At 44.1% G+C, this 240,989-nt stretch overlaps 2 protein-coding genes across 2 annotated transcripts; one reads left to right on the forward strand and one right to left on the reverse strand.

Annotated features, from left to right (window-relative positions):
* Positions 1 to 73,976: 73,976 nt before the first annotated feature.
* On the forward strand, positions 73,977 to 78,571 carry NINJ2 (ninjurin 2). Its single transcript, XM_044277994.1, has 3 exons — positions 73,977 to 74,175; positions 75,665 to 75,848; positions 78,073 to 78,571. The coding sequence occupies exons 1-2, from the start codon at positions 74,022 to 74,024 to the stop codon at positions 75,829 to 75,831; spliced, it is 321 nt and encodes a 106-aa protein (XP_044133929.1). The 5' UTR covers positions 73,977 to 74,021; the 3' UTR covers positions 75,832 to 75,848; positions 78,073 to 78,571.
* Positions 78,572 to 90,380: 11,809 nt separating this feature from the next.
* B4GALNT3 (beta-1,4-N-acetyl-galactosaminyltransferase 3) lies at positions 90,381 to 217,187 on the reverse strand. Its single transcript, XM_044281390.1, is given in 21 exon segments — positions 90,381 to 91,964; positions 93,315 to 93,441; positions 93,550 to 93,703; positions 94,607 to 94,679; positions 95,219 to 95,372; positions 95,621 to 95,899; positions 95,902 to 95,921; positions 100,124 to 101,867; positions 102,667 to 102,728; positions 102,998 to 103,098; positions 104,432 to 104,541; positions 109,561 to 109,689; positions 111,109 to 111,175; positions 140,022 to 140,100; positions 142,102 to 142,169; positions 142,753 to 142,853; positions 145,614 to 145,704; positions 165,998 to 166,093; positions 166,194 to 166,241; positions 167,284 to 167,384; positions 216,541 to 217,187. Coding segments are annotated over 21 exon segments (3,888 nt in total). The 5' UTR covers positions 216,704 to 217,187; the 3' UTR covers positions 90,381 to 91,843.
* Positions 217,188 to 240,989: the final 23,802 nt, after the last annotated feature.

Below are 240,989 nucleotides of genomic sequence, written 5' to 3' on the forward strand. Positions count from 1 at the left end.
TTTAGAGGGGGACCCAGCTCTGAGACTCCTGGTGATCTCTATAACTAGCAGTCTGGATCGCTCAACAGAGCACTGCTTCGCCTAACTGCTGAGCGCTGTAGTAAAGATAGTCTCAATATAAAATCTATGGGACGTCTTCACCGTCCTGCTCGGCAGTGAGGAGACGCCACGCTCTGTTGAGAGCTTCAGACTGCTCGTTATAGGGGTCAGTGGGGGGGCTTAGACCTCTGACCCCCGCTATCAACACTTTTGATATGCATATTAACAGTGTCAAAAAAGTGTAGTAAATGTATAATGGTGGCGAGGGGGCCTGCCTGGGGGTTCTGAGCTCCTCGGGGGTCTGGAGGGAAATAAATAAGTGGATTTTGGGTTGCAGTTTGGGCACTCGGTCTCTAAAAGGTTCACCATCACTGCCCTAAAGCATCTCCCCTACAGCTGGTATGTCTTCTACAATGGTAGTTATGCTCTTCCACACAGATAGGATGCACTAATACATATATACTCAACATGTGGATGCATATAAACAAAGACATATATAACGCTGATATATTCATATACACCTATGGTTAGTGAGATATGCGCTGATTTATGGATGACGTTAAATCATACTTGTCAACTCTCCCAGAAGCATCGCTCCATGTGGCACCTGAGAGATTTACCAACTCTTCTGGAAGTCCAGGAGGCCACTCCTTTTTTTCAGGAGCCTCCCAGACACGTAGAAGAGCTGGCAGACCACTAGGCTGCCACATTGAGCACTGCTTTCTCCCAAAATGCTGCCCTCCATTAACTTTTACTATATGTTGTGCTGGAATGCTGGGTTATGAGACTTAAAAGAGTTTTCTAGGATTTTATAATTAATGACCTATCCTCTGGCACCAGGTACCCCCGTTGATCAGATGTATGGGAAGGCCCTGGCGCTCCTGTTAGCAGCGCAGCCTTCTTGCGGCTTACCAAGCACAGCGCTGTACATTGTATAGTAGTTGTGCTTGGTATGAAGCTCAGCCGCATTCACTTCAATGGGGCTGAGTTGCATCTAGACCACGTGACTAATGAACGTGTCGTCACTGGCCTAGGAAAAGCTGAGAGAAGGCTGTGGCACTACTGTGAGCGCCGCTGCCTTCTCAAACAGATGATTGGTAGCGTTCCCGGATGTCGGACCAATCAGATACTGATGACCTATCGAGAGGATTGGTAATCAGTATTAACATCTCGGAAAACCCCTTTAAAGGGAACCTGTCACCTGGATTTTGTGTATAGAGCTGAGGACATGGGTTGCTAGATGGCCGCTAGCACATCCGCAATATCCAGTCCCCATAGCTCTGTGTGCTTTTATTGTGTATAAAAACCGATTTGATACATATGCAAATTAACCTGAGATGAGTCCTGTACGTGAGATGAGTCAGGGACAGGACTCATCTCAGGGTAATTTACATATGTATCAAATCTTTTTTTTTGACACAATAAAAGCACACAGAGCTATGGGGACTGGGTATTGTGGATGTACTAGCGGCCATCTAGCAACCCATGTCCTCAGCTCTATACACAAAATCCAGGTGACAGGTTCCCTTTAAGCTCCAAACAAGCATTTCAGGACTGGGAATACGGCATAAATATGGCCGTGATCTGTGGTATAAAAGGAGAGTGGTCTGAGTATACAGACATGTCAATGCCCAATTTTTTTTATTTGGCACGCTTCACATCCTGCATTCTCTCACTTCTCAGATGCCACCTCCATACATTTGGAAAGAGTGCCTTAAATATCTTTATGGTTTACAGTTAAAAGTGGTACATGGTCACACTGCTACGATACAGCAATATGTGTCTACTCCCAGTTTCCGTATGCATTGGCATTTGACAGACCTTATACCCAGACTTCTCTTCCAGTTTTTGTTGCATCAGGTTGCCATGTTGCTGCATGAGGCAGTATTTTCTGATGTGTTACTAATACTGATGACCCTATGGTCACTGGACCTTCTCTGTCTCTAAGATTTCATCGAGGGATAAACATCACAGAACAAATCCTGCTCTTCATCCTCCTGTGCAGGGCTTCACGGCCTCTTTAACAGAGGCGCTACATTCTTGCTGAGATTCAAGCCTCTATATTTAGCATTTCCAGAACTCGGCTCATATTTAACACAGGCTGTCGAGGTGGAGCATGGGCACATTACAGATCCATTCCCCAAATCCTCCCCTCCCCAATGCTACTCTTGTCACTTTACTATCATATCAGCGCTAAAGGGGTTTCATGGGCTTCAATATTGATAACCTATTCTCAGGATAGATTATCAATATCAGATTGGTCGGGTCTGACACCCAGTACCCCCACTAATCAGCTGTCTTGGGTAGCAGCTGGCGTCAGACAATATACAGTGGACAGAAGGTTCCATTTTCTCTTGCTGGTCTGCAGTACTCTGGTACTGGAAAAATGGAGTCTTCTGCTTCCACCTCTTTCCACTGTTTAGTTTCTGGCACCGGCAGACCCATTCATCGTAGATCCTTCCAGTTGATCAGTATGGGTGTTGGGTGTCATCCCCTACTGAACTGATACTGATGGACTATCCTCAGGATAGTCCCTTTAAAAGGGTTGTCACATGACAACAACTTGTCAACAGGGTAGGGGATAAGTGCCTGATGGGTAGATGACCTCTGGGGCCCACACCAATTACTAGCGCCAGGGCCTATGTTCTCCATTTGAATGGAGTGGCAAACACGCCTACATGTCCTCCACTCCGTTCAGCTATATGGTGCTGCTGGAGAGAACCTAGTACCAGCACTCAGATCCCTCCAGCAGTCCCGTAGAGTTAAATGGAGTGGCGGACACACATGCATGTCTCAAATTCAAACAGGGAAAATGGGCCCCCCATTCTAGTGATCTACTAAGTCCTACCACCGGGGCCTCCACTGATTAGACTCTTATCATTTATCCTTTGGATAGGGCATAAGTTCTTGTCATGGGACAACCCCTTTAATGGAATTATTCAGTTGTATTAAATGGGACAGGTAACCTACTATCAATTTCTTATTATATTTTTTTTCCCCCAGGTAAACTGGGTGACAACCAGTATAGCCACCATTACCATTTCAGCTGCCACCGGAGTTGTTACCTGGCTGTCTGACAAATTTGCTGATATAGGAGCTGAGTTGCAGGTTTACCTTTCAGCAGTGTTGGAAAGCAGGATGACCAATCCAGTCTGATCTGTAATGGCGATCCTATTGAATGCCTCCCAGCTTTCCCATGAAACATATGTAACTAGAGATGAACAAAAGCAACTGGACAAAAGAGAATTATTAGAGAATTTATATCTCATTTTATTTGATTTGACTCTATGTAAATCAGCCAATCACTCCGATTTCTACATGCTAAATATGTCTAATAATGCAGAAATATGAGAATTGGAGAAGGAATAATCATGCAGATTGGTAATTCCAAAGTCTGGAAATGCTGGATGACAACAATTCTTAGAGGTCGGGAGATCCATTATTGCCATTTTTCCATACTGAAGACCATTTTCCATCATCAGAAACTGTTCTTTACCAGTTCCTGCGGTTCTCAGAGCATGCTACGAGTGACAACCACTGAAGAGTAACTCTGTGCAAACCCATAGCTAAGGACAGATACTTATTCTATAACTTGACAAAGTTGTACTTATTATACAGCATTACCACAAGCTTACTGTTTTTCCCATAAACCTCTAAATAACTGCTATACCTCTGTATACACCAGCAGTAGATAACTTACAATCTATATAAATCTATATTATAGCTGTCTCAGCAGGTCATCGCCACTTTGGGGTATCACTGATTTATCTGATGCTCGCGGAGAATGTGTTAAATATCTGGACGTGCACACAAGGAGGAATCTGTGCACTCGCTGCTGCATGGATTGGGTCCCATTCCAGCTGGATGAATGGTACATGTGTGTATCCAGCTGTGCCCACGCCCACAGAACTGCCCCCCCGCCTCCACGACTGCTTGTAGCCACAACAGCAGCAGAAAGAGAACTTATCCACAGGAGCACAGAAAATGGGTACTGAGGGGGAGAGAATCAATATGGAGGTGAGTAGACCTAGATGAGGGTGGTGGATTCTTCCTTTTCCTGGTATTTAGAAGACTGGTGTAGAATGTATCAGATCCCACATCAGGGTCTGTTCTTAGTTACATAATAGCAACAAGTTCATCAGTCAAGAAGACCTAAGATTACTACCCGGTATGGAGATGACCTAAGGACCTGGAGCCCATTATAAAAGCACAATAAGATTAATAGGTTTTACTTCCACAATTACATTATTTTCAGTTAAAAAACTGAAGACTTTTAAAAGCTAAGAACCTCAGCTGTAAGGATTTAAGTTAAATAGTAAAAAGTGTATAGTTTTGGACTGTCCAGTTTAGAAATTACATTAGAATTGAGACCTAAATAGACAGGAGCCTGCACAGACCACAAAAACCTTTTGTAAGTACGCACTTTTAGGCCCTCATATTGAACTATAAAGAAATTACATCCTCAAAGAATTTTCCTTAGGTAGAAAAGCTCCAACTAAGGGTCATTCTGGGATAATAGTGATCTTCTAGTTGATGGTCCTTAGAGAGATAAAAGACTCAGGATCCCTAATAAAGAAGGTAAGAACTCTTAGGATCCTGGGTCAAGATAACTAACTCACTTCAATTAAAAAGAATTCTTTAAGGAAGGACTTTAACATGTTCTCAAAAGCAAATGATAATGTTTGGTCTTTCATCTAGAGACCTCCAAGAGAAATACATTTGAGGACTTATACCTGTAGTTTAAAGTCTTTATAGAGAGCTAAGTTCTTTCTGCAAAATTCCTCAGACAAGCAGAGACATAACTTGAGGATCTTGGGCCCCAATGCAGTAACTATAACAGGGCTCCCGCCTACCATGTGCCTTTATAATACTGGGGTCTGTGGCAGAGAAGCCTCTGTGCCACCTATAGCTACACTGACACATTTGGGCACAAGTGTTGTTCTGAATTATGGTTCTTGAAAATATAATCCCCTAGCTCTAAACTTTTTGGAATAGCAAAATGTTTTAGCTGTGGGATTTCCTGTGATCGTCTAGTTGCCTGTGGGCCAGTCTAATAGGAAAAACTTCCCAAAAAATGGACAACCAGTTCAAGATTCAGAAGAAGAACCAAGGAGTCCAATGGCATGAGTCCTCAGAGATAAGTGAAAATATAATTGTCTTCTCACTAATGGTCCTTAGACATATGAAGGTTCTGGTATTTATCCAAAGACTATGACGTAAACATAGACCAAAGACACTTAAGAGGGGCCAAAGGAGTCTATAAGACATACCTTTTAATGCAAGAGAACATATGAAAGACAGTATGTCATCAGAATATGTGAAACATTTTGTTTTCCATTTCATTATGTATATTTTTATGTATATGTATATAGTCCTAAAATATTCGTGTTTTGATGATAATACGTATTTCTTTAGACATTAGAGTGTCAAACATTTTCTAATTTACATCTATTTAAAGAGAGCTAGATAGGATTAAACATGGCATTGGTCATGTGAGCCATCATGTGACCCTTTAAAAGTATCATGTCATCTGACTTTCAGTTAACTGCCCAGGTATATAACAGGTTAATAGTAGTGTACTGAGGTGCAGAACATATGGTATTATATCTGCAGCAGCAGCTCATGTTTGTCAGTGTCTGTGTATAAGCAGATTACTGTGTGTGCTCTTTGTTTTTCATTTTACACTAAAGTTTGTTAAAGGGAACCTGTCACCTGGATTTTGTGTATAGAGCTGAGGACATGGGCTGCTAGATCGCCGCTAGCCCATCCTCAATATCCAGTCCCCATAGCTCTGTGTGCTTTTATTGTGTCAAAAAAATGATTTTATAGATATGTAAATTTACCTTAGATGAGTTCTGTCAGAGATGAGTCCAGCGTTCTCTGACTCTGAGCCCAGCCACGCCCACTGTGAAGGAGTCCAGCACCGCCTCGCATCCTCCGAATCTCCTACTTGCTCCCCAACGTCACAAAGCTAGAGCGCTGTAATCTCGCGATGCACAAGCTAGCGCATGCGCAGTGTCGGCATAGTGTTCCTTCCCTGTGCTGGCACAGAACGAACTGTGCATGCGCTAGCTCGCACCTCGCAAGATTACGGCGCTCTAGCTTTGTGACGTCGGGGAGCAAGGAAGAGATTCAGAGGATGCGGGGCTGTGCTGGGCTCCTTCACAGTGGGCGTATCTGGGCTCATACTCATCTAAGGTTAATTTAAATTTTTTGACACAATAAAAGCACACAGAGCTTAGGGGACTAGATATTGCGGATGTGCTAGCGGCCATCTAGCAACCCATGTCCTCAGCTCTATACACAAAATCCCGGTGACAGGTTTCCTTTAACAACATAATAATATCAGGCCTCATGCACACTACCGTATGTATTTTGCGGTCCGCAAAAAATGGATCCGCAAAAAATACAAATGACGTCCATGTGCATTCCGTATTTTGCGGAACGGAACAGCTGGCCCCTTATAGAACAGTCCTATCCTTGTCCGTAATGCGGACAATAATAGGACATGTTCTTTTTTTTGTGTGGAACGGTCATACGGAAACGGAATGCACACGGAGTAACTTCTGGTTTTTTTTTGCAGACCAATTGAAATGAATAGTTCCACATACGTCCGCAAAAAAACAGAACAGACACAGAAAGAAAATACGTTTGTGTGCATGAGACCTCACTTAGAGATCGGCAGCCGTTTTACAAATCACTACAGACAATGATGTAGTTACTGTAAAAACCACAAAAAAAATTACAGAATCTCAGTGTCAAACGACTGAAGTCATGTTTCAGTTAGGCCATGGGTACATTACATAGGACTGATACATGGGCTATACCATTCTTCTGTATATAGAGAGAATTTTAACTACGTGTATATTATAAAATTGTATGATTTCCTATTATATAAATAAATACTGGAATACCCCTTTAAGACTTCCTTTCTGTTTATTAGCAGCTACATAGGCCATAGACGTAATGGACAGAAGCTGACCCCAGTTTTCTAGACATGCTCTGTGACCTATGTATAGGTCAGGAGAGAATAGATAAGCTGTGATATCACCTATTGTGGATGGTGGATTCTGTGTTATCTATATAGAGGTGTTACTTGTCATTGTAATTCTCCCTTTGGTGATAATAATAATAGCTACTGAAGGGTTTCCTGTACAGAACAATAAATCATGACCTATTATAGGACCTAGTGTCCAGTGTGTAAATTGTAGGATTATTCTTATGTAGAAAGTGATGAGAATTTTTTTTTTACCAAGAATAAACAAAAAAAAAGAAGTTTAAAATAAAAATGTGATTTAACCAATAGGTCATTTTCTGAAGACAGGCACCTAGTTTAGGGTTTAAGAGTCAGGACACCCCATGGAATATAGGGTCCTTAGATACATCAATATTTTATATAGGAAAACAGAACCAGGGAATTGGGAGACTATTGTGCCAATTAAAGAGGAGGCCTCAGGGTAACAGAGAGACTATTTTTAATTTTTCTGTCGCTATGAGCAAAGAAAGTGTCAGGTAGGTTAAAGCACCTTAAGCTTCAGCAGGCCAGGTCAGAGATAAGTGCAAACTGATAAAAAATCCAACTACTTTATCCTGGCGTGTCTAAGGCTATATTCAAATGGCCATGTGACGGACCATTTTAATGGCTGTAACTCGGCTGTTTTAAGAACAATGGTAGTCTATATGTATTCATACATCCACATGACATGTCCTATTTTGACCGTTTTCACAGACCGACAGCCCCCATGCAATTGAAGGGGACAGTTTTTAATGGCCATTTCGCAGAAAACCATCATTGAAAAAATAACTGCTGTTAAAATCGGACTGTTATGCCATTGTGTGACTGTAGCCTGAAGAACAGCTCCATCCTTAAAAAAAACATTTATTGTAATGTAATGACTTTACAAATGCTCTGCTTTACTGATCTTCAGTTACATTACCGTATGTCTTATATTCCAGTCACAACCAAAGCTGCATTCATAACTACACTGGTAGCTACTTAGAACCTGCCAGTATGATATTGACAGCTAAGGGTCCTTTATGGCCCAATTTCAGGCCATTACGAGTGATGATTAAACAAGTTGAATAGTGCCTTTTATACAGAGCGATGGAAAATGCATGGGGAAAGAACAATTGTTTCTAAGATCATATGTCTCCTATACTTTTACATTATGTCACCAGCTGTTTACATGGGGTATATGCTGCCAACCAGTACTTCATGTCTCCTCATGGCCTCCATTCCTACAGAGATTTCACTGAAGATCTTATCAGCTGTATTCAGGATCATAATCCCTGACAAGCAGAGCAGAGAGGAGGATGAGATAGTTCTTTAGCTCAATGTTCTGAATGTAACTTGTCCTGCTGCGTGATTAGGACAGGTTTTGTGTGTACTAATAGGGCGGGAGCCATTTTATTTGATGATGATTGCTCCCTAGAAAAAAAAGAAACTATTATACCTATTGAAAGGTATTTGGGAACATATTTATAATAAAGTAATATTTAAATATTTTCATTTTCTTAATTCCCAGAGAACCCTTTAACCAGAAGTACTGAGTTCCTAAATTCTGATAGAGAACCAGCAATATCAACTACTAAAATATTGCATATTAGACCATGCCCCTTTCCAGTGAAGACTTGCTCCTTTCCCATTAGGCTACTTTCACACTAGCGGCAGCCTTCTCTGGCAGGCTGTTCTGGCCAGTGAACAGCCTGCCGGATCCGTGCTGCCGCTAGTGCACGCGTGCCGCTGGAGGTCCACTCAGTAGCCTAAGTCACACCTACTTGTCGGACTAGGAGCAAATAAGGTGAACTTGCATTAGTAAATGTGGGCTAAAACATTTGATATATGTTAGGTGATCAGGGGCAGACTGGGAACTAAAAGTGGTCCTGGAAAAAAACTTAAAAGTGGCCCCATGTTGCAGGTAGGTCTAAGAAAGAAGGCAGGGATAACAGAAGTAGGAGGACCAGCAATACCATAGGGCAGAGCAATATACCTATCCAGCTGAACCAAAAACCAATGCAGCAGAAAATACTGCCACCTGTACCACAGTATTCAACTGTACAGCTGTCCTGATGTAAGTACACTTGAATTCAGGAGGGCTGCTGTCCAGGTGAGTAGGAGAGTATCAGATCATTATGTACCCAGCTTGAGGCTGTGAGGTGGGCTTGGGTGGCCCTTCTAGGCATCGGCGCACTGAGAAATTTTCCTGTAGGGTCTATGGCCAATCCGCCCCTGTAGGCCCTACTCCCCTTAATATGTCTGGCCAGCTTATGGCTTAGTTTCGCTTTAAACTATGCAGATGAGAAATCATCATAGCCATGTTGGGGATTGTAGTGCTTTGTGGTATTATGTTCTTGCCCAGTGGTCAGGCCATGTTGAATGCTGTAGTGTTCTATGTATGCAGTATAATACAATGGTATTACTGTTATGACCAGTAGTCGAGTTATGTTGGGTTTTAATACTGGTGCCAGATGCCGCGTAATGTATGGGCAGCTTAATGTCCTCTGTGTAATAGAATTCAGATGATCACGTTTATGGCCTGTTGAGTCTAGAAGTTCAAGTGCTAGATGCTCTGTGAAGAGAGGAACGGTGTCAGTAGGGACTGCAGGCACCATTTATTTGGGCACGGTTTGGCACTCACATTGTTTGGTAAGGCTCTATGCTTGCACTACATGACTGGTCTCACACTATATAGCCAGTGTATGCCTCTGTGTCGGCAAACTGTGACTACAAGGGTACAGTTTGGCTGCTTTATAACACCATATGAACAATGTAATACTGCTTGGGCTACTGTTAAGAAATACATAATTATATGAACACTGTATTATTGCTCTGTGTTGTCACTGTATAGCAAACTTGCACACTGATATTGGTTTGGTGTATTGTATTGTCATGCACATGATCCAAATGACTGTTTACAGACGCTCTGTAACATGCTAGTGTATGTGGAGCAGTCACTACAGGGACTTTTACCTGTGCGGGCAGATCCCGGTATTGATATCACAGTTACTGTAATAATTAGTCCATGAGGTGCACCTCACCCTTCTTCCATTCTGGCTTGTGTCCAGTAGCTCTGATCAGACCAAAGCAATGGCTTGTTCACACTTCTTTGATTTGACGTCCATGTGCTGACCGTGTTCCCCACTGACTGCACACAGTTCCATTGAGTTCTATAACGTACTTTACAACATTTCAGTTGGTAAATTTGGGCATGTAGGTCTCAAACCAACCAAGGAATGCCCACTTATAGGCAGGGTTTGAACCAACCTCACCCATTTTTCTGTCTCCGAATATTAGGGACAGTCCCTGCAAAATTGGGTCTGTTGACAACTATGCAAAAAATGTAATTAGACACCAATGTCAGACATGTCAACTCCAAGATTTCCTGAGAGTCTCATGGTTTTCATATCTGTTCACCCCTGTCACCAACGCCATTCACCCAGTTTGTGACCATGGCAGTGACACAAACTAATTGTTTTATGGATCCCAGCGACAGCACCACTGCAGAAGCTGCTGTATGTACTTATTACTGGCTACTAATTTATGCACAATGAACATGCTGGGCATTGCAGTTTTCTTCTTCCCCCTTAAAGTGTATAAGTTATTATCTGCGGGATGCACATGCTGAGTAGTTGTCTTGACATATTCAAACTTGGCCCTTTAAATCCTAGAATTACAAATATTCTGTAGTCTGGACATCATGGACTTTGTAGTACTCTCCCTGTACATAAGGGGCAGTTTTATAGTAGGTATATTCTTGTACGTAGGAAGCAGTATTATACTAGTTATAAACTTTACATAGGGGACAGTGTTATAGTAGGTATACTCTTGTAGATAGGGGACAGTATTATAGTAGTTATATTCCTGTACATAGGAAGCAGTATTATAGTAGATATATTCTTGTATATAGGAGGCAGTATTATAATAGTTATATTCTTGTACATGGGAGGCAGTATTATAGTAGTTATATTCTTGTACATAGGGACAGTATTATAGAAGTTATATTCTTGTATATAGGAGGCAGTATTATAGTAGTTATATTCTTGTACATAGGAGGCAGTATTATAGTAGTTATATTCCTGTACATAGGAAGCAGTATTATAGTAGATATATTCTTGTATATAGGAGGCAGTATTATAATAGTTATATTCTTGTACATGGGAGGCAGTATTATAGTAGTCATATTCCTGTACATAGGAAGCAGTATTATAGTAGCTATATTCTTGTATATAGGAGGCAGTATTATAGTAGTTATATTCTTGTACATAGGAGGCAGTTTTTAGCACCTTTAATCATAGAGTCTATGATTAAGGGTACTAAAAACATGCACCCAAAATGCGTCAGGGAGATGTAAGGTCTGATTTGTACCTACCATTTTGTAACTGCCTTTTAATGGAGAAGAAATAAAGCTGAATGGATTTTACGAACATCGGTGGCTGGAAATCATTTACATTTGTTGCTGTGTGAGTGCAGTCCTGCACTATCCGTGCCCTGAAGGTCCGAGCAGAAGCTGGCTTTTGCTACTATAACAGTATTATAGAAGTTATATTATTGTAGATAGGGGACAGTATTATAGTAGTTATATCCTTGTACATAGGGGGCAGTATTACAATAGTTTTATTTTTGCATTTTGGGGCAGTATTAAAGTAGTTATATACATGTACATAATATGCAGTGTTATAGTAGTTATATTCTTGTACATAGGGGTCAGTATCATAATAGTTACAGTCTTGTACATTTGAGGCAGTATTATAGTAGTTATATTCTTGTACATAGGAGCAGTATTATAGTAGTTATATTCTTGTACATAGGAGGCAGTATTATAGTAGTTATATTCTTATACATATGAGACAGTATTATAGTAGTTATATTCTTGTACATAGGAGGCAGTATTATAGTAGTTATATTCTTATACATAGGAGGCAGTATTATAGTAGTTATATTCTTGTACATAGGAGGCAGTATTTTATAGCTGTATAAGGTGTTTAAGCAGTATATAAAGAGTAGAGAGCAATTCCTCCATTTTCATTAAAGATTTGCACCACACACAGCAGTATTGACACTGGATCTCAGGCATTGTACACGGGATGAATAGTGTTTGAATTTAGAAGCTCCCAGTATGAAGGTGTGTCAGTCGCTTGGTGATGCCAACTTGCACACACACACACACACACACATACACAAGGCTGGGCACACTGGCATCAGCCCATAATGTTAGCTGTAGAACAACTTGAGTCCCAAAAATGAATGATTCAAATAAAAATGAATGAACATAGTACTAGTTCAGTAATATATAGCACACAAATGGCATACAAGTTAGCTCACCCTGGGTCAGCTAAAGTTAAGGATGTAACAGATAAGTATTCTGTCCGCGCAGACAGTACCACAAATGGCAGGGTGAAGTACAGCGGCTCAGCAGACAATATGACTCGATAAGAAGAAAAACTATAATATTCACCCCACTAGGGGAAAAAAGGCATTTGCCCCACACAGTATAAAATATATCAGTTTTATTAACAAGTATCTGATGTGCCTTTCTGATGTGGTTTGTGATCATTTTATACGGTCTTTTTACAAAAAATGTTGCACTACAAATGCAATTGACAATATATGGCTAAACCCTTACACTGATATTAAAATGAGACTTTCGCCAATATATTCTTATATGAAGAACATACTGGAGCCCACGCACCCCATCAAGGTATCTCAAAGTGGCACGGGACCTAACGCTAACCTACCTGTGCCGCATGGGCAATTACAGGGGCCGCATGGGCAATTACAGGGGCATAAGGTACGACACACAGCAAACAACTCCCAGTTACCTCCAGCGTGAAATCACACATACAATGGGAGGAGGGAGGAGGCTGTGAGTACCACCTATCACTGACTCATGTGACGCAGGCCGCACAGGTGCACCTGAATGTTACCCATAGATTAAAATCAAGGCACATTCAAACCTGGAGTTGCCACACCTCCAGGATTGCATGGATAAACAGAATAGCAGAATAAAGTGGTCTTAGAAGTCAGAAAATGCTCAAAACGTCATATACTGTTGCAGATTTCTAACTGGGGAGCAAATCCTGCACATGTGGTCCATTGCTAACAGCAATCTCCAGCAAAAATTCATACAATGGAGGATGCCGGCAGCAGGCCACATGTACCACAAAGACATCCTACACATCCAACTGATACTTGTTAAGAAACTTTGATAAATGTTATACTTTTTTCCCTAGTTGGGTGAATATTATAGGTTTTCTTGTTGTTGTATATGTGAGGTACCTCAGTGTTTTTGGATTTGTTTGAGGCAAATTTATAGGTTGTAGTATTACACGATAGTCTAAGTTATCCTAGTATAAACCCCATAAGAAGCTAATAAAATAACACAATGGTCAATATCTTTGCATATATAAATGCATGCTAAAACTGTATATTTATGAACAACAACACTGCCACCTCGTGGCTGCACAATTTCTTCACATGCATATATACTGCGGTCCTGTGGAGTTGCAGATGTCCAATTATATAAACTTCATGCACATGTTCAAATATTACTGATAATTAGTGGTACTGTGTAGTGTCAATATACAGATGTAGCCAGTGTTATTTTGACACTAGCTGCACCAAAATCGTCACTTTAATGCTACTTGTATTACTGTAATGTGTTTTTGTTGCGTAGGCTAGTCAAAATACTAGAAAGAGTAACCAGCCCTGCCTGGGTATAAAGTGTTGGCCAGGCTGGATTAACGCTGGGTTCAGACCTGAGCGTACTTGAACGTACGCTCTGTATGCGCGATTGTACGGGCGTTTGCAATCGCGCATACAGAGACAAGCGAGCGCTCATTGTCGCGCGTTCCCGCTGAAGTCTATGTACGGGAACGCGCGACAAGACGCCCCAAAGAAGCTCCTGTACTTCTTGGGGCGTCGGGCGTTTTACAGCGTGATCGTACGCGCTGTAAAACGCTCAGGTGAGAACCATTCCCATAGGGAATCATTGGTTCTCGCCTGTTGAGCGTTTTACAGAGCGTAGAAGCGCGCTGTAAAAAGCTCAGGTCTGAACCCAGCCTAAAGGGAGAGCACCCGTGGTTTGAGCCCCAGGGCCTACCCCACTAAGCAGGAAGTAGGGCCTCCATCAAGTTCGCAGGTTTGGACTGACGCCTTTTCTGAACCTGAATCAGTCATGTCAAACTAATTTAAACAATTTCTATGGGGAGGTAAATTCTAGACTTGACCACGGCGAATCAATGGATGTCATATATCTGGACTTCGCCAAAGCATTTGACACTGTACCACATAAAAGGTTAGTATATAAAATTAGAATGCTCGGACTGGGAGAAAACGTCTGTATGTGGGTAAGTAACTGGCTCAATGATAGAAAACAGAGGGTGTCCTACCACTTTACAAATCGCTAGTCAGACCACACATGGAGTACTGTGTACAGTTCTGGGCTCCTGTGAAAAAGGCAGATATAGCAGAGCTGGAGAGGGTCCAGAGGAGGGCAACTAAAGTAATAACTGGAATGGGGCAACTACAGTACCCTGAAAGATTATCAAAATTAGGGTTATTCACTTTAGAAAAAAGACGACTGAGGGGAGATCTAATTACTATGTATAAATATATCAGGGGTCAGTACAGAGATCTATCCCGTCATCTATTTATCCCCAGGACTGTGACTCTGACGAGGGGACATCCTCTGCGTCTGGAGGAAAGAAGGTTTGTACACAAACATAGAAGAGGATTCTTTACGGTAAGAGCAGTGAGACTATGGAACTCTCTGCCTGAGGAGGTGGTGATGGTGAGTACAACAAAGGAATTCAAGAGGGGCCTGGATGTATTTCTGGAGTGTAATAATATTACAGGTTATAGGAAGGGAAGGAGTCTGGAAGGAATTTTTTCTCCCTAAAGTGAGGAAAATTGGCTTCTACCTCACAGGGCTTTTTTTTTTGCCTTCCTCTGGATCAGGAATGCTCAACCTGTGGCCCTTCAGCTGTTGTAAAACTACAACTCACACCATGCCATGCAGTAAGATGATAGCTTTAGGCTGGGTATGCTGTAAGTTGCAGTTCTGCAACAGCTGGAGTGCTGCAGGTTGAGCATCCCTGCTCTGGATCAACGTGCAGGATATCAGGCTGAACTGGATGAACACTTTTTTCAGGCTTATGAACTATGTTACTATGTATAGGAGTAAATGGCTGCTGGACCTGCAGTCCACTCACTTCTAGTACCGCATACTTCCCAACTTTTTGGACATTCAAAGGTTCATTATGTGAAAGATCCATTTCTCCTGCATATCTATACATTTTGATAGTTTTCTCTTACGAAATAATGCTAAATTATCTGAATATATAAATTTCTAACACTAATATAATATTAAACCCTTAAGGACCTGTGCTGTACTTGTACGGTGCTGTGATCAGGTGGGTGCAGGAGATGCGCCCGCCCAATCCGCGGCAGGGGTCCGGCAGTCACTGATAGCCAAAGCCCTGCTGCATACGCCGGTATCGATGACCACGGCACGTGCGATGACCACGGCACGTGCGATGTACTTGCGAGTATCGGACCTTCCATCGAGTCCCCGCGCTTCTGTGACGGGGACCCGATGGTAGGGAAGGCAGCCGATGCCTTCCTTAGGCATCGTGGCTGACTTCCGGGAGAGCCTGTGCGATCCAGCCCCCTGGATCTCACATGCAAACAGGCTGTAAGTGTATTACAGTCTGTAATATACTAACAGCCAATGCATAAAGGGGGGATCAGACCCCCCAAAGTTGAAGTCCCAGAGTGGGACAAAAAATAAAGTGTTACAAAAAATTTAAAGTTTCAAGTAAAAAAAATTAAAAGCGTCCTTTTCCCAAAATAAAGTAATATATATTTTTAAAAATAGGGGAAAAATAGGGGACATATTAGGTATCACCTCGTCCGTATCGACCGTATCTATAAAAATATTGTGCAACACCAAGCGATCAAAAAGGAGTATGCACCCCAAAATAGTACCAATCTAACCGTCACCTCATCCTGCAAAAAATGAATCCCTACCTGAGACAATCGCCCAAAAAACAAAAACTATGGCTCTCAGACTATGGAGACAGTAAAACATGATTTTTTTTGTTTAAAAAATGATATCATTGTGTAAAACTTATAACAATAAAAAAGTAGACAAATTAGGTATCGCCGGGTCCGTAAGAACCTGCTCTATAAAAATATCACATGAACTAACCCCTCAGATGAACACCGTAAAAAATAAAAAGTGTCAAAAAAGCCATTTTTTGTCACCATACATCACAAAAAGTGTAATAGCAAGTGATCAAAAAGTCATATACACCCTAAAATAGTTCCAATCAAACCGTCATTTCATCCCCCCCAAAAATGAGCCCCTACACAAGACAGTCTCCCCAAAAAATGAAAAAAACAACGGCTTTCAAATGTGGAGCCACAAAAATGTTTTTTTTTTCAAAAATGCTTTATTATGTAAAACTGAAACAATCAACCAAAAAAAGTCATATTTGGTATTGTCGCGTCCGTAAAAACCTTCTCTATAAAAATACTGCATGCTCTAACCTGTGAGATTAATGTTGTAAATAACAAAAAATAAAAACAGTGCCAAAACAGCTATTTTTTTATTACATTGCCTCACAAGAGAGCAACCCAAAATCATACATACCCTAACATAGTACCAACAAAACTGCCACCTTATCCCGTAGTTTCCAAAATGGGGTCACTTTTTTGGAGTTTCTACTCTAGGGGTGCATCAGGGGGGCTTCAAATGGGACATGGTGTCAAAAAAACAGTCCAGCAAAATCTGCCTTCCAAAAACCATATGACATTCCTTTCCTTCTGCGCAATGCCGTGTGCCTGTACAGCAGTTTATGACCACATATGGGGTGTTTCTGTAAACTACAGAATAAGGGCCATAAATAAAGTTTTGTTTGGCTGTTAAACCTTGCTTTGTTAGTGGGAAAAAATGGATTAAAATAGAAAATCTGCCAAAAAAGTGAAAATCTGAAATTTCATCTCTATTTTTCATTAATTCTTGTGAAACACCTAAAGAGTTAACAAAGTTTGTAAAATCTGTTGTGTATACCATGAGGGGTTTAGTTTCTAAAATTGGGTCACTTTTTTGGAGTTTCTACTCTAGGGGTGCATCAAGGGGTCTTCAAATGTGACATGGCAGCTTAAAATTATCCCAGTGAAATCTACTTTCCAAAAACCACATGGCGTTCCTTTCCTTCTGCGCAATACTGTGTGCCCATACAGCAGTTGACAACCACATTTGGGGTGTTTCTGTAAGCTACAGAATCAGGGTAATAAATATTGAGTTTTGTTTGGCTGTTAAACCTTGCTTTGTTAATGGGGAAAAAATTATTAAAATGGAAAATCTGCCAAAAAAGTTAAATTCTGAAATTTCATCTACATTTTCCATTAATTATTGTGGAACACCTAAAGGGTTAAAAAAGTTTGTAAAATCAATTTCGAATACCTTAGGGGTGTAGTTTCTAAAATGGGGTCATTTTTGGGTGATTTCTATTATGTAAGCTTCGCAAAGTGACTTCAGACCTGAACTGGTCCTTAAAAAGCGGGTTTTGGAAATTTTCTGAAAAGATTTGCTTCTAAACTTCTAAGCCTTCTAACGAAAAAAATAAAATGGCATTCACAAAATGATCCAAACATGAAGTAGACATATGGGGAATGTAAAGTAATAACTATTTTTGGAGGTATTACTATCTATTATAAAAGTAGAGAAATTGAAATTTTTTAAATTTGGTAATTTTTCAAAATTTTTAGTAATATTTTTTTTTAATTATAAATATAAATAATTTTTTTTGACTCAATTTTACCACTGTCATGAAGTACAATATGTGATGAGAAAACAGTCTCTGAATGGCCTGGATAAGTAAACGCGTTTTAAAGTTATCACCACATACAGTGACATGTCAGATTTGCAAAAAAATGGCCTGGTTCATAAGGTGAAATATGGCAGGGTCCTTAGGGGGTTAATGAAATAATATGAAAGGAGGACTTCTAATACAGGGAATGCACATGGGAACCAGCAATACAATAATGCAATAAATGCAATAATTAAAATCTATACCTCAGATCAAAAAGAGGGATATTTATGGAGCAAAGAGGGACAGGGGGACTTGGGTAAAAAAGAGGGACTGGGAGGTCTGTAGTACCGGACAGGGTTGGAATAAAGAGAGCAACTCAGAAAACTGTTTATTACGGTATTTCTCCTGTTTTAGAGGAGAGATAATTACTGAGTCCAGTAGGTGGCAGCACTACACAGCCATTTTGCCTCCTCACAGGAGGTGAGCCCTGGGGATGTCTGTCCTGGGAATAGAGGATACAACCTTGCATGGCGCTGTGGTGGACGTACATACTTCTCAACTTTTTGGATGGTCAAAAAGGGACATTTATGGTTCCTTGTGTGAAAGTCAATTTTTCCTGTATATTTATACACTTTAATACTTTTATACACTAGTCTATGAACTGATTGACTGCAGCATCTACACTAGACTATGGACTGACTGCAACATTTACACTAGACTATGCACTGACTGACCTAAACATTTCCATTTGACCATGCACTGACTGCAGCATTTACACTACACTATGGACTGACTGCAGCGTATACACTAGACCAGTGGTGCCCAACCATTTTTCGTCTGAGAGCCGCACTAGACATGGTATGAATTTTGCGGGCCAGAACCATGTAGCTTTGCCAGAAAGAAATGCAAACACTGTGACGGGGCACATGTGAGCATTACTAAAATACATAATACGTAGGCTTTCAAATCTGCATTGGAGGCTGCGTTTGGAGCCTCTGTTGCAGATTCTGTTGAAAGACCAGACAAAAAAGCCTTGTGTGCAGCACTTTTGTGCCGGCAAAAAGACAGGATCCCGAACGGAAACTGAACGGATCCCATCATAGTTGGTGGAGACTGTTCAGCTTCTTCCCTGTAGGGTGACAGGAGAAGGGGGGAGCAGGGTCACTAGTGGGGTGACAGGAGGAGGGGGGAGCAGGGCCACTAGTGAGGTGACAGGAGGAGGGGGGAGCAGGGTCACTAGTGGGGTGACAGGAGGAGGGGGGAGCAGGGTCACTTGTGGGGTGACAGGAACTTTGGTATTGGTTATTTCAGGCACAGGCAGCATCTGTGCGCTGCCTGTGACGTTGACAGCCTGCCTGTGCCGTTCACAGCGCTCACTGCAGTGGTCCCTCTAAGCTGCTGCGTGGGTGAGTGGCCGTGTAGCAATTATTGTGCCCCAGCCAGGGGCGTAGCTAAAAGCTCATGGGCCCTGGTGCAAGAGTTTAGCTTGGGCCCCCGTCCCTCAGTGCTTGTTGGCAAGGGGCAGGGGAGCACGTAGCCTTTCTGCTGCCTGAGGCAAACATTGAAAGGGCACCCCCTCATGCCAAATTCTTAACCTAACCCCTTCCCTCCAGCCAGAGGTGTAAATTGACCAGTATTCACCATCTGTAATGCCAGTGTCTTATGTGGCACAAGGGTCTTTGGGCCCCCTTAGGCTCCTAGGCCCGATAGCGACTGCTACCTCTGCACCCCCTATAGCTACGCCCCTGGCCCCAGCTCACAAGTTTAATAAGTCCGCTCAGCAGCCACTCACCCGCTCACCCTGCTTGCAAAAAATGCCCACACTTGACCACACTCATGATGAGTATGACTTCTTCAAAACTTCCTCCTGTGTGGCTCAGTGGGGCGCCGACTACCACATATTCCTGCGCTACTGCTGCCTCCTCCTTTTTCTGACCGAAGAGGAGGAGCAGCAGTGCACAGGGAGAGGTAACGTGGAGGCGGCATTGGTGGCAGCGGCGCCATCATAGATGCTAGACTCCGTCCTGAGACTTAGAGCTGCCTGCTGCGCCTGCTACATAAGTATGCTGGGACAGACCTGGAGGGCATGCTACTGCAGAACACAAGGGGTGAAGCCACTGGCAGGAACACACCATCCCATCCCAGTGATAGACTATCACTAGGATAGTGTGTTCCTCACAGTGGTTTCACCCCTTGTGTTCTGCAGCAGCATGCCCTCCACCTATATACAGCCTATACCTATACAGTCTACGCCTATGTACAGCCTATACCTATACAATATACACCTATGTACAGCCTATACCTATATACAGCCTACAGTCGTGGCCAAGTTTTGAGAATGACACAAATATTAGTTTTCACAAAGTTTGCTGCTAAACTGCTTTTAGATCTTTGTTTCAGTTGTTTCTGTGATGTAGTGGAATATAATTACATGCACTTCATACGTTTCAAAGGCTTTTATCAACAATTACATGACATTTATACAAAGAGTCAGTATTTGCAGTGTTGGCCCTTCTTTTTCAGGACCTCTGCAATTCGACTGGGCATGCTCTCAATCAACTTCTGGGCCAATTCCTGACTGATAGCAACCCATTCTTTCATAATCACTTCTTGTCAGAATTAGTGGGTTTTTGTTTGTCCACCCGCCTCTTGAGGATTGACCACAAGTTCTCAATGGGATTAAGATCTGGGGAGTTTCCAGGCCATGGACCCAAAATGTCAACGTTTTGGTCCCCGAGCCACTTAGTTATCACTTTATGGCACGGTGCTCCATCGTGCTGGAAAATGCATTGTTCTTCACCAAACTGTTGGATTGTTGGAAGAAGTTGCTGTTGGAGGGTGTTTTGGTACCATTCTTCATTCATGGCTGTGTTTTTGGGCAGAATTGTGAGTGACCCCCTCCCTTGGATGAGAAGCAACCCCACACATGAATGGTCTCAGGATGCTTTACTGTTGGCATGACACAGGATTGATGGTAGCGCTCACCTTTTCTTCTCCGGACACCTTTTTCCTGATGCTCCAAACAATCGGAAAGAGGCTTCATCGGAGAATATGACTTTGCCCCAGTCCTCAGCAGTCCATTCACCATATTTTCTGCAGAAGATCAATCTGTCCCTGGTGTTTTTTTTTGAGAGAAGTGGCTTCTTTGCTGCCCTTTTTGACACCAGGCCATCTTCCAAAAGTCTTCGCTTCACTGTGCGTGCAGATGCGCTCACACCTGCCTGCTGCCATTCCTGAGCAAGCTCTGCACTGGTGGCACTCCGATCCCGCAGCTGAATCCTCTTTAGGAGACGATCCTGGCGCTTGCTGGACTTTCTTGGACGCCCTGAAGCCTTCTTAACAAGAATTGAACCTCTTTCCTTGAAGTTCTTGATGATCCTATAAATTGCTGATTGAGGTGCAATCTTAGTAGCCACAATATCATTGCCTGTGAAGCCATTTTTATGCAACGCAATGATGGCTGCAAGCGTTTCTTTGCAGGTCACCATGGTTAACAATGGAAGAACAATGATTTCAAGCATCACCCTCCTTTTAACAGGTCAAGTCTGCCATTTTAACCTAATCAGCCTGACATAATGATCTCCAGCCTTGTGCTCGTCAACATTTTCACCTGAGTTAACAAGAAGATTACTGAAATTATCTCAGCAGGTCCTTTAATGACAGCAATGAAATGCAGTGTAAAGTTTTTGGGGGGATTAAGTAAATTTTCATGGCAAAGAAGGACTATGCAATTCATCTGATCACTCTTCATAACATTCTGGAGTATATGCAAATTGCTATTATAAAAACTTAAGCAGCAACTTTTCCAATTTCCAATATTTATGTAATTCTCAAAACTTTTGGCCACGGCTGTATATCTATATGCAGCCTATACCTATATAGAGCCTATACCTATATACAGCCTATACCTATATACAGGCTGCACCTATGTACAGGCTACACAGTATAGACTGTACATAGGTATAGACTGTGTATAGGTATAGGCTCTATATAGGTATAGGCTGCATATAGGTATATCTATCTATTTATCCCATAGGGGTTATATTGTCTGGCATGGTGTAACCTCCATACATTTGCTGTACACTATACATTATAATCCCTGTACCATGCCGTACAATATACATTATAATACATACACCATGCCGTTCAATATACAGTATAACACCTACACTGTGGGGTTTTGTTGTATATTGTACGGCATGGTGTATGGATTATAATGTATATTTTACTGTATAGTGTATGGATTATACTGTAGATTTTACTGTATAGTGTATGGATTATACTGTATTGTACGGGATGGTGCAGGGGTTACACTGTATGCTCTTTAATGTGACAATTATCTTAGGTTTTCCTATCACCCATATTTGATGGCACTGTGCCCAGCTCTGAGCCGACCCCGCTCAGCAGCTGCTAGCTCACTGCGCTGATGAATGCGGGGGAATACGGTACACCTTAGACTTTTTCCAAGGAGTTGCAGGGGCCGCATGACACAGCTTTGCGGGCCGTAAGTTGGGCATCATTGCACTAGACTATGGACTAACTGCAGCATTTACACTAGACTATGGACTGACTGCAGCGTTTATACTGGACCTGCGGCTAGAGGGCTGCAGGTTGAGCATGCCTGTACTAGACTATGGACTGATTGACTGCAGGATTTACACTAGACTATGGACTGACTACAGCATTTACACTAGACTATGGACTGACTGCAGCATTTACACTAGACTATGGATTGATGACTCACTGCAGCGTATACACTAGACTATGGACTGACTGACTGCAGCATTTACACTAGACCAGGGATCAGCAACTTTTAGCATTTCAGTTGCTACAACAGAATACAAACATGCTCGGCAGTTCTTCTAACTTCAATGGAAGAGAATGGAGCATTCTGGGAGTTGTAGTTTCAGAACACCTGTAGTGCCGAAGGTTGCTGATCCCTGCATTTACACTAGACTGTCGACTGACTGCAGCATTTACACTAGACTATGTACTGACTGACCATAGCATTTACACCAGACTGACTGACCTACCTCAGCATTTACACTAGACTATGGACTGACTACAGCGTATACACTAGACTATGGACTGATTAATCTCTGCATTTACACTATACTATGGACTGACTACAGCGTATACACTAGACTATGGACTGACTGACCTAAGCTTTTACATTTGAATATGGATTAACTGCAGCATTTACACTAGACCAGTGATGGTGAACCTTTTAGAGACCGAGTGCCCAAACTGCAACCCAAACCTCATTTATTTATTGCAAAGTGCCAACACAGTAATTTAATCTGAATACCAGTATAATATATCTACCATGTACTTTATCATTTAGCTATAATAGCCTGCCTACATTTAGTGTGTTGCCTGTGATGTTCATAGTGCGCTCTGCGCTGATGAGCGGCAGGAAAAGTCTAAGGCATATTGGTACACCATAGGCTACTTTCACATTAGCGTTTTTTTACGGATCCGTCATGGATCTGCAAAAACGCTTCCGTTACCATAATACAACCCCATGCATCCATCATGAACGGATCCGGTTGTATTATGTCTTCTATAGCCATGAACACTATTGAAAGTCAATAGAGGACGGATCTGTTTTCTGTTGTGTCAGAGAAAACGGATCTGTCCCCATTGACTTACATTGTGTGTCAGGACGGATCTGTTTTGCTCTGCACCACATCGCGGACAGAAAAATGCTGCTTGCAGCATTATTCTGTCCGCGATGGGAGCGCAACAAAACAGAACAATGTATGGAGACAAAACTGAAGCGTTTTTTTTTTTTCTGCTATTGAGATCCTATGACGGATCTTAATAGCGGAATTGAAAATGCTAATGTGACAGTAGCCATAGACTTTTTCTAGGGTGCGGGTGCCCATAAAGAGGGCTATGGAATGACTGCAGCATTTACACTAGACTATGGACTGACTGCAATGTATACACTAGACTATGGACTGATTAATCTTAGCATTTACACTAGACTATGGACTGAGTGACAGCAGCGTTTACAGACTAGACTATGGACTGATTGTAGTGTTTACACCACATGACGGACTGACTGACCACAGCATTTACACTACATTATGGACTGACGGACTACAGCATTTACACTACATTATGGACTGACGGACTACAGCATTTACACTAGACTATGGACTAACTGAGCGCAGTGCACTAGACTATGGACTGACTTCAGAGTTAACACTAGATAATGGACTGACTGACCAAAGCATTAACACCATACTGTAGAATGATTGACTGCAGCGTTTATGCTAGAATATGGAATGACTGCAGGGTTTACACTAGACTAGCGAGTGACTGCAGTATTCATACTAGACTATAGACTGACTGTAGGGTTTACACTAGACTATGGACTGACTGACTGACTGTAGGGTTTACACTAGACTAGCTAGTGACTGCAGTATTCATACTAGACTATAGACTGACTGCAGGGTTTACACTAGACTATGGACTGACTGACTGACTGACTGTAGGGTTTACACTAGACTATGGCCTGACTGACTGACTGACTGTAGGGTTTACACTAGACTATGGACTGACTGCAGGGCTTACACTAGATAATGGACTGACTGACCAAAGCATTAATGCCATACTGATAATTACACCCAGTATACAGGACAGGAGAAGTGGTACTGTGCAGTGTTCATATATACAGAATAAGAGCAGGTACTGAGAATTACACCCAGTATACAGGACAAGAGAAGTGGTACTGTGCAGTGTCCATACATACAGAATAACAGCAGATACTGAGAATTACACCCAGTATACAGGACAGGAGAAGTGGTACTGTGCAGTGTTCATATATACAGAATAAGAACAGATACTGATAATTACACCCAGTATACAGGACAGGAGAAGTGGTACTGTGCAGTGTCCATATATACAGAATAAGAGCAGATACTGAGAATTACACCCAGCATACAGGACAAGAGAAGTGGTACTGTGCAGTGTCCATATATACAGAATAAGAGCAGATACTGAGAATTACACCCAGTATACAGGACAGGAAAAGTGGTACTGTGCAGTGTCCATATATACAGAATAAGAGCAGATACTGAGAATTACACCCAGTATACAGGACAAGAGAAGTGGTACTGTGCAGTGTCCATATATACAGAATAAGAGCAGATACTGAGAATTACACCCAGTATACAGGACAAGATAAGTGGTACTGTGCAGTGTCCATATATACAGAATAAGAGCAGATACTGAGAATTACACCCAGTATACAGGACAGGAAAAGTGGTACTGTGCAGTGTCCATATATACAGAATAAGAGCAGATACTGAGAATTACACCCAGTATACAGGACAAGAGAAGTGGTACTGTGCAGTGTTCATATATACAGAATAAGAGCAGATACTGGGAATTACACCCAGTATATAGGACAGGAGAAGTGGTACTGTGCAGTGTACATATATACAGAATAAGAGCATATACTGAGAATTACACCCAGTATACAGGACAGGAGAAGTGGTACTGTGCAGTGTCCATATATACAGAATAAGAGCAGATACTGAGAATTACACCCAGTATACAGGACAAGAGAAGTGGTACTGTGCAGTGTCCATATATACAGAATAAGAGCAGGTACTGAGAATTACACCCAGTATACAGGACAAGAGAAGTGGTACTGTGCAGTGTCCATATATACAGAATAAGAGCAGATACTGAGAATTACACCCAGTATACAGGACAAGAGAAGTGGTACTGTGCAGTGTCCATATATACAGAATAAGAGCAGATACTGAGAATTACACCCAGTATACAGGACAGGAGAAGTGGTACTGTGCAGTGTCCATATATACAGAATAAGAGCAGATACTGAGAATTACACCCAGTATACAGGACAAGAGAAGTGGTACTGTGCAGTGTCATATATACAGAATAAGAGCAGATACTGAGGAATTACACCCAGTATACAGGACAGGAGAAGTGGTACTGTGCAGTGTACATATATACAGAATAAGAGCAGATACTGAGAATTACACCCAGTATACAGGACAGGAGAAGTGGTACTGTGCAGTGTCCATATATACAGAATAAGAGCAGATACTGAGGATTACACCCAGTATACAGGACAGGAGAAGTGGTACTGTGCAGTGTCCATATATACAGAATAAGAGCAGATACTGAGAATTACACCCAGTATACAGGACAGGAGAAGTGGTACTGTGCAGTGTCCATATATACAGAATAAGAGCAGATACTGAGGATTACACCCAGTATACAGGACAGGAGAAGTGGTACTGTGCAGTGTATATATACAGAATAAGAGCAGATACTGAGGATTACACCCAGTATACAGGACAGGAGAAGTGGTACTGTGCAGTGTATATATACAGAATAAGAGCAGATACTGAGGATTACACCCAGTATACAGGACAGGAGAAGTGGTACTGTGCAGTGTATATATACAGAATAAGAGCAGATACTGAGGATTACACCCAGTATACAGGACAGGAGAAGTGGTACTGTGCAGTGTATATATATACAGAATAAGAGCAGATACTGAGGATTACACCCAGTATACAGGACAGGAGAAGTGGTACTGTGCAGTGTATATATACAGAATAAGAGCAGATACTGAGGATTACACCCAGTATACAGGACAGGAGAAGTGGTACTGTGCAGTGTATATATACAGAATAAGAGCAGATACTGAGGATTACACCCAGTATACAGGACAGGAGAAGTGGTACTGTGCAGTGTCCATATATACAGAATAAGAGCAGATACTGAGAATTACACCCAGTATACAGGACAAGAGAAGTGGTACTGTGCAGTGTCCATATATACAGAATAAGAGCAGATACTGAGAATTACACCCAGTATACAGGACAAGAGAAGTGGTACTGTGCAGTGTCTATATATACAGAATAAGAGCAGATACTGAGAATTACACCCAGTATACAGGACAAGAGAAGTGGTACTGTGCAGTGTCCATATATACAGAATAACAGCAGATACTGAGAATTACACCCAGTATACAGGACAAGAGAAGTGGTACTGTGCAGTGTCCATACATACAGAATAAGAGCAGATACTGAGAATTACACCCAGTATACAGGACAAGAGAAGTGGTACTGTGCAGTGTCCATATATACTGAATAAGAGCAGGTACTGAGAATGACATTTAGTAGACAGGACAAGTGATACTGTGCAGTGTCCATATATAGAATATGAGCAGTTACTGAGAATTATACACAGCATATAGGGCAAGATAAATGGTACTGTGCATACATGCTGAAAAATATTCCCGTGGCTAGCGAAATGAAAAAAATGGGTGTGTGTAGTAAGGTTTTAGTCAGATTTAGGATGAAGAAAGCCTGAAAGTTGGGCATGTTTTGGCACAAATCTATGTGTGTGTGCCTTTTTAAGAAATTTGGTTCAAATCATTTTAGCAACCTCCTTTGCTAAGACTTGTGTAGGACATGCCAGTCTGAGTAAATGTGGGCTCATACTCAATAGATGCTACTTTACAATCAGGTATGTTGCATTTTATTGAAGTTTGTCGTCATCTATAAATCATGAGGTAAATGAAGACAGTATCACGACCGGTGTGCCGATCACATATGTGACGCAAAGGGAGGGAAAAGGAAGGCCCTGTCCAAGGGAGAGGGAAAGATGGTGACCCCTAACTCACCTTGAGGCTGGCACCTGACGTCCCTAGACGGGTTTCTCACCCGTACGCCGATCACGTTCCTAAACCCTGGCTTTCCCTAAGATGAGCCCTACGTAGTGAATAGGGTGGTGGGAACACTAGTCCGCACCACTAACACTAGGGAGAAGACAGACAACACTGACAAAACATATAGTCCCAGGTGGGCGACAACAAACAACCGACAGGGATCCGGAGGGTAACGGTCTGGAACGACAACCAGGGATAACAGCAACTCATCTCCAGTGGGTCGGTATAGAAGTCCAGGCAGGAAGCTCTATATCTGGCAACCAGAGAAGTGGGAGGGAGAATTTAAGGAGGTTGGAAGTGCTCGACAAGAAACAGCTGAGGAGAAGAAGCTACGGATCCCTGAGTGAGACAAAAAGGATTGCAAGGCAAACCCAGAAAGCTACCATTAAGTAACAGCACTATCTTTAGACATAGAGCGGGCAGCCACCCGCTGCGACTTCCTGACCCCGGGTATAACGGAGTCAGACGTGGCTCTTGACACCCTTGTGACAGACAGAGTTTATAATCTCTGAGTTACATTTTGGCATGTCACCTTGGCCTCTATGAGTCAGCCATGACACACAGTGTCTTGGTAGGAGGGAGTGGCAGGGAGGCTGCTGGTGGCACTCTGGCAATCTGGCAGTGATTAATTACAGATACCCCAGGAAATGTGACAAAGATAGAAGTGATCAGTCCGGTCTGATTACATTTGCACATAATTTGCATCTACTGAAACGGCCTGACTGACCTCACAATCCCTGTTCACACAGGGAGGAAACCGTGGCAGACATCGAGCACATAGTACACCAACAGGACTTGTGTCCTGGACAATATACATTTTAGAGTGACTGCAAAGGGTATGCAGTAATAAAAAATGCTTCATACTGCAAACTAGGATGCTTTATAATAATGTCGCTTATGAACAATAATATACTGTAACTACTGCTTCCTATGAATAAGAATATGACTACTAAAATACTGCCTCTTATGTACAAGAGTATAACTACAATGTAATGGACAATTAGTGTGGACCCACTCTTCCAACTAACCAGTTTGACTTTGGGCTAAACATAAGGGCATTGTCCTGACTGATCCTTGGTATTAATTCCCATACATGGATATAAACTTTGCTGCAGGGAACCAACCAGGCTGCTACCTCCTGGAGTACTTCTGGTGTGGTTGGCAGCTTACCTACGAGGGTCAGAGACACCAGGGTGAAACACTAAGGGATCAGGCACAAGCGTCTGAATACAGTCCATGGTCAGGATAGTCTGAGTACATGTATATATCAGATAACAATTCCATGGTTCGGGCAGGCTAAGTATGTGTGTAATCCAGATAGCAATTTCAAGGTCAGGGGAGGCGGCAAGGAGCAGAATGGGTAGTCAGACAAGAGATCACACCTTCACTGGTTACTTAAGACTAGAAAGCCCTAAAGTTCAGGCAAGGAGGTGGAGACAACCAGCCCAGCTAAATAGGAAGTCTGATCAGTGGGACAGCAGCGGACACAGGCCACTAGTGTAACAGTAACACCCCCCCCCCCCCCCCCACACACACACCTTTATGCCTCTTTTTCGGTCAGGATTGTGGCAGGAATTCTTTCAGGAGTATAGGAGCATTGATGTTCTGTGCAGGGTCCCATGACTTCTCCTCAGGGCCAAATGGGCCATTTTAGAAAGCAATCCACCGCAACCCATATAACTATGCAGCCAGAAGAATGAGGTAAGTCTGACACGAGCAGAAGACCAGCAGGCTTTTGCTTGGGAGTTTTATTCTGTGCACAGGAGACACATGCTGCAAAAAGTTCCAATATAGTTACATAGTTAATAGGGTTCAAAAAAAGACATAAGTCCATCAAGTTCAACCAAGGGATAGGTGGGGATGGGAATTTTATAAAAAAGGGAGTGAGACCCAGATGTCTACATAATTTATACATGTTAGTGTTATTAAATTTTAACAATGAATCTAAGCCTTTTAAACTGTCCACTGTTCCTGCTGAACCACCTCCTGATGTAGACTATTTCACAGATTCACAGTTATTATGGTGAATAAGCCTTGTCACCTCTGTAGACTGAACTTTTTCTTCTCCAGATGGAGGCAGTGCCCCCTTGTGGAGATTTTGCATAGTTTTTCCACCATATTATTTGTGTGTGTTATGTGTATATATGTATACAGGTTAATTGTGTCCCCCCTTTGATGCATCAAGAGTAAATAACTCTAAATATTTTAATCTTTCCACATAACTAAGACTCACCATGACCCTTATTAGTTTAGTTGCTTTCCTTTGTACTTTTTCCAGCTTTAGGACATCCTTTCTCTTTCTATGGACTTGAGCCCAGAACTAAATTGCATATACCAGATGAGGCCCCACAAACGCTTTGTAAAGTGGTAGTATTTAGTGTTGAGTGAGCATGCTCGGCCGAATACCCGTTCAGCTCAAGCATTGCGGTGCTCGGCTGAATACCTTGTGTGCGATGTTTGAGTAAGTGTATTTAAATCTAATTTAGCCTCTATTTCTGAAAAGTTTTTGCTCGGATTTTCACTCACAACCTTCTACATAAGAGAAAAGGGCTTTAACCACTCAGCTATAAAGCTGAATGGTAAACTATGTCAAAAAACCTCATAGTAGTTTGTCATGTAGTAAGTATTCCTATACAGCAGAAGTATAATTTCATATTTCAATGCAGGTTAACATGTACCTCTATAGCATAGTGGATAAGGTTCTTGGCTCTAATGTAGAAGGTTGTGAGTTCAAATCCTGGTAGTAACTTTATATATATTTTATTATTTTAATTTTTTTGTAATTACACATTTATTTTGTGCCATACATTTTTTTTCAATTACTAAAAAAAGATAAAATATATAAATTAAATTTAGCTGCTAAATCTAAAATGTTTCTGCCAGGATTTGAACTCACAACCTTCTACATTAGAGCCAAGAACTTTAACCGCTATGCTATACAGCTACATATTAACCTGCACTGAAATATGAAATGATACTTCTGCTGTATATATATATATACTTACTACATGACAAATTACTATGAGGTTTTTCTGACTTAGTTTATCATATAGCTGAGTGGTCAAAGTCCTTGCCTCTAATGTAGAAGGTTGTGAGTTCAAATACCGGCAGAAAATTTTCTAAAATAGAGGTTAAATTAGATTTAAATACACTGGGTGTCCCCAAGCACTTACTCTATATATGGACATAGCTACAGTGGTGCCAATAATTATTCATATCCCAGTCAAATTTTGACTTAAAGTTACTTTTATTCAACCAGCAAGTAATTTTTATAAGGGTAATGACATAGGCGTCTCCCAAAACATAATAAGATGTACAAGAGGCATTATTGTGGATAAAAAATAATTCTCAGCTTTTATTTACATTTCAGCAAGTGTCCAGTCCAAAATTATTCATACCCTTCTCAATAATCAATAGAAAAGCCTATATTGGCTATTACAGCAATCAAACGCTTCCTATAATTGCAGACCAGCTTTTTGCCCATTTATCTTTATCAATGAGCTCCAAATCTTTCAGGTTGGAGGGTCTTCTTGCCATCACCCTGATCTTTAGCTCCCTCCACAGATTCTCAATTGAATTCAAGTCTGGACTCTGTCTGGGCCACTCCAAAACGTTAATGTTGTTGTCTGCTAACCATTTCTTCACCACTTTCGCTGTGTGTTTTGGGTCATTGTCATGCTGAAATGTCCACTGGTGCCCAAGGCCAAGTTTCTCTGCAGACTGCCAGATGTTGTTGTTGAAAATCCTCATGTATTGCTCTTTTTTCATGGTGCTGTGATTAGGTTCCCTGGTCCATTGGCTGAAAAACACCCCCAAAGCATTAGCTTCCCACCACCATGTTTGACAGTGGGGATGGTGTTCTTTGGGTTGAAGGCTTCTCCTTTTTTACGCCAAATGAAGGAAACATCATTGTGACCAAACAATTCAATTTTTGTTTCATCTGACCATAACACAGAAGACCCGAAGTCTTCTTCTTTGTCCAGACGAGCTTTTGCAAAGGGCCAAGCAAGCTTTTGTGTGCCTTATCTGGAGAAGTGGAACCCAGCAGTGTGCAGTGTCCGTTGGATTGTCTGACTTGAGACATTGCCACCAGCAGAGACCAGATTCACCAGGATGGCCTTGGTGGTAATCCTTGGATTATTTTTTACCCCTCTAACTATCCTCCTGGCCAGCACAGGTGTCACTTTTGGCTTCCGACCACGTCCTCTGAGATTTTCCACAGTGCGGAACATTTTGTATTTTTTTCTCAAATGTAAATAAAAGCTGAGAAATGTTTTTTTCCACAATAATGCCTCTTGTACATTGTCTTATTATCTTTTGGGAGACACCTATGTCATTTCCCGTCAAAAAATTACTTGCTGGTTGAATAAAAGTAACTTTAAGTCAAAATTTTCCGGGGTATCAGCTGCTTCGAAGGCTTGCAGGATATTGTCATGTATTTAAAGAGGCATGGACTCACAGGACAGGGATGTAATACTACTAGTGTTCATCGAGCACCAAAATGCTTGACTTGAATGGGTCCGTGAACCGTTGTCCGTCAAAAAAATAGGACAGGTCATATTTTTTTGACGGACAGGATATACGGATCACGGTCTCGGCTGCAAAACAGTGCATTTTACGATTTTTCCACGGACCCATTGAGAGTCAATGGGTCAGCGAAAAAAAAACGGAAAACGGCACAACAGCCACGGATGCACACAACGGTCGTGTGCATGAGGCCTAACACTGGGGGATTCCCTCACTGTACAGCGATCTTCTGCATAGACCTCAGTGGAACCCGACACCCCCCCCCCCCTCTTCAGAGCAGGGGGTGCCTGGTTTAATGCTTGGTTTCTCCTATTGACTTCCATTGTGCTTGGGTGCTCTGTAGAGCACCTGAGCATCGCAAAGTGTACTACTCGAGCATCCGAGCACTTTGGTGCTCGATGAACACTAGTAGTATTACATCCCTGTCCTGTGAGTCCATGCCTCTTTAAATACATGACAATATCCTGCAAGCCTTCGAAGCAGCTGATTGACATTGTATGCTGTTATTTAATCTATGATCTGCAAGTATACCCAGTTCCTTATCTTATTCCCCTAGGACATATGATGCATGTAAATTATTACTACCCAGATACATAGCTTTACATTTATCTACACCCTCCTTGTTACAGGGATGAGATTCAGTCTTGTTTGGTATTTAAATTAGACACATGGTTGAGTGAGTAACATCACACTGCCATGTGGTTCCATAGTAATGACTCCACCCCTTCCTGTGCTTACATCATAGGTACATTTCGGGTAGGCAGGTGTTAATATAATCAATATACCTAGCCACAGGGGTATTCCTCACCGAGACCAGCTTCCTGTTAAGTCTTAGGCTACTTTCACACCTGCATTAGGTGCTGATCTGTCTGGTGTCTGCACAGACGGATCCGCACCTATAATGCAAACGCTTGTATCCGTTCAGAAGGGATCCGTTCATGATAATGCAAACTGATCCGTTTTGACTTACACTGAAAGTCAAAGGGAGGCGGATCCGTTTTCAATGGCACTATATTGTGTCAGTGAAAACGGATCCGTCCCCATTGACTTACGCTGTAAGTCAGGACGGATCCGTTTGTCTCCGCATCGTCAGGCGGACATCAAAACGCTGCAAGCAGCGTTTTAGTGTCCACCTCAAGAGCGGAATGGAGGCTGAACGGAGGCAAACTGATGCATTCTGAACGGATCCTTATCCATTCAGAATGCATTGGGGCTAAACTGATCCGTTTTGGGCCACTTGTGAGAGTCCTTAAAACGGATCTCACAAGCGGACCCAGAAACGCCAGTGTGAAAGTAGCCTTAGATGGAGAAAGTGGGCTCAGTATCTGTTGTCTATATTGTTAGACTATAAGCCAGTTACTGTACATGGTGTATGTATACTGATATGACCATGATATTTAAAGTATTTGTATATGTTGTAGTCCATTGTAGTTAAGTAAATGTCTCTTTTATGTTATTTCTGCAAAAGTTTTGTGTTATTTCTGGTGATACCAAGGCAACATGCTGTAGCTGTGGTATAAACTGAGAACAACCCCACGAGCTAGAGGGAAAAGGGGAATATTGATCGTTGTCGTCTGATAATTGGTAATATTGCCCTTTGTATACTAGCAACCTCAGATATTGCTATTGATACAATTCTTGATATTAACCCCTTAGTGACCACACACATTATTTCAAAATTGCATTCCAAGAGCTATAACTTTTTCGTTTTTTCATCAATATATATTTATGAGGCCTTATATTTTCTAATACAAGTTATAGTTTTTAATACAACATTTTGGGTACATATAATCATTAATTTAACCGCTACAGGACCGCCGTACGCAGGATTGCGTCCTGCCGGCGGCCCTGCTCTAATGGGTGGACGCATATACGCGTCCTCCCGCGAGAGCCGAGATTTCCTGTTAACGCGCGCACACAGGCGCGCGCGCTCACAGGAACGGAAGGTAAGCGAGTGGATCTCCAGCCTGCCAGCGGCGATCGCTCGCTGGCAGGCTGGAGATGTGATTTTTTTAACCCCTAACAGGTATATTAGACGCTGTTTTGATAACAGCGTCTAATATACCTGCTACCTGGTCCTCTGGTGGTCCCTTTTGTTTGGATCGACCACCAGAGGACTCAGGCAGCTCAGTAAAGTAGCACCAAACACCACTACACTACATTACACCCCCCCCCTGTCACTTATTAACCCTTTATGAACCACTGATCACCCCTGATCACCCCATACAGACTCCCTGATCACCCCCCTGTCATTGATCACCCCCCTGTCATTGATCACCCCCCTGTAAGGCTCCATTCAGACGTCCGTATGATTTTTACGGATCCATGGATACATGGATCGGATCCGCAAAACGCATACGGACGTCTGAATGGAGCCTTACAGGGGGGTGATCAATGACAAGGGGGTGATCACGCATATAGACTTCCTGATCACTTCCCTGTCATTGATCACCCCCCTGTCATTGATCACCCCCCTGTAAGGCTCCATTCAGACGTCCGTATGATTTTTACGGATCCACATGATACATGGATCGGATCCTCAAAACGCATACGGACGTCTGAATGGAGCCTTACAGGGGGGTGATCAATGACAAGGGGGTGATCACGCATATAGACTTCCTGATCACTTCCCTGTCATTGATCACCCCCCTGTCATTGATCACCCCCCTGTAAGGCTCCATTCAGACGTCTGTATGATTTTTACGGATCCACGGATACATGGATCGGATCCGCAAAACGCATACAGGACGTCTGAATGGAGCCTTACAGGGGGGTGATCAATGACAAGGGGGTGATCACGCATATAGACTTCCTGATCACTTCCCTGTCATTGATCACCCCCTGTCATTGATCACCCCCCTGTAAGGCTCCATTCAGACGTCCGTATGATTTTTACGGATCCATGGATACATGGATCGGATCCGCAAAACACATACGGACGTCTGAATGGAGCCTTACAGGGGGGTGATCAATGACAAGGGGGTGATCACGCATATAGACTTCCTGATCACTTCCCTGTCATTGATCACCCCCCTGTCATTGATCACCCCCCCTGTAAGGTTCCATTCAGACGTCCGTATGATTTTTACGGATCCATGGATACATGGATCGGATCCGCAAAACACATACGGACGTCTGAATGGAGCCTTACAGGGGGGTGATCAATGACAGGGGGGTGATCACCTCATATACACTCCCTGATCACCCCCTGTCATTGATCACCCCCCTGTCATTGATCACCCCCCTGTAAGGCTCCATTCAGACGTCCGTATGATTTTTACGGATACATGGATACATGGATCGGATCCGCAAAACACATACGGACGTCTGAATGGAGCCATACAGGGGGGTGATCAATGACAGGGGGGTGATCACCTCATATACACTCCCTGATCACCCCCTGTCATTGATCACCCCCCTGTAAGGCTCCATTCAGACGTCCGTATGTGTTTTGCGGATCCGATCCATGCATCCATGGATCCGTAAAAATCATACGGACGTCTGAATGGAGCCTTACAGGGGGGTGATCAATGACAGGGGGGTGATCAGGGAGTCTATATGGGTGATCACCCCCCTGTCATTGATCACCCCCCTGTAAGGCTCCATTCAGACATTTTTTTGGCCCAAGTTAGCGGAAAAATATATATATATATATTTTTTTTTCTTACAAAGTCTCATATTCCACTAACTTGTGTCAAAAAATAAAATCTCACATGAACTCACCATACCCCTCACGGAATCCAAATGCGTAACATTTATATTCCAGACTTCTTCTCACGCTTTAGGGCCCCTAAAAAGCCAGGGCAGTATAAATACCCCACATGTGACCCCATTTCAGGAAAGAAGACACCCCAAGGTATTCCGTGTGGGGCATATTGAGTCCATGAAAGATTGAAATTTTTGTCCCAAGTTATGCAAAAATTTCCGCTAACTTATGCAAAAAAAAATAAAAAATTCTATGAACTCGCCATGCCCCTCATTGAATACCTGTCTTCTGCGGTACCCCTGTGTTTTGGGGTGTCTTCTTTCTAAAGTGGGGTCACATGTGGGGTATTTATACTGCCTTGGCTTTTTAGGGGCCCTAAAGCGTGAGAAGAATTCTGGGATCCAAATGTCTAAAAATGCCCTCCTAAAAGGAATTGGGCCGCTTTGCGCATCTAGTCTGCAAAAAAGTGTCACACATGTGGTATCGCCGTACTCAGGAGAAGTTGGGGAATGTGTTTTGGGGTGTCATTTTACATATACCCATGCTGGGTGAGATAAATATCTTGGTCAAATGCCAACTTTGTATAAAAAAATGGGAAAAGTTGTCTTTTGCCGAGATATTTGTCTCACCCAGCATGGGTATATGTAAAATGACACCCAAAACACATTCCCCAACTTCTCCCGAGTACGGCAATACCAGATGTGTGACACTTTTTTGCAGCCTAGGTGGGCAAAGGGGCACACATTCCAAAGTGCACCTTTCGGATTTCACCGGTCATTTTTTACAGATTTTGATTGCAAACTTCTTCTCACACATCTGGGCCCCTAGAATGCCAGGGCAGTATAACTACCCCACAAGTGACCCCATTTTGGAAAGAAGACACCCCAAGGTATTTTGTGATGGGCATAGTGAGTTCATGGAAATTTTTAATTTTTGTCACAAGTTAGTGGAATATGAGACTTTGTAAGAAAAAAAAAATATATATATCATCATTTTCCGCTAACTTGTGACAAAAAATAAAAAATTCTAGGAACTCGCCATGCCCCTCACGGAATACCTTGGGGTGTCTTCTTTCCAAAATGGGGTCACTTGTGGCATAGTTATACTGCCCTGGCATTCTAGGGGCCCAAATGCGTGAGAAGTACTTTGCAATCAAAATGTGTAAAAAATGGCCTGCGAAATCCGAAAGGTGCACTTTGGAATATGTGCCCCTTTGCCCACCTTGGCTGCAAAAAAGTGTCACACATCTGGTATCGCCGTACTCAGGAGAAGTTGGGGAATGTGTTTTGGGGTGTCATTTTACATATACCCATGCTGGGTGAGAGAAATATCTCGGCAAAAGACAACTTTTCCCATTTTTTTATACAAAGTTGGCATTTGACCATTTTGTGATGGGCATAGTGAGTTCATGGAAGTTTTTATTTTTTGTCACAAGTTAGTGGAATATGAGACTTTGTAAGGAAAAAAAAATAAAAAAATCATCATTTTCCGCTAACTTGTGACAAAAAATAAAAAGTTCTATGAACTCACTATGCCCATCAGCGAATACCTTAGGGTGTCTACTTTCAGAAATGGGGTCATTTGTGGGGTGTTTGTACTGTCTGGGCATTGTAGAACCTCAGAAAACATGACAGGTGCTCAGAAAGTCAGAACTGCTTCAAAAAGCGGAAATTCACATTTTTGTACCATAGTTTGTAAATGCTATAACTTTTACCCAAACCAATTTTTTTTTTTTACCCAAACATATTTTTTTTTATCAAAGACATGTAGAACAATAAATTTAGCGAAAAATTTATATATGGATGTCGTTTTTTTTGCAAAAGTTTACAACTGAAAGGGAAAAATGTCATTTTTTTGCAAAAAATCGTTAAATTTTGATTAATAACAAAAAAAGTTAAAATGTCAGCAGCAATGAAATACCACCAAATGAAAGCTCTATTAGTGAGAAGAAAAGGAGGTAAAATTCATTTGGGTGGTAAGTTGCATGACCGAGCAAAAAACGGTGAAAGTAGTGTAGTGCAGAAGTGTAAAAAGTGGCCTGGTCATTAAGGGAGTTTCAGCTAGCGGGGTTGAAGTGGTTAACAGCAGCTACCTGTCCTAAACCCCCTTTGTTTACGTCAGTAAAAAGGCATATTGGTGGTCACTAAGGGTTATAAGCAATATCTATCCTTCAAGCTTTAGAAAAAGACTCCAAGGTTTCCTGGTGGGAAAGATTATTTGGCTACATCATTTTTCAACTTCCTAATACATCCGCTGATAGTTCTTCTGGTTCTGGTTATCATCATATACTTCGGACTGTGCTTGAGGGTCAAGGGGCTTGCTGACAAATCACACTGGAACCAGACAGAACTTCATGAAGATAACCATAGAAGGAGGCTCAGGACATAACTCCAGTGAAATCTTGAAGGCATGTACCTCATGTATATACTTTGTTTCCTATGAGGGTTCAGGACATAAAACCAATGCAGTCCTGAAACCCCATAGCATTGTGTATACATACAATTGCAAGAAAAAGTATGTGAACCCTTTGGAATGATATGGATTTCTGCACAAATTAGTCAGAAAATGTGATCTGATCTTCATCTAAGTCACAACAATAGACGATCACAGTCTGCTTAAACTAATAACACACAAATAATTAAATGTTACCATGTTTTTATTGAACACACCATGTAAACATTCACAGTGCAGGTGGAAAAAGTATATAAACCCCTAGACTAATGACATCTCCAAGAGCTAATTGAAGTGAGGTGTCAGCCAACTGGAGTCCAATCAATGAGATGAGATTGGAGGTGTTGGTTACAGTTGCCCTGCCCTATAAAAAACACACACCAGTTCTGGGTTTGCTTTTCACAAGAAGCATTGCCTGATGTGAATGATGCCTTGCACAAAAGAGCTCTCAGAAGACCTACAATTAAGAATTGTTGACTTGCATAAAGCTGGAAAGGGTTATAAAAGTATCGCCAAAAGCCTTGCTGTTCATCAGTCCACGGTAAGACAAATTGTCTATCAATGGAGAAAGTTCCGCACTGCTGCCACTCTCCCCAGTGGCCATCCTGTAAAGATGACTGCAAGAGCACAGCGCAGACTGCTACATGAGGTGAAGAAGAATCTTAGAGTGTCAGCTAAAGACTTACAAAAGTCTCTGGCATATGCTAACATCCCTGTTAGCGAATCTACAATACGTAAAACACTAAACAAGAATGGATTTCATGGGAGGATTCCACAGAGGAAGCCACTGCCACTGCTGTCCCCAAAAAAAATTGCTGCACGTTTACAGTTTGCACAAGAGCACCTGGATGTTCCACAGCAGGACTGGCAAATTCTGTGGACAGATGAAACCAAAGTTGAGTTGTTTGGAAGAAACACACAACACTATGTGTGGGAAAAAAAAGAGACACAGCACACCAACATCAAAACCTCATCCCAACTGTGAAGTATGGCGGTGGAGGCATCATGGTATGGGGCTGCTTTGTTGCATCAGGGCCTGGACGAATTGCTATCATCGAAGGAAAAATTAATTCCCAAGTTTATCAATACATTTTGCAGGAGAACTTAAGGCCATCTGTCCACCAGCTGAAGCTCACCAGAAGATGGTGTTGGAACAGGACAACGACCCAAAGCATAGAAGTAAATCAACTACAGAATAGCTTAAACAGAAGAAAATACGCCTTCTGGAGTGGCCCAGTCAGAGTCCTGATCTCAACCTGATTGAGATGCTGTGGCATGACCTCAAGAAAATTATTCACACCAGACATCCCAAGAATATTGCTGAACTGAAACAGTTCTGTAAAGAGGAATGGTCAAGAATTACTCCTGACCGTTGTGCACGTCTGATCTGCAACTACAGGAAACGTTTGGTTGAAGTTATTGCTGCCAAAGGAGGTTTAACCAGTTATTAAATCCAAGGGTTCACATACTTTTTCTACCTACACTGTAAATGTTTACATGGTGTGTTCAATAAAAACATGGTAACATTGAATTATTTGTGTGTTATTAGTTTAAGCAGACTGTTATTGTCTATTGTTGTGACTTAGATGAAGATCAGATCACATTTTCTGACCAATTTGTGCAGAAATCCATATCATTCCAAAGGGTTCACATACTTTTTCTTGCAACTGTATGTATATATATATACAGAACAGACCAAAGGTTTGGACACACCTTCTCATTCAAAGAGTTTTCTTTATTTTCATAAGTATGAAAATTGTAGATTCACACTGAAGGCATCAAAACTATGAATTAACACATGTGGAATTATATACATAACAAAAAAGTGTGAAACAACTGAAAATATGTCATATTCTAGGTTCTTCAAAGTAGCCACCTTTTACTTTGATTACTGCTTTGCACACTCTTGGCATTCTCTTGATGAGCTTCAAGAGGTAGTCACCTGAAATGGTTTTCACTTCACAGGTGTGCCCTGTCAGGTTTAATAAGTGGTATTTCTTGCCTTATAAATGGGGTTGGGACCATCAGTTGCGTTGTGGAGAAGTCAGGTGGATACACAGCTGATAGTCCCACTGAATAGACTGTTAGAATTTGTATTATGGCAAGAAAAAAGCAGCTAAGTAAAGAAAAACGAGTGGCCGCATGTGAGCCAGTTTCTTTGTAGCGCTTGATGGTTTTTGTGACTGCACTTGGGGACACTTTCAAAGTTTTCCCAATTTTTCGGACCGACTGACCTTCATTTCTTAAAGTAATGATGGCCACTCGTTTTTCTTTACTTAGCTGCTTTTTTCTTGCCATAATACAAATTCTAACAGTCTATTCAGTAGGACTATCAGCTGTGTAACTGCTTGGTGTCTAGAAGTAGGGGCCTGACTGCCAGGGTTTTCTATTATTTTGTACTGTCTTGTTTAATACTTTTGTCTGCAAAAGCCGATTAAACTGGCTGCACCATACTTGCTTAGACTGGACTGTGTTTTGTGTGCCAACAGCGCCTGTCTATCCCAGGAGACCGTGATCCCGTGAGCTAATCCAGTTACATTTTCCCAGTTACATCGGTGTTTATTTGTATGTAGGTATATATGCACACATGCCCCCAACATATATATGGTCAGTGGGGTTGTGTGTGTAGGTGTATATATATATATATATATATACAGTACAGACCAAAAGTTTGGACGCACCTTCTCATTCAAAGAGTTTTCTTTATTTTCATGACCATGAAAATTGTAGATTCATCAAAACTATGAATTAAGGGCTCTTTCACACCTGCGTTCTTTTCTTCCGGCATAGAGTTCCGTCGTCGGGGCTCTATGCCGGAAGAATCCTGATCAGTGCCTGATTAGCATATCCGTATCATGTGATCAATTACATATGTAAATACCCTTACAAATTGTGCATAAAAATAAACCTGTTACAATACATCCAACCACTTTACATCTAATAATATGGTTACCAAAGTGATAATAATATATCCATAATAACAGTGAACTTCATCATTGTGGTGATAATAAATAGATAGATAAATAGATCATTAAAATATACAACCATGTAGACAGGAAGGGAAGGCGTTAACAAGAGACATGACATGGCCAACCAATACCGCACGTCCATGTGAATGATAGCCAAAGCTGGCATTTCTTCTAACTAGCACTACAGATGCCACAGACTGTCAAAAACAAATCTCGCAAGCCCGGATGGCACCTGCAGCATGGCTCCACTCTATTGCCAATAGCACGGCTCCGCTGTATCTCATGTGTAGAGACCAGCGCATGCGCATAATACGGCATCCTATCAAAGGTGCCATCATTGTTTCTGGAAGAATGCCAGTATTTCCAGTTTGTCAACATGGCTATCAGGACCAATCGGAAAGGGATCCATCCTCCCGGGTGGCTCAACCCCTCCAAAGTTGTGATCAGGTAAGGGGGACCACACACGTGAATGCGGTGTAGGCCAAGCCATCTACGGTCCATCAATAGTCTAATGGGGATCTCCCATATATATTTACTAAAAAAACTGAGATTGATTTGACACAAAGTGGAAACATTTAAACAATAAAAGCATCCAATTGTTTCTACACGCATGGAGCACCGCGCACTGTAGCATATGTTCACGTTTCTTTGTTCACCATCTTCGCATCAATCTACATGGTATCTAAAAGAAGAGAAAATAAAAATTACTCATGTGCTTGTAAATCCAAATTCCACCTACAATACAGGGATTGCATTCGAAAGCATCAATAATGAAATGTCAGGCAAACCGCTAGTGATCACCTCCAGGGTTGTATTCAACATTCAGTCCCTTCGGTTTTAAACTGTCTAGGGTGTATATCCACCACATTTCCTTATTTTTCAGTATTTTGAGTCTATTACCTCCTCTCCTGGGGGGAGGCACATGGTCTACAATCAAACATTTTAATTCACGTTTCACATGTCTATGTTCAGTGAAATGACTAGGTACCGGTAAATCCCGTCGTTTCTGACGTATGGAAAATCTATGTATATTCAATCTGGTTTTTAAATCAGTGGAAGTTTCTCCCACATATAGGAGATTGCATGGGCAAATTAGAATTGCACGTCAAATGAAAGTTGATGGGGTATGTTTTTCCAGTGACAGGATGGATGAAGCTGTGTCCTTTACCAATGTTCTTGCAATTGACACAGCCAAGACACGGAAAACTGCCCAGACCACGTTGCGTAAATTTCATTTGATGTGTTTTCTGCTTGGGGCCACAGTCTGCTCTCACTAATTGGTCCTTCAGACTGCTTGCTCTCCGGTATGATAACAGGGGAGGCAGTCTGAATTATTGAACATCACAAAATGTATTCCCCAATATACTCCAATAACGTTTAATAATTCTACCAATAGCAGCGCTTTCCTCTGTATGAGTAGAAATAAAAGGTATCCTGTGTAGGGAATTATCAGTGCTCTTGCCTAATAGAGTGCCAGCTCTGTTGATGTTGTATGCCCTCTGTTTATGTTTATGCAGTAACTTGGATGGGTAACACCTATCTTCAAATTTCTTTGACATTTTGTCAAGGGCCTCTGTCAGATTAATATCTTCTGAAGTTATCCTTCGTACTCTCAAAAATTGAGAGTACGGTAGATGTTTCACCATATTTCTAGGATGATTACTATCATAGCGTAATATGGTGTTTTTGTCTGTGGGCTTCGCGTACAATTTTGTATGGAATCTGTCCCCAGAAAATGTAAACGTGGTATCAAGAAACTGGATCTCAGTATGTGTAGAAACCAATGTGAACTGAAGATCGCTTTTTTTGCTATTGAGGTAAGTATGAAAATCAATCAATGCATCTTCAGTGCCAGTCCAGATGAGGAAGACGTCATCAATGTAATGCCACCACCGCAGAACATGTCTGAAGTGGTGCGAAACATAGATGACGTCCTCCTCAAATTTTCTCATGAAAATATTGACGAACGTTGGGACCACATTGGACCCCATCGCCACGCCCCTCAATTGTTTATAAAAAGTGTCCTGGAATAGAAAATAATTCCAATTCAGGACAATATGCAAAAGTGATAAAATAAATTCAGTCATAGAGGAAAGCTCTAGCATGTGTTTAACTGCTGCTATACCTAGTGTGTGATCAATCGAGGTATAGAGAGAGACCACATCAAAGGATGCAAGAATACATGGTCGCTCATTGTCAATCTGAACAGCGTTAAGTTTACAAAGAAAATCTGTCGTATCTTGAATATATGAGTCTGCCCCTGTCGCAAAATTTCGGAGTATAGCATCCAAAAAGATAGCAATATTACTGAATATTGACTCAGAACCCGATACTATCGGCCGGCCAGGGGGATCAATCAGAGATTTGTGTACCTTGGGGAGCACATATATCACGGATGTGACTGGATATGCCACCACAAGGTACTCACAGAGGTCCTGATCAATCACCCCCGCCGCCAATGCATCAGTGAGACATTGTCTAATGATCCTAGCGATTTCAAATTTGGGATCACCATTGATCGCCATATACACTTTAGTATCATCAAGTTGTCACTCTATTTCCGCAATGTATTGATGTCTATCTAAGATGACCACCCCCCCACCCTTGTCAGCAGGTTTAATTATCAATAGGGGATCATTTCTTAATTGTTCCAATGCGGCTATCTCAAATTTGGTCATATTGCGACGTGTAAATGTGTTGTTGACAGATGACTTGAGAGCAGATAATTCTTTTTTGACCACATTCATGTATGCCTCCAACGCTGGGTTGTTAAAAACAGGTGTGAAGGTGCTTTTAGCCGGCAGATTGAGTCTCCTCATACAAAATTCACCTGCCTGAGGAGGATCAGTCCGCAACTTGTTGTGAAACCAAAGTTTTCGTTTTATGGCCCTAAAAAAAGCATACAAATCTGTCTCCAAATTAAACCAATTAACATGTGTATTAGGACAATATGACAATCCTTTAGAAAGTACACTCACTTGAAATGGAGTTAATAACTTTGAAGACAAGTTAATGACAGTCATTTCGTCTTTGTGTGTGGTTTGTTCTGGGAGCGCACCTTGCTGTTCGGGTTCTTCTGTTGGCATCTGTGTCTGCGTCCCCCTCTTCGGGTATGGTGTCGTTTATTGGATCCGGTTCCTTCCCTAAAAAAGGGGTCCGAGGTGAACTAGGCATCTGTGAAGCTCTTCTCTTCCTTTCGTTATCATTATAGTTCACATTCAGATTTTTTGTATCAGTCTGCCAAGTATAAATATTCCCATTCTTGTAGTCGTCTAAATCTCTATTCCATTTGGATCATTTAATTTTCTCAGAGTCGCCTTGGGTCTTTAATAACCATGCAGCTGATCTTTCCAGGAACATTGTATATTAAGCAAAATAAAATCCAAAGAATATCGGGTGGAAAGCGCTTCAAATTTTTTGCAATAAGTAGAATCATTCATGAACAGATTCGGGCGCAAATGTGACCTCATGCCTCGTGGTATGCGTTTAGCCTTATAGTATTCTCCTAATGTGGTCATATGGAGACGGAGTGCAGCAGACTTCTTTGATAAAAAAAATCATACCTTTTCTTTAACTCTTTAATGGAAGGAGTATTCAAAAATGCGGCATCTGCTTCAATTCCACGTATGAGGCTATCGGCTTCCTCCTGCGTGTAGGTGGGTCCACATGTCGAATCAAATTCCATGGTGAATGTTTGAACAAAAATGGTTGCTGTGCTCTGACAAATAAGCTGAAAATGGAGGAAAAGAAGAAATTCAGCGGAACCAGTAAACTGGCTCAGGTGCAAGGTTCAAGGGAATTAGCTTATCACCCTTAATATACGCATGAAATCGGACAGCACTCCAAGACTTGAAAAAAACGTGATGTCTTTATTCACCCATGTGGAACAATTGCAACGTTTCAGCTCACAACTGATCCTTTCTCAAGCAAAGATATACAAGTTTGTGCCTTCATTAAATAGGCACAAGCTTGTATATCTTTGCTTGAGAAAGGCTCAGTTGTGAGCTGAAACGTTGCAATTGTTCCACATGGGTGAATAAAGACATCACGTGTTTTTCAAGTCTTGGAGTGCTGTCCGATTTCATGCGTATATTAAGGGTGAGAAGCTAATTCCCTTGGATCTTGCACCTGAGCCAATTTACTGGTGCCGCCAAATTTCTTCTTTTCCTCTCTCTCTCTGTCTCTCTCTCTCTATATATATATATATATATATATGTTCCCCAGTAATTTATATATATCTATATATACTGGTATGGTGCCAGTATTGGCCCCCAATCATGGGTGCCCCACCCCAGCTGCTGAACCCTCCTGCAGGCGCATGCCAGCGCATCTGTAGGAGGAAGAAGCCGTCCGGATAACTGGACAAATGTGTCCAGTTGAGGGCACATCAAAAGACAAAGGATCAAAGAGATCCTCTTCCTTTTGCTAAACACCTTTGGCACTGCATCAGGCAGGGCCAGAGATGTTTGGCATAACAAAAACAGGGGATCAAAGAGATCCTCTGTCCTTGTGTGCCTCTGGTATGCCGGGTACCTCCGGTGCTGTAATTACAGTATCGGAGGTATGCACCACTTCAAAGGCAGGAGGTTTAAAGCGATCCTCCACCTGGAAGTGCCGGGTGCGCGGGCTGGTGCAGTGACTTTATATCACTGTGCACTCGTGAATTGCCTGTAGGCGTGCTCGCATGCCTGCAGAGCGGGGTGCTTGGGAGCACACCCCGCCGAATTTAAATAGTCCTGCGGTGGAGCACTCTACAGGAAAACATCACCAGGGCGCATGCGCAGACTCGGCATGCGCGTTCAGTACAGCGCGCGGCCGGCCGGGAGAAGAAAAGAAGTCATCTGCGCACGCGCAGCCACCTCTATTCCTGAGAAGAGTGACCGTAACCAGGGGAGACGGAAGACAACATTCAGGTAAGTATAGGTTTATTTTTTTTCTAAGGGGTGGGAATTTGTTAATGAAATATATTTAGAAAAAATATCACTGTTAAATCATTAATAGATTTAACAGTGATCATTAAGATGATAATACCCCTTTAAACTTTCAGGCTCCAACACCCAGACTGACAAAGCTCCACTATCAGATGGAGGATAATCCACCCAGCTCAGACTGCTGGCTGGGTTTTTATCCCAAACCAAAACCTGGCCTGGAACGTGGGGAACAGCCAACCACCCTGCACTTTGGCCCGGATCGGCTTTACAGTCACATTGAATAATCAATAGTGTCAGTTAGTACTAGCTGCCGCTGACACTTAAAATTCCCGGCTTTTACCTCACCAAGGCCAAGAACCTCGGTGACACATATCTTCCGTCAATGATGGCCCCTTGCGCTTTCCTACATTTGCTTTAATTTCTGTGGAATATCTAAAGGGTTTACAACATTTCTAAAAAAACTGTTTTGAATAGTTTGAGGAGTGTAATTTCTAAAATGGGGTCATTTATGGGTTGGTTCTATTATGTAAGCCCCACAAAGTGACTTCAGAACTGAACTGGTCCTTAAAAAAGTTGACTTTGAAAATTTTCTTAAAAATTTCCAAAAATGCTTCTAAAATTCGAAACCTTCTAGCGTCCTAAAAAAAGGAAATTAAATTACTAAAATGATGTCAACATAAAATAGAATTTTTCCACATTTTCGTTAACTTTTGGATTTTTTTATAAATAAAGGTAAAACATATTACATCAAATTTACCATTAACATGAAGTACAGTGTGTCACGAGAAAACAGTCTCTGAATGGCTTGGATAAGTAAAAGTGTTCCAAAGTTATTACCACATAAAGTGACACATGTCAGATTTGCAAAATTAGGACTGGTCAGGAAGGGGGTAAATGGCCCGGTCTGGAAGTGGTTAAAGAATTTCGGTCCAGCTTTTCTTTGCCTTGCACCTTTTTTGGGGTGTTCATAGTGCCAGCTGCACTGATGAAACATCATTCTAAGCAACTTTTCTGTCAGTTTCATCATTTTAAAAATCTTCCTCTGCAAGGCACTTTAGTGAGCTACAGGATTCTTTCACAAGGAACCTTATCTCAGATATCTAGATTTTTTAATTGTTATAAACCATGCGTGATTTCTTTCCTAAAGTCCATAAACTAAGTACATTACCCTGGAGATTTTCCTGTTTTTGTTCCAGATCCACAAGGTCAGGAACAGGAGGCACTCCCTTGATGTCAGACGAGAGATAACTAACATTTCTTCAATATCAAGGGCCCAATAAAAGCCAGAGAGCAAGTAACAACATTAGGTCAATGGAACTATTGAGAAGTGCTATGAGTCTCTCCCTGTAAAAGAGCTCCACTGCCACCCCTGGACCGAACATTAGGTCAATGGAACTATTGAGAAGTGCTGAGTCTCTCCCTGCAAAAGAGCTCCACTGCCACCCCTGGACCGAACTGGGGCATATACCACAGGAACACATTTTCAGTGCTGCCACATGGTCAACTTCTTCACCCTTAATGAAGAATTTCAGGCTAGTTCTGTCTGTAAAAGGCTGTAATTTTAGCAAAGGATGCTTGAAATGGCGTCTTCCAATCCAGCCACACTGCTTTACAAATTGCATTTGTGCTTGTGCTGCCGAAGGACACGAAGGAAAATTAAAATGTACTTACCGAAATTGTTATTTCCTGTGGTTGGTAGGCAGCACAACTTTACCCCCTTTTAATAAATGTAATATTGCTGTATAAAAATACACTGGCTGCTTCTTTCTAGCCAGTTTTATAGCATCCATGGTAATTGGCTAATTAATTGATTAATCATTACTGCTTATTAACCTGTCTCTCTCTAGTTGTACACTTGGGGGGAGGGGGGACTTTAATACATTTTTTGGTTTACTTAGGCTACGTTCACACTGATGTTAATATTTTCTGGTATTGAGATCCGTCATGGGGTCTCATTACCGGAAAAAAATGTTTCCGTTTTGTCCCCATTCATTGTCAATGGGGACAAAACGTAACTGAACAGAACGGAAGGCTCCAAAATGCATTCTACTCCGTTCTCACAGCAAAAACACTACTGTGAAAGTAGCCTTAGTCAGCAATCGAGACGTGAGGGAGGGGAAGAGCTCTGTACTGCACTGGAGGAGGGTGAGGGGAAGTGTCCCGAAGTGAACATAGCCTTTCTGCCTGCTCTTTACATTTGGAGTGCACTGTGAATTTAGCCTGCACAAAAGGTGAAAATATATGTAAAATATGCATATGTGCAATGTATGTGAGCAAAGCTTTCTATCTATCTATCTACACAGCATGTGTAATGTAAATGTAACGCCTGGAGGCGTATCATGAAGTTTTGCCCTAGAAATTGTGTTAAAGAAAGAGACCTTCAACCCTACCATCTTATAAGTTGTTCTGAGTCTCTGGGTGTTAGGTGGAATTGTCTAGGTGGGGACTATGTATATAAAATACAACTTCACGTTAGAATGGTTGACATGCTGAAACTATCTTGGCAAAGGGAAGCTGTAGAAATCCCAAAAGATAGGGAGGCAAATTGAAGATGTGTGGCGATGCCCTGGAGATCGATGCAAATTCTCAGAAGCCTCATATGAAGTAGAAAGATGGGAACATGTAAGTAGGCATCTTGCAAATCAAGAATTGCTGTATAGTTACTCTAGTCAAAGACTTAGCTCACAGAAAAAAATAAATTCTGTCCGAAGTGCCTTTTGACAATAAAACATTTCGATAGCATATGTTCATTGTAAGAAATTTTTTCTGAGGGTTTCAGAAAGGGGAAAAATAACTTAGGAAATTCCTTTAGTGTGACAACTGGATGTTTAGTCAGATGTTTTTGTAAATGAACTCTAGCATGGATTATTCAGCAATTTCCTGTCGTACCAGAGGAAGGCCTCCGGTAAGAATAAATCTTTCTACAGGAGGTGAACTCATAACTGTCTTGTATCCATCCCTCTGTTATGAACTTGGATACTCATGGATCTAGGATAAGTTTCTATGAGAGGTTTTGGAGCAAAATGTCTCCTGTTGACCTATGGAGTGAAAGTTTTTCAAGCTCAGCTTCAAACAACCACCTAGGTTGATGTGCTTTTCCTCAGCGGTGATATGTCCCCAAGCAGCATGTCACTATTGGGTCACATGCCGCTTGGAGACGTTTTACTGCTGAGAATATTGTTGCCTGCAGAAGTGTGGTTTTAGCTGCTAAAGTGGAGTTTTGGTAATCCAGCTTAAAGAGAACCTGTCACTACTTAAATAAATGTGAGCTTAGTACCTGTCCTGCTGAGCAGATAGCTTTTTTTCTTCTTGTACACCCTTCCTCCCAAGTTCAGGCCCCAGTAATGCCATCACAGAGTACCTGAAGCCGCCGCTTGGGCACAGCTACTTGTCAATGCAGTGGCAGCCTCAGGTTCTCTAGGATTGAATTATCAAGGCCCTAAACTCAGGAATTGGAGGAAAGTGGAGCTAGAAGGAAAAAAAATTACAAGCAGTAGAGGTAATTTAATAAGACATTTTTCCATGATCTTTTTTGTACATTTTACGTGAGTGGTGCGACTAATTTATGATTGGGCATGCGCCTTGTCATAAATTAAGCGCATCTTTAGTTGTCCGTGCGCCTGCTGCCAACTTTTATGCCTTTTTTTCTGGTGTAAAATTAATAAATTTGCCTGAGCTGGAGAAGTGCAGAAAAGTCTGTTCAGATGCAGGAGTGCCTGTGCCTGAGTGTGAACTGGAAGAAGTTGCAGATTTCTGTGTGTAGCTAGCTATATGTGAAGGTGAGTGGCACTAGCAATAAAGGTGCACAATATCAGGGCCTAGATAGATCAAAGACAAAGCAAAGCAGCTGAGGCTGGAGCTGAGAGGTAGAAAGAAGCTGCCTAGCCTGTGCATCCTGATAGCAGCTAACCACTGTATAACGCCACTACAAATAGAAATACAGATACAGCCATCTTAACCCACCAAATATGTACGGCGGAAGTTGGATATTTAAACATGGAGTCTGCTCAGGACCTGAGTGGGCTCCATAGCTGCCGGGTTTCTGCTGTTTTGAATAACAGACACCCAGAGCTAATGTCTATGATTGGAGATAATACCAATCACAGACATTAAACTGCTCATATGCCGTGGCCAATTGTGTCCACAGCATCTGAGAGGATTTTTCCTGAGATTGCCCTGCTTCCGGTGCCTGAACAGCTCCACTGCGCTGAGATCGAGGTAACCGTTCATTCGTTGGGTATAAACATATATACCGCTGTCCTAGGGGATGTAACACTGAGAGAGTCACTTGTAGAGAAGGATTTGGGTGTCCTTGTAGATCATAGATTGAATAACAGCATACAATGTCAATCAGCTGCTTCTAAGGCTAGCATCATATATTAAACAAGGCATGAACTCGTGGGACAGGGATGTAATATTACCACTTACAAAGCCTTGGTGCGGCCTCATCTGGAATATGCAGTTCAGTTCTGAGATCCAGTCCATAGAAAGAAAGCAGTGGAGCTGTAAAAGGTACGAAGAAGAGCGACTAAACTGATAAGGTAGTTAAAAAATTGAGGACCAATCAGCACCGTGTATGACGTTTATAACATTGTTAGTTTAGTTTCACTTAGTCTTTGACTATAGAACATCTATTTACACGTGCTCTAGTAACTAAGACATAACTTTCATTTTAAATTGCTTTTAAAACTATAACTCAACACACAAAGTGAGACTTAAAAATCTCAGTAGTTGGCAGACTTTTGCCCCATATTTCAATCAGTAATTAAAGGGTTAATTCAGCAGCTTATTAGATGATTTCACTGGCTACATAACTAGTTTCCTACTCTTTCCCTATATGATTAGATCTTGTTGTGGGCTGTCTATACCTAACTACTGTGCTTAAAACACACAAATAGAGCTGGCCTTGCGGTTCACCCAGCGGTCGTTTCGCGGCGAACTTTGCATGTTCGTGATTCGCCGAACATGCGAACATATGGAGAAATTTGCCGCCCGCCATATTCTTTTACATTGTGAAGAACTTTGACCCATGACACATCCATCAGGTGGTACAGGACAGCCAATTGAGACATTTCAGCACTTGGACATACCCCCTACCTTATAAATAAACCAGATCTGGCCGCCATTTTACATTCAGTCTTTTGTCAGTGTATGAAGAGGTTGCTGTGTGGAGCAGGGACAGGCTGTTAGGGACACCAAACGCTAGCTAATAGGGCCACAAAAGTCATTTTAAGGACTGGTATAGGTGTGCTATCTATATGTGTGATACACAGAGGGGTGCGATATACTTATAATATACTTTTATAATGAGTCAAAACCACATAGATCTATATAGTGATCACCTGGAAGTCAGGGGCCTAGGGGCTTACTAGGGCCATTTTTATATAGGGTAAGGTTCCGGACGGGGTCGCTTTTATCAGGGCGGGTGGTCTGTGGTTAGGCTATCAGGGCCAGAATAGCACCCCCCTGTAGGGCAATATCAGGGACAGTTTTTTGCCCACCCTGTCCTTCAATATCACATCATCATCTAGCCCAGGGATGGATGTTTTTTTGCTTTCCCTCCTGGATTCATCGATGTGCACTGGAACCCCCCGGATTGTGGTAGGACATATGGTTTCTGATTTGGTGCCGCCAAGCACCTGATTTAGTGCCACCGAGCACTTGTTATTGCCTACCACATCTATGCTTTTTACTTAACTTTAATCATTTTATTTTTATTTTGAAGGATATCTTTTCCATTGACACGTCCGCAAAATGGATCCACATCCGTTCCGCAATTTTGCAGAACGGGTGCAGACCCATTCATTTTCAATGGGGCCAGAATGTGCTGTCCGCATCCGCATTTGCGGATCCGCACTTCCGCATCTGTGCTTCCGTTTCCGCAAAAAAATAGAACATGTCCTATTCTTGTCCGCAATTGCAGAGTAGACAAGATTAGGCATTTTCTATTATAGAGCCGGCGATGTGCAGTCCAGATTGCTGGTGTCCGTGTTTTACGCCAAACACTTACGGACGTGTAAATGGACCCTCATAGTAAAATTATTAAAGGTTACGTTTTATCTTTATGTATAGTCTAATGGATTGCCTTCCTTGTACAATGTTATAATATGATTTCTATGTTAGAAAGTATATTATAGTGCATTTGTATTGTGCGGCATTTGTGTGCGGTTCTGCTGCGATACTGCAGGTATATAGAGGGACAAGCGTTATTGGAATAAATAATTTCTACTGGTGTGATATACCAGTCGTCCCCTAACAAAACTGATTGAAGCGAGGTGTTATATACCAATATACTTTCTTTATAGCGCATTTGGGTACTGTATAGTGCTTTTGCGCATGGTAGTACGCGAAAATTACATTACTGATATTTTGCATTGAAAAAAATAATGAATGGAGATCGCAAATTCTAATAATACATCTGGTATGTCACTGTCCATGTTGTGGGACTATTTGTGCACTTCTAGTATTTATTTCTTGGCTGCAAATATGAGCTGAAGGTTTTTCAGGTTCACCTGCCATTAAAATGAATGGGACCCGCCGCGAACTTGCGGTTCGCAAACATTTGATCGATTTTGCGCGTTCGCGTTCGCGAACCGTCCCAGCAGATGTTCTTCCATCACTACACACAAACACGTTTGCTGACTCCCGACATGTTTCGCCGGGATGGGGCAGATATGTTTGTGGGGGCGGGGACCACCTTATATTACATTGGTAAGTGATGTCAAAATTCAGGGATCCAATGTGCGAGGCTCACTCATTTGTGGCAAGCTAAGGGAGGTATAATATTAGCGATAATTGATTAGCCCCCCCTAATAAGTCACTCGTTTACCCGCTCATATTAGCATCAGCACAGCTGTCTCGTCTCTAACAGGATTTTGCGCATGTGCGCCAACTTAAAAATGTTTCTACACTGCTCGGCCCGAACTGCGCATTTCCCAGGACTTTGCTTCTCTCTTCTGCTTCTAGCAATAAATCAAAGGATACTGACAACGACAGATTTATGCATATATTGTTACTGACAACTACAGATTTATGTATATAGTCTTCTCATCTCCACGATTACTTTATTTTATTCATTTACATATAATTATTAGGATCGTGATCATCTAACTCATTGTTTCCAATTATTCATGATTATAACTGGCCATTAGTTTTATGAATTCATTTACTGGAATTATTATAACATAATAGCTCATGACAGATACTACATCACTATCATAATTGTAAATTATACACTGCAACCATGATCATAATTGACCATTATTTCCATAATTGATTTACATTTACACTCATTTAGCTGATAAAATCAAACTGTACATGATGATGTAACAATAAAAAAATAATAGATAAGGATCATGATAAACCTAATTGTGGAATAAATAATATTAATTTTCTCAATATTGTGTGTTCATTATTATAATGTACTCCTTAAATACATTAGCTAGTTGGGCTGGAGTAGATTTTATTGATTCCATTCTTCTCCCTTTTTAAGCTAGTAATTAAATTAATTACTTCTACTATCACTAGATATCCTGCTGTTAATGACATCAATGCATGTAAATATGTACAAAAAGTTACAGATTAAGAATTAAAAAGGACCCCACAAGAATATATTTCATCTAATGTATATCTTTTCCACATATCCTTCCTTATATTAACCAAATTATTATTTATTTTCATTTTATTTATTTAATTTATTTAGTTTACTTTTTTCTATTCTATGGGGGATCTTATGTATACATGGATCTGCCGTATGTCAATTCCATCAAATGTCTAAGGTGGTATATCGCTAGGTTGTATATCTCTCACTAACTTGTTTTCTCTTTGAACAGATATTTATATTTCTAAATTATTTTCATAGCTATAGATGGTGTCAATTGAAGTTCATAATAGCCAGTTATAGAAAGGATGAGTATGTAAAACCTTCATTGAGTCCCAATAGTGATAAGGATTTCAAGCGATAAACCCATTTTGATTCCTCTTGTTGAAATTTCCTATCAATATCTGCTTGTCTCAGACCGATTTTCATTTTCTGTATTCCCCATACTCTCAAATTGGGGGGATTCCCTTGATGATAATTCCTTAAATGTCTGGAGAGAGGTGTATCTTATTTTGTATTTATGCTTCCCAGATCTTTAGAGATATGTCTCCTCAGCTCTTGGATGTTTTTTTTATTTTTTTATTATTATTTTTATTGTTGTACAAAACACATATAAAATATACAATATCGGACTGTCCAAAGGGTCCATTACAATAATCATTCCTATATTAACATATTACCCCAACTACCCTCCCCCCCACCCGGTTGAAGAGAGAGAGGCGGAGAATTTCTCTCCCTCTCCGTTAGAGAGAGAAAGGGCAAAGAGGGAAAAAAAAAATATATTTATTTTTTTCAAACACCATGGCCCTGGTTCAACCATTTTCTCCATATTTTATCAATTTTTTCGTCTCTATCCCTATATCTCTCAGCCGTCTGTTCCAACAATTTAATCAAATTGAGCACTGCTTCCTGCCATTGTCCCACTGTAGGGGGATCTTTATTTACCCATTTTTGGAGTATAAGCAATCTAGCCTGAAATAATACTTTACATAATACCAATTGTGTCTCTCTTTTTAATTTAAGATGTACCATAGCCCCCAGGATACAAACCACGGGGTCCGGTCTACCCAAAGATACTGATGTTATCTCTACAATATCTTTCCAATACCTAAATAATTTAGGACATCTCCAAAAACAATGCATAAGATCGGCCTTCTCCCCCCTACATTTTGGACACTTATCTGAGGCTCTGACCCCCATTTTCTTTAACGCCCAAGGAGATCGATGTAACCGATGGACGATAAAAAACTGGGAGATTTTATGTGAGGCCCTTTCTGACACCTTAATATAATTTCTGAGGGAATCAATTCATTTTTCTTCTGTAAAAGATGACAACTCTTTTTCACACTTTCCTCTAGCTGATATTATAATCCGTTCTTTCTTTAGATCCATCAAAATTCTATATCTTTTTGCCGTAGTTCCACTTTTTTCCACTTCATTAGTAAATTTGTATATTCTATCTGAATGTTCTTTTCTATATATGTTTAAATTAACTGATGACCTAACGGCATTTTTAAGCTGTAGATATTTGTAACTGTCCTTTTGGTGGATCCCAAACTCCCTTACTAAGGTAACTAAGTCCTTCAGTTTATCTTCCTCAAATATTTGAGCTAGATATTTTACCCCCTTTTTTTTCCCAATCTATATAAGGCCTAATCCTTTGAATTTCCTTTAAGTTGATATTCTTCCAAATAGGTGTGTACTGCAAGTAACCTTTGATATCCATTATTATTTTAAGTTCCACCCATATATATTCCATTAAATTCATTATCCTATTTCCTGTGTTATTTTTCCCCAGTGTTCCTGACTCCAACACCTCTAAATAATTTGTGTCCCCAATCCACCCCATTTTTAATAATTCCTCCCTCCCCACTACTCCCTTTAAGCTTCCTTTTATCTGACTATATTGTGTTATTAAATAATAATAAAACCAATTTGGCACTGCTAATCCACCTTCTTTTACTGGGAGCTGAAGAACTTTTCTCCTTAGCCTGGGAGTATCGCCTTTCCAAACAAATTCCCCCATTAAACTGTCCAACAACCTAAAAAATTTCTTAGGCAACCACATTGGGGCGTTTTGTACCACATACAATATTTTTGGGAGAAAAATCATTTTTATTATATTCACCCGGCCTTGAATTGACATTGGTAATTTTTTCCAAATATGTATTTTGGTTCTAAGTTCTTTTATTAAAGGGAGTACATTAAATTTTTCATAATCTTGTATATTTCTAGAAATCTGTATGCCTAAATATTTAAAACTCTCGTGTTGCCCAAGAACACGCACCCTTGAAGCGTTCTGTGATACCCCTTTCCCTAATAACATCATATGCGATTTCCCCCAATTTATCTTTGCACCCGAAAAAAACCCAAAATTGTCTATTATATCTATTACTCTATTAAACTCATCCCCAGTATTGGATGGTTTTACCGATATACAATTTAGGACAACTGCATTGAATGGCATATACTACACCCGTAGTTTTGCAGTTGATGTAGTCTTTTATCACATATCTTTTTCCACCAATTGGATTCATGAATTCCCTTGTGAGGTTCATAAATGTACAGAAGGTACATCCCCCACATGGGTATGAACCCTTGCTGACTAACCATGTTTTAGTTTTTCTTTTTTCTTGAAAATGGCTATGTACAAGCATTTCTTTGAGGTTTCTCCCTCTCCTGTATGTGATTGTGAGTTAATAGATATGACTTCTTCAAGGTCCCTATCTGCTCGCAGGACATGCCAGTGTCTCTTTAAGATCTTATAGATTGTTTCATGTTGTATATCAAAAGTTCCTATACAACGTATTATTATTTTCTCCTTTATTTTCTCTTTTTTGAGGTAAACTATTTCTATCAGTATTTTTTGCTGTATTATAAGCTATATGGAGAGCCTTTTTCAGATAACCTCTGGCCAGGAATCTTCAATATAGTAAATTACTCTCTTATTCAAAGGCAATTTCGTCTGTAGAATTCTGTCTTGCTCTCAAATATTGTACCACTGGGATACCTTTTTTTAAATGACACAGGGTGGAAACTTTTCCAGTGTAGGAAGCTGTTTGTTGCTGTCGGTTTTCTATAGATATCTGTAGTGACACTGCTGTCAGGCTGCAGGACAATTCTCAAATCCAGAAAATTGAGGCTTTCACGTTGTGTTTCTGCTGTAAACTTTAAGCCTATCTTGTTCTCAATTGTAAAGTTCAAAAAATCATCTATATAATTGTCCCAAAATAAAACGTGATTTGTGTAGTGTGTGTTTGATTCTGTGAATACTATACGATCTTCCCACCACCCTAAGAACAGACTAGCGAAACTTGGTGCACAAACAGTGCCCATTGCTGTCCCGTTGATCTGTAAATAATATTTACCATCAAATGTGAAATAATTGTGAGTTAACAAAAAATGCAAAAGTGCAGTGACGAAATTATTGTACTTGTGATATTGTGTACCTTTTCGTATTTAGAAATGACTCAACTGCCCTGATACCCAGTTCATGTTGGATACTAGTATAACGTGCCTCTACATCAAGGCTAGCTATCAATGCATTTTCATGTATATGTATTTCCTGCAGCCTGACGACAGTGTCCTTCGTATCTTTTAGATAGGAGGGGAGAGTCTGAACGAATGGGGAGATCATTTCATCAACATACAGTATGTACTGATTCCTTCACAGAGGTTCTGATTTCCAGAGACAATCGGTCTTCCAGAAATAGGTTGACTTTTTTTGAATTTTTGGTATTGCATAGAATGTTGCAATGGTTGGTCATGGTTTATATAAGACTTTAAACTCTTCTATAGTAATCAATTATCTTACTTTAGCATTAAGATGTATATCTTTTAGTTCCCTATTAAATTTATCTGTTGGGTTTTCTTTTAATAATTGATAAGTGGTTGTATCGATGAGCAGTGCCATAACCATTGCTATGTAATTTTCCTTATTCATCAGCACTACACCCCCCCTCCTTATCTGATGTCTTTATCTATAAATCATCTCTATCCAATAGCTCCTTAATAAGCTTCTCTTTCTTCCCTGGTCAAATTCCCTCCAGATCTACAGACTAATTCCCTCCAGATCTACAAACGTTTGGACACTGGCATGTCCTGCGAACGGGGGAGTGAACCTAGATTGTAGAGTCATAGTACTAAATGAAGCACAAGGGGATCCAAGAACTTTCCAAGAGCTTAGGAGACGTATCTCTAAACATCTGAGTAGCATAAACACAAAAGAAGATACACCTTTCTCCAGACATGTAAAGAATCAATGAAGGTTTTACGTACTCATCCTTTCTATAACTGGCTATTATGAACTTGAATTGACACCATCTATAGCTATGAAAATAATTTAGAAATAGAAATATCTGTTCAAAGAGAAAACAAGTTAGTGAGAGATATACCACCTAGAGATATACCACCTTAGACATTTGATGGAATTGACATACAGCAGATCCATGTATACATAAGATCCCCCATAGAATAGAAAAAAATCCAAATCAAAAGTAAACTAAAATAAATAAAATGAAAATAAATAATAATTTGGTTAATATAAGGAAGGGATATGTGGAAAAGATATACAGTACATTAGATCAAATATATATTCTCTGGGGGTCCTTTTTAATACTTAATTTGTAACATTTTGTACATATTTACATGCATTGATGTCATTAACAGCAGGATATCCAGTGATATTAGAAGTAATGAATTTAATTACTAGCTAAAAAAGGAGAAGACTGGAATCAATACAATCTACTCCAGCCCAACTAGCTAATGTATCCAAGGAGTACATTATAGTAATGAACACACAATATTGAGAAAATTCATATTATTTATTCCACAATCAGGTTTATCATGATCCTTATCTATTATTTTCTTATTCTTATATCATCATGTACAGTTTGATTTTTATCAGCTATATGAGTGTAAATGTAAATCAATTATGGAAATAAATAGTCAATTATGATCATGGTTACAGTATATAATTTACAATCATGATTGTGATATACTGTCATGAGCTATTATGTTATAATAATTCCAGTAAATTAAATCATAAAACTGATGGCCAGTTATAATCATGAACAATTTAAAATAATGAGGTAGATGATTGTTCTGTCTTCATACACATTCACACAGTGTGCAGTCTGACAATCAGCATAAACCATTCCTGTCTTCCAAATAAGAGGACTGTTCTTTGTAGTCTAACTTGTTTATTGGCAAAACAGGAGTATTGATGTGTGATCAATTGTGATAAAACAGATATGCTTGCTGGATCAACTTGCAGGATAACAGGCCGAATTGGATGGACAAATTTCATTTTTCGGCCTTATATACTATGTTACTATGTAAAAGGATGGTGGAGTTTAAGAAGGAGATATGCAGAAGGACAGCTCTGCTGTTTTTTCCTTGGTGACTGTAGACTGGACTTCTCTTTCCCAGAATATATTACACTCCCACAATACAATAATCTTTATCAACAGAAAAAAAAGTGTAGTACATTTTTAACACCCTAGGTGGTGCTATAACCAAAGTAATAACTGAGCCCCACTGCTATGCAGATATGTTCTGGAGGGCTCTGCCACCCCCTCTCCAGCAATGGATTGGCCAGGTCTCTCCAGGTAATGCGCTTGAGATGGTCGACTTGGTGGAGCGCTATGAGGCGACCCGGAACTTGCAGGGGGGTTTCTTTGGGAGGGGGGCAGTCAAATCCTGTAACTCTCCACCCCGGCCCCGGCGACTGGTGCCCCCCAAACCCGCCCGGGATGTAACCCCTGTGGATCCCGCTCCAATAATCTGCTGGCGGTGTCGGAAGCCTGGCCATGTTCGAGTTGACTGTCCACATCAGGAGGACCCCATGGACACAAACTATGGTTCCTGTCAGTCATTGTATGCCACGATGCCACGAAACTGTGTGCAGTGGGTGCTCCGGAGTCTCTGAACCACCTGTGCCAGGTTCAGGTGGGAGACACTCCAGCGGAGGCTCTGTTGGACTCAGGGAGTCTGGTGACCCTGGTAAGGGCTTTCCTGGTACGCTCCGCTGAGTACACTGGTCGTAAGGTCGGAGTCATGTGTATACATGGGGACTTAAAAGACTACCCTACTGCTATAGTGTCTCTGTCCACGGTTCCCGGCAGGTGGACCCACAAGGTGGCTGCCACAAACAACCTACACTATGAACTTATAATAGGGAGAGACTTCCTGGCACTGTGGCCTGTTCTGAGAGTAACTGATACCCATGAGACAGGTGTAACCCTAGCAGAGTGGCTCTGCTCAGGGGGGGAGCAGAACCCTGGAAAGATAGGGAGACCTGCGACCAGGTTTTCTAGGGGAAGAGGTTCCGACTCCTCTGTCTGATGCAAGGGAAGTGGTTGCCACAATAAAAATTGCTGACAGCATCTCCTCTAAACAGGCTCAGGAGACCAGGGAGTTTGTTAATCTAAACACGGATGTGTTCTCGGACCTCCCTGGACGCACTTCCGCAATCCAACATGACATTGTCACTAAGCCTCGGGCAAAAGTCCGGTTAAAGGAATACCGGGTACCCGAGGCTCGGCGAAAAGCCATCTCGGAGAAAGTGCAGCTCATGCTGCGGCTAGATGTCATTGAGGACTCTAGAAGTAAGTGGGCCAGTCAAGCCAGATGGGATGTTACGATTTTATAATGATTTTAGGAAGTTGAATGAAATATCTAAATTCGATGCATATCCCATGCCTCGGATAGATGAACTGATTGAGAAATTAGGCCAAGCCAGGTATTTTTCAGTTTTGAACCTCACCAAAGGGTACTGGCAGGTGCCCTTGACGGAAGCTGCCAAAGAGAAAACTGCCTTCATCAGACCAGAGGGGCTGTACCAATATAAGGTGTTACCCTTTGGCCTGCATTGTGGGGCGCCATGCAGGCCAAAGGGTAACACCTTATATTGGTACAGCCCCTCTGGTGGGGCCTCCACCTTTCAACGTCTAATGGATATTGTTCTTCGTCCACATCGGCGGTACGCCTCGGCTTACCTGGATGATATTATCATTCACAGTACCGACTGGGAAAGTCACCTGCCCAAAGTAAAGGCCGTAGTGGACTCCCTTCGAAAGGCAGGACTAACAGCTAACCAAAAGAAATGTGCGATAGGGTTAGAGAACCCTAAACAAAATAGAGGCGATACGGAATTGGCCCCGACCTGCCACCCCTAGACAAGTAAAGTCGTTCTTGGGAATGGTGGACTATTATACGAGGTTTGTCCCCCATTTTTCCACTTTAGCGGCTCCATTGACAGGGCTCTTAAAGGGACGGAAGTCCGTGATAGTCCGCTGGAATGACCAGGCGGAAGATGCTTTCTCCGCTTTGAAGTCGGCCCTGTGTGGGTCCCCAGTTTTGGTGATGCCCGACTTCAAGAGGGAATTTGTGGTATAGACCGATGCCTCCTAAGTAGGCCTCGGTGCGGTACTGTCTCAGGAAGTCAACGGGGAGGAGCATCCCGTTGTCTTCTTCAGCCGTAAGCTCACTCCAGCGGAAACCCGGTACAGTATAGTGGAGAGAGAGTGCCTGGCCATCAAGTGGGCACTCGAGTCTCTCTGCTATTATCTGTTGGGGAAAAAGTTCTGTCTGGTGACCGACCACTCCCCTCTCAAGTGGATGAGCCAGGCCAAAGAGAGGAATGCTCGGGTCACCAGGTGGTTCTTGTCTCTACAAAACTTTAAGTTTACAGTAGAACACAGGTCAGGCTGGTTACAGGGAAACGCGGATGCCCTGTCCCGAGTACACTGTCTGGCGTGTGTTGACCCCCTCAGGGTCCGTCATTGATGGAAGGTAAGTGTAAGGTTTCTGGCCTCGGTGAGAGATGAACCGGTAATTTTGTATGTCAGCGGCAGCTAGTGCTCGTTGACACAGTTTTACTTAGTGTGGCTGTAAAGCCAATCCGGGCCGGTTCTTATTTGGAGCAGCCAAAGAGCAGGGTGGGTGGCTGTTCCCCATGTCCAGGCCAGGTTTTGGGCTGGGAATAAAAACCCAGCCAGCAGTCACAGCTGTGTTTCGATTACCCTGCATTTTCATAGTGGATCTGTGACGCACTAGAGATGTCGCGAACATAAAATCTTCTGTTCGTGAACGGCGAACGCGAATTTTTCGCAAATGTTCGCGAACCGGGCGAACCGCCATTGACTTCAATGGGCAGGCGAATTTTTAAACCCACAGGGACTCTTTCTGGCCACAGTAGTGATGGAAAAGTTGTTTCAAGGGGACTAACACCTGGACTGTGGCATGCCGGAGGGGGATCCATGGCAAAACTCCCATGGAAAATTACGTAGTTGACGCAGAGTGGGGTTTTAATCCATAAAGGGCATAAATCACCTAACATTCCTAAATTGTTTGGAATAACGTGCTTTAAAACATCAGGTATGATGTTGTATCGATCAGGTAATGTAACGGTTACGCCTGCTTCACAGTGACAGACCAAACTCCCTGTTTAACGCACCGCAAACAACCGCAAACAGTCCATTTGCACAACCGCAAACTCCCCATTTACACAAGGTTGGATACCAAGCTAGCCATGTCCCGTTCCTTGTCCTCACTGATGTCATTGAAGGTCTCTTCCTCCACCCAGCCACGTACAACACTGAGGGTCCCCGAAAGGTGACAACAAGCCCCCTGGGACGCCTGCTGTGTTTGGTTTTCCACCTCCTCAAAGCCATCTTCCTCCTCTGACTCCTCTTCTTCAGACTCCTCTCTCTGCGTTGCCTCTCTCTGCGTTATTATATGAGTGATAAGTAGTACTATTCCTATCAGTTAATCCCTGTTACGTCCACTAGTATTATTATTATTATTAATAATATTATTATAAGGTGTGTTAAGTAGTACTATTCCTATCAGTTTAATCCCTGTTACGTCCCCTATCAGGGGACGTGTATATGGCATCGATTTTAGCAACCGGGAGATGGAAAAAGATGCTTGGTCGGTCCTCCTACTTCAAATTTGGGGCACTGCGCATGCAATCTAATGTGCCACCAGATATGAGTGGCGTGTTAAGTAGTACTATTCTTATCAGTTTCATTCCTGTTATGTCCCCTATCAGGGGACGTGTATATGGCATTGATTTTAGGAACCGGGAGATGGAAAAAGATGCTTGGTCGGTCCTCTTAATTCCAATTTGGGGCACTGCGCCTGCAATCTAATGTGCCACCAGATACGAGTGGCGTGTTAAGTAGTACTATTCCTATCAGTTTAATCCCTGTTACGTCCACTAGTATTATTATTATTATTATTATTAATATTATTATAAGGTGTGTTAAGTAGTACTATTCTTGTCAGTTTAATCCCTGTTATGTCCCCTATCAGGGGACGTGTATATGGCATCGATTTTAGGAACCGGGAGATGGAAAAAGATGCTTGGTCGTTCGTCTTAATTCCAATTTGGAATTCTTATCAGTTTAATCCCTATCAGGGGACGTGTATGGAATAGATTTTAGACAACTGCAAAGAGTTGTCAATAGTTGACACACTCATGACATAAATTTTATTTCTCTATGCGTCAATCTTGGTGTAGTGATGACTGTGCTCGTGCGCACGTTTGGGAGATTGCAGGTGATGGGGTTTTTTCAAAGTCTATGGTCGTGCTGAGGTAGTTCAGTGACAGTTAAGTGACCCAGAAAATAATGATTCTGCAGTGTGGGCCCATTGTTGGCCTAGTAGGCTTTAATAATCACCTGTCTCGGATGGTGTTACAGAAAACTAGAAGACACAAATGAAGATCTGACTGACTTGATCCAAAACTAAGGAACCAAAGGGTAAGCCCTGTAACAGCCCTAGCTCTCTCCCTTACTGCTCAGCCTATGCAAAAATCTCAATGGTAGAAAATAGCATACCCTCGTTTCTCGACTGTATGACACCTGAACACCCTATAATAGTGAGGGGACACGACCACCGGCTCCCTACACTTAATACGGAGGGAGTCAGGGTCACCTAGGATCAAGCAAACAGGAAAACACAAACAAATGAACAGACTTATCTGTAGAAGCATCAGTTGTCGCATCCAGCATGCACACACTCCAGGAAGTTGTATAAACCGCAAAGTGATGCAGTATGGGAGGGGATTTATAGGGATGCAATCAGTGCAACTAGATGACAGCTAAAAGAGGGAAACGAGATGACAAAACGAAAGCAAAAGAACCTCAAGCAGGAGGTTCTGACGAACGTCTGTCAGAGCTTCTCAGATGTCTGGCGGTGACATCACCTTAGATGATCACAAAGAAAATGAATGTTTTTCTATGCAAAATTATCCAGCCGATCGCTTTTGGTCTGTTCACAATGAAGCAACGACCTTATCATCTGGGGTGTGCCAACATTGCCATTGCCAACACACTCATAGAGGTGGTCGCTTCATTGTGATACACAAACCCCTTCACCACAACAAGGTAACGATCACGAAGGGGAATTGACACATATATATGCCTTTTTTTTGTTTGGTTTTTGAAGCCACAGTGCAGCACCAGAGGCCAGAAAAATTAGGCATGTACACATGCCTGAAAAATTAGGTATTGTTGGCAGCGGCCAGAAAAATTGATGTTTGTTTCCCAGGCAGAAAGTGCCCTAAAACCCTAGTTGGTGGCGGATAAGTCACGCAAGTCATCCGGCATTCAGATATAAAATACAGCAGCGTGTGGACAATTTTTAGCCCAAGGCATATCATCTCATCACCAGGCCTTTTTTAGTCGAAAGTATCGCCCACTGTCAGTCCCTTCGGGATCCATCCCTCATTCATCTTAATAAAGGTGAGGTAATCTAGACTTTTTTGACCTAGGCGACTTCTCTTCTCAGTGACAATACCTCCTGCTGCACTGAAGGTCCTTTCTGACAGGACACTTGAAGCGGGGCAGGCCAGAAGTTCTATCGCAAATTGGGATAGCTCAGGCCACAGGTCAAGCCTGCACACCCAGTAGTCAAGGGGTTCATCGCTCCTCAGAGTGTCGATATCTGACGTTAAGGTGAGGTAGTCTGCTACCTGTCGGTCGAGTCGTTCTCTGAGGGTGGACCCCGAAGGGCTGTGGCGATGCGTAGGACTTAAAAAGCTCTGCATGTCCTCAATCAACAACACGTCTGAAAAGCATCCTATCCTTGCCGGCGTGGTCGTGGTAGGAAGAGGATTACTTTCACCTCTTCCCCTGTTAGATTCCCGTTGTGCTGTGACATCACCCTTATACGCTGTGTAAAGCATACTTTTTAATTTATTTTGGAACTGCTGCATCCTTTCCGATTTCCGGTAATTCGGTAACATTTCAGGCACTTTCTGCTTATACCGGGGGTCTAGTAGCGTGGACACCCAGTACAGGTCGTTCTCCTTCAGCCTTTTGATATGAGGGTACCTCAAGAGGCGCGACAGCATGAAAGACCCCATTTGCACAAGGTTGGATGCCGAGCTACTCATGTTCCGTTCCTCGTCCTCAGTGATCTCACTGAAGGTATGTTCTTCTCCCCAGCCACGTACAACACCACGGGTATCAGATAGGTGACAACGAGCACCCTGGGATGTCTGTTGTGGTTGGTCTTCCTCCTCCTCTTCAAAGGCACATTCCTCCTCTGACTCCTCGGGTTCCGATACATGCTGTCTGACTGTGCCACTAGCTCCTTGCGACGACCTCTCCCTGCTTCCAACTCGTCTCCTCCTCCTCTATGTCTCCCCATCTGAACTTTCCCCCTGTTCTTCTTCTCTTCTAGCGGGCACCCACGTGACATCCACGTACACATCGTCATCATCAACCGCTTCACTTGTATCTGACAACTCAGCAAAGGAAGCAGCAGCGGGTACAACATCATCATCATCACACCGTACGTCCATGTGTGTAATGCTGCCTGACTGAGACATATCCCTGTTATCTACATCCTCTGGCAATAATGGTTGCGCATCACTCATTTCTTCCAACTGATGTGTAAATAACTCCTCTGACAGATCAAGTGAAGCGGCTGAGGTGCTAGTGTTGGTGGTGGCGGCAGGCGGGCGAGCGGTAACTTGAGAGGTGCCCGAAGCTAAGCTGGAGGAGGATGGTGCGTCAAGGTTCCTAGCGGAAGCTGTAGAAGATTGGGTGTCCTGTGTTAGCCAGTCAATGTCCTCAGAACTTTTCGAGTTCAGGGTACGTGGCCTCTGAACACTGGGCATTATTCTAGGGCCAAAGGGAATCACAGCACCACGACAACGACGGCCCCTGCGGGGTGGCCTGCCTCTGCCTGTCATTTTTTTTTGGATTAGTGGTACTATGCGTGCAAGCTACTGTGACACCAGATATGAGTGGCACTGTGCACTGGCAGAAGTTGGCAGAGTAGACGCTGTAGGTCTGACACACACGCTTGCAGACAACTAACTGCTATTTTTTTTTTATGTACACTACTGTTACATCAGATATGAGTTGCACTGGTGTGACACTGTGCCCTGGCAGGCCCTGAAACGCACACGTGTGAAGGGCAGGCAACTGACTGCTATTATTTCACAGTCAAATTTCGAGTTTTTTTTAAATGAACACTACTGTTACACCAGATATGAGTGGCACTGTGCACTGGCAGAAGTTGGCAGAGTAGACGCTGTAGGCCTGACACACACGCTTGCAGACAACTAACTGCTATTCAATCTATTACAGTCAAATTTCTAGTTTTTTAAAAAAAATGTACACTACTGTTACACCAGATATGAGTTGCACTGGTGTGACACTGTGCCCTGGCAGGCCCTGAAACGCACACGTGTGAAGGGCAGGCAACTGACTGCTATTATTTCACAGTCAAATTTCTAGTTTTTTTAAATCAACACTACTGTTACACCAGATATGAGTGGCACTGGTGTGACACTGTGCCCTGGCAGGCCCTGAAACGCACACGTGTGAAGGGCAGGCAACTCACAGTCAAATTTCTATTTTTTTTTAAATCAACACTACTGTTACACCAGATATGAGTGGCACTGGTGTGACACTGTGCCCTGGCAGGCCCTGAAACGCACACGCGTTTCTATTTTTTTTAAATGCAACCTATTGTGACACCAGATATGAGTGGTGGCACTGGGCAAGTGGGCACAGTATACGCTGTGAGCCTGACACACATGCTGGCAGGCAGGCAGGCAGCTGCAATTAGATTACACAGGAAAAAAAAAAAAAAAAAGCAGACTGATGTTCTAGCCCTAAAAAGGCCTTTTTAGGGTGCTGTCCTTACAGCAGAGATCAGATGAGTCCTTCAGGACTGTAGTGGACACTGAATACACTTGCCTAGCTATCGATTTCCCTAATAAATCAGCAGCAGCACTGTCCCTCCTCTCACTAAGAATGCAGCTTCTGAATGAATCTAAAATGGATGCTGTCCAGGAGGTGGGAGGGTCAGGGAGGGAGGGTCTGCTGCTGATTGGCTGGAATGTGTCTGCTGACTGTGAGGTACAGGGTCAAAGTTTACTCATTGATGACGAATAGGGGGCGGACCGAACATCGCATATGTTCGCCCGCCGCGGCGAACGTGAACAAGCGATTTTTGCCGGGAACTATAAGCCTGCAGTTGACGGCTGTGCATTGCCCTGGACAAAACAGTCTGACAGGTGACACGTTTGTGCTGTGGACTTTATGTGGTGTAAATTAACACCAGGACTCTGCACAGTAGTTTTTTTGCTTTGTTGCTTTTTGTGTGAATAAACACTGAACTTTTGCTTTATTACCGTGTTCTTGCCTTTATACTGCGTCCGCTTACCCTGCATATCAGAGCAAATCCCTAATACTGTATATATATATATATATATATATATATATACAGTCATGTGAAAAAATTAGGACACCCTTTGAAAGCATGTGGTTTTTTGTAACATTTTTAATAAAAGGTTATTTCATCTCCGTTTCAACAATACAGAGAGATTAAAGTAATCCAACTAAACAGGGAAAACTGAAGAAAAGTCTTTTCAAGATCTTCTGTAAATGTCATTCTACAAAAATGCCTATTCTAACTGAGGAAAAAGATAGGACACCCTTGCCCCTAATAGCGAGTGTTACCTCCTTTGGCTGAAATAACTGCAGTGAGACGGTTCTTGTAGCCATCTACCAGTCTTCGACATCGGTCTGAGGAAATTTTACCCCACTCCTCAATGCAGAACTTTTTCAGCTGTGAGATGTTTGAGGGGTTTCTTGCACGTACAGCCCTTTTCAAGTCACCCCACAGCATCTCAATGGGATTCAAATCTGGACTTTGACTTGGCCATTCCAGGACTCTCCATTTCTTCTTTTTCAGCCAATCTTTGGTTGATTTACTAGTATGTTTTGGGTCATTGTCATGTTGCATGGTCCAGTTCCGCTTCAGCTTTAATTTTCTAACTGATGGTCTCACATGTTCTTCAAGCACCTTCTGATACACAGTAGAATTCATCGTGGATTCTATGATGGTGAGCTGACCAGGTCCTGCTGCAGCAAAGCAGCCCCAAACCATGACACTTCCACCTCCATGCTTCACAGTTGGTATGAGGTTCTTTTCTTGGAATGCTGTGTTTGGTTTACGCCAAACATGTCCTCTGCTGTTGTGTCCAAATAATTCAATTTTGGACTCATCTGTCCAAAGAACATTATTCCAGAAGTCCTGGTCTTTGTCAACTTTATCTCTGGCAAATGTCAGTCTGGCCTCGATGTTTCTCTTGGAAAGCAAAGGTTTCCTCCTTGCACACCTCCCATGCAAGTTAAACTTGTACAGTCTCTTTCTGATTGTAGAGGCATGTACTTCTACATCAACAGTAGCCAGAGCCTGCTGTAGTTCTCGAGATGACACTTTAGGGTTTTTGGAGACCTCTTTTAGCATCTTGCGGTCTGCTCTTGGGGTGAACTTGCTGGGGCGACCAGTCCTGGGCATGTTGGCAGTTGTTTTGAAAGCCCTCCACTTGTAGACTATCTTCCGGACAGTGGAATGGCTGATTTCAAAATCTTTTGAGATCTTTTTAAATCCCTTCCCAGACTCATAGGCTGCTACAATCTTTTTTCTGAAGTCCTCTGACAGCTCTTTTGCTCTCACCATGGTGCTCACTCTCACTTCAACAGTCAGGAGCACACCAAACTAAATGTCTGAGGTTTAAATAGGGCAAGCCTCATTCAACATGCAGAGTAACGATCTACTAATTATGTGCACCTGGTGTGATATACCTGTGTGAGATCTGAGCCAATTTAAGAGGGAATACATGTGAGGGTGTCCTATCTTTTTCCTCAGTTAGAATAGGCATTTTTTTAGAATGACATTTACAGAAGATCTTGAAAAGACTTTTCTTCAGTTTTCTTTGTTTAGTTGGATTACTTTAATCTCTCTGTATTGTTGAAACGGAGATGAAATAACCTTTTATTAAAAATGTTACAAAAAACCACATGCTTTCAAAGGGTGTCCTAATTTTTTCACATGACTGTATATATATATATAGGCAAGGCTGATTTCAGCCTGTATTTGTGGGAGGGGCGTCTGGCTACTTATACCTCACGCCAGCGGTCAGCCAGACGCCCGATCATCGCGCTCCTTCTTCTCCCCCTGACGTACCTGCGCACGCGCGCTTCTGAGGTCCGGACTTCCGCCCGTCAGCACAGCAGGTAATCAGGGCTCAGCTGGCTCCGCTCTAGCTGAGCTCCGGGCTCGGCTTTGAATCACTGGCACCTGACAGTAAAGGGTGAAGTCGCCTCTCTCTCAGCGCATCTTCTTAAAGGTACAGGCGGCAGGTCTGGGGAGCGGCACCTCGTCAAAGTTGTCTACCACTGAAATGTATGTAATAATGTGTCAGATTTCGGTTTTGAAGGGACTTTGTCCCCTGTTTTTTTGAGATGTGACGTGGTAGCAGGCCACTATGGTCACCACTATTTCATACAGAACACTGGTAAGGGTGCAAGCAGAATGATATAGCGCTCTGCCCTGTGGCTAGGCTGCAGGCAGGGGCTTAACTTAGTCTTCTACTCTGCTGGGTCTTCACAGGGTACGGTCGGCGCAGTCCCAATCAGGGGCATGTACTGGGGGTTGTGTTGTTTATGGTGGCATGGCTTTTACTTAAAGTTGTACCCTCTGCCAGCTCGCCAGGTCCACCTGCCTCCTGGTTCATTCAGGATCTCCGTCCTGTGGTTCACCTGACTCCATGTTCTTGCTTACTATGGGTTTTCAGCTATTTCGCTTCTTCCTCTGTCAGCACGTGTGTTTCCGCAGCGCACTCCGGCTCCGTTTTTGTTTTCTGTCCTACCCGGGCTCTGTCTCCTGGTTCGCACTAGGTTCTGTGTCTCCTGGTTCGCCCAGGGTGTCTGTGTCTCCTGGATCGCTTAGGGTTATGTGTCTCCTGGATCGCCCAGGGTTCCTTTGTCTCCTGGATTGCCCAGGGTGTCTGTGTCTCCTGGTCCGCCCAGGGTGTCCGTGTCTCCTGGTTCGCCCAGGATTATACGTCTCCTGGTTCGCCCAGGGTGTCTGTGTCTCCTGGATCGCCCAGGGTATCTGTGTCTCCTGGATCGCCCAGGGTTATGTGTCTCCTGGATCGCCCAGGGTGTCTGTGTCTCCTGGATCGTCCAGGGTGTCTGTGTCTCCTGGATCGCCCATTGTGTCTGAGTCTCCTGGTCTTCCCAGGGTATCTACGTGTTCTGGGTCATTCAGGCTATTAAAGCTACCCTCCAGGGTATTCAAACGGAAGGTAAGGGGTCCGTGAGCCGTAGGCAACCAGTGTCCAGCGAATTGTTTAGAGAACTCTCCTCGTCTTTAGATGGTAATCCTTTTGGGCCCTCCACTAGCCTAATCCTGAAAGCTGCCATGTTCCTTCAGTTTTTATGGGTTTCTTAGGCCCGGGGAAGTTTCAGCCGGCCCAAATCATCAAGGCTATCCTCTAAAGCAACATTGGTCATGGGGCAATGGCCATTTTACCCTGCTACTACCTTCCACCAAAACGAATCAGTCCGGTCCACCTACAGAGGTCAAATTCTACCCGACTTCAAACAATTGGTGCCCGGTTCGGGTACTTCATCAATTGCTTTCACACGTTCAGGCTTCGCTGCCAGACAGCCCGCTTTTGCCACTTGCAGGCAAACGTCTCACTACCTCGCATTTCATTTCCTACATCCGTGCTCTCGCCCAGGGTTTAGGGTATGACATTCATCCGCATAGGGGCGGCTTCAGCAGCATCCCAGCATCAGGTGCCAGCTCATGTCATTCGGTCCATGGGGCGATGGCGGTCCTCCTGTTTCGCCAGATATATACCGGATCCTCAATCAAAAATATCTCAAGCCTTTTGTACCTTGGCTTTGTAAATGTTCTCAATAAAGTTTTGCACCTAACTGTTGTTTTTTAACCCCTTTTTGGTGTACCCGCGCCCGTGGCACCCGGCACAATTCAGCCACTATGTTCAGGGCAGGGATCTCTGTGTACGCCGACTTCACTCCTAGCCCTGACCATAAATATATATACATATATATATATATATATATATATAAAACCTAATAATAAGAAAGTGAAAACTGAATTTTTGAAAAATGTGTGCTAATTTATTGAAAAGAAAAACTAATTTTTTACATGGACAGTATTCAGACCCTTTGCTATGATGCTTGAAATTTAGCTCTGAGGGGCGTCCCATTTCTCTTGATCATCTTTGAGATGTTTCTGCACCTTGATTAGAGTCCACCTGTGGCAAATTCAGAAAATTGGACATGATTTGGAAAGACACAGCCATATCTATATAAGGTCTCTTTTTTCTGATATACAAAGCCAGAAGGAAAGAACTGCCTGTAGAGCTCTGAGACAGGATTGTGTGGCGGCACAGATCCTGTCTCAGAGCTCTAAAACAGGATCTGAGACAGGATTGTGTGGCGGCACAGATCTGGAGAAAGGGGACAAAAAATGTCTTCTATCTAGACCAAACATTCTCAAGTGCACAGTGGCCTATATAATTCATAAGAAAGACGTTTGGAACAACCAGGACTCTTCTTAGTGCTAGCCACCCCACCAATCTAAATAATGGGGGAGAAAAGCCTTGATAAGAGAGGTGACCAAGAACCTAATTGTCACTCTGGTTCAGCTCCAAAGATCCTGTGTGCAGATTGGAGAAACTTCTAGAAGGTTAGCCATCACTGTACTACTCCACCAATCTGAACTTTATGGCAGAGTGGCCAGAAACAATCCTCTCCCAGTGAAAGATACATAAAAGCCCACCTGGCGTTTGCAAAAAAAGCACCTAAAGGACTCTCAGACTGTAAGAAACAGGATTCTCTGGTCTGATGAAACCAAGATTGAGCTATTTTAGCCTCAATTCTACATGTCATGTCTGGAGGAAAGTAGGCACTGCTGATTATCTGCCCAATACCATCCCTACAGTGAAGCATGGTAATGGCAGCATCTTTCATGGCAAGTGGGGATAAGAAGAACACCAAGTAAACAAACAGCGACAGGTAACCAGACAAGGCCCCAAAGCTAGAGAGGAGGGAATGGTAACCTCCTAACAATCCCTGAGCCTCTCCCTGACCGCTGATAATATGAGCAAGTCCTGATGGTGAACAAACTCATACAGTGGAACCTAAGCCCTGCTGACACTGAAGCAAACCCTAACTTAGGGAGAGGGGAATGAGACAGCCGGTACCTTCCACTGTGAAGGGACCAGCGTCTCCCTGAGACCTAGAAGCAACACACACACAAAGGGGAGAACAGGAGGACTTAGCTTGAGACGAGCGGGAAGTAGAGGATCCACAAACAACCAGTATAGAACTCCAGAAGGAAAATACCAACCGCAAAGTCAGCAGTAAGAGGCGGACTTAAATAGAGCCTCTTGAACAGCTAAAGAGCAGAATCTGTGGAGAGGTGGGATCCTGCCCACAACAACAAACAAAAGGGAAACACAGAAAGATCTGTCAGATAGACTCATGTGCTGCAAGTCTTTCCGATCTTCTCAGATCTCTCACAGGGCAGGCAGTGACAGCATCATGCTGTGGGGTGTTTTTAAGCTGCTGGGACAAGGAGACTAGTCAGGGTTAAGGGAATGCTGAATGGAGCAAAATACAGAGATATTCTTAAAAGGAACCTGTCACGTAGAACATAGTGTCTGAGCTAAAGGCAGCATGTTATAGAGTAAGAGGAGTTGAGCATGTGAGAATATTCAGTATAAGGGCTCATTCAGACGGCCGTATGCTGTCCGCAAAAATACTGAATGCTATCCGTTTTTTTTCAGATCTGAAAAAAAACGGATAGCATTCAGTATTTTTGCAGAATTATAGACTTCAATGGGACCATGTCCTCATTTTCACGGACGAGTATAGGACATGTTTCATTTGTTTTGCGGAACCGTGGAATAGAAAAGGACCCCATAGAAGTTAATGGGTCAGCATCTAATCTGCAAAAAAAACGGATCCGCATTTTTGCAGATAGCATACGGCCATCTGAATGAGCCCTTACTTGTAATTCTTCATTTATATCTGTGCTCATTCTGTTCTTGAAGTCAAAGAGGTGGTCCTATTAGTGACTGACAGCCTTCCATCTATGACTGTGCATACAGAGATAGCTGTCAATCATGAGTAGGACCACCTTCCTAACTTCAAAGCCCAGAATGAACAAGAATTTTAATGTATAAATTACAAGCTTTACTGAAGCTTTTCCTACAAAACTATACATCATGCTGTCTGCAGATTATTCAGCATTTTCATGGTGACAGGTTCCCTTGAATGACAACCTGATCCAGAGTGCTCTGGACCTCATACTGGGCCAAAGGTTTACCTTCCAAAACAATGACCCTAAGCAAGGAGTGGCTTAGGATCTGCAGTGTTTTTTAATGTGGTTTTACCATGTGGTCCTAAAAGTTCCATGTAAATACACCATAAAAGGCAGCATCCTGGGCAATAATGAATGAATCATCCTAATAAACTGTCAATTGCAAACCAGATCACATAGCGGAGAACCTCACACTGGACAAAGTTTTAGGCTCATCTGTAGTATAATATATAGTAAATTCCTTTCATCCAGCAATTGGGCTTGAGAGGTGTCACACTACTAGATATTCTGGGTTATCAGACAGTCGTAGGTTAGAGAAGAAAGCACAAAATCTCGGAAGAAGTTTCCACCTCAATTCTTTATTCAGTCTTCTGCTCTTACACCTGTTAAAAGTTTTGTGCTGGATTATGCGTCTTACTGGATAATTAGATGGCAGATTAGTGGAATTTTACTGCAGTGATTTGGTCTTAATTTTCCAGTTTCTGACTTTGTGACCCAGGTAGCTGGTAATCCTGTGGGGCGTGCATTGAGATCTGCAATCAACATTAATCAATATGCCACCAAAAAGACCCTTGCAGAGAGCATGCTAGATGTGGCACTGTTCATGGCCAATGCTACACAGTTAAAGGCAGTTCTGGAGCAAGGGCCGAGCTTCACCTATTACGTCACGCTGATCACTCTCATCAGCCTGTCTCTGGCTCTTCAGGTCGTTATTGGGATCCTGCTGATTATCATTGGTAAGACACTTCAAGGAGAAAGTTATCTCTGTGCAACAAATATTAAAGGGGTATTCCGGTTGTTAAAAGTTATCTCCTATCAACAGAATAGGGGACAACTATTAGATCTGTGGACGTCCTACCATTGGGACTCCTCTCAGCCTCTCAAAATAAATGGACTGGCAGGTCTAGCATACGCACTGCTGCTCCATTTATCTCTATGGGAGTTCTGTAGACAGCCAGGTACAGCACTCCCCTATTTTTCGGCATTCCCATAGAGATAAATGCAAGCCTGACCTACTGCTCCGTTCATTTTGGAGGGTATAGGGTCCCCATTCTTGTGATCAGTTGGTGTCCCAGCGGTAGAACTGCCACCAATCTAATGGTTATCCCCTATCCTGTGGATAAGGATAACTTTTAATAATCAATCTTTGATATTTGCTTGGCGAATGGTGATCATCATAAAGAATACTACTCCACAGCTTGAACTGGCTGATAACAGGGAGTTATCTATTGCTTTTACCAGCCCACCAACGACAGCGTATCCATGGCCTGGTAACAGGGATCAATAAATGGTTTTCACTAGTTTTATGCTACTTTCACACTTGCGGCAGTGTGATCCGGCAAGCAGTTCCGTCGTCAGAACTGCCTGCCAGATCCGCCGATTTGGATGTCACTGAAAGCATTTGTGAGACGCATCCAGATGCGGATCCGTGTCACAAATACATTGCAAGAACGGATCATGGGCATGCGCAGACCGGAAGGACGGATCCGACATTCTGGTATTTTGAATGCCGAATCCGGCACTAATATATTCCTATGGGGAAAAATGCCAGATCCGGCATTCAGGCAAGTCTTCAGTTTTTTTCGCCGGAGATAAAACCGCACCATGCTACGCCTGATTAGTCAAAATGACTGAACTGAAGACGTCCTGATGCATCCTGAACGGATTACTCTCCATTCAGAATGCATGGGGATATGTCTGATCAGTTCTTTTCCGGTATAGAGCCCCTGTGACGGAACTCTATGCCGGAAAAGAAAAACGCTAGTGTGAAAGTACCTTTACAGTCAGCCCCCACCCAGCTTAATATGGATAGTAACAGGGGACAACAGATTACATTGAATAGTAGTTTTTGGAGAAAAGACTGTGAAGATCAAGTAGCTGCAGAAATATTTTTGGCCACAAGATGGCGATAACTTCACAACAAATTATTTCCCCATCATTAAGGGCTCCTTGCACAGGGCTTTACATATAGACATACAGTACTTGTCAACCCTCCCGAAACCTCTTGGAGGCTCTTGGAAAAAGGGGACAACAGAAGAGCTGGCAAATCTCCTACTCAGCTCAGCTTTCTCCCAGAAAGTAGCCCTTGATGAGCTCTAACTGTATGTGGCTTTGGGATGCTGTGTCATTAGATGCACTCCCAGTCCCCAGGTTCTCATTGCAGGGGTTATAGTGGGAATGTGATCATCCTGGATATTTAACTCCTTATGTCCCTTCTATCTACAGCTCGCAGGAACTTGAATGATGTCTCCAAGCAGCCAGGTCTGGATGTGATGAACAATGTGGCCACAGCTCTTGTGTTTGTCACCGTCCTCATCAATATCTTCATTACAGCATTTGGGGTGCAAAAAACTGGTCTCTACCCATCACGGGGGCCTCGAGAGGTGCACTAAGTGGGCAAGACCTACAGGTAAAACCTGGGTACAAGAAACTATTACTGTAGTTGAGGTATAAAGCATAGTACAGTTAATTGTAAAATAATCACCAGGGAAAATGGATTGGTGTATCTAAGCCTATCATTTGTGATACTGTCTGCTGACATGATGCATCTCAGCGGCTCAGCCTATTGTGTAATACTGCCTGGAGAGCTGATGTATCTGAGACTATGATGCCTTATACTGTCTGATGAGTAGCTGTATCTAACCCTATCATATGTGTAACTATCTGCTGAGCTGGGTGTATCTAAGCCCATCACGTGTGATACCATCTGCTGATCTTGTTTTGTTTAAGCCTATCATGTGTGGAGCTGTTTGCTTGGTGTATCTAACCCTGTGGGTGGGAAACTGTCCTCTGTGCTAGCCAAGCCTATCATCTATGATACCGTCTGCTGATCTTGGGTATCTAAGTCTTATGTGTGTGACGCTGTCTGCTGTGATGCGTGTATCTAAGCCTATCATGTGTTATACTGTCTGCTGAGCTGGGTGTACCTAAGCCTCAAATGTGTGGTCCTGTCTGCTGAGCTAGGTGTATCTAATCTTATCATGTATGAAACTGAAAAACTGGGTGTGTCTAAGCCCATCATGTGTGATACTGTCAGCTGAACTGGGTGTACCTAAGTCTACTGTGTGTGATACTGCCACGTGACCAGGAGAGAGGGAGAGGCTAGGAGATATAGTAGTAAGAATGGTGGTTGTAGTTTTTACTCACTCGGAGCACACCTCTCACAGTAGTTGTCCAGATATGTGCCCCCTCACAGTAATGTCCAGATATTTGCCCCCTCACAGTAGTTATGGTCAGATATGTGCCCCCTTCACAGTAGTTATGCCCTGATATTTGCCCCCTCACAGTAGTTATGTCCAGATATGTGCCCCCTTCACAGTAGTTATGTCCTGATATTTGCCGTCTCACAGTAATATGCCCTGATATGTGCCACCTCACAGTAATATGCCCACGATTGTGCACCCTCACAGTAATTTGCCCAGGATTGTGCCCCTTTTCACCTCCTTCAGCAGCAGCAGGATACACATTGGCTGCTCTGGTCTGTGTAGGAGGAGGAGGAGCAGAGGCTGACTGCCGACCGCCCGCCCTGCACAGACTAGTGGTGTGGAGTGCTGGGGGAGGAATGATGGAGCAGGGAGGGACATCTGCCTGAGAGTGGGACATACCTCCCCCGTACTGGAACCGCAGAACAGCAACTGAAATACGGGACTGTCCTGCCGGATCCGGGACAGTTGGGAAGCTTTTCTTTCCTTTCCCACACTTAAGCATTCAGCAAACGGGGTTCAACACTTCTCTTTCACTATGCAACCACAGGGCAGCCCCCAATGTCAGACTGATTTCTACACCCTTTTCACAGGTTTCTGTACTGACAGTAAATGGTTTCACAATGTCCTCAGTGAGATATGGATCTTTAGCAACTTCCACAGTGTGTTTGTAAAGTATGTCCAGGTACAAGAAGACAAATATCCTGAACAAGTCACCTGTGAAGCCTGTAAGATTATCTCCACAGAAATTCTGCATGCACCTCCTCTATATACTGGCATGCTCAAATATATCTTTAGCTCTTTTCTCTATTTTAGGTTTTAAGCTTTCTTTAAAGTTGATTCACTACAAGGTCTGTGCCTTCACTCCTTCCACTTCACTGTCTAGACACACACTGCTCAGTCCTAACTCCTCCTCCCTATGTGGAGAATGGTAACAGCCCCACCTAGTGGTGACAGTTAAGACCTGTTAACTCCTAACTGCTTATTACACAGGAAAATGCATAATAACACATTACACCTTTAGCAGTGTACCACTGTTTTAGCAGTGGAACACTGCAATGCTGTCTGCTGTGCGATTGTATCTAGGCCTGTCCCATGTGATACTGTCTGCTGATTGGGTGTATCTACACTTGTCATGTGTGATCCTGTCTGCTGAGTGGGTGTGTCTACACTTGTCATGTGTGATCCTGTCTGCTGAGTGGGTGTGTCTACACTTGTCATGTGTGATACTGTCTGCTGAGTGGGTGTTTCTAAGCCTATCCCATGTGATATTGTCTGCTGATCAATTGTATGTATCTACGCTTGGCATGTGTGATACTGTCTACTGTGCTGGGTGTATCTAAGCCTCTCATATGTGATAACGTCTAAGCACAGGTCTATATAGACAGAAATGAGGTGCATCACGCTCTTCTGTTCCTTCTTGTGTTACAGACTTGCCAGCGGTGAAGACTTTTGCACCTTCCTCAGCTGTGCTCTTCTTACATCCTTGGACTAAATGTTCTGTGTTTCTGAATATTAATTATTATTAGTAACAGTTGTTAGGTTTCATGATCTTGCTTCTCATTCTTTGCTCATTTATTAAAATCTACCTGTAATTTTAATAAACTTCTCACACGTCATAGTGATAGTGAAGTTTTAATCAGTGGGGGCCAGGGTGCTGAGACTCCCTCTGGTCGCTAAAATGAGGGTCAGAAGCGCTCAGTTGAGTTCCTATTCGGTTCTGCGGCCTTTTCTTTGAGAGCGGAATGTGCAGTGTAGGGATCCACAGAAAGTCCATGGATTTTCTGATAATCCATACACTGCTTGTTCAGAGAACAGAAACACAGAAGCAGAGCGCTAAACTGAGTACTTCTTTCCCCTGGACCCAGCCTCCACTGATTAAAACTTTTGACATGTCAGAATTAGAGATGAGCAAATTTCATTAAATTCGTATTGGGTCAGATTCTTATGAATCGGTTGAAAGTGCTCATATTGCCCTGCAAAGTCATGTATAACACTCTGGGGTCTCCTAGGACTGTATCAAACCCCTTTTAAGCTCTTTAATGGCAAGAGGGCATTAGTAATGTCAAAGTGACAAATGGCTATGGGTAAATTTATGGTTGCTGGTAGTAACAAACAGCCTGTTTAATAACACACTGCACCAACAGATTTTGTATGCTTTAAAAAAAAAAAGTCCAAAAATGTATCCCTTTGGTGTTTATACACTGAATGGAAATGGCTGCAGCCCAGTGACACACAGTACACTACATACACTACACTAACCCTGTCCTTTCCCTAAGGGTCCATGCACACGTCCGTAGGTGTTTTGTGGTCGGCAAATTGTGGATCCGCATAACACAGACACCGGCAATGTGTATTCCGCAAGTTGCGGACCGCACATCGCCGGCACTATAATAGAAAATGCCTTTTCTTGTCAAGAAATGGACATGTTCTATATTTTTTTTTTTTTCGGGAACGGAATTTCAGATCCGGAAGTGCAGATCCGGAAATGCGGATGCAGACAGCACATAGCATCTGTTCTGGCCCCATTGAAAATGAATGGGTCCGCAAAATCCAGAATGGATCCGGAAAAAAATTGCGGATGTGTGAATGGACCCTAACTAAAACCTTTCTCCCTATGAATTAATTAAATCTAGTAGCTATGATGTTCCTTAAAAAGCCTATGTGACCCTAAAATAGCTGTAGTATGCATCTAAAGATAAGCTGCCAGATGTCCTGTCCTATCAATGTACAAGCTCAGAATTCCCCGGTTCAGAATTTATGTAGTACCTATGACGCATATCAGTATCATCTCTCCTGAATGGCCAAGGTGGACTGCAAGACATGATAGGCAAGTCTGTTCATCCGGCACGGCCCTGGGTTATGTGATTCTTCTTCATCTTCTCTGCCCTGCTCTGCTGTCTTATGATATGTAAAATGTCCGACGTTATTTTGAGTGATGTGTCCCAATCACAGAAGTTTCGGCTTTGATTGAGTCCTGAAGTTTTGGGAAATTTCCTCCAAAATCTTTTTTTATTAAGGTTTAAGGCAAATAATAAAAAACAAACATAAATATATGTTTCCATAAAACCTGTTGTAAACGTTTGAATCATTGCATACAAAAACAGTCGGCTTCTATTGGAGGCCGTATTACCAATAAATACCTGAACTATTAACTATTAACATAATTTTCTAATTGCAGAGGAAAGGGAGGGAAGGTTGTTGCTCCTAAGAGAAGGTGTGTAAACAAGGTGATGTATACTTTAGCCCACAGATGTTGAAAATCTGAAAGGTACTAGTGGGGGTAGTTTTAAGATAAGGTATTGTGGGCTCGAAAACTATGCTTGCGAAGTTCCCAGCTCAAGAGTTCTTCCATCCTAAATATGGAGTCAATTTTAGCAAGTCATTGTCTCAAGGCTGTGAAGACCTCCAGTGAAGGGGGATAAGCAGCTTAGCTGCAATGAGAAGGTATGTCAAAAGATCTTGCCGTTTAGGGTGGTATTAGCCAGAAGGTAACCAGAGCAAAATAAGTGTAGTGGTAATGAGACCTAAAGACCAGTCATTTCCATACATAGAGATTCAATCTGCTTCCAATAAGGCTGGATAAGTGGACATGATTACCAGATATGGGATAAAGATCCAGAATATACACTACACCTCCAGCAAATATTGGGAACATATGGGAAGACTTTATGAAGGAATTCTGGGGTCCTGTACCACCTAGTAAGCATCTTATATGAAGTTTCCTGTATTTTCACACAGCTCGAAAAACCATGTGAGTGCTTCAAGACAATAATGTCTCCTCCTTAGTGAAAACAGAATCAAGTTCTTTTTCCCAAGCCAAAAGAAAACTAGGTTTAGCCGGTGTTTTATCAATATGTAAGCCTGCATATATTTTAAAGAGCCATGTTGGATCCATGTTGGGCAAGTTCGCTGATAGGAATTGCTTGCAATGTACAAAGGTCTGGGATCAGTTTTTTCGCGAAAGACTTTGGCTATGGGACGATTGGGTCATTTATCACATAAGGATCTTAAAGGATTGCTACTGTTTACTAAATATGGAAGCATGCGCCGTGGGGTCAGAGAAGAGAATGTGCGCTGTTTGGGTAAGGAGGCTAAAAAAAGAATTAACTATCACGGTTCCCTTAACAGTTGAGCACATTTTAGCGGTCGTCAGTTGTAGGGAGCGTGTGCACCAGAGTGAGGCCAGTTGTTCACTTGTGAGAGGGCTCAGTGTGTGGGGAAGAAGTATGTATGACAACTAGAGTCACCCATCTACTCAAATGATTCACCCTGTAATACAACAGAGGGTCAGGTATAGCCATGCAATTTCAAGTATGATTTCAAAATCAGTAGTCTATGCAGGAGGCGTGGAGGCTTGTTATTCCACAGAAATCGGGTGAATAAGCGGTGAATGGTATAAAAAAAACAATTTAGGAAGAAAAAACTGAACTGTTTGAAGGACATAAAGAAGTTCTGGAAGTATATAAGTCTTCAGGTAGTTTTTCCTGCCTACCCAGGAAATAAAAGGTAACTTAAGACACTCCAGGTAAGCCTGTGTTTTGCGAGCCAGGGATAAATAGTCAGCGGAGAATAGTTTGAAGGGTCTTTAGTGAGAAATACTCCAAGATATTTAATCTGATGGTCAGGCCATTGAAAGGGGGCAAGTTGTTTAAGCGTGGCAACCGTATGAGCAGGGGTGGACACATTTAAAATCTTTAAATTTGGGAATTCAATTTAAAATTTAGAAATCAAACCAAAGGACTCGAAAATGTGTAGTATATTTGGAAATACCTGCGAGGGATTTGTAATTATTAGCAAAAGGTCATCCGCGAACACAGCTGTTTTGTGAATATGAGAACTTAACTTAGCTGCAGGTCATGTATTGTTTTATTTTGTATAAGTTTTTGTAACAAAATCTCCATGGACAAAATTAATAAAGTTGGTGATAAGGAGTAGCCCTGCTGCGTTCCATTGGTGATGGAAAAAGCAGGAGATAAACGTGCCATTGATTCTCGGTCTAGCAGACGGTTGTGAATAGAGAGAGAAAATGGCCAAGATAAATGCCTCTGGGAAACCAAAACGTGACAGGGCTGCCCTCATAAATGACCATCTAAACTCTATCGAATGCTTTTTCAGCATCCATTCCCAGCAAGATTTATGGTATTTTTCTCAGTAGCATGATGTACAAAGTTAATAAGCCTAGTTGTATTATGCTTCCCTTAATTTATGCAAAAAAGGTTTAACCCTATTCCCTAACAGTTTCATCCACCATTTAACATCTGCATTTAGAAGGGAGATTGGACGATAGTTTCCACAACAAGTAGTGTCCTTCCTCTCTTTGGGTACCAGAGTGATATATGCTGTCAACGATTTGAGGGGAAGTGGGTTTTACAAAATTCTGCTGTTGTTAATGGTTGAAGAAGTGATTAGATATCTGTGGTCGACAAAGATGTCAGGCGAAGAGAGTTAAAGGGGTTAACCAATATCATAAACAGCCCCCCCCCCCCCCATGTGCCAAGCCTCTCAGAGGGAATATACTTACCCCACTCCCCGCACTTCTGCTGCTGCTGCTTCTCCCTGTACACGGATGAAAACATCCGGTGTCGGGGGGGGAAGGGGTGCAGCCAATGGCAGGCAGGGACGGGGAGGAGCATCCCTAGCATTGCGGGTGACGCTAGAGAGGCTGGCATCGTCCCCACCTGCCATTGGCTGCTCCCCTCCGACACCGGATGTTTTCATCCATGTACAGGGAGAAGCAGCAGTGGCGGTGCAGGGAACAGGAGAGCAGCAGGGAGAGGTGTAAGTATATACCCTCTGAGGGGCCTGGCACATGGCGGGGCTGTTTATGATATTGGATAATCCCTTTAAGGAAGGAGCAGGTTAGTTTCTCAGCATTAGTGTGTTCTGTTAGGTTATATAACGATTGGTAGAACTTTATAAATTCACTGGTGATTCCTTTAATGTGACAGTGCATGAAGGTCCTGTTTTGATCTCATGATTGAAAGATTGATCTTTCCGTTTCTTAACTAAGGCCGACATAAGTTTGGAACCTCTGCCGCCATGAGCATAAAATTTTAAATATGCTCTTTGATATAATTTAGCAGACTTAACATTCAAGAGATCTTTCAGCTCTTGGTGTAAGTTTGCCAGGACAGTTTGTATCACAGTTGCTTGGGAACGTTTGCCAATTGTCTCCAAAGCCGTGATTTGGGATGTAGGGAATTTAACTGCTCATTTCTTTGCTTTTTGAGTCCTCTCCTCATAAATGCTTTGTGTGTTTCCCACACAAAAGGAGAAGATATGTCCGAGGTAATGTTGTTATTAAAAAAACACTAAGAGAGAACTGCAGGGCTGCAAATTGTCGCTCATTGTCAAGTAATGTCTAGTTAAGTGACTATGTCCATTCTCTAGGTGGGAGGCGTGAGAGAGAAAACAATAAAAAAAACAGGGGCGTGGTCAGAAAGTGTAATAGAGTCTATGGCAGTCAAATGCAGAATCGGGAGAGATCTTCCAGATAGAAATATATAGTCAAGTCTATGGTAGGTATTATGAGATTGGGAGTAAAATGTATAATCCCTAGTGAGAGGATGTTGGAGAAGCCTTGCATCAATTAAATCTAGACTATGTAGGCATCTCTGAAGATTGCTAAGTGAACCTTGAGAGATACAGGAGGTCTGATTTGATGTGTCTAGAAGAGGATTCAAAGCAAGATTGAAATCTCCTCCAACCACCAGAATACCTTCTGCAAATTATCTGAATGCCTTCAGTTTGTTCACCAACCAAACATTTTGGCGGCGATTAGGAGCATAGAGATTGGCTATAGAAATCTTAACCCTTGCAATAGTGCCTTTAATAAAGAGAGCCCTGCATCCGAATGGAATTTTTTTACTCATGGCGATGCTTGTGCCTTTAGAAAAGGGTGTGAGGTAAAGGAGGTAAGACGTTGAGATTTGAAATGTGTCTCCTGGAGGAGCAGTATATCTCCACAGGCTTTTTAAAGGAGGGACAATACCTGGCTCTGTTTCCTTGGTTCGTTAAACCCTTTAACATTAAAGGATGTAACAGTTACAGTTGCAAGAAAAAGTATGTGAACCCCTTGACTAATGATATCTCCAAGAGCTCATTGGAGTGAGGTGTCAGTCAACTGGAGTCCAATCAATGAGATAAGATTGGAGGTGTTGGTTACAGCTGCCCTGCCCTATAAAAAACACACACCAGTTCTGGGTTTGCTTTTCACAAGAAGCATTGCCTGATGCCACAGAGGAAGCCACTGCTGTCCAAAAAAAAAACATTGCTGCACATTTACAGTTTGCACAAGAGCACCTGGATGTTCCACAGCAGTACTGGTAAAATATTCTGTAGACAGATGAAACCAAAGTTGAGTTGTTTGGAAGAAACACACAACACTGTGTGGAGAAAAAGAGGCACAGCACACCAACATCAAAACCTCATCCCAAATGTGAAGTATGGTGGTGGGGGCATCATGGTTTGGGGCTGCTTTGCTGCATTAGTGCCTGGACGGATTGCTATCATCTGCAGGAGAACTTAAGGCCATCTGTCCACCAGCTGAAGCTCAATACAAGATGGGTGTTGCAACAGGACAACGACCCAAAGCATAGAAGTAAATCAACAACAGAATGGCTTAAACAGAAGAAAATACGCCTTCTGGAGTGGCCCAGTCAGAGTCCTGACCTCAACCTGATTGAGATGCTGTGGCATGACCTCAAGAAAGCGATTCACACCAGATATCCCAAGAATATTGCTGAACTGAAGAATCACTCCTGACTGTTGTGCACGTCTGATCTGCAACTACAGGAAACGTTTGGTTGAAGTTATTGCTGCCATGGGCAGCACGGTGGCTCAGTGGTTAGCACTGGTGCCTTGCAGCGCTGGGGTCCTAGGTTCAAATCCAACCAAGGGCAACATCTGCATGGAGTTTGTATGTTCTCCCCGTGTTTGCATGGGTTTCCTCCGGGTACTCCGGTTTCCTCCCACACTCCAAAGACATACTGATAGGGACCTTAGATTGTGAGCCCCATTGGGGACAGTTGGATGATAATGTCTGTAAAGCGCTGCGGAATTAGTAGCGCTATATAAGTGTGTATAATAAATAAATAAATAAAGGAGGTTCAACCAGTTATTAAATCCAAGGGTTCACATACTTTTTCCACCTGCACTGTGAATGTTTACATGGTGTGTTCAATAAAAACATGGTAACATTTAATTATTTCTGTGTTATTAGTTTAAGCAGACTGATTGTCTATTGTTATGACTTAGGTGAAGATCAGATCACATTTTATGACCAATTTGTGCAGAAATCCATATAATTCCAAAGGGTTCACATACTTTTTCTTGCCACTGTATATTGTGATGAGCCATTGTAGAAAGGAAAGAAAAGAGCACCATGGCATGTGTCCCAAAAATGTAGTGAAGGACATTTTTATAGTGATTTGTGTAGTGGAGTGAGATCTGTAAGAAAAGTAAATACAGGAGCAAGTAGGGAACTAGAAAAAACCTGTAAATAGGTATTAAGCTTATACAAAATAAATAAACAAACATTATAAACCTAGAAATAGGTAGGATAATCAACATCATAAACAGTTGTACTGGGACAACCTGGAATGCAAAGGAGATGGCACCATAACTTTAATGGAGCCATATGTAACAGAGTGGCTCACAACAGGCCTATGGGCTGGAGCTGAAGGGGAAGAGGCAAGAAGAAGAAGGTGAGAGGGCCAAACAGCGGAAATAAGAACATATCACCGTTGTGGGTAACAACCTCTGATTTATCAACTCGCCCCTGCCCTCCCCAGCTCTGCCCTAATAATCAGATGCAGCAATCTGGAGGGCTATACAACCTAATTAAAAAAAAAAAAAAGATACAAAATACAGCCCTTATTAAAAAAAAATTAAAAAGACACATGTAATCTTGGTAATCTTGTAAATCTCACTAATCCAGAAGATAGGGATCAGTCCTGGACCAGGTCGCTTTTCTACCGAGAAGTTTTTCCCAGTGGATTGTAATTTCTGGACTGATTCCCCGAGACAACCGTTTCCCATTGTAGTGGTGAAACAATGGAAGGAAGGCTGGATAGATCTTGGATAACAGACCAATCTGGTATCGGAGTGTCTTTGATGTCTAAGGTGTCTATGATTTCTCTCAGGTCGGCATCTTTCCAGATAACCATCCTTTTGCCAGCGATCATAAAGCTAATGCCAAAGGGAAACAACCACTGGTAGGCAATGTTTTGATGTCGGAGAGCATCAGTGAGCGGTTTCAAGACTCTTCTTTTGGAGAGGGTGATGTTGTCTGAGTCCTAAAATATCGATATGTTAGCACCTTCTCAGGTGATATAGTCAAGACCTCTTGCAGCTTTGAGGTTGTCATCACACACAACCGAACTATATAATCGACAAAATTTTGAGGCTTGAGAGTGGTCTGAGCACGTTTAATAGTAACTTCCCCTACATAGTCATCTCCCAAAACGTGAACAAATAGCCGTTTGACTGAAAATTTGAGATTTTCTGTTACAGAGGACTCCAGGACACTTTTAATTCTAAGGTTGTTACATCTCCCTCTGTTATCCTGGTCCTCCAACCAATCAACAATTTGGTTAAGGTGGCCTTGACATGTAGAAAAGGAGGAGGTAGATGCTTCTGTATACTTGATGAGTTGAGCTTGCATACTCTCCATTTGCTCTACCCATGAGGTGATTTTTGTGAGGAACCCCCGCAGGTTTCTTAATGAAGTTATCGAGGCTTCTGGATTTCACATCCAGAGGAGGATCTCTTAATTTTTGCTGATCAACTTTATCCATTGCCTGATCAGTAAAAGGTACTAGTGAGAGAAGAACAAGTGAAGTTCATCACAGTGCTGCATTTAAAGGTAGTTGCACATATTTGAGCAAGGCTGACCCAGTATAACAAACAGATAGCCGTTACATTATCATAGTGCACCTAAAGTGTAACCTAGGAGGAGAGGGGGCATGGGTCATGTAAAGAAGGCCTAATCTGTGGGCTTATGCTTGTCGCACTGTGCCAGGAGGGACGTTAGGCGAATAGATAGTCATTTGATACAGTCTAAAGTCCTCAAATCTAGAAGTCAGGGGCCCTCGGAGTGTACAAGTTGCTACTGTGCACCAAAACAACGCGCCTCCTTTTGCAATTCAACATGCAGGATGACTGGGTGCAGGGTCCCCTCAAAGCTTCCTGATATAAGCTGCTGTAAGAATCCCAGAGAGGGTAAAGGAGGGGGGATGAGGAGACTCCACTGGGAGCCCAGGCTGCTGTATAGGAGAGGTATCCCCAGCTTTACATTGACAGAGGAGGGCCTGTGTCGTCATTGGATCCGAGCTAGCCACTTGTTCGGATTTTTGCAGGCAAACGGAGGTGCCGAGGGAACATATGCAGGAGATCCCTCTGAGCCAGGGGTGAGACATATCTTGTCTCCAGTAAACAAACCGGACCAGCGGCAAAAGCGGCACTTCCATTTTTGGATGCAGCAGAAATTGATGCTGCGACTTGGGGCAGTGAGTAGGCAGTGATCTAATAACTGGTTCAAAAGGACCTGGAAAAGCCCAAACTGATGCCGCGATACTCCAGGTGGTCTGCAGGTCAGACACGGAGGGTTTGGCAGGGTGGATGTCCACTGATGGCTGCAGATTTGCCTCTAATGCCAGGAGCCAGGCTTAGATGCGACCTACCAGAGCGCCTGCAAGCTCTGCCCCCCAACTTTTGGGAAATTTGAGACAAATTCGATTAGTTTAGAATCAATGTGCTCATCTGTAGTTGGAAGTTTCTTAAAATCATTGGTATCCTTGAATTTTTTTTCTACTACTCAGATGTTCTGATTCTCATTTGCTGCATTATACATCTAAATATAACGTAATATAATTCATTGTCACATTTGTGAACTCTAGGGTGGGACCTATAACAAAAAGGGACAAAAAACAAGCAGCAGGATGCAGACCATTTTTTCACCTTTCCAAACAGTCACTGGTGTTATGTGTGTGGAGAGGAGATTCTCTATGAACTTGTGGAGGGGAGCCTATCTATACTGTGCTGGCGAAGAGGAGCTTCACTATAGGGCGCTGGTGGAGAGCAGCTTCTCTATACTGTGTTGGTGGAGAGAAGCTCCTCTATATTGTGCTGGTGGCGAAGATCTTCTCTATACTGCGCTGGTGGATAACAGCTTCTCTGTACTGCGATGGTGGAGAAGACATTCTCTTTACTGTGGTGATGGAGAAAAGATTCTCTATACTGTGTTGGTGGAGAGGAGCTTCTCTATACGGCGCTGGTGGAAAGCAGCTTCTCTATACTGTGTTGGTGGAGAGGAGCTCCTCTATATTGTGCTGGTACAGAAGATCATCTCTATAACGTGCTGGTGGAGAAGAGCTTCTCTACTGTGCTAATGGAAAAAAACTCTATACTGTGTTGGTGGAGAGGAGCTCATCTATATTGTGCTGTTGGAGAGGAGCTTCTCTATACTGTGCTGGTGGAGAAGAGCTTCTCTATACTGCGTTGATGGAGAATAGAGATGTCCCGAACTATTCGCCGGCGAACAGTTCCCGGCGAATATCGCATGTTCGCGTTCGCCACTGCGGGCGAACATATGCGATGTTCGGTCCGCCACCTATACGTCATCATTGAGCAAACTTTGACCCTGTACCTCACAGTCAGCAGACACATTCCAGCCAATCAGCATACCCTCCCTCCAAGACCCTCCCACCGCCTATCAAAAAACAAGGACAGCATCCATCTTAGATTAATTCTGAAGCTGCAGTGTCACAAAGTTGCAATCGCAATGCGATTAATACAGGTTATATTAATCGCATTGAGATTACAACTTAGAGCTGGGTTCCTAATGGTTATATTGATAGAATATAACGAAGATTGAGAATATAGTGCTATATTCGTTGTCAATTCTAGCAATACAACCATTAGGAACTCAGATCTAAGTTGTAATCGCAATGCGAATAATGTAGGTTATATTAATCGCATTGCGAATTCAACTTAGTTCCTAATGGTTGTATTGCTACAATTGACGAATATAACGAATATAGCACTATATTCTCAATCTTTGTTATATACTAGCAATACAACCATTAGGAACCCAGCTCTAAGTTGAATTCGGAATGCGATTAATATAACCTGCATTAATCGCATTGCGATTACAACTTTCTCAAATCCGACAGTACATTCTAGCATGGAGTCGTTCCCATGGTGATGGGGACGCTTCATGAGCACGGAAGTCGACAGGAGCTCTATGTTGAAATCGCAATGCGATCAATTAAAGTTCTATAAATCGCATTGCGATTTCAACTTACCACACTCTGCGTCAACTACGTAATTTTCCATGGATCCCCCTCCGGCATGCCTCCGTCCGGGTGTTAGTCCCCTTGAAACAACTTTTCCATCACTATTGTGGCCACAAAGAGTACCTGTGGGTTTTCAAATTCGCCTTCCTATTGAAGTCTATTGCGGTTCGCCCGGTTCGTACGTTCACGAACATTTGCGGAAATTCGCGTTTGCCGTCCGCGAACGGAAAATTTTATGTTCGCGACATCACTAGTGGAGAAGAGCTTCTCTATACTGCGCTGGTGGAAAGAGCTTCTCTATACTGCGCTGGTGAAGAAGAGCTTCTCTGTACTGCGCTGGTGGCAAAGAGCTTCTCAGTACTGTGCTGTTGGAGAAGAGCTTCTCTATACTGTGCTGGTGGAAAGAGCTTCTCTGTACTGCGCTGGTGGAGAAGAGCTTCTCTATACTGTGCTGGTGGAAAGAGCTTCTCTGTACTGCGCTGGTGGAGAAGAGCTTCTCTATACTGCGCTGGTGGAAAGAGCTTCTCTATACTGCGCTGGTGGAAAGAGCTTCTCTATACTGCTCTGGTGGAAAGAGCTTCTCTGTACTGCGCTGGTGAAGAAGAGCTTCTCTATACTGCGCTGGTGGAAAGAGCTTCTCTATACTGCGCTGGTGGAGAAGAGCTTCTCTATACTGCGCTGGTAGAAAGAGCTTCTCTGTACTGCGCTGGTGAAGAAGAGCTTCTCTGTACTGCGCTGGTGGCAAAGAGCTTCTCAGTACTGTGCTGTTGGAGAAGAGCTTCTCTATACTGCGCTGGTGGAGAAGAGCTTCTCAGTACTGTGCTGTTGGAGAAGAGCTTCTCTATACTGCGCTGGTGGAAAGAGCTTCTCTGTACTGCGCTGGTGGAAAGAGCTTCTCTGTACTGCACTGGTGAAGAAGAGCTTCTCTGTACTGCGCTGGTGGCAAAGAGCTTCTCAGTACTATGCTGTTGGAGAAGAGCTTCTCTATACTGTGCGGGGTGGAAAAACAGCTTTTCTATACTGTGCTGGTGGAGAACTTTTCTATACCGCGCTGGTGGAGAAGGGCTCCTCTATACTTTGCTTGTGGAGAGGCTAATAATTAATTACATAGACCACGTGTAACATGATAAACATTTCCATTCCCATACACAGACTTCATCAGTATATGAATCCCCAATATTAAATGGAGGGTAGTTATGACTCTATACATGATTTTATAATAAAAAATGTGTGCCACTGATACAAAACTTTTGTGCCACAAAATTCTACTTGTTGAAACGTTTGTGGCCCAAAATAAAAAATTGTGTTGCTTTTGTTTTTACAGACAATGAGGGATCATTTTACTCAAGGGATTTTTTTTTTAAATCTTACAAAATGTATTCTTTATTTACTTTAATATCTTTCCTCACAGAAAAAATATTTTGAGGCATGATGGTCCCATTCATACAAATCCAATACTTTGCATGGCTTTTCATGTTATAGGCTGAGGTACATAATCCACGTCTACCCTTATGATATGATATTACGTATTATTTTTTATCTAAACGCTGACTCAAAAAGGACTTGGCTCCTCTCCTGAAACGTTTGCTTTAGTAAAAAATTATATTCCACAAATAAAATGACAATTCTGGATCTTTTTTTTTTCTTATGACTATGTTGTGCAGTTCCTCTATTCCTACTAGAAGCTTCTGAATGAATTGCCTGTTGGGTATTACTAGTTGGGAGGGATAGGGGCCCTGCACATCATATTGTTATATGAAAGAGGCTCGAGAATTGTTATTACATAGGAAATTCAACTAGCTATTATTTATTGATTTTATGCACTTATATAGCACTACTATATTCTGCAGCGCTTTACAGACATTAGCACCAAGCTGTCCCCAATGGGGCTCACAGTCTAAGGTCCCTACCAGTATGGCTTTGGAGTGTGGGAGGAAACCAGCGTACCCGGAGGAAACCCATGCAAACTCCAAGCTGACGTTGTTCTTGTGCAGATTCAAACTTAGGACCCCAGAGCTGCAAGGCACCAGTGCTAACCACTGAGCCACCATGCTGCCGACCATGCTAGTTACTAAAACAGACATGTCAGGATAGATTACAGGTCCTCTTTAGAAAAACATGGCTTCCACCTTTCAGAACTCTTATCTGTACGCTAGCTCTGGCATAGCACCATTCAAGTGAGCTGGGCAGAGCTACGATACCAGATGCTGTCTATGGACAAAGAGGGGTGCTGATTGTGGAAGATGACAGCCATGTTTTTCTAATCAAATGGTGACATTGGGCAACCACATACCACATCTTCTGTCACATTTGTTTTAATTTCAAACCCATAGATGCCTGATGCATGTATGTGCCCTATAATAAGGACAATTTATTGTAATAAGATCCAGATCACATTACCAATAACCCAGAGAATGCTGTTGTGATGGAAAAGAATGGCAGAAGTCATGTCTGTTGTCTTGTCCATAAAAAAATTACTGTATTTTATTGTAACAGTTCAGTTTTTTTCTGCATTGTCTTCTATGAAGGCTGGAATAATTACATACACGAGTTCCTGCTGTTCCATTACAATACACTAGGGTGTACTAGTCTATGAACATAGTAAACAAGTCTTATAAAAGTGCATATTCCGCCTAAGGCACTTTATGCAGGCTCTAAACACGCCTCATATATTTCTTCAAGATCCAAGTAGCAACTCAATCCACCTGGTTCAGTCCGATCGGTCATACTGAAAAGTCCTGGCTATGGGTCTAGATCAGCTGTACAAAGTGCTCTGCTCCACAAGGTGTCTTGTGACTATTACCCACTAAGGGCAAAAAGCATCAAACATACCCGCAATGACCAAGGTTTCCAAGTTTATATAAAACTCCTTATAAAACTTGCTCTAGTAGATGCAATATTTTTCAGACGTTCTGCTGTGCACTTGGTGCTGTCCGGCGGTTCCACATGCCACGTTTGGAGTGAAAATGGTGGTAAAAGTTCCTGACCGCCAACCGTTCAACCTCCAATCCAGCATAAAGAATCCTAATGGAAAAACAAAGAAATCATTTTGTTATATAATGGGATTTCAAGACATGTCTGAGAGTTATAGATCAGCGGACTGATTTGCGTCCTGCCTGCCATTAATATGCAATATTGGAATAAACATGATATTTGGAGAAATTTTCCCAATTCAGAGCAAAAGTTTCACAAATGTATTCATTTTACCATATCCTTAATATTGCTTTGAGTGTTCCCATCTGAAGGAGCGGCGAGTCAACAATATATAATTCATTTGGCACTCATTTAAAGAGGCTCTGTCACCATGATCTACCTTATAAAACCAGGCATATAGCTTGGTAGAGTTGATCATTCTCTTTAAAACGATACCTGTCTTGCCACTGTAGGTGCCACCGTTGAGGAGAAATTTGAACTTGAATTATTATGCAAATGAGGAGTTGGGGCACCAAGAGGTGGGCTGTAGTGGTTTGAGCACCTCTACAATGATGCCCTTGGTGCTGACTACACGCCTTCCGATGCTGTAAACACCCCTCCCATAGATTTACAGTGCTAGACTTTTTTTCTAGAGCCTGAGTTCTTACGCCTGTACAGATTATGATCAAACACGGTGCCCGCGCACTGAAAATCCGCATACTCGGCAAGCAGCAGCAGACGGAGTGCGCAGGTGCCATGTTTGATCACAACTGAAGATGCGCGAGAAGTCTAACGCTGTAAATCTAAGGGGGAGGGGGTTGTTTTTAGGTCTAGAGGTGTATGTAATCAGCACCAGGGGCATCGCTCAAACCACTACAGCCCACCTCTTGGTGCTCCAAATCCTAATTTTGATAATAAAGTTAGAATTTCTGCCCAACACTGGCAAGACAGGAATAGTTTTAAACAGCATGATCAACCCTACCAGGCTATATGCCTGGTTTAATAGGGTTGACCATGGTGATAGACCCTCTTTAAAGAGCCTTTCACATGGCCCAATGCATATTAAAAAGAAAATTAACGGTCGTTATTGGAATTATTCATTCCCCATTCGGTTTGCATATTGTTGGCAGCACATCTCCTGATTACATTGTGAGAGATGCAATCAGCCGACAATTAAGTGTTTTTGCTGGTTTGTTGGGTAAACAGCGGCACCTTTACACAGGCCAGATATCGGAACGAGTGTTCATTAGACACAAAAAACTAAGAAAAGAATTGTCCTGATCCTCGGCTAGTGTAAAAGGACCCATGGGTAGCACATAGGATAATTCATTGGGAACAGGCATTTAGGCAAACACTTATTTCGTATAATCTGCTCATATTAATGAGCTCTTAGTGATCTTGGTCCCAAGCTTGCCCATAATAATTTAATTTGTGGGTGTAAATACCCTTTAAGCTTCTTACCTATCCAGCAGCTCCCAGTCTTCTCCTCCCCATCTTTCCCGAAATTCTTCAGTGTTCATTCCCCCAATATGATCCAGGTCTGACTTGTAAATTCCCAGCAGGCCAAATCCATTCACTTCCCAATATCCTGCAGAACATTGTAACATGGTTAAGGTACCCCAACTGGATGGGGCTGTCTGATGGCGAAGGGGCAGATATAACTTTTTAATAATAGAAGCAAGAGCTTAGATCTTACCATCAGGCCATCGAGGAGAAGCACCGCAGTTCAGCCTCATTACCATGGGGGCATACACCATCTTACCCTCTAGTGTGTGAGTCCGCAACGAGTCAATAATTGATGGAGGAAAATGCATGTGAAGGTCACACAGGAAGAGTATACTGTGAGGGTTCTGGAGGGGACAGTATAGGGTTAATATGGTGGTCATGTAACAATGAAAGCACTAATGCTGTGGACATTTCTTATAAAATTAACAACGTGCCATTAGCCATGTTCTGGCAAATAAAAAAAAATCCTAACTTGTTGTTTCTTAAAGATGGGGGATACCTAATATAGGAAGTAGTCACCCAGCTTTTCAGAGCCCTGAACCTCACTTTGTGTAAATATCAGCATTTTTTGGGGGGCTAGCACACTGACCCATTCATTTCTATGGGGCCATGCACACATCCGTATGTTTTGCGGATCTATGTGGCTGTTGTGCAAATTATAGAACATCCTATTCTGGTTCACATTGTGGACAAGAAAAGTCATTTTGGCTACTTTCACACTCGCGTTTGGTGCGGATCCGTTCATATAATAAAACCGTCTGCATCCGTTCAGAACGGATCCGTTTGTATTATCTGTAACATAGCCAAGACGGAACAGTCTTGAACACCATTGAAAGTCAATGGAGGACGGATCAGTTTTCTATTGTGCCATATTGTGTCATAGAAAACGGATCCGTTTGGCTCAGTTTCGTCAGAACGGACAACTAAAACGCTGCAAGCAGCATTTTGGTGTCCGCCTCCAAAGCGGAATGGAGACTGAACGGAGGCAAACTGAGGCATTCTGAGCAGATCCTTATCTATTCAGAATGGATTAGGGCAAAACTGATCCATTTTGGACTGCTTGTGAGAGCCCTGAACGGATCTCACAAACGGAAAGCCAAAACGCCAAGTGTGAAAGTAGCCTTAATAAAATGTGGAGTATACACAGTAGGTATCCGTATTTTGTGGATCTATGGTTTTCGGACATGATGCCATACATAGATAACATGTTTATTTAACACTGTGGATCATGACCTTGCCAGACTCACCTTCACCAGATCTATGCCAGCCTGTAGGCCTGCAGAACGCTCAAAGTTCCCTTCGAGTTGTACAAATTGGTATCTGCAAATAGAAGACAAGAAAAGAGAAGTATTAAAAAAAGTGCCGCCTTCTAGGTTAACTACCCCATCTTATTACAGGTAGGGGTAGCTTATACCTCCCCATTCTTTCTTGGGGGTTATGTGACCCTTTTGGAAGATTAGTACTGCCTTGTTAGACCAAAGACTGCTGTGACGTGCCATACAAGCAGAAGTGACCATTGAGGCTTGTGATTGCCCGCAACAGTCATGGGACCAAACCTCTTCCCTCCCGGTCATCAGGGAAGTAGAAGTGGCTGGGAACGAGTCTAGGAACAGACAGTTTTTTTTTTATGGTACATAGGTTACATGCATTTGGGTTGTCAGCTCCTAAGCTGGACAGCTCCTTGTAAAAGCCACTCTGATAAGACTGGTGCAGATCTAGACAGCCTGTCTAAGTTTACCCCATCTATAGGTTTAGGAAATCTGGGACAATGTCTCTGCAAGGCATCGGGAGCTGGTTCAGAAAAATTGAGCCACAACCACTATGAAGCTTTTATATGGACGACTAATTTCTCTCATTACCTGGGTAAACGTGATCGTTTCAAGGCATCCCGGACATCCAGGTCAGTGCTGCTAAAGTCCACAACAATGACACTGAAGTTAGGGTCTTCTGTGGCCTGGTACAAAGATTCCATGTCCCAGATAAACTTCTGCACCCAGCGAGCTTGGTTTTTCACTACAAACAAATGCAAACTTTACAGAATTTGTATTTTATGACAGCAATAGTTTATTAATAACCAGTATGCCTGCCAGTAATGCTCTTCTTTTCCAGACCCCTGAATAGCAAATCATGCTTAGTTATATAGTGACACTAAAGCCAGCTCCTGTATGATGGAGTACCTAGGCAGATACATTTATGTGTCTTGTTACATGTACTGTATCTGCTCTCTGTCTCTCATGCCTCAGGTGCCTCACATGACTCACCTGGGACTATAAAATAGACCATAGCCTGTGGGTTCCAGACCAGGCCAGTAGGCCAGCACAACTCAATATGCCTCTCGGTCCCCATTAACCTCCGACGTGGCCCCCACATCCGATGCTTCATGTCCCTCTCCTGCTCCTTCAACTCCTTAGTAAGGCCAGTCCATCCAGGGGCAAAGACATAATGAGCGAATCTCACACGACGGTTGTGTCTGTCTTTAAGTTCCAAGTCCAGGAAATATCGACTCCCACGTACGTAGTCCAGACGTTTCTCAATATTATAATCCTCTGGAATTGGTACATTCTGTAACCATAACGAAACAAAATGGAGGTAAGACATTTATACAGGAAGCCAACGTCATCAAGAGTGGACAGGACCTCACACCCTCCCCTGCTGACACGCTCTCCTCTGCTCTTTATATGTTCCTGTCTCCTCATATAAAGACACGGATTACAAACACATATACAGATTAATTGTCTTGTCAGATTGACTCTCATGGTCTAGATGTCTAGATTGCTTCTCCTGGACACATTTCTCATGTTATCTATCTATCTCGGGGAGGTATACATTGCTAGCAGACTGATATATAGTTTTGTGGGGAAACTTTTACTAATTCATTCATTAAAAGGGAACCTGTCACCGGGATTTTGTGTATAGAGCTGAGGACATGGGTTACTAGCACATCCGCAATACCCAGTCCCCATAGCTCTATGTGCTTTTATTGTGTAAAAAAAACTATTTGATACATATGCAAATTAACCTGAGATGAGTCCTGTCCCTGATTCATCTCACGTACAGGACTCATCTCAGGTTAATTTGCAGATGTATCAAATGTTTTTTTTTAGTAGAACCACCCACATGACTCCTAATTATAAATACAGCAGAGATCTCATTGAATAAATTCAATTTTCCCATGAAACCAAGACTCTGCTTAAGGGTACTTTCACACTTGCGGCAGGACGGATCCGACATGCTGTTCACCATGTCGGATCCGTCCTGCGGCTATTTCGCCGTGCCCGCGGACCGCCGCTCCGTCCCCATTGACTATAATGGGGATGGGGGCGGAGCTCCGGCGCAGCACGGCGGTGCACGGAGAAAGGCCGCCGGACTAAAATTACTGCATGTCAGGCTTTTTAGTCCGGCGGCTTTCTCCGTGCACCACCGTGCTGCGCCGGAGCTCTGCCCCCGTCCCCATTATAGTCAATGGGGACGGAGCGGCGGTCCGCGGGCACGGCGAAATAGCCGCAGGACGGATCCGACATGGTGAACAGCATGTCGGATCCGTCCTGCCGCAAGTGTGAAACTAGCCTAACTCCTCCTGCTGAATAACATGCTGCCTGCAGATTGTACTGCATTTTATGGTGACAGGTTCCCGTGACTGGAGAGTGTTAGACTGTGCAGGAACACCCCCCCCCCCCCTCTTACCCCAATGGTAATACAAATCTGGACCTCCTTCATTACAAATTTCTAGCAATTCACTATTCCTTTACATTTACAAATACAGGTGTGGTCAATGCAAAGAACTGGCACATGATTTATTCAAACCAAGGACTTTAATGGACGTGTGCATGAAAGACTGTTTAGACATCAATACAGGATAGGATTCTTTACAGTTAGAGTAGTCAAACTGTGGAATGCTGTACCCCAAGAGGTAGTAATGGTTAGTGTCAGACTGCTGTGCCTTGTGGGGGCCCACTGTAAAACTATGTGCAAATACCACCTGCTCACATATCAGCAGGCAGCAGCAAGGTGCTCAAGATGACCGATTATGGGGTTCCCAGCAGCGACGTTGAGAAAGGTGCATCCCTGAGGAAAGAGGATACTACTGGCTGTCCTGCCTCTGTGTCTAGAAGTCATCTCAGCCGCACAATGCGTCTATAATAATAGGCAGTTGTTAAGCAATCTAGCCAGTTTTTTTATATGGAAGTTTAGGACTGGCAGAGATGTTCTATGCCAGGGGTGGCCAACCCGTGGCTCTTGAGCCACATGCGGCTCTTTGCTTCTTCAAGTGAGGCTCTAGCTGTGGAGCCAGGAAGCAGTCAGGCTGGCTCACTCTGCACCCCATGCTCAGATCTCTTTTCCTGATCAGGCACTGTTGCTACTTTGCAGCTCCAGCTCACTCTCCACTACATCCTGATTCACACAGTGTGAGAATGTAGTACGTGACCTTCACAGTGAGGAGCATGTCAGACCTGCAGAGTAGCAGGTGCCTGAGAAAGAGCCCAGTGCCTGATCAGGAGAGGGAAGAGATTTTTTTAAATGATAGAGCTGAGCATGGGGGTCTGATCTTAGCATGGGAGGTTCTGATCTGAGCATGGGGGGGGGGGGGGGGGGTCCTGATCTGGGCAATGGGGGTCTGATCTGAGCATGAGGTGGGATCCTGATCTGAGCAATGGGGGTCTGATCTGAGCATGGGGGGCTTGTTTGAGCATGGGTTGGTCAGGTCTGAGCATGGGGGGTCAAATCTGAGAAGGGGGGAGATCTGAGCACTGAGGGTCTGACACTGGGAGTCTGATTTGTGTTGTCGGATCCGAGCATTGGGGGGCTGATTCGGAGGTCTGATGAGGTTTGGTGATCTTATTGTAGGTCAGATGAGGATTGGGGATCTGATTTAGGCCCCATGCACACGGCCGTTGTTCACTGGTTGCTATGACGCCGTGCGCTCCCTGCTGCCGGCACAGTACAGTAATACACTGGTATAGATCATACCAGTGTATCACTGTATTGCGGCTGCAGCAGGGAGCGCACGGCGTCATAGCAACCAGTGACGCCGTGCGCTCCTGCTCTCAGGAGGGATCCAGGCCGCGGTTCCACGGCCCGCACACGGCCGTGAACAACGGCCGTGTGCATGGGGCCTTAGGAGTCTGATATGAGGTCTTATGAAAAATATATTTTTTCTTTTTTTTTTCTCTGCTAATGAAAAATATTTTTTTTAACTTATTTTTATTTGTTAAAACCTAGGTGGATCTTGTAGGGCGAAAAATACAGTGACTCATGTGTAAATGTATAGCTTATGGCTCCTGGTAGTCATACACTTTTTTTTGGGGGCTCTTTGTGTCTGTAAGATTGGCCACCCCTGGTCTATGCTGTCTATTTCTATCTAGTGCAGTCAGTCTACTGTGCCATGTGCCACTTGTGCAGGAAGTGGGGGACTGGCGGCTCAATCTTGCTAAGGGGCCAAATGGGGGAGTCACCTATTTCCTGTGGTCCGGTCTGATCCTGGTATTGGCAGATACTATATCAACATTTAACAAAGGGACTAAACGCTTATCTAATAGCAATTGGCATTGAAGATTATACTTAAAGGGGTTCTCCAGGCTTTTAATATTGATGACTACGGATGAGTGAATCGACTTCGGATTTCCGAACCAGAGTTTTAGAAATGTTTTTTTACAGTACAAATTCATTTATGAAGTTATTGCGCGGTCGGGTGAGGCTTCAGTGAAGCAATAACTTCAGCTCATCAGAGCCAATACATTCTAATACTGTACGGAACTCCTGCTCCGTACAGTATTAGAACTAAGTTTTATGCGAATCGACTTTGGATGTTTCATGCGAAGTCGTTTCGCTCATCCCTAGTCCCGGCCACCAGAGAGGCTGGCATTTATTCTTATAGTGTGCAAGCACGAGCACCACTGCTGGATTACAGGGGGATTGTAAGCATGGAAACGAGCAGTGTATAATGTGATGGAAAAATGAATGCAGCCAGCAAAGGAAGCAAAAAGGATAATAAAAATACATTAGTAAGGGGCTTGTATTCATTTTCTCTGCATGATAAATATCACTTGCTGAAGTGAGAGAGCACCTTTAAGACCACCCTTGGCCGACTATCAGTGAGTGAGAGCTATGTACATATGTATACACACTTAGCCCTCATGCACACAAAGTATTTTTGGTTTGCATTTTTTACAGATCAAAAGCGGACCCTTTCATTTCTATGTGGACAGCACACGAATGCATGTAGAGAAAGTGAATATAAAGCACTTATTAATGTATTAATGTATTGTGATTGTCCTTATTGCTTCCTGCTGGATGGATTCTTTTCCCCATTAGATTATACACTGCTCATACCCAGAGGTTACAACCACCCTGCAATCCATCAGTGGTGGTCGTGCTTGCACACTATAAGAAAAAATGCCAGCTTCTCTGGTGACCAGGACTGTGGGAGCTCACATAAGCTGGTGCTTTTTTCTATAGTGTGCAAGTACAGCCATACTGCTGGACTGCAGGGTGGTCATAACCATGGAAACTTTCTCTGCATAATAAATTCTATTTCCTGAAATAAACATAAGTTGGTGTAGTTTTACTCCAAAAATGCACCAAGGTATTGGCACATTTTTTTTTTTATTGCACTGAGGCTCAATAGTAAATCTGCCCCTGTATGTCCACATATTATCCTCCTATTTGCCAAACTTATTAAACTGACTCAATTCTCATGATTATTGCCCAGCTTTCTTCCTTCCTAATTTCAGGATGACCTCAGGAGACTATCACCAAGTTCTCACCCTCGATGCCATTGGTTGAGCTTCTTCATAAATGATCCAACTATGATCAGGGCTTCACTCTCTTTCAACTGGAGATTCCCAGATGTATTACACTGTAGATCAATGTAGTCTGACCTCAGAACCTGGAAATCTGTCTGACTCACATGGAAAGTCCGATTCCAGAACACAGGGTGCTCAAAAACAAAGGGATATTCAAGCTCATCATCTTCCTCATCCTCTTCCTCAGGATCATCTTCCCTATGCAGCTGATGACCTTGCTCCTCCGGATCATTACGATATGGATTTTCCTCTGCATATTTGTCTGAGTTAGGTTGTTGTTCTATTTGGTTTTCTCCCATTACAGATTTTCGCTTCTCATCTACCATTTTGTATTGAGTTTGAGCTTCTTCTTGGCCCAGTTCTACATCTTGGTGTCTAACAAAAATTCCATTTACATTTTTGCTTTCAACTGGTGTCACGTGGACCATCCTCTCTACTTTGTCAAGTCTTTGTTTTCTATCCTGAAAATAATCAGTAATTTGTGGGTTTTCTACTTGTTGCTGCATTCTCTGTCTTTCAAGCTCTACTGGTTCAAAGTCTTGGTTTTTCTCCACATTTTCTTCCAAGCCTATCTGCTGATTCTGAAGTATTCTCTCTTCATGATTTTCATGTTCTCGATTTCCACCCTCAATTGTCTCATCTTGAGGCTCTGGCCTTACTTGCTTACCGGGTTGTGGTCTCCTAGAAGATATATAGTCCTGATTAAGTGTAAATGTTGCATTCTCAACTGGGCTAGGATGTAGTTGAGATCCCAGATGCATAAACTGATTAAATTTGGGCATCTGTTCCTTCCTAGCATTTCCTTCTGGCACTGGATTGTCACCCATAACATTATGTTGCACCTTCATATCAACTTGTCCTAAATTATTTTCCTTTATATGGTTTATTTGAGAATCCAGGATCTGTTCATTGTCTGCTGTCACATTTTCATGTATTTTCAGCTTAAGTGTATTTTCCTCAACCCAGTTGGGTCTCTGCATTTTGCCTGGTACCTTCCTTTCATCACGGGGATGGAGACCTTGCCTGGCTCTTTTTGCTATTTTAGACTTATGTTGTAATTTTGCTCCTGCTTGTAACTCTTCTGTCTTGTTCCCATCCAATTCTTGGCCTAGTTTATGGAAGTTTAAGCCTTGTCTTGCATAAGAATCCTCCTTCCCGTGATTCATATTTTGTATACTGTGTATCTCATGTAGAGTGGTCTCCTGTGGAGTGTTCCTTTGTCTACCATCATTTTGCACCTTTATGGACTTTTGTTTTCTTCGTAGATTTTGGTTTTGACTTTCCTTTTTCCTTGATATATCTGATTTGTTTCTCTCTGCCTCAGATGGACCTTGGACATGGGTCACATGGTCTGTGTTTGTGAAGAAGGTATGGTTCCTTCTTCGAGGTCTGGAATTACTAAGGGCAGGGATTTTCTGGTGCTCTTGTTCAATTATGGGGGGATGGCTTATAAGATTGTTGGATCTTTTGGAATCTGGGGTTTTGAGACTTTCTATGTCCATATTTCCATTTTCTTGGGGTCGCCTTGTCCTCCAGTGATTAGGTTCTAAGGGACTTGGTAGTTTGTTTTCCTCTGCTACAAGGAAAAGCTTTCTCTGTCTTATGGTGTCATCTTCACTTGGTTCCTCCTGTTCTTCTCTGTCAATAAACTGATTCTCGTTGTCTTCATACTGGAAATCAGAGGGGTTGTAGTCCTCCGGCCAACCTGTTACATTAAAAGAAAAGTATATTTACAACATTTCACATTTACAAAAATTGTTCTAAAAAATAGACAGCCCATGGCACAATTATCAGTGGGGCTTTGGAAGCTGAGACCCCCACTTATCACATGTATGCGCCAGAGAGCTGCAAATGTGAGATCACTGACTCAAACCAATAGGATTATCCTTGTTTTGTAGGAGGAGAGTTTGGACCTCCATATATATATATATATATATATAATTCCAAACTTTTGGTCACATTTATTAAGATGGGCATTTTAGGCACCAGCCTTAATAAAGCCCTGCACTGGCCGTGGATCCACCGCAGTTATGAAGAGGCGCCGGCCTCTACATAACTTCAGGGGATCCACCACCAGCTTCTAAATGTAAAGAAGCTTCCTAGCTGTCTTACATTTAGAATATTTTCTACAACTTAAACAGGCGTAGAAAATTGTATATAAGTCGGACCTGCTAGCCTGTCCCCAGCCACATCACACCCACCTGGTGTGAGTGGGAGAAAAGTCGCAGATTGCAGTGCAAAGGATTTTCAGCTTAAGTGTATTTTCCTCAACCCAGTTGAGTCTTTGCATTTTGCCTGATACCTTCCTTTCATCACGAGGATGGAGACCTTGCCTTACTCCTCTTGCTATTTTAGTTGTAATTTTGATCCTGCTTGTAACTCTTCTGTCTTGTTGCCATCCAATTCTTGACCCAGTTTATGGAAGTTTACGCCTAAAGTAGGTGTATTTCTGTTTAATAAATGACCCCCTATATGTATAGATCCAATGCTACTCAAAGTGTTACCTGGGTGATCAGCAGGTCCAGACTGTCGTCTCTCTACCTTCATATATTTATTATATCTCAGCCTGTTGGATTAGAGATAAAGTTTCAATGCAAAATCCATCATTGCTGCTTTTATTACAGTGTCACTATTATATGTGCCAGTGCCCCTTTATGATAGTATTGTGGGGGGGTGAAGTAAGAATATGAGTAATTGGTAGTGGTGGTGGGGGTGGTGGAGAGCCTTCAACAGGAAAGGTAGCCATATGGCAATGCTCAATGCCCAACTCCTTATCCCACCCCTTTGCTGTGTCCCCCATTTACTGGTATCTGCTGGTAAGAATGTTATAAATACCTGTCTCTGTACTGAAAGTTCTCCTGGTACATGCACTCGTTGTCCTTCTCCATGTGACCGAGCCGTGTGTAATCATTAGGATACACATATGTGAGGCGAACCTGAGGGTTGCAGAATGTTTTACAGATAGATGCCGACATCTTCACTATAGCTAGGCATGTCCTCTATTATATACTATGCTGCTTCCCTCGTGAATATTCATTTTATGACTGCCTCGAGTATTGTTATATTATATAAGAGTATTTATAGGGCTGGTTAAAAGGGTTGTCCGAGTTATGAAAAAAAACAATATAGTACTGAAAATCTGATATATAACTGAGCTAAGCAAGTTTTATGCAAAAAAAAAAAAAAATAAAAATATATATATATATTTCCTCATTTCCCTGATTCTTTTCTGGCCCTTTGTTTACATGCAATAAAAAAAAAAATCTCTGCCCCTCCCCCTGCTCTGCTAAGGGAGTGAATACAAGAGCTGCCCTGAGTGACCTGTCTGCCTGCTGGGAGACTCTGCAGAATGTTGTATGTGTAGGACTACAAGTCCAAGCTGTATAATGACACTGCTAAGGGAGTGGATACAAGAGCTGCCCTGAGTGCTGGGAGAATCAACAGCAACTTGTAAGTGTAGGACAAGTCCCACCTGTATAATGACACTGCTAATACACACAGGATCTTCCCCCTACCTTCTTGTGCAATGCTCTCTCTAGTATGTCAGCTCCAGTGCCCAGCATTGTCTCCTCACTGCCTGTCAGCTCCAGTGCCGAGCATTGTCTCCTCACTGCCTGCAGGGCTGTGCAGCTGAAGGGGTTAAGAATCCTAGCAGAAAGTAGACGGCAGTGATGGGGGTGGGGGGGTGGTCAGCACAGTGACTTCTTGTTTACAGGCTTGTAAACTACCTTTATCAGAGCAGGGAGAGAAGCTGACATCACAGTGAAATCTGAGAAACCAGCCACTGGAGATAAAGTGAGTTAATTGGGAAGCTGTTACATTTGCTTAGTTAGGAACATAAAAAGAACAAAAAAATAACTCGGATAACCCCTTTAAGCTCCTCTTCATTTATAAAACAGGTCTACTGATAACGCTCACACATACTGTATGGATGTCTCTGGAGGTTCTCAGCACTGGAGATATGTGACAAAGTAGTAATCATGGGGGATGGGAATGTTTCCACATTTCATGTTACTCATTCTATTGAAGGGCACTTTAACCCTTTCTACAACCTGAAAAGGCTGGAAACAGGAAACATAAGGTCATATCCACCTGTCCTCCAGTCAGCCTCCAGTCTTGGATGGCTGATAACAGGGAACAAAAGTTTATATCACTTGTCCTACATTCAGCCTCACCTAAGCCTGAAATGGCTGATAACAGGGAGCAAAAGATGTTATAGCATCTGCACATGTTGCACATATGGTACATCCTCTAAACCCCTAAACTTACAAACTGCAGTCCCTGGTATCGTTGTAGTGGGTATCCCTCCACCAGGTAACTAGGCTTATATGCGCAGCTGGGAAGGACACTGTGCACCCGATTCATAGGCAGAAGATGGACTGAAAAAGAAAATAAAAGGTTTAGATTATATGATTAGAATTTGAGGCCTGTTTCTTTTTTTGGGGTGTTAATATACTTTGTGTTCAAATTCCTTGCCATTTTCAAGATAACTCATTGCTGTCAGCAAATGGGAATATTCTTGTATACATCCATACACTGAAAACCTGTTTTAACATAATATGCCTGGCAGCTAGTAATTTGTTGCAATTGTATCCTGTTTAGGCTAATACATTTTACCTGCACTGATACATTGTAACAAACTATCAGGAAAGAAGAGAGATTTTTGCTAAAAAGTGTCCATCTGGGAGAAGTATAGGTCAGTACAGATTTTTGGTATCTGAATGTAAACCAGAACCTTCTTATTTGGTGTCAGCAAGCAGAGCTCTTATTTATTTAGCTCTTATTTGAATTGGCAAGGAAATTAAACACAGTGAGGGGTCATTTACCAAAGACTGGTGTAGAGGACATGGCCTCTTAATAAATTTGTCGTATCTGTGATGTCTGTGCGCGAGAAACGGAAGCTTATCTTAGCTAGGAGCTGGCTTGGATTTCAGTTATAATTGAAGCTAGTTTTCTGGACTAAATATATTACATTTATTGGGCTGCCCCCATCCATTAAGTGCCACCCACTTTAAAAGAAAGTGCCATTTGCACAAAGATTTGTGACTTTTGTAAACTCTATTAGGCCTCATGCACACGACCGTTGTGTGCATCCGTGGCCGTTGTGCCGTTTTCCGTTTTTTTTCGCGGACCCATTGACTTTCAATGGGTCCGTGGAAAAATCGGAAAATGCACCGTTTTGCAGCCGAGGCCGTGATCCGTGTATCCTGTCCGTCAAAAAAATATGACCTGTCCTATTTTTTTGACGGACAACGGTTCACGGACCCATTCAAGTCAATGGGTCCGTGAAAGAACACGGATGCACACAAGATTGGCATCCGTATCCGTGATCCGTGGCCGTAGGTTGCTTTCATACAGACGGATCCGAAGATCCGTCTGCATAAAAGCTTTTTCTGATCTAAGTTTTCACTTCGTGAAAACTCATTTCCGACAGTATATTCTAACACAGAAGCGTTCCCATGGTGATGGGGACGCTTCTAGTTAGAATACACTGCAAACTTTGTACAAGACTGCCCCCTGCTGCCTGGCAGCACCCGATCTCTTACAGGGGGATATGATAGCACAATTAACCCCTTCAGGTGCGGCACCTAAAGGGGTTAATTGTACTATCATATTCCCCTGTAAGAGATCAGGGCTGCCCGGCAGCAGGGGGCAGACCCCCTCCCCAGTTTGAATATCGTTGGTGGCACAGTGTGCATCCACCATCCCCCCCCCCTTCCTCCCTCTATAGTTAAAAATCGTTGGTGGCACAGTGTGCGCCCACCATCGCCCCCCCCCCTTCCTCCCTCTATAGTTAAAAATCGTTGGTGGCACAGTGTGCGCCCACCATCGCCCCCCCCCTTCCTCCCTCTATAGTTAAAAATCGTTGGTGGCACAGTGTGCGCCCACCATCGGCCCCCCTCTCTCTATAGTAGTAACAACCATTGGTGGCAGTGTGCGGCCTCCCATTCCCCCCCCCCCCACCACAGTAGAAGATTCATACTTACCTGCTTGCTGCTGCGATGTCTGTGACCGGCCGTGAGCTCCTCCTACTGGTAAGTGACAGTTCTTTAGCAATGCGCCGCACAGACCTTTCACTTACCAGTAGGTGGAGCTCCCGGCCGGTCACAGACATCGCAGCAGCAAGCAGGTAAGTATGAATCTTCTACAATTGTACTATTGCTAAGTAACCATGGCAACCAGGGATGCAGTAGCTTCCTGGTTGCCATGGTTACCGATCGGAGCCCCAGCGATTAAACTGGGACTCCGATCGGAACTCCGCTGCCACCAATGATGGGGGGGGGGGAATGGGAGGCCGCACACTGCCACCAATGGTTGTTACTACTATAGGGAGAGGGGGGGCCGATGGTGGGCGCACACTGTGCCACCAACGATTTTTAACTATACAGGGAGGAAGGGGGGGGGGCGATGGTGGGCGCACACTGTGCCACCAACGATTTTAACTATAGAGGGAGGAAGGGGGGGGCGATGGTGGGCGCACACTGTGCCACCAACGATATTCAAACTGGGGAGGAGGGGGGGGGTCTGCCCCCTGCTGCCTGGCAGCCCTGATCTCTGGGGGATATGATAGTACAATTAACCCCTTCAGGTGCGGCACCTGAGGAGTTAATTGTGCTGATCACTGCCCTAAGATCGGGTGCTGCCAGGCAGCAGGGGGCAGTCATGTACACAGTTTTTCAGTGTATTCTAACCTGAAGCGTCCCCATCACCATGGGAACGCCTCTGTGTTAGAATATACTGTCGGAAATGAGTTTCACGATGTAGCTCATATCCGACAGTATATTCTAACATAGAGGAGTTCCCATGGTGATGGGGACGCTTCAAGTTATGTTCGGGTGTCCGCCTGGCCGTGCGGAGGCAAGCGGATCCGTCCAGACACTGTGGCTCAATTTTCTAAGGCCTCATGCACACGACAGTTTTTTTTCACGGTCCGCAAAAACGGGGTCCGTGGGTCCGTGATCCGTGACCGTTTTTTCGTCCGTGGGTCTTCCTTGATTTTTGGAGGATCCACGGACATGAAAAAAAAGTCGTTTTGGCGTCCGCCTGGCCGTGCGGAGCCAAATGGATCCGTCCTGAATTACAATGCAAGTCAATGGGGACGGATCCGTTTGACGTTGACACAATATGGTGCAATTGCAAACGGATCCGTCCTCATTGACTTTCAATGTAAAGTCAGGAGTCCCTTTACTTTCACACTTGTGTTCATAATGCAGACGGTGGCTCCGTTCAGAGCGGATCCGTCTGCATTATATTGTTAAAACATTTCTAAAGTGTGAAAATAGCCTCAGACGGATCCGTCCAGACTTTACATTGAAAGTCAATGGGGGACGGATCCGTTTGAAAATTGAGCCACAGTGTGTCATCTTCAAACGGATCCGTCCCCATTGACTTACATTATAAGTCTGGACGGATCAGCTTGCCTCCGCACGGCCAGGCGGACACCCGAACATAACTTGAAGCGTCCCCATCACCATGGGAACTCCTCTATGTTAGAATATACTGTCGGATATGAGCTACATCGTGAAACTCATTTCCGACAGTATATTCTAACACAGAGGCGTTCCCATGGTGATGGGGACGCTTCAGGTTAGAATACACTGAAAAACTGTGTACATGACTGCCCCCTGCTGCCTGGCAGCACCCGATCTTAGGGCAGTGATCAGCACAATTAACTCCTCAGGTGCCGCACCTGAAGGGGTTAATTGTACTATCATATCCCCCAGAGATCAGGGCTGCCAGGCAGCAGGGGGCAGACCCCCCCCCCCTCCTCCCCAGTTTGAATATCGTTGGTGGCACAGTGTGCGCCCACCATCGCCCCCCCCCCTTCCTCCCTCTATAGTTAAAAATCGTTGGTGGCACAGTGTGCGCCCACCATAGCCCCCCCCTTCCTCCCTGTATAGTTAAAAATCGTTGGTGGCACAGTGTGCGCCCACCATCGGCCCCCCCTCTCCCTATAGTAGTAACAACCATTGGTGGCAGTGTGCGGCCTCCCATTCCCCCCCCCCCATCATTGGTGGCAGCGGAGTTCCGATCGGAGTCCCAGTTTAATCGCTGGGGCTCCGATCGGTAACCATGGCAACCAGGAAGCTACTGCATCCCTGGTTGCCATGGTTACTTAGCAATAGTACAATTGTAGAAGATTCATACTTACCTGCTTGCTGCTGCGATGTCTGTGACCGGCCGGGAGCTCCACCTACTGGTAAGTGAAAGGTCTGTGCGGCGCATTGCTAAAGAACTGTCACTTACCAGTAGGAGGAGCTCACGGCCGGTCACAGACATCGCAGCAGCAAGCAGGTAAGTATGAATCTTCTACTGTGGTGGGGGGGGGGGGGAATGGGAGGCCGCACACTGCCACCAATGGTTGTTACTACTATAGAGAGAGGGGGGGCCGATGGTGGGCGCACACTGTGCCACCAACGATTTTTAACTATAGAGGGAGGAAGGGGGGGCGATGGTGGGCGCACACTGTGCCACCAACGATTTTTAACTATAGAGGGAGGAAGGGGGGGGCGATGGTGGGCGCACACTGTGCCACCAACGATTTTTAACTATAGAGGGAGGAAGGGGGGGGCGATGGTGGGCGCACACTGTGCCACCAACGATTTTTAACTATAGAGGGAGGAAGGGGGGGGGGTGGTGGATGCACACTGTGCCACCAACGATATTCAAACTGGGGAGGGGGGTCTCCCCCCTGCTGCCGGGCAGCCCTGATCTCTTACAGGGGAATATGATAGTACAATTAACCCCTTTAGGTGCCGCACCTGAAGGGGTTAATTGTGCTATCATATCCCCCTGTAAGAGATCGGGTGCTGCCAGGCAGCAGGGGGCAGTCTTGTACAAAGTTTGCAGTGTATTCTAACTAGAAGCGTCCCCATCACCATGGGAACGCTTCTGTGTTAGAATATACTGTCGGAAATGAGTTTTCACGAAGTGAAAACTTAGATCAGAAAAAGCTTTTATGCAGACGGATCTTCGGATCCGTCTGTATGAAAGCAACCTACGGCCACGGATCACGGACACGGATGCCAATCTTGTGTGCATCCGTGTTCTTTCACGGACCCATTGACTTGAATGGGTCCGTGAACCGTTGTCCGTCAAAAAAATAGGACAGGTCATATTTTTTTGACGGACAGGATACACGGATCACGGCCTCGGCTGCAAAACGGTGCATTTTCCGATTTTTCCACGGACCCATTGAAAGTCAATGGGTCCGCGAAAAAAAACGGAAAACGGCACAACGGCCACGGATGCACACAACGGTCGTGTGCATGAGGCCTTAGAAAGTTGCAGAATGTTTAATTCCACAAGGATTGCATAATTTTTATAATAAACTGGAAAACACCTTTAATGGCTTTTAAACTTCTATGAAATACATTGGGAGCTGCCAATGGTCTCACCTTTATAGATGTTGTCTCTGGGATCTTCTTTGAGCATGTCCGCAGGATGTAACTCAGTCCCTTTCTTATAATGACTGGCTTTACTCAAGGGTACTAGTGATGTGTTTCCCAGGGGCAGGTTTACGTCATCTATAGATAGAAATTGAATAAACTCGATAGGTGACATGACCAGCATCGTAGCTACAGCAAGATGATAAACGGACGGACCCTTTTTTTTTTTTTTTAATGGGCGTGGCTTAAAACAATAAAAAGACTTTGGAATTTCCACCATTGCAAAAAGTCTGTAATTTTTTAAATATTTAGGATGTCAGTTACTATAAATACACTGCCTGTCCAAAAAAAAAGTTGCCACTAAAAAACAAAGGTCACACACTCTAATATTTTGTTGGACCGCCTTTAGCTTTGATTACGGCACGCATTCGCTGTGGCATTGTTTCGATAAGCTTCTGCAATCTCACAAGATTTATTTCCATCCAGTGTTGCATTCATTTTTCACCAAGATCTTGCATTGATGATGGTAGAGTCTGACTGCTGTGCAAAGCCTTCTCCAGCACATCCCAAAGATTCTCAATGGGGTTAAGGTCTGGCCAATCCATGTGTGAAAATGATGTCTCATGCTCCCTGAACCACTCTTTCACAATTTGAGTCCGATGAATCCTGGCATTGTCATCTTAGAATATGCCCGTGCCATCAGGGAAGAAAAAAATCCATTGATGGAATAACCTGGTCATTCAGTATGTTCAGGTAGTCACCTGACCTCATTCTTGGAGCGCATACTGTTGCTGAACCTAGACCTGACCAACTGCAGCAACCCCAGATCATAGCACTGCCCCCACAGGCTTGTACTGTAGGCACTAGGCATGATGGGTGCATCACTTCATCTGCCTCTCTTCTCACCCTGATGCGCCCATCACTCTGGACAGGGTAAATCTTGACTCATCAGACCACATGACCTTTTTTTTTATTGCTCCAGTGTCCAATCTTTTCTGGTTTGCCACACTGATTAATGATTTTCTTACGGCTACACAGCTGTTCAGTCCCAATCCCTTGAGTTCCATTCGCATTGTGCGTGTGGAAATGCTCTTACTTTCACTATTAAACATAGCCCTGAGTTCTACTGTTTTTCTTCAGTTTGATTGCACCAAACGTTTAAGTGATCGGCGATCATGATCGCCACATTTCTTCCTCGAATGTGGTGGATCCCCTCTATCACCCCACCTTCCAGTTTTTAATAATGCATTGGACAGTTCTTAATCCAATTTTAGTAGTTTATGCAATCTCCTTAGATGTTTTCTCTGCTTGATGCATGCCAATGATTTGACCCTTCTCAAACAGACTAACATCTTTTCCACAAACACGAGATGTGTCTTTCGACATGGTTGTTTAGGAAATGAGAAGCAACTCATTGCACCAGTTGGGGTTAAATAAATTATTGCCAGCTGAAAGATAATCGCCCATGCAGTAATTATCCAATAGGATTATAAAACTATTTGCTTAGTTAAATCCAGGTGATGACTTTTTTTTAGTGTAGTAACAATGGAAACTTACCAGAGAAGAGAGACAGAAATGTTGAGTCGATTAGTGTGAACTGAGAGCCAACCAAAGGCTGTCGCCACTGCCAGGGGAGAACATGTGCAATGTTAGAAAACACCATACATACTAGTATTAAACAGATGTACATATATGTAACTATAAGAAAAACACAAGAAGCAGCGCTCACTTGTTTGCAATTACATACGGAGGCACAGAAGTGCTATGGATAAGGCACTAGTAAACTCCACAAAACAAAGATATGAATCCAGCTTCCATTAAAAGGACTGACCTTTAGGTTTTGCTCACTAAAACCCAGACAAACATACAGCATGAAACGCACAGCGTCTACGTGTTTCAGATCAAGAAAATGCCATCTTTAATCATGACCTGTTAAGATCCGGACTTGAACCCGGGACCTCTACTTGCTGAGCCACCTGAAATGCTGGACAGTTCCTTAGACAATTCCTTGAATGATCTGGTCTTGAATCTTGTTTGCCTTGAATCTTGAACTCTTTGCTCTTCCCATGAACTTCCTGATTTAAGCCATGTCTCTGCACTTCCTGGTTGCCAGAATATTGTGCCTTTACCAGCCAATATCTCGCTCCTGTCTATCCTGCTGCCAACCGTATCTCTGCTACCATTCGTTACTAACTTTTGGCTTGTTCTTCGACTACGCTCCTGCTTAATCCCAACCTGCACTATTCGTTACCGACTTTTGGCTTGTTTCTCAACCACGCTTCTGCTTGATCCCTGCCTGCTATATCTGCTACTGGACCTCAGCTTGCTCACCTCCTGGTGGGGCTATCCTGAGGACAGCGACCTGGTACTAACACGCAGCAAAGTCCATCTCCACCATCAGGAGCTCTGGCGAATACCGGTTAGTACTTAGACCCCGCACCTCAGGTGAACCCGTGTCATCAGCCAGGGTGACCTGTGTGAATATCTGCTATAGCTACTGGCCTCCGAGCCTGACTCCAGACCGTGACATGACCTGATTAAGGATAACATTTTCTTTATCCAAAAGGCAAGACGCTGTGCGTTTCATGGTGTATTTTTGCTTGGGTTTTACTGGACAAAAAGTAAAGGTCAGTCCTAGGGTTGGGCGATATACCGGTATCACGATATACCGTGGTATTAAAAAAACGGCGATATGGCGATATCGCTGTTTCCTAAATACCGCTGTATTTTGTGACGTCATAGAAGCGGTCATGTGCGCTGACCGCTTCTAAATCTGTGTCCGCGGCCACCCGCCCCAGCAAGAACCGATACTGGACATTTGCAGAGTACTTGTACTCGTGCAAATGTCCCCGATACCTGCTGGCCGATTGCGGCGGCGCTCTTAGCAGTTTGGCTGGCATGGGGGAAGGAATTCTGTGACTCGCATTCCCAGCACCCGACCTCTGAGAGGACGCTGTGATCCGTGCAATTAACTCCTTCAGTCTCTGCATTGGTGGCAGTGGGCAGTGCACCCCCCCTCCCTCCCCAGTATTAATCATTGGAGGCCACAGGGTTGTCCCCCATCAATGGTGGCAGTGGGCAGTTCCGATCGGAGTCCCAGCAGTGTAATGCTGGGGCTCCGATAGGTTACCATGGCAGCCAGGACGCTACTGAAGTCCTGGCTGCCATGGTATGCGAGCAGCATTATACTCACGTGCGTCGTGGCCGCCAGTCGCTCCTTCTTCTCATAGGTCTGTGCGGCGCATTGCTAATGCTATAAGCCACTGATGGGGGGACCCTGTGGCCTCTGCCACCAATGATTAATACTGGGGGGGCACACTGCCACCAATGATGGGGGGGCAGGGGGACCCTGTGGCCAGTGCCACCAATAAATAATAGGGGGGGGGGTTGAGTTACCAGAGGGGGCTGATAAGAGGGAAAGGCTGGGGGGCACATGAGAGGCTGATCAGAGGCTGGGGGGCTGATCAGAGGTTGGGGGCTGTTTTTTGGACTTTTGGTTGGTCAGGTAAATGTGTTATTTATTTAATTGTTATAATTTGTATTGGTGAGTACTTAAATAAGAGTATCGGTACTCGTACTCAGTCTAAAAAAAAAATGGTATCGGGACATCCCTACTATAAACCACTCGTTCTGGTGCAGAATTAACCCTGTAATGTTTTTGTTGTTACTAGAAGTGAATCGACTAGTTACAGATACCCGAAATGGTGAAAAATGACATATAAAAGTATAACAATTAACGTCTCCTTGTGGCTGCCTGGCTGTCCCCATACAGTATAACGTCTCCTTGTGGCTGCCTGGCTGTCCCCATACAGTGTAACGTCTCCTTGTGGCTGCCTGGCTGTCCCCATACAGTATAACGTCTTCTTGTGGCTGCCTGGCTGTCCCCATACAGTATAACGTCTCCTTGTGGCTGCCTGGCTGTCCCCATACAGTGTAACGTCTCCTTGTGGCTGCCCCCATACAGTATAATGTCTCCTTGTGGCCCCAAGTGTTTTTTTTCTTCTATATGGGCATTTATCACGATATATATCGTTATCGCGATAAATTTCTTAATATCGTTATCGTAGGAATATTTTTGATATTGTCCAACCCTAGCGACTCAGTCCTTTTAACCCCTTCATCCCCGGGCCTGTTTTCACCTTCCTGCCCAGGCCATTTTTTGCAAATCTGACATGTGTCACACTTTATGTGGTAATAGCTTTGGAACACTTTTACTTATTCAAGCCATTCTGAGATTGTTTTCTCGTGACACATTGTGCTTCATGATAGTCATAAACTTGAGTCAATATATTTCACCTTTATTTGTGAAAAAAATCCAAAATTTACCAAAAATTTTGAAAAATTCCCAAATTATTAAATTTCAATTTCTCTACTTTTATAATAGATAGTGATACCTCATATAATAGTTATTACTTTACATTTCCCATATGTCTACTTCATGTTTGGATCATTTTGAAAATTACATTTTATTTTTTGGGGATGTTAGAAGGGTTAGAAGTTTGGAAGCAAATCTTGAAGCCCACTTTTTAAGGACCAGTTTAGGTCTGAAGTCACTTTGTGAGGCTTACATAAAAGAAACCATCCAAAAATGACCCCATTTTAGAAACTACACCCCTCAAGGTATACAAAACTGATTTTACAAACTTTGTTAACCCTTTAGGTGTTCCACAAGAATTAAAGGAAAATGGAGATGAAATTTCAGAATTTCACTTTTTTGCCAGATTTTACATTTTAATAAATTTTTCCAGTAGCAAAGCAAGGGTCAACAGCCAAATAAAACTCACTATTTATTACCCTGATTCTGCGATTTACAGAAACACCCCATATGGGATCGCAAACTGCTGTACGGGCACACGGCAGAGCGCAGTAGGAAAGGAATGTCATTCGTTTTTGGAAGGCAGATTTAGCTGAACTGGTTTTAAGATGCCATGTCCCATTTGAAGCCCCCCTGATGCACCCCTGCAGTAGAAACTCAAAAAAGTTACCACATTTTGGAAAATACGGGATAAGGTGCCAGTTTTATTGGTACTATTTTGGGGTACATATGATTTTTAATTGCTCTATATTACGTTTTTTGTGAGGCAAGGCAACCAAAAAATGGATGTTTTGGCACCGTTGTTATTTTTTATTTTTAACAAGATTCATCTGACAGGTTAGATCATGCGCTATTTTTATAGAGCAGGTTGTTACGGACGGAATTATATATGTCTACTTTCTATGATGTTTGTTATAGTTTTACAAAATAAAGCATTTTTTAAAACAAAAATTAGGTTTTTGTATCTCCATTTTCTGAACGTCCTATTTATTTATTTATTTTCTGCCGATCGTCTTGTGCAGGGGCTCGTTTTTTGCAGGAAGAGTTGATGTTTTTATTGGTACCATTTTTGGGTATATATGATGTTTTGATCATTCATTATTACACTTTATGGGTCAAGATGACCCAAAAATTTGCTGTTTTGGCACAGTTCTTATTTATTTATTTTTACAGCGTTTAGCTGAGGGATTAGATAATGTGACTTTTTTATAGAGCAGATCGTTATGGACGTGGCAATACCTAATATGTCTACTTTTTCTTATTTATTTAAGGGGGGGGGTTCACACTAGCGTTATGGAGTCCGTTATGGCTTTCCGTTATAACACGGTTATAACGGAACATAACCGAATCCATACGACGGAAGGACGGATTCGTTTGGCTGCCCATAGACTTGCATTATGACGGAATGCAAAATGGACGCTTTTAAAAGGCATTCCGCTCTATGGGAATCACCCGACACAAACCCCTTCTATGTCGCGGTCAACGCGGACAGCGGCATAGAAGGGGTTAATCCGCCGGCACTGGCTTTTACAGCGATGCCAGCGGATAAAGCAGGGGCCTGGCTACCAGGGACTGCCGGGTCCCTGCAATGATCATGCGCGCACCGCTCCGGTGCCCGCATGATCACCAAGATGTACTATTATGTCATATTGCGGGAACGCAGTGGTTCCCATGATGTAGTAGTACGTCATGTGTCAGGAAGGGGTTAAAGAAAGCCTGATTCATATCTTTGTTTTGTGGATATATGTAACTATACTGTATGCTAGAATATACCCAGGTTATACCAGCACGCTCCATATCACTATATACAAGAAGATATATAACTTAATACTAGCTGTACATACAGTACAGACCAAAAGTTTGGACACACCTTTTCATTCAAAGAGTTTTCTTTATTTTCATGACTATGAAAATTGTAGATTCACACTGAAGGCATCAAAACTATGAATTAACACATGTGGAATAATATACATAACAAAAAGGTGTGAAACAACTGAAAATATGTCATATTCTAGGTTCTTCAAAGTAGCCACCTTTTGCTTTGATTACTGCTTTGCACACTCTTGGCATTCTCTTGATGAGCTTCAAGAGGTAGTCACCTGAAATGGTTTTCACTTCACAGGTGTGCCTGGGTTTAATAAGTGGGATTTCTTGCCTTATAAATGGGGTTGGGACCATCAGTTGCGTTGTGGAGAAGTCAGGTGGATACACAGCTGATAGTCCTACTGAATAGACTGTTAGAATTTGTATTATGGCAAGAAAAAAGCAGCTAAGTAAAGAAAAACGAGTGGCCATCATTATAAGAAATGATGGTCAGTCAGTCCGAAAAATTGGGAAAACTTTGAAAGTGTCAACAAGTGCAGTCACAAAAACCATCAAGCGCTACAAAGAAACTGGCTCACATGCGGACCGCCCCAGGAAAGGAAGACCAAGAGTCACCTCTGCTGCGGAGGATAAGTTCATCCGAGTCACCAGCCTCAGAAATCGCAGGTTAACAGCAGCTCAGATTAGAGACCAGGTCAATGCCACACAGAGTTCTAGCAGCAGACACATCTCTAGAACAACTGTTAAGAGGAGACTGTGTGAATCAGGCCTTCATGGTAGAATATCTGCTAGGAAACCATTGCTAAGGACAGGCAACAAGCAGAAGAGACTTGTTTGGGCTAAAAAACACAAGGAATGGACATTAGACCAGTGGAAATCTGTGCTTTGGTCTGATGAGTCCAAATTTGATATCTTTTGTTCCAACCACCGTGTCTTTGTGCGACGCAGAAAAGGTGAACGGATGGACTCTACATGCCTGGTTCCCACCGTGAAGCATGGAGGAGGAGGTGTGATGGTGTGGGGGTGCTTTGCTGGTGACACTGTTGGAGATTTATTCAAAATTGAAGGCATACTGAACCAGCATGGCTACCACAGCATCTTGCAGCGGCATGCTATTCCATCTGGTTTGCGTTTAGTTGGACCATCATTTATTTTTCAACAGGACAATGACCCCAAACACACCCCCAGACGTTGTATCTGGACAATCTTATGTGCCGCTCTCCGTTTCCTTTCCATATCCTCATACACTTTAATTTGTTGAAGGTACAGGATCCATTCATTTATCGAGGGTGGAGAAACAGAACCCCAACGTTTGACTAATATAACTTTTGCCACCATCAGACCCCTCACCCAGATCTGTCTAACCCAGGCAGGGACTTCCATATCTAACGCATAATCTCCCAGCAGCACTGTCACCATCCCAGGGGTGTATCTTGAAGAGGACTCTTTTTGCAGGGCTTCAAAAACTTGTTCCGAATACCTTTTTATTTTGCATTCAAATACCCACATTTCGGGCAGCAATACAGGGAGTGCAGAATTATTAGGCAAGTTGTATTTTTGAGGATTAATTTTATTATTGAACAACAACCATGTTCTCAATGAACCCAAAAAACTCATTAATATCAAAGCTGAATATTTTTGGAAGTAGTTTTTAGTTTGTTTTTAGTTTTAGCTATTTTAGGGGGATATCTGTGTGTGCAGGTGACTATTACTGTACATAATTATTAGGCAACTTAACAAAAAACAAATATATACCCATTTCAATTATTTATTTTTACCAGTGAAACCAATATAACATCTCAACATTCACAAATATACATTTCTGACATTTAAAAACAAAACAAAAACAAATCAGTGACCAATATAGCCACCTTTCTTTGCAAGGACACTCAAAAGCCTGCCATCCATGGATTCTGTCAGTGTTTTGATCTGTTCACCATCAACATTGCGTGCAGCAGCAACCACAGCCTCCCAGACACTGTTCAGAGAGGTGTACTGTTTTCCCTCCTTGTAAATCTCACATTTGATGATGGACCACAGGTTCTCAATGGGGTTCAGATCAGGTGAACAAGGAGGCCATGTCATTAGATTTTCTTCTTTTATACCCTTTCTTGCCAGCCACGTTGTGGAGTACTTGGACGCGTGTGATGGAGCATTGTCCTGCATGAAAATCATGTTTTTCTTACCTTGCAGACTTCTTCCTGTACCACTGCTTGAAGAAGGTGTCTTCCAGAAACTGGCAGTAGGACTGGGAGTTGAGCTTGACTCCATCCTCAACCCAAAAAGGCCCCACAAGCTCATCTTTGATGATACCAGCCCAAACCAGTACTCCACCTCCACCTTGCTGGCGTCTGAGTCGGACTGGAGCTCTCTGCCCTTTACCAATCCAGCCATCTGGCCCATCAAGACTCACTCTCATTTCATCAGTCCATAAAACCTTAGAAAAATCAGTCTTGAGATATTTCTTGGCCCAGTCTTGACGTTTCAGCTTGTGTGTCTTGTTCAGTGGTGGTCGTCTTTCAGCCTTTCTTACCTTGGCCATGTCTCTGAGTATTGCACACCTTGTGCTTTTGGGCACTCCAGTGATGTTGCAGCTCTGAAATATGGCCAAACTGGTGGCAAGTGGCATCTTGGCAGCTGCACGCTTGACTTCTCTCAGTTCATGGGCAGTTATTTTGCGCCTTGGTTTTTCCACACGCTTCTTGCGACCCTGTTGACTATTTTGAATGAAACGCTTGATTGTTCGATGATCACGCTTCAGAAGCTTTGCAATTTTAAGAGTGCTGCATCCCTCTGCAAGATATCTCACTATTTTTGACTTTTCTGAGCCTGTCAAGTCCTTCTTTTGACCCATTTTGCCAAAGGAAAGGAAGTTGCCTAATAATTATGCACACCTGATATAGGGTGTTGATGTCATTAGACCACACCCCTTCTCATTACAGAGATGCACATCACCTAATATGCTTAATTGGTAGTAGGCTTTCGAGCCTATACAGCTTGGAGTAAGACAACATGCATAAAGAGGATGATGTGGTCAAAATACTCATTTGCCTAATAATTCTGCACGTAGTGTAGTCTCGGCCTTCATTCCGGGAAAATTTTGCTTGGATTTTTGGTGTATAGTACAACTGATGGAGAATCTTAAATTGGATTAATCTATGAGCATTAGAAAATGTAGCCTTTCTCACATTCCTGTAAATACTAGGCCAATGCAATGGTGAGCAATACAACTCTTGCTCCCATTTTCTTGAACTTTTATATAAAGTTACAGTCGCCAGTGACGTTCGCAATTTACTATATATGCTAGCTATCTTAACCCTCCCTCCTATCTGGGAGTAACAATAATCAAAGAATACATTCTCCCGAGGACAAATACAATCTTTATTCCTAGAGGCCTCATAGGCGTGTTTTAAACGTGAATACATAAACACATCTATTAAGGTATTATCCATGAAGTTATAATAAAAAAAGGTTTTAAAGTGTCCATGTGCGAAGAGATGACACATATTAACCACCCCCCTACGTGACCAGTAAGCATAATCAGTGATTTTGAAAAATTTCACCCAATTCCTGTTCTCCCACACAGGGGTAAACACAAAAGGGTGAGAAACTTTCAAAGTCCTCTTAAGCTTATTCCAAACCATTTGTAATGACCAAGGAATCGATAAGGACTTCCTCACCCCAGAATAGCCAGATTCCAAACATGAAAAAATATTCTCTATTGGTTTCCCCAGAACATACGTCAGATATTGTGCTAATAAACTATCAGTGAATCTACAACACTGCTGAATCTGTGCACACAAATAATATCCCTGAAAGAAAGGGAGTGATAGCCCACCATCTAATTCCGACAACCATAGGTATTTTTGTTTTATTCTAACCCTCTTTCTCCCCCATATTAGGTCATTAATAAGGCACTCCAATCTATGGAAAAATATATCATCAATCCATACTGGGGAAGCACACATTGGGTACATCACGATAGGAAGGACAATCGTCTTAATAAGCGCTATTCGATCAGTCTGCGCCAGAATCAATTTCTGCCAAGCACATATTTTGGACTTTACTTTGTTCAGTACTGAGGTTAAATTAAGCTCATAAAACCTCTTTATAGGGAGACCTATCTTAATCCCCAAATACTCTAAGGTATCATACGGAGCAAGAACCTTTACTCCACTCCCCTCATCTACGGCCTTGCGGTTAAGCGGGAGGAGCGATGACTTGGACCAATTAACCCGATAGCCCGAGAGTCTACCAAAATCCTCTATTACTGTTATCACATAAGGGAGAATTTTCCATCCCCGGTCCAAAAGCAAAATAACGTCATCAGCATACAGGCTTATTTTATCGCTTACTCCTGCCGTCTATACTATTGTCTGAAGGCATCTTACACGCCAATGGTTCAATAAATAAAGCAAAAAGCAGGGGAGAGAGAGGGCATCCCTGTCTCATCCCCCGCCGCATCGTAATAGGGGAGGAACAAATTCCGTTGATGTTTAACCGAGCTAACGGCTGTTCATATAGCATTTGAGTCATCTCTATAAATACGGTCCCCAATCCAAAATGAGACATAGTAGCCCAAAGGAAAGACCACTCCATCCTGTCAAACGCCTTTGCGGCATCCAAGGACAGGATGGAGTGGTCTTTATCCCCCCCAACCGAAAGATTCAAATACACCCTATAAAGGCTCATCTGAATTTGTCGGCCCGGAATGAATCCCGTCTGATTATTATGTACCAGAGAGGCTATGACCCTTTTCAGGCGGTTAGCCAATATTTTAGCAAAGATCTTATAATCTGTATTTAAGAGCGATATGGGTCTATATGAACCCATATCGCATCCATCTTTATCCTTTTTCAACACCAAGATAATCACTGCCTCTCTGAATGACGGAGGTAAAGCACCAGAACCACAGGATTCATTCAGGACCTGCAAAAAGATTGGGAGGAGCGATTTAGCATGGTACCTATAGAGTTCAAATGGCAAGCCATCAGGGCCAGGGGATGAATTATATTTATGTAGTGGAAGAATCTATCGCAACTCCTCAAGATCGATAGGGCGCTCCAACATTTCCCTATCCTGTGGTTCTAACTGAGGGAAGTCCTAATTGTTGTAGATATTGCTCCATATCATCCCGTCTAAGCATAGTATCTGACTGATAGAGCCCAGAGTAGTATTTCACAAATTCTTCCCTAATCAGAGGTGAAGATCTCACCCTATTGCCTTTTAAGTTCCTAATCTCGCTTATAGTAGTAGCCACTCTCTGGTTAGCAACCAACCGTGCCAAGAACTTTCCTGTTTTACCCGATACACAGAAGCGATTTTGGCCCTGGAAAAGAAGCTTATGTTGAGCTTTACTATATAAAATTTATCTTAAACTGTGCATTCGCCTCTTTTAACTGGGTTATGTTTTGTTCGTTATGATTAACGTTCAATACACCCTGTAATCTCCTAATTGTCTCTTTCAACTGTTGTTCCCTTTGACGAAGTTCAAATCTATACCGGTTGATTTTAGAGAAATATATACCCCTTTATGGGCCTTCAATGCATCCCACACATAATGAATATGTGTCGAGCCTACATTGAATCCCCAGAATTCCTGTATTTCATGATCTACCTGGCCCTGCTCTCCTATCACGTCCAGCCAATGCGAATTCAATTTGAAGGTTCTACCTGGGACTGGAGGATCCACCTCTCTGAGCGAGATCAGGACTAGAGAATGATCTGATATTCCATGAGGTTCATACTTCATTTTCAGAATTCGTTGACACAAATCTCGACTTGCGAAAGCCAGATCAATACGGGACATTGACCCATAGGACTGGCTAAAGCAAGAATAGATTATCTTATTGCTATAGAGGTGCCAGCAGATATAAACCAGCGCCAGCTCCTGGCAAATTGAGCTCAGGGTAGACTTTGCCCAGCAGAGGAGAAACAGTCCAGCCCAGGGTCAAGTAAGGAATTAAAATCTCTGGCTACTAATAGCAGGCAGGTTTTTTTTGTGGCTAGATATTATCACGGCTGCGGATGGGGAAAACCCTCAGCCGTGCTGTATCAGCAGATGGGTGATCAGAGCATGGCCAGGACAGGAATAAGGGAGAAGGTCACCTCCTACACATCCCTAATTCTGACCCTGTCTCCTATCCGTATGAGCCAACCCTGGCTACATAGAAAGGGGAGCAGACTGGAAGAAAGAACAACTGGAGGCACTGCCAGACAGGTACCCGTATCCTCCTCCAGAACTGCCGCCAACATACCTGGACCGACACCTAGGTCCCAGGCAGCCAGCCACCAAAGCAGTCTGGAGGAGGGACACTGGACACCGCGTCCAACTCAGGAAAACGTTCCTACACCAGGTCGCTGCCAGCAGACATTCCCAGACCAGCACCGAGCAGGTATACCATGGAATACTGCCAGCAGACGACCAGAGCAAGGAACCCTGAGAGGGACGAGGGGTCACCAACACGGACACGGTTAGCAAGGTGGCGGGGAATAAGCCACCAACCGCGCCGTTAACGGTGAACCCCATAACGCTCTCCCTCCGGAGAGCGCGCATGTATGCCGAAAACGGCTGGCAATACATGCTACACCCTCTTTCGAAGGCATACCAGGTGAGGAGCCTTGGTGGTCATACTGTCACGGCTGCGGATAGGGAAAACCCTCAGCTGTGCGGTATCAGCAGATGGGTGATCAGAGCATGGCCAGGACAGGAATAAGGGAGAAGGTCACCTCCTACACATCCCTAATTCTGACCCTGTCTCCTATCCGTATGAGCCAACACTAAAGGTAGGAGGGCTCATACTCCGTAACCTGATATTCCTGCTCGCCCTCAGGGTGGCCCTGGACTAGGAGCAGGGTAAGACGACCTGTTCCTCCTAGACACGGAGGAACAGGAGTCTCACTGGCCAAGCTACATAGAAAGGGGAACATAAACAGACATATGGCAATGACAGGTAAGTGAGACTAGTACCACACTTACCTGCCAGAGACACACAACCTGGAACCCACGTGCAAGTGCTGCTATCCACAACCAACACAAAGGACACAGCACATGACAGAAATCACACGGGAACCCAGTAAACCATATGCTGCAATAACAGATAAACCATAAACTAACACCAGATATAATGTTTATGACCACCAGGGTGGCCCTCACTGGCAGATGGTAAATAACCAGGAGGCTGTCTCCAGCAAGCATGGCTGAAGAACCCCCACTGACTACTGCTATTCACTGAGGCTTTATAGGGCCAAGTAGCCACACCCACAGTGAGACACACCCAGTGCACACACACACTAGGAAGGAAGTTAACCCTTCCAACACCAGGGAAGGGAAGACATCAAATAAAAGGGGAAGTGCACATAACACATAACACCCCGTGCACACCGATAAAAGGCACATCTATAAAGAGAGGTTGCCAGGTGCAACCGCATGCCTATTGCAGCAAGCTGCCTAGCACCGCTCAGGCTGCTCTGCTGCCACATACACAATGTTGCCAGCAGCAACCACAGGTCAGGCAACATACTATAGCCCTCACCTGTGATTGACAACAACACCAAGACCGCAGGCAACTGCTTGCGGTTACAGGAGTCACGACCATGACCAAGGGTCGTGACAGATATTTAGCTAATAAAGAGAGAACAGTTGATTTATATGGTGGAGGAATATAAACAAACGCCATTATGATCTCCTGTCCTTTCCAATACCCATGCAAGAAGACAAATCTCCCCTCTTTATCAATCACACTATCCACCGGTAGAAATTCCATACCACCATGGATATAAACACTAACCCCTCTTGAATAAGAAGAGAAGTAAGCGTGGTATTCAAAAGAGGCCCATTTTCTTTTTAATGTATAGAGCCTGTCCACTGTTGCATGGGCTTCTAATAGTACAACAATTGATGGTAAATGGCGGGCCACCTGATCAAACGCCACTGTCCTCTTCACCCTGTCTCCCAACCCTCTCACATTCCAGAATAGAATGTTACCTGGCATAACCAATTAATACCTGATAATCCTGGTCTCCCGTCTAGGAGAGAGACACACAAGTCCATAAAGCGAGTGACGACAGCCAATCCCTCCCCAATACCCACCCCCAAAATACCCCCTCCATGGTTGATAAGGAAAACCACTTTACCCATCAACCTCTTCCAAACCACCAAACCTCCCCCCAAACCACTTTTCCCCCTAGTCTCCCTCCTCCCACAACATTATTTTCTTTATAGCCCTGCCGTGTCCAGCCATTACACTGCCTCTGCCTGTGTAGAGAAAAACCGGACCGTATCATCATACACTACCCTGAACTTGGCTGGGTACATCATTGAGTACTTAACATTAGCTGCAGCTAATCTTTTTTCGACCTCCGAAAAAGATCTTCTTTTAATTTGGGTCTCTCGTGAGAAGTCTGGATATATCAATATCAAATTACCATTAAAGTATGTCTCCAATACCTCTCTTTTCCATCTAAGTACCCAATCCCGGTCTGTTGAACAAACTAGTTTTGCCAGAACTGCCCTAGGGGGAGCCCCTGGTGGGGGCTTTTTAAAGGGGATTCTATGGGCCCTTTCCACTCAAAAAGTAGAAGCATCATGATCCGGCCCCAAGTTTTCCACCAACCATTTTTGGATAAAGTTTGAGGGGTTATCCTGTTCTGTTCCTTCTGGAAAACCTACTAATCGCAAGTTATTTCTGCGAGATCTATCTTCCAAATCTATCAGTTTCCCTTTATGCCAGGATCGGTCTGCATCTACCTCATCCAGTCTCTTTTTTTAAGAGACTGGTCTCTGAAGTGGCCAAATCCACTGCAGATTCCAGCTCCTTCACCTTCACTCTTAGTTTTGCCATCTCATCTCTAATTATCGCGATATCACCTTGCACTGCTGAGAGAGATAAAGCCATCTCTGCAACCGATGTGTTAGTAACTTTTTTTACTACTCCCAAAATATCAGAGAGTTTCTTATTTAATATTTTCAAAACCTTTGCTCTGGGATATATTAACCTTTATAATGCCTAACTCTGACCGGTCCGTGATACCCACTCCCTGCTCAACCTGTAAAGCAGATCTCTGTGTACCTCCCCTAGTTTTAGGTAGCGGGGACTTCCCTCCTGACCACTTTTCGGCGAGGCCATCCCTCCTGACTTACGGAACTTAGGTGGCACTTTATCGGACCCCGTACGGAAAATTCCCACAGAAAACCAGACATAGAAAACCAATATTAGAACCTAAAGATATACATACATAGGAATTTCCAGTGCCTGATCCACTAATACTCCGGATCCGGACCGGGTAATGCCCGTCATCCACTGTAAAACCCAGAAAACCTACTTCACAGTCCTGAAGACATTAATAAGCCATATTTAAATTAAATGCGGATGAATATTGCGCCTGAATTCAGAAAAAGAGCTGAAAATAAGTTGAGGAGAGCATAAAGACAGGGCACATGCTTAACTAGGGCAACAACATGCAAATATTCTGCAGTATGCGGACACCCTCCCACCGGTATACCAACTTAGGGGCACATTATACAAACAAAAGCTCCTTTTAACTCTAGATAACGATGTAGTTCAGCTGGCCCAGGGAGCGCCAAATCAAAGTTACTGTGGGGCCGGGAGAGTTTGCTTCATAAGAGTCTTATAAGAGTAGGATAATATGGTGCATAAGTCCTCTGTAGAAGAACCAGTAAATGCCTCCTCAGGCCTCACGATCCTGGACCACCCAGGAGACAATACCAAAAGAGATGTCAAGTCACCCAGCCATAATCCTCTCAGCGCCTGGTATTTAATCGGAGGGCCAATCCAGTCCGGTATCTCTGCATATACGGCTGACAGTTACCGATGGCACCGCAGGTTTCTGCAGGTAATTACCCGTGGTCCCCAACCCTCAAAAACACACTACACAGCGCGACCATGAGGGACCCCGCTCCACAGATCTACAGGATCCAGTCTCTACTCACGGCTCCACCGACGTCCACGGCCAGACACCACCGCTCGCCAGCATCGACCGCAAGATCAGGAGAGAGAGAAGCACAGCGGCGTCTGCACACTGCTCACCAGAATCCACCGCGAGGTCAGCCAGGCCAGAATAAAGAAAAGCACAGGGCATCCACCGCAGGGTCAGGATAGAACGAGGCACAAAACCTCGACCGCAGGATCAGCAGGGCCAGGATGGGACAGAGCTCTGCAGCGCTCACACTTCAGCTCCGGAGGGATCCCACCAACTCCCGACGCCCACCCAAGGTAAAAAATTGTACCTCAGCCGTTCCACACCGCAGGATCTCTCACTTTGCAGCTAAGGCCAGAAGTATAGCCACGGCCGTTGGAGGAATCAGAGCGTCATCCTCAGGGCCCACGTCGGATCCAGCTTTAAAGTCGGTGCCACCAGTTCCACCCGAAGCAGCTCCCGGCTTCACACAGGCACACGCTTCCGGCAGGTCACAAACTAGGCTCAGCGTACCACATCAGAGTGGGAGGCTTGGAGAGAGGGGGAGGTGGCGAAGGGAGGAGCGCGGCACACACCCCTACGTCATGCCACCGTCCTGCTAGGTCCCTTGTCTAATACTAATCTCTCCTTTGGTAGGAAGGTTCTTGGTCAAACGAGCGTAATATGGCCACTAATCTTAAAGAAAGATATAGGCCCGTACCTCCAGCCCTATACCAGCAGGTGAAGAAGATGGTTCAGGACATGAACACAGCTAATGTCATCCAGGATAGCCACAGCCCCTGGGCTGCCCCTTTGGTCCTGGTAAAGAAGGACAGAACCACCCGTTTCTGCGTGGATTATCGCAAACTTAACAACATGACGCACAAGGACGCGTACCCGCTGCAACAAATTGAAGAATCTCTAGCAGCCCTGGGATCTGCTGCCTATTTCTCAACCCTGGATCTAACCAGTGGCTACTGGAAAGTCCCCATGGCACCAGAAAATAAAGAAAAAAACACTTTCACTACCTCAATGGATCTGTTCGAGTTCAACAACATGCCATTTGGGCTGTGCAACGCCCCTGGAACATTTCCGAGATTAATGGAAAGATGTCTTGGACACAAAAACTTTGAATTGGTATTGCTGTACTTGGATGATGTGATCGTCTACTCCAAGACTTATGAAGAGCATTTACAGCCTTTAGCAGATGTATTCCAGACTCTGGCTCAACATGGATTAAAAGTCAAACCTTCAAAGTGTCACTTTTTGAAACCCCAAGTGAAATATCTGGGACATGTTGTGAGCCAGAAGGCGTGAAACCGGACCCTGATAAGATAGCGGCCGTACAGAGCTGGCCCGCTCCTAAGACCGTCAAAGACGTCAAGAGCTTCCTCATATTTGCGAGTTACTATCGGAGCTTTATCCCACACTTCACTCAAATTGCGGAGCTGATCCAGGAGCTTTTGGAGGGTCATCCCAAAGGCAGTCAGAATGCTAAAATACCAGTAGAATGGAATGAAGAGCAAGAGATCACTTTCCAGCTGCTTAAAGAAAAACTCACTTAGCCACCAGTCTTGGGCTACCCTGACTATAGCCTACCATTTTGTCTCTATACAGACGCAAGTAAGAAAGGTTTAGGAGCCGTACTATCTCAGACACAAGCTGGGACTGAAAGAGTCATCGCCTATGCCAGCAGATCGTTACGAGAACCGGAGTGGAATGACTATAATTATAGCTCCTTCAAACTGGAATTCCTGGCCTTGGTCTAGGCTGTAACTGAGAAGTTGAAGGATTATCTAGCGGCCACACCTATCACCGTCTATACAGATAATAATCCACCGGCTCATTTGAATACTGCACGTCTGGGAGCTCTAGAGCAAAGATGGGCAGCAGAAAATGCTAGCAGAATGCTTGGGTTTATAGGGAAAGGCATTACCAGTAGAAAGAGGGAGGTGCTCATGCCGCTCTACAGAGCACTAGTGAGACCTCATTTGGAGTATTGTGCGCAGTACTGGAGACCATATCTCCAGAAGGATATTGATACTTTGGAGAGAGTCCAGAGAAGAGCTACTAAACTAGTACATGGATTGCAGGATAAAACTTACTAGGAAAGGTTAAAGGACCTTAACATGTATAGCTTGGAAGAAAGACGAGACAGAGGGGATATGATAGAAACTTTTAAATACATAAAGGGAATCAACATGGTAAAAGAGGAGAGAATATTTAAAAGAAGAAAAACTGCTACAAGAAGACATTGTTTTAAATCAGAGGGGCAAAGGTTTAAAAGTAATATCAGGAAGTATTACTTTACTGAGAGAGTAGTGGATGCATGGAATAGCCTTCCTGCAGAAGTGGTAGCTGCAAATACAGTGAAGGAGTTTAAGCATGCATGGGATAGGCATAAGGCCATCCTTCATATAAGATAGGGGCAGGGGCTATTCATAGTATTCAGTATATTGGGCAGACTAGATGGGCCAAATGGTTGTTATCTGCCAACACATTCTATGTTTCTATAGGCCTCTAGACTGGCAAACTTCGACTTTACCATTAAGCACCGGACAGGCAAAGCTAATGACAATGCTGAAGCCTTATCCAGGCTACCTGCCCAGAATGAACTTATTTCCAAAGATGATCAGTGGGAAAAGGTGGAAATGCCAATGTTCTACTCCCGATTTGCACGGCAGGTAGCTCTACGCACTGAGCATCAGGCCTCCAAAGCCTCTAATGCTGCAAGGACCAGTGGTCCCTCACCTCCAGTTGAGAAAGAGCTCTGGCTCCAACTACAAGGAGAGAGTAGAGTTATCAGAGAACTATTGGATTACCTTTCCAGTGTTGTGCCTTTTATTACTTCCAGACACCAGTGTCAGAGTACCGGAGAGAATCCGGCAACGGAGAGCTCAATCAGATCTATGTCACCTCTGGTGACAACGGAGAATGCTCTTCATACAGAGAGATCTACTCCTCAGAAGAACTCTTGGTCCAGTCACCTATGAGTGTCTTCATCAGATAGTGGTGCCCCGGAGAGATGCCAAGATGGTAATGGATATGTACCCTGTGCCGGACTCTGAACTCCTCCTTCCTCAATCTGAGTGGGTCAAAGAGAATCAGAAGTGCTTAGAGGATGCCAGAGAAATAGTGGACTCTAAAATAGAGAAAGCTAAACAAAAACAGGACTTTGATCAGCATGCACATGCTGAGCCATTGCAACCAGGAGACAAAGTTTGGCTCAAACAATCACCCAGTAAGCAAGCTGGATAGTCACTGGGAACGCAAACCATACACAGTCGTGGCTGTCCCCTCATCGGAGGGCTATGAGATCCAGAGAGTGGATAAAAGTACTCAGCGAGTACAACGCAACAGGATCAAGAAGTGCCTGCAGGAACTGTTCAGGAACAGCCAAGAGAAGGGGATAACTCCAAAGTTAGTCAGGAATGAGCGCTTAGTGCACACCTATTTGGTTCTCTGGTTATACCCGAGAGGGAAACTGTTCTCAGACACCCTACTCATCCAGGGAAAGACCTTGTGGTAGCCGTCGCTACATATACTGGGGTGCATTTTCTCCCTTAACCCCTTGTGAAAGTGAAAAATTGGGGTCTGCTAGTACTTTTTCATTTTTTCAAATGTCTGCTTTGAAATGCTTTCTCAAGTATTTCTGCCTTCTGTGAGACACCTGTTTGTTGAAAAGTACCCTTTCCACCACTTAAAATGTTTGTATGGGGGTGCTCTTTCCAATATGGGGTCACTTCTTGGGTTTTTTTTATTTCTGGGGACCTCAGGAATTTATTTAATGCGACATGGCACCTAAAATTCATGTTTGCCAATTCAGGCCTGTCAGCAAAATTCATATTTTGCAGTTTGCCTGCTGTGCGCCCATACAGCAGGCTACAAACACATATTGGGTGTTTGCAAAAAAGGGAGAAAATGGGGAACATATACTGGGGTGCATTTTCTCTTTTAACCCCTTAGTGAAAGTGAAAAATTGGGATCTGCTAGTAATTTTTCATTTTTACAAATGTGTGTGTCACGGGGTAATGTGCAAAACAGGTATACCACATAAACAGACAGCATAGGATAACAGTCTAGGCCTAGAAGCTAGTGAGGGAGAGATGGTTACCTCTTAGCAATCCCTGAGTCTCTCCCCGACTCCTGACAGTATGTGCAAGCCCTGATGGTGGACGAACACATACACAGGTACCTAGACCCTGCTAATACTGTAGCAAACCCTAGATTAGGGAACGGGGAATGAGACTGCCGGTACCTTCCACAGTGACTGGGCCAGCATCTCCATGAGACCTAGACTGACACAAACAACACAGAGCAAAAGCGGACCTTAGCTTGGGAAGAGTGAGGAACAAGGGATCCACAAACAACCAGCAGATACTCCAGAAGGAAATATCAACCGCATGGTGAGAAGTCAGAGATAGACTAAAATAGAGCCTCTAATCAGCAAACGAGCCGAACCTGTGGAGAGGTGGGATCCCGCCCACAACAACAAACTGAAAGGAAACACCTAGAACCTGTCAGATAGACTCACGTGCAGCAAGTCTATCTGATCTCGTCAGATCTCTCACAGGATCGGCAGTGATAGTACCCGACCTTATCTGGGTGGGCCCTGTGAAAGGCCTTAAGAAGGCGATTGGCACTGACATCAGTCGCTGGAACCCATGTTCTTTCATCTGGACCGTAACCCTTCCAATGTACGAGATACTGAAGGGACCCCCGAAGAACACATGAGTTAATTATTCTGATTTCAAATTCCAGATTACCATCCACCAAGACAGGAGGAGGTGGTAAGGGAGATGGTTCAGCAGATTCAACAGTTTTTAGACCTGTGGAACACATTATAGATCTTCCAAGTCTGCTGAAGTTCGAGATGAAATGCAACAGGATTAACAATTGCAGAGATTTTGTAAGGATTAATAAATCTTGGGCCCCAACTTCCAGGAGGGTACCTTCAATCTAATGTTCTTAGTGGAAAACCACACCAAATCACCCACACACAGGTCCAGACCAGACATACATTTCTTGTCAGCCATACATTTATATCTTTCGCCCATTTTTTTCAAATTGGTTTGAATCTTCTGCCAGATAGATGACAAAGAGGAAGAGAATCTTTCCTCTTCAGGTATACCAGAGGACTCAGTCCCCGAAAAAGTACCAAACTGAGGGTGAAATCCATATGCACCAAAAAATGGTGACTTATCAGTGGACTCCTGTCTACGGTTATTTAAAGCAAACTCGGCCAAAGACAAAAATGAAGACCACTCCTCCTGATTCTCGCAGACAAACACCTGAAATAAGTCTCCAGGTTCTGGTTAGTGCATTCAGTTTATCCGTTCAACTGGGGATGGAAAGCCGAAGAGAAGGACAACTGAACTCCCAGACGAGAACAGAATGCCCTCCAGAACCTGGAAACAAATTGCGTCCCCCTATCCGACACCACATCAGAGGGAATGCCATGTTAACAATAAACACTTGTGCGAGAGTTTTGGCATTAGGCAAAGCGATAAAGGTATAAATGCGCCATCTTACTGAAATGATCCACACCAGCAAAATCACCATCTTCCCAGAAGAACTAGGAAGATCAGTGATAAGTCCATGGACAATGCTTCCAAGGACGGATGGATGGACAAAGGAAGAAGAGATCCTGACGGCTGAGTATGAGTCACCTTGGCACGTGCGGTCTCACAAGCTGCCACATAGCCCTCCACACTTTTACGTAACCCTGGCCACCAGAATCTCAGGGAAATAAGATCCACCATGGATCTACTCCCAGGGTGTCCAGCAAGGACGGTGTCATGATGTTCCTTGAACACTTTGCGCGGAAGCCCAGAAGGAACAAAAAACCTCCCCTTGAGCATCCAACACCTCAGCCTCAAGTTCAAGATACAGAGCTGATACCACCACCCCATCAGCCAAAATCGGAGCAGGATCCTCAGAACCCCCCCCCCCCCCGCCCCCCCCCGAAGGGAAGCTACGCAACAAAGCATCCGCCTTGATGTTTTTGACCCCAGGGCGATAAGTGACCACATAATTAAATCTGGTAAAAAACAATGACCATCTGGCCTGCCTTGGATTAAGAAGCTTTGCCGATTGCAGGTAAGACAGATTCGTATAATCAGTAATTACAGTAATGGGATGGATCGCTCCTTCCAACCAATGGCGCCACTCTTCAAAAGCCAATTTAATGGTCAGCAACTCTCTATTACCAACATCATAATTTCTTTCAGCAGAAGAGAGTTTTTTAGAAAAGAAAGCACAGGGGCGCCAATTGCCAGGAGAGGGGACCCTGCAACAAAACTGCTCCGACTTCCACTTCTGACGCATCCACCTCCACAATGAAAGGTTGAGACACATCGGGTTGCACCAGAATGGGAGCTGCAGCAAACACTTCTTTATAGTAGAAAAGGCATGCAATGCCTCATCAGACCAGACTGAGAAATCAACACCTTTCTTGGTCATATCGGTCAAAGGTTTAACAACAGTAGTATAATTCAGGATTAATTTTCTGTAGTAATTGGTGAACCCCAAAAACCGCATCAGCACTTTCTGATTCTCAGGTCGATCCCAGTCCAATACCGCACAGACCTTTTCTGGATCCATACGAAAACCTGAGGAAGAAAGCAAGTATTTCTGCCTTCTGTGAGACACCTGTTTGCTGAAAAGTACCCTTTCCACCACTTAAAATGTCCGTACGGGGGTGCTCTTTTCAAAATGGGGTCATTTCTTGTTTTTTATTTTTTATTTCTGGGGACCTCAGGCATTTATTTAATGCGACATGGCTCCTAAAATATATGTCTGCCAATTCAGGCCTGTCAGCAAAATCATATTTTGCAGTTTGCCTGCTGTGCACCCGTACAGCAGGCTACAAGCACATATGGGGTGTTTGCAAAAAGGGGAGAAAATGTACTGGGTGCATTTTCTCCTTTAACCCCTTGTGAAAGTGAAAAATTGGGGTCTGCTATAAATTTTTTATTTTTACAAATGTGTGCTTTGAAAAGCTGTCACTCGTGTTTTTGTGAGACACCTGTTTGCTAAAAAGTTTCCTTTCCACCACTTAAAATGTTCGTACTCTTTGTGAAATTGTGTCACTTCTGGGGGTTTCATTTTTGGGGCCCTCAGGAATTTATTTAATGCGACACGTGTCTGCCAATTCAGGTTAGCAGAATCTATATTTAGCTGTTTGACTCTAGAGCCCTGCCATACGCTCATACATCATTTTTTTAGCACAATTAGGGTGTTGGCGTATTTGGGGAAAAATGGGGAACAAAATGTGGGGTGCATTTTGTCCTGTTACCCCTTATGAATGTGAAAAATGTGGGTGTGAAGCAAATTTTAAGGAAAAAATTGTAATTTTTCATTTTCACAGCCAAGCGTTTCCTAATTCTATAGAACGCCTGATGGGTCAAAGTGCTCACTACACATCTTTAAATGTTCCTTGAGGGGTGTAGTTTCCGGAATAGGGTCACTTTTTGGGGTTTCCACTCTAGGGCCACCTCAGGGTGTCTTCACATGCGACATAGCTCCCAATTACCATTCCAGCTAAATCCTCTCTCCTAATGCCAAATGGTGCTCCTTCCACTCTGAAGCCTGCTGTGCGCCCACAGATCATTTTTTGAGCACATATGGGCGGCTGGCGTATTCGGGGGGAAATGGGGAACAAAATGTGGAGTGCATTTTGTCCTGTTACCCCTTGTGAAAGTGAAAAATGTGGGCCTAAAGTCAATTTTTGGGAAAAAAATTTTTTTTTTCATTTTCACAGCCAATTCCATGAATCACCTTTAAGGACAAAGTTCTCACTACACATCTTGAAATATTCCTTGAGGGGTGTAGTTTCCAGAATGGGGCCACTTTTTTGGGGTTTCCACCCTAGGGGTACCTCAGGGTGTCTTCACATGCGACATAGCTCCCAAAAGCTAATCCTGCAGAATCTGTCCTACAAAAGCCCTATGGCGCTACTTCCCTTTTGAACACTGCCATGCACCCATACATCATTTTTTGATCTTATATTGAGTGTTGGCATATTTGGGAGGAAATGGGGAACAAAATGTGGGGTGCACTTTGTCCTGTTACCCCTTCTGAAAGTAAAAAATGTGGGTCTAAAGCAACTTTTTCTGGAAAAATTTTAATTTTTAATTTTCCCAGCCAAGTGTTTCCTAATTATGTGAAACTCCTGATGAGTCAAAGTGCGTACTACACATATATTGAAATATTCCTTGAGGGGTGTAGTTTCCAGAATGGGGTGACTTTTTGGGGGTTTCCACTGTAGGGCCACCTCGGGTGTCTTCATTGGCGACATAGCTTCAAAAAGCCAATCCTGCAAAATCTGTCCCCCAAAAGCCATATGGTGCTCCTTCCACTCTGAAGCATGCTGTGCGCCCATACATCAGTTTTTAAGCACACATGGGGTGTTTCTGTAAACTACAGATTATCAGCAATAGATTTTGAGTTTTGTTTTGGTGTTAACTCTTGATGTGTTGAAGAAAAAATAAAAAGTGAAAATTAAAATCTGCTAAAAAAAAGTGAAATGTTAAAATTTAATTCCCATTTTCATTTAATTCTTGTGGGGCACCTAAAGGGTTAACAAAGTTTATAAAATCAGTTTTGAATAGCTTAAGGGGTTTAGTTTCTAAAATGCGGTGATTTATGGGTGGTTTCTAATATGTAAGCCCTAGAAAGTGACTTCATAACTGAACTGGTCCTGAAAAAATTGGGGTTTGGAAATGTTCTTAAAAGACTTGCTTCTAAACTTCTAAGGCCTCTTTTAGACGGGCGTTGTGGGAAAATAGTTATAAGGGAAAATAATAGCATTCTGAATACAGAATGCATAGTAAAATAGCGCTGGAGGGGTTAAAAAAAAAATTATAATAATTTAACTCACCTTAGTCCACTTGATCGCGTAGCCCGACATCTCTTCTGTCTCCTTTGCTGAACAGGACCTGTGGTGAGCATTCATTCCAGGAACAGGACCTGTGGTGAAGTCACTCCGGTCATCACATGATCCATCACATGATCCATCACCATGGTAAAAGATCATGTGATGGATCATGTGATGACCGGAGTGACATCACCACAGGTCCTGTTCAGCAAAGGAGACAGACGAGATGCCGGGCAGTGCTATCAAGTGGACTAAGGTGAGTTAAATTTTTTTTTATTTTTTTTTAACCCCTCCAGCGCTATTTTACTATGCATTCTATATTCAGAATGCTATTATTAGGGAAAATAATAATGATCGGGTCTCCATCCCAATCGTCTCCTAGCAACCGTGCGTGAAAATCGCACCGCATCCGCACTTGCTTGCGGATGCTTGCGATTTTCACGCAACCCCATTCACTTCTATGGGGCCTGCGTTGCGTGAAAAACGCACAAAGTGGAGCATGCTGCGATTTTCACGCAACGCACAAATGATGCGTGAAAATCACCGCTCGTGTGCACAGCCCCATAGAAATGAATGGGTCGGTATTCAGTGCGGGTGCAATGCGCTCAACTCACGCATCACATCCACGCGGAATACTCGCCCGTGTGAAAGGGGCCTTAGTCTTCTAACATCCCAAAAGAAAAAAATAAATCATTTTCAAAATGATCCAAACATGAATTAGACATATGGGGTAAAATAATAACTATCTTTGGAGGTATTACTACCTATTATAAAAGTAGAGAATTAGAAATTTGCTAATTTTTTAAAAATTTTGGGCAAATTTGGTATTTTTTTATAAATAAAAATGACATTTTTTGACTCAATTTTAACACTATTATGAAGTACAATATGTGATTAGAAAACAATCTCAGAATGGCCTGTATAAGTAAAAGTGTTTTAAAGTTATTACCACACAAAGTGACATGTCAGATTTGTTAAAAATGGCCTGGGCAGAATGGTGAAAAATGGCTTGGTCCTTAAGGGGTTAATATTGCTGACAAATCAGAGCTTAGTGAATATACCACAGATTCAGCAGAGAGAAGTTTGTTTTGCAGAAGTATTTGCCTGCCAAAGTCCTGCTAAAACTTGCTGGGAACCAAGACAAGTTTTGTGGATTGTTTGGATTATCGTTTATGCAAAGTAAAGCAACTGTTGAACTTCCATACAACCAAGTCTAGACTCAACTTTATTTCTACACTATCCAAGTTAACTACCCTTTTGCACAGCTTCGGACAACATCACATCTGGGATCCACGGATATCCAGGTAGGAAAACCATGACACGTGTATATAACATCTACAGAGGTTGTAAGCCACCCTGCACCACTTTGGCAATCCTACCTCTGTGTACCAACATAACCATCTAGAAAGGAAGCCTTGAGCTTCCGCTGCTTAACCGCAGCTGGCATCATGTTTACTTGCTCTATAAGAGGGACATATTTCATAGAAACCTCCCAAGGGGCAAGTGATAACCCAGATACTGAACCCATGGGCCCGTTGCATATATACAGGAGATGCCCAGGTTATACCAGCATGGCCCATATCACTATATACGAGAAAATGCATGACTTATACCAGCTCTACATATACAAACCGGATTCCCAAAAAGTTGGGACACTAAACAAATTGTGAATAAAAATTGAATGCAATGATGTGGAGATGGCAAATGTCAATATTTTATTTGTAATAGAACGTAGATGACAGATCAAACGTTTAATCCGAGTAAATGTATAATTTTAAAGGAAAAATATGTTGATTCAAATTTTCACGGTGTAAACAAATCCCCCAAAAGTTGGGACAAGTAGCAATAAGAGGCTGGAAAAAGTAAATTTGAGCATAACGAAGAGCTGGAAGACCAATTAACACTAATTAGGTCAATTGGCAACATGATTGGGTATAAAAAGAGCTTCTCAGAGTGGTAGTGTCTCTCAGAAGCCAAGATGGGTAGAGGATCACCAATTCCCACAATGTTGCGCAGAAAGATAGTGGAGCAATATCAGAAAGGTGTTACCCAGCGAAAAATTGCAAAGACTTTTCATCTATCATCATCAACTGTGCATAAGATCATCCGAAGATTCAGAGAATCTGGAACAATCTCTGTGCGTAAGGGTCAAGGCCGTAAAACCATACTGGATGCCCGTGATCTCCAGGCCCTTAAACGACACTGCACCACAAACAGGAATGCTACTGTAAAGGAAATCACAGAATGGGCTCAGGAATACTTCCAGAAACCTTTGTCAGTGAACACAATCCACCGTGCCATCCGCCGTTGCCAGCTGAAACTCTACAGTGCAATGAAGCCATTTCTAAGCAAGATCCACAAGCTCAGGCGTTTTCACTGGACCAGGGATCATTTAAAATGGAGTGTGGCAAAATGGAAGACTGTTCTGTGGTCAGACGAGTCACGATTCAAAGTTCTTTTTGGAAATCTGGGACGCCATGTCATCCGGACCAAAGAGGACAAGGACAACCCAAGTTGTTATCAATGCTCAGTTCAGAAGCCTGCATCTCTGATGGTATGGGGTTGCATGAGTGTGTGTGGCATGGGCAGCTTGCATGTCTGGAAAGGCACCATCAATGCAGAAAAATATATTCAGGTTCTAGAACAACATATGCTCCCATCCAGACGTCATCTCTTTCAGGGAAGACCCTGCATTTTTCAGCAAGATAATGCCAGACCACATTCTGCATCAATCACAACATCATGGCTGCGTAGGAGAAGGATCCGGGTACTGAAATGGCCAGTCTGCAGTCCAGATCTTTCACCTATAGAGAACATTTGGCGCATCATAAAGAGGAAGGTGCAGCAAAGAAGGCCCAAGACGATTGAACAGTTAGAGGCCTGTATTAGACAAGAATGGGAGAGCATTCCTATTTCTAAACTTGGGAAACTGGTCTCCTCGGTCCCCAGACGTCTGTTGAGTGTTGTAAGAAGAAGGGGAGATGCCACACAGTGGTGAAAATGGCCTTGTCCCAACTTTTTGGGGATTTGTTGACACCATGAAATTCTGATTCAACATATTTTTCCCTTAAAATGGTACATTTTCTCAGTTTAAACTTTTGTTCCGTGATTTATGTTCTATTCTGAATAAAATATTAGAAGTTGGCACCTCCACATCATTGCATTCAGTTTTTATTCACGATTTGTATAGTGTCCCAACTTTTTTGGAATCCGGTTTGTATATAATTACTGTATTTTTCAGCCTTTATAAGACGCACTCCCCCCCCCCCCCCCCTTCCCAAATGTGGTGGGAGAATGGCTGTGCGTCTTATAAAGTGAATATTAGTGACCGCTTCCATTATGGGAACTCTGATTGGGGGGTCTGACAATGAGAGCTGATGGGGGGTCTGACAATGAGGGCTAATTTAAACGGAGTCTGTCACCACTATATGACCAAATACAGCACTTGTATCATCTCTAGGTCCGGCCGAGATCCCGCGCCTGCACAATGCTTCGCCGGCTGGCGCAGGCGCACTAGTTGAATTGATGCCGTACCCAAAATGGGCATTGCAGTGTGCTTGCCCCTGCACGGCGAAGCAGTGCGCAGGCGCGGGATCTCGGCCGGACCTAGAGATGATACAAGTGCTGTATTTGGTCATATAGTGGTGACAGACGGACTTAGGGATGATACAAGGGAATAGGAGGGCAGGCAAAGGCAGAGGCTGGGGAGGAGTAACGGTTAAAAAGGCAGAGCAGCCTGGGCACCTACACACTGAACGCTGCCCCTGGGCACTTGCGAGTGCTCATTTGCATATAAAATAAACGTTGTTTTTCCTGCTTCTGGATGTCTAAAGAATATAACAAAGGTACCATTAGAATAAAGTATAGGTGTGCTACAGCGCCATGTGAGTGCTGTATATGGTTATATAGTGGTGACAGACTCCCTTTAAGGTCTGATAGGGGTCTGAAATAAAGAGCTTATCTGAAGTCTGAAGGGGGTCTCACATTGAGGGCTGATCTGAGGTCTGATGGGGGTCTGAAATAAAGGGCTGATCTGAGGTCTGATGGGAGTCTGAAATAAGGGTCTGATATAAGGGCTGATGGGGTTCTGACATGGAGGGCTGATGGGGTTCTGACATGGAGGGCTGATGGGGTTCTGACATGGAGGGCTGATGGCGTTCTTACATGGAGGGCTGATATGGGGGTCTGATGTGATGTCCTAATATTTATGGGGGTCGGATCTGATATGAGGTCTGATGAAAAATATTTTTTTCTTATTCTCCTCTAAAACCTGGGGTGCATCTTATCATAAAGCGAAAAATATGCTATATATACACAAGATGTCCATGTCCAGGTTATACCAGCATGTTCCATATCACTACATACAAGAAGATGTATAACTTATACCAGCTGTAATTATATAAATATATAAAGAAGATGCCCAGGTTATACCAGCATGCTCCATATACAAGAAGATGTATAATGTATACCAGCTGTACATATATAATTATATACAGAAGATACCCAGGTTATACCAGCATGGTCCATATACAAGAAGATGTATAATGTATACCAGCTGTACATATATAATTATATACAGAAGATACCCAGGTTATACCAGCATGGTCCATATTACTATATACAAGAAGATGTATAACTTATACCGGCTGTACATACAGTATATAATTATATACAGAAGATGCCCAGGTTATACCAGCGTGCCCCATATCACTATATACAAGAAGATGTATAACTTATACCAGCTGTACATATACAATTATATACAGATGATACCCAGGTTATACCAGCATGCTCCATATCACTATATACATGAAGATGTATAACTTATACCAGCTGTACATATATAATTATATACAGAAGATGCCCAGGTTATATCAGCATGCTTCATATCACTATATACAAGAAGATGTATAACTTATACCAGCTGTACATATATAATTATATACAGGAGATGCCCAGGTTATACCAGCATGCTCCATATTACTATATACAAGAAGATGTATAACTTATACCAGCTGTACATATATAATTTTATACAGATGATACCCAGGTTATACCAGCATGCTCCTTATCCTTACACCATATATATGTACCACACATACACATAAATACACCACATACATGGTACACATACATAAATACACTATATACCACACACCCAACTAAGGAGCTAAACTATCAGCAGTGCGCAAAGCAATGCAAGGGAACATCTCCAGCTGCCCTGCTGCCGCCAGAGCACCGGATCGGGACTCAGCCAGTTCTCGGATCCAGTTGTAATTTTAACAATCGGATCTGGAAAACTCTTGGTAACTGGCTGAATCCCATTCCTGGGTGTGGGTCAAAAACACAGAACAGGAGCAGATCTTTCCAATATGCATGATTTCTGATTGGGCTTCACTACTGGTTTTGGCTCACAATAACTGATAGAAATAACTGATCAAATAACTGAAGTGTGAACTGGACCTATTACTACCTGTACCTATATAATTATACACCAGAAGGTTACAATGTAGTAATTTATATGGTAGGACTCACCGCCAATTCCACATGGTCTGTCCCTATGTCATCCTGTTTGTGTAACAGTTCAAAGTAATATCGCCTGGAGGCTGACAACCTGCAATATAAGGAGACATAAGGCAAAAAAATATGTATCTCTCTACCATTCAAGCAGGGTATGCCTGAGAGGTGGCAACCCCCGATTCCAAATTCTATAATCAGTACTTGGTAAGGGGCTCTCAGTACCCCCTCCTCGGATTATCCTGGGAATGATGACAGATCTTCTTCCCTCCCATGCAGTGCCCCAGTGGTAGAATGATGGGGAAAATGAGGTTCAGATGATTCACCTCAAGGGCAGTGGCGTACCGCCAATATAGGCAGACCACGCCGTTGCTATGGGGCCCGCAGCGCAGGGGGGCCCGGAGCGCAGGGAAGGCCCCGCCCCCTCTGTTTATTTTAGCCAGTACTAGTAGTACACTACACACACTGTGGCGCAGGCGCAGCGGGCCCGCTGCACTTGTCTTTGACTTTGATCGGTGGCCCCGCCCCCCTCCTGTCTTGTATTAACTTGCCTCATTGCATGAAGTTGATTCTCCCGGCCAGGCTGCAGGCGTGTTCTCTTTTCACACTGGCCAATCAGCACAAGTCAGCAGCACAAAGAGGCAGCTGCTGATTGGCCAGTGTTTGCAGGCAGCAGGAGCGGGCGCCGCTTAAACCCATTCATTCTCTGACCTGACCCTGCACCGAGCTCAGCCCCAGCCTGAAGGTCTGCCTGCCTGCCTGCCCGCCCACTCCTGACCGGACACGGAGTCCCGGACGGTGGTCACCTTCTATTGATTGGTTGGTGTGCCGTTTGTTGTTCTGTATGGGAACGGGAAGGGATAGATTAAGGCAGCATTGCCTGCCACTGCCAGGTAGCAAGAGAACTCATAGGGAGGGGGCTCATAGAGGACAGTCTGCTTTCCTCCTACTCTGTCCTGTATTAGCTCCCCCCCCCCCGAGTCCTCTATGAGCCCCCCAACCCCTAATGCCCCCCAAACTGCCCAGGGCTAGGGGAAGAGGAGTAGAAGGAAAGCACACTGTCCTGAGCATTTTGGGGGGCATTAAGGGTTTGGGGGGCTCATAGAGGACAATCTGCTTTCCTCCTATTCTGTCCTGTATGAGCCCCCCCCCTGAATCCTCTATGAGCCCCCCAAAATGCCCCCATTACCCCAAAATGCCCAGGGGGGGGGAGTAGGAGGAAAACACACTGTTCTGAGACTCCCCCCCCCCCAGTCCTCTATGAGCCTCCCAACCCCTAATGCCCCCATTACTCCAAAATGTCAAGGGGGGGGGGGGGGAGTAGGAGGAAAGCACACTGTCCTCTATGAGCCTCCACCCCCCCCTCCTGAGTCCTCTATGTGCCCCCCAAACCCTGATGCCCCCCAAAATGCCCAGGGGGGGAGAGGAGTAGAAGGAAAGCACACTGTCCTGAGCATTTTGGGGGGCTCATAGTGGACAGTGTGCTCTCCTACTCCTTCCCCCCCCCCCCCCGGGCATTTTGGGGGGCATTAGGGATTCTTTAATGGGGTGTGGCATGGGAGGAGCCAGGACAGGAGGTGGGATGGGCTAGGGGTGGGTAGTGGGCGGGGTTAAGGGGCCCAATTCAGATGCTTGCTATGGGGCCCAGTGATTTCTATGTACGCCCCTGCTCAAGGGTGAGGGTTGGGGTCAGTGTTGTCAAGCATCCAGAAATTTCTGGACAGTCCGTAAATATAGGTGACTTTTTTCCTGTGTCCATGAAAACAAAATAGATGTGCCTGTGATTTTTTTGAGGCTGGTGGACTAGATTATTTTGGTGGTAATTATCACCATTTTGCAGCTCATAGTAAATGCTGGTATATGGAGCTATAGACGTGTATTACTTATAATCTTTATTATTCATTATAGTTTTCCAATTTGTCCGTAAAAAATGTTGGCTGTCTGTCATTTGGGGATAGGTTGTCCAGAAAATAGGAAAATTCTGGTTGGGTGGGGTCAGTCTGACAGAGTTTCCCACGAGGGGGTCTTCTACTTCTACAGGATATCAAAGGGGGGGACTTGGGGTATTGGGGTAAAGGTGTTTTCCTTTGAGTCTTACCTGACTAGTGTGGAGATTTGACCTTGAAATTTCTCATACTCTCCCGGGGCAGTCCACTGCTTCCCTGCCTACAGTACAGAAAGAGAAAAACAGCTGAAATGTTGGGGACAGCAAAAAAAATAGAAAAATAAAACCACACATTAACTGGGGAATGAACAGAACACTTACCTGTTGACCTTCTACTTACTTGTTCTGTTGTAGATCTGCCAACTCCTGGGCTCCTCTTCTGTCAACCAAGATGGGTGCACTGCTTCTCAGACTACCTGATGCCCACTGTGCATTTGTAATGCTGGCCAATCCAAGAGTAGGACTGGACAGACAGGAAGTGTCTGGGAATACCAATCACAGTTTGAGAAGCAGGGTGGCCATCTTGGATGACAGGTGAGGAAACCAGGAATTGGCAGATCTGCACCTGAACAGGTAAAAAGGAGGTCAACAGGTAAGTGTTATGATTGTTTCCCAGTTAATGTGAAAGTTTGTTTTTTTGGGATCGGAGGTTCGCTTTACAACCTATAGAGCTGAGGGTTTGTTACAATTTAACCCAGTCCAGACAATCGTATGTAAAGCACAACATTTTCCTCCCTATATCCAGCCCTGCGTTTGTGTGTAGCGGACACCCTGTTTGGTGTATATAGAGGTGCTTCTCCATACCGGTCCTACTCTACACAGGAGCCGCAGCTTTGCCACCGACTGATCATCACTGAGCCAGAACTCTGAGTTGTCATCTGAAGATACCGCAAACTGGAATTCACCTACAGCAGTGACAATGAGAAAGAGGCACGTGTTACAAAATAACCTGCCGTACAACATAGGACTTTATAGACCATGTCAACCAAGGGCAAGCAATTACACCCATACGTGGGTTTCATCAAGCAAGTATTCTTTGAAAGAGGTACGGTACTGTGACCCTAGAACAACACTTCCTGTTCCTGGCCTTAACCCCTTCCTGACATGGCGATTTTCCGTTTTGTCTTTTTGTTTTCTTTACTCCCTGCTTCCCCGGAGCCATAACTATTTTATTTTTCTGTTCATATAGACAAAGGAGGGCTTGTTTTTGTGTGGAACATGTATTTTCTAATGGTATCATTTATTGCATAGGATTGTGGTGGGAAGTTAGGTGGCCAAATAAGAGGGGGGGGGGGGGGGGGACGACACAAAATTCTGCTACTGTTTTAAGGGTTTTACAGCATTCTCTACGCAGTAAAACTGACATGTCAACTTAAAGGGATTCTGTCACCTCTTTTTACCCTATAGAGATGCGGACATGCACGGCGAGATCGCCGCTAGCGTGTCCGCAATATACCTGTCCCATATATCTGAGTGGTTTTATTGAGTGTAAAAAATGATTTTATATATATGTAAATCAGCCTGGTAAGGAGCCCAAGGGGCTGCACTAACCGTTCTGGAGCCCAGCCACGTCCCCCTGTGAAGGAGCCCAGCACCGCCTGTGTCCAGGAATCTTCTCCTTGCTCACAAAGTCAGAGCGCTGTAATCTCACGATGCGCAAGCTCGCGCATGCGCAGTTCCTTCCCTGAGGCTGATGCCAGCACAGGGAAGGAACACTATGCCGGCACTGCGCATGCGCAAGCTCGGCATCGCTAGATTACGGTGATCTGACTTTGTGAGCAAGGAGGAGATTGCTGGTTACAGGCGGTGCTGGGCATCTTCACAGGGGGACGTGGCTGGGCTCCAGAACGGTTAATACAGCCCCTTGGGCTCCTTATCAGGCTGATTTACATATCTATAAAATCATTTTTTACACTCAATAAAACCACTCAGATATATGGGACAGGTATATTGCGGACACGCTAGCGGCGATCTCGCCGTGCATGTCCGCATCTCTATAGGGTAAAAAGAGGTGACAGAATCCCTTTAAGTTGACATGTCAGTTTTACTGCGTAGAGAATGCTGTAAAACCCTTAAAACAGTAGCAGAATTTTGTGAGAATGACCGCATCTCTATAGGGTAAAAAAGGTGACAGAATCCCTTTAATTCTCTGGGTTAGTACTATTACAGCAATACCATATTTATATATTTTTTACTGAAAAAAATAAAAGCTATGGAAAAGATTTTTCTTTGCAATGCCATACTCTGACCCCCATAACTAGCTGTATGAGGGCTTATTTTTTGCCGGGCGTTCTTAAGTTTTTCTTGATACCATATTTGAGTGTGTATGACTTTTCAGTCACTTTTTATGAAATTTGTTTGGAAGGTGAAGTGATGAAAAAACAGCAAATTGGAGATTTTTTTTCTCTATTACGGCATTCACTGTACAGGATAAACTGACATTCACCGATTACAGACGTTAGTTCCATTAGCTTGCTGTGTAAATCAGCAGGTACCCAGAGTGGGCACCATCTTTAAAAACCTCACATGCACAGTACACGTACGTTGCATGTTGGGAAAGGGTTAAGGGCTTTTTACACTGCCCGACACTTGGGCCATTTGTGGGAAAATAATGTTCATAGGAGCACCGGTTCCCAATAATTGACTTGTGTAATTGTGCGGCTGATCAACTGACAAACAAGAAACACTGGGTTTTCGGCTGGCTGCTCATCCTGCCCAAACATGGACCAGTGTAATAGCACATGTTAGGTAACCAATCATAATTCAATTTTTTAATTTGTAGGTATGAATTATTAAAGGGAGTCTGTCACGTACTTTAACTACCCGAAATGCCGATCAGAACATCGTAAGAGCCTTCTAAACATACCTTTAGGTCATTTGGGTGTTTATTCAATGTCCAGGAAAATAACTTTTATTCCTATAACAATTTACACCCAAGTGCCCAGCTCGGTGGGATTTCCTTTTCAAAGTGCCCAAGCCTGCTGCCCTTTCCATCTGTCTGCTCCTCCCCTAACCACACAAGGCTTCCTCCCCTCTCCCCTGACATCACGGCGATGCAGCTCCACTTTCTGGCTACTTTGCCTGGTCACAGCCATTTTATGGACAGGATCTCTGTAGTTAGCACAAAAGACTTGGCAAACAAAAGGGCATATCTTATGAAATATAGAAAATGTTGCATAATTTCAACAAATGCTATATTAGTAAGTACCATACAATCATCTTACAAATACACTGGTGAACAATAAACAGAAAGTGGACAACCCCTTTAAAAGAATTTCAAGGTCAAAATCATCAAATACTTCCAGGTTTGGCAAGAAGAATAAAGCTGTCCATACTCATTAGATGTATATCGGCTAAAGTTGTCAACCATCCAATATCTATGGGAGCTTCCTGACTTTACTCCGTGGAAGATAAGGATTGATGAATTTGGACTTCAACTGTTCAGTTCTTTTGTCCTCAGAAATAAGCCTCTGCCAAAGGATTGCTTACTCAGCCGAGCCAAGCATTCTTCTGTATGAGGAGATTGGGAGTAATGCTCATTTGGCGGACAGCTACTTTATATATTTGCCCAGCCTATGGATGTATTAGTGACTCAAGAGGGGCAATGACAAGTCATAACATCTAGTGATGATCAAGCAATCTAATAATTCTAGGGGTGTACTTACCATCTGAAGCTGGGTGGAGGTAACCAAAGATGCGGAGTCCATAGTTGGTCCATTGTGGAGTTATTGCAAGTTTATTGACTGTTGTGCGAATCTGATAAAACAGGAAGATCATAAATATCCTGACTTCAAAAGGAATCTCACTTAAAAATCTACACCTAGACAGTGTTGGACTGGGGTTTCTTGGCCCCACCAGAGGATATTATTCTTGAGGCCTAACCTCCTGACTAGACCCACTGGAGGATCCTCTGGTACTGTGGTGTGCCAGTCCGACCCTGCACCTAGATATGCACATCAGCACACCAGTCAAATAACCAGGGTGCATTAACAAAAATCAACGTAGCTGAGGATTCTTACTCATACTTCATCCTATTGTAATGTATCTCTAAAAACATTATCATGGATGAAAGCTTTCAAGTCAAGATTTCTAGTGAGTATGCATTTTGTGTAAGAGGTTCTTTTGCATAGCTCATACTTCATGAAACCCATTCCTTATACACAAGCATGGCTGATGCCTTTCACATAAATAAATGATGCTCATAACCCATACATGATGGAAAAGATCCCAAAAAACACAAGCAAGACTGACACATTTCAGTTCAAAGATTCTTACCCATAAAGTATACTTAATGTGGATCCATTTTAGGTTCCTACTCATACCTGGCTGAGACCTTTCACATCGAAGATTCTTGGCATAGCTAATACTTATTCAAAGGATCCATTTTAATAACTCTTAAATTGTAAGCCTTAGCTATTATTTATATTCAAGAACTTAAAACAGCCAAAATTATGCTGAAAATAGCATTTTAGTACATATATCTGATGAGAATCAATATTTTGCGTTCTGTGCTCCATTTTATCCTTAGTTTTAAATCAGTTTTAATCTTTGATTTTGTCACTTTTTTTTTCACAGCAGCTACTTTTAGGGCACACTGATGCCAGCCTGCCTAAGCACTCTATGGGTAGTAAACACGCCTTGATTTTCACCACACCTACAACTCCTATCATTCATATCTACACAAAGAGAATGGAATGTTCAAATCACAATTGACTGTAGCCCTTGAGAATAAAACTTTGAGGTTAAAGTCAAAATTGCACAATGTCAGCTGTCCAACCCAGGTACACTTAATCATAGTCAAGCATCTATGTTTATAGCATATCTTGTACAGGGGAGCAGATACAACCTGATAAGTCACAATATACAGTATAGGCACAACGCTCACCTACTCATTGTTTGGAATGCATGGAGGTGCTTGGAAGACAGAACCAAAGGTAAATCCAAAAAAGAGGAACAAATTCCAGCTTCCTAATAAAAACTATGAAACTCCCACACTTTTATCTACGCGTTTCGTATTAAAACATTAAAATCCTTACTCATGACAAGTGCAAGTGTATATAAGCCACATTGATATAGCGACTGCCTCCAATCAGAAATGAGGAACAGCATATCAGGTGTTGTCAATATCAGGATAAGATACAAAAAGTGGAGTGCATTCTCTATTTTTTCTTCTTTTTTTTTCCCCTCCCTTTTTCCTTTTTTTTTTCTCCTGGCTCCCTCTCATTCATTTCTTTTAAAAAGTAAGAAAAAACACAAGAAACAAAAGATACTCATTCCAAATCAAACATATTGCAAAGTTAAATGATGTTCCCTATTTAGGCCAGTAGGGGCACAAACATCCAAACTGTTTCTCTGCTCTGCAGTTTCCGCTTGTGATCGCCCCCTCGAGCTGGTGCTGTAACCCTTTCTATTCCCTGTGCTGTAAGCATGCAAATATCTCCTTTGTGAGCCATTACAAAATGTAAGATTGCCGCTGATATGTTTCTGGTTTTGTAGTGTGGAATGTCCAAAATTATGTTTTCGTATCCTGGTTTTTATTGCATTTGTTGTGCAACACACATACTGCACAGAGCTTTCCCCGCATGTTATCAGATAGACTGCACAGTCAGTGTTGCAATTAATATATTGCTTAATTTGATACGGTTTATGATTCACCTTAGAAACAACTATCTGGGTAACCATCACATAGTTGCAACATATGTATCTATCCTGGCCACATTTGAAGATTCCTTTGTGTCGTAACCAGACCGGTTTGGGGTCATGGAAAAGACTAGGTCTAATTTTTTGTTGCAGTGTTAGGGGCCCTGCGTGCTACACACGTTATATCCATGTCCGCAATTGTACTCCAATCATCATCAAATTTTAGTACTGATAGATGCTTTCTCACTATAGCACATATTTGGGTATATTCCTTACTATAGTTGGTAATAAAAGTTACACTATTGTCAAAAGCATCAGGAAATATTAGTGTCCTGCGATTCAAAGCCCAGACTTTCGCTCTATTGATAGCGTGCGGTGAATAATTCCTCACCCGCAACCTGGCAGAGATTATTTCACTCTCCAGGTTAAAGGAAAGACTGTCTGAGCAATTTCATCTGGCTCTGACCATCTCTCCCCTAGAAATGCGCTGGGTGACAGGAATCCGCAAGGAGAGTAGTATTTCCTGCGGTCTCTTTTCTGAAGGTACTAGTATTTACAAGATGTTTGTCAGAGTTCCCTTTTAAACACAAATCCAAGAATTAAATTGACTGAGAATCATAATGAATGGTGAAGGAGAGAGAGTGACTATTGTTATTAAAAAATAATCCAAAAGGGGGGGTATGGCTACTATGTCTCCAGACCAGACAAACAGCAGGTCATCGACATAGCGGCCATATCGCCTAATGCACCCCGAATAAAGATTGGTGTCTGCAAACAGGCACTGACTCTCCCACCATGCCATATACGGTAAATATTGGCTATGGAGGGCGAGAATTTCGTCCCCATAGACACGCTAGATACCTGCAAGTAGTAGATCCATGTGTATTTAGAACACCATTCAAAACCATCAAAGGATTGCAAAACAAATCCAGTGTCCTGCAGGTAACCTGGTATGTGTGGAGGCAGTGGTTGCAGCAGGCTGTCCACCCACTCCAAGAATCTCTCAGAGTAAGAACCTATGCCCGCCACAATCGGTCTCATGGGAGGGGGAAACCCCATTTGTGGATCTTGGGGAGTGAATGAAAAATAGGGGTAACAGGATACTCCACGTACGGTAAATGTAATCACGTTCTTTTTGATTGAGAATGCCCAATGTCACTCCTTTGCGCAAAAGATTCAATAAAAGAGGCTGATAACGAGGGGCAGGGTTACCACTGAGGGGGCAATATACATTTGTTATCCTCCAGCATTAGCATGTTCTGGGATTTGTAGATAAATTTATCCAGGATAACAACTGCCCCTCCTTATCAGCCTCCTTTATAACAATATCCTGCATCGACATACCGTAAGCTCCTTCAAAGCAATACGTTCCTTATATGAAAGATTATTATTATTATATCTATTTCTATCTGATACAGTTGCTGTTCTAATTGTCTCATTCAGTTTGCATAGATCCTTTTTTACCAGGTCTTGGAAACGATCCAGAGCCAACGATCTAAACTGTAAAAATCCCGATTCTAAGTTCTGAATGATGATAATTAGTGTCGAGCGAACCCGAACTGTAAAGTTGGGGTCCGTACCGAACCCGGACCCTAACCTGAACTTTGCCGGAAAAGTTTGGGTTCGAGTTCGGTGTTCTGGCATTTAATAAAGACTTTGAAAGGCTGCAGGGCAGCTAATCCACAAGCTTTTAAACTGTGGGCACTTAGAAGCCATCACAGCCATGAATAGTAATGGCATGGCTGTGATTGGCCGGTGCATCATGTGACCCAGCCTATATACAAGCTGGATCACGTGTAGCACCTCCCATCAGCTCTGAGTAGTGCAGGGACAGGAAGCAGGCAGCTGAAGCGAGGGAGAGTGTTCGGAATCTGGCTATTTGTTTTGTGGGTGACATATAATGATTTTTTTGTGGGTGCAATACACCAGCTTTGCACCCCTGACACAGAAATATAATAATTAATCTGGCTGTTAATTCGGTGGGTGACCTATAGTAATGTTTTGTGGGTGCAATGCACCATTTTTGTACCCCTGACACAAAAATATAATAGTTTATTTGTCTGTTAGTTCAGTGGGTGACATATTCCCATTTTTGTTGTGAGGTACACCTGCACTGCATACGTGACAGGGAAATTAATATAGTTAATCTGACTGTTAGTTCGGTGGGTGATATGTACCCATTTCTGGTGTGAGGTACACCTGCACTGCATATGTGACAGGGAAATTAATCTAGTTAATCTGACTGTTAGTTCGGCCGGTGACATATTCCCATTTTTGGTGTGTGGTACACCTGCACTGCATATGCGACAGGGAAAATAATATAGTTAATCTGACTGTTAGTTCAGTGGGTGACATATTCCCATTTTTGGTGTGAGGTACACCTGCACTGCATACGTGACAGGGAAATTAATATAGTTAATCTGACTGTTAGTTCGGTGGGTGATATGTACCCATTTCTGGTGTGAGGTACACCTGCACTGCATATGTGACAGGGAAATTAATCTAGTTAATCTGACTGTTAGTTCGGCCGGTGACATATTCCCATTTTTGGTGTGTGGTACACCTGCACTGCATATGCGACAGGGAAAATAATATAGTTAATCTGACTGTTAGTTCAGTGGGTGACATATTCCCATTTTTGGTGTGAGGTACACCTGCACTGCATACGTGACAGGGAAATTAATATAGTTAATCTGACTGTTAGTTCGGTGGGTGATATGTACCCATTTCTGGTGTGAGGTACACCTGCACTGCATATGTGACAGGGAAATTAATCTAGTTAATCTGACTGTTAGTTCGGCCGGTGACATATTCCCATTTTTGGTGTGTGGTACACCTGCACTGCATATGCGACAGGGAAAATAATATAGTTAATCTGACTGTTAGTTCAGTGGGTGACATATTCCCATTTTTGGTGTGAGGTACACCTGCACTGCATACGTGACAGGGAAATTAATATAGTTAATCTGACTGTTAGTTCGGTGGGTGATATGTACCCATTTCTGGTGTGAGGTACACCTGCACTGCATATGTGACAGGGAAATTAATCTAGTTAATCTGACTGTTAGTTCGGCCGGTGACATATTCCCATTTTTGGTGTGTGGTACACCTGCACTGCATATGCGACAGGGAAAATAATATAGTTAATCTGACTGTTAGTTCAGTGGGTGACATATTCCCATTTTTGGTGTGAGGTACACTTGCACTGCATACGTGACAGGGAAATTAATATAGTTAATCTGACTGTTAGTTCGGTGGGTGATATGTACCCATTTCTGGTGTGAGGTACACCTGCACTGCATATGTGACAGGGAAATTAATCTAGTTAATCTGACTGTTAGTTCGGCCGGTGACATATTCCCATTTTTGGTGTGTGGTACACCTGCACTGCATATGCGACAGGGAAAATAATATAGTTAATCTGACTGTTAGTTCAGTGGGTGACATATTCCCATTTTTGGTGTGAGGTACACCTGCACTGCATACGTGACAGGGAAATTAATATAGTTAATCTGACTGTTAGTTCGGTGGGTGATATGTACCCATTTCTGGTGTGAGGTACACCTGCACTGCATATGTGACAGGGAAATTAATCTAGTTAATCTGACTGTTAGTTCGGCCGGTGACATATTCCCATTTTTGGTGTGTGGTACACCTGCACTGCATATGCGACAGGGAAAATAATATAGTTAATCTGACTGTTAGTTCAGTGGGTGACATATTCCCATTTTTGGTGTGAGGTACACCTGCACTGCATACGTGACAGGGAAATTAATATAGTTAATCTGACTGTTAGTTCGGTGGGTGATATATACCCATTTCTGGTGTGAGGTACACCTGCACTGCATATGTGACAGGGAAATTAATCTAGTTAATCTGACTGTTAGTTCGGCTGGTGACATATTCCCATTTTTGGTGTGTGGTACACCTGCACTGCATATGTGACAGGGAAATTAATATAGTTGATTCGTCTGTTAGTTCGGTGGGTGACATATTCCCATTTTTGGTGTGAGGTACACCTGCACTGCATATGTGACAGGGAAATTAATATAGTTAATCTGTCTGTTAGTTCGGGGGGTGACCTCAAAGAATGAGGAGAGCATCAAATAAGGGATGTGGCCCTGGTCGTGGTACTGGTGGAGCTCCTGTTGCAGGGAGAGGACATGGTCCATCTGTGCGAGCTACATGCCCAAATGAAACACTTTCTTCAGGTGCACGTAGGCGACAGAACGTTCAGCGTCATTTTGTAGGCCCGAATACCGGTGTACGAATGGTGAGGCCAGAACAAGTAGAGGCGGTAGTAGATTGGATGGCTGACAGTGCCTCCAGTTCCTTCACATTGTCTCCTACCCGGTCCCCTGCTGAAACCTCAGAGTTGGCACCTGTAGCCCATGGGCATCTGTCTTTCACCTCACCCCTTTGCAAATCAGCCAAGCAGTTTGAGCCCCAAGTCATGCAGCAGTCTTTTATGCTTTTTGATGACTCTGCTGGTGGGGTTTCCGTGGGCCATCCACCTAGCCCTGCCCCAGAAGTGGAAGAGATTGAGTGCACTGATGCCCAACCACTTATGTTTCAGGATGTGGACATGGGAGGACCACCGCAGCACGTCTCTGATATGATGACGAAACACAGGTGCCAACTTCTACAGCTTTCTGTTGTGTGCAGACCGGCAAGGAGGGAAGGGGTGAAGAGTGGGTGAAAGATGATGTGGAGGATGATGAGCTCCTAGACCCCACATGGAATCAAGGTCATGTTAGTGACGTGTGCAGTTCTGAGGAAGAGCTGGAGGTTACACAGCGCCAGCCGCACAGCAAAAGAGGGAGCAGGGTGCAAAAGCAGAGTGGCCGTCAGCCAGCCAGTATGCCTGCTACTGCCCACCGCACCCAGGGACTGAGCACACCAAAGCCAGCTCCAACAAGTTCCCTGGCATGGCAGATCTTCAGAAAATGTGCTGACGACAAGACCCGAGTAGTTTGCACGCTGTGCAATCAGGGCCTGAAGCTAGGCATAAATGTTCTAAACATGAGCACTACCTGCATGGTCAGGGCATCTAAATTCAAAGCACGAATCCACGCTGCAGTGGAGTACACATTTGAAAAACCACAAAAGATCTCAGGCTCCTCTTGCTCCCTCTTCTGCTGCAATCTCGGCCTCTTCCTCCCCCTCTGGAGTGACAGTGGCACCTGCCCCCCCCCCCCCCCGTAAACAGAGGATGTGGCAGCAACACCACCACCTCTACCACAGTCACCCAGCATGTCCACACTGTCCCATAGAAGTGTTCAGCTGACCCCCCTACCCACCCGTGATCCCTGGCTCTGAATGCCAGCATTAAAAATTCCTGGCCTTTGAAATGCTGTCATTCTGTTTGGTGGAGACAGAGACTTATGGCGGTGGCTGTTCCACAGTACATGTTTCCAAGCCGCCACTACTTTTCCAGGCAAGCCATCCCTGCCTTGCACAACCAAGTGGCGGACAAGATCAGGTGTGCACAGCGCAACGCCATCTGTGGCAAGGTCCTCATAACTACCAATACGTGGACCAGTAAGCACGCGCAGGGACATTATATCTCCCTAACTGCACACTGGGTAAATGCAGTGGCGGCTGGGCCTGAGCCAGATAGCAGTTTGGTGCAACAGACCGATGAGTGGTTGGTGCCGCTGAGCCTCAAGCCTGGCCTGGTGGTGTGCGATAACAGGTGAAATCACATAGCAGCTCTGGGGCTAGCCGATTTGGCGCACATCCCTTGCCTGGCGCATGTGCTGAATTTGGTGGTGCAGAGTATTATAGTAGTTATATTCTTTTACATAGAAGCAGTATTGTAGTAGTTATATTCTTGTACCTAGGAGGCAGTATTGTAGTAGTTATATTCTTGTACCTAGGAGGCTGTTCTTGTAATTCCCATTGAAGTGAAAGGATGATTCTGGGAGTTGTTGTTTTTGTATAGCTGGAGTGCTGAAGATTGCCGAAGCTGACTGCAGCTACATAGATCTACAGTCATGGCCAAAAGTTTTGAGAATGACACAAATATTAGTTTTCACAAAGCTTGCTGCTAAACTGCTTTTAGATCTTTGTTTCAGTTGTTTCTGTGATGTAGTGAAATATAATTACACACACTTCATACGTTTCAAAGGCTTTTATCGACAATTACATGACATTTATACAAAGAGTCAGTATTTGCAGTGTTGGCCCTTCTTTTTCAGGACCTCTGCAATTCGACTGGACATGCTCTCAATCAACTTCTGGGCCAATTCCTGACTGATAGCAACCCATTCTTTCATAATCACTTCTTGGAGTTTGTCAGAATTAGTGGGTTTTTGTTTGTCCACCCGCCTCTTGAGGATTGACCACAAGTTCTCAATGGGATTAAGATCTGGGGAGTTTCCAGGCCATGGACCCAAAATGTCAATGTTTTGGTCCCCGAGCCACTTAGTTATCACTTTTGCCTTATGGCACGGTGCTCCATCGTGCTGGAAAATGCATTGTTCTTCACCAAACTGTGGTTGGATTGTTGGAAGAAATTGCTGTTGGAGGGTGTTTTGGTGCCATTCTTTATTCATGGCTGTGTTTTTGGGCAAAATTGTGAGTGAGCCCACTCCCTTGGATGAGAAGCAACCCCACACATGAATGGTCTCAGAATGCTTTACTGTTGGCATAACACAGGACTGATGGTAGCGCTCACCTTTTCTTCTCCGGACAAGCCTTTTTCTTGATGCCCCAAACAATCGGAAAGAGGCTTCATCGGAGAATATGACTTTGCCCCAGTCCTCAGCAGTCCATTCACCATATTTTCTGCAGAAGATCAATCTGTCCCTGATGTTTTTTTGGGGAAAGAAGTGGCTTCTTTGCTGCTCTTCTTGACACCAGGCCATCTTCCAAAAGTCTTCGCCTCACTGTGCGTGCAGATGTGCTCACGCCTGCCTGCTGCCATTCCTGAGCAAGCTCTGCACTGGTGGCACTCCGATCCCGCAGCTGAATCCTCTTTAGGAGACGATCCTGGCGCTTGCTGGACTTTCTTGGACGCCCTGAAGCCTTCTTAACAAGAATTGAACCTCTTTCCTTGAAGTTCTTGGTGATCCTATAAATTGTTGATTGAGGTGCAATCTTAGTAGCCACAATATCCTTGCCTGTGAAGCTATTTTTATGCAACGCAATGATGGCTGCACGCGTTTCTTTGCAGGTCACCATGGTTAACAATGGAAGAACAATGATTTCAAGCATCACCCTCCTTTTAACAGGTCAAGCCTGCCATTTTAACCCAATTAGCCTGACATAATGATCTCCAGCCTTGTGCTCGTCAACATTCTCACCTGAGTTAACAAGACGATTACTGAAATGATCTCAGCAGGTCCTTTAATGACAGCAATGAAATGCAGTGGAAAGGTTTTTATGGGATTAAGTTAATTTTCATGGCAAAGAAGGACTATGAAATTCATCTGATCACTCTTCATAACATTATGGAGTATATGCAAATTGCTATTATAAAAACTTAAGCAGCAACTTTTCCAATTTCCAATCTTTATGTAATTCTCAAAACTTTTGGCCACAACTGTAGTCTCATTCTAGAGGACCTGGCATTAGCCAAACAGCCTGCTGACAGATTCTCCTACAGATTACAGCTGATCATTTGGGTGCTTTAGCAATAGGACACCTTCTCATTAGTTTATCATCAAGGAAACAGAGAATTCCAAAGTGGACATTAACTACCAGTTGGAAGGTAAGGAGGGGTGACTTCCTAGCGCTTCTCTATATAAAGATAACTGATAGCAGACATGGCTTGGTTAGTACTATACGCATCTCTATGAAATGTGATCTATGAGCAAAGCAAAAAATACACAGAATGGGGCAATTTACTAATAAAATGTGCCTAGTAAACCTAGGAGGCAGTATTATAACCGTTATATTCTCGTACATAGGAGGTAGTACAAACCGGATTCCCAAAAAGTTGGGACACTATACAAATCGTGAATAAAAACTGAATGCAATAATGTGGAGATGGCAAATGTCAATATTTTATTTGTAATAGAACGTAGATAGCAGATCAAACGTTTAATCTGAGTAAATGTATCATTTTAAAGGAAAAATACGTTGATTCAAATTTTCACGGTGTCAACAAATCCCAGAAAAGTTGGGACAAGTAGCAATAAGAGGCTGGAAAAAGTAAATTTGATAACGAAGAGCTGGAAGACCAATTAACACTAATTAGGTCAATTGGCAACATGATTGGGTATAAAAAGAGCCTCTCAGAGTGGCAGTGTCTCTCAGAAGCCAAGATGGGTAGAGGATCACCAATTCCCACAATGTTGCGCAGAAAGATAGTGGAGCAATATCAGAAAGGTGTTACCCAGCCAAAAATTGCAAAGACTTTGCATCTATCATCATCAACTGTGCATAACATCATCCGAAGATTCAGAGAATCTGGAACAATCTCTGTGCGTAAGGGTCAAGGCCGTAAAACCATACTGGATGCCCGTGATCTCCGGGCCCTTAAACGACACTACACCACAAACAGAAATGCTACTGTAAAGGAAATCACAGAATGGGCTCAGGAATACTTCCAGAAACCATTGTCAGTGAACACAATCCACCGTGTCATCCGCCGTTGCCAGCTGAAACTCTACAGTGCAAAGAAGAAGCCATTTCTAAGCAAGATCCACAAGCTCAGGCGTTTTCACTGGGCCATAGATCATTTAAAATGGAGTGTGGCAAAATAGAAGACTGTTCTGTGGTCAGACGAGTCACGATTCAAAGTTCTTTATGGAAATCTGGGACGCCATGTCATCCGGACCAAAGAGGACAAGGACAACCCAAGTTGTTATCAACGCTCAGTTCAGAAGCCTGCATCTCTGATGGTATGGGGTTGCACGAGTGCGTGTGGCATGGGCAGCTTGCATGTCTGAAAAGTCACCATCAATGCAGAAAAACGAGATTTTTGTATAACTTACCAGTAAAATCTCTTTCTCGCTCTTTCCTTGGGGGACACAGAAGACCTTGGGTATAGCTCATCTCCCTAGGAGGCGTGACACTAAGTAAGAACTGTTAGTCTCTCTCTCCAGGCTGAGGGTATAGCTGTGGAGGAGGGGCTGTCAGTTGCGTGTCCAAGTAGTGAAAACAAGGCAAAGTCCAAAAGTGGAACCAACAAGCCAACTACCCAACGGGTAAAACAAACCCGGAAACCGTGCAGAGAAGAACAAAGAATGGGTGGGTGCTGTGTCCCCCAAGGAAAGAGCGAGAAAGAGATTTTACTGGTAAGTTATACAAAAATCTCGTTTTCTCGCCCAGTTTCCTTGGGGGACACAGAAGACCTTGGGACGTTCAATAGCAGTCCAAGAAGGGAGGGACCACAGCACCAAGGCGAAGCACCCGAAGGCATCAAGAAACCGCCGCCTGCAGACCAGGCGGCCCAAGGCAGCAGACGCTGAAGCCCGAGTACGCACCCTGTAGAACCTGGTAAGGTGTGCAAGGAAGAAGTGACCGCCTTGCACAAATGCATGGCCGAAGCCTAATGCCTCTGACCCAGGAGGAACCGACAGCTCTGGTGAAATGAACGGTGACACCAAAAGCAGAACCCTGCCCTTGGTGCGGCAACCACAGCAATAGCCACTCTGAGAAGAGGAGGAAAGCCACCCTGGATGCCGTCAACCTTTCGCGCGGACCTCCTGGAACCCAAGAGGCCGAACGTAGACAAGAGTCGGAGATCTCCAAGTAAAAAACTGCAAGGTCCAAACAACGTCCAAACCGGTGAAGTGTCCGTTCCCGGGGGTGGGAAGGGGAGGACGACTGCCTCGACGAAATGAAAGACAAACACCACCTTCAGAAGGAAGGAAGAGACGGAATGGAGAACAGCCCTGTCCTGGGGAAAGACAAAAGGCTCGGAACAAGAAGGGCCGCCACTCAGGCACCCGCCAGAGACACGATGGCTACAGAAACACAACCGTACAGGACAGAAGGAGTAGAGAGAACCACTGTAACGGCTCCAAGCGAAAGATTGGAGCGCCAAGAGCCCAGTATGTAGGTCCCAGGGCGGTACCGGAGGGCAGCACAAAGGAACCCAAGAGCCGCTCCACGGAAGAAGGTCCAGACAGGCCCAGAGGGCCGGGGAACGCTGAAAGAAGAAGGGCAGCGCTGACACCTGATACTTCAAGCGACAGAGTCCCAGTCCCAGTTCCAGGCCGGACTGGAGAAAAACAGAACCATGGAGAGAGAAAGGAAGAGCGGGGGAACGCCCAGCTTCCCACAGAACCCCAGGTAAAAACCTAAGTCCTCCAACAGATCCTGGACGAAACACGGCCAGGAGCGAACACTAGCGAGCCCACTAGAGTCGCCTGGGCAAGAGGGTGAAAACCCAATGATCAGGCGCAGACCAGTAACACGGGTAGAACGGTCGGTAGAACTGGTCCCGCCGGCCCCCGAGCAAGTTGTCCCGGATCCACCCTGAGTGGGGGAGCAGAAGGACAAACGGACAGGAACCGAAGGGTCCGTCCAGCAACCGCCAGATGCCAGGACAAGACAGGCTAAAACCCAAGCCGATGCAGTCACCACAGGAAGACGGACTACAGTCCCGGTGTGGGAGATCTGAAGACAATCTTGGCAAAAGGCAGTCCTCCCAAGCTACCGAGAAGGTAAGTCCATAGCAGAAACATTGCCTAGAATTGAAAACAAAAAAACAAAAACGCAATCTGCACCCAGCGGGAGGACAGAACGCCGTAGACCCGGTAACTAGGTACACAGCTAGTACAACCAGTGTGGACAAGGGGGACTCAAAGGGAACACCAGTACCATCCACATGAACAACCACGCTCTCCCCGAGGGAAGGGCAGTGAAGGAACAGCCTCTGAAGCGCGGCCGGAACAGAAGCCACATCGGAGTGATCTGTACCGAGTGGGAGCCAAACCGACCGGCGAGAAAAGGCGGTCGAGACAGAGGCCGGCATAGGAGTGGGCAACAGAGAAGCCATAGAACAGCTCAAAAGCAGCACACCGCTACACTGAGACACCCGGTCCACCGCCTTGAATACCCTGAAGAACTCAAGGCGGAGGTCCTCCGGACCTGGGTAGGCGAGCACCCAAGAGAAGTTGGGTGACCTTCCCAAGAAGAGCAGCCCGAACCTGGTAGCAGATCAGACTGAAGCACCGAGGGCGCCAACCGGAAAGAATCATACCACACTGCACCCGAAGAGGAGGAAAAGGTACTAGGCGAGGGGACCGTAGTCCTGCCAGAGCCAACATAAAATGCGAAGGGCGCTGCAGACAGCACTCTCGACCATGTGACCACTAGCGCAGGGAAACAATGCCGCGGAAGGACGAATGGGTACGTATCTAGGAACCACGAACACTCCCCGGGCGGAAGGGCCAACGAAATGAGTGAGTACCACCCAGCTCGGTGCAGTAGCAAGCAGCAGAGCCCGTCTACTTAAATATAAGGTATTCATTTGTTGCTTATTGGACAACACCTTAGGCTCACACAGGTGGACAGAATGATCTCCTTAGAGAATAGTGCAAGGCTTGCTGCAAACACCGTCTCCCAAGAGAAAAAGTATGTCGCAGGGGGAAAGGAGGCATACGTACGAGTAGCCCCGTAAGCAGTGAGAAGGCTAACCCACCTACGGGACGAGAAGGCATACACGGCCCAAACAACGCACAAGAACGTCCGCTCACTGCAAAAATATCACTCAGCGAAGAAGGCCAGCCACAGAGTCCCACAGTATCTACGGAAGTGCAACTGAAAAGGAGTTATGCACAAGACTAGTAAGGTATGCGATAGAACGCAAACTGACCTCCTCGAAAGGGGGGGACATGTACCTGGCAAACTGCAGTCAGCAAGAGTGCAAGGGCCCGCCCCAAAAAGGGGGTGATGCCCAAGGTCGTAACTACGTCAGAGAAGTAGGGCATACCCTACTTCGCCCAGAAGGGCGCCATGCACATGGCCACACAGTATCCAGCAGGAACGCAGGAGGTCCACCTAGTGAAAGGGGGGTCATGCACAGGGCTATCCTAGCATTAAGTGAGTGTGCAACAATTCACCCAACACCGAAATTTTGTGAGAGTGCAACTACTCCACCAATGAAGGGGGAACATGAGCAAGTCCAGCACAGCACATACAAGGACAGCCTTGAATCCCGTGAGCGTGCAAAATTCCGCCCATGGAATGAGGGGTGGTCACGCACAAGGCCAGCACCGCATCCAATGGGAACACAAGCGTTCCACCCATGTTAGAAGGCCATGCTCAAGGCCAGCAATGTATCCGGTGAGAGTGTAGTATGCCGCCCAGAACACGAAGGGTGGGGGGGGGCCATGCACATGGCCAGCATCGCATTCAGGGAGAGTGCGAGCAGCCGGTGAAAATGTGCGTATGTCACCTAAAGGAGGCATGCCCATGGCCGGCAGCGAATCCAGTGAGAGTGCGTACACCGCCCACGGAAGAGGGGTCATGCATATGGCCGGCAGCGGATCCAGAGAGAGTGCAAGCACCCCGCCATGCATAGGGTTCATGCACCTGGCCAACAACGTACCGGCGAGAGAACAACCACCGACCGAGGGAGTGTATGTATGCCGCCACCAGGGAAGGAGGCATGCCCAAGGCCGGCAGTGAATCCAATGAGAGTGCATCATACCGCCTATGGAAGGTGGTCATGCACATGGCTGGCAGTGAATCCAGTGAGAGTGCCGAATGCCGTCCACAGAAGGGAGTCATGCCTATGGCAGGCAGCGAATCCAGAGACAGTGCGGCGTTCCGCCTAAGGAAGGGGGTCGTGCACATGGCCAGCACCGAATCCGATGAGAGTGCAATATTCCGCCTAAGAAGGGGGTCATGCACATGATCGGCAACGAATCCAGTGAGAGTGTAGCGTTCCGCCTATGGAAGGGGTCACGCACATGGCCGGCAACGAATTGCCGTGTTCCACCTATGGAAGGTGGTCGTGCACATGGCCAGCACCGTATCCGGAGAAACTGCAGTAGGCCGCCAATGAAAGGGCGATCATGCACAAGGCCAACCCGCAGTTAAGGAGAGTGCAGTATCCCGCCAGGAGAAGGGTCCTGCACATGGCAGGCACCCTACAGAAAAGGCCGCATGCACTGACCAGCGCCGTAGCGCGGAGAGGGCAAAAAAACCGCCTAGAAGGGGAAATGACCCTGGTAGCGCCGCAGCCGGGGAGCGCGACACCATGCCACCTATGGAAGGGGGGCATGTATACAGGCAGCACTCTGAGATGAGGCTGCAGTGTCCTGCGCAGCCCACAAGTCATATTAATAAATAATTTAATTTCTTTTTTTTTTTTTTTTTTTTTTTGTTTAATTTATTTATTATAACCCAGCCTCACTGAGGCAGAAAGCCACACAGGCCCATCGGAAGCCGGCCTGTACCCAAGGGGTTAACAGGGATCCGGCCTGGGGGCGGCACTGCGATCCTCTGGGGGCGGGGGAACCTCCAGGCGGGAAGATTCGCGCCCGGAGAAGTTCCAGCCCCCTCCAACAGAGGCCCGAATTTTGCGGCCTAGCAGGCCGTGAAGCCGGGGTCTAAATTTTTAGCGGCGCCCGGCTGACCGGGGCCGCACAGTATTTAAAGTACCGGCCGGGCCTACGGAGCGGCACATACCGGCCGCGGGTGCCCACCCCGCGGGCCGGAAGAGCTGGGGACCCGGATAGAGTGGGATCGCTGCCGCGAAGTGTCGCCCAGGAGGGGAACAACATTTTGCGGCGCCCGGCCGACCGGAATGTTCCGACGGTCGGCCGGGGGCTGTTGAGGCATAGCGCTCATTTGTAGGCCGCGGTGCCCACCCGCTGTCGGAAGCGATGACCCGGCAGCCATTTCACCCCTGGAGCGGGCCCTTGGCCTAGAACAGCGCTCCATATGGCCGGCAGCCACAACCACCTTGCCCTTGGACCGGTGCCCGTGATGGGTCAGGGGCAGCAAGGCGCGGGCCCTCTGGCCCTGAAGCAGTGGCCGGTAAGAGGGAGGGGGACCCTGAGACCGGGTCTGTGAGGGTGGGAGGCCTGCATAACCCCTACGTCAGGGGCAGCTAGGTGCGAACCTCTGCAGCTCCCCAGGCATTCTTCTTGTCAGGGAGAAGGGTGCCAATGTCCTATGGAGGGGAGGAGAGGGAGCAGAATGTCGCCCTGTGGCAGCCAGGGGCCAGCCTAGGACTAGCAGGGACAAAAGGGTCCAGAGGCCCTGTCAGTATGGGGGTCAGGCACGCAGGAGACCGGGGTGGGGGGGGGGACGTAGGGCTGGAGAAGCCAATCTCTCACCACAGCCGTCTTCACCCTCGGTCCGTTCCAGCAGGGTCGCCCCTTCAGCTACTGGCACCGTAGTGGCAGGACGCTGGAAGAGGGACTTGGCGTGCGGGCGACCCTTGCGCTGGCGGGATGTAGGGGAGCTGGGCTGCCCTGATCCACCTTGCCTTCTGTGGGGGAGGCAGCAGTGCGGATGACCGGCACTGGCGCAGCTCGACCCCGGGAGAAACAGAGAGGTCTAGTGCGTCTCTGTTGTCCCTGATGTTCTGGAACAAAAAGAAAAGAAAAAAGTAAAAATCTAAAATTAAAACAAGAAGAAAACAGCCCTGCAGTAGCAGGGAGTGTCTTGCCTCCTTGGACACTAAGCTAAAAACTGACAGTCTCTCTCTCCAGGCTGAGGGTATAGCTGTGGAGGAGGGGCTAACAGTTCTTACTTAGTGTCACGCCTCCTAGGGAGATGAGCTATACCCAAGGTCTTCTGTGTCCCCCAAGGAAACTGGGCGAGAAAATATATTCAGGTTCTAGAACAACATATGCTCCCATCCAGACGTCATCTCTTTCAGGGAAGACCCTGCATTTTTCAACAAGATAAGTCCAGACCACATTCTGCATCAATCACAACATCATGGCTGCGTAGGAGAAGGATCCGGGTACTGAAATGGCCAGTCTGCAGTCCAGATCTTTCACCTATAGAGAACATTTGGCACATCATAAAGAGGAAGGTGCAACAAAGAAGGCCCAAGACGATTGAACAGTTAGAGGCCTGTATTAGACAAAAATGGGAGAGTATTCCTATTTCTAAACTTGGGGAACTGGTCTCCTCGGTCCCCAGACGTCTTTTGGAGTGTTGTAAGAAGAAGGGGAGATGCCACACAGTGGTGAAAATGGCCTTGTCCCAACTTTTTGGGGATTTGTTGACACCATGAAATTCTGATTCAACATATTTTTCCCTTAAAATGGTACATTTTCTCAGTTTAAACTTTTGTTCTGTGATTTATGTTCTATTCTGAATAAAATATTAGAAGTTGCCATCTCCACATCATTGCATTCAGTTTTTATTCACGATTTGTATAGTGTCCCAACTTTTTGGGAATCCGGTTTGTATTATAGTCATTATATTCTTGTACATAGGGGCAGTATTATAGTATTTATATTCTATTATATAGGGGCAGTACTATAGTAGTTATATTGTCGTACATAGGAGGCAGTATTAGGCTAGGTCTACATGACGACATTTGTCGCGCGACATTTTGTTGCACCAATGTCGCGCAACAATTTTTATAATGTCAGTCTATGGTGTCGCACTGCAACGACTGCGACGCAACAGTCACAGAAAATTCATTCAAAATAGATTTTTCTGCGATTGTGGCGTCGCAGTCGCAGCATGTCACATGTTGCAGTGCGACACCATAGACTGCCATTATAAAAATTGTTGCGCGACATTGGTGCAACAAAATGTTGCGCGACAAATGTTGCAGTGTAGTTGTGCCCTATCTGTCGCGTGACTTATTGTCACAGGACAATTGTCGTCGTGTAGACCTAGCCTTATAGTCATTATATTCTTGTATATAGGGGCAGTATTATAATAGTTATATTCTTGTACATGGGAGCAGTATTATAGTAGTTATAATCTTCTATATCAGGCAGTATTATAGTAGTTATATTCTTGTACATAGGAGGCAGTATTATATAAGTTATATTCTTGTACAAGGGAGCAGGATTATAGTAGGTATATTCTTGTATATAGGAGGCTGTATTAAATTCCCTGTATTTAATGGAGGCCAGTGTGGCACCAGCAGTGGCAGTATTTAGTGTAGGGTCCTAAAGAGATCGCCTTGCTGGTGGTGCACAGGCACAAATAATTTTTTTACAAAATGTTTTTGCCAAGAATATCACATTTATAATGTGCCATTAGCATTGGTACATTTCTATAGTAATATAACAAAGACAGGTGCACTCTGCGGTCTTACTAAGCCCTCAAACTGTTATTAAAATTGAGAGATTAGCCAACATGTCCTACGTGAGGACATGTCTGAGCCTTAGCACCATGCCAAGGTTTCTCAAGTAGCTCGGGACCTAACGCTAAACCTACCTGGGTCTTGTGGGCAATACCAGGAGCCAGTGATCGAATTACAGGAGCGCAAGGTCCGACTCAGGTAAGTTTAGCGTTAGGTCCCGAGCTACTTGAGAAACCTTGGCGCAGTGCTCGGGCTCAGACATGTCCTCACGTAGGACATGCTGGCTAATCTCTCTATTTTAACACCAGTTTGAGGGCTTAGTAAGACCGCAGAGTGCACCTGTCTTTGTTTTTGTTATATTATATATCCTGTTTATCACATCCACACATTTGCTATCCAATGTAGGATGTCCATTGTGGTACTTGTGGTCCGCTGCAGGCATCCTCCATTGTATGCATATTAGCTGGGGATTGCCATTAGCAGCGGACCACAAGTTCAGGATCTGCCCCCCCACCCCCGGTATAGATGCACCACTGCATATGGGGTTGAGCACTTCCTGCATTTTAATACCACGCCAATTTGTAGTTTACATTTCTATAGTGACTATGACACGATTGTACTTACTTTGTTATTTGTGTTTGCGGAGTGCTGTTGCACTGTGTTTGTTTTTGCTTTTGTGCTTTCAGCCATGGCGACTTGCAGCTGCGCACTGGGATGTGCTAACTAACCCCCATTTCTTTCTTTGCAGTATTATAGTAGTTATATTCTTGTACACAGGAGACCATATTATAGTAGTTATATTTTTGTATGTAGGAGTCAGTATTATAGTCAAAGTAAAGAAGCTCCTAGCTGGAAAGATCTTTATTAAATCTTCATAAAATTCCAAGGTAGAACAGAGGTACACAGGAACTGTTGATGCTTTTTAAGTGCCTGGAGCACTCTTAGTTTTGTGTTCCATGAACTTGAAATGTGTCAACAGTTCCTATATACCTCTACTTGTGTTTTCTACCTTGGAATTTTATGAAGATTTAATAAAAATCGGTGAATTTTATTTTTTGGCTGGAAGCTTTTGCTATTTTCTGGTGTTCCTAACCTTTCCCATGCCTGGACTCGCCCGAGAGCTAGCTTCCTCTTTTGTTGATTGCAGTATTAAAGTAGTTATGTTCTTGTAAATATGAGGCAGTATTATAGTAGTTAAATTCTTGTACATAGGAGGCAGTATTGTAGTAGTTATATTCTTGTACATAGGAGGCAGTATTATAGTAGTTATATTCTTATACATAGGAGCAGTATTGTAATAGTTATATTCTTGTACCTAGGAGGCAGTATTATAGTAATAGTAGTCTTGTACCTACTGGTCAATATTATTGTAGTCAATAGTCTTGTACATAGGGGTCAGTAGTAAAGTTGTTATATTCTTGTATTTCAGAGGCAGTATTATGGATTGGTAGTTACATTTTTATATATGGGGCAGTAATATAGCAGTTATATTCTTGTATATAGGGGTCAGCATTATTATATACTTGTATACAGGAGGCAGTATTATACTAATTATATTCTTGTATGTATAGGGCAATATTATAGTGGTTATATTTTTGTACATAGGAGCCTAATTATAGTAGTTATATTCTTATACATAGGAGCAATATTATAGTAGTTATATTCTTGTACATTGGAGACAGTATTATAGTAGTTATATTCTTGTACATAAGAGGTAGTATTATAGTAGTTATATTCTGGTACATAGGAGGCAGTATTATAGTAGTTATATCCTTGTGCATAAGAGGTAGTATTATAGTAGTTATATTCTTGTATACAGGAGGCAGTTTTATAGTAGTTATATTCCTGTACATAGGGGCAGTATTATAGTAGTTATATTCTGGTACATAGGAGGCAGTATTATAGTAGTTATATTCCTGTACATAGGAAGCAGGATTATAGTAGTTTTATTCTTGGACAAAGGAGGCATTATAATAGTTATATTCTTGTACATAGGAGGCAGTATTATAGTAGTTATATTCTTGTACATGTGGGGCCACAGAATGGAAGAACGGGTCCTCATTCATTCCGCAAAATTGCGAAATGGATGTGGACACATAAATATGGTCATGTGAATTCTAAGTCAGAAATTTTTTAGGCTTTTTGGCCAAAATACTCTAGGGACAAAATGGTGTGTGAGTGACATGATAGTAGTTAGTGCCGTGGCTTAAATGTACTCACATGAGGGAAAAGAGGAAAGTGCAGATTGCGGCGGAGTTGCTGGATGCTGCTTCCACACCAGTCTTCAAATATGTGGAGATTTACGTGTCCAGCAAACTGAAAAACACATAAAATATTTAACTGCAGGCTGGATTATCTATCTATCTATCTATCTATCTATCTATCTATCTACCTATCTCTTTCTAATATATTTTACCTCTGGCTTCCAGGGCACAGAAAGATTCCAGGATGTGGTGTCTTGAAGCTGAAGAAATTAGAATAAAAGCGGCATGAGGGAAGCAACAAACATAAAATCAGATAGTCTGTTGAGAAATGTTCCTTTTCCTAATACTTGAGTGGGAAGAGCATAAAACAAGTCTTTGCAGCACAGAGGCAGCCAGGTGTACAGAACTTCCTGTGCACCTGTAGATTCATGTACTAAAATTAAGTGATCACAGAGAGTAAGCTGAGAAGTTTAATCGTGCAGGCCACACATCCTGAGAGTTGTATTCCAATGTGTCCTATGGAATAAAGGTTGTATAAACCGGCTGGAATCATGTGAAAGGATTAGCAGCAGGTGGGTGGATGAACAACCTTCAACCCACAAATGCTTTGACACAGGAAGGTTACCTGAGAAGTATTCACAGAGGATTGGCGCACACGGTACAATTACGCTTTATGTTCACCCATAAGGATAATGTATAGGTTACTGGACAAAGGAAAACGCTCAAATTTATTCCCCACTAGCATTAACCCCTTAATGACCACATGTCCTTTGTTATGTATGCGCCTCCTTTTATGGTGGGCTGTAAAGTACTCTAATCCTAGGTGCCATCTCTATATGGTGCGGTGGAGGAGACCGTTTTTTTATGCCAATTTTTGTAAGATACCAGATTTGTACAGTGGACAGCAGGGGATATGTTCTACGTGCAAACTCTTATAGAGTTATTACTATATGACATATTTGTATGCAGGGGCGTAGCCATAGGGAGTGCAGAGGTAGCAGCCGTTACTGGGCCCAGGAGCCTGTGGGGGCTTATAGACCCCTGTACCAAATAAGAAGGCACCGGGATTATAGAAAGTGCACGCTGGTCAAGTTACACCTGTGGCTGGAGGGAAGGGGTTAGGTCAAGAATTTGGCATGGGAGGGGGTACAGTTTCAATGTTTTCCTAAGGCAGCAGGGGTCTTTAGCTACACCCCTGTTTTTATGTATACTATAGGACCCCAATCTCCTTGTTGGACAGAAGTAGACAACCCTTTCCAGGAAATCCAACAAGAAAAAAACATGACGTAAATGCTCGCTCACCTCCTGCTGTCTCTCCGGTTGGTAGAACTGCAGATTCGGGTCCACAGCTGGTATATTATTGTGTGCCAGTGCTTTGCCCAGTTCCCTCCAGCTGCTGTATCCTGATGAATAGAGCATATATAATGTATGGTTAATGGGATGGTTGTACCTACAATAATTCACTGTTGTGTAGTATATAGATCTGCAGATAATCTCTAAATTGTTGACATTTTTCAGCTCAAATTATAACCATAGTCATATATGGAAAAGGTGGGTGATAAACAATATGGAGGCCATCACAGCTCCTGCACGATTGTTACCTAGATTTCCCAGACTCTAGAATTGTAACATTTCCTAATGATTGCTTTTAGGCCTCTTTTACTCGTCCGCATCCATGATGGTGTTGTTTTTGGTCAATGTGTCATATTTTTGTTCTCCGTGTGCCATCTGTATTCCATGTACACTGCTAGGCTGAAAAAGGAATTTCCAGAGCCTCCCAATGGTTAGTGAAATCCACTGACATAACATGGAGGCCAGCAGTTTTTGTGGACCCATAGATATAAATGGGGTTTGGTCTGCACCATGGACCAAAGCAGTGCAAGCTTTCATTGCTCTATGGCCCATGGCAAAACAGAGACATGTGAATAAACACACACGAAATCAATGGACACGTGTGCTGTCCATGGAGAACACAGACAGCACAAGTCTGTGATTCACTGACATATGAAAGAGGTCTTACTCTGTTCAGGGGCCTTGGAAAGCTGAGTGACCAACCCCGGGGAAGTGGTAATGGTGACTATGAGGTTAATATAAGTGGGGGGAATTTATTCTTCTTATATTATTCAAGCAGATCAGAGCCCAAGGACACAGGGTGCAGGGGTAGGGAGGGGTCCGAGATATACAGACAGATGGGCACCCCACATGTGACAGTCAGTGAGGGCTTTCATCTGTGAAAACAGGATTTATATTTTCACCCCTGCCCCCACTCCTATGACCTTATCCTGCTGGCACAATTACAAAAGGATACACAGAATTAAGGGACGCTATCGAAGGAGCCCCCATAGATTGCAAAAGTCACTGATGATCATAGGGCTTATTTTATCACTTTCATTCTTTTCTTGGCTCATCCCACAATTTAGTCCTCTGCACAACTCCCCGATCTGTACAGAAACTATAGAACTGCTCATGCTGGTCTTTCTAGTTCATGATTAGAATTTTAGAACCGTAGAATTGGTAAAAAAAATACACGGGCTGATTAGTCTTGAAAATTATGTATATCAAAAAAGGAACTGCTTAAAAAAGTTTGAGAAAATATGGTCGTTATGGATTCAACATTATAATCTGCAATTGTAATAGACTGAGAGAGTGTGCAAGAGAATGTGTGTAGTATGGGAAGAAATAGAAGGGGGGGGCGGAGAACATAAATAAGATGGATAGCTTTAGGGGTTTCGGAAATAAGGTGATAACAGGTACGTCTATACATTTCTGGGTATTTAAGTAAAGCATGTCACATGGCACATAACTGCATGGGTCTGAATTAAGGTACTGAGACAACGTAAAACTAAGATAATGATATGTCAGATAAATTGATGCAATGTTTTCTACTCATAATTGTCTCATGGGGTATGTTGGGAGGAGGGAGGGAGGGGGAAAAGTGGGAGACAGGGCTCTGTCTTTTGTTAAAATGAAAAATCTTCAATAAAAACAATCTGATTTAAAAAGAATTTTAGAACCGCACTAAGAAGTGACACACAAGCAGAGCAGTGTAAGGGTGCATTCGCACGCTAAGAATTTTGTTGCAAAAAAGCTGCAATTTCATTCTTTGTATTGGAGAGGGTGAAATCGGTGATGAAATCCACAGTAAATTGACCTGCTGCAGATTTAAAATCCATACCACAGGTCAGTTTCTGCTGCAGATTTTTTCTGCCACGTGTGGCGGAGAATTACTGGAAGATCATTCACTTTGCTGGTACTTTACAACACTGCAGATGTGCAACACGAAAAAAATATATGATAACAAATCCGCAGCTAATAAGTCAGTTGTGGATCCAACCTAATGGTTAAGTTGACAACATTGCTTTTTCCATGAAGGAGCATGGTCTTATCCTTCTCCTGACACACACATGGTCATATCAGATTTTTGTTCTGCAAAAAATGGATCCTTGAAAAACGTGTGCATTTCATTTATTCTCTCTCCCTGAAATACGGTTAGTTTTGTCCTATAATTTTTTTTAAAAAAGAACAAAAATAGGAAAAAATAAAATAAAGAGTAATAGAAAATCAGAGTTAGTAAACACAGCATGTGGTACCAAGTAGCATCCATATACAGTCAGGTCCATAAATATTGGGACATCGACACAATTGGCTCTAAACACCACCACAATGGATTTAAAATAAAATAAACAAGATGTGCTTTAATTGCAGACTGTCAGCTTTAATTTGAGGGTATTTATATCCAAATCAGGTGAACGGTGTAGGAATTACAACTGTTAGCATATGTGCCTCCTACTTCTTAAGGGACCAAAAGTAATGGGATAATTGGCTTCTCAGCTGTTCCATGGCCAGCCGTGTGTTATTCCCTCATTATCCCAATTACAATGAGCAGATAAAAGGTCCAGAGTTAATTTCAAGTGTGCTATTTGCATTTGGAATCTGTTGCTGTCAACTCTCAAGATGAGATCCAAATAACTATCAGTGAAGCAAGCCATCATTACTCTGAAAAAACAAAACAAACCCATCAGAGAGATAGCAAAAACATTAGGCGTGGCCAAAACAACAGTTTGGAACATTCTTAAAAAGAAGAAACACACCGGTGAGCTCAGCAACACCAAAAGACCCGGAAAACCACAGAAAACAACTGTGGTGGATGACTGAAGAATTCTTTCCCTGGTAAAGAAAAAACCCTTCACAACAGTTGGCCAGATCAAGAACACTCTCCAGGAGGTAGGTGTATGTCAAAGTCAACAATCAAGAGAATACTTCACCAGAGTGAATACAAAGGGTTCACCACAAGATGTAAACCATTGGTGAGCCTCAAAAACAAGAAGACCAGATTAGAGTTTGCCAAACAACATCTAAAAAAGTCTTCACAGTTCTGGAACAACATCATATGGACAGATGAGACCAAGATCAACTTGTACCAGAGTCATGGGAAGAGAAGAGTATAGAGAAGGAAAGGAACTGCTCATGATTCTAAGCATACCACCTCATCAGTGAAGCATGGTGGTGGTAGTGTCATGACGTGGGCATGTATGGCTGCCAATGGAACTGGTTCTCTTGTATTTATTGATGATGTGACTGCTGACAAAAGCAGCAGGATGAATTCTGAAGTGTTTCGGGCAATATTATCTGCTCATATTCAGCCAAATGCTTCAGAACTCATTGGACGGCGCTTCACAGTGCAGATGGACAATGACCCAAAGCATACTGCAAAAGCAACCAAAGAGTTTTTTAAGGGAAAGAAGTGGAATGTTATGCAATGGCCAAGTCAATCACCTGACCTGAATCCGATTGAGCATGCATTTCACTTGCTGAAGACAAAACTGAAGGGAAAATGCCCTAAGAACAAGCAGGAACTGAAGACAGTTGCAGTAGAGGATTGGCAGAGCATCACCAGGGATGAAACCCAGCGTCTGGTGATGTCTATGCATTCCAGACTTCAGGCTGTAATTGACTGCAAAGGATTTGCAACCAAGTATTAAAAAGTGAAAGTTTGATTTATTATTATTATGTCCCATTACTTTTGGTTCCTTAACAAGTGGGAGGCACATATGCAAACTGCTGTAATTCCTACACCGTTTACCTGATTTGGATGTAAATACCATCAAATTAAAACTGACGGTCTGCAGTTAAAGCTCATCTTGTTTGTTTTATTTAAAATCCATTGTGGTGGTGTATAGAGCCAAAAAAAATTTGAAGTGTGTTGATGTCCCAATATTTATGGACCTGACTGTACAGTATATAGAATTAAAGCAGGTACTGAGGATTTCACCCAGTATAAAGGAGAAGAGAAGTGGTACTGTGCAGTGTCCATATATACAGAATAAGAGCAGATACTGAGAATTACAACCAGTATACAGGACAAGAGAAGTGGTACTGTGCAGTGTCCATATATACAGAATAAGAGCAGATACTGAGAATTACAACCAGTATACAGGACAAGAGAAGTGGTACTGTGCAGTGTCCATATATACAGAATAAGAGCAGATATTGAGAATTACACCCAGTATACAGGACAAGAGAAGTGGTACTGTGCAGTATCCATATATACAGAATAAGAGCAGATACTGAGAATTACACCCAGTATACAGGACAAAAGAAGTGGTACTGTGCAGAGTCCATATATACAGAATAAGAGCAGATACTGAGAATTACACCCAGTATACAGGACAAGAGAAGTGGTACTGTACAGTGTCTATATATACAGAATAAGAGGAGATACTGAGGATTACACCCAGTATACAGTACAGGAGAAGTGGTACTGTGCAGTGTCCATATATACAGAATAAGAGGAGATACTAAGGATTACACCCAGTATACAGGACAGGAGAAGTGGTGGGAGGAGTTTCTGTTCCTTTCCTGTTCCTGTTGTGTGTGTGTGTGAGGTCCGGGAGGCTTACCAGCGCTTTGTTTGCCGGTGGAATCGCTACCCTTTCCCCAGGGGGTGGCGGTTTCTCCCGGTATGGATCCCCGGGCCTTCGCCTGCCGGCGTTCATCACCACGTGTCGGCAGCTGTGGCGGAGATGCGCGAGTGGAGAGGAGGGCCTCAAGGACTGGAGACCTGGGCTTAGATACCTCGGCGCTACTGGAGGTGGACGACGATGCGGCTATGAAGACAATGCAGCAAGCGGCCGCAAGGTCGCAAGGAATGGAGGGCAGGAGGGGCCCCGCTACTAGGAGTGGCCGCGATCCCTGCAGTGAGCCCAATGGAGTACCAGGTGAGGTCCGGAGGGGTCCCAGGAGAGCAACCAGCCTGGGATCCTCTTTGGACAATATGAGTCAGCACCCAAGAAAGCAGGATGCTGTGGAAAGGCCCGCTGCTGCACAAGCAGTGGGTGAAAAAATGAAAAGTGCAGTGGCTGGACAAGCTGCCGGACGGACCGTGGGACGGGATACAGGGAAGGCCGTGGAGAAGGTGACGAGGCCAGAGGCTGAGGTAGGTGATTCTGCATGTGGTATGTGTGTGTCGGTGCCTCAGCCCGGAGCCAAAGTTATTATAAAAAAAGCCTGGTGTCGGGGGTTCTTCCTGCCCAGTGGCTGAGAGACTGCTTAAAGGGAGTCTGTCACCAGATTGTGACCTAATAGACCGCTTACATAGCGCTCTAGCATAGCAGTCTATGATTCTAATGGTACTTTTGATGTTTGCTTGTGAAGTTCCCCCAAGGCAAAAACAGACTTTTATTGATTTGTAAATTAGGGCTCGCAAGTGCCCAGGGAGGGGTTCACCTCGTTGGAGCCCAGGCTGTTCTGCCTCTTTTCGTCATATCCCCGCCCCAGCCTCTTCTTCTGCCCGTCCCGCTCTTCCTTTGCGTCCTCCTTCTCTGCAGCGAGATCCCGCGCCTGCGCTATCCATTGCTTGGCCGGGGCATGCGCACCGCTGGTCCGCCTCCTCGCCGCTGAATGCGTAGTAGCTACTGCGATGCCGTGCCCACAATGGTCATCGCAGTGCGCATGCCCTGGCCAAGCAATGGATAGTGCAGGCGCGGGATCTCGTTGCAGAGAAGGAGGACGCAAAGGAAGAGCGGGGCGGGCAGAGGAAGAGGCTGGGGCGGGGATATGACGAAAAGAGGCAGAACAGCCTGGGCTCCAACGAGGTGAACCCCTCCCTGGGCACTTGCGAGCCCTAATTTACAAATGAATAAAAGTCTGTTTTTGCCTTGGGGGAACTTCACAAGCAAACATCAAAGGTACCATTAGAATCATAGACTGCTATGCTAGAGCGCTATGTAAGCGGTCTATTAGGTCACAATCTGGTGACAGACTCCCTTTAATTGGGGTATTTTGGGCCCTAAGGAGTCTTCAGGAACCTTTTCCTCCTGAATAGCATATTTTCTGAACATGCATGAGAAGGTCAAGAGGGAATTAAAAAGACTTGATGTGGTGTATAAAAATGTAAAAATGCAATAGAAAATGGCGCCTAAGACAAAGAAGGCAATCCTCTCCTCCAGACTAGTGAAGTTGGAGCAGGTAATCGCGGTTTTGGAGGAGAAGAGGTCAGCCATTGAGGAAAATGGCGGCCCATTCTTGGAAAAATTCAGGAATGACTGCAGGTTTCAGTGTATGTCTGGACTGTCCGGTACGCCTGGCCCCAATCTGTCAGGGCAGCAGGCTGGGAAGGTGGTACCTGGAACACCAGTTTCGGAGGCGGACTCTCTGCCTTGTGGCCAGGGGGACCCCTCAGACCTGATTGCGGCTCTCTCCGGGGATGAAAGCGGGTCTGGAAAAAGGCTAATGGTGGAAGTCAGGCAGCTGGAGTCCCCGGTGGGCAGACTGTAATTTGGGGATGAGGAGGTCCCTGAGTATAAGCTGGTGAAAATCAGAAAGGAGAAAAATATTGGATTTGTGCTTTTTGAATCCGCTGCTGTGCCCAGCCCGGTTCCTGTAGTGGAATCGGGTCAAACAGTGCGGGAGATTGATTCTAAGATGGTGACGGTAGGTACCCCCCTTCCTGTAGTGGTAGGGTGGTCACAAGAAGCGCAGGGTGTAAAACCCCAAACAGTGTGGCGGACAAGGAGGTGAGGAGGGTGGACAAGGATGCGATGATTGCGGACAAGGTTCAAGGTGGTGGTGCTGTGAAAGAGGAAAAGAAAACATTAGAAACTGATAAAACTGTCAAAATTGTGAAAAGACCATTAAAATCAGTGGAAGGTGTAAAGACTTTGCAACCTGGGGAGAACACTGGGGAGAACACTATGGTTGAGTATCCCAGGATTGTGTGGGCCATGGAGGCAGTGGGGGTGCGGGAGGTGGGGAGTCAGCTGCGGGTTTTGCGGGGGGCTCCTCAGGGCCCGCCCCCAGTGATTCTGCTGTCTCTTTAGGGAATCAGACCAGTCCAGGGGGAGTGAAAGGTAATACAGTTGGAAAAATAAAGGTTGATGCAAATACAAATATGGATGCAAATGTGGTTGTGAATGGGATTGTGGGTAATGATGTGCAGGTGGCTGTGGGGGTAAATGAGAACATAAACGAGTTTATAAATGAGGATACAAATAAACTGGTGAATGGGATTGTGGATGAGGAAGAAATTGAGATGGTGGATGAGGAAGCTTTGATTGAGGAGTATATTGCGGATACGGAAGTGGATGAAGAGGAGGAAGTTATGCGGAAGGAAGCAATGAGGAAGGATGTGAGAGAGAGGATGGCAAAAACAAAGACGTATGCGGGTGTTGTTTCTGGTGACTCTTTGACCAAGGTTTTGGCGGGGGTGACTTGCAACGGCGCCTCCTGGAGGCCCTAAAAAAGGATCGGGGACTTCCATACAGGTAGAGGGAGGGTCGGTTGACCTGGCTTTTTGGACAGAAAGGCATGGTTTTAGGGTCTTCCGAGAACAAAGGAGGGGTGAGATCATATGGACTCACCCCACACCGGGGAAGGAACCGTAGGAATGTGGCCCATCTCTATTAGAGGAGTAAGGAAGCAGCAGCTCCTTCTAGGAAGACTGTTGTGGAACTTCTCCTGGGGGCGGGGTTTGTCGCGAATGACATCTTTGCGCTCATACATCACTACGGCACGACTATGTTCGACGTCAGCTTTGTTAGGCCGGAGGGTTTGGAGCTTTTCTGGTCTAAATATGAGCTGGTGAAGAACACCCCGGAGTGGCGGGGTTTTGCCGTTGAGGCCATCACCCGCCAATCGACTGTGAAGACAGTGACCGTTTTGACCTGTAATGAATCACTGTCTAGTGTAGACATCATGACTCGGCTTAGTTGATATGGTAGGGTGGGGCAGTTCCCTGCCAAGGTGCTCGATGAGCATGGCATCTGGTCAGGTGCCTAAACCTTCAGAGTTGAGCTATTTGATCGGGGCAATTCTGTCGCTCATATTCCCTCCTCTGCCTTTATAGGAAGGGATAGGATTATGGTGTTCTATAGAGGCCAGCCAAAGGTCTGTCACAAGTGCGGCAGTCCCACCCACTTCAGCGCATAATGCGATGTTCGCATTTGTGCGAAGTGTGGGTACACTGGTCATCTTGCCACATCTTGTAGGCGGATCTGGTGCAACCTCTGTGGGGACCTAGGTAACCCATTTAGTCGCTGTCCGCTTGCCTTCGCCAACACGGTTCAGGGCCGGGCTCAAGATCAGGCAGGCACTAGCCATGAGGCTGAGTCTGTCGTTGGGGAGGAGCCTGCTGCCGGGACTGAACCGGTTGGTGAGGGGACGAGCACTGGAACTACTAGCGCTGGAAGAAGCAGACAGGATCCGAAGAAGCAAAGGCCATCCAGGATCAGGCAGCAAAAACAACGCTGCAAAGATAGGGAACAGGTGGCAGCTGACCCTTCAGCTGGTCTTTTGGCTGGTCTGGCTGAGGATCCCGGTTGTAGTGACCCGGGGTACAGTGACGATGGGGAACCAGAGGCCCAACCTGTGGAGGCTAACCCATCCGCCAACCCTGTCTCCTTGTACGGCGAAAGCCTGGACGAGGGTGGCAGAGCGTGGTTGGAGGGTAGGAGGAACAAGCGGAGTAAGAAGAAGAAGAAAGGAGAGGGTCGTAAGACCTCTGTCGAGTGGGATCCATCTGTCCCACTCATCCTTGACCAGAGGCCTAAGGAAGGATCAACTGGGTCCCCTCTGGTGGAAGTCTCTAATCGGTACCAGGCCCTTGACGAGGATCCCCCAACTGCTTCAGCTGGGGGGGGAGGAGGGTGTGGTGCCAGAGGACGCGGGGGCTTCCTCGCAGGCTGCCGGGTCCTGTCCTTCGGGGGGTAAATTACCTTCTGGAGGGGGGCCAAGCCTGGAACCTTGGGCAAAAAGGATGGTATGGATGTCTCTGTATGTTTGAAAAGACAGAAGGAGTATGATGGTTCAGATGAAAATGCTGATGGTGGTGGGGTGGGGAAAAAGAATCTAACTCGATCATCATTGATGGCGGAACTCACCCCATTGACACTGGCAAGCATTAACGTTGCCAGTATTAAGTCAGACATAGATCATTTCCTGGCCTTTGATTTTTTCAGTCATATTGAAGCTGATATTTTGTTTTTGCAAGAGACCTGGTTAACAAGTACGACTCTGCTGGCAAAAGCCAAGGGAGAATGGCGCCTAGGTCCTTGTGGTCTCTTGCGGCCGAGCCACATAGCGGGGTGGCGGTAATTTTTAAGTCCTCCGAAAGAGTGGAATGCAGGAGGATAATAGAGTTAGAAATGGGAAGGTGCCTGATTTTAGATGTCCTCACGGGGAGACAAGAATTAAGATTAATAAACATCTATGGCCCACAGAGTAAGTGGGACCGCAAGTGTCTCCTCATGAGGATTAAGCCTTTTCTTTTTACCAGTCGGCAAGTGATCTTTGGAGGGGACAGCAACAATTTGACGAGGGTCTGTGATAGGGGAGGCTCCAAAGGTGGGCTGGATGCTGATAGGACAAGAGAAGTGGTACTGTGCAGTGTCCATATATATAGAATAAGAGCAGATACTGAGAATTACACCCAGTATACAGGACAGGAGAAGTGGTACTGTGCAGTGTCCATATATACAGAATAAGGGCAGAGACTGAGAATTACACCCAGTATACAGGACAGGAGAAGTGGTACTGTGCAGTGTCCATATATACAGAATAAAAGCAGATACTGAGAATTACACCCAGTATACAGGACAGGAGAAGTGGTACTGTGCAGTGTCCATATATACAGAATAAGAGCAGATACTGAGAATTACACCCAGTATACAGGACAAGAGAAGTGGAACTGTGCAGTGTCCATATACAGAATAAGGGCAGAGACTGAGAATTACACCCAGTATACAGGACAGGAGAAGTGGTACTGTGCAGTGTCCATATATACAGAATAAGGGCAGAGACTGAGAATTACACCCAGTATACAGGACAGGAGAAGTGGTACTGTGCAGTGTCCATATGTACAGAATAAGAGCAGATACTGAGAATTACACCCAGTATACAGGACAGGAGAAGTGGTACTGTGCAGTGTCCATATATACAGAATAAAAGCAGATACTGAGAATTACACCCAGTATACAGGACAGGAGAAGTGGTACTGTGCAGTGTCCATATATACAGAATAAGAGCAGATACTGAGAATTACACCCAGTATACAGGACAGGAGAAGTGGTACTGTGCAGTGTCCATATATACAGAATAAAAGCAGTTACTGAGAATTACACCCAGTATACAGGACAGGAGAAGTGGTACTGTGCAGTGTCCATATATACAGAATAAGAGCAGATACTGAGAATTACACCCAGTATACAGGACAGGAGAAGTGGTACTGTGCAGTGTCCATATATACAGAATAAGAGCAGATACTAAGAATTACACCCAGTATACAGAACAAGAGAAGTGGTACTGTGCAGTGTCTATATATACAGAATAAGAGCAGATACTGAGAATTACACCCAGTATATAGGACAGGAGAAGTGGTACTGTGCAGTGTCCATATATACAGAGTAAAAATAGATACTCACAATTACATGCAATGTACACAACAGTGTCTTCCTATTTGACTGTATATCAGATGTAGTCTTAACCCTGGGGGCCAGAAGAATGAGAAGAACTCCTTTACTTTATTTAGTCTCAGATTACTGTAAGACTAAGACCCATTAATGTGTAGTGTAATGGTTCCCCTGACTATGGTGATCGGAGACGCTATCGTCTCAGTAGAAACCTTCTAGCACTTTTGATGTGCAGCAGTTAATGGGTGCGTCTGGTACTATCTGATGGATAGATTCACACGTGGGTCCCTGGGGTCTCGCAGAGAAAATATAAGATGACAATACAGGTTTTGTGTGCAGACAGACAGCCTGTAACTTTAATACTCAACTGTTCCGTGAGACGTGGCTAAATAGTACCAGAGGCCACATAGGTCAACACTAATGATATAGAGACCAAGTCATGTAAAATACATTCATGGCCGCCATTAAAAGGTCCATTGTTCACAAAGCAGATATAGAAAAAGCTAATGTGGTTAGAAATTCCCTACAGACATTTCCTAATTATATCTATTACTGGGAAAGTTGGGTTAAAACCTCTACGGGTCTCATTACCTCTTACATGTCACCCAGATTTCCTAATGTTCTCATTGGAAAAATGTTCCTAGTCCTTCAGATATACTGCGATGGAGGAAGTTTTTCTGCATAAGGGTCCGATGGACATGGGCGGATTAGCCTGTGGAATGGAGCTAAACCGTTAGTGGACACCCATTGCAGCAGTGGCGTCTTTCCAGAGATTGCGCCCAGAAGGGGCATGTCCTTTCCTGGTGCCAATGCTGCTTTAAGCCGTCAGCTGTGCAAATGGCTGTTTGGCCTCCCATTGTTTCCAGACACCATGCAGAATATACGCCAAAATCCCACTGACCGCCATATTACTGGGCCCCAAGTAAGGTTTGTTAGTAGGATAGGAAAGTGGAGTGATAATTAAAGAGCTGACATTTAAAAATGTATGGCCTGTCCTTAGGATAGGTCATCAAAAATAGATAGGTGGGTGTTGGACTCAAAGCATTCCCCTTGTGATAATCTGGTTGAGGAGGCCACCTCACTAATGGGAGCACTGTATCTGAAAAGTGAAATTGCATCCAGGCTAGGCAATCATATCAACACAAATCTTTCTCCTGACCTGATAGTTTGTTATAATGTATCAGCCACTAAGGATTCTCTGCGCTGAATGCTGAATGCAACTGTTGATAACACTCAGCTGTGAGAAGTAATAGAAATGTTTCGCCTTTGAGGGTAAACAAAAGTGCTCCTATTCAGTGACAGCAAGCAGAGGTATACAACAGTGAAACTTTTATTAGATAAGACTGGATGAACCCAGATGGCACAGTAGTGCCTTTACTTGTAGTGTCATTGTACTGGTATGTGACCTCCAGAAGATACATGGTACCCCATCTGCAGCTTCACAGGGCCCCCCTACACCTTGAACCAGAGTTATTTACTGTCTATTAGACTGCAGCAGAGAAGAGCAGAGTTTGTGCTTCAAATATGCCACAGTTTGACATCCAGATGTGTACAGGTGAAACTCGAAAAATTAGAATATCGTGGAAAAGTCCATTTATTTCAGTAATGCAAGTTAAAAGGAATTGCATTAATGCAGCTTAAAATTTGAATATTGTGAAAAGGTTCAATATTCTAGGCTCAAAGTGTCACACTGTAGTCGGCTAATTAGTCCATACCCCCTGAGCAAAGGGCACCTGAGATTGGGACTTTGGGGTTTCATAAGCTGTAAGTCATAATCATCCTAATTATAACACATAAAGGCTTGAAATATCTCGCTTTGCATGTAATGAGTCTATCTCATATGTTAGTTTCACATTTTAGGTTGGATTACTGTAATAAATGAACTTTGCACGATATTCAAATTTTTTGAGTTTCATCTGTATTATCAGAGTATGTATTAACAGAGACTTTGGCACAGTGTCAAGAGATTTAGGATATGGCTACACAGCAACACTGGTCGCATGGCTGGATTTTTTTTGTTACTCGCACTGCAATCCTATACATTTCTATGGGATCACTGCTACTCTGCGATCCTGGACACGACCAGTGTCACCGCGTGGCCATGCCCTTAAGAGAACCTGCATATTGTTCTTGCTCAAATGACCTCTGCTTGGTATATCCTGCACACTCCCCAGCCCAAATCCTAGAACCTGAGTTATGCTGATGGTGCCCCATGGGAAATGTGGGTCATTCAAGCAATTTGCTGATCTGGAATTGTAGTGCCCTGGAGCAGGGATACTTTGAAGTCTGGACATTTTTGGACATTTGCCCCTGTTTCCCCTGTGCAAAGTAAAGAACTCACTTTATTACACTTTAAAGAGTTAACTTATACTGACATACTTTTTACTACTGTGTAACTGCATTTTATATTTTTGTATATATGTATCCTATAGACAAACTGACCTTTTGAATGTCTGGGTTAGTTCTGTTATTTTGTCTGAAAACCTGTTTTTGTCTGGAAAACTGCTTTGTCGTTGCTATTGAGTATTACTGAAGCTCTAATGCAAGTCTTTGAGAAACGGAAGTTGTAACATTATATTTATTTGTGCTGAGTTTCTCCACTCTACCCCTCCCACTAAAAGGTTCTAGTTTATGCTACTTTCACACTGCATTCAGATAATACAACCATCTGCATCCATTCAGAACGAATCCGTTTGTATTATCTTTAACATAGCCAAGATGGAACTGTCTTGAACACAATTAAAAGTCTATTGTGCCAGATCTGTCCCCAGTGACTTACATTGTGTGCCAGGACGGATCTGTTTGGCTCAGTTTCATCAGACGGACACCAAAATGCTGCAAGCAGTGTTTTGGTGTTCGTCTCCAAAGCGGAATAGAGACTGTAGTGATACATTCTGAGCGGATCCTTTTCCATTCAGAATGCATACTGATCCGTTTTGGACCGCTTGTGAGAGCCCTGAATGGATCTCACAAACGGAAAGCCAAAACGTGAGTGTGAAAGTAGACTTAGCCAGAAACTGTATATAAGAAGAGCAGTCAGAGTCCCTAGTGTTCTGCAGTTAGTGAACAGTTCTCAGAAGAAGACGCTGAGACTGAGATACTTTGCCACAGACCCTGGATCACCAGCCTTTGTCCAGGGTACTAGTCTTCTAAGAGAGAGAAGGACTACTAGCTCAGGCCTTTCTATAACAAAGCCTTCTTCTGCCATGAAAGAGACTGGAGAGGCCATCCCTATTCCTCACCTGTATTGTTTGGCACCTAAATTCCTGCAGTAAAGAAGCACACTGGTTACTGCGGACCTTGAATCTCTGGACTTATTTCCCATTGGGGTGTACCACCCCTTACCATCCCTTCCAGAGAGCAGCAACAGGTGGTGACAACTCAATGGTGTCCGGAGACCCAGAGTAGCGTTGGGACCACCCCAAACCCATCCACTGCAATTTGGCATCATGAACAGGATACAGTCCAGCACCAGCAGAGCAAGTTATCGTGGGTCCAGCCCAGTGGATCAAGACAGCCAGTGGTGACTACAGGAATGCCCTAGCAGGAATCTGAGGATAACCAGCAACATATAAGCACCTGGAACTGTAAGCGTTCCCTTTGCGGGGTCTGCTGCAAGCGACTGTGCTAGGGAGACTGTAACCTGCATTAACGAAAAAGACAATAATATAGACAGGCACTCTATATATGGAATCAGCAGATATGGCGGACTCTGGTGCGGTGATAGTGGTAAATTATTTATTCAGACTAAAAAATATTCACAATGTAAAAAATAAAAAAAATAATCAATATAGTATACTAAAAACCTCACCATCGGAGTTGGAATATCCAGGTCACAAAACGGTGCAATCTGAAAATGTAAGATTCCTGAAGCGTGTCTCACGGAGATGTACTTTCAGATCCGTGTCACTCGGAGTAAAGGAATCAATCAAATGTGTACCAGATACTGTTCGGATGAACCATTTGGTGAAAGAACAATAAGATATCCGCATGATTGATACAGATAAACTTCAACTTTGGAAGCGCTTCCACTACTTTCAAGTTTCAGGTTACTCTTACCTATCCGAACACTGGGAGTCTATACAGCACGTCAGCACATGCAGTGCTAGACACGCGGGACGCCGAACATAGAGGATATCACCTACCCAGCTCAGAAGTCCCAGGTAGATGGGCGTGTTCAGTCTAAAAGAAGTGCCACCCCCAATATATTGCAAGAAAATTTAGACTAAAACCTTCAGAATCACAGGTGCATATCCATGAAGCAAACATAATTACAAAAAACTAAATGTAAATGTATATATAAACAATAGAGATAAGAAATGGGGGTCATTTTAGATAAAAGTGGTACAATCTACCTATAAATGAGTATAAATAAGTAATGGAAGCTCTTAGCGCACATACTTGTCGGGCTCATCTACCAGGCGTCAAGGTGGCTTCCCCATTGGTATTGTACCACTTTTATCTAGAATGACCCCCATTTCTTAGCTCTATTGTTTATTTATATATATATATATAATAGTGTGCAGCCATTTTGGTTTTTGTAATTATGTTTGCTTCATAGATATGCACCTGTGATTCTGAAGGTTTTAGTCTAAATTTTCTTGCAATATATTGGGGGTGGCACACCTCTTAGACTGGACACGCCCATCTACCTGGGACTTCTGAGCAGAGTACGTTTGTAGCTGGTTCCTACACAGCCCTGAATATTGGAGGTTTAAGTAAGTCCAAAGTGAGGCAGTATATTTAGTGATAGGGACCCATCTGCGGAAGCCACCGTGACGCCTGGTAGATGGGCCTGACACGTATGTGCGCTAAGAGCTTCCATTACTAATTTATACTCATTTATTGTCGGTATTGTACCACTTTTATCTAGAATAACCCCCATTTCTTAGCTCTATTGTTTATATAATGGTGTGCAGCCATTTTGTTTTTTGTAATTATGTTTGCTTCATGGATATGCACCTGTGATTCTGAAGGTTTTAGTCTAAATTTTCTTGCTACATATTGGGAATGATGATATTGTTTAGTTCAACAGTCCAGCCACACAGTCTACCAGCCAGGCAGAAGTCTGTCCAGAGAGTCTCTGATGGGAGCAGCTGCACATTGGGGATCAGAACACCCCCGCTGAGTGGAAGGAGGGTGTCCTGAAGGTTGTTAAGGAGCATGAGGCTGCTTTCAGTAAACACTGCACAGATTTTGGGAAAGTAGAAGTGATCCAACACACCATCCCTACTGGGTCCCACCTACCCATTAAAGAAAGATACAGACCCATACCACCAGCCAAGTACTAGCAAGTGAAACAGCTAGTAAATGTGTGACATATGTCATAGCTCTTAGGATGCACCCTTACTGCTATGTGGACTAACGCAAATTAAATAACATCACCCATAAAGACGCCTATCCTTTGCCTAGAATAGGAGAGTCCCTATCAGCCTTAGGCTCTGCAGCATTCTTTTCTACTTTAGATTTAACTAATCGGTACCGGCAGGTCCCCATGGCATCCGAGGAAAAGAAAAAGACAGCCCTATATACTGGCACATTATGGGGGAGCTCTATGAAGGGAGGGGGGAGAAGGAGCACTATGGGGGCATTGTCACGGCCTTTGGTTTGCGCTGTGACACTGTTGCCACACTTGCGGTTGCCCACGGCAACGTGTTGCTGTGAGAGCATGCGGTGGCAGTGTCCCTGCCTTCTGGGTGATTGCCGGGACATGGTTGCCGGTGGTAAAGTGTGGTTTGGCATGCTTGTGTGTGCACTTCCCCTTTAAGTTGTAGCATCCCTGTCTGGTGCTGTAAGGGTTGGGTCATTTGGCTTTTATCTTCCGTGGTTTCCTTGCTGGAGTGAGTGGTACCTCAGCTGTTGTTGGTGCTGGAGCTCTGCTCCAGTCCAGGGTGTTCCATCTGTCCAGTGAGGGCCACCCTTGTGGTCATAGATGTTGATGTTCTTATAGTGTCTCCTTCCCTTCTTATGTTTTGGTTTGCGTGGGTTATGTTCAGGGTGTTGTATGTCTTGTGTGGTGTTACATGGCTGGTGATGTTTAGTGTCTAGCATGTTTACTAGACATTCCAGTCTCATGTTTATTGCAGCTATGGGTGTCCTGGGTTCCTGTGTGGTTTGTGGTGTGTGCTGTGTCCTTTTATGTTGGTGTGGAAGCACTAGTGCACGGGTTCCAGTCAGTGTGTCTGTGGCAGGTAAGTGTGTTATGGGTTTCACTTACCTGCCATCTCCATATGCTGTATGTGTTCCCCCCTCCTTGCAGCCTGGCCTCAGATAGAGACTCCTGTTCCTCCATTACTTGGATGAACAGGTCGTCTCTTCCCTGATCCTTGGTGAGGGATTACCAGGGCGACTTAGGGTCTCTAGGAATCCTGAGTATTAGTCGTCCTACCATCAGGGTCCGCTTATACAGTGAGGAGTCAGGGAGAGGATTAGGGACGCTATAGGAGGTGACCTGCTCCCTTATTACTCCTTTTGGCCAGGCTGATCCCCCTTTTTACCCTTTGACACCGCACGGTGGGGGGTTTCCCCCACTCCCCATCGTGACAGGCATCTAATGCGGGCCCTATATACTGGCACATTAGGGGGGCACTATGGATAAGGGGGAAAAGAGGACTATAGGGGCATTTAATACTGGCACCCATTTTGGTGCCACTATGGGGAAGGGTGGAGAGAAGCATTATGGGGGCATCTATGTGGGGCAGTCTATAGGGGGCATTTAATACTGCTACCATATGAAGGGCACTATGGGGGTATCTTCTGGGGGCACTATATAGGAGTATTTTATACTGGCACAAATTATAGGGGCCCTATGGGCACCTTAGCTCAACTGGGGGTGTTTTTTGTAGTGGCACACAGTACGGCTCATTGGAACACATGAGGACACTCTGGGGAACATTGACTCTACTGGGGGCACTAAGAGGATTTTTTAATTTATTTTTTTACTGCCACACAACGGAGAATTTATTTGTACTGGCGCACATTATAAGGGGTGTTTATTACAACTGGGGGACTATGGGAGCATTATTAATTCTGGGACACAATTACTGTTGGGGGCACTGTAGGAGCACTATTACTACTAAATGCACTCTGGCACAGAATTATTACTATTGTTGGGATTTTGGGGAGCACTATTACTGTGGAGGAGCCCTGGTACAGTATCAGCTTAGCACAGTTATTTTTGGGGGACATTATGGTTACACTATTAGTGTCAGGGGCACTATTTGCTGGTGCAGTTATTTTTTAGGGCATTGTGTTCCAATAATAATTGAAGGGGGCGCTATCTGTGTGTAACTAGTATTTTCAGGGGGTTTATCTGTTTCTACAGTATAGTTTTGGGGGGCACAGCGTCTCAGTATTGGGGGTGCATAATGGGATGTTAAGAAGGTGGGGGGAAAAGTATGAAACTAAGATGTCTGTCTATCAAACTCTGCAGAGATATGAGAAGGCTGAAAGAAATCATCATAGTGGTCTGAATGGAGAAGATGAAGAAAGAGAACATCTACATCAAAGTCACTGGATGTAAGAGGTATGGGCGCGATATATGGATGGGGCTGTGTGTGGGTGTGGCTTGAGTTTGGGCGAGGACACAGGGGCCCCATAATCTCCTATTGCCCGGGGAAGTGCCCCTCCCGAGACCAGGCTCTGGATCCGCCACTGATATGAACACATCTGTATGGAGTTATATGTGGACATTGAGTAGCAGTAGTGTATGGTTGCTATTTGGCAGTATTATGCACATGCTCTCAGGAGTCGACACCCCTGCCTCGCAGCCTCACAGGACCAGTATGTACACATATGACAGTCAGATGAGAGATGACAGAGGTCTTTACCAGCAGACGCAGTATATGCCACTACCAGGGTGTAGCTAAAGGCTCATGGGCCTTGGTGCAAGAGTTCATCTTGGGCCCCCCTACCCTCAATACCCCTTCTTTACACCACCAGATCCCTGTGCTATAATGTATGAGGGCTCATTTTTTGCGGGCGACCTGTACTTTTCATTGATACCATTTTGGGGTGTGTATGACTTTTTGATCACTTTTTGTTCATTTTTTTGGGTGGGAAGTGAAGAGACCAAAAATCGTAGAATCAGCCATTTTAACAGTTTTCTTCCATCTTGCCGTTTATATGAGATATTTTAACAGTACAAGTGTTTTCGCATGTGGCGAAACCTTTAATGTTAATTTTTATATTTGTTTATGTTTTTTTTATTTTAACCACTTAAGGACCACAGGTTTATACCCCCCTAGTGACCAGGCCCTTTTTTACAAATCGGCACTCCACAACTTTAGCAGTTTATCGCTCGGTCATGCAACTTACCACCCAAATGAATTTTACCTCCTTTTCTTCTCACTAATAGAGCTTTCATTTGGTGGTATTTCATTGCTGCTGACATTTTTACTTTTTTTGTTATTAATTGAAATTTAACGATTTTTTTTGCAAAAAAATGACATTTTTCATTTTCAGTTGTAAAATTTTGCAAAAAAACCCACATCCATATATAAATTTTTCGCTAAATTTATTGTTCTACATGTCTTTGATAAAAAAAAAAATGTTTGGGTAAAAAAAATATGGTTTGGGTAAAGGTTATAGCATTTACAAACTATGGTACAAAAATGTGAATTTCCGCTTTTTGAAACAGCTCTGATTTTCTGAGCACCTGTCATGTTTCCTGAGGTTCTACAATGCCCAGACAGTAGAAAAACCCCACAAATGACCCCATTTCGGAAAGTAGACACCCTAAGGTATTCGCTGATGGGCATAGTGAGCTCATAGAAGTTTTTATTTTTTGTCACAAGTTAGCGGAAAATGATGATTTATTTTTTATTTTATTTTTTTCTTACAAAGTCTCATATTCCACTAACTTGCGACAAAAAATAAAAAATTCTAGGAACTCGCCATGCCCCTCACGGAATACCTTGGGGTGTCTTCTTTCCAAAATGGGGTCACTTGTGGGGTAGTTATACTGCCCTGGCAATTTAGGGGCCCAAATGCGTGAGAAGTAGTGTGAAATCAAAATCTGTAAAAAATGGCCTGCGAAATCCGAAAGGTGCACTTTGGAATATGTGCCCTTTTGCCCACCTTGGCTGCAAAAAAGTGTCACACATCTGGTATCGCCGTACTCAGGAGAAGTTGGGGAATGTGTTTTGGGGTGTCATTTTACATATACCCATGCTGGGTGAGAAAAATATCTTGGTCAAATGCCAACTTTGTATAAAAAAATGGGAAATGTTGTCTTTTGCCAAGATATTTCTCTCACCCAGCATGGGTATATGTAAAATGACACCCCAAAACACATTCCCCAACTTCTCCTGAGTACGGCGATACCACATGTGTGACACTTTTTTGCTGCCAAGGTGGGCAAAGGGGCACACATTCCAAAGTGCACCTTTCGGATTTCACCAGCCATTTTTTACAGATTTTGATTTCAAACTACTTCTCACACATTTGGGCCCCTAAATTGCCAGGGCAGTATAACTACCCCACAAGTGACCCCATTTTGGAAAGAAGACACCCCAAGGTATTCCATGAGGGGCATGGCGAGTTCCTAGAATTTTTTATTTTTTGTCGCAAGTTAGTGGAATATGAGACTTTGTAAGGAAAAAAATAAAAATAAAAAAAATCATCATTTTCCGCTAACTTGTGACAAAAAATAAAAAATTCTAGGAACTCGCAGTGCCCCTCACGGAATACCTTGGGATGTCTTCTTTCCAAAATGGGGTCACTTGTGGCGTAGTTATACTGCCCTGGCAATTTAGGGGCCCAAATGCGTGAGAAGTAGTGTGAAATCAAAATCTGTAAAAAATGGCCTGCGAAATCCGAAAGGTGCACTTTGGAATATGTGCCCCTTTGCCCACCTAGGCTGCAAAAAAGTGTCACACATCTGGTATCGCCGTACTCGGGAGAAGTTGGGGAATGTGTTTTGGGGTGTAATTTTACATATACCCATGCTGGGTGAGATAAATATCTTGGTCAAATGCCAACTTTGTATAAAAAAATGGGAAATGTTGTCTTTTGCCAAGATATTTCTCTCACCCAGCATGGGTATATGTAAAATGACACCCCAAAACACATTCCCCAACTTCTCCTGAGTACGGCGATACCAGATGTGTCACACTTTTTGGCAGCCTAGGTGGGCAAAGGGGCACACATTCCAAAGAGCACCTTTAGGATTTCACCAGCCATTTTTTACAGATTTTGATTGCAAACTACTTCTCACACATTTGGGCCCCTAAATTGCCAGGGCAGTATAACTACCCCACAAGTGACCCCATTTTGGAAAGAAGACACCCCAAGGTATTCTGTGAGGGGCACGGCGAGTTCCTAGAATTTTTTATTTTTTGTCGCAAGTTAGTGGAATATGAGACTTTGTAAGGAAAAAAATAAAAATAAAAAAATCATCATTTTCTGCTAACTTGTGACAAAAAATAAAAAATTCTAGGAACTCGCCATGCCCCTCACGGAATACCTTGGGGTGTCTTCTTTCCAAAATGGGGTCACTTGTGGGGTAGTTATACTGCCCTGGCAATTTAGGGGACCATATGCGTGAGAAGTACCTTGCAATCAAAATGTGTAAAAAATGGCTGGTGAAATCCTAAAGGTGCACTTTGGAATATGTGCCCCTTTGCCCACCTTGGCAGCAAAAAAGTGTGACACATCTGGTATCGCCGTACTCAGGAGAAGTTGGGGAATGTGTTTTGGGGTGTCATTTTACATATACCCATGCTGGGTGAGAGAAATATCTTGGCAAAAGACAACATTTCCAATTTTTTTTATACAAAGTTGGCATTTGACCAAGATATTTATCCCACCCAGCATGGGTATATGTAAAATGACACCCCAAAACACATTGCCCAACTTCTCCTGAGTACGGCGATACCAGATGTGTCACACTTTTTTGCTGCCAAGGTGGGCAAAGGTGCCCAAATTCCTTTTAGGAGGGCATTTTTAGACATTTCGGTCCCAGACTTCTTCTCACGCTTTAGGGCCCCTAAAAAGCCAGGGCAGTATAAATACCCCACATGTGACCCCATTTTGGAAAGAAGACACCCCAAGGTATTCAATGAGGGGCATGGCGAGTTCATAGAAAAAAACATTTTTGGCATAAGTTAGCGGAAATTGTTTTTTTTTTTTTTTTCTCACAAAGTCTCAATTTCCGCTAACTTGGGTCAAAAATTTAAAACTTTCATGGACTCAATATGCCCCTCACGGAATACCTTGGGGTGTCTTCTTTCCAAAATGGGGTCAGTTGTGGGGTGTTTGTACTGCTCTGGCATTTGAGGGTCTCCGCAATCATTACATGTATGGCCAGCATTAGGAGTTTCTGCTATTCTCCTTATATTGAGCATACAGGTAATGAGATTTTTTTTTCCCGTTCAGCCTCTGGGCTGAAAGAAAAAAATGAACGGCACAGATTTCTTCATTCGCATCGATCAATGTGGATGAAAAAATCTCTGCCCAAAAAAAAAAGGAGGGGAAAGGCGTCTGCCAGGACATAGGAGCTCCGCCCAACATCCATACCCACTTAGCTCGTATGCCCTGGCAAACCCGATTTCTCCATTCACATCAATCGATGTGGATGAATAAATCATTGCCGGGATTTTTTATATTTTTTTTATATATACAAAGTGTTTGCCAAAGCATAGGAACGCCGCCTCCTCCTCAGCTCGTATGCCTCGGCAAACATATCTGTTACTGCAGAGGAGAAATCTCGTCTTGCAGCGCCGCATACACCGACTTTTGTGTAATCTGACAGCAGCGCAATGCTTCTGTCAGAATGCACATCAGTGCTGCAGCTGCTTGATCGCTTGGTCCACCTATAAGTTAAAAAAAAAAAAAAAAAAAAAAACCAGGCCGCAACGCAATAAATTTATTAACATTAACTTTTATAAACTTTTGAAACAGAACAATAACTTTTTTGCTTACCGGTGATTTTTTTTTTTGTTTTTTTTTTTTTTTACCTTTATTGAACAAACCTCTCCTTCCCCATGGGACAATGTGCAAAGCGCAAATCGCCCAGAGATGCGGCGAAGTACATTATGCACTTTGTCCCAGGTGAAAGGAGAGGTTTGTGGCAGCTCTGTGTGAAAGGGCCCTAAGACCCCTGTGTGCCTGTCCTGTGTACGCAATCCCTATGCTAATAGTGTACCTGAGTGTGGAACTTGCGGAAACACTCCCCTATGCATAGGGCAGGCTGGTCAGGACAGTCAGGACAAAAAAAGGTGGTGTCACGCCTTATTCCACCCCTGCTACAGACACGACATCTTTTTCTTGTGGAACGTTGAGTTGGGGTACCAGGATAGACAGACGGGAAATGTCTGCCATGTAGCCGGCTCACTACATCAGGGCCTTGGGGCACGGACCCTCCTGGATACAGGATTTCCGAAATGATCTCTTCCTGGAATTTTAGGAAGGATCCTGTTCTCCCAGCCTTACTGTAGAGAACAAAACTATTGTACATCGCCAATTGGATCAAATAAACAGACACCTTCTTATACCAGCGTCTGGTTCTGCGGGAAACTAAATAGGGAGCCAACATCTGGTCATTGAAGTCCACCCCTCCCATGTGAAGGTTATAGTCGTGGACAGAGAGGGGTTTCACAATGACTCCAGTTGCCCGTTCAATTTGGACAGTCGTGTCTGCGTGAATGGTGGACAGAAGGTAAACGTCCCTCTTGTCCCTCCACTTCACCGCGAGCAGTTCTTGGTCACACAAGGCAGCCCTCTCCCCCCGTGCAAGTCGGGTACTAACGAGCCGTTGGGGGAAGCCCCGGCGACTAGGTCGCGCGGTGCCACAGCATTGAATTCCGACTAGATGTAAGTGCCGAAAGAGGGCCACGCTTGAGTAAAAATTGTCCACGTATAAGTGGTACCCCTTGTGGAGTAAGGGTGACACCAAGTCCCAGACAATCTTGCCACTGCTCCCCAGGTAGTCAGGACATCCGACCGGCTCCAGTTTTGAGTCTTTTCCCTCATAGACCCTAAAACGATATGTATAGCCTGTGGCCCTTTCACAGAGCTTATACAGTTTGACCCCATACCGGGCGCGCTTGCTGGGGATGTACTGTTTTATGCCAAGGCGCCCGGTAAAATGTACTAGGGACTCGTCTATGCAGATGTTTTGATTAGGGGTATACGCATCTGCAAATCTGGATGACAAATGGTCTATGAGGGGCCGAATTTTATGGAGCCGGTCATAAGCAGGGTGGCCTCTTGGATGACAGGTGCTATTGTCCGTAAAATGCATAAAGCACATGATGGCCTCAAAACGTGCCCTAGACATTGCAGCAGAGAACATGGGCATGAAATGTATTGGGTCTTTAGACCAATATGACCGCAATACATTTTTTTTAGTTAGACCCATGCTGAGGAGAAGGCCCAAAAAAAATTTAAACTCGGAAACAGTGACTGGTTTCCACCGGAAAGGCTGGGCATAGAAGCTTTCCGGATTGGCGGTAATAAACTGTGTGGCGTAGCGGTTGGTTTCTGCCACAACTAGGTCATAGAGATCCGCGGTGAAGAACAGCTCAAAAAACTGAAGGGCCGATCCTAAATGAGCCGTCTCCACGCGAACTCCAGACTGGGCGGTGAAAGGGGGCAATACGGGTGCGGCGGAATCAGGGGATTGCCAATTAGGATTTGCCAGCACCTCTGGGAGACTAAGGGTTCTACGGGCCTGTGAACGCGGTGGCTGCGACGGGGGAGTTATTGCACGTGCCACCGTACCAGCTGGAACTGCCCTTCTGGTGCTCGCCACTTCACCAGGGAATACGGCAGTGCTGGTAGAAGGACCAGGCTGTGCTGCGCTGCTGGTGTATGCCGCACCATAAACAAGATCAGCGCTAGCACCACTCTGCTGCAAATGAGGATCATCATGCAGGGTAGGCAGAACTCTTACATGGGATCGGGTACGTCTGGCCGTAGCAGGGACCTCTACCTCGTCATCCTCACTAGCCGTTAGAGTGCCACTGCTGTCTACAGGTTCATATTCTGAACCACTGGATTCAGCGGATGAGGCGTCCCCATCGCTTTCATCCATCACGGCCAGAATCCTGTAGGCCTCTTCAGCGGAATACCCCTTGTTTGACATTTTGGGTTCACTAAATTTAGGGGGTATTCCTCTGAGACTACCCAGGAAAAAGAGCAAACCTGCCTAGTAAAAGGGAGTGCTTGCGAAGTAAAGCTGCGATCGCTAATAAAGATCCAAAAAGCTCAAAAGTGATCTTTTATAGCGCCGCAGCGATTTTACGGTGTTTTTGCAGTGATCAGAAAAAAAAAATTCTGTCACTGCGGTGGGGCGGACTGAACGCAAGTGTGCGCACAAGATCAGGCCTGATTGGGCGAACACTGCGTTTTTTGTAGAACCTAAGGTGACCCTAATGTACTTATATAGATCTGATTGCGATCAGTATTGATCACTTACAGATACTATATAGTACTAGTGCTGATTAGCGACAGCGATGACGCTAATCAGCGACTAATCGGTGACTGCGGTGCGGTGGGCGCTAAACTACCTAGCAAGTAGCTAACTACCTGGCAGGGGTGAGGGACCCTTACAGGGGGGGGTGATCAATGACAGGGGGGTGGACAAGGGGGTGATCAGGGAGTCTAATATGGGTGATCAGGTGCTAAATAAGGGGTTAATAAATGACAGGGTAATATCTAATGTGTAGTGTGGTGTTTGGTGCTACTTACTGAGCTGCCTGTGTCCTCTGGTGGTCGATCCAAGCGAAAGGGACCACCAGAGGACCAGGCAGCAGTTATATCAGACGCTATTTTCAAAATAGCGTCTGACATAACCATTTCATTGGACGATTCAAAAATCTACAGCCTGCCAGCCAATGATCGCGGCCGGCAGGCTGCAGATGAACTTGTGCACTATGCGTTCCTGTGAACGCGCGCTCCTGTGTGCGCGCGTTCACAGGAAATCTCGGCTCACGCGAGATGACGCCAATCGGCGTTAGCGTAGCCTGGGAGCGCCGCAGAGATGACGCCTTTCGGCGTTAGAGTAGCGGTAAGTGGTTAAAGGGAACCTGTCATCAACTTTATGCTGCCCATACTAATGGCAGAATAAAGTAGAGACAGGTGAGTTGATTTCAGCGGTCTGTCATTTAGAAGTTAAAAGTAAGAGGTTGCCGAGAACCAACATCACAATCATTGCAGACCGGGCCTGGAAAAGAGTCCGGCCACCCGAGAAGAGTCATGGTTATTCATGACTCCTGCTCTCCCGCCCACCAGCTGGTGATTGACAGTCTTCTGCCTGGTTTTCTCCCCATCTCTCTAGGAGAGAACTGCCAACCATCAGCAAATGGGTGAGAGAGCAGGAGATTATAATAACCATAACTCTTCTCAGGTAGATTTTACTCTTTTTCAAGGCCTGGGCTGCAATGATTATGATGCTTGTTCACGGCAACCACTTATGTTTAGCTCATGAGTGACACACCGCTGAAATCAGCATTTCTGTCACTAATTTATGCTGCCCACAGTGAGGTCAGCATAAAGTTGATGACAGGTTCCCTTTAAGTTTTAGGAAAGGGGGTGAATAGCACTTTTAAAAATATTTATTTGAATTTTTTACTCTTTTTAAGAGTAAATGTAATACAGTATGGTTCTGCTGCATGCACCTACACACACAGCCCCACTGTACTCATTACATATGCAGTATAGCTCTGCTGCATGCACCTTACCCACACACAGCTTCAAGATACACATTACATATCTAGCTCTGCTGCATGCACATTCACACACCGCTCTGCACATTACACATATAGCTCTGCTGCATGCACATTAACACACAGTCGTGCTGTAACATTACAGATACAGCCATGTTGTACACATTGCACATATAGCCCTGCTGCACGAACATTAACACACAGCTCCACTGTACACGTTATATATACAGCTCTGCTGCAGCCTGCATACATTACCCACACACAGCTCTGCTGTACACATTACACATACAGCTCTGCTGCATACACATTCACACACAGCACCACCATACACATTACATACACTGCTCTGCAGCAGTTTATACAGACAGTTCTTCTGACCAAGTGCAGTGCTGACTCCACACGTGATCATGACATCATCAAAGGTCCTTTATACTACCAAACGGTCAGGTTCTGTAACTCTGTAGGGTCTACCATCTGCCTTTCAGGTTTGTGAGGAGGTGAGGGATTACCGACATTCCTCACCGAGTCCCACTGCCTGCACGATTCACCGCCACAACACAGCACCCCTGGCACTCCCTGTCCGGCTGCACACACGCTCTTCCTCCACCTCTGTAAGTGACTCGCTGTGGAAGCGCGGTAGTGTGCAGCGCTGAAGCACTCCTTCTCTTCTGGGGGACCGCTGCAACCCCTATAGCTACACCAGTGGCCACTACAGCCATTCCATTCCTTCAGAAAAGCGTGCCCTGCTACTGCAAGCACTCCAGCGACTTCCATAGAGGTGACTGGTGACGCAGCCTCGCTTACCTTTGCAAGTCAAGGCGGGAGGATGTGGCGCGGGCGCGCCGTACGCAAGAGCAGAGGTCGGGAGGAGGAGGAGCAAGTAAGTCCTTCACTATACGAGCCAATGCCGCTCGCATAGTGAAGGATAGGATTGGGAGTCGGGACACGGAGCTGCCTTGGGCCCCCAGGAGCAACTGGGCCTAGGGCAGCTGCCCCTTTTCTCCAGCGTTAGACGGCCCTAGATGCGTACCACAATCAGTCAGGACATTTTGGGTGCAAAAACCATAGTCAAAGATTTTTTTACGATTGGAATGTGAGACAGCATTGAAAAATTGTGTACTATCTGTACCATTAATAGAGATGACCAGCCCAGACAAAAAGCACCACTGCACCCAAATGAGAGTTATAGCCATTTGAGCTTGTTGCATTGAACCACATTAAATTAAGACCCAGCCGAGATGGGTATATGTACGCTCTAACAATCAGTATGCCATGGTGATACCAGTAAAAGACTTATCAGCACAAACCACTGTGGATGTGTTTGAAAAGAGGTTGATTGAGGTCCACAGACCACCAGAAAAGATTCTGACTGACCACGACTCAGCGTTTGAGACAATTATTCCAAGAAATGTGCACAAGGTCCAATATAAAAAAAAATACGTACGACTGTCACCCACAATGCAATGGTTTCTGTGAAAAAATGAACCAAAACATAATAAATCTATTGCGTAAATTGCCAGCGTGTGAGAAAGCAAAATGTAGAAATACAAGAATTTATAATTACAGTGGATAAGCAGCAGTGTCAAAAACAGCTCCGCAATAACTGTTATAAACGGGTTACACAAATCATTTGTAAAAGAGAAAGGAGACACCGCGCTCAGCCTAGTAAACCTGACCCTTATTAACCTCTAGTTCTGATCGCGTAAAACCTGTCCACCTCAGTTAGAAATAACAAGGTTCTGATGTGTTGACTCGGGGGACCACCTTCTCGGGCGTTCCAATATTTTTCTTCTGCACAGAGGCAAATAGCAGGTAGAATAGGCTGTGTGGAGTTCGCCCCGGCCGGCAGCGAGACTCTGCTTGTACCTACGCTCACGCTCACAAGGGGAGCTGGTGACGTCACCTATTGAGCTACGGGCTGCTGTAAGCACCAAGAAACCAAGCAAAATTGCCAAAATGAGTAGTGTCTAAATTGACTTTGCTATATAACCGTAAGGCTCCATTCACACGTGCGCAATTTCGTTCTGCATTTTGTGGAACGGAATTGCGGACCCGTTCCGCAAAAGAATAGAACATGTCCTATTCTTGTCTGCAATTGCGGACAAGAACAGGCATATTCTATTAGTGCCGGCAATGTGAGGTCCGCAAAATGCGGAACGCACATTGCCGCTTTCCGTGTATTGCGGACCCGCAAAACACGTTGCGGACGTGTGAATGGAGCCTAAACCGCACTGTTCAACCAAACAAGCACCCTATACATTAATGTCTGGACACAAAAGTTGGTTGCCACCCAACATACTGCTTGATGTGCCACCTGACCATGATAACAACCCGTTACCACGAACTGACTGCGGAAAAGAGCACCTGAGCGCCTCAAATTAATCCAACAAATAACGAACCAAACAATCAAGGAGCAGTGATGGTCAGTTTGCAGTGTTCGCCAGCGGACATATGCAGGCTGCCATCTTTAGTAAGGTAGACTCATCCGTCCGGCGATGCACAGGTAAGCCCTTACCTGTGCCACTCTGAAATCAAATGCGGTCACCGGGAGCAGTCAGTTCCGAGAACAGCCGCCGGGGGCCTTCTTCGGGCTGTTCTCGGAACTGCCTGCTCCCGGTGGCCGCATTTGATTTCAGACCGCCTCCCGGCACAGGCACAGGTAAGGGCTTACCTGTGCATCGCCGGACGGGTGAGTCTACCTTACTAAAGATGGCAGCCCGCATGTGTTCACTGGCGAACACTGCGAACTGACCATTACTGCCAAGGAGGCTCAACAAAAATAAATGGATGGCTATAATGCCAAAGCTGAGGCTAAACCACTATATGTGGGCGATCACCTATCATTACGAAAACAACACAGGTCAAACAAACCGGAAAATAAATGGGAATTTGTACCCTACAATATCAATACCAACTGCTGAAACATATATAAAAAAAAACAGGGTGATGATAACCTAAAAATTGTACACCATAATCAACTGAAGCTGTGTTTAGCCAAGGAACCTAGGGGAGATACCCCTACGTTTCAGGAAAATGTACCAAGAGAAAATATATTACCGGAAATTAACTTAAACCAGCTACGGTCAATGAAAACCCCCTTTAACTGTTTTTTGCTTCTAGAATGGTGGACGGTACAAAAAAATCTTTGTTACCTTTTGTCTAGTGTTCCTAAACCTTCTGATTCCATCGTTGAGGTCACCAATAACTCTCTTTCTGATCCTGTGATCGACGCATAGACCAGGAGATCCAAAAGAGTCACCAAAGGTACCAAACCAGCCAAATACCAGGATTAAAGGGACACTGTCACCTGGATTTCACTTACTGATGATTAACATCACCACATAAGTCTCCACGATTTACATAAAAATATACTAGTATTACTGCCCTGTGTCTTGTAATTTGTCTATACAGTCGCTTTTATTTATATGCTAATTAACTCAATAAGGAGCCCAAGGGGCTGTCCCTCCTGCCGTTGGGGCCCAGCACCGCACCACTGCATTTGTAGAGAAATTTTATTTTTTATGAATATGTGATGATGTACTGTATCTATATCTATGCTTCTAATGAAGTCTTCTTAGGAGATGTAGAAGGTTCATCTATGATGCTGCCCATTATTGCTGATGATGCTGAGGATCTGTATATCCTTTGAAAAAAATTGTCTTGCTGCAAGGTATGTAAAAGGCTATGTACTAGTCAAATTCAGTTAGGAAGTCTGTTATATTGCAAGCTATAATAAAAGGCAAAAATGTTAAAGGAGTAGTCTCATCTCACCATTAGACTACATGCACACGACCGTATGTGTTTTGCGGTCTGCAAAATGCGGATCCGCAAAAAAAAGATGACGTTTCGTATGGCATCCGTTTTTTGGGCGGATCCGTTTTTTTGGCAGATCCATTGTAATAATGTCTATATGCACAATTTTTTTTGCGGAGCAACGGAATGGACGTACTGATGCAGACAGCACACGGTGTGCTGTCCGCGTTTTTTGCGGACCCATTGAAATGAATGCGTCCGCATCCTATCCGCAAAAAAAACAGATCGGACACGGAAACAAAATACGGTCGTGTGCATGAGGCCTTACTAAGGCGAGATGAGACACGGTTCTGACCACCTCCCGGCTGGGAAACAGCAGAGCGCTCCGTGCATGAGAGCTATGTAAAAAGTGTAGCACAACAAGCTATGATATTTCCCTAACTCAGAAACAGCATAGCTTGTTGTGTTACACTGTTTACGTAGCTCTAATGCACGGCAATGGGAGCTACTGAAACAGAGGAGCACTGGAGCGATCTGCTGTTCCCCGGCCGGGAAGTGGTAGGAACTGTGTCTCACCTCACCTTAGGAATGATGAGATAAGACAACCCCTTTAAAGTCAGCCCTATGAAGGATTAAGTGAAAAAGGGTCAGAATGATGCTTGACATAATGATCACTTTGAGATGGGGTTTATTCTCATGTACACGGTGTATATTGTAGTGTATGGGATGACTATGTTGGTGGTACTGTTTGCCAGTCCAGTAATTGGTTCGGATTAGTTAACAATGTCCTTTTGAGTATTTTTGCTACAGGTGCAGATGTCGGCCAGCGAGCCAATGAAAAAGTAGGGGAGCGTCCAGCCCTACATCTCCTATATCTGCGACCTGACCACAGTACCTGCTACCCTGTTTTGCCCCAGTAGTGACCAGTGATGACCATTTCAATTACCTTGCTAAAGTCTGCTAACTTCCAGCTTGATGACCACAGCAATGACCACTGATAACCAGCTTGATGTCCAACGTCTTGATCAGCCACCTGTATCCTGTTTACTTGCATCCTACATGTTCCATAGAACCAGCTACCAGGATGCATCATCAGTTGCCAGGCAGATTAAAGCATCAGCAGCCCACCAGTCAGAAGTGGAAAAAAACAAGCCTTTTTGACTACTAAGCCCAGGCTTAATCATGTTCACTTAAAAGCCTGCACCCTAGGGGAACATTGAAGGCCCCTCTAGAGCTGGACTATCTAAAACCCTATGTACATAGTTGGTGCGCAAATCTTCATTCTTAAGTAGCCCTGACTGCCAGCGGGGAAACAAATACCAGCGTAAAAAGTGGCACTCCTAAATACGTTATGTATCATACATGACATTATACATTGGAAGCAGCTGCATCCTTACAGCATAGATGCAGCTTCCACCCACTCACTATGTTCATCTAGATGAAAGCAGTCATCAGCGACAGATACAAATGATGTTTAAAAGACCCCCTAAGGGTCCATTCACATTTCCGCAAAATGGATCCGGATCCGTTCCGCAATGTAAGTCAATGGGGACGGATCCGTTTTCACTGACACAATATGGTACAATTGAAAACGGATCCATCCCCCATTGACTTGCAATGTAAGTCAAGACGGATCCGTTTTGACGTAACATTTTTTTTGAATGAATAATGCAAAAGGATCCGTTATGAACGAATACAGGCGTTTGCATTATCAGTGCGGATCCGTCTGTGCAGATACAAGACAGATCCGCACTGAACACAGGTGTGAAAGTAGCCTTATTTTGTAAGTCAGGACGGATCCGTTTGGCTCTGCATCGTCAGGCGGACACCAAAATGCTGCAAGCAGCGTTTTGGTGTCCGGCTCCAGAGCGGAATGGAGGCACAGAAGAGCCAAATTGATGCATTCTGAACGGATCCTTATCCCTTTAGAATGCATTGGGGCTGAACTGATCCGTTTTTGCCCGCTTGTAAGAGCCCTGAAACGGATCTCACAAGTGGACCCAGAAATGCCAGTGGGAAAGTAGCCTAAGTTGCGGTCTGTCTTCTCTCTGTTTGCTGTTCCTATTATCTGCCATTTCTTGCTGAGAGGAGACCGACTGTGGGATTCTTTACACTCCCTACAGGGGGCACAGACTGTCATAAAATTGCCTGTGTCTATTGAGCCCTGGAGGGTGCCTCTGGCATTGTGCAATGGTGAAGGTAACATATGAGATGTCTATGCCGATTATTCTGAATGCTTCCTTCACTGAGAAGGCGTAAAATTCCGGTCTTTGTAAATGACCCCCAATGACCCCACCTCACCCTAACGTGCACCAACGCTCCATGTCAAACTGCACACAACAAATATTTAACCCTTGACAATATGCATAAAGATGTGTCGCTTATTAGTTGTCCAATGGACGTCATGAATGAAATGGCATAAACCACATTAACAATGGGACTAAGACGGCTGTGACTCGCCATGATAAGACCATGGAAACCACACATAATAGAGAAAACTGGAAATGCAGACTTCAAGGCACTCCCAGGCAAAACTGATACACTGTGGCAGATTTACAATTGGAAATGTGACAGAATTCTGGCTCAATTTGCAACCAAAAAAAAGGTGAATATGCCTAGCGCCTTCTACAAAGGGCATGAATGAGCGGCAAAGTGGGTATGGCTTAAAGGGGAATAATGTATAAAAGGCTTTTGCACTAAAAAAAAGTGGTATTTTTGGGTTGTTTTGTCAGTGGAGTGACACATTTATGAAGCATTTGTGTGTATGTAGGCATTGTTACACGTTTAGTCAGATTTTTCAATTGAGACTTTTTTAAGTGTCGAACAAAAAGTTACAAATCTTCTCCAGTCCCCTAGTGGAGTAGAAAGTGTCAGCACCTCTATAACTGATAACAGAGTTTAGACCGAAAAATCATGATGTAATTCATACAATAAATAAATATAAAAAGTGGCGTGCGACATTCGGTAAATTTGTTGTAAAAATGGCTTAAAAATCAGCAGACCCCCCAAAAATACATAATACATTACCCCCAAAATTTACACTGTCTAAAGCCTCATGCACATGTCCGTTAAACACGGACCGTGTGATACCGGCCTGGATTTCATCTGAGTGCAGGAGCGCACAGCGTCGTTGGTTGCTGCCGCCGCAGTACTGTAATGCTCTGGTATGATCTATACCAGTGTATTAATGTACTGCGGCGGCAGCAGGAAGAGCACAGCGTCACCAGTGTATTACTGTACTGCGGCAGCAGCAGGAAGCGTACGGCGTCGCCAGTGTATTACTGTACTGCAGCGGCAGCAGGAGTGTATTACTGTACTGCGGCGGCAGTAGGAAGCGCACAGCGTCACCAGTGTATTACTGTACTGCGGCAGCAGCAGGAAGCGTACGGCGTCACCAGTGTATTACTGTACTGCAGCGGCAGTAGGAAGCACACGGCGTCACCGGTGTATTACTGTACTGCGGCAGCAGTAGGAAGCGCACGGCGTCACCAGTGTATTACTGTACTGCGGCAGCAGCAGGAAGCGCACAGCGTCACCAGTGTATTACTGTACTGCGGCAGCAGCAGGAAGCGTACGGCGTCACCAGTGTATTACTGTACTGCAGCGGCAGTAGGAAGCGCACGGCGTCACCGGTGTATTACTGTACTGCGGCAGCAGTAGGAAGCGCACGGCGTCACCGGTGTATTAGTGCACTGCGGTGGCAGTAGGAAGCGCACGGCGTCACCAGTGGATTACTGTACTGCGGCAGCAGCAGGAAGCGTACGGTGTCGCCAGTGTATTACTGTACTGCAGCGGCAGTAGGAAGCGCACGGCGTCACCAGTGTATTACTGTACTGCAGCAGCAGGAAGCGTACGGCGTCACCAGTGTATTACTGTACTGCGGCGGCAGTAGGAAGCGCAGGGCGTCACCGGTGTATTAGTGCACTGCGGTGGCAGTAGGAAGTGCACGGCGTCACCAGTGGATTACTGTACTGCGGCAGCAGCAGGAAGCGTACGGTGTCGCCAGTGTTTACACTGTCTAAAGCCTCATGCACATGTCCGTTAAACACTGACCGTGTGATACCGGCCTGGATTTCATCTGAGTGCAGGAGCGCACAGCGTCGTTGGTTGCTGCCGCCGCAGTACTGTAATGCACTGGTATGATCTATACCAGTGTATTAATGTACTGCGGCGGCAGCAGGAAGAGCACAGCGTCACCAGTGTATTACTGTACTGCGGCAGCAGCAGGAAGCGTACGGCGTCGCCAGTGTATTACTGTACTGCAGCGGCAGCAGGAGTGTATTACTGTACTGCGGCGGCAGTAGGAAGCGCACAGCGTCACCAGTGTATTACTGTACTGCGGCAGCAGCAGGAAGCGTACGGCGTCACCAGTGTATTACTGTACTGCAGCGGCAGTAGGAAGCGCACGGCGTCACCGGTGTATTACTGTACTGCGGCAGCAGTAGGAAGCGCACGGCGTCACCAGTGTATTACTGTACTGCGGCAGCAGCAGGAAGCGTACGGCGTCACCAGTGTATTACTGTACTGCGGCGGCAGTAGGAAGCGCACGGCGTCACCAGTGTATTACTGTACTGCAGCAGCAGGAAGCGTACGGCGTCACCAGTGTATTACTGTACTGCGGCGGCAGTAGGAAGCGCAGGGCGTCACCGGTGTATTAGTGTACTGCGGTGGCAGTAGGAAGCGCACGGCGTCACCAGTGTATTACTGTACTACGGCAGCAGCAGGAAGCGTACGGCGTCGCCAGTGTATTACTGTAATGCAGCGGCAGCAGGAGGCGCACAGCGTCACCAGTGTATTACTGTACTGCGGCGGCAGTAGGAAGTGCACGGCGTCACCAGTGGATTACTGTACTGCGGCGGCAGCAGGAAGCGCACGGCGTCGCCAGTGGATTACTGTACTGCAGCGGCAGCAGGAGGCGCACGGCGTCACCAGTGTATTACTGTACTGCGGCGGCAGCAGGAAGCGCACGGCGTCATAGCAACCAATGACGCCGTGCTCTCCTGCTCTCAGAAGAAATCCAGGCCAGTATCACACGGTCCGTGTTTCACGGACGTGTGCATGAGGCTTAAATCTTAGACAGTCTTGCTAAATGTAGCCTATTGTGTTATGCCTGGTCGAGGGTCTGATGACCCTGCTCTAGGCAATGTGGCAGTTTTTCCTGCAGGCTTTCTTTAACCGCCTCCGGACCGCCTAATGCAGATGTGCAGTCCGGAGGCGGCAGCTCTGCGCAGAGTGACGCATATACGCGTCATCTCGCGAGAGCCGAGATTTCCTGTGAACGCGCACGCGTTCACAGGAACTGAAGGTAAGCGAGTGGATCTCCAGCCTGCCAGCGGCGATCGCTCGCTGGCAGGCTGGAGATGTGATTTTTTTTAACCCCTAACAGGTATATTAGATGCTGTTTTGATAACAGCATCTAATATACCTGCTACCTGGTCCTCTGGTGGTCCCTTTTGTTTGGATCGACCACCAGAGGACACAGGTAGCTGTGTAAAGTACCACAAAACACTACACTACACCCCCCCCCCGTCACTTATTAACCCCTTATGAACCCCTGATCACCCCATATAGACTCCCTGATCACCCCCCTGTCATTGATCACCCCCCTGTCATTGATTACCCCCCTGTCAGGCTCCGTTCAGACGTCCGTATGATTTTTACGGATCCACGGATACATGGATCGGATCCGCAAAACACATACGGACGTCTGAATGGAGCCTTACAGGGGGGTGATCAATGACAGGCGGGTGATCACCCATATAGATTCCCTGATCACCCCCTGTCATTGATCACCCCCCTGTCATTGATCACCCCCCTGTAAGGCTCCATTCAGATGTCCATATGATTTTTACGGATCCACGGATACATGGATCGGATCCGCAAAACACATACGGACGTCTGAATGGAGCCTTACAGGGGGGTGATCAATGACAGGCGGGTGATCACCCATATAGATTCCCTGATCACCCCCTGTCATTGATCACCCCCCAGTAAGGCTCCATTCAGACATCCGTATGCGTTTTGCGGATCCGATCCGTGGATCCGTAAAAATCATACAGACGTCTAAATGGAGCCTTACAGGGGGGTGATCAATGACAGGGGGGGGGGTGATCAATGACAGGGTGGTGATCACCCCATATAGACTCCCTGATCACCCCCCTGTCATTGATCACCCCCTGTAAGGCTCCATTCAGACATTTTTTTTGGCCCAAGTTAGCGGAAATTGTTTTTGTTTTTTCTTACTAAGTCTCATATTCCACTAACTTGTGTCAAAAAATAAAATCTCACATGAACTCACCATACCCCTCACGGAATCCATATGCGTAAAATTTTTTAGACATTTATATTCCAGACTTCTTCTCACACTTTAGGGCCCCTAATGCCCTTATAATGCCAGGGCAGTATAAATACCCCACATGTGACCCCATTTCGGAAAGAAGACACCCCAAGGTATTCCGTGAGGGGCATATTGAGTCCATGAAAGATTGAAATTTTTGTCCCAAGTTAGCGGAAAGGGAGACTTTGTGAGAAAATACAAAAAAAAGAAAATCAATTTCCGCTAACTTGTGCCAAAAAAAAAAATTCTATGAACTCGCCATGCCCCTCATTGAATACCTTGGGGTGTCTTCTTTCCAAAATGGGGTCACATGTGGGGTATTTATACTGCCCTGGCTTTTTAGGGGCCCTAAAGCGTGAGAAGAAGTCTGGGATCCAAATGTCTAAAAATGCCCTCCTAAAAGGAATTTGGTCCGCTTTGCGCATCTAGGCTGCAAAAAAGTGTCACACATCTGGTATTGCCGTACTCAGGAGAAGTTGGGCAATGTGTTTTGGGGTGTCATTTTACATATACCCATGCTGGGTGAGATAATATCTTGGTCAAATGCCAACTTTGTATAAAAAAAATGGGAAAAGTTGTCTTTTGCCAAGATATTTCTCTCACCCAGCATGGGTATATGTAAAATGACACCCCAAAACACATTCCCCAACTTCTCCTGAGTACGGCGATACCAGATGTGTGACACTTTTTTGCCGCCTAGGTGGGCAAAGGGGCACACATTCCAAAGAGCACCTTTAGGATTTCACAGGTCATGTTTTACACATTTTGATTTCAAACTACTTACCACACATTAGGGCCCCTAGAATGCCAGGGCAGTATAACTACCCCACAAGTGACCCCATTTTGGAAAGAAGACACCCCAAGGTATTCCGTGAGGGGCATGGCGAGTTCCTAGAATTTTTTCTTTTCTGTCACAAGTTAGCAGAAAATGATGATTTTTTTTTTTTTTTTTTTTTTCTTACAAAGTCTCATATTCCATTAACTTGTGACAAAAAATAAAAAATTCTAGGAACTCGCCATCCCCCTCACGGAATACCTTGGGGTGTCTTCTTTCCAAAATGGGGTCACTTGTGGCGTAGTTATACTGCCCTGGCAATTTAGGGGCCCAAATGTGTGAGAAGTAGTTTTCCAATCAAAATGAGTAAAAAATGGCCTGCGAAATCCGAAAGGTGCACTTTGGAATATGTGCCCCTTTGCCCACCTTGGCTGCAAAAAAGTGGCACACATCTGGTATCGCCGTACTCAGGAGAAGTTGGGGAATGTGTTTTGGGGTGTCATTTTACATATACCCATGCTGGGTGAGATAAATATCTTGGTCAAATGCCAACTTTGTATAAAAAAATTGGAAAAGTTGTCTTTTGCCAAGATATTTCTCTCACCCAGCATGGTTATATGTAAAATGACACCCCAAAACACATTCCCCAACTTCTCCTAAGTACGGCGATACCAGATGTGTCAAACTTTTTTGCAGCCTAGGTGGGCAAAGGGGCACACATTCCAAAGTGCACCTTTCGGATTTCACCGGTCATTTTTTTTACAGATTTTTATTGCAAACTACTTCTCACACATATGGGCCCCTAAATTGCCAGGGCAGTATAACTACGCCACAAGTGACCCCATTTTGGAAAGCAGACACCCCAAGGTATTTTGTGATGGGCATAGTGAGTTCATGGAAGTTTTTATTTTTTGTCACAAGTTAGTGGAATATGAGACTTTGTAAGAAAAAAATAAATCAAAAAAATCATCATTTTCCGCTAACTTGTGACAAAAAATAAAAAGTTCTATGAACTCACTATGCCTATCAGCGAATACCTTAGGGTGGCTACTTTCCGAAATGGGGTCATTTGTGGTGTTTTTCTACTGTCTGGGCATTGTAGAACCTCAGGAAACATGACAGGTGCTCAGAAAGTCAGAGCTGCTTCAAAAAGCGGAAATTCACATTTTTGTACCATAGTTTGTAAACGCTATAACTTTTACCCAAACCATTTTTTTTTGCCCAAACATTTTTTTTTTATCAAAGACATGTAGAACAATAAATTTAGTGAAAAATGTATATATGGATGTCGTTTTTTTTGCAAAATTTTACAGCTGAAAGTGAAAAATTGCATTTTTTTGCAAAAAAATCGTTACATTTCGATTAATAACAAAAAAAGTAAAAATGTCAGCCGCAATGAAATACCACCAAATGAAAGCTCTATTAGTGAGAAGAAAAGGAGGTAAAATTCATTTGGGTGGTAAGTTGCATGACCGAGCGATAAACGGTGAAAGTAGTGTAGTGCAGAAGTGTAAAAAGTGGCCTGGTCATGAAGGGGGTTTCAGCTAGCGGGGTTGAAGTGGTTAAATGGGTTGGACAGAATTTAAATATTGCTGATATCCAGAGGATAGGTTATCCATAGGTGATTGGTCTAGGGCTGTCTCCCAGCACCCGTAATGTGGACAAGAATAGGACGTTTTATATTTTAGTGTATGCCACGAAACGGACATATGGATGCAGACAGAACACTTTTGCGGCCCCGTTGAAGTGGATGGGTCCGAAACCGACCCTCAAAAAATGCGGAATGGATGCAGAGAAAGAATACGTTGGTGTGCATGAACCCTAAGGATAAGCGATGTACATGTACGGAAGAAGTTCGGGGTTTAGAGATGGCGCCGCCTCAGTAGCTGAGTGGGTACTATAGCCTCAGGTTTCTGCTTTTAACCCCTCACATGCCGTGATCAGTTGTGACCACAGCATCTGAATGGTAAAGTCCCAGGAGCACCCGAATGGCTCCCTCTCACTGAGATCAAGGGAGCCATTTGGTTGCTGTGACAGCCTCAGGCCCTCTTAAGGCTCCGAGGCTTGTTATAACTAAGTTACTATGGAGCTCATCATAAGACGATCACATGTTATAATTCCCTAGGGGAGATTAAAAAATAAAAATGCAAATCACTCTTTCTACATATTAAAGATAAAATTATATAAATAACAACATTTGTAAAGCTCTTTTTTCCCAAAGGACTAAATAAACAATAAAAAAAAGATTATTAGCATCTCCACATCCCAAAATGCCCAAACTATTCAAATATACATGTATTTATCCCATAGGTTGAATTTTATAATATATATAAAAAAAAACTATCAAAATTGGTGATTCAACGTTTTGTCGTCTCACCCAGTACCAATAGAAAATAATCTCTACGGTACTCCAGAAATAGAGAACTAGAAGGTCCGGAATCTACATGGCTGAGCATTGGAGTCAGTTACAGTAAGGGCTCATGCACACGACTGTGTGCCCCCCGTGACTGTATTGCGGCCCACATACAGCGGCACCGCAATACACGGGCACCGGTCGTATGCATTGCGCATCACAGATCGTTGACCCATCACGGAGATGCGGAACGGAGGCACGGATCGGAACCGCACGGAAGCAATACGGAGTGCTTCCGTGATGTTTCTGGCCGTGCCTCCGCATTGCAAAAAAAGTAGCGCATGCAGTACTTTTTTGCGGTGCGGACCGTTGGATGCGGATCGCAGACCCCATTCAAGTGAATGGGTCCACGATCTGCATGCGGCTGCCCCGCGGTCTGTGCCTGTGCATTGCAGACCGCAATTTGCAGTCCCCAGCACGGACACGGAGCCCTTACCTTCGTAGGCATAAGCCCTAAGATAAAAACTTTACTCCGGTGAGAGGGACATTGCCAAAACACCCTTCCACATGTTGACATGGTCCTGGCCAGCCATATCTTAATCCCGTACCCCTTAGCTGGGAATAATAGACAAGTTGTTTAAGAACCTTATTGCCATCCTCAGATTCTGCAGAGAGAGGCTTTGGAAAGAGAGAGGGAGAAATACCACAACCCCCATCATTGCTCATATCCATACATTGCTATCGGGGAAGATTTTCACAGTAAATGGCTTGGAACTGTGTTTTGATACCTTTGGATGTACTACAACTCCCATTCTGCACTTTAGTAAAGAGAGACTTTAGCAAAAAGAGACTTGTCACTGCCCGGCCCTTGGGAGCATCAGTGTGAGGACTGCCACTATGATTTATGTAAATAGCTGTTGCAGTACCACTCCCATCCTCCGCTCTGCTCCTCCTGGGCTTGCGATAGATACTGACATAACAGAATCAAACCGATTTCACCTGCTTCCTCTACAAGCCCCTCGCTCACCTTGACTGACAGGACCAGGTGAGGTGACTATGCAGGAAGCTGGCCCTGTCAATCAGGAATGAGGAGGAGGGGATGACAGGTAGCTGGAGAAGAAAGTGTGCACAGGGCGGAAGTGCAAAAACTGCCATTCCCTCAAAGGATATTTACAGGACAGATATCTATGGTCCATCCTCATGATCATCAATATCAGATTGTGGAGGTCCACCACGCGACACCCCCACCTTTACCAGAAATTATATAGTGAATGGAATGGTAGCTGAGCTGCAATATGCCAGTATGGCGGCTACACAGGGGAGGAAGCCACCTGCTTCCACCTGTATAGCCGATTGGTGGTGGTGTCCTGCTGCCAGACCCTTACCGAACCAATATTGAATGTCATGGAAAACCCTTTCAAGGGGCTGTCCAGAATTAGTCCTTATGTACACGGCTGCATCCAGCAGTGTGCATGCAGTTATTTTTTTTCTCCCATCTACAGAAATGTGTTATCCTTGTCTGCATTATCTGTGGCCCCATTCAAATGAATAGGTCCACATCTGATCCACAAAAAATGCGACCAAAAATACGGTCATGTGCATAGGTCTTAGGCAAACACAGCTACTTTCTTCCAAAAACTGCTCCACACCTGTCTGACCTTTTTTATGGTATTACAAATCAGCTCCATGGTTTTGAATGGAACTGAACTGCAGTATCACGCACAACAGGCGTTGCGCTGTTTTTTGGAAGAAAGATCCGTGTTTTTCTAAACAAGGACAACTCATGTAAGACCCAGCCTTTTAACAGTAATACAGAACCATCCTCTGCGATTTCGGCTAACCTATATCACCAGGCTGAGCTGATGTTGTTAGGATCGGCATATATCTCCAACATACAAAGACTGGATGTTTATAGGACCATGCCCCATATCTACACTATTTAGTGACTAGCAGCTTTGCTTGGATTAGTACAAGGCCTGGTTGTGATGTTTCCTCTGATTAAAGAGACACAGAGCCCAAAGGGATCAATTATAAAGAGCAGCTGGTACATGGAGCACATGGTCAGGAAGCGACACTACTCATGTTCTACCTGACACAGCTGCTGCAAGACCCACTCTGACCTCAGGACCAGGAGGCACAGTGGTAAACAACTATTCAATTCCAACAAGCCACCAATGATGTGTGCAGAATACTGTAAAGAGAAGCAAATTAAATCTCTAAAACTGTAACTTTACTATGGAGCATGCTGGTATAACCTGGGTATGTTCTGTATATACCTGTAATTATATATGCACAGCTGGTATAAGTTATACATCCTCTTGTATATAGTGATATGGAGCATGCTGGTATAACATGGGCATCTTCTGTATATCATTATATATGTACAGTTGGTATATGTTATACATCCTTGTAGTATATAGTGAGATGGAGAATGCTGGTATAACCTGGGTATCTCCTGTATATAATATATGTACGGCTGGTATAAGTTATACATCTTCTTGTATATAGTGATATGGAGCATGCTGGTATAACCTAAGCATCTTCTGTATATAATTATATATGTACAGTTGGTATATGTTATACATCCTTGTAGTATATAGTGAGATGGAGAATGCTGGTATAACCTGGGTATCTCCTGTATATAATATATGTACGGCTGGTATAAGTTATACATCTTCTTGTATATAGTGATATGGAGCATGCTGGTATAACCTGGGTATCATCTGTATATAATTATATATGTACAGCTGGTAGAAGTTATATATCTTCTTGTATACAGTGATATGGAGCATACTGGTATAACCTGGGCATCTCCTGTATATAATTATATATGTACAGCTGGTATAAGTTATACATCTTCTTGTATATAGTGATATAGAGCATGCTGGTATAACCTGGGCATCTCCTGTATATAATTATATATGTACAGCTGGTATAAGTCATACATCTTCTTGTATATAGTGATATGGAGCATACTGGTATAACCTGGGCATCTTCTGTATATAATTATATATGTACAGTTGGTATAAGTTATACATCTTGTAGTATATAGTGATTTGGAGCATGCTGGTATAACCTGGGCATCTCCTGTATATAATTATATATGTATAGCTGGTATAAGTTACACATCTTCTTGTATATAGTGATATGGAGCATGCTGGTATAACCTGGGCATCTTCTGTATCTGTATATAATTATATATGTACAGCTGGTATAAGTGATACATCTTCTTGTATATAGTGATATGGAGCATGCTGGTATAACCTGGGCATCTTCTGTATATAATTATATATTGTAGGAGAGTCCCCTGGATAATAATGGACGGACGATACAGGCCACCAGAGGTCCTGGCCTTGGTGGAGTAAGAACTGGATCATTGCGGTTACAGCGGCGAATGCTGCTGGCGCAGCGTGTCTGGGCCGGCTCTTACTGGGAACAGGTAAAGAGCAGGGTGGGTGCCTGTTCCCCATGGCCAGCCCAGGTTTTCAGTGGAGCTGGGCCTTTGAAGAACCCAGCCTGCTGAAGATGGGGGGGGGGGGTGTCTTGTTGTGCTGGAGATTTTGACAGACAGAGTCGGTGCTGGTCAAGGAGAGACTGGGCGCAGCACAAAAAAGGATTGCCCTGGGACCTGTGGTGCCACTAGTCGAAGGGCCTCTGGCCTGAGGGAGACAAAGGCAGGTAGCCTAGAAGCCTGCAGGTCCGGTGTGGTCCGTACAGAAACAAGGTGACAAACCTGCTGTTTGTTTGCTATGGAAGGACTTTTTGTTCTATGCTCTATGTGGATACGCCCCTGTGTGGTCTGCACATTACCTGTTATGCCTTTGGTGTGAATAAAGTCATGGTGTATCACAAAGACTGTCTGTGATTGCCTCAATACTGCCGCCGCTACCGTAGCCAACCACGAGCACACGCCTACAATATGTACAGCTGGTATAAGTTATACATCTTCTTGTATATATTGATATGGAGCATGTTGGTATAACCTGGGCATCTTCTGTAGATAACTATATATGTACCGCTGGTATAAGTTATACATCTTTTTGTATATAGTGATATGGGGCATGCTGGTATAACCTGGGCATCTCCTGTATATAATTATATATTGTGGGGATTCGCTCTGGTAGGCTGGGTAAGTAGATGCAGAACAGAGGCAAAAAAAGTTTGTAAGCAAAACTTCAGTGTTTATTCACACACAAGGCAAAAACAAAGAGACATTTTCCAGTCTTAGGACTCATTCAGACGGCCGTATGCTATCCGCAAAAATGCGGATCCGTTTTTTTGCGGAATAGATGCTGACCCATTCACTTCTATGGGGCCCTTTTCTATTCCACGGTTCCGCAAAACAAATAAAACATGTCCTATACTTGTCCGTGAAAATGAGGACATGGCCCCATTGAAGTCTATGGGTCCGCAAAAATACTGAATGCTATCCGTTGTTTTACGGACATGCTGAACTGTTCTCAAAAAAACGGATCCGCATTTTTGCGGATAGCATAAGTCCGTCTGAATGAGCCCTTAGTGTTAGTTCACACAAAGGAAAGTCCACGGAACAAAAGAATCACATTGTTGGCGGTTCAATCTTCAGCGACCCACAACAGGCTTTAGGAGGCCTGTTTCCCCAGCGTGCGGCTCTCAGCCCTATAGCACGGCGCTATGCCTCAGATCCCAAAACAGAGACTCTTTGCTGCTGAGCCCAGCTGTCTTTTAAGGACAGCTAGCTGTTGTCAAAATCCGGACCGGCACTTAAAATCCAGTCCGGCGTTTGACCCCACCTGGCTGCAAATTAGCCCAGCAGCAGACACTGGGAGGAAAATACCTGTCCTCCCAGTCCATACCCTTCACTGTGTCACAATATGTATAGCTGGGATAAGTTATACATCTTCTTGTATACAGTGATATGGAGCATGCTGGTATAACCTGGGCATCTTCTGGTATATAATTATATATATATATATATATATATATATATATATATATGTGTGTGTGTCCAGCTGGTATAATTTATACATACTGTATACTTGTACAGTGCCTTGAAAAGTATTCACAACCCTTGATCTTTTCCAGATTTTTTCATGCTACACCCACAAACCTCAATGTAATTCTTGGGGGATTTTATGTGATAGACGAACACAAAGTAGCATGGATGTGCGAAGTGAAAATAGAATGATACATGGTTTCAAAAATGTGGCGTGCATTTGTATTCAGCCCACCTAAGTCAATACTTTGCAGGACCTCCTTTCGCTGCATTTACAGCTGCAAGTCTTTTAGGGTAGGTCTCTACCAGCTTAGCACATCTAGAGGCTGACATTTTTATCCATTCGTCTTTGCAAAGTACAGTAGCTCAAGCTCAGTCAGATTGGATGAAGAACGTCTGTGAACAGTAATTTTTAAGTCTTGCCACAGATTCTCAATGGGATTTAGGTCTGGACTTTGGGCCATTCTAACACATGAATATGCTTTAATCTAAACCATTCCATTGTAGCTCTGGCTGTATATTTAGGCTTGTTTTCTGCTGGAGGCTAAACCTCTGCCCCAGTCCCAAGTTTTTTGCAGCCTCTATCAAGTTTTCCTCCAGGATTGCCCTGTTTTTAGTTCCATCCATCTTCCCATCAGCGCTAACCAGCTTCGCTGTCCCTGCTGAAGAAAAGCATCCCCACAGCATGATGCTGCCACCACCGCGTTTCACGGTGGGGATGGTGTGTTCAGGGTGATGTGCACTGTTAGTTTTCTGCTAGCTACGCATAGCATTTAAAAGCTCAACTGTGGTCTCATCTGACCAGAGCACCCTCTTCCACATGTTTGATGTGTCCCCTACATAGCTTGCGGCAAACTTCAAACTGGACTTCCTATGGCTTGCTTTCAAAAAATGGCTTTCTTCTTGCCACTCTTCCATAAAAGGCTAGATTTTTTGGAGTACATGACTAAGGCTGGTTTCACACGGGCGTTGCGGAAAAATGTGCGGGTGCGTTGCGGAAACACCCGCGATTTTTCCGCGCGAGTGCAAAACATTGTCATGCGTTTTGCACTCGCGTGAGAAAAATCGCGCATGTTTGGTACCCAAACCCGAACTTCTTCACAGCAGTTCGGGCTTGGGATTGATGTTCTGAAGATTCTATTATTTTCCCTTATAACATGGTTATAAGGGAAAATAATAGCATTCTGAATACAGAATGCTTAGTATAATAGTGCTGGAAGGGTTAAAAAAAAATAAAAACGTTAACTCACCTTATCCCCAAGATCGTGTAGTTCCCGGTCGGTCTCTTCTCTAGCTGTGGGCTTGGGCTGAATGACCTTTGGTGATGTCAGATCACATGCTCCAATCACATGGTCCATCACCATGGTGATGGAGCATGTGATCTGACATCACCAAAGGTCCTTTAGCCACAGCTAAAGAAGAGACCGACCGGGAACTAGGCGATCATGGGGATAAGGTGAGTTAACTTTTTTATTTTTTTTAACCCTCCCAGCACCATTATACTAAGCATTCTGTAGTCGGAATGCTATTATTTTCCCTTATAACCATGTTATAAGGGAAAATAATACAGTGAATAGACTGTCACCTAGAACCCATGCGTGAAAATCGCACCGCATCCGCACTTGCTTGCGGATGCTTGCGATTTTCACGCAACCCCATTCATTTCTATGGGGCCTGCGTTACGTGAAAAACGCAGAATATAGAACATGCTGCGATTTTCACGCAACGCATAAGTGATGCGTGAAAATCACCGCTCATGTGAACAGCCCCATAGAAATGAATGGGTCAGGATTCAGTGCGGGTGTAGTGCGTTCAACTCACGCATCGCACCCGCACGGAAATCTCGCCCGTGTGAAAGGGGCCTAAGGGTCCATTTACACGTCCATATGTGTTTTGCAGTTCCGCAAAACATGGACACTGGCAATGTGCGTTTTTTTGCGGAACAGAAGTGTGGATCCGCAAATGCGTATGCGGACAGCACATTCCGGCTACATTAAAAATGAATGGGTCTTCACTCGTTCCGCAAAATTGCGGAATGGATGCTGACCCATTTTGCGGACGTGTGAATGGACCCTAATAGTTGTCTGGTGGATAGATTCTCTAATTTGAGCTGTGGATCTCTGCAGCTCCTCCAGAGTGACCATAGGCCTCTTGGCTGCTTCTCTGATTAGTGCTCTCGTTGCCAGGGCTGTCAGTTTAGGTCGACGGCCATGTCTTGATAGGTTTGCAGTTGTGCCATACACCTTCCATTTTTGGATGATGGATTGAAGAGTGCTCGGTGAGATGTTCAGAGCTTGGGATATTTTTTTCATAACCTAACCCTGCTTTACACTTCTCCACAAATTTATCCCTGACCTGTCTGGTGTGTTCCTTGGTTTATATAATGCTGTTTGATGACTAATGTTCTGTAACAAACCTGTGAGGCCTTCACAGAACAGCTGTAGTTCTACTGAGAATAAATTACACACAGATGGACTCTATTTACTAATTAGGTGACTTCTGGAGGCAATTGGTCACACTGCAATTTATTTAGGGGTATCAGAGTACAAGGATCTGAATATAAATGCATCATATATAATATATGTTTAGCTGGGTTTAGTCTCCCGACCATCTTAACAATAGGTGCAGATGTTAATGCTCAGTGTATTTACTTACAGAAAGTATTGGCAGAGAACAAGTCATGGTACAATAAATGACTCATGACGAGCACTTGTAAGACACCATATCTATTGCACAAGCTGTACAATCAGTGTTTGCTGCCTGCATCTGTGGCTGGGGCATTGTAGGGTTCTATGTAAGGCTACTTTCACACTAGCGGCAGGACGGATCCAAAAGGCTGTTCACCCTGTCGGATCCGTCCTGCCGCTATTTCGCCGTGCCACCGCTCGTTCCCTATTGACTATAATGGGGACGGGGCGGAGCTCCGGCGCAGCACGGCAGTGTACGGCAAAAGGCCGCCGGACTAAAAGTACTGCATGTACTTTTAGTCCGGCGGCCTCTCACCATGAACTGCCGTGCTGCGCTGGAGCTCCGCCCCGTCCCCATTATAGTCAATGGGGACAAAGCGGCGGCACAGCGAAATAGCGGCAGGACTGATCCGACAGGGTGAACAGCCTGTTGGATCCATCCTGCCGCTAGTCTGAAAGTAGCCTAAGCTGAATGTAACAGAATTGCATTACGCCTATGTGCAGTGATTGGGTCACGTTGGGATCTGTGGTGTATTATGTTTAGAAGCATTTTTCAAGTGTTTTGGTGATTTAAGAGATTTTTTGTGTTATTCCTGTGTTCTATACAGGTAGCATACAGTATATGGGATGACAAAATGTGTATCATTACAGTGCCTAAAGAGGTTATCATCCAGGAGGACTAAAAGATTTTAATGTCAGCTCCCCCTCAACAGTATTATATAATGACATTACATGCAGTAACACTGTAGGAAACGGATGGAAAGGCTGCTGGGCCTTGTCTGACTAGCCACAGGCGTGAAGGTTGCGAAGAAGCTGCCGGGGGAGGGGTGTAGGTAGGAGCCCATTCAAAAAATTTCTGCGGGGTCCAGTCATTTTTAGTTATGCCACTGGTCATCAGTATGTGATTGGTTGGGGTCCGACTCTCGGCACCTACACCGATCAACTGTTTCTAGACCATTGACATCATGTTCATCAGTTACTTGGCCTTGATGCTGCTCAGTCCCATTCAAGTGAATGGGGCTGAGTTGCGATACCAAGCGTAGCTGCTATACAATAGATGGCGCTGTGCTTGGTAAGCTGTGAAGGCCATGGCCTCTTCAAACAGCTGATTGGTGGAGATGCCAGATGTCAGACCTCCATTGATCACCCACTGATGAGCTATCCTGATGATAGGCCATCAGTATAACGGTTGTGTGCATGAGCCCTAAAGCAGTCAAAATCCCTTTAGGGTAAGTGCACATGGTTCAGATTTGTATGCAGAACATCTGCACTAAAACCGCACTATTTGTCATGGTTTTGGTCATTTTTTTGTTGCAGATTTTCTGTCTATATTTACAACCTCATTGACGTCTATGGGGAAAACTCCTCTACAGAAGGTGTGGAATCGCACAAACAGTTGACACACAGCAGATATTAAAATCCGCACAGCAGGTCAATTTCCGCACGGAAGAAAAAGAGCACACATTTGCTGGTACTGTATTACGCTCTGTTTTTTCCACGTGAGTATCCGTGCAGAAAAAACAACACGTAGTATGCATCATTTGCAGGTACCCTTAAGCTTGGGAAGCAGAAACATAGGGGTCTCCCTCCCAACAGCTGAAAGCTGTAGTGCAGAAAAAAGTGATGGTTAAATAAATGTTTACGCCTCTCGAAAGGCTTATTAATTTCAGCTATAAATTTATTATATTATTCCTATATAAATATTATAATATTATATTATTATAAGTATTCTTCTTCTTCTGTGACCTTTAACAATTCAATGCACTCAAATTTTGGATGGTTATAGCCATGTTCATCCTGATCCCCTTCCACGAATTAAATGCCAGAACTACAGTGAAGACTGACACCTACACAGGCAGAATAGTAAGAAAGAAGAGACAGGTAGAAAGTAACCATAAATAAGAATGCAGCACCATCTGCAATGCAGGGTCTGTGAAAAGCTGGAAACAGCCCTATGACCACTGTATTGAAGGGCCGTGTGAATACACCCATAGACTTCAATAGTTCTAAATTACGGCCATGCGATGCCGTTACAAAACAGGCTGTCGCACAGCAATTTTTCACTGTGGTGTGAATGTACCCCAAGATGCATATAGAAATTAGCTTACTTCGATTGATCGGATTTCCATTGGAATACGTCTCTAGCTGCAGATAAACCGTCCAGATCCCTAGGAGAAGAATGGCAAACAGCAGTAACAGCCAAAAGTTTTTTTGCAACTTCTTCAAAGGAAGCGGGCGACCCCACATCTTGGTCGCCCGCTTTCTGTACATCCGTTTCTGCAGCGTGGCTTCAGCATACAATCTCTCCTGCTGCTGTTGAGATTCCTGGACGTTCTTGATGGATGGGTGGTCATCGCTGATTTTCCTCCATGAAATATTCCCAAATTTAAAATAAATGCGATATACTGTAATCTGCGTCCAGAAGAGTTGCCCCCTCCACTGCCTTGCTGTGTCTCTGGTGAAAGCTTCCAGTGACTGCTAGCAGGTGTCTTCTTACCTTGTGTGAATTGTTCTCATGAGGACGTCTGACTATTAGCTTGAAACTGAGTCACCTTTCATGATGATCCAAGGGGGTGTCCCTAAATAATGAATTCTAGGGTGACACTGGTGGCAGAGTATTACCTGCTGGTGTTGGCACATGCAGAGTGGTTCAGCTTGTGTGTAGGTCTCTTCCTGCTCTTACCTGTGTCTCACCTGCCTGACCCAGCCCTTTCAGTAATGTCTTTCCTCCTCTCCTGCCGTTACCTTGGTGGCTTTCAGCGCGCCTGGGACATTCTCACCTCACCCGGGAGGGGGGGGGGACTCTCGAACCCTCCTGCTCCTCCCTGTCAGTTCAGACTGCCATAATAAGCTGTGTCACTCATCCATACCCAGGAACACCTGCAAGCTGTCATGTAGAGAGGGCATTCTAGGGTGGCACTGGCGTATTCCCTGCTGGTGTCGGCACTGAGTTGCACACAGCATATCATGTCCTTAGGACACTTTCATGAATTGCTGTAATGAACTCTGCTCCTTTGACCAACCAGACAGCATTATAATGACATATAATGCTGTGTGTCTCTGCCCGACCTCCGCTGTAATGATTTGCACCGACGCCATTATGATGTTACTCTCCACATTCGTGTCCATATCGTTCGTTGCCAGAAGTTAAGTGGTTTTCCTGTTTTAACAAATAAACCTTTTTAATTACATCATGAAAAGTTCAGCAATTTCTATAAGATCTCTTTACCCGAGCGATATGGATTGTGTCAGGATCTGCTCAGGGAAAAACTGATGGTTTTGCAGGTAAGTTTAATCTGCCCTCTTTCGCACGGGCGTGTGTGCCTCGTGGTCGTGCTGCGGCCCGCAAAATGGGGGCCACAATGCACGAGCACAGTCCGTGGGGCAGCCGCAGCGAATCGCGGACCCATTCACTTGCCGTTCCGCAAAAAGATAGGACATGTTCTATCTTTTTGCGGAACGGAAGCACTCCGTAGTGCTTCCATAGTGTTCTGTTCCGTGCTTCCGTTCCGCACCTCCGGATTTGCGGAACCATTGAAGTGAATAGGTCCGCATCCGTGATGCGGAATGCCCACGGAACGGCACCCGTGTATTGCGGATCCGCAAATGCGGTCCGCAATACGGCAATGGGGCGCACACGCCCGTGTGAAAGAGGTCTTTGTCTGTGATTACATTCAGTGTTTCAGTTCTTCCTGCACGGGTGCAATCAGTTTTTGATAAGTTTTTCATGCCCCTGAAGAAAAACTGAAGAATAACAATCTACATTTCCCTGCAACCATCAGTGAAGAACACATTGCATCCAGATGCCTTCCGTTTTTCACACAAGCCCCATTCACTTCTCAATGTAGAACATGCTGCAAATTTGTCTGAACGCAGAGATTAGGGATGAGCGAATCGACTTCGCATGAAACATCCAAAGTCGATTCGCATAAAACGTTGTTCTAATACTATACGGAGCAGGAGTTCCGTACAGTATTAGAAAGTATTGGCTCTGATGAGCCGAAGTTATTGCTCACGTGGAAAAAACTGAGCGTAATACAAGTGGTACCGTGGAACCGAACCAGAGTTCGGGAAATGTTTTTTTACAGTACAAATTCATTTATGAAGTTATTGCGTAAAGCAATATCTTCGGCTTATCCGAGCCAATACATTCTAAGGCCTCATGCACACGACCGTTTTTTTGGTCAGCGTGTGCTGTCCCCACATCCGTTGCTCCGTTCCGTGGTCCGCAAAAAAATATAACCTGTCCTGTTCTTATCCGTTTTGCGGACAAGAATAGACAGTTATAGCAATGGCTGTCCATGCCGTTCCGCAAACATGGATGCCATCCGAGTTTTGCTGATCCGCAATTTGCGGACCACAAAACACACAACGGTCATGTGCATGAGGCCTAATACTGTACGGAACAGGAGCTCCGTACAGTATTAGGCCTCTTTCACACGACTATATGGCTTTTACAGTGTTTTGCGGTCTGTTTTTCACGGATCCGTTGTTCCATTTTTAGTTTCCGTTTTTCCGTATGGCATATACAGTACGTATATACATTACATAGAAAGAATTGGGCTGGGCATAACATTTTCAATAGATGATTTCGCAAAAACGGAACGGATACGGAAGACATACGGATGCATTTCCGTATGTGTTTTTTGTTTTTTTTGCGAACCCATTTACTTGAATGGTGCCACGGAACGTGATTTTCGGGCAATAATAGGACATGTTCTGTCTTTCAACGGAACGGAAATACGGAAATGGAATGCAGGACGGAGTACATTCCATTTTTTTTTTTTTTTTTTGTGGAACCATTGAAATGAATCCATCACCATGGTGATGGATCATGTGACGGACCATGTGATGAGCGTAGTGACATCATCAAAGGTCCTATTCCTCACAAAACAGGGGCGTTGCTAGGGTCTCAAAAGATTCGGGGCACAAGCCCCAATAAATATGTCCCCCCCCCCCCCACTGCACTATGCTGTGCTTGCTATACAGCAGCATTTACCTGTCACATCCAGGGCCTCCAGGTGACATCTCCTCTCTGTCATCATCTTCTCCACTTGGTCTGGACAACTTCTCTCAGCCGCCTCGTCTCTGCAGAGTGTGACACACAGACATCTTAGCTTCCTCACATTCTATCATTATCCCCCAACTCGAGTCCCCACAGTGTTATCCTGCTGCTTGCTGTGCCAAAACCTCAAACCCCCCCCCCCCCAATACCCCCAAATACTATCCTAAAGAAACATTACTGCCCCCCATAGTAATAGTGCTCCTCATAGTCCCACCAATAGTAATTCCCTTCTAGAATGCCCTCGTTAGTAACACTGCCCCAACCGTGATAATGCTCCTCAACAATGCCCCCATTATTAGAAGAGCCCTCCCATATTAATAATACCCTCACAGAGTCCCCAGTAGAAATAAGGCCCCCTATTGTCCCCCCAGTGGTGATAAAGCTCCCTACAGACCCCTCAGTAGTAATAAGGCCACCATAGAGCGCTTAGTAGAAATAAGGTGAATCTATAAGACCCTCCTATAGAGCCCCCAGTAGTAATAAGAACGTCTAATGTCCCATGGATCTGCAGTGCCTCCTGCAGTTATAATCCTCCCTCCACCATACAGTCCCATGTAAATAACATCACCTCCTCCCCAGCCGCCTCCAACGCACAATCCCATGTAAACATCACCCCCTAAGGCTACTTTCACACTTGCGTTCGTGCGGATCTGTCCTGTACTTGTACAGGACGGATCCGCACCGATAATACAAATTAATGTCCCAATACGGATCTGTCCTGACTTACATTGAAAGTCAATGGGGGACGGATCCGTTTGAAAATTGAGCCATATAGTGTCAACTTCAAACTGATCCGTCCCCATTGACTTGCATTGCAAGTCTGGACGGATCCGTTTGCCTCCGCACAGCCAGGCGGACACCAAAACGCTGCAAGCAACGTTCAGGTCTCCGCCTGCTGAGCGGAGCGAAGGCCAAACGGTGCCAGACTGATGCATTCTGAGCGGATCCGCATCGGGGCTGGATGGATGCCCCGAACGCTAATGTGAAAGTAGCCTTAGATATAAATTTCTATGTCCCAATACGGATCCGTCCTGACTTACATTGAAAGTCAATGGGGGACGGATCCGTTTACAATTGCACCATTTTGTGTCAATGCAAAGAGATCCGTCCCTATTGACTTACATTGTAAGTCAGGACGGATCCGTTTGGCTCCGCAAGGCCATGCGGACACAAAAACGCTGCTTGCAGCATTTTGGGGTCCGCCTCCAAAACGGAACGGGGGGCCGTACGGAGCCGAACGAATGCATTCTGAATGGATCCGCATCCTCTCAGAATGCATTGGGGTGAAACTGATGCATTTGGGGCTTCTTGTGAGAGACCTGAAACGGATCTCAAAAGTGGATCCCCAAACACAAGTGTGCACGTAGCCTAAACATTAAGTCCCATGTACATAAACATAATTCCCCCCCCACTATCCACTTTCAACATACAGTCCCATGTAAATAACATCCCTCCCTCCCCCAGCCACCTCAAGCACACAGTTCCATATCAATAGCATCCCTCCCTTCAGCCCTAAAATACATCCTAGTTAAATAACTACAACTCCCAGCATTGCTCTGCCTCTCCCTTCACTTACCTCTCCTGTACAGACATCACCATTAGGCTCCTTGTCCTCTTCACTCCGGTCCAATCCTGCACTGGTCACATGATGGTTACATCATCCAGGTCATCCTATCACAGCCTGTTTTGCTGATCACATGACCTGTGATGTCACCACAGGTCCTTCACCTCTTCCCAGTGTAAGATTCAATTGTATTGCCGTTCTGTGTACGGCAATACAGTTGTATCCAGCAGGCAGGCAGGACGGACATCCGGGGCCCAGGCCCCGAATGTTTTAACCTAGCGACGCCCCTGTCACAAAAGATGACAGAAGAGATGCCGGCTGCGCGAACAAGTGGATTAAGGTGAGTTAAATATTTTTTTTATTTTTTTTAACCCCTCCAGCGCTATTGTACTATGCATTCTGTATTCAGAATGCTATTATTTTCCCTTATAACCATGTTATAAGGGAAAATAATACAATCTACACAACCTTGAACCCAAACCTGAACTTCTGTGAAGAAGTTCGGGTCTGGGTATCACATTCCGTTTTTTATCACGCGCGTGCAAAACGCATTGCACCCACGCGATAAAAACTGAACGGAACGCAATCGCAGTCAAAACTGACTGCAATTGCGTACCTACTCGCACGGGTTCGCCACAATGCACCGAGACGCATCCGGACCTAATCTGGACATGCTCGTCTGCAAGGGGCCTTAGGGTACTATCCACACATGAAAAAAATAAAAACTTCCGTTAAAAACAGATACACTGTCAATATTTCATGGTCATTTTGCATCCGTGTGCATACATTTTCTGGTCGTCTATCTGTTTTTAATGACCATTAACCCCTTGATGACATGCGCTGTACATGTATGGGTGCCACAGCTGCCAGACAATTAACCCTTCCGATCAGACATTTAACCCTTCAGATGCTGTGGTCAAGACCCATAACTCTATGGAGCTGTATGAGAGTTTGATTTTTGTGGGATGCTTGTAGTTTTCATTTGTATCATTTTGAAGCGCATAACACTTTTGGATCGCTTGTTATTCAATTTTATTGGTGGCAAAAAACTGCAATTCTGTGTGTTTTTTTTTTTTTTTTTTTATACAGCATTCACCGTATGGGCTAAATTACATAATAATTATGTAGTGTGGGTCATTATGGATGCAACAATAAATATGTGGAGGGAATTTTATTTTTTCCCATTGAAAAGCATTTGCAGATTTTTATTTTATTTTATTTAATAAAACTTTATTTACCGGTAACTTTTTTGTAACCATTTACTATTCCCACAAGGGGACTGTAACAGGTGATCTTTTGATCACTTTTATAATGCATTGAACACCTAATGCTATATAATGCGTTATACTGTAAGTGCTATACTGACAGTCGCCTCACTATCAGGGGGCGCCAATGAGGGATAGTCTGATGGGAAACACTGCAGGAAGGACAGGGGCTTTCATTAGGTCCCAGGCTGCTGTGCACAGACATCGGCACCCTACAATCTCATTTGTGGGGTGCCGATGGGGGGCAGAGGGAGTCCGCTACTTCTGTAACTGCTTAAGGCTACTTTCACACTAGCGTTTTCAATTCCTCTATTGAGATCCGTCATAGAATCTCAATAGTGGAAGAAAACGGTTTTGTTTTGTCACCATTCATTGTCAATGGGGACAAAACTGAACTGAACGAAACGGAGTGCACCAAAATGCATTCCGTTCTGTTTGGTTGCGTCCTCTTGCGGACAGAATAACGCTGCAAGCAGCGTTTTTCTGTCCGCGATGTGGTGCGGAGCAAGACACAATAGAAAACGGATCCGTCCCCCATTGACTTTCAATGGTGTTCATGACAGATCCGTCATGGCTATAGAAGACATAATACAACTGGATCTGTTCATGACGAATGCATGCAGTTGAAGCGTTTTTGCAGATCCATGATGGATCCGCTAAAAATGCTAGTGTGAAAGTAGCCTTAGATGGTGTTGTCAATAATGACATCTAAGGGGTTGAGCTCACCTCAACAAGCACTTCTCCTTACTGGAGGCAGCAGGACCTAACGATCCCTGTGTGTCACAACGCTGGGTGCCCAAGGTCAAATTTTTAACAGGTGCAATTCTGTTTAATCAACCTATAAAAATAGGCCCATTTATTTTAATGGGGTCCGTCTAGTACATGTCGTCCTATTTTTTAATGGCCGCTACTTACGTGAATATAGAAACATAGAATGTGTCGGCAGATAAGAACCATTTGGCCCATCTAGTCTGCCCAATATACTGAATACTATGAATAGCCCCTGGCCCTATCTTATATGAAGGATAGCCTTATGCCTATCCCATGCATGCTTAAACTCCTTCACTGTATTTGCAGCTACCACTTCTGCAGGAAGGCTATTCCATGCATCCACTACTCTCTCAGTAAAGTAATACTTCCTGATATTACTTTTAAACCTTTGCCCGTCTAATTTAAAACTATGTCCTCTTGTAGCAGTTTTTCTTCTTTTAAATATTCTGTCCTCTGTTAGGCCTCATGCACACGACCGTAGTTATGCTCCGCATCCGTGCCGCAGTTTTTGCAAAGACCTATTCATTTTAATGAGGCCGCAAAACATACGGACAGCACTCCGTGTGCTGTCAGCATCCGTTGCTCCGTTCCGAGGCCCCCTGCAAAAAAAATATAGCATGTCCTATTCTTGTCCGTTTTGCAGGCAAGAATAGGCATTTCTACAATGGGCCGCCCATTCTGTTCCGCAAATTGCGGAAGGCACACAGGCGGGTTCCGTTTTTTGCAGATCCGCGGTTTGCGGACCACAAAAAATGGCACGGTCGTGTGCATGAGGCCTTACTGTGTTGATTCCCTTTATGTATTTAAAAGTTTCCTATCATATCCCCTCTGTCTCGTCTTTCTTCCAAGCTATACATGTTAAGGTCCTTTAATCTTTCCTGGTAAGTTTTATCCTGCAATCCATGTACCAGTTTAGTAGCTCTTCTCTGAACTCTCTCCAAAGTATCAATATCCTTCTGGAGATATGGTCTCCAGTACTGAATAGACACATAGGGCCAGATTTATCATTAGCTCAAAAAGTAGCAAAAAAAGTAGCCAAAAAATACGCAAACACTAAAACTGTGCACAAATTTGCGACTTTCTTCTGCTCTGCACTATGCTCGCCAGTTTTCTGAAAGTGGGCGTGTTTTCTTATGTAAATGAATCTCTAGACAGATTTACTATTGGGACTATTTAAAAAGTCGCAAAAAATGCGCAATTTCACTCCAGTGAGGACCATGCTTATCTTATGAGACTTTCTAACAGAACATGCAACTTTTTAGTAAGGACGTGCGACTTTTGTAAAGTTGCTTACTGACGGATAAACTGCTACCCTCAGTGAGCTGTCAGAGTAATGATAAATCTGGCCCATAGACTTTAATTGGTCATGTGAATGTAGCCTTATGAAGTCCTCATAGTTTTTAAACTCCCCATTTGGTGTCAGTAGTTGGTTTACTTCCAGAGGATGAAAATCTGTCCTGGTCATGTGAAGGGTACACAGGTGTAGGGCTTGTTACGCTACAGTTATCAGACCTCCATCAGCTGTGCACCTGATGATTATCACACAGGCAGATCAGATTTCAATCCTTTTTTAGTAAACAAAGCTGTCTATTCACTGACAGCAAGCAGAGAGCTGGAAAATATATACAAAGCATATTTGAAAGTTGCCAAACTATTTATCACATAATGACTAAGGCTACTTTCACACTAGCGTTTTAGCTGGATCCAGCAGGGTTCAGCAAAAAAGCTTCCGTTACAGATAATACAACCATCTGCATCCATTATGAACGGTTCCGGTTTTATTATCTTTAACATACCCAAGACAGATCAGTCATGAACTCCATTTAAAGTCAATGGGGGACGGATCCGTTTTCTATTGTGTCAGAGAAAACGGATCCGTCCCTATTGACTTGCATTGTCGGTCTTGCTCCGCATCCCAGGACGGAAAAACAAAACTGCAGCATGCTGCGGTTTGCTCTCCGGAATGGGAACGGGACGCATTTTGGAGCATTCTGTTATGTTCACTTACCTTTTGTCCCCATTGACAATGAATGGGGACAAAACGGAAGCGTTTTTTTCCGGTATTGAGCCCCTATGATGGATCTCAATACAGGAAAAAAGTCACGCTAGTGTGAAAGTAGCATAAGTCTTATTTACTGAAGATTTAAAACCCCATTTAGTGCCCCCATAGATGCTCCCCAATAATGTGCCAGTAACAAGTGCCCCCATAGATGCCCCCAATCATGTGCCAGTAACAAGTACCTCCATAGATGCTCCCCAATCATGTGCCAGTAAAAAAATACCCCCATAGATGCCCCCAATCATGTGCCAGTAAGATGTTCCCCCATAGATGCCCCCCAAAAATGTGCCAGTAACAAGTGCCCCATAGATGCCCCAATCATGTGCCAGTAACAAGTGCCCCCATAGATGCACTCAATCATGTGCCAGTAACAAGTGCCCCCATAGATGCACTCAATCATGTGCCAGTAACAAGTGCCCCTTAAGAGGCCCCAATCATGTGCCAGTAACAAGTGCCCCCATAGATGCACTCAATCATGTGCCAGTAACAAGTGCCCCCATAGATGCACTCAATCAAGTGCCAGTAACAAGTGCCCCCATAGATGCCCCCAATCATATGCCAGTAACAAGTGCCCCTCAGATGCCCCCCAATCATGTGCCAGTAACAAATGCCCCTCAGATGCCCCCCAATCATGTGCCTGTAACAAGTGCCCCCATAGATGCCCCCCAATCATGTGCCAGTAACAAGTGCCCCCATAGATGCCCCCAAATCATGTGCCAGTAACTAGTGCCCCCAATCATGTGCCAGTAACAGGGGCCCCCATAGATGCCCCCCAATCATGTGATAGTAAAAAGTGCCCCGATAGATGCCCCCCAATCATGTGCCATAAGTAGTACCATATAAAAAAAATAAACACTTATGCTTACCTCCATCAGGCTGGCAGCGACATCTCTCCCTCCCCTGCCCCGCCACAGCACATTGTTGTGGAAATTTTATTATGCGGACATTTTATGATGTGTGTGTGTGTGTTTTTATAGATTGTCATCTGTCTCCCTGTGTCGGATTTAGCCGAGGAGCGCTCAAGCAGAGGGTACCTTGGCTGAATCGGAACCAGTGGTAAAACCGTCAGTATGAAAACCTTCTCATGGGCTTAGAGACGTGTTCTCGGTGTGTAGGGGGGCGTTTGCCGGTTTGTGAGCACTAAGTGCAAGCACTGGGCTTCTTCCCTTCAAATGTCTATACACATTAGAGAAGTGAAGTCTGCATAACGAGAGATACATATTATACCTCTGCTGCGGCTTCGCTATCCCTTTCTGGATAGATATCTGCTTTTAAGACATGTATTTCTGCCTTGTCGGTATACTCGTACCGTATACTGACAATAGCCGTAGCAATGTCTTGCAGATAATCTCAAACCTATAAGAACCAGTAGAATGATCGTTATTAGATACTGGTCACTTTTGAGCAGTATTGAATGAGGTCTATGCTGACAGTGATGGGGGGTGGGCGGCCACCTTCCTTATACAGGGATGGGGTGTGTCCATTGTCTGTCCAGCCACATTGATTGCCCCTCCCTGTCCTTTGACATGTCATCACTTCCTGTATGTTATCACTTCCTGTATCCTTGTCTTGGGCCAGCCCCTTTTACACCTTTTGTTAGTAAGTAAAAGGAACAGGCTGGGCAGGGAGGAGGGAGGAGTTGCTCACCTGGGTCTGTCTCTGACTGTGGCTGAGGAAAAGGGGGTTTACCTTTTTCCTTACACAAAGTTTCATGCGAGCAGATTACAACTATTAATATTTCTACAACAACACAGCGATACAGATTACTATGGAGATGAACGCTTCCACAATGGAAGCGCTCATCTCCCTGTGCCCTTCCACCGCCCCCCACTTGTCACCAGGGCCGCGACGCCCGGGGCCATCGCCTCACTTTGCCTAATTGGCGGTGGGCTCTGCTAGCGCCCCCTGGAATTTTGCGCCCGGGGAAACGGCCTTACCCTCACTACGCCACTGGCCAGCGGGGCTCAAGAGGCAGCTGCCTTGGGCCCCCCCAGAAGCAACTTGCTCGGGCCCTTTGAGGAGGCCACTTTGTCAGTCATCAGGACTACGGGATGAACAACGTCATTCCCCAGATTCATGTCCTGGAACAGATGCTGCTAAATCTGGCTGGTCAGGGGACTGGAGACTTGGCGCCTACATCTCATGGCCACATGAGCCCTGTGGGGGCTGAACTGGAGGAGGAGGACATTGGAGCACAAGCAATGTGTATAGAAATGGGTGGTTTTTCTACACAAGGCACAGGAGAGGAGGAGCAGGAGAAGCCAGAGGAGCTTCAGGAAGACGAGGCAGATGACCCAGACACACTGTGGCACTATGCAGTGAAAATGGAGGCAGGGAGTTCTTCCAAGTCACTTGCGCAAATGGTACCAGTACCAGCTCCATCAGCAGCAACTTGAGTCCAGAGCCGTTATGAGCAGCCTGGACCAGCAGGTGATAGAATACTTAGACAGAACCCTGCCACCCCACATTGAAGATCCGCTGGACTACTGGGCAGCCAAACTGGATTTGTGGCCTGCAACTGGACGAGTTTGCCCTGGAAAAGCTTTCCTGCCCAGCCAGTAGTGTGGCATCAGAGCGGGTGTTTAGTGCCATAGTTACCCCAAGGAGAACTTCCCTGTCCACCCAAAATGTGGAGAGACTGACCTTTCTCAAGATGAACCAGGCATGGATCAGCCAGTATTTCCACCCACCAATGCCTGATGCATCAGATTAGATCATCCATGGCACCTCACCCAAACCTTGTCAAAAGAGACCTTTTTATGCTGGCTACCTGCTTCAGCTACTATTCTGATGCTGCCACCCGCCTGATGCCACACAGCTGCTGCCAGGTGCTCCTTCTGCCACCCACCAGATTCAGCTGGTACCGGTATTGCCACTCTTCTCCCCACTCTGTTACCGAGCCACTCTGTGGTCTCCTGATGCTGCTCACACCTCCGTCATTGGGCCACTCTGTGGTCTCCTCAACATTCTGTGGTCTCATGCTGCTCCCACCTCAACACTCTCTGTTCTCCTCATGCTGCTACCACCTCACCACTTTCTGTTCTCCTCATGCTGCTGTCAACTCACCACTCTGGTCTCCTCATGCTGCTGCCAACTCACCACTCTGTGGTCTCCTCATGCTGCTGCCACCTCACCACTCTCTGTTCTACTCATGCTGCTGCCACCTCACCACTCTGTGGTTTCCTCATGCTGCTGCCACCTGACCACTGTCTGTTCTCCTCATGCTGCTGCCACCTCACCACTGTCTGTTCTTCTCATGCAGCTGCCACCTCACCACTCTGTGGTTTCCTCATGCTGCTGCCAACTAAACACTCTGTCACTGGGCCAATCTGTGGTCCCTCATGCTGTTCCCACCTTCCCCACTCTATGACGGTGCTGCTATTTTGCCTTTTTGACATCACCATTTATTTGACCCTTCTTCTGATCTGTCAGAAGGACAGAAAAATTAGACCTACAACGGTTCCTATCTAGGCCTGTATGACATGGTCCCTATTTTGCATTAGGATTGGCTCACGATTAGGTAGCCAAAAGCAGGAGTGGGTAAAAAAAACAGAAGACATGCAAATATTACATTCACATCATCTCTGTTTTGGATCCACTCCTTTTTTTTTTTTTGCCTTAGCAATACTGATGGATTACTGACCAAATGCTGACCGAGTGACAGCGGATGCTTAACAGACAGGATCCGTTCTTAGGGGGTTGTTCTGACGGATCAGAAGAAGGGCAAAATGATGAGTGACGTCAACACAAATTTACTGCTGACACCCTCTGCACTCTGTCAGGGGGGCTCTACTTGTATCAACGTAAAACAGGTTCTGTCGAAATGTGAGAAATTATCTGATAACGGTGTAAAAGGAGTGTGCTCTTTAACGCTATAGTAGGATCTTGGGCCTCTGCACGGTTCTTTATACCTGGCGCTGACATTGACCTGTAAGGCTGAGTTCACACTTGAGTTATTTGGTCAGTTTGGGCCCTGTAACTGCCCAAATAAGTGAAGTGTGTAGTGATTCTAACAGCGATGCCTGTCATCTGCGTGTCATACTGTCTCACAGTATTGTTTCACTACCACAGCAGAATTCCTATGGATGTTTCTGCAAGGCAGAGTGGCTCTCCGCAGCCAGGAAATAGCAGTGTAACGAAATATGACATTACATTGTTTTTAAAAAAATTCATAGATAAAATTTGAAGTAAGGAAACCTAAAATACATATATAGTGGATATAAAAAGTCTACACACTCCTGTTAAAATTTCAGGTTTCTGGGATGTAAAAAAAATGAGACAAAGATAAATAATTTCAGAACTTTTTCCACCTTTAATGTGACCTATAAACTGTACCACTCAATTGAAAAACAAACTGAAATCTTTTAGGTAGAGGGAAGAAAAAATATAAAAATAAAATAATATGGTTGCATAAGTGTGCTCACCCTTAAACTAATACTTTGTTAAAGCACCTTTTGATTTTATTACAGCACTCAGTCTTTTTGGGTATGAGCATGGCACATTTTGACTTGTCAAGATTTGCCCTCTCTTCTTTGCAAAAACACTCCAAATCTGTCAGATTGCGAGGGCATCTCCTGTGCACAGCCCTCTTCAGACCACCCCAAAGATTTTCATTCGGATTCAGGTCTGGGCTCTGGCTGGGCCATTCCAAAACTTTAATCTTCTTCTGGTGAAGCTATTCCTTGTTGATTTGGATGTATGCTTTGGGTCGTTGTCATGCTGAAAGATCAAGTTCCTCTTCATGTTCAGCTTTCTAGCATAAGCTACACTGTGGGTATGGTGTTCTTTTGGTGATGTGCAGTGTTGTTTTTGCGCCAAGCATATCTTTTGGAATTATGGCCAAAAAGTTCAACCTTGGTTTCATCAGATCATAACACCTTTTCCCACATGCTTTTGGGAGACTTCAGATGTGTTTTTGAAAAAAGTATCCTGGCTTGGATGTTTTTCTTTGTAAGAAAAGGCTTTCGTCTTGCCACTCTACCCCATAGCCCAGACATATTAAGAATACGGGAGATTGTTGTCACATGTGCCACACAGCCAGTATTTGCCAGATATTCCTGCAGCTCCTTTAATGTTGCTGTAGGCCTCTTGGTAGCCTCCCAGACCAGTTTTCTTCTCGTCTTTTCATCAATTTTGGAGGGACGTCCAGTTCTTGGTAATGTCACTGTTGTGCCATATTTTCTCCACTTGATGATGACTGTCTTCACTGTGTTCCATGGTATATCTAATGCCTTGGAAATTCTTTTGTACCCTTCTCCTGACTGATACCTTTTAACAATGAGATCCCTTTGATGCTTTGGAAGCTCTCTGTTGATCATGGCTTTTGCTGTGGGATGCGACTAAGAAAATTTTAGGAAAGACCAACTAGAGCAGTTGAACTTTATTTGGGGTTTAATCAGAGGCACTTTAACCACTTCAGCCCCGCTAGGTGAAACCCCCTTCATGACCAGAGCACTTTTTACACTTCGGCACTACACTACTTTCACCGTTTATCGCTCGGTCATGCAACTTACCATACAAATGAATTTTACCTCCTTTTCTTCTCACTAATGGAGCTTTCATTTGGTGGTATTTCATTGCTGCTGGCATTTTTACTTTTTTTGTTATTAATCAAAATGTAACGATTTTTTTGCCAAAAAATGACATTTTTCACTTTCAGCTGTAAAATTTTGCAAAAAAACCGACATCCATATATAAATTTTTCGCCAAATTTATTGTTCTACATGTCTTTGATTAAAAAAAAATGTTTGGGCAAAAAAAAAAAATGGTTTGGGTAAAAGTTATAGCATTTACAAACTATGGTACAAAAATGTGAATTTCCGCTTTTTGAAACAGCTCTGACTTTCTGAGCACCTGTCATGATTCCTGAGGTTCTACAATGCCCAAACAGTAGAAAACCCCCACAAATGACCCCATTTCGGAAAGTAGACACCCTAAGGTATTCGCTGATGTGCATAGTGAGTTCATAGAACTTTTTATTTTTTGTCACAAGTTAGCGGAAAATGATGATGATTTTATTTTTTAATTTTTTTCTTACAAAGTCTCATATTCCACTAACTTGCGACAAAAAAATAAAAAATTCTAGGAACTCGCCATGCCCCTCACAGAATACCTTGGGGTGTCTTCTTTCCAAAATGGGGTCACTTGTGGGGTAGTTATACTGCCCTGGCAATTTAGGGGCCCAAATGTGTGAGAAGAACTTTGCAATCAAAATGTGTAAAAAATGACCGGTGAAATCCAAAAGGTGCACTTTGGAATATGTGCCCCTTTGCCCACCTTGGCAGCAAAAAAGTGTGACACATCTGGTATCGCCGTACTCAGGAGAAGTTGGGGAATGTGTTTTGGGGTGTCATTTTACATATACCCATGCTGGGTGAGAGAAATATCTTGGCAAAAGACAACTTTTCCCATTTTTTTTATACAAAGTTGGCATTTGACCAAGATATTTTTCTCACCCAGCATGGGTATATGTAAAATGACACCCCAAAACACATTGCCCAACTTCTCCTGAGTACGGCGATACCAGATGTGTCACACTTTTTTGCTGCCAAGGTGGGCAAAGGGGCACATATTCCAAAGTGCACCTTTCGGATTTTGCAGGGCATTTTTTACACATTTTGATTGCAAAGTTCTTCTCACACATTTGGGCCCCTAAATTGCCAGGGCAGTATAACTACGCCACAATTGACCCCATTTTGGAAAGAAGACTCCCCAAGGTATTCCGTGAGGGGCATGGCGAGTTCCTAGAATTTTTTATTTTTTGTCGCAAGTTAGTGGAATATGAGACTTTGTAAGGAAAAAAGAAAAAAAAAGAAAAATCATCATTTTCCGCTAACTTGTGACAAAAAATAAAAAATTCTAGGAACTCGCCGTGCCCCTCACGGAATACCTTGGGGTGTCTTCTTTCCAAAATGGGGTCACTTGTGGCGTAGTTATACTGCCCTGGCAATTTAGGGGCCCAAATGTGTAAGAAGTACCTTGCAATCAAAATGTGTAAAAAATGGCCTGCGAAATCCGAAAGGTGCACTTTGGAATATGTGCCCCTTTGCCCACCTTGGCTGCAAAAAAGTGTCACACATGTGGTATCGCCGTACTCAGGAGAAGTTGGGCAATGTGTTTTGGGGGGTCATTTTACATAAACCCATGCTGGGTGAGAGAAATATCTTGGCAAAAGACAACTTTTCCCATTTTTTTATACAAAGTTGGCATTTGACCAAGATATTTTTCTCACCCAGCATGGGTATATGTAAAATGACACCCCAAAACACATTCCCCAACTTCTCCTGAGTACGGCGATACCACATGTGTGACACTTTTTTGCAGCCTAGATGCGCAAAGGGGCCCAAATTCCTTTTAGGAGGGCATTTTTAGACATTTGGATCCCAGACTTCTTCTCACACTTTCGGGCCCCTAAAAAGCCAGGGCAGTATAAATACCCCACATGTGACCCCACTTTGGAAAGAAGACACCCCAAGGTATTCAATGAGGGGCATGGCGAGTTCCTAGAATTTTTATTTTTTTTGCATAAGTTAGCGGATATTGATTTTTTTTTTTGTTTTTTTCTCACAAAGTCTCACTTTCCGCTAACTTAGGACAAAAATTTCAATCTTTCATGGACTCAATATGCCCCTCACGGAATACCTTGGGGTGTCTTCTTTCCGAAATGGGATCACATGTGGGGTATTTATACTGCCCTGGCTTTTAAGGGGCCCTAAAGCGTGAGAAGAAGTCTGGAATATAAATGTCTAAAAATGTTTACGCATTTGGATTCCGTGAGGGGTATGGTGCGTCCATGTGAGATTTTATTTTTTGACACAAGTTAGTGGAATATGAGACTTAGTAAGAAAAAACAAAAACAAAAACAAACAAAAAATTTCCGCTAACTTGTGCCAAAAAAAATGTCTGAATGGAGCCTTACCAGGGGGGGGGGGGGGGTGATCAATGACAGGGGGGTGATCACCCATATAGACTCCCTGATCACCCCCCTGTCATTGATCACCCCCCTGTCAGGCTCCATTCAGACGTCTGTATAATTTTTACGGATCCATGGATCGGATCCGCAAAACACATGCGGACGTCTGAATGGAGCCTTACAGGGGGGTTATCAATGACAGGGGGTGATCAGGGTGATCACCCCCCTGTCACTGATCACCCCCCCTGTAAGGCTCTATTCAGACATCCGCATGATTTTTACGGATCCATGGATACATGGATCGGATCCACAAAACACATGCGGACGTCTGAATGGAGCCTTACAGGGGGGTTATCAATGACAGGGGGTGATCAGGGTGATCACCCCCCTGTCACTGATCACCCCCCCTGTAAGGCTCCATTTAGACATCCGCATGATTTTTTACGGATCCATGGATACATGGATCGGATCCACAAAACACATGCGGACGTCTGAATGGAGCCTTACAGGGGAGTTATCAATGACAGGGGGTGATCAGGGTGATCACCCCCCTGTCACTGATCACCCCCCCTGTAAGGCTCCATTCAGACATCCGCATGATTTTTTACGGATCCATGGATACATGGATACATGGATCGGATCCACAAAACACATGCGGACGTCTGAATGGAGCCTTACAGGGGGGTTATCAATGACAGGGGGTGATCAGGGAGTGTATATGGGTGATCACCCGCCTGTCATTGATCACCCCCTGTAAGGCTCCATTCAGACGTCCGCATGTGTTTTGCGGATCCGATCCATGTATCCATGGATCCGTAAAAATCATGCGGACGTCTGAATGGAGCCTTACAGGGGGGTGATCAATGACAGGGGGGTGGTCAATGACAGGGGGTGATCAGGGAGTGTATATGGGTGATCACCCGCCTGTCATTGATCATCCCCTGTAAGGCTCCATTCAGACGTCCGCATGTGTTTTGCGGATCCGATCCATGGATCCGTAAAAATCATGCGGACGTCTGAATGGAGCCTTACAGGGGGGTGATCAATGACAGGGGGGTGATCAATGACAGGGGGGTGATCAGGGAGTGATCAGGGAGTGTATATGGGTGATCACCCGCCTGTCATTGATCACCCCCCTGTAAGGCTCCATTCAGACGTCCGTATGCTTTTTGCGGATCCGATCCATGTATCCGTGGATCCGTAAAAATCATACGGACGTCTGAACGGAGCCTGACAGGGGGGTGATCAATGACAGGGGGGTGATCAGGGAGTTTATATGGGGTGATCATGGGTGATCAGGGTTTTATAAGGGGTTAATAAGTGACGGGGGGGGGGTGTAGTGTAGTGTGGTGTTTGGTGCGACTGTACTGACCTACCTGAGTCCTCTAGTGGTCGATCCTAACAAAAGGGACCACCAGAGGACCAGGTAGGAGGTATATTAGACGCTGTTATGAAAACAGCGTCTAATATACCTGTTAGGGGTTAAAAAATTTGGATCTCCAGCCTTCCAGCGAGCGATCGCCGCTGGCAGGCTGGAGATCCACTCTCTTACCTTCCGCGCCTGTGTGCGCGCGTTCACAGGAAATCTCGCGTCTCGCGAGATGACGCGTATATGCGTCCAGGAGGAGTAAAGCAACCACCTCCCGGACGCATATATGCGTACAGCGGTCGGGAGGTGGTTAAATGATGGCAGGTGTATGCTGACTCCTATGTAACATGATTTGGCTGTGATTGCTTAATTCTGAACACAGCTACATCCCCAGTTGTGATTGCATAAGTGTGCACACTTATGCAATCACATTATTTTTATTCTTTCTTCCCTCTACCTAAAAGATTTCAGTTTGTTTTTCAATTGAGTTGTGCAGTTTATAGGTCACATTAAAGGTGGAAAAAGTTCTGAAATGATTTATCTTTGTCTGATTTTTTTTACAGCACAGAAACCTGACATTTTAACAGGGGTGTGTAGACTTTTTATATCCACTGTGTATATATATATATATATATCTTCACCCTTTAGTTTTTTTATATTGATGGCCAGGGGCGGATTGGCCATAGACCTTACAGGGATTTTTCTCGGTGGGCCGATGCCCAGGGGGGGTCACCCAAGCCATCCTGATAGCCACAGGCCAGGTACATTATGATCTGATGCTTAACGGCAACAGGTGCCCTCCTAATACCGGATACAGTTGGATAATGGTGGCGAGGACAGCAGTATATTGCTGTATTTGATTCTGCTGGGGTGGTATTACAGGCCCTGGCTACTTCTATTGGCCCTGCCTAATTGTGTTGCCCTGTCTTCTGTCAGTATGGACCTGCTCACAGCATGGGGCCACTTCTAGTTTTTTTTTTCCAGGGCCACGTTAAGTTCTCAGTCTGCCCCTATTGATGGCCTATCCAGGGGATAGGCCATCAATATTGAACTCCTGAAAAACCACTTTAAAGTATGCAAATGTAAAAAATGTCAGAATTGTCAGCGGTTGGGGATGTGGAGGGCAATATTAGTAACCTAGTGTCTTAAGTTGTCCAATCCTTATTTCTACCCTATTTGTGATGGATGAGGCTATGGAAACATTTCAATTATCTATTGAAAAAGAGTTAACAAAAAGTATTTCATGTATTCACTTCTATGAAGAAAACAAAAAGGGCCACATTTATCATTACAATACGCCACTTTTGTGGTGTGAAAAGTGACGGAGGGGGTGGGGCCGGTGCCACATTTGTCTTCTATGCTATGCCTCGTCATAAGTCAGGCGCAGCATCTGGCACTGCGCCTGGTTATTATAGCCCGGTGTATGCCGCCAGGCTATGATAAAATCTGTCCCACTATTACACTAGACAACAACAAAAAGCTTTGTGTGAATTAATAATTAAAATGGCTGATAAGGGTAGGATCTATTGCAGTACTTGATAAAGAGTGTTATCACTAACAAGTATTATCTAAGCTTATGGATTCTAGTATTTATGCTAAACTTAAAATGAATCCCACCATGTTGTCCCAGCGAGAACTTTCTGAGCTTTTACAGGAAGGACTGAGGTCGGGCATATTGGCACAACAACAATTAGATTTATATGTCGAACATCCAATAATCCCTATTCTATATGCCTTGCCCATTATCCATAAGGGTATGAATCCTCCCCATGCGCCCCTTTTGTTTGAAATATTGTATCCCTCACCAAGAGGTTGGGTTATTGCTTAGATTCGATCCTCCAGACTCTCGTTTCAAAGGTCCTGGGTTTGCTTTGGGATACACGCAATGTTGGTGTACTAATTATGTCTAGCTAAGTGATGATGTAATTTCTTTATACACATCTATCCCACATGATGTAGCTTTACAACATCACATTTGTGATTTACAGTAATTACTTGAGACATCCAATGGATTACATTCTTAAAGTAACATTTTCTTATGAAGCACAATTATTTTTCGTTCAATAGTGGTTTTTATCTACAAATCTCCAGGGTTTCGATGGGTGCCAAATATTCGCCCTCTTTGGCTAATTTGGTAATGCCATATTGGGAAGACAATTTTTTGCTTACAGTCGATAAACCTTTTGGTGACTGTATTCATTGGTATGGTAGGTACATCAATGACCACCTATTTATTTGGGAGGGAGATGTACCAGCCATACATGTATGTCAATTATATAAATCATAATTCCTTAAAGGGGTTGTCTCATCTGAGACATTATTGACAAATTGCTAGGATATACCACTAATGTCAGATAGGTGCGGGTTCCACCTATGAGACCCACACCTATCTCCAGAAAAGGACCCCCAAAGTGAGCGGAGAGCAGCTGAGCATGCGTGGTCGCTCATCATGCTCAACTACAAACTAAGGCTGGGTTAACATCACGTTACACATGTAGCCGAGCTAAAATTGAATAAAAATAAGACGGGATGTCCAGCTTTCCAAAAAAGACGTTGTTCTTTATTCCAAAATGACACAGGATAAGAAACAATCCAACACGGCATGCAGGTCTACATGTTTCGGATGCTCTAATACTGATCCTTATTCATGACACATTAGTTGCGGAATGACTACATACTTAAATAGCTGAACTTCCTAGCACTCGCAGATGGTTTGGATTAGCAGGAGTGGACACACAAATTGGGTTCCGCCTACTATCCAAATGCCATGTCAGTATAAGGGCAAAGATACATATAGAAATAAAAAGTTGGATATGTGAAAAAACACACAAACAGTTTTAAAAGTATATCTGAGCAAAGATCAGTAATGCAGGATTAAATCATGTTTGCGATTGGGACACGTGACTATCCAAACGATATCTTTTCTTATACACTATTACCCGGATATCCATATGGGATAGTGTATAAAGGGCAATTTAAGGATAGACAGTACAGGTACGGGGACGGAGTGTGTCTACCATCAAGACACATCTCCGGGCTGAGGATAAGTTTTTAAAGGGATATTGTAGGGATTGAGTGGGCCATGGCACGGGTTGCCCTGGCGCGTTCCCCCCCTTTCTTCCTCTCATACTAACCTACCTGTCTGATCTTGCTCGTTCGTGTGGTTATTGTTTTGTATGTAAAATTTTTTGTGTGTTGCGGTACAAGGTGTCCCTCTTTCAGGGAATTTTAATTGACCTAAATAAATGTTAAATTTTAGGTAGTCGTAATTCAGTGATATTGACTTAATAATTCTACGACTACCCCTTTCATCTATAAATAGAGCTTTGAATAAACATTAGACCAGTACGGTCACTTGGTTAATGCTAAATAGTACAATCACTGCCCCTGGAACCAAAATGACAAGAATAACATAATCAGCAAACACATACCCCTGGACATGGTGTAAGCCAATGTGACGTGGCCAGGATGATTACCACTTCAATGCACGTTTCACCCTCTGGCTTTGTCAGGAGGTGTTTTGAGAATTAGAATGTCCATGTATATATAGGAGATCGGGTGGTCATTAATGGTATATTTACCTAACCTGAGCTGTACAAATCGACACAGGGAGGGTGCAAACTATGATATTGGGACAAAAGAGCTGCATAAAGGGAAGATACAGTGCACTTGGAGGGAGGTAATGCAAAGACAGCTTCTAATGGAATGGCAAGTACATCTGCTCTGGGGTAGAAGGGAAGCTGGGCCTGTAGAGCATGTCTCAGTTGCAAAAATCTATAGAATGCCTATCGTTACATATAGTGACTTCTAAGTAATTCAAAGGTGTACCACACCATCAAGCATATGTTGTATGGTATGAATGCCTCTGCGAGACCAGAAAACTGTATTAGGTACACTCTGGAGTTCAGGCAGTTATGGATTATGCCATAAGTGCCAAGAACGGAGAGGTCTCTCTAGGCTAAATAGGGTCTGTATATAGGAGCACACCTTATACGCCAATGTATGAAGCAGGGTGCCGGAGCAATCAGAGGTGCTGAGGGCCCCCTTGAAGGCACATCACCAATTTAGATGAGTTCCCTTGATCTCCTAAGATGTCCTCCTCTCCCAAATCAGCTGCACTTAATAGCCAGAGTCGTAGATACCTAAACTGAGCAGCTAGATAGTACAGGAAAAAGTTGGGGAGTGCAAGACCACCATCCACCTTTAGGCACTGTTAAGTTATCAAAGGCAATTTGACCCAACTGTGATACCAAATGAAGGATAGGAGCTGAGTATCTAAAGTTTGGAACCATGATTTAGGGATGGCGGTAAGGTGTACAGAAGTTTGGGCAAAACCATAATTTTGATGTTTAACTCTACCTACTACTGACAGAGGCAGGGGCTTCCATAATCTAGTTTTTTTTTGTGTGACCCATTTCAAGAGGGGATCAATATTGAGATGGATAAGCTCAAGTGGGGCAAGTGCAATTTCTATCACAAGATATTTGAAGTAGTGAGCTATAGAAACTGGGAGTCCTGCGGACCGGACAAAATCATCATTACCACCATCCATTGGGTAAACAGATTCATCCCAATTAATACAGAGACAGGAATGTTCCCCAAATTCATCAATGAGAGCGATGGCTTTCTTCAAAGAGTGATCAGAATCATGGAGAAATAATATAAAATCATCTGCATAAAGGGCTATCTTGGTTTCCCATCCCTTCTTGGATAACTCATGTCTCAATTTAATGGCTGACACTTCAATGGCCAGGGCAAAGAGTGCAGGTGACAGTGAGCACTCTTGATGATAAACAACCATTAGTAAGCACCTGAGCTTCTGGATATTTTTACAACTAGATCCAAGCAATAAAGTTGGGACCATATCCAAATGCCCGCATGCATGCCCATAAATATTCCCACTCAAAGAATCAAAGGCTTTGGCCATTTAACAAGGCCGAGACCCTGACACTTACCCCATTATGGGCCACACAGTTGTGAATCAGGACCTTCCTAATATACATGGATGTAGACCTATCAGCATGAAGCCAGCCTGGTCCTCATGAACAAGTGAGGAGATAACATTATTTAAGTAGTCACAGTTAAGCAAATAAATAGGTCTGTATGACCCACGTTCCTTCACATCCTTACCAGGTTTAGGTAATACTACAATGGTCACTTCATAAAAGGAAGATGGCAATTCCCACTTCCTCAAGCTGTCATTATATACTTTGAGTAATTAAGGGGAAAAGGTCCTTAGAGTATTGTCTAAAAACATCTACAGGGATTCTGTCCGGGCCAGGTGCGTTGCCCAGTTTGAGACGAGAGAGCCCCTTCAATCTTAACAGCCAAGGATGCCACCAAAAGGTCTTATTGGGCTGTGGTAATGGACGGGAATTGCACAGAGCATACATACATATCCACTTCTGCTGGCAATTTAGTCACTTGTGTACAATAGAGCTGTGAAAGCACTGCGAGATAGTCAACAAATAGGCATATCCCTCCCTAGGCATCACAAGTACTTAGAATAGTAGGTGGACCCTTCGTAGCCTTGGTGAGAACGCTAAGATCTTGGCAGACTGATTCCCCAACTCAAACCCAGTTTGCTTTTGAAAGAAAATGCAGTGTTTTGCCTTAGGTCTCTTGCACACGACCGTATGCCCCCCGAGACATACGGTTCATGAGCGGGCCATATGTCCCGAAGCGGCATTGATTGTGCGCACGGGAGCACATAGCATCATAGGTTACAATGATGCTGTGCACGTCGGGCCACCCGCGGTGCTATTGTCCCGCACTATGACCGTATGTCTCGGAGGGCATACGGTCGTGTGCAAGAGGCCTTAGGGTGCGATAGATGAGAATGTGCGTTGGCCAATGAGACAGCTTGTGTTCAGATGGATCAGCCATATATGCCCGCTCTGCCCCAGTTAGCCTCTCCTGGGCTGATTCCTCCATCTCTCTAGAACCGCTCTGCCAATTGTTGCTGCCACCTACTGGTGAACCAGGCACATTACACTTTATCAGTTGCAAAATCAGGAAATACATACACATAATGCAGGACATAGAAATAAATATGAGATGACACAGGATGCACTAATAAAGATAGTGGGGGTCCAAAAGAGGTGGTAATGCCACTTTGGGGTATTACAAAACTACATTCTACAAACTGAGGGGATTGATCAGAAATGCCTCGTGGAAGGTGCTGCATAGTACTGATACAAGGGAGAGTGCGTTGGGAGACAAAAGTGTTATCTCGGATAAAGAACTATGTGTAGGTGAGTAACACATTTACGTGTTTAGTAGAGGGATTAAGAAATCTCCAGGCATCCTGCCATTCAGTCTCAACAAGTTATCTCCTCAAGGGCAATGTAGTCGCAACTGTCCCTGAAGGAGGAACTCTATCCATAGAAGGGTCCAGTACCAAATTAAAATCCCCTGAACATAGTATCCGGGAAAGTCCAACACGAAGAGCAGTGCTAATTTTAGTACAGCCAGATCTGCTGGCGAGGGATTATAAATAAACAGGAAAACTTACTGGTTGTCATTGAGAATAGCTGCCAGAAATATATAACA

Source organism: Bufo gargarizans, chromosome 2 (genome assembly GCF_014858855.1).
Source record: "Bufo gargarizans isolate SCDJY-AF-19 chromosome 2, ASM1485885v1, whole genome shotgun sequence".
NCBI classification, from domain to species: Eukaryota; Metazoa; Chordata; class Amphibia; order Anura; family Bufonidae; genus Bufo; species Bufo gargarizans.

Coding starts and splice junctions, on each gene's coding strand:
- NINJ2 (XM_044277994.1), top strand. CDS start 74,022: ATGCTAGATGTGGCACTGTTCATGGCCAATGCTACACAGTTAAAGGCA. Junction 74,176..75,664: donor GATCCTGCTGATTATCATTG/GTAAGACACTTC, acceptor TTCTATCTACAG/CTCGCAGGAACTTGAATGAT.